Genomic DNA, 281,907 nt, shown 5'->3' with positions numbered 1-281,907 from the left:
AGTTACTGCCGCTCACATACGAATTCATCCAAGGTGGTGGCATTAGGGCAACTGATTTGCTGCAAAACAAACAAATTTAACACTCTGGAACAGTAAAAACTTTCCATGCTTCAGCCGCTTTTCAAACATAGTTTAATACTTCTTTGATCATAAAGATATCTGTGGTCATCTTGTAATACTAAATTAAGATAATAGAAGTAGTTATGGCAATAGTTAAGAGTGCTGGTTTTATCTATTCAAGAATTATTTTTATAACAATTTTTTGTTATGCATACAACTTTATTGTTATATTTGCTTATACCCGCATGTGCAAAATAATTTCTGATGAGTGTACACGAGCATCACGCCCATTTAGAATATAAACATAAAGGCGAATTTGTTAAAGGAGATGGGATTAGACCAACAATAACGTTATGCACATTAGAAATGTCACGACACAAGAAAGTATAAAAGAAAAGGACGAACTATGCTGCACAACCGACATAAAGTTCGAGCATACGATGATAATGCGAATCGGCTTTTCGTCATTTCATTTTATGCTGACATCCGAATGTACAAGGCGAAAGAAAAAAATAAATCAGCTGTTCTACCAATACCACCTTTAATCAGGAATGATAGAGAAGAAGATTGCGCCTTCCGAATTCGTAAGAGCCCTTGAAGAAACAAGCAAAAGGAAGCGTTAAAAAATTTAGTAGATTTATCAAATCATAATAAAAAAAAGCAGTATTTCAGGAGATTGAATCTAACTTGCGTTGATCTCAAATTTCAGTAGAGTTGGTATTACTGGTTTAATTATTATTCATCTAAAAATTTTAAGTCCGCAGCTGGCCTCCTGTGCACCTCTCAGAATGAAATTTAGGATCCGCCCCTGATGGAGTTAGCGACTTTCTAGCGACTTTTGATATTGGCACTAGCGACTCAGATTTATTGGCGTTGGCAACACTGCTTAGGTGAGAGTCTGACAGGCGCCTAGGTGTGTGACGGTGTGAGTACTTGATATTTTGGCTTGAATATATTGGCAGGGTTACTATGCCATATTAAAATTTCTATGCTCTAGATGGCGGGACAGAAACCGCTAGAAGATATGGGCTGCCATATCTAGAAATAATGATGGTTGTTGGGCACGTTGCATATAAGCAGAGGTGCAAGCGCATAGGGTGTTCAGTTAGTTTAGACGCCTAACGTAAATAATATAATAATAATAAAAGAGATGTAATAAAGGGATTCAGTCTTAAGGTAAAAGTGTACATGTCAAGTAAAGCAGTTAAGTGTTGGAAATAAAATAAAGCAAGTTGTGTTGCTTTAATTTGTGACTTCCATCTGACAATCTAGTGAACGAACTCAGAGGAATTATTGTGAAAGATTTATTTAGATATGAACCTAAGAAAATTCGTAGCAATACAGTAGGTGACGCCTTCCGATAACAGCTAATTAATTTTACATTTTTACTAATTTTGTTTGTTTATTCTCTTTTTTGTATAAAGCTACAACTGAAACATCTATTGTTGTATTTTCAGAATTGGTGTAAAAGTTAAGTAAAACACTTGTAAATTGACGTAATGCAAGAGCGAATTGTGCAATTCAGGGTCAATTACTATGCTTAACATAGTTATAACGAAAAAAATGTTGTCTTCCTTAGGTAGGTAGGTAAGATGGCGAGAGTAATATACCACAGGCACACTTCAAGTAACACTTACGTGCGGTTTTGATACCATAATGTGGACCATTACCTGTGCAAAGAAAAATATTTGGGAAGAGAAAACCAGCTACAGCCATCCAGTGCTGTTGATGTAGTGGAGGAGAGAAAACGGATCTAGGCTGGAGAATTTCTTCAAGTCATCCCCAAAGGGCACGCTAAGGAATCTCAAGCGCCTAGCCGCCAGAGCCGGACATTTGCAGAGAAAGTGTTCAACAGTCTATTTCTCTGCAGGATCCCCACAGCTTCTGCAATAGGGGTTGTACGGAATTCCAAGCTTCTCCCCATGAGTATCGATCACCCAGTGACCAGTGAACACCGCAATGAGTTTGAAAATTGAATGGCGGGGGATTCCCATCACCTTAAGCGTTCGGTTTCCATCGTATTGAGGCCATAATGTTTTCGAAATAGCACACGATGAGACAGATCTCCATCTGTCTTGCGCTTTTTTAGGAAGAAATTGTATAGTTTCTCTTTAACAACGGACAAAGGGACACCGATATCTGAGAGGGGAACACCTGAAACCGGTTCTGTCGACCCCTTCCTGGCAAGCTCGTCAGCAATTTCATTGCTCTCTATATTCCTATGCCCCGGAACCTAGAAAAGGGAGATGTTTCTTGCTCTATCGAGATGTTTGAGGTCTTCTTTACAGGAGTTCACTAGAAGAGAGCTGCAATACGCCGACGACAGGGCTGGTGTAGAGTGAACCCCCACTCCCACTCCAGACTCCATCTTGGATCCGTTAGTGAAAACAGAGATATCAATATCCGTGCCGATCCTCCCCTCTTTCCAATCTTGCCTGCTCGGAAAGATAGACCTAGTACACCCATCAAAACACAGTTTGCGGATGGAGAGGTCAGTACGAAGAACAGAGAAGGAAGGGGAGATCTGCTTCAAGATGCTACTATGCCCTACGGGAAGTTGTCTCCAAAGGCCAATCTCCTTCAACCTAATAGCACTCTGAACAGCAATGGACTTAACCTGCAGATCCACAGGAAGTAAATGCAGAATAACGTTGAGCGCAGCAGTGGGACATGTTCTACAAGCACCAGAGATGCCCATATGCAGCTCTCTGCACTCTCTCTAGTTTAGTGGTGTTGTAGCCCTTCTGAAGAGCTACCCACCAGACTAGGCAACCGTATGTCAAAATTGGCAGAACCACTAAGTTGTACATCCAAAGACGTGGCTTGAGACCCCATTTTTGCCGAACATAGATTTATAGGCGTAGAAGGCTATATAGGCCTTCTTAACTCGATTTTCTATGTGCAGCTCCCAGTGGAGCTTGGGGTCAAGTATTACACCAAGATACTTGACTTCCGATGAGAGAGTAAGACACTGGCTGTTTAATCTTGGAAGCTTAAAAGGTGGAGGCTTGTATTTTCTGGTGAATAGCATCAACTTCGTTTAGTCAGAGTTGACTCTGAGACTGCCCTGCGGTGTACCCCTATGTACGAACCTAGTGATTCTACCCCCTTCCTAGCCCCCCTTAATAGAAATGTATCGAAATTGGCTATTAAATCAAAACGAAAGAACAAACCCAAATAAAAGAGAAAGTTTAATTTTAATAATGGATGGAAAAAAAGAAGATAATGTAAAACAATGATTATGTCAAGGAAGTTGTTGAACACCGCGGACCATAGTTCATTTCGCAATACGCTAGCCATAGGTTACGCTAGGTTACGGCGATTGCCACTCTCCATAAGCGTGCAGACGGGACCTGCTCAGAAGCAAGTTTTCTTGCAAAAATTTTAAGGGATTTTGTTTGCATTTATGTAGCAGATGAGTGCAGGGGGTTTGAGAAAAGTTGACGTTACTGTAATGTTTGGAAAATAAGAAGCAAAGCCAACCATGTGGAAGTAGCTCAAGCCAACGTAAACTAATAAAAAAGTATTCAAATCCAACGGAGAATCTCTTTTGCTAACAAGTGCTGATTTGGACTAACTAGGCACTATCCCATGAGGCGTCCTTCGGAGTGTTTGAGAGATAGATTCTGCGAAAGATTTTCGGAGCTTTGCACGTTGGCGATGGCGAGTATCGTAGGCTATGGAACAATGAGCTATATGAGCTTTACGACGGTATAAACATAGCGCAGCGAATAAAGATCCAGCGGCTTCGTTGGCTGGGTCATGTCATCCGAATGGATACAAACTCTGGCGCTAAAAATATTCGATGCGGTACCAGCTGGTGGTAGCAGAGGAAGAAGAAGGCCTCCTCTACTTTGGAAAGATCAGGTGGAGAAGGACTTGGCTTCACTTGGTGTGTACAAGTTAGTTAGCACGAGAAAGAAATGACTGATGCGCTTTGTTAAACTCGACCAAAATCGCGTAAGCGGTTATCGCACCAATTAAGAAGGAGAAGAAGAATGAGTCAGACAATCAATGGAAATGGGACTTGCATAGTGGGTGGTAAAAGAAATGGAGTAGCTATCAAAAGCGAGAATGTCATGTTTTAAGGCAATATTGATCATTTTTTGTGAATATATTTGTGCCGGATAGATAGTAACTGGGCAGTTCTATGTTGATTTGCTGGAATGGATGCGGGCATGCATTTTCCGTTTTTGGTCCGAGCTCATCAGGAACGTTTAAATCTTGTACTACGACATACCGGCCTCGCTAATTGTGAAAGAGTTTCTGGCGAAAAAGGGATTTCAAAGTTACCGCACCTATAGCCCCAATATCGTCCACGGCAAATTCTTCTTGTCCCCCAAGATAAAGCCACACCTGAATAGTACTCATCATGGCGGCGTAGAAGAGAAGAAGCTTCAACAACGGTGCTGATTACATAGGGTGCTTTCAGGGAGGAATAAGGGGTGCAAATTTGGAATCGTAAATTTAGAGAGAAACTCTTGTGAAGGTATTTAATAAATTTTTGTTCGTAAATTAATTTGCTACATTTCGTATTATCACTCTGTCTTCACTGACGGTTCCAAGATGGAATCGGGAGTCGGAGCAGAGGTTTTCTCTAAATTAGCCGATTTATCTATCTCCTTTAAACTGCCGAACACTGCTAGGCTTTTCAAGCAGAAGTCTTTGTGATCCTGCAGGCATGCAAAATGCTTAGGGAACGCGGGAGCGAGGGAGATATTAATATTTTCTCCGATAGTCAAGCCGAGATTAAGGCTCTGACGACGCCATGGTGCAGAACGAAATTAGTAAACTCTTGAAAGGAGGTAGCATTTCTCTGATCTGGGGTCCAGGACATAGGAGCATAGAGGGAAATGAAATTGCTGATGAGCTTGCCAAGAAGGGGACTAAATTGGCATCAGAGACCTCTTACTCGGTCATCGGCATCCCCCAGACGGTTGTTAAAGGGCAATTGCACAAATTATTTCTCAGGAAAACGCAGAAAAGATGGAACTCCATTTCTTCATGTACAATTCCAAAAATCCTTTGGCCCCATTACGATATACGAAAGACTCAGAAAGTCCTTTGGACTCCTCGCCATTCAATTTCCAAACTCATAGCTGTGTTTACCGGTCACTGGACGATCGGCTAGGGTTGCAATTTAGCCTCCATTGCATAAGCTGTGGGGACATTTCAGAGAAAGAGACTGCAGAGCGTTTTCTCTGTAAATGTCCACGTTTGGCAGCTAGACGACAAAGGTCACTGGGTCGCCTCTATTATATCACCAGCTCTAGCTGGCTGTAGATATCTGCCTGTTGGAGGTCTCATAGTGGTATCAAAACGGCGCTTTAATGCTACCTGAGGAGTGCCAGACCGGCACTTCAACTATTTCACCTATATACCTACCTATTATCCCTTCTTGGCGCAAATCAGTATGTTTATAATAGATTGTACCTAACTGCGTTCACCGAACTTGAATTATCACATGTGCCTTCATTTCACAATTAGGTTAGGTTATATTGTCGGGCCGAAGCCATGCGGAGACCATTTTGGTCCATAGCGATACTGAGTCACTCAAGCTCCAGTTCAGAAATATATTCTAGTCTTTCAAACTGAGAGCATACTGATAGCATAGTCTAGTTTTCAAGTGAGCCAGACAGCACCATAGAAGATTCTCCAGAGTTTCTTTTATACCCGGCTCATTGCATTTCCTGCAAGCATCATTAAGAGTTATTGTAGACTTAGCTAGTGAGCATGCGCTGCAACTAGGCAGTGTCCTGTTAGTACAGCAACTAAAGATCTACAGTTCCTTCTACCGATATAACCGATTCAGTATATCTATCATCGTATGCGCGCTTACACATGATGCTAGCAACTTTGCAATTGGTTAAACTACGCCATCTGCCTTTCGCCTTTCTCAACATGCATTTCTCTAGTTCTTTTTGAATTGTGCGCAGGGGTTTAAGTACTTGACTTATTTGATCCCCTGTAAGTCTCGCGCTTTCTTTAGCTATTTCGTCCACTATCTCATTTCCCTCTATGCCTTTATGCCCCGGAACCCAATAGACACAAAGCCTGCGATTGCGAGTAAGCTTGTTAAGTGCTTCCATGCATTCATGAACATTTTTGGAAGATAGACAGCAGCATTTAATCGCTGCTCAGTTAATTGTTGCTTCTGTACATATAAGCTCTGCTACTTTCTGTACAGCAAAGACCTCCGCTTGAAGCACAGTGCAATAGTTAGCGAGCTTAAAAGGCTTTTTGTTGCTTAATTCGGCCAAATATTGTGTTGGGGAATAAGTTCATGGCGTTTTTATATTTTCTTTCATTTTACAGCGATACGTTTGCTGTTTGGCAAAGGCTGAGTATTCATTCGATAGAACTCTTTCGGCTCTAAAAAACTAAGTTAATTGCATTTTTGAGTTATTTGGAATTCCCAGAAGGCAAAAATCAATGCTTTCGACACCTGCTCTTCTTTAATTTTCATCGAGGTCAAAAAGCTGCCGAAACAGCCCGGCACATTTGCGACGTGTATGGAGAAGGTGTCATAGGCGAGTCTACAGCACGGAAATGGCTTGCAAAGTTCAAAAATGCCGACTTTGACGTCGATGATACATCTCGCAGTGGAAGGCATTCTGAATTCGATGAAGAACGTGCCAAATCACTTTTGAAGGAGAACGGTCACCAAACGAGCCGTGAAACGGCGGAAAAAATGAACTGCGATCATAAAACGATTCTCAATCACCTTCATTCAATGGGATTTACCGAAAAGTTGGGAGTCTACGTGCCTCACGAGCTCAACGAAAAAAACAAAGAAAGTGGCCTTCAAATTGCTTCTCAACGTCTCACCCGCCATCGAGCAACTCGCGGTCATAAACAGCGATTTTTGTACTGAATCGTCCCGTAAGATGAGAAATGGTGCCTTTACATCAATATGAAGCAAAACAAAGGAGTGGGTGGCTTCAGGAGATACGCCAAAGCCGAGAGTCATGCCCGATTTTTATCCAAAGAAGATGATGATATGTGTTTGGTGGAACTGGGAGGGCATGGTGCACTCGAAAATCCTCGAAAAGAATGCCACGGTCAACAAGAAGCTCTACATTGCCCACCTACACCGCGTGAATGAGACTATTTCACTGAGAAGACCTGATCGACATGGCCAGACCATACTCCTTCACGACAACGCTAGGGCCCATATTGCACAAGTCGTCAAAGCCACACTCCAAGAGCTCGAGTGGGAGGTCCCTCAGCATCCGTTGTATTCTCTGGACCTTGCACCGATCGAATACCATATTTTCCACTCCCTGTCAAACCACTTTAAGGGCGTTACTTTCGATAACAAAGAGGTCCTTAAAAACTGTCTCAACAACTTTTTTGACTTCAGACCAGGCGGTTTTTGGCGAAGCGGTATCAACAAATTTGTCGAGAATGGGAAGAGGTTGTAAACAGCAACGGCGAATACATATATAATTGATTAATTTATTAATATAATTATTGTTTTTTGTTTAAATACATCTTCGGTAAAAACGCTATAAAATTATTCCTCAATCTAATATATGCCAACGCCAACTCCCCCTTCCATTTTTGATCCATTGGTAAATACATTAATGGTGCTACTTTTCCGATAACTGTATTTAGCGGTTTTCCGAAACTCGTAACTGGAACCAAATAGTCGGAATGAACCGTGTCATTTCCAATAATAGAGCTGTGCGCGAAGGTTCTAGAGGTAAGCTGATCGGTTGTTTATAGCCTCAGAGCCGAGTTTGCCGCCCGATTTTCCGCAAAGACATTTGGTGTTAGGTTGAGGATAGCCTAAAGAGCTGCCGTTGGAGTTGATTTCATAGCTCCTGTAATGCAAAGCGCGGAGAGTCGCTGAACTTTTCCCAATGGCTTCAGATATTTTTTCTTCCTAACCGACTTCCACCATACCAATATGACATACAGTAATTGCAGTGTAACATCAGTGCATAAGAGCAGGTGAGAGACCCCATGAGCTTCAAACACTCTTTTACATGCATATAAAGCATTTGGTACCTTCTCCACCCTCTCGCCCTTCTTCACCGTCTTCCCCTCTTTCCATGTCCATTTATTGCCTACTTTTTCTTCTGGGTATTTCGTGCAAGAATTCAGCAATAGCGAGACTCCGTCGAACGTAGGTAAGGTCCATGATCCGTTTTTTCAGCAGTGACACTCAGACCAGCATTGCTATTGTTTTAAGAGCGTCGCTCATTAGAGCGCTTAGCGTAAATAGACAGCTTCGTGCAATAACTAGAGCAACGTCATTTTCATCAAATCGAGTGAGTATTTGAATCACATTTGAGTGGTAAAAATTTTATGAACAACAATAACAATAATAAATTTGTAGGTGTTCGATAATCGGCACAGAGTGGTTAGATTAGTTTGGTACTTTATTTAAAAAGAATTATTACTCGCTGCTGAACATAAATACCTGATTTTATCGCGATCGAATCGAGGAGTTAAGAATAGCTATGGATTGTTGAGATATATATATATATACGTACATATTACAAGTAATTAAGGTTATTTACAAGTAATTAAAGTTATTTAAAAGCTGATACTCGAACCTGGCCTCGGTAATACTCATCTGCATTGCGATCCTATAGATTATTTCTTTGGTAATACGAATTAATTAAATGTCAAGTAAGATCTGGGACTGATGTGACCCTTTCGTTAAACTAAGAAGCAAAAAGTAAAACCACACAAACCAAATGTGTGTTGTCACCACCTCAAGGTCGATAATATTTCATTTCATTTGGTTAGAGAAACCCTTTCAATCGAGTATGCATACCGAAATGGAACGCAACACGGCATTTCGCTACCACGGTTGTCGCTCAATTCGACTCATTTTTCTACAGAACTTGTTAGTTACAGAAACGGGCTATTGATCAGAAATACGATTCACAAATGGAGCAGCCTGGAGTTCTGTGTCACCTTCGAACGGCTGAGGATATTTTAGAGAAGTTTTCTTGGCAAATATGCACTCGAAGGAGTGAGGGAGCAACTGCTTTATGAAAGAAAAATATTTTTACTAATTGACGTTTCATGTCCATTATGGGCTTCTAGTCCCGGGCCAAATGGTCGCATTAGTCTTTTATTAACAAAATGCCTTCTATAGGGTGGGCCATGTAAAATTTGCTTTTTGAATCGGCTATAAAAAAAACTAATCAATATTTTTTCAAACATTTTTTTTTATTTTGAAGATTGAACATTGTCATTTATGAATGAAAAATAATATCGTTCAAATGACTGCCACGACTGGTTTTACAGTAGGCCATTCGATCAACCCAATTTTTAAGCACATTTTCGATTGTTTGGGCTCCAATTTCATGAATGGCAACTTCGATTTCGTGTTTTAAAGCATCCATCGTCTCTGGATGGTTCGCATAGTATTTGTCCTTAACGGCTCCCCACAAAAAATAGTCCAACGGGCTTAAATCACAGCTCCGAGGCGACCAATTGATATCGGAATTTCGGCTAATTATTCGGTTTTCAAAAACGGTAGCCAAAAGTTCGAGCGTAACTTTGGCAGTGTGACAAGTTGCACCGTCCTGTTGAAACCAAATGTCGTACATGTCATCCTCTTCAATTTTTGGAAACAACTCGTTGAGCATGTCACGGACCCGCGCGCGATTTACTGTAACCGCGGTTCCTCGCTCATTTTCGAAAAAAAAAATGGCCCGATGATGCCGCCAGACCAAAAACCGCACCAAACAGTGACTCGTTGTGGATGCATTTGTTTCTCTACAGTAACGTGTGGATTTTCTGAGCCCCAAATCCGACAATTTTGCTTATTGACGTAGCCACCGGTGTGAAAATGAGAAAAGAAGAAGAAGACTCACCACTTTGGAAATAGGTTTTCAATATTTCCCAATTTTGTTCAAGCGTATAGCGTCCCATTTCCTAAATGTCAAACCTTTAAGTAAATTATGAACACATTGGACATGTCATTTGTGTTACCATTCTCAAAAAAATAGGTGGTTCACAAAGCAAACGCTATATGGCCCACCCTGTATCATTGATGCTTCTGGGACCAACCAAAAATAATTACGCTTTAACCCTTCCTAAATTCTAACCGTTTTTACTTTACTGCAATATTTATAAAACTAATTTCAAAATCAAAGGCGAGTAATGTTTCACAATATTCCATTGCTGGCCATTGTTCTTTGCTATCACTGAAAATGGTATTCACACAAGCAGACCTTGGCACAAAACACAAAATCCTCTTACCTACATAACAATGGACGTGTGTGAGGACGATTACAAACTTCTTAGTGCATCAAGATTTTACACACCCTTTACGTATTTTAGAGTTTCATTCGTGCGAATGGTTTTTTCACACGCAAATGAATTGAGAATGCATCTGCAATTACTGTGGCGCTTCTCCGTCTAACAATAACTTCGTAGAATTCTGGCGGCTTTTGTTTTGTTTCGCCGAAAATGTCCTTACTATCTTTCGAGTACCTAGCAGGGAGATAACCACGTTGCATGAATGTATGTACGAATGTATGTGTGTATGTAAGTACTACATAGTATGAGCTAGTGTGTGTGTTGTACCTTCCAGTATTTATGACTGCATATTGACTTGTTTTTCTAGGCGTTTACTCGGAAAACCATCGCAACATACTGTTGTTGTTACTTTTTTACATTTGTTTATACATAGTTACATACTCGTACATATGTTGGTCCATTCTTCTTTAACGCTTGCTTACACTATGGTTGGTTGTACCGTAATTTCCCAAGCGCTAGAGCTGACAGGTAGTACAATTGCTCACTTCGTAGCAGCTCACCTTTGATTCATGCTCCTTGAAAATTTCACTGGAATTGCCGTGTTGCATTTACACGATCTGTTACTACGATCGGCTCAATTGTTGCCCTATCTATGTTCTTTTTCTTTTCCTTTTTGAATTGCGGGTTTGTTGGTCTTCCCTTCTTCGTCGTGATCTTCAATATTTTCAAAGGCGTCGTCATCGTCGTTGTCGCTCTAGTCAATTACTGGTGCACCCGCAGCGATTTCAATTGTGTTTATTGTTCGGCGACGTTATGTGATTCTCTACGCCTTGCAAACTCGAGTGGTTATTAAGCAAATACTATTGTCTTTCAAGGGTCGCTGAGCACTAGTTCAAGTACCATCACTCAGCTGGACACTTTGCACATAATGGCAGGACACTGGAAAATGGCCTGTGGATGGCAGATTACTAATGGAGGTGGACAATGGCTGGGTGCGACAAAACACTCGAAGCACAGTTGTTGGCCATTGATGTGAGAAGCCGTTGTCGGCATCGGTGCATATTGTGCGAAATGCAATGTAATCGGCTGGCTTGCTGATCTGTACGTATCATTCGGTGTTATTGTTATTGTTTTAAAGCGCAACAAGTTAGAAATGTATTACACATTGCATACTCGTATTGTATCGATTGACCATGGGACATCGGCGGCTGCTGCTAAACATATGTATGTAGCTCATTTCGTTGCTGTCAGGCGGTCTACTGCACGCCACAGCGAACTGGTGGCATCTGCAGTAATAATTCGTGTGTAGTTTAAGTCAAATTTCGCTAATCCATAGGGGCACACCTGCATTTTTTGGATGACACCTTTGCTAATATTGCTTTATATGCACATACATACATATGTATATTATGTTCGCATGAATGTGTGACTTCGCAGCCTTATGTATTTACAGGGTTTGATTGAAAAGTAATGAGCCTTCCCGCGCGGAGCTTCTGCCAAGCGATCGATTGAATCGGCTGGTGGGAGAAAATGATCGTTGGACCTTCCTCTTCCACTATAAACCGGTCACAGTACGCTGGGAACAGCGGTGCAGTCAATGACCCTCCGCGCGTGAAAGCTGTTTTAAAAGTGTGTTAGGATTTTGCAGTGGCGAAAATGCAGCTGATCATCTTTTTCGACTCTCGAGGCATCGTCCACAAGGAGTTTATACCTCCAGGAAGCACTGTAAATGCGGTATTTTACAAAAAAGTGCTGCTTCGGCTGAAAAACTGCGACGCCCGGGTTCGGCCCGACCTCGTCAACAATTGGACCCTTCATCACGACAATGCGCCGGCGCACATCGCTTTCCTCTGCACCTCTGCATTGGCCAAGATGGGGGTTCCGGTGTTTCCCCACCCTCCCTATAGCCCAGACCTGTGCCCTCCGGACTTCTTCTTGTTCCCGCGCCTGAAAAGAAAGCTGAAGGGGAGGCGTTTCGACTCCATCGAGGCGATCCAAAAAACTGAGACAGCCGAATTGAACGCGATTCCGGCGGATGAGTTTAAAAAATGTTTCCTGCAGTGGAAGGACCGCTACAAGCAGTGTATTGACGCTCAAGGATCCTATTTTGAAGAATATTAGTTTTATAAGCTAAAAGGTTTAATAAAACTGCTTAAAAAAAAATAAGGCTCATTACTTTTCAATCAAACCCTGTATGTTAAGTTATAGTCAGCCATGTCCCACTACGGATTAGGCTATACAAAAACACAAATTTTTTAGACTGTGCTTACACAACTTTTTTGCTGTATATTTATTAATGTTTATAGAAACACTTTTTTCCGAGCAATCGAGTAATTTGGATCGAATCGATGAGACGTCATTATAATCAACAATTTTGTCGATTTCTTACAGAAACGGGGTGCAGTTGTATCAACAACACAGGATTAAGTAGAATTTTCACACCAAAGGAATATTCATTACTTATTGTGATTACAAAAATGTTTCAAAAAACAACTATATCAACACATTTTCCAATGCACTTTTTGGACTTTCAAACCAACGAAAATTGAGTGTATATGTATGTCGACTTTTGTTTATCACTGTATGCGGATGTGAAGAAATAAAAGTTAATGAAAAAAATTTAAATTGTTGAGACTTAGAGTGATAGAAAAAATATAATTATTTTCAAGGTAAAGAGTTCATTTATTTATTATTTCTACAGCTTTACATCACTAACGAAAAATGTTTTTGAGCTAGCTGTTTTAATGAGGTAGCTGATTTGTTTTAAGGGGGTCTTCTGGTCTCCAGCGAAAAAAAAAATCGATTTTTTTTTTGCATAATTTTGTATGTGTATGCGAGAATACGCCACAGAAAGGATTTTTTGAAAATCGCATTTTTTCACATTTTTCTGGGCACCGAAGTGTACCCTCCTCCGGTCGTTTTATCATAAACTTTATCTTTAAACGCGTTTCCCCGAAAATCGTGTTTTTTAAGCATTTTGGTCACACTTTTCATAGTAGTTATACTTCGATTTCAATGGTTTTGGTCTTAAAAGGTTCGGAAAACTTACCGCTAAGTTTCCCCGTGTACGATTTTTGAAATTTTTTTTCATTCCATTTTTATAACCTTTTAAAGTTCAAAAAATGAGCAAAAAAAAATTTTTTTTGCAAATTGTTGCATAACTTTTGAAAAAAATTAAAAAAAAAAAATCTGTCACGGGAAAACTTAACCAGGGCAACTCTGAAGACAACGCATATCTAATTTTTGCTTTCTGATTACCCAGGTGGAAAAACCGTGACCAAAATGGAGACCTGTTTCGTTTGGAGGTGGACGTCTTCAGCGCCATTTCAAGGTCGCGGGTGTTAATTTTTTTCAAAGTCAAAACCATTTTTTAAAAGCCAAGACATGTACCTTTAAAATAAAAAAAAATTTTTTTTTAAATATTCACAGGATTTGTCACAATCAAACCCCAAAAAAACCCTTCATTTCAGGGCCTCGAGACCAGAAGACCCCCTTAATCCATTTAAATTTTCAATCGAAATGGCCATCAATTGTTTTTACTTCAACAACAGTTTCCATGGACATTGATGTTGCTCGAACCAAAGATTGTTTGAGACTCTCCAAATTTCTGTGAGGTCTTCGGTAGGCCATGTTCACCAATTCTTACTACAAATTGTAGTCCAGTGGATTCAGATCTGGTCTTCCAGACGCCAATCTTCTGCAGCTATGAACCCAATATTGTTTTTTATCCACTGCTGGGTGGTTTTTTCATGATGGGCTGGAGCGAAATCTTGCTGGAAGACCCAACGCTCTCCATTGAAGAAAGTACTGCTCAACTGCTTCACCACGCCTTCCAAGACATCCCCGGCACACTTTTGCCTCGGTCTTGACCTCTTTTTCGCAGAAATGAAGATATGTAACGCTTTTACAGGACACTCTCCATCAAACAATTAAGGAGGCTGGATGGTGGCCACGCTGAACACTTGGAACAAAATTGTTTGCGTCTTTAGAAGCTTTAGCAAAGATTTTGTAGTTTTGCTTATTAAAAACTTCTTCAATAGTGAACATTTTCTCATCTGTGAAAATAATATTTTACTGTCCATTGACCGCGTGCCACTGAAGAAGGTGCTTGCATCTGTCGAGTCTAATTTTCTTCGAGCGCGTTGTCAAAAGATGACTAGTTGAACGACGGAAGACTTTCATTTGGACCTCCTCTTTTTATGTCTGTCACTTTAGACGTTTGGGAAAACGATTGATCGTGCGGTAAATCAACATGCTCGAAATATTACATTTTTTCAGCAATTCGTAAATCTCACTTGCACTTTTACCACACTTTTGTAATGCAATGCGATATTCCTTAGCCTCCACTCCATTGTTATCAAGCGAAATTTGCCAAGAAACTGAGTATAATTTACGAGTAGACACTGCACAGGAACAAAAGCAAAAAATCGAATCGGAAGAATGAGTTAAGCTTCTGGAGAAGAATTTTATAACAAATGCTTTAGAAAAGTCCCATAGAGAGGTGTGAGAATGGTGAGGTCTGCCGTATCAAAGAACGGTGATATATCCTCCACAAATTTTAGCACTTTAGTTGAACAGCAATGCTCCTGTCGATACCTGGATTGATATTCGAAATATTGAAATGGGGCCACGGTCTGATAGGTACCCCATCATTTGATTCAGCATCAACCTTTGAACAAATTTTGACAGTAGTGGCGGACTCCTTATTGGCCGAATGTCATGAGGTAGAGTGGAGTTACATTTCCTTTTTTACCTCAAGATTTGATATGGAAGTAAAATTTCTTTGATTACAGGATTTGGCCATCCGAACCAAAATTGTGAGAGTAACTTCGATTGGCGAATGAAACGTTGTGGTTAGCAAATTTTGGAAAGTGTTGTGTTTTCTAAACGACCAGGACGGGGTTACAACCCCGATATGTGCAATGATTTCGAGGAGTAGCCGATCTACTGTGCTGTGCACCTTTTAAATTTAGTAATCAGGCCGCCGTAGCCGAATGGTGCGTGGTTACCATTCGGAATTCACAGAGAGAACGTTGGTTCGAATCTCGGTGAAACACCAAAGTTAAGAAAAACTTTATTCTAATAGCGGTCGTCCCTCACCAAGCAATGGCAAACCTCCGAGTATATTTCTGACATGAAAAAGCTCCTCATAAAAATATCTGCCGTTCGGAGTCGGCTTGAAACTGTAGGTCCCGCAGTTTGTGGAACAGCATCAAGACGCACACCACAAATAGGAGGAGGAGCTTGGCCAAACACCCAAAAACGGTGTACGCGCCAATTATATATATACAGGGTGGCTGATGAATTTTGCTACATTAAGAAACTCAAATAACTTTTTTTTTAGTGTATGGAATTCATTTATTTTTTTTTTCAAGTTGAAGGTCATTAAATTTTATTAAATGTATTTAGCTTAACTAGTTTTAAAAATAATTAAATTTAAATGCCCCCCATGCTCGTTGACACAAGTGCGGCATCTTAGTAAAAAGTTGTTCATTGCTGCTCTGAGAGTTGCGACAGGAATAGCCGCAATTGTTGCCCGAATGGATTGTTTTAGTTCATCCAAATTTGTTGGCTTTGTTTTATAAACTTCTTGTTTACATAAACCCCACAAGAAAAAGTCAGGTGCAGTAAGGTCAGGCGACCTGGGGGGCCAACGAAATTCGAAGTTTCTTGAAATCAGTTTATTGGGAAATTTTCGTCGCAACTCTGTCATAACAGTCTGGGCTATGTGAGACGTTGCCCCATCTTGTTGAAACCACATAGAGTTGAAAGGAATTCTCTTTCGGCGTAGTTCTGGATAGAAAAATTCTTTCAGCATTTTCAAATAACGGTCTCCAGTAACCGTAACGGTGTGACCATTTTCTTCAAAAAAAAAAGGCCCGACAATACAGCGTGAAGAAACCGCACACCACACTGTCACGCGCAGAGGATGCAATTCCGTCTCGTGGAGTATCTGTGGGTTAGAAGTACTCCATATTCGACAATTTTGTTTGTTCACATTGTCGTTTAAATCGAAATGGGCCTCATCAGACATGAAAAGGCAGTTTAACATGTTTGGGTCTTCTTCCACCATTTGCAGGATCTTCTGGCAAAATTCCAAGCGAATCGGCAAGTCTGCTGCATTCAGTTTGTTAACCATTTGAATTTTGTAGGGAAATAAGTCTAAATCTTTGTGCATTATTGTTTGCAAAGACTGTCGGCTGACACCAAGTTGAGCAGATAAGCTTCTTGTTGAAACCCTTGGATTGCTTTGTATAGCTGCAGCTACAGCAGCGATCGTTTCCTCCGTCCGAACTGGTGGGTTTCGAGGATAAGGCCTTCTTGCGACTGTTCCTTGCTCAGCAAAATTATTCACCAGTCTCATTATGGTCCATCTGCTCGGGGGATCGCCGCCAAACATCCGCCTGTACTCTCTCTGTACCAAAACTACGGACTCCAGTGCGTGATAGCGGCGGACTATCCAAATTCTTGTTTGCGTGTCCCAGTTATCCATTTTAATAAATTTTAAAGATCAATCTGCAAATTAAAACAAAAATGGAACAGATAACTTAAAAAGAAAAAAAGTTATTCAATTTTTTTTTGGTAGCGGCTTTCATCAGCCATCCTGTATATAATCAGAAAGAAAACAGGAATATTTGCGTACCATTTTACAGCAGAATTTTTTCCATTGGCGTAGCAGTACTCGAAAATATTTATCAAATTATTCTCAGTAGGAATACAAAGAGCCCACACCACTGGATTTGCTAAAAAATTAGTATATGAAATTCGAAGCAGTTTGAGTAACAGTTATGGTTAAACGCAAGGGTTATACTTATTGTCGCAAATCATGTAAGAACGCAACCTACTTTAAACAGCAACCTTCAAATGCCAACAGTTGCAAATTTTTATAATGTGAAATTTTTTATCTCTTTGTTTAATAGAATTTTGCGGTTCTAAAAATAACCTTTCTTATATTGTTAAATATATTCCAAGAGGCATTACAGAGCTCTAAGGAAGGAATTAAAGTGAATGGTGTTATTATCGCAAGCTAGATGAGTGTAGCATAAAATACCGCCTAACAATTAATGCAATAAAATAAAATTTATGGTTGTTAGTAGACAAATCACATAGATATAACAACTTAGCACCGATGATACGAGGAGAAGCGCTAGAAATGGTGCCTAAATTCAAATATCTTGGAAGCTGGATTAACCGGAACTGGGACTGTACGGATGAAACAAGAACAAGAATTGAAATGGCAAGGGCATCCTTTACAATTATAAGAAGATACTGAACGCAATGGAAATATGGAACCTTAAAATCGCTGACTTGAAGAGGCTAGAAGCGTTCGAAATGTTCTGAAAATACCGTGGACAGATTACGTTTCAAACAACGAAGTACTAAGCCGAATAAAACTAAATAGACAACTTTTAACCACAATTAAGCAAAGGAAGACAGCATATTTGGGTCATATCCTCAGAACACCAAAGTACCAACTCTTGCAACTAATCTTGGAGGGTAAAGTCGAAGGAACTGATGCGTCGGGAGAAAACAATTACCGAATGGTAGAGGTAGAGGAGCATTTTGTAATATCTTTAATTTTTTTTTTTTACATTGCGACTAGTTACAAAGAAAAATTTTATTAACTAACGAGCAATTTGTTTAGAATTTAGAAAATAAGGTATATACAACAATTAACGCTAAGATGTGGTTAGAACATTAAGTCTTTGGGCTTTTTGCGTTTCAGTCTTCTTCTCCAATTAGCTGGATTAGCGAGAATAGTGGCCTCTGTATTGACGTGGTTTTTTAACCTTTCATCATGGGCTTTTGCTGTCTTTTTTATTGTGTCTGCCACCGAGTCAATATTTAGGTCACGTTCAAGATCGGAGCTACGGATATACCACGGAGCACCGACTGCACATTTAATAATTTTATTTTGGAGCCTTTGTATAGATTGAATGTTACTTTGGCTGGAGCAGCCCCATAACTGTGCGCCGTAGGACCATACAGGATTCAGAATTTGTTTGTATACAATCATTTTATTATTGGTGGATAGTGCTGATTCCTTTCCCATAAGCCAATACATATTTCTGTATTTTAATTCCATTTCTTCTTTCTTTTTCTTTACATGGGCTTTCCATCTTGGCTTGGCGTCTAGAATCATGCCCAGATACTTTGCAGTATTTGAGTATGGAACCTGTCTACCATTTAAATATATTGGAACATATTTGATTTTGTTTTGGGTGAAATTTATCTGCACAGACTTGCTTTCATTTAATTTAATATATGTAATATCTTTAATAATATACATTAAAATATTGTATTTATTTACCTAATAATTTGTTGTATGTGAATCGAGTCAAGTCAATTTAATTATATGAGCTTATTTTATGATTTCAATTACTTTTGTACGATCGCTAATCATTCGAAATCGAATATGCAAATAAAGAAGATATTGTTAAAGCGTGCTTCTTCTGGTTCATCTGGTTCTTCTCGGCTATTAAAACCCCCATGACGTAAGTGAATCAGCTGATTCCTTCAAATTTGCTGAGTGGTTAACGGTCTAAAGTTGGCCGCATCTTATGAGTTCTTTCATCATGAGCAAGTACGATTCCTACTCCATTTTGACGGCCATATGTTATTTGATCTTATCATTGGCTTTCCTATATACTTTTCATTTGAATAAACACCATCAAAGGCCTTCAAACATTTCTCGCATGAAAGTTGAATATTTTTATTGGGTATGGAATAAGTTTCCGTTCTTTCTCACTCAAAGTTACGAATTATTTAAACAATTAAATAATATCACATGATATTAGGTGAAGTATGTGCCATTGGAGGTTACAACTTTACTCCACCTTTCAGGCAGCATACGGAAAATTCGAGTTCTTTTGACTTAATTCATTCATTGAGCCAGTTTGCGATGCTCTCGTAAGAAGTAAATCACTCTCCAATACGGGCTGACGGCATTGGTCGGAACAGATGGTAATCCGAAGGTGCAATATCTGGGGAATAAGGCAGGTGGGGCAAGACTTCCCAATTCAGTCCCTCTAAATATTTCTGGACCGATTTAGCAACGTGTGGCCTGGCGTTGTCATGCAGTAAAATGTGTTAGTCATGTCTATCGCTCCATTCCGGCCGCTTTCCTTTGAGAGCTCGATTCAAACGCATTAGCTGCTGTCGGTAACTATCATCAATGATGGATTCAGATGGTTTAAGGAGTTCATAATAGACACCCTTCTGATTCCACCAGATGCACAACATAACCTTTAGAGCAAGAATATTTTTTTTCGCTGTCGATGAACGTGGTTCACCTGGCAGGCTCCAACATTTTCGACGCTTAGGGTTATCATAATACATAGATCCATTTTTCATCCCCAGTGACGATGCGATGCAGAAAACCTCTTCTTTTCTGCCGTTCAAGAAGCATGTCACATGTCACCAAACTCTTTTACGAGGGCTGAAACTTATTCCCATACCCAATAAAACCCCTTCCAACCACGCAGTGACTCTGCGCGTCGTCTGAGAGACAAGTATTCGTAGAAACTTAGTGGTTGTTACTCAGCACGTCATCAGGATTGCACCAGCTTTATTTTCCGACTTCCATGTTTACAATGTTTTGTTTTGCCTTTATTTTCGACGTCGCGTTGTTATCGGAATTTTATTCAAAATAGCTGAAAAATATATATGATAGCAAGATTCACTAACGGTTCTCTTGGCATATAGAAACTTAAGTTAGGAGTGTAAAAGCTACAACTTTTTAAGTTTTCAAGTTAAGTTGACTTTTGGCTAACAAGAAACACATATTGCTGGTATGGAGGCTGGCTAAGTTAACCGAAATGTTGTCTGAGAGCCTTGGTTAATGATACTGTTAGTTATGACCACTGGAATGATTTATAATGAATTTTATGAAATAATGTTATTTTTTTATTTCCACTTATAAATTAATTTTCGAAACATCTGCGTTCTGAACACATCGGCGACTTTATTTTATCCTACATATGCATGTACCTGTATATCAAATGTAGTGTGCACTCTAATTCGCTTTCGTCCGGAATTCCTTGTGGTACGAGTATTATTGAACAATGCCGCCAGCGTAAATTCATGCAGCAATGCCAACATACGCCAATATGTGTGTATATGTGGGAGCCATATAAATATGTATGTGTGCATATCTCCGTGGGCTTCGTGACCAATATGTTTGTGCCAAGAGCATAAAAACGACGCGCTTTGCGGTTAACGTTAGCGTCAACGTCCACGACCACGACCACGATTGCGTCTGCTTCGTGGCTCATGTGGAGCACGAGTCTGAGCACAAGCCGCATGCGTCGTCGTCAACAAATTGGTGGCGCGCGTCTCAGCGTGGCCGAAAGCTCCATACGATGATATCGTATCGTGCTTTGATTGAGATACCGTGCGAGCGAAGTGGAGTCGACGAGAGCTGTGCATTGTTTTTATTTAGTAGTATCCACAGTCTGTTTCGGTGTGGTTTAATTGCGTGCGATGCTTTAGCTGTTCGCGCACTGTTCAAACACTATAATGTATAATTAATAAACAATTTGCTTTGTGATTTCATAAGGGAATAAGAACGAAAATCGAAAAAAATAATGAATTCATGTTAGTGACGAATGAGAAATTAGAAAATATTCATAGCAAAGTGCAAACTGGTTCTGAAATATTTATAGCGCGATGTCTTTGTTGCTCAAGTGTAAATGTGATAAAAATTAATAATTATAATTATTTTCACAAAATCCTATTGCAGTCGCGTAAACACGCAACGCAAATTAAGAATTGAAAAGTGCTTGTGGTCGAACGACGGATGCAGAGTGGCAGCGGGCGGGACGCGACATACCAGCGAGTGTGAGTACCAGTGTCGGTGCACAAGTGTACGTTTGTGTGAATATGTGCACGTGCGCCAACACCGTGCCTTTCTCTCCCTAGTTGATACTCAAGAGAGCGGCAAATATCGAAAATACTGCTACCGTGAGCAATTCTGATCGTCCGTTCAGTACGCGAATTGATTACATATTCATGTACTCACGACCGCTTGTCTCATTCGTTCTTGACGTCAACGCCAAACAAAAACAACGACGCTGTGATCTATGCGATAGGGTGGAGGACTCCGTCGTCCGAAACAGACCTATTCGACTAGGAGCATACGACCGCGATCGCGCTGACCAAACGAATCGATCTTCTCAATCAGTAGCGTGTTCCAGCGTCGAAACGTCGAGTGATTAACCGGTGAACCGGCTGCCGGTTGGTAAAAAAAACACTACCGCTGTCACCATCAACGCCGTCGCCATCGCCATCGCCACTGCCACAATCATCATATAGCCATTCTTATCGCCAACACCAACATTCTTACAGGCTCGTGTGTGTGTGTTTTGTTGTCAACTGAATAATATTTATTCTTATTATAATTTGCCGATTAAGCAATGTTGTCATACTACATCGTCGTCGGACATAGAAAATCGTGTGAGTAAGCTCTTTTGCATGCAATGTATGGAAAAATAGCAGTAAGAGTAGCACCACAATAACAACAACAACAACAACAATGGCCTGATGTATGTATTATATTATAGCGGCCAAAGCTGAGACAGCAACAATGCCAATGGAGGGCTTGTGTGGCTGCGGTAGCCGTTGAAATATTTATTTATTTTGTGGCAGTACTTTTAATAGCTGGCGCTGTGGTTGCTGTTGTTGTGGTTTTTGTAGCTGGCATATCTATCGTTGTTGTTGTTCCTATTAGTATACACAATCCTATAATACGAGTGCATATTGTTTTTGCTTGATTTGTATATTCGTTGTATACTCGTGTGCTTTAAAAATAGATTTCCGAGTATTTTGATGTCCTGAGGCGCAGCAAAGCGAAATAAAATAATAAAAAAGTGAAAACAAACAGCAACAGCAAAATAAGTACAAACTATGGTTCTGGAAGGCGCTGTTAGGCCCATGTACGTTCGGATGAGTTAAGAGTGAAGGGGCTGGGGGGTGGCGGAGTTTGTGGTAGGCGCGAAGATAAACGTCAGGAATGTGCAATCGTTGAACGTTGAGCAAAAGATTTGCGAGTGGGTACAAACTTTCATATTGGCATATGTTTTTGAGTGTATTGAAATATTTATAAATGTATGTATGTGTATATACATATGTATGTATATTTGCATGTATGTGCTTATAATAAGGTGACACTTACATATGTACATATGCTTATACAAATATTGTGTATACACACACGTACATACATATATACCCACGCAAGCATTCGTACAAAGCGTCTGCTTTGTTTTGTTCTGTCTGGCTGACCGGCCGGCCGGTATTTCGAACTACATACATACGTAGGGGAATATGCACATACACTCATATGCACATAATGCATTTACTTGCACCGTCTGTCTGTTACTGCTTGTGGTGGTTTAAGTTAGCATGGAAACCGAACACTTAACAAGATCATTTGATACCTTATATTTAGTAATTTATAAGTAAAATTATATTTCAGAATTTTTCCATATACATATGTATGTACATCTGTATGCAAATACATACGTATATATTTCACAAATGTAATGGGTGTTTCTTGAAGGTATCGAAATTTCGATAGGGGTATCTGCGAGCTAACTGTCTAAGCAAACATTTGTTTTTGACATTTATGATCGGTATAATCTTGAATCTTTAATCTTTTCTTCTTCTACTAACACAATTCCAAGTCACCAAGCGCATTTTAGTGATGAAACCCTTTTCTTAAAAAATCATTTGCCGTCGGCAGTCGGTATAAAAGAGTAGGGATCCATTTACATATTCTAAAACCTAACAAAGTATGTACCTACGAGTTCATGCAGTGGCTCAGTAAAGAACTCGGCATGCAGCTTTAAGTTCAACATTTTTGTAAGAAATGCAATTTAAATATTTTTATTTGTATATTTTTCTATTGGGTATTCAAATAGGATTTTAAAACTAGTAATAATAATTTACAAATCCATTACAAATACTCCTTGTTATACAGGGTAGGCCATATAGCGTTTGCTTTTTGAACCACCTATTTTTTTGAGGATGGTAACACAAATGACATGTCAAATGTGTTCGTAATTTACTTAAAGGTTTGACATTTACGAAATGGGACGCTATACACTTGAACAAAATTAGGAAATATTGAAAACCTATTTCCCAAGTGGTGAGTCTTCTTCTTCTTCCGCGGTTACAGTAAATGGCGAGCGTTACCGTGACATGCTCAACGAGTTTTTGTTTCCAAAAATTGAAGAGGATGACATGGACGACATTTGGTTTCAACAGGACGGTGCAACTTGTCACACTGCCAAAGTTACACTCGAACTTTTGGCTACCGTTTTTGAAAACCGAATAATCAGCCGAAATTCCGATATGAATTGGCCGCCTCGGAGCTGTGATTTAAGCCCATTGGACTAGGTTTTGTGGGGAGCGTTAAGGACAAATGCTATGCGAACCATCCAGAGACGATTGATGCTTTAAAACACGAAATCGAAGTTGCCATTCATGAAATTGGATCCCAAGCAATCGAAAATGTGCTTAAAAATTGGGTTAATCGAATGGCCTACTGTAAAGCCAGTCGTGGCAGTCTTTGAACGATATTATTTTTCATTCATAAATGACAATGCTCAGTCTTCAAAATAAGAAAAACGTTTAAATAAATATTGATTCGTTTTTTTTTATAGCCGATTCAAAAAGCAAATTTTACATGGCCCACCCTATACAAAAATTTATCATGCATCACTCGCAAAATTGGTATAAAAAAAATTTCGGACATCTGGCATTATTGCGATTGTTTGGCACTTTAAAAAGGGAATCCCACAATTAATTTGCTCTCGGTAGAACAGTTCAAAGAACGAACCAAAATAAAATTTCAGTCGTGTTTTGTTGAATTTCAAATCATAAACATAGGACAACGTGGACAAAACTCAATTCAAGTCAGAAATTTAATTATTAGTTATCGTGAAAAGTCTAAAATGGTTCGGGAAATCGCAGAAGCGCTCCTAAGCTCACAGGAGAATTCGCCCACCACCGTAATATTAATTGCCACCCCGAAAGTATATGTCTAGTGTTGCGAAAGAATAATTATAATGAAAGAGTTGCACGAAAAAAAAACCTTTCATCAACGAGATTAACCGACACAAGAGAATAAAATTCGCAAAGCGTCATGCGGATGAGGGTTTCGAGTTCTAGAAGCACGTTTTATTTGCAGATGTAAGCAAGTTTAACATACATACATATATAGGTCGGACGGACAATCACCTGTGTGGAGAAAATCTAATGAAGAGTTGCTGGAAAAAACTTACGTCCGGCAGTGGATCGGTTGTTGTTGTTGTTGTTAATAGCATAGGTAGCCCTGTCAGTGTAGGCATATCATCGTTCGTCTTCGTCTAGCTCATCTAGGGGTAGGCCCAGGAAACATGCTGTTTCGACAGGTTGGGTCCAGAGGGAGAGGGGGGTTAGATGAGTCGGTTTAAGGGGGCATGTGAAGAGGTGGTTAGTGTCGTGCGGGGTACCTTCACATGCCGGACATGTGTTTGGTATGTCGGGGTCAATTCTGGATAAGTAGGAGTTTAACCTGCTACAATATCCAGAACGTAATTGTGCCAATGTTACACGAGTCTCACGGGGAAGCTGGAGCTCTTCATCTGCGATAGTTGGTGGTTGGACTCCGATTACGGCATTCACAGGACGCGAGTTCATGAAGGTGGTAACGGTCTCCCGGTGAATGTCGTTTATAGACTGTCTAAAAACTGTCCGGTCCAGTAGGTTACGGTCGGGTGGATCGGTAATGGTGTGGGGTTGTATGTCAGCTGCTGGTACTGGAAATTTGTGCCTCATTAACGGCAATATGGACCACAAACAATACCTAACAATTATGAAAGAAAATTTGATCCAAAGTGCTGAAAAGTTGAGAATTAAGGACAATATCCATTACTATCAAAACAACGATCAATCATGCGTTATGTACAACTGCCCAAAGTACTTGAAACACAGACATCAATGTAATTGAACATCTGTGGGCTCATTTGGAAAACCAACTGAAACTGGCGCGTACACCCTTTCTGGGTGTTTGGACGAGCTCCTCCTCCTATTTGTGGCATGCGTCTTGATGTTGTTCCACAAATTGGGGAACCTACAGTTTTAAGTCGACTTCGAACGGCAGATATTTTTTACGAGGAGTTTTTTCATGTCAGAAATATACTCGGAGGTTTGACATTGCTTGGCGAGGGGCGACAGCTATTAGAAAAAACTTTTATTCATTTTGGTGTTTCACCGAGATTCGAACCTACGTTCTTACTGAAGTCACGCACCATTCCATTCAGCTACGCGGCCTCATGTTATTAGAAACCAGAAAGAAGACGCTACTAAAGAAGAATGGGGGAAAATAGATGCATTAACATCCAAGAAGCTGGTCGAATCCATGCCAATAAGATTGAATACTGTGAGAAAAATAAAGGTTTGCTGACTAAATATTAATTATATTGTTTTTTCTGAATATTATTTGCATAACTCTACTTTATATAAATGTCCGAGTTCTTTTTTTGTCATGTATTTTGCTAAGTTTTTATGCTTGTATTTTCTATGTACAAATGAGTTCAAGTTTGTTTATGTTCTTTGTAGTTTTGAAAAATACGCTTGAAAAACGAAAATAAATGTGACACATAAACGCATTCGATTTGCATTTTAAAATATATTTTTAGTTTTAAATCCATATCACTTGTGTGTCCGAGTTTTTTATTAAGCCACTGTGTACGAGTATGTAATATATATTCTTATTTTGTGCTTTTTATTTTCCGCTTCAGTGTGGAACTTTAGCCCGAACTAAACCGCCTACCGTCAATGTACCGATCCCCTAGGCGTGTCACGTATCCTAAGGCGGGTCACGTATCCTATCAGGAATTGTGCAAGGTGGAAGGTAAGCTTACCGTAGCTTCGATTTAGCAATTTTTCGATGTTTGGTATTAGGGTAAAGTTCCACCTTCCCTTTGTGGAGTTTTTCCAACGCTCCTGCCATTTTCGTAAGGATATCTCTTTTCATGATCGCTGCTATGTGACTCTGTTTTTTTTAGCACATATACTCTTGCTCGTTTTTCCGCCAATATATCGATGGGCATCAGCCTGCGATCACTATTACAGCTTCGTCCGAGGTGATTTTGTATGCGCTTATCACCCTCAGTGCGCAAAGTCTGTACAAGGCCTCGCATCTTCTATATGCTTTTACCTCCCAGGATTTTATGTGTAAGTACATATCTATGCACCGGTTATTCACAACCTAATCAGTATGACCAGAGGTTTCGCATTAGAGCTTTTCTTCAGAATGTTTGATAGTCTCTATATGAATACGAGAATACGCGGATTGAAGTTATCAAATAAGCGAAACTTTTGCGTAAAAAAATTATAGATGATGTGAAAGGTTAGGTTAGATTAATGTAAACAAGCAAGATAAAAGGTAGAACAGAAAAAAGTATATGTATTTGTAAACAACTGTCCACAACTACGTCGGCTCAACAGCTGATTCTGTCAAATTCAAGTCAAGCTTTTGGTTCAGATGGGGGCTATCTAGTTGAGCCAAGTACACTGACACTGTCTTACATTTATCGCCCAACCGATATACTAAAGCATTGCTAAATCAAAGCCCAAAATTAATTTGATGAAGAGCAAAGTATTGTGGGTAAAAAAAGAAGGTTGTATGTATGTACTCGTATGTATATTGAATATTATATTGAGAGTCATTAATATTCGGTTTACATGTGAATGAAAATGTAAATCAATGCTTTTATGTTTCTTCTTTCGTTTTATTTTTTCATTGATAATTCAAAAGTGTATGTATATTCGAAGTACAAAAAATAATTCAATTCCATGGAAAACCAAAAATAGCATTAGCTACATGTATAAATATAATATATAACAACGAGCCATTAATATACCGGAGTGCGTAGGTTCGAATCTCCGTGTAAAAAACAGCAAAATGAAAAAGTTTTTGAAGTGAAAACTTCTTTAGAATCGTTGGGAGTGATTTGAGAAAAAGTGAAACGAAAAAAGCGACACTCTTGGCTACGAAGCGTTATATTATATGTTGATATAAACGTAGCGACGAACTAAATAACTTTTAGGCCAGCGCCGACAGCATGGCGCGGTAGCCGAGCGACTAGCAATGTGAGCTTCCGATCCAAAATCCTTGATTCGAATCACAAGAAAAAAATTTTTTTATACAGTTATTTTATTTTATTTTATGATATGTTTATGAGGAGCTTTTTTTCATGGCAGAAATACACTCGGTGTTTTGCCATTGCCTGCTGAGGGGTGAGCGCTATTAGAAAAATAGTTTTCCTTAATTTTGGTGTTTTCACCGAGATTCGAACTGACGTTCTCTCTGTGAATTCTGAATAGTAGTCACGCACCAACCCATTCGGCTACGGCGTTTGTTTAATTTTACTGATGCAAAAATGAGGGAAAATATTTGAATAAAGTTTGCTTACTGTTTACACATTTTCCAAAGGTGACGGAGAACCAAAAAAAAAGTCGATTTTCAAACAAATACGAGTGCATATGTGTAATTGTGTTAGAGTTTCGGTCACGCCCCAGCAAAACCTGCGTGCATATGTGTTTGTAACATTCAAAAAAATGTAATTGTGTTAGAGTTTCGGTCACGCAGGTTTTGCTGGGGACGCTCATAATAGCAACCGCGTGTGTATTTTTATATTCGTCAATATTTTCATTTTGAAATATTTACCGCAATTATGCCGAAAAATAATGCAGAAAAGTGTCGTGAATATCGACAGAAAAAAAAATCAATAAATAGCATCACGGAATTCATTCACGAAAATTTAATAAAGTATACACCAGAAGTATCGCGGATACTTAGAAAAGATTACAATAAAGTTCCAATGATTTTAAGTGGCGATTTTAACGTAAATTTTGCATTGGACACAGCGGTTCCTTCAATTGACTTTCTCAATACAACATTCAATTTAAAAATGTGTAACAATCGCACTGAATCGACAACACGATAAAAAACAACAATTGACGCGGTATTTCAAAGATATGTTGACAACATCGAAACCAAAGCATTTGTATCATATTTTAGCTATCATAAGCCACTCGTATCATTTGTTGAAATTGAAAACATTGAGGATGAATAATAATAAAATGAAGAAAATAAAATATGAACTTTATAGCAGTATTATAATGAACCTATAATTATCCCGCCCCTAATGCTGCTTTCGTCTCATTCTCTCTCAGTTTGTTTTACGGAAGGTTTCACTTCTATCGCGTCTAACCGTTAGACTGGTATTTTTTTTCTAATAGTGGGCGCCACAAATTTCCCAACTCCACGTGTCCTCATACACCCCACACCATAACGCAACCATTGCAGTGTTCAACTATAGGTCTTAAGTTCTGAGGTTGGAGCTCTGGAATTGGCCGTCAGATCCAAAAGTATTACATTTTCTCTCATCAACAAATAGAATGTCCGCCAACCAAGAGCTTGGTTGGGAAACACATTCTTGTGCGAATTTAACACGCCCTTAATTGAACTAGAGTCTTGCGACGCGAATCGCGGCCACTAAAACCCCTAGAATTAGGGGTCTTTCTTGCTGTAGACGCTGATATATGTTTTCCAAGATCAGTTGCTACCTCTGTGGCGATTTTCGGTGCGCTCAAGCGAGAGTTGGGCTTTATTTTTCGCACAATAATATTTTGTTCTCTCTGATTTAGGTTCTTTGGCTAAGCAGGTTGCTTTAATAGACCATTTTTTGTATCGTCAAATAATATCTCCTACTGTGCTTAACTTCATATTAACAATTTCTGTAATTTTGTTGAAACTTTCAACTTTTTATGGTGAAAATTAGCAGCAGATTCAGCTGGATTTATGGAGTGTGGATTTATTCCCCTAATGTCCCATCTTCATTAGCTGCGTTACATAACTTTTTTAAATTATTTCTAGAACAATATTATCACCAGTTAATGCTAAAACATCCTTGATACACGATTTGTCAAAGACCAAGAGAAAATGACCACTTAAAGACACAACAGTTCCAAGATTCCATAAAAACATTTTCTGATCATTCTCTTGGCAGCTCCTTGGTGACCTCATTGCATTCGATTCTATAAGTAGTCGATTCTATACAGAATAGCTGTGTTTTTTGCTGTTGTAGGCTGATGAGTATCTATCACTCCTTAATAAGTTTGGTCGTACTGGACGCTTGATCGTCTAAAGATATACTTACAAATGTGCCCTGCAGACTTCTATCGAATGTTGTGTATATACATACATATGTGCGTACTGTCCATTGTACAAAATTAGTCTATGAAAGCGTTGTCTAGTAAAATTATTCCTTTGACAAAACTAATTAAACTTAAGATCGATCTCCTTGATGTGGTTCGATTTGTAAGAATCTTCATGTTTCAATTAAATCGACCGCTTCAATATATTCTGGTCAAAGTAAAAAGCTACAATTAATGTATTTTCAGACAGAATAATCCAGACAAACAGTGCCACTAAAGCCTTCTATGCTATATAAGTCACGACAGACTTTTAGGTTCTTATTAAAGTTTACGTTACAACTTTCTTTGTAAGTAACTTAAAATACATTCCTCGCATAGAAATTTGAATTTAGTACAGAGTGAGATACTTTGATGTGGATTAAGCATGCAGTGTTCAATTAACCAGACTGGATCTTTCCGATAAGTTTGACCATTTCCATGAAAACGGTAAACCTCTAATCTACAAGAGTTCATTATCTTAGTAACTGTTTTGAAAGGTGATTATTAAAACAAAAATCATTTCAAAAACGAATTCGACTGAAGAGTAGTCAGTAAACGTCTGGTTTCATTCAGAGAAATTTATTCAGAAAATTCAAAATAAAACTTTATTCCACAAAAGTGATATTATCGCCTTCAAAGTGCTCCCCATCAATGCTTTTATGCCAGCGTTTGATGCAGCTCTCAAAGCATTTTTGGAACTCTGTTTTCAGCAAAGCCATCAGAATCGTCTCCTATTTGTTCATTACATCTTTCGGCTGTTAAAACGCGTTCCCCGTGGAGGTTTTTTGACGCGATCAGAATCAGAAGAGAAAAAAAAATCGCAGGGAGCCATATCAGATAAATTGCATTACTGTTGGATGGTATTCGTTTCGTTCTTCGTCAAAAATTTACGGATAATGATGGTACTGCGCGACGGTGCGTTATCAAGGTGTAAAATCCACAAGTTGTTTTCCTCCGAACCCTTCCTTTCTTGGCGAATAGCTTTAGGTAAACGTCTCATAACTCCCAAATAATAGTCCTTAGTAACTGTTTGACCTTCTGGCGAAAATTCATGGCACATAATACCGTTTCAATTCACAAAAACCGTGAGCACCTCTTTCCTTTCTGACTGAAAACGACGTCGATCGCCTGGATTGCATGTCGCATTCATAAACCCACGTCTCCTCTCCAATAATGATACGTTAGATGAATGTTGGGTCTGATTCAAACTTGGAAATCATATCAAAGCGTTCCCTTTTTTGTATGAAATTCAGGTCCTTTGCGACCAGCTTTGCAACAACACGCCGCAAACCTAAAATCTTTAACTACAACGCCCTGCAACGTATAAGTCTTCTACCAGCTTTCTAATAGTTAATATGCGACTATTGACCAACTTTTCTCTCACTTTATTGATCTTTTCATCAGTTTTCGATATCCGCCACTATGTTCGTCATCGTCGATGGACTCATGATCCCTTCTGAAGCGTTCATGCCACATGTAAGTGGCTGTTTTATTTAGAGTCTTATTACCGAAACAGTTTCCTAACATTTCTAAGGGATAAAAATCGATTTTTTTTTTTTTTTGCATGTTATTGTAGTAAAACATTTCAAAAATACCGTGTTAAAATTTTAAGTCAATCCGAGCAAAACTTTTTAAGTTATAGAGCATAAAGCCGAGCCGCCTCAAACATCTGCCGAGACGCAGCAGTTGCGCGCGTAGTCCGTTACAAACTTTAAACGCGGTTTTCTCGAACCTTCTTTTTTAAAGTGCGTAGTCATTGGCATTTGAAAACTACTCAACCGATCCTTTTGAAATTTTGCACATATATTTTACATATAAAAAACCTCCCCACAACGTTTTTTTTTCGCCATTTTTTTTTTATATTAAGGTGGTTTTACACCTACAAAATGGCGGCATTTTTTCGTCAAAAATCAAACGACTACCAAATGGCTGAAAATGAAAATAAATCGTCAAAATAAACGTTGGGGGGAAGTTTAACTCATACTTTAACTAAATTATTCGATTTTTTTGATTTCAAATGATTCTACGCTGAGATATGCTGACTACTGCAAAATGTATTTTTGAAAAGACGTCTACGTAAATGTGCTCTCATTCGCTCATTTTGCAATATTTTTACATGAAAATTTTATCAAATATTCTTGAAATGTTACTTTATAATATGCAACAACTTTTAATAAACTGACTTGAACCGTTTCGCTACAATAAATTCATGAAAAAAGCGTTTTTTTTAGCGTTTATCCCTTACTCCCCCCTTAAATATTTTTTTGCAAGATTACAAATAAAAGAGGAAATGTAGCTTTCCATCTATAAATAGATTCACATATTAACCTTAGAATTTAATAATTCAAATAATACAAGCATACACACATATGCACATACATACGTATGCACACACATGCATATGTATGTTTATAGTTAGATTACCAAAGCCCCCTGTTTGACCCGGTTGCAACTATCTTGCACTTGTTACATACCTATTACAATGAATGTGTGTGTGTGTATGTGTGTGTATGCATGTAGCTTAATAAATAAAACAAAAAGAAATATTCAACTAGTGTGCAGGCGCCTCCAAGCCGCCTCAATCAATTATAAACCACAAATACTTATTAATATATAATAAATACATATGTATGCATGTATGTATATACATATGTACGTATGCATATTTATTTATTTGCAGTCTCGCAAAACCCAAATCGTACATATTTAGATTACTCTTGCTTTAGTTTGCCCACACATAATCAAGCACCTTCCCGAACCCCATTGCTCCCGCAAGACATGCTATTGGCACCAGAAAAAGGGTACTTCATTATGAGTGGCGTTTTTTTTTGCATTTACATGAAATTCAAGCGTTTTTGTATCTTGATGGAAACAGCGTCCTTCAAATATCTTACAGAAAAGTGTAGGAAAGTATAGAGATTTGCCCTTAAATTTAATAACTTTAGTTTCCAAGACAGTTCTACGTCAGACCAAATCTTTGGCTAGCCGACATGTAGAAAGCAAAAAGCCGTAATAAACATTTGCTGGCTCATGTTTTGGAGATACATATAACAAGTTACTCTTTTCTGAAACCTTTATTTGCAAATATCTATTTATTTATAATGTACAAGCAAAAAAAAAAAGTTACATAAGATGCTCTAAGTGTATTCCCTCCATTTCCTAGGAGGCACGACATCTGTGTTTGAAAGATATTCGAACTCTTTCGAAAACTGTTCGGTGCATTTTTGACTAATTTGTTGCTGCAGCCCTTCAGGGTTATTTAGCGGATTAGCCTAGACTAAAGTTTTTAAGTACATATCTTTAAAAAAAGTATAAAAAAGCGGGTTCGAAACCCACTGTGGGCAAGAAACACCAACTGATGGAAAAGGTTGTCGCTCGACAGACAATGGCAAACCTCTGAGTGTACTTCTGCTATGAAAAAACTCCTCATAAAAATACATCTGCCATTCGGATGAGGCATCCCAGCATTTGTGGAGCAACATCAAGACGCGCACCTCCTATTTGTGTTTAGTCCAATATACATCTTCGCCATATTATTCGCATATAATATGCCCTGAATCCAGTTCTGAATAGAAACTCCCTGGTAGATTTATTGCTATTCCCTTCCCTCTTATCATGAATAAAAATTCTTATATAATTTTATCTTCTCCCTTTCCTTTATCACTAATGAACTTCGCCGACAAGAAATTGGAAAAAGTAGGTATGACGAATGGGAAAAAGGAGGAAGGGATGGCTCTTCCAAACGTGATGGCCAGCAAAATGAGGGGAGCAGTGCACAAAAGAATAAGAATTTAAACTTTTAAATAGAAAACAATAAAATAAAATAAAATGACAATATAAAAAATTATTTTAGGTCAAAAACTGCCAACAAAAGTTAACTAGAGTGACTCGGTAATATGATGCAACAAAATCTTTGAACCGCATAAGAATTTTAAAAAGGCAGCAAGGAGGCGGTTTATGAGGTCTAAAAATTGCGTCTCATTGCGATTTTTGTTTTTTAGGAAAAAATTAATTTAGCACTGCAAAGTTTTTCCTATCTTTTAATGAACATTTAAAAAGTATAAAAAATTTTTGTACTGGTTAAAACAAGTTGAAAAAAATGTTTAACATAGAAATTAGTAGAGCGCTGCAACGCTGGAGTTTCCAACTGGCGTATAAGATACAGCTCGTAATTATTATCTAAAGCAAAAAATTCAAATGGATTTCTAATTATCATGATTTTTTATTCTAGATGAACTAAGAAAACTGAGAGAAATTCCAAAATTTAAACTTTTTGGAGGTTTTAAAGAAAAAAATGCTTTTCTATAAAAAAAATTCACTTCAACTTGGTATAAAAATCTTGAAAATTTTTTTTTTATCTATTTTGTTAGTTCAAATAGAAGAGATTTCAATACTGAAGGGAACAAGCTATGATTCATTTCAAAAGGTTCATTAGTTTTTTTCATTCATGTACGCCAATTCAAAGAAATCATATAAATGAAAAGTCGAGAAAAGAAGATAAAGTTTGTACCATAGCTGTCCGGTCACAGCGTAACTACCTAACGCTCACCTACCTTTGGCTTTGTATCTACGGAAATATTGAGAATTAGGCTCTGTAACTTTGTGTGAATATTCTGAAATATATTAGAAATCGCTTAAAACGAAAAAAAATTGATGTTTTTGACATTATAAACCAGACTCCCCCCTTAAACAACCAAAAATGTGCCTACCCTTTGTAAAGGAGAATAAGAACATAAATGTTTTAGTACTAATAATCAATATTTCCGTTAGTTCTTTTTTTTAGCGTTTTTTAGTTAGGGCAGTAATAAAACAAATTAATCTTAATTGAACTTTTTGCTCAGTTTTTATTAGAATTATTTGAAGATCTATAAAATTTGAAGTTATAGAAATTGATTCTATAAGGTTTCCTCTGTTCTGTTCTAAAATAAGCAAACACAAAGTGGGTTGTTTATTTGGCTACATATGCATTCCAAGCACCTCATTCAAATACCAGGTGGTGCAAAATGTATCATCCAATTTTGTTTTTGAATAACTTTTTTGCTAATTAAAAAAAAAAATATTTCAAGTGATGAAAATCTCTATTTTGACCTTTACGCGCTCCATTATTTGTCTGTTTGTATACTGTAGCTGTCAAGTTTACAAATGTTACAAATAATTGAAAAGCAGATCTGGAAATTATAAATCTTCCGATGGGGTGAACTGTACAAGTCTATAGTACTTCTTAACTTGTAGGGATGGAAAATGAATTTTCACTTCCAGAAAATATGTATTTATAGTATCCACAAGTACTGTGGCAAATCAAGCGAGTATTTTTTTAGCGTGCCTGGCGCTCCAACTCAGCAGTTTCATTCTCTGCTACCATTCGAAAAGCTATACCAAGCATTGATTAACAATTGTATTTACTTTTTTATCTACTTTATTTGGTACAATTTAAATTTTCACAAAATTCACATCACTAAGAGCTGCCAAATATGCAGAATTCAGCTGTTTCGAAATTCGAACTTCCTATTGCTATTACTTTGGGAGTTAGGAGTTACCCATGTATATGGCGCGATGTCTGTATTTGGTATCCCCGCAAAACTAATACGACTATGCAAGATAAAGTTTCACAATACCAGTAGCGCCGTCAGAATTCGGAAGGACCTCTCCGAGCCGTTTGATACCAAACGAGGTTTCAGACGGGTGAATCGCTGTCGTGTGACTTCTTTAATCCGATGTTAGAAAAGATCGTGCGAGCAGCAGAATTTAATCGCTATGGCACAATTTTTTATAAGAGCGTACAATTGTTGACATATGAAGATGATATTGACATCATCGGTAGAAAAGAACTTGGTTTCACTTGGTGTTTTCAACTGGCGTCGACGACTCGGCCAAAATCACGTAAGCGTTTATTGCGCCAATAAGGAACAAGAAGAATACTTTGGAGAAAAATCTCCTGCTCGTGAGTTTAGAATTGAAGGACTTTTTTCTCGAGAAAAAATAAATCCGCCAGAATATTCCGTGGCTCTAGCTTATTAATGTGATCTTTTATTCAAAAGAAGATGTGTGCAATTTTTTATTTATCATTTTCAAAAAAACTTAAATGTAAGTACATTCAAAAGTATATATTTTTGAATTATGAACACCAACAAAAAAATTCAAGCAACATTAATTTAATTAAAAGGTTTACAATAAAAACAAAATACAGCGTAAAACAACCTCACAGAATTTAGACCAGAAATTGCAATCTCTTCAGCTCCTCTAACAAAAAACGAAATCATTTTACCACCCAATTAGAACCATGTAGCATAAATAAATAAATTTAAAAAAAAATATATATATATATAAATAGAACTAATTAGACTCATAAACAAATATATTTGCATAGTGAAATTAGCTTTTGGTCTTTAATAAGTGCTTAAATGACTCTACGACAATAGTGGATAGCAGCTGCTGGGCCTAATGATGCTTACGAAATATGAAGCGAAGCTTAAATTCGTAGAACCAATATCTAAGTGTGGTCATAGATGGCGAAGCGTCGCCATAGACAACATCCAACTTTGCTTTTATCTCCTCACATTTTTCTCCATCCAAAAACAAACAGCGAATTACCGAACGATACTGCTCTTTTCCATTTTAGCGAAAATCACGAAACACGTCTTACTCGAATAGCTGTCAAATCCAAACTAACCTATCAATTAATTTGAAATTTGTTTTGCCGTCTTTTGATAATTAGCAACACACGATGTTAACACCAACTTCCCTCAGAAACGCCCTTTATCATCAAACACTGTACTTATTGAACCGCCCTCGTATGGGCGCTTTTCGACATACCTTGGAGTGTATTTCTACCATGAAATAAAAATCATTTGTTATTCGGAGGCGGCTGTAGGGCTTCTCATTTGTGAAACAACATAAAGGCACTCAACTCAGAAAAGAAAATTCACCTAAACTTTGTTCAAGGATGTAGGCGCCAATTTATTTATTTATTTATTAGAAATATACATAGTAGCTAAAACTATCGGCTATTATTAAGAAATTTACACAAAAATTACTACTTGTGGTTGTGGCAGCTTTAATATCGGCACGCTCAAGTGACTGGACCCAATTTTGGCTTAAGTCTTTTGAGTGACTAAATGCCAAAATTTAACTTTTTAACAAAACCATTCAGTCTGACGAGCTGAAATTTTGAAACAATTAAATGAAAAACCGACAGTTGGCAGATGAACTCTGCTTAAAAAAGACCTACACACCTATTAAAATACCCTTTGCTTACATAGAGCTAACGTATGTACATAAATACATATATATATATATATATATATATATATACAGTGGCTCACAGCTTATTTTATGCAGTGCATAGTCTCAAATCCCAAGCTTTATAACTACAAAACTAAGAAGAATATGAAAAAGAAATTGGGACCATTAAAAAGATAAAAAACTCAAGTTTAGAAAAATAATTTCATTTATTGTGAAAATATGTATTTAAATAACATAAAACAACCAAAATCAAAAATACTGCATAATTTCAGGTCACAGCTTATTTTATGCAGTCGCTTCTTTGTACAACGGTACTTAAATATTACGTTATTTAAGAGTAGTAGGCGTATGTAATATCATCGCTTATTTATAAAATTACTTTGTATTCGCTTTTTAGTTTGATTTTAGTATTTGAAGTGTCAATTAATGTGATTAATAAAATGGGTCCGCGAACAACGATAGGTCAACGTGAATTGGTTATTCACCATTTCAAAAACGGCCAATCGCAGCGAAAAATAGCAGAAATAGTTAACATTAACGCCCCTACAGTACAAAAAATCATCGAGCGCTTCGTCCATGAAAATCGTGTACATAATAAGGGCAGGGAACCACCAAACAAAATTTTCAGTGACACTGATGAGCGAACTATTGTAAGAAGGATAAAAGCTAATCCACGACTCTCGGCTCCGAAACTGACCTCTGCAGTTCAATCTGACCTCGGTAAACAATGTAGTGTGGAAACTGTTCGCCGTATTCTGCGCAAACACGATTTTCATGGCCGAGTAGCACGTAAAAGACCTTTTATCAGCCCAAAAAATAGACTTTGCCGACTTAGATTTGCCAATGAGCATGTTTCAGAGACGTCAGAGTACTGGAATTCTGTTATTTTCGCAGATGAATCGAAATTCAACATATTCGGCTCGGATGGGATGTCCTATGTTTGGCGAAAACCAAATAAGGAACTCAATAAAGAAAATTTGAAACCGACAATGAAACATGGCGGTGGCAGCGTCTTGGTTTGGGCCTGCATGACGGCTGCTGGTACTGGGAGGTTGACATTTATTGAGACAACAATGGACAAATTTAAATACCTACAGATTCTGAAGGATAATTTGTTGCAGAGTGCCGAGGATCTGGGTATAAAATCAGATTTTCGATTTTATCAGGATAACGATCCAAAGCATAAAGCGGGTATTGTACAAAGCTGGCTAATATATAACTGTCCTCACTTGATGACGCCGCCGCCACAGTCGCCAGACTTGAATGTCATTGAAAACTTGTGGTCTATACTAGAAACTAATATCCGGAAACATAAGATTTCTAACAAAAACGACCTAAAGGAGGCGCTGAAAACGGAGTGGACGAATATTTCGCCAGATATTACAAAAAAACTGGTGACATCAATGCAAAATCGCCTTAAATCTGTTATAGACAACAAGGGTTATCATACCAAATATTAAAAATACTTCAAATTATGTTTAATATTAAGTTTTTTATAATTATAAGTAACTGCATAAAATAAGCTGTGACCTGAAATTAACCAGTATTTTTGGTTTTCGTAGTTTAAAGTTATTTAAATATATATTTTCACAATAAATGAAGTTATTTTGTTAAATTTGAGTTTTTTATCTTTTTAATGGTACCAATTTCTTTTTCAAATTCTTCTTAGTTTTGTAGTTATAAAGCTTGGGATTTGAGACTATGCACTGCATAAAATAAGCTGTGAGCCACTGTATATATGTATTTGTAGACATGCAAACAGACATACTAAATATTCATTTGTGCAATAAATAAATCGAAAATATGAAAACAAAATTTCAAGTGTCTTCCTATAGCATCAATGCCGCGCGGCTCTAGTACCCATAGACTATACCTTTGTACAGCCAGACTCGTGTCTATATGTACATATGGTATGCATATACTTTGTATGTATGCGTGTTCACAGTTGCAGTACAAAAAAAAATCTCAGCAGTGATCTCATTGTTTTATAAATAGAAAGAACTCTTGCAAAAACATTAAAAACAAAATCAGACGCAAAAATACAGCAAAACGAAAATGTCTACAAACTGAAAAATGTATGCAAGAAGAGTGGTAATGTTGAAATTCGTATACATACATATATGTATGTACATACATATACATATGTACATATATACATATGTATGCACCTAAGCTTTTTCGAGCATTCCTCTACTTCAATCTATACACAACTTTTGAACACCCATTAAAAAAAGAAGCAGAGAAATTTCAAATTAGGTGAGTGCCCATGCCTATAGAATGGTTTGAGAACTACACAAATCTGATTATATTCTATATTTAAATTCATGTGTAAATATGTACATACACTCACGTATATATACATGAATATGTATATACACTGAACACTTTTTAATTTTCAAATATTTAGATATTTATTATTTTTTATACAAGATATTTATTATTTTTTATACGCGTAAGCATTATTTCATCAGGGTGTTATGACTTCCATAACGGTTGTCTGCAACAGCCTCAAGGAATCGAAATAGACAACTAACATGTACAAAAATACATACGAGAGCGGTTAAATAAGTACCCGTGTTTGATAACAGATGGCGTTTCTGAGGAAAGTTGGTATTAGCATCGTATGTTGCCAACTATAAAACGACGGCAAAACGAATTTCAGGCTGATTGATGGGTTAGTTTGGATTTCACAGCTATTCGAGTAAGACGTGTTTCGTGATTTTCGCTAAGATGGAAAATGGGCAGCATCGTTCGGCAATTCGCTTTTTGTTGTTGGATGGGAAGAATGCGAGGAGATAAAAGTAAAATTGGATGCTGTTTATGGGGACGCTTCGCTATGACCACAGTTAGATACAGGTATTGGTTCAACGAATTTAAACATGGGCGAACATTCGTGTTTGATATGGAGTGGAAATCATTAAAAAAGTCGACGACGTGATTCTCGCTGACCGCTAATAGAGGCCATAGGTGTGTCGACCGGAACGGCAATTAATATTTTAGATCATTAGTTGGCGATGAAAAAATTGTCGGCCCGATGGGTGCCGCAATTGCTCACGAAGGACAACCACCGGATGCGGCTGTTAACTTCGAAGCAATGTTTGGAGCAATTTAAGCGAGATCCGAAGAGTTTTTTGCGTCGAGTTGTCAACGTTATTGAAACCTGGATTCATCATTACACTCCGGAAACTAAGCAACAATCAAACCAATGGATTTCTCCAGGTGAATCTGCTCCGAAGTAGGCGGAAACATTCCCATCGGCCGGAAAGGTCAAGGTTATTGCACCGGTTTCACAAAAAATTGAAGGAGACACATTCGCATTTGGCGAAAAAGAAGGTGCTGTTTGATCACGATAACGCAGCAGCACATTCATCCAGAGTTGTCGCCGCCAAACTGCATGAATTGCGTTATGAATTGCTGTCACACCCCCGTATTCACCCGATCTGGCTCCCTGCGATTTTTTTTTGTTCCCTAACATGAAGAAATGGCTCGCGGAAAAAAATTTTGTTGCAAATTTTGTCATCGCCGAGACAGAGGCGTATTTTGGATATTTCGACAAATCCTATTTTTTGGAGGGGTTAAAAAATGGCCTAAGTATTGGGAGAAGTGTATCTTTCTAAAAGGGGACTATGTTAAAAAATTAAAAAAAAAAATTAAAAAAAATTATGTCTCTATTTCTAACACGGGTACTTATTGAACCCCCCTCGTATTTAAAATGCTGTTTACAATGGAAGGACTGGTTTTTTTTCTGTTCATCAATGCATAAAGTAACTCAAATAAAACTTTAGACATTTTTAGGATCTCATCTCATCTTAATACACATCCATTGACCATTGACCATTGGGTTGGTACCGAAATTGGGCAAAATACGTTAATAACCACGCTCACTTTCCCCATAAAAAGTGAATATTATTATATTTCAGTTACTAATAAGAAATATGTCCGATAACTCTGTAACTAGCGAAAAAAAATTACTAAAAATTTATTATTTATAAGGAATGACTTTAGAGAAGACTTTCTGTTAGAAGCTTCTGGAAATTGCACCCGTTCTTTGAAACCGGGTGCTACATCCAAAAAATATCCCGAAATCCCGGGATATAACTTTATTAAATTTAATAATTATTATTGATCCCAGGTTTCTGGAATTACATATAATAAATATCCTAAAATTTCATGACTCCTCCCGCGCTATACAGGCTTGTTCTGAAAACCGCGCGTTTTAAAATCGGATCCGAAATAGCAAATTGTGTGATTTTGTTTTACTTGAAATAACACTTTTCGTAAAACAAATATCTATCCTTTTATACCAATGTTGGCAATAAGCTTAATGTGTTTTCAGACGGGTCCTACCAACTTCCAGCTAGAAAAGATACCGAAACTGTTCTGGGTAGATTCACAGTTTCTGAAATACAGTCGAACTTCGATAACTCGAACTATGACATGCCACAAAAAAAATCGAGCTATCAAGATTTCGAGTTATCAAATATAACATACATATGTACATACATACATAAAAATCCATAAAGAAAATAAAACCTGATGGAAAAATAAAACAATCCATAAATCTCAAGGGGTAGCAAACAATTTTATTGATAAAACAGTACATGTTTCAAATTATGTATAGTTGCTATATAATATTGTATGTGTATATTTTAAAATTATATATACATAATTAATAACATTGTATGAATAGATGTATAGCTTTCATTCGTTTAAAGTAAAAAAGTCAGTTATTTGGGATTGACGAGAGGATTTTTTATTCTGATCTTCAAAAAAAGCTTCAATATTATTTAAACCATTGTACAGAGAATCGGTTGTATGTTCATTGGTTTTTAAATATGACCGCAAAATCTTGAACGAATTTTCAACTAGCTCGTTTGAAACTGGTTGCAGCATATCATCTTGCAAATCATCTTCTATATCACTTTCGCTATCATGCTCAAATTCGGATTTAGGGACCAATAGCTCTACAATATCTTCATCTGTGGGAAACTCTGAAGTAACAATATCGTCATCCACATGCATAAAATCATTAAAGGTGACACCTTCTGTACTTTTGATATTTTGCCAAGCTTCATATTCATTCTGCAGTTGAATTTCTTCCTTACTCTTTTCTTTTATGCGTTCGCTTATGAAAACCAAAGGAATATCATCTTCTTCCTGCCATTCAGAATATTGACCGAAGCCGGCTTTTCTAAAACAATTAGAGATGGTTTGAGGCTTAACATCGATATTCCATGCATTAGTTATTTCATCAACACAGTCCATTAATGTAATGTTAAGATTTTTGTTTACTTCAAAGCATTTTATAGTATTTTTTAAAATTCTGCGACGATAATGACATTTTAAATTTTGTATGACACCTTGATCGAGTGGTTGTAATTTTGATGTCATATTCGGGGGAAAAAATGCAAGTTTGATAAACTTTAATCTCTGTTGGATGTCTTTAGGTTGGGCTGGGCAGTTGTCAATAAAAAGTAGAATATTTCTTCCGGCTTTTCCAAATTGTTTGTCTAAGTTAAGAAGCCATTCTTCAAAAAAAGCTCTCGTCATCCACGCTTTTGAATTTGCTTTATAGTCGAGAGGTAACCATTTAACACCTCTAAAACAGCGGGGTTGATTACTTTTACCTATCAAGAGTAATTTCAATTTTTCTGATCCATCCATGTTTGCGGCAATCATCAACGTAACTCTCTGTTTACTGTGCTTTCCTCCATGGCATTTCTGGTTTTTAAGAGTTGAGGTGTTATCTGGAAGACATTTAAAGAATAAGCCCGTCTCGTCTGCATTGAATACGTCCCGTGCTTGATAACCTTCTAATAAATAAGGTAAAACATCACGTTGCCATTTCATACAGTCTTCTTCGCTTACATTATTACTCTCACCACACGCCTTTTTATGACATATACCAGATCTTAGAAAAAAAAAGTAACTTTAGGTGCCAGCTTGCACATTTATTTTATGAATGTACTACCTTCGTTTCCAATTATCGAGCCAACCAGTGCTTGCCTTGAAATTCGGTTGTTCTAATTTTTGACTAAATTCCAATGCTTTTTCTTTAAGTAATCCTCCGGATATAGGCAAATTCCGTGTTCTTGCCGATTTAAACCATTCTAAAACTGCTTTGTCCACATTTACGTATGTTGGCTTTTTTAGTCTCTTTGAACTCCCACTTGCACCACCACTTTCGATTGCAGTAATAACCGTTTGTTTATTTTTTAAAATAGTTGACACTGTATTTGCCGGAATAGCATACTTTACAGCTACATCTTTTTTTCGCGCACCCATTTCTACTTCCTTTATTAGTTTAAATTTTTCATCAATAGATAAAGTTTTTAAACAACGTTTTGAAGACATGTCAACAGAGTTTATTTTCGCCTAAGAACTACTAATAAAATACCTGTGGACTTAAACAGTGCCGCAACTCAACTGCTGACATCAGTTTGCTATAAAATAAGCAACACGTAATAAGGGGATTCCCCCGGAAATTCGACTTATCAAAGCTGGCGCCAAATATTCTGTTCGAGTTATCAAGATATTCGACTTATAGAAGTTCGAGTTATCAAGTAAAAATAACACACAATTCTCACTCTAAACGCTATTGCCAAGCAGTTTGGTTCGAGATATCAAATATTCGAGATATCGAAGTTCGACTTATTGAGGTTCGACTGTATGTAAGCACAAAGCTGCTTCTGGAAGAAGTTATTTAAATTAATCACAATAAAAATTATATTCAAAAAATAAAATAAAAAATAAAACAAAGGAAAAACCTGCAAAAAGGTTCATACGTTTTCTATACGAATTCCATACATACATATTTACCCCCTTCATAATAGAAGGAGAACATATCGCATATTACTAGAAAGCTATATTTAGGTAAAATTTTGGAAAAGAGCTGTCAAAAAAGAAATTTGCTTGAAAGCACTTAATAACTATTGGTAGTGAAACTAATATCAGAAAACAAAAATTGGCAGCGTTCAATATAGTGAGTTATATCAATTTCATGAAGCATAACCCACTCGCTAATGGCGGACCTTGCAGGACAACTTTGCTGTTCCTTTCATGTGCAGATTTTTCCTCAAGTAAGCAGAGCCCAAACATAACCAGCAGAGAAGTGACGAATCGAAAACTTCTAAAGGCGCTTGAACTGTTGTTCCTTTCACTTAGAAAGTTTTCGCTTAGCGAGCGGCGGAGCTCTGTAGCAAGCAAAGAAGTGGTGAATCGAAAGCAGCTATTATCTGTTTGATAAGTAGATTCGCATGTTAAATGGGTGAAATCCGTCAGTAAAAAAAAATTCTGCTGTTTCTTTAATAAGTAGAAATCTTGGTGCAGAGAATGATTTGAAAGATAAATATTACATGTACATAAATAACTTTTTCTTAAAACGCGCGTGGTAGCATTCAGTTCGAAGTACATATGTCCATTTAATCCAAAACTACTTGCTCGAACTTCATAAATGTATTTCGTTTGGCTTGCCCTTAGTATGATCCAAAAATAAAAAATATGGGCAGCAGAAAAGAACTTTTGCCTTTCGAACGTCCGTCTACACATTTTAGTGAAAACACTCGTAAAATTTGTATTCAACTGAACTTAGACACTTCTTTGCTTATATTTTGTACTTATTTTATTTTTTTTTTTCTGTGGGTAAATCTATTTTTGTCACCTCATAACAGACATGCGTTTGCGGTTTTCACAACATTTTGCGTTAATTGTTTCTAGCTTTTACTAGGGTAGGTTGATTTTTGGCTGCTAGACTGTATGACATAAAGTGTAGATTTCGAACGAATTTTTAGAGTAATTTAAGACGAAAAGCCAATAAACTACCTATAGACAAAAATTTATCAAGATGCAGTAATTTTTCAAATCAATTAGAAGAAAATGCTGGAGGCTAATTTTTCAGGGGTGCTCAATACTCGTAAGGAAATATATTCAAGGACGTAGTCTTGTCAAATACTAATTTTTTATAGACATTTTTTAGTTATTTTTTTTTTAAGAAAATAAAATGCGATCGTTTTGATTTTATAGTATGCTATTATTGACATCAAATGGTATACAAAAACAATTTTTTTTTACATATTTTTTTGTAGTAGGGCGGGTGTGTAAGCCACCTATCTTTTTTCAGACGCTTAATTTGGTGCCACCCTACTACAAAAAAAAAAATGTAAAAAAAAACACTAATTGTTTTTGTATACTATTTGGTGTCAATATTAACATACTACCAAATTGCAATTTATTTTCGTAAAAACAAAAATCCTAAAAAATATCTAAAAAAATGAGTATTTGACCAGACTATGTCTTTAATATTATATAATTGACGTTTAGACCTTTTTTGGGTGCTTGGCCGAGCTCCCCCTCCTATTTGTGGCGTGCGTGTTGATGTTGTTCTACCAATGGAGGGACCCACAGTTTTTAGCCGACGACGAACGGCAGGTACTTTTTTCTGAGCAGCTTTTTCATGGCAGAGACACACTCGTAGGTTTGCCATTGCCTGACGAGGGGCGACCGCTATTAAAAATAACTTTTTTTTTCATTTTGTTGTTTCACGGAGATTCGAAATTCCGAATTCCGAGTGGTAGTCGCGCGTCAGCCCATTCGGGATTCGACATTATATATTAAATATATAGTTATATTATATATATAGTAATTCATTTACATTTTTAAATACCACCATTTTTTTTTAAAAGTTGCGAAAAATATTATTTTCAACCCCACTCACTATGGCCTGATGCAAGTACTTCTTGCTATGGGCCTCCCTAATATTAATTTTGCTTTTGTACATTCAGTAATTTTCGTATATTGCAGGTAAATTTGATTGTGTGTGGTGAATTATCAAAGTTGTTTAATTTATAGCCACTAATAGACGCAATCGTTGGTGCGTTGCGGACTTGCAGGTGCCAAAATACACAAATTTATCAAAATTCGCAGAAAAAATAGTTTGCCGAACTGAAATATAAAATTTGAAGTGAGTTTTATTAGATATGTACTTGAATTTTTCTCTTCTTCTTTTGCGCTGACGCAAATTACAAACAAGAATAGGCCCATAATGCAGAGAAGGACTGTTGTTATTGCTGTATCAGCACGAACTATTCCCTATACAGTTTTGGGTGTCGGTCTTTGGTAACATAAATATACATCCAGGTCCCTCCGATAATATAGAACCGACTTTCGGGAAAGGGCTTCTTTACCAATGCCAGCATAGATTAAGGTTGCCCTAAGTATTGTCATCGATATCATCCAAAAAAGGTTCGTCGCGCTTGGTGGGCTTAGCCTGTTCATTTAGAATAGCTCTACATTTCATTTCTACTTTGGAAGAAATATTATTCGACTGAAAATATTTTATAGCAGTTTGATTCTTAGAGTAGATGGTGAGCGGTTGCGCTACAACGGACGAATCTCTGATCTAGCTTGATCCAGTTTGTAGTTATGAACTCAGCCTGAGAGATACTGCGGTAGTCAGGTAATCGTAGGCTTAGTTTCAGCTGCAGAACTTCAGGGCGAATGCCACTCTGGATCCTATTGTTTAGCCTTAAAGAGTCAGTGAAGACTGCCACTGGCTCTGGGTTGAGGTCCTTAATGCTCTTCCATTCACATCTTTTTGGTATTCATGTGGAAAAACAGTTTTTAAAGTAGAATTGCAGAGTAGTTAGTATATTTGCCTATAAGTTCCCGAAAGGGTTCCGAGGTATCTTGGAGAGACGATCCAGTTGAGTTTCAAGAGCCTTCGTGGGAGTAGAAGTCAGTGCTACTGTAATAAGAATGGAATATGTGCTGTATACCCTTTCCGGATACCTTATTTTTCAACATTAATTCCCAGTGACTCTGTAGACGAGAAAGGGCCTCACAACCACAGTGTACGATGCTCGGTTTTTTGGTACCTCTTTTATATATTATATTATATATATATAATTGGCGCGTACACCCTTTTTTGGGTGTTTGGCCGAGCTCCTCCTCCTATTTGTGGTGTGCGTCTTGATGTTGTTCCACAAATGGAGGGACCTACAGTTTCAAGCCGACTCTAAACGGCAGATATTTTTATGAGGAGCTTTTTCATGGCAGAAATACACTCGGAGGTTTGCCATTGCCTGCCGAGGGGTGACCGTTATTAGAAAAATGTTTTTATTAATTTTGGTTTCACCGAGATTCGAACCAACGTTCTCTCTGTGAATTCCGAATGGTAATCACGCACCAACCCATTCGACTACGACGGCCGCCTGCCTCTTTTACCTTTAACATTTTCAATGCGTACAGATCAGTTACTGCTTTTCATGCTCTGTATTCGATGTTTCGGTTCCAGTTAAGTTTACGGGGTCAAGAATAATCCCGAGGTGCTTTACCTCTGTAGCAAGTGTGTGAGACATTTAGTGTTAGGGCCTTGAATACGGGTGGTTTATACATATTTGTTTATAAATATTTAGCATTTTCATGTTTGTGGGGCTTCATTCTCCCTGGCCCAGCTATCGATAATGTATGGACCGTTTTGTAATAGTTCGCACATATCTAGAAGGTGCTTCCGCATAAGCCGTGACATTACTGCCAGTACTTTGCAATCTTAGGAATAGGATCTCCCCCTGAGAAGCGCCCCTCACTGCGTACCTAGTAATAGTGATTCCCCCATCTCAGAGCCGATAGTTTTTTTTCTCAAGAAATAATATAGCTGAAGGAATTCTAGCAGTGGCTGATCCAGTATCCTGATAACAGTATCCGGGTAGAGGTTGTTGAAAACTCCTTCTATATTGGGAAGGATACCTAGTGTAAATTCCTCGAAGGCAATTCCCCTTTCTATTTTGTATACACTTTAATGTAGTGCGTCCATGGACGTGCCCTTAGAGTATGCGTTCAGGCACGGTGAGTTTGAATTCGGGTAGATTTGTTGTTAGGCGTGGACGTTTAGCAACCTCTCCTTCATTAAGGGGCCCCGGTGGTCAAGAGCTTGAAAATTTAGGGTATTTTCAGGATTTTTTTTACAGCAAAAAAATGAAAAACGACATTTCAATTTTTTAAGCTATTAACTTCGCTTACATACAAAAATCAAATGAAAATTTTCTTTTTTTAATTATAATCATTTTAAAAATGGCGCTGAAGTTGCCCTTTCCGAAAAATTGGATCTGAACGGTGTTGTCCATTTTGGCTCTTCTATTTATCTGAAACACAAAAGCCAGTATAAAAAAGTACTAGTAAAAAAAGAAAATTTACAAAATGGCACAAATTTCACACTCTAAAAATCGGTGTTTTTTCAGTTTTTTAATAAAAAAAATACGATATAATTGAAATAATAATTGAAATAATAATATGATTCTAATACGGGCGATAGCCATTGATGTTGTGAACAACATATTAAAATTTCAGACGATTCGGGTGAATAGTTTTTTTTTTTGACAACACCAGGCCAGTTTACAGTTTGAGGTACAGAGGTTGATGGATCGATGAGATGGTGCATTATCATGCAAAAAGCGCCAACTTCATCCTTCGCGGTATTCAGGGCGAATTCGACGAATGCGATGCAACAAATGCTTCAAAACACCAAGATAGAAAATTGCATTGACGGTTTGGCCCATCGGCAAGAACTCCTTGCAGACAATTCCCTGGGAATTGTAAGAACAAATGAGCATCGACTTCATTTCAGACTTCTCAAACGCGATTTTTTTGGGTGGTGGCTAGTCTTTGGCCTTCCATTTGGCACTTTGACGCTTAGTTTCAGGTTCATGTTGAAAACACCACGTTTCATCACCAGTTACAATGTTGTAAAGGAAGTTCTCGTCTTTTCTCGCCTTTTTAATGAAGTCTTTCGACTGTTGAATTCTGAGCAATTTTTGGTCCTCAGTTAACTTGTGCGGAATGAAACGTGCACAGTCCTTTCGAAAGCCCAAATAATCAGTTAAAATGCAATAAATCAATGTTTTGGAAATATTCAACTCCGATTCCATGAATTGCAATGGTTCATTTTCGATAAACTTATGAACAATTTCGATGGAGTTTTCGGTGATTACTGATTTTCATTGTCATTTATGTCCTCACAACCATCTCTGAAACGTGTAAACCACTCATGAACTCTGGCACGAGATAGACAATCATCGGCGTAAATTTTTTCATCAATTCAAATGTTTCGGTAAACGTTTTACCGGCTTTAAAACAAAATTTGATATTAGCTCTTTGTTCGAAACTCATTTTTGTACCGATGACACAAGCATACTGACACTGTAGATGCAATAACTTCGCTTCCACTGAACCGAATGTCACCAAGCTTTCACTGGAAGTCAGCTAGGGATGTAACTTCCAACCCACTAACTCATTAAAAAGATGGCGCCATCAAAAACATTTTTATGACGCCAATCTTGTTAATTTTGGACTTCACCTTGTAGTTATATGATTTTTTTGTAATTTTTTTACAAAAAATGGAAGTAAATCGAACTATTTCATTATATTTGTGGAAGTGTTGAATTTTTTGTTCCCCTATTGCCATATGAAATAAGCAGCTGTCAAAAATTGTTATAAAGAAATAAGTCTTCTGGATTAGGGATTTAAAGAACTTATTTAGTATACAAACAGAAAGCTGGATAGAAAATGCAAAATTGCTCTTAACAAACCACCTCCAGGCGAGGTGAATGTGTATAAGTATCTACATACAAAAAGGCTTAAGTATTAGTAGGGTATATAAAGAATTAGGCTGGTCAAAAGGTCTTGTTTATTTAAAAAAATATGACTTGGACGCAAGTATGTGGATAATGAGGGCTAAAAGTGACATGGTAATTTCAAATAACAACAGATTTGGCATAGAAAATAAAACTTGCTCAATGCGTAATTTGGGTAAGCTGGAAAACATAGCACATTGCCTGGGGCGCTGCCCAATATTAAGGGGACCCGGTGGTCTAGAAATATTAAAGAATCGGTTTTATGTTTTTTCGATATTTCGAATGTATAGTATCTTAAAATATACTGAGAAATTTTCATGCGGAAATTCCCACTATTATAGCTTCTACAGCCCGCGCGCTCCTATACCTCAATTTTAAGCTCATTTATCTCCAAACAACTCTTTTCGGTCTGGTATTGTCAAAAAGAAAACTATTCACCCGAATCGTCTGAAATTTTAATATGTTGTTCACAACATCAATGGCTATCGCCCGTACTAGAATCATATTATTATTTCAATTATTTCGTCAAATTCAAAACCGCGCCATTTTGTCAACTCTTTTTTTTAATGCTAGTACGGGACATAGCTACAGTCATACTGATTAATAATTTTTTCGGTTTTCGTGTTTCAGATAAATAGAAGAGCCAAAATGGACAACACCGTCCAGGTCCAATTTTTCGGGACGGTCAACTTCAGCGCCATTTTTTTAAATATTAAAAATCAAAAACGAAATTTTTGTTTTAATTTTTATATGTAAAAGAAATTAAATAAAAGGCCTAAAAAATTAATAATCATTTTTCATTTTTTTATTGTAAAAAAACGTTCCTGAAAATACCTTAAATTTTTGAGTTCTAGACCACCGGGACCCCTTAAGAGAATATAGAAAAGTCTTCTTCGGAAAATTTACATTAATTGATTCACAACTGATTAAGATTCTCAATAGAGTAAATATCATAGAGATAAACTTTTGCACTTTATTAAATACGCCTTTAGATACAGAGAATACTTAATAGAAGAGTTTAACTGGTTTTAAAAATCGAAAACCGGATAAATTATTTGGCACGAAAAATAAATCGACAGACGGCACATGCCATTGTCGTTACTTTATTGTACACATTTTTTTGTTTTTGTTAATACCAGAATAAGTAATTATCAAAATTTAGTATGTTTACTTTTATTTGCAATATATACTACTACTACTAAGCAACACTTTCACAGGGTGCATGACACTTTTTTCGAGAAAACAAAGCAGTGTAAATAATATTTTCCCCAATTACTTCGGAAATTTAATTCTTCTCCCAACAAACAAGCAAATATGAGGTGTATTTCAAAAGACGCTCCTAGATGTTGTTTCTAAAAAGAACATGTAAAAATTTAGATTCCTTCAGGTTTTACTATTTTTATTCAAAATACGGCTCTTATTAATTATAAGTGAAAAATGGCATCATTTAAATGTTCATCATGAGCACGTCTATGGGCAAACTTCACCAAACAGTCGATTTATGAATGCTTAATTGTTGAGAACGTCGAGGTATCGATTTTGAATGGTTGAAAGTTATTCAGCAACACTTTGGGCTACAGCAGCAATATTCTCAGAAGAACGTACAGTTTTTGGTTTACGAGTCTACCTGCCTTTTTCTATTATCGACAGAACCACTTGCTTAAAATTTTTCACTTTTTAATTGCCGACTCATTTGGGCTACTATTTTTACAAAAAAAAAAAAAAAAAATCATGAATTTTGTGAAATGCCGTTTTTAAAGATCGACTATTTCCATAATAAGTTTCAGTAATTTCCATGTGTTAGTCTATCGTGTAAAATTGTACATCTGGCTACTAGACAAATGTCAAAGATGGCATAAAAAGGTACCGTCTACGAATTATTCACTACTGAGATCGCGACGTCACTTTTGAAAGACCCTTTACATATATCCCTATGCATAGTCTTTCACCATTTTTCCATTAGTCACTAAAATTGCATAACTCTCTGGTAACCATTGAGTTTAGGTAATCAAAGATCTTGGTCTACAAAAAGTACTTAAAAATGCTCGCACGTATGAATACATCCATACATACATACATACATACTCGTATGTATTCCGTAAAGCAATGTCTGTATGTCAAACTGCCGCCTCTTAAATATTTTGATGTTGATTTTTGTGTTACTTTTTCCCTCCTCTTCCCTTCTTTTCCCAATTTCGTTTGTGTCATTGCAATGAATGACTTGAATGAATTTTCGCTTGCCTTCGACTACTGTTGTATGCCACGTGCCAGTAATCAAATACCACACTCCTCTACACCGCTCTACGAATATCCAGTTTACTTCAATTTCAATAGTATGTGTGTGTACCACCCCTCACACCGACAGACACACTTTCGCATTTACATAATAGTATATCTAAGTATGTATGTATCTATGTATGTGTGCATTACCAAGGCATGTGCAACCCATTCAGGAGTGTCGAAGCTATCCATCCAGGACTACGCGAAGGCGCGTGGTCGTGTGTAAAAATAGTAAAAGCTTTCAAAACAACAAAAAAAGTGTAAAACAATAACACGCAAAAAGGAAACGAGCAAAGCATGCAAAATAAGAAGAAAAAAACATCAGTGGAAAAATTGAAGACGACAACGCAAAAAAGGAATACAAATATAAAGCATTCGTGAGGCATGCGCAAATCAGTTCCGTAGTAAATGTATACAAAAAAACAAATGCAACAAAAGCTTAGTTGTTGCCTACAGAAATCAGCTGGAGGTCGTACGTACATGCATGCCTATATATAAATAGCATGTGATAACAAAACCGTTGTCGTTGTCACATGCACACGCTCAATTGCGCTATACGTAGGTATGTGTGTATGCCTTTTAAATTAATACTTTTTCAACATTTTTCATTTTTTTGTTTGTTGTTATTGAGCTTTTCGTGCATCGCCTGGACTTGGGTTAAACTACTTTTTGTTGCAAGTGTTTATTTACGTAGGATGTAAGGGATGACATTGGTGAAAGAAAGAAGAAATTTAGTTTAAATTTCCCTGCTCGCCCGATCTTCAATTTCAAGTTTTCAGTTCCAGAGAACTTAGTTTCGCCATTAAAAACTTAAATAACAGGAATAGTCTCAGCTATTAATAAAAACATAAGTAAAAATCTGGGGGCTTTTTTTATGGCAAAAACAAATTTTTCCCTAGCATTGTTTAACAATAAAATAAAATATTTTCCTCAAAAAATTAAAAAAAAAAAAATGTTTATACAAATATTAAAAATAACCGAAGATATTTCACTTCAAAAAACTCTGTACCAAAATGTTCCGCTTTGAATAAACCTCAAAATTTTTAATATTTTTTTGAATACTCAAGCCTACAAACAAATTAATAGTTAGAAGTATTGATGAAAAACAAATTTTCCTCCAAAATTTTTGACGTGATAACGTCTTATAATTCGATGTAGCCGGCTGCACGCACCAAAAAATGCATCTTGCTCATGCGTGAACTGCAAGCGAGAGCGCGGAACGAACGACAAAGAGGCACAATCGGCCCCCGCGTTCGGCAACGTTCGACATCTGGCTCTCTCCTACTTGAGCGAGCATATAGTATATGTATGCATATCCGCATAAGTATATAAATTCACATATTTGTATTTGCATATGCCTTCTTCCTGTGTGCATAGCAATGAACCATTTCTCTGTTGAGAATAGGACGATGATAGGAAAAGAAATGAAATAGGAAATGAAAGGGAGTGTTTCGAGTGTAATGTGTCTTGAAAAAGTCAAATCGATGATGTTGCCTCTTAGTGTTGTTGACTTATTAACGTCTGATGCACAATCGGAATTGAATATATCTTTCATGAATTTGATAAATGTTTCGTCATTTTTCACGTTTGTGTAAAGGTAACTTGACCTATTCAATTGCGATTCCATTTACCTCCTGCTCTATATCCATACAAAATATTTATCAAACAAATAAAATTAAAATTTTCTTTTGAAAAATGCAACCAATCCATCAGTATTTTCTTATGACCTTGTCACGTTAAACTATCGTCAGTAAACTGACTTTACAGACAACCCCTTTTTATTTAACAATTAATTATGATATAATTTTTTCTCCAAAAAAATAAGAACATTTTTTTTATAAAAATATAAAAAATTATTGCAGATATCTCGCTATACAACAATTTTAAACTGTGAATAAATCTCAAAATTATTACCTTTTTTAATATTAAAAGTAATCGAAGATATTTCGTTTTAAAAAGTCTAGCCTAGAATGAAAGCAATTGTAGGAAGAATTGACGAAAACCAAATTGTTGTACAAAAAAATTATTTTTTCCCTTAAAATTAAAAATATTAAATTTTCAAATTTGAATAAACCTCAAATTTATTAATTTTTTTTAATATCTCAGTTTATTTTTTATTATCAAACCTACCTACAAACAAACCCAAAAGAAAAGAATTGATGGAAAAAAATGTTTCTCTAAAAATTTTTTACAAAAAAACAAATTTTTCCCCCAAAAACAAACAAATTATGTAAAAATATTAAAAGTAACCGAAGATATTTTACTGTACAAAATTTCAGCTCTGAATAAATCTCAAAATTATTAAATTTTTTTTGATATTTTCAGAAATGTTTGACATTATCTCAGAAATCTTTAACAAAAAAAACTAATTTTTCCCTCAAAAATTATAAAATTTTTTTTACAAAAATATTAAAAGTTACCTAAGATATTTCACTTTAAAAACTCTATGCAACAATGTTCAACTGTGAATAAATGTCAAAATTACTACATTCTTTTTTCAATATTTTCACTTTATTTTTATTGTCTCAAACTTACAAACAAACCAATTATTAGAAGAATTGACGACAATGTCCCAATTCATGATATCGCTCATATCTGAAATCAATGCCATTACCAAGCATTCAAATTTTCAGGAAAACACTCATGAAATCAATTACCACCTTCGACCGGCATCATTAGTTTAGGTAATTACCTTCAATCGATTCAATGCCAGCATTTTAACCTTAGAGAAAGTAAGTTTTAATTTTTTGACCTCCCTTTTCTGGACGTTTTCGGAAAGAGTGGTATAGAACAGACTGGGCTGGTGCAGATGATAAGCTTATGAGCTTCGTTCGATAAAAGTAGAATAACTGACGGAGTCAACTGATTGAACTTGATGCGACAATTCTACACTGATGCGACACCCTGGTATATTTTACGAATATCTCTTTTGTGCGTGGCAGCACCATTTAAATTTCTTTCTCTTTCTCACTCGCAATCATGTCCTTGATGAATTTCTAGACATACCATTTATTGATGCGATGGAGTACTGCTAAGGTGCCTAAACACCCACAGAAGTAAAAGTTCATGCAAATTTGTGTAGTGTTCTAGGGTCAATAGCAGAAACCCTACTATCAGAATACGCTAAAATTACGAAAATGGCGGATTGTACAGAATTAATCCGGCTCATCACTTCTACATATATTCAGCGCCATAAATTGCTTATGTCAATACAATTTTTTTTTGTTAAATATTTCAATGCATGCAAAATTTTAAATTGTTTATAATTTTCTAACAATTTGTTGGCCCTTTTTACGCTCCAAAATAAAAATATTAACTAACTACATATGTATACATATTAGAAGCTGTACAGAATCCTTCTATGAATGCAACATGGACTCGAGTTTACCAAAATGAAAGTCCGTTCTAAATGCGAAGCAAAATCCAGATAAGATTGAATCTGCAAAAAATTAAGAAGTCGTTTCACCATTTCACAAACTTGTGTTTATGCCGAAATTTTCCGTGTTTCTGGCGCACACCTAAAAATTGTCCTTCATACGGAGAAATCGATCATTTTTTACGACATCTGAACGGCAGATGATTTTTTATGAAGAGCTTTTTCATGACAGAAATACGCTCGGAGGTTCGTCATTGTCTGCCGATGGGCGACCGCTGTTAAAAAAATGTTTTTCTTAATTTTGGTGTTTCACCGAGATTACGTTCTCTCTGAATTCCGAATGGTAATCACGCACCAACCCATTCGGCTACGGTGGCCGCCGTAAGAAATATATGATAGTAAGTCGAAAAAGGAAGTCTGGCCGGACCCGGGTGGCCAATGGAGGGTTAAAGACTAATATTTTGCAAAAAACATATTTACTTAAGTTTAAGAACATACGCCAAACACACAGTATATGTATTTAAATACTAGGTTGTTCAATGAGTTTCGCGGTTCGATAAGAAGAATACAAATTTATGGTTTGAAATACACTTTCTTATTAATACAATAGTCTACCTGAACACCAATAAACTTGTTCCAATTTATGAATTACATTCCTGAAGTGAGAATCTGGAAAGGCTGCAAAATAGAGCTTCCACAGCTGTTATGAAATACTGTACAATCACTAGACTTGGGTGGTCCCACGAGATCTGCTTCTCTCTCTCTCTCTGAAATACTGCAACTTTTTTGCGTAAACCCATTAATTGCCGTTTTGCTCCTTTGAGATTTACTTATTTAGACAACGAAAGGCCCTCACTCCGCCACAATACAACACTTTGCACTGCCACTGACGTCAAATTCCAATTAGTCTATTCCCAGCACTCCATGTATGGTGCCTAGAATCGTGCTTGAGGTTATGTTGCTAACGAAAATAGATTCAACCATTATTTACACTTTTTATCGATTCCCTTAATAGTTATATACACATACGAGTATCCTTTCATGTAATTTAATCCGCACGGCGAGCAGTGAGCAGCATGCATTTGTGTAGCAAGCAGCTGATTTTCTATTACGTCGCGTATTGTGGTCTGTACCGCTACGTTACTTGATGATAATTCGCAAACAATGAACGCGCATCATGCCTCCATCCACCCCATGCACATGGATAACGATCCAACGCCTCCACATAATCATAAACATACACAAGCTCACACTAACAACAGCTGATAACTATGATGAAGAATAGCGATTGTTGTTTTTGTATATTTATTTATTTGTTGCCTTTTATATACATATGTATTGTATATATGTACATACATACAAGTACTTAGCTCGAAATACCTTCGAAGTCTATTCCATGTATGGTTGGACGGAGTCGGCTCCTCCACAGTCCCACCTCGATGCCTAGGTGACTTTATTGTGAGGAGTCGATGAATTTCTGCACATACCCACATACTTGTATATTTGTACATACATATGTATGCGTATTTTGTTGCCCGTCGGTAGGGTCTATCAACAGCAAATCGCTATGGAGTGCGAAATGATTTCGCTTCGATTCAGTATTCAGAAGTGTACGCGCTGTGGTCGTTGTAAGGCGATGCGCATGTTGGCAAATTGTGCCGCTCGGTGAAGTCATGTTCGTGTGCTCGCTCAGCAGTTTTGTTCCGTAGATACGCAAATGAAAATGAAAATCGACAATGACAATAACAACCACAGTAGCCACATATGGCAGTCGCCAATAAAATAAAAGTAAAAAACCAACTCCATTGAAAGGAGAGTAACAGACAGACGAGCATTCAAACAAACCCAACGACTGACCAAGTGACGGGCGAATGCGCGCAAATCGACTACTGTGTGGCGAAGTATCTGTGTATAGACTTAAGTGGCCGCATTTGCAAGTCCGCAGAGTACGAATCTCAATTCCAGTGGCAAGATTGTCCGGCACAACGTGACGTGTGGAGGCGAGAACAAATCAACAGTCACAGCAACAAACACTGGCGGCGACAACGGATGCGAATTATTCCGATATAAAATGTTGTTGCCGACAGCAAATTCGTACATATGTATATGTACATACATATATGTACACAAATACATACGTAGCTGTAAAAATGCAAACAAGCAAAATATAAACAAAAAAAAAACGGAATACGAAAATTAAAAGAATTAAAAACTCAATAAAAAAGTAATAAAAAAATTGTATAAAATATGCAGGCACATGAAGTGGACGTAAAGTAAGAAAGCAAAAAATACTCCTACATACACACTACAAATAAATAAATTCGCAGCAACAATAAGAACATGCGGAGCATTGAAAAAGCGGTTAAATGGGCAAATAAGAACAAAAAAGCGAACACAAAAAACCAAAATAAATTCAAAAAAGTTATAAGACGAAAAATACTTTACTAGATGATTGCTTGATAGATGGTCGTATTGAATCACTCAGATTGCATAACAAATTGAAGTGCTTATTGCGAATAAATAAATGTGTAATGTGTACAAATTTATCACCGTTTTCAATTTCGTTGCTGATTTTGTAATTCAAAACTTTACAAAACAGAAAAAAACAACAACAACAACAAATATTTTCGATTTCAAATTAAACGCCAACACAGCAACTTCTTAGTTGTGCCAGCAGCAAGCAGTGAACATTGGCCGGCGCCGCCACGCTGCACCACTTGTGCTATGCACCGAATATACGGGGCATCCGGGGCATGCGGGGCGTATGAGTGGTAGTCTGTAAATGTAAGTCGCTGTTGCTACTTGCGCGGATGATTATTGTCCATATAAACGCCAACTTACTATTTTCTTACTTTACTGTATTATTCATTTTTCTTCCTTGATTGCTGTTGCTGTTGTTGTTGTTCTTCAATTAAAAAACTACGCAGCGTAAAAGATTATATGCCATCCTCGACAAACGTTTCCATTTTGCATGTATGTACTGAAATGTGGAAATTGGATTGTTGTGTTATGCGTTATGCGTTAGGCTGTAAGTTCATAAGGCGATAGTTGGCAGCCAAAAGCCCGGCCACTTCCAGACAAACATTAAAAATTACACTGATGAGCCATGGCTTTTGGCTAAAAATAGACCGGTTCTGTGGAGTGGCAGCAGTAGTAGTAGTAGCAGCAGCAACAACAGCAGCCCTCAGGCAAGGCTAACAACGACCAATGTGCGAGGCAATGCGCTGAGAGAGGATATGTAAAAATGTGTGATAGTGAAGAGAGCACAGACTACCAAAATATGGCAAAGAGTGCGAAAGCACTTCACAGTGAAGAGAGGGCTGGGTGAAAAGTTGTAAATTATTGTAAATATGGGCATGTCGTTATTGTATAGAAATCATTTGTTTGTTTTTTTTTTTTTCTCGTGCTTTACTTGTTCGAAGATGGTTGTGGCTTACATTTATTCTTTTGCCATACATAGAATAAATATAAAAAAAAAATATTTGATTTCGTTTGCAATCGAGCATCAAAATTTCCGGCAAATCGTATTATAGAGGATTAGACCTGAAGAATCATAATACTCAGCCCCAATTGAGAGAATGCAAAACACTGCACATATCGTAGTACCGCTACCCGGTTGTCAATTAATTTGACAGAATAAGCTATTGTACACTTTTATTCATTTTATTTTTGTTTACTCCTACAAACAACTTTCTTTCTATTCTACTTTAAATTTTTGTCTTTGTTTACATTAACCTAATCAATCTTTCCGTTTTTGTTTACAAATCTTTGCTATTTTGACGCTCGGTTCTTAATTCACCCACACAACTCATCTACACTTACGTCTCGCTAAAGTTGCGTTCTTTTTCCCTTTCAACCTGCGCAACCTTGTATTCTATATTCTGGAGGCTATCGCTCCCAGTGAATTCGACAGAATCAGCTGATTTTTTGACATTTGCTTTGACTCTACTGTTGTATTGTTGCAATCTTGTAATCTATGATACTCGTTGCTATTCAGCAATGAATTTTACACCCCCATATCTTCCCAAAACCCATTAGTACTCCAAAGAAATTAAAAAGTGCGAATTAAGACCTATTCTTTTAGTTGAGCTCAACTCAACTAACTCAAGTTAATCTCAATCTCGGTTCCAAAAGTTGGAGACTTATGATTGGAGTATGACGTATGTACGTACATATATCCAGTATGTCCCAGGTAGTTGGGGGATGGTGGAAGATAGATTAATATGGTGAAACTTGCAAAGTGTGGAAACACCAACCACAAACTAAGTATCCGATATCGAAGGTAGATTGCTATTATTGATCAGATATTTTTCAGGATGATTTTGTTGCCAGAAAAGGATAAAAGTCGGTAGTAACTTTACTGTCAGAGACCTTCTAATAGTATGAAGAAATTTACCTTGAGCACTCTGAAGAGAGGTGTAGGGAGAAGAAAGCTGATAACGAAAATGAAATAAGAGAGCTCCACTGACACTACTGCTAATACCTTTGAATTCACTGGAGTATTGCAGTCAGCCAGGATAATATCTAGTATGAGACGCGAATGGTTCTGTGATACAAAATGTTGCGCCTGACTCATCTAGGGAGGGGGATTTACCAAAGGAGAGTAGAGACATTGCCAACTGTTCCTTATTCTGAAAGGCTTAAAGAAGAGGACGGAAGTACTTTTTCGAGTGTAGAATATGCCTATGAATATGATAGCGAGCTGTCGGACGATGCGCTCTTTCTCCAGTGCCTACTATTATCTTTTTCTCATAAAAAACCACACGAGCCACTAATCTGTAAAGTCTATAAGCATAAGTTGCATGGTAGCCACATGCCATTCAAAGTAGTACTCGGTTAAGCAAAAACTTACTATGGTCCGCTAATAAATACTTGGTGAAACCGTGCTTCAATGGCTACATAGGGTGTAAGTACTGTGCCATTGGCCTTGCTTATTTTGCATTTTCCTAATTATTGCAGCCACCTCAGTGAAAGTTAATGAATCTCGAGAAGTACAGCGGTATGAGAAATAGTTTGATCCTGTATATCGATGGTTTTCGAGAAAAGCGACACAACTCAAAATTAACTCAAATTCGGAGTTTTGCCGTTAAATGCAAAAATCAACTACAGAGTTTATATATTTTTATCTGGAAAAGCGTCATAAGCGAATCTTGAAGCAATTCTGAGAGATGGCGTTAGTGTCGTTTTGTCAGGTGATCGAATTGGCGCGTCACTTATCTAGAAAACTGACCCAACTCAGTATTTTGTATTTTTGAATTATGTCACTTTTCTCGAAAACCATCGATATGTTGCTTATAACTCAATGCAACATGAGCAAATTTTCAAGTACTTACATGTATCTAAAATAAATAAGAGCATTAGTTGCCATTTTCTAAGTCTAGAACAAGATGTAGAGAATACAAAGTAGCGATTTTTTTCTTTGCTCCTCTCCGCTCCTTCATTCTTGGCGAATTTGAGTTTATAATGAATGGCATGAATAATCTTCTCTTATTTTTAGTCTTTAAATTTCCTTCATTTTGTTTTATCTTCTTATATTTCAATTTCGAGGTCTATCGTTTCAAATAGGATATAAAAAGTTAAGCTATCTTTCGCAGTTTGGTCAATTGGTCATCATTCCGATCTACTTGGTATTTAATTTTATCGCCATTTGCGACATAAAAGCCTTTAACCCAATGCATACTAGCATACGTGCTTGAATTTTGTATATCAACTGCCTCTCTACGCATGGTAGTAGAGCAACACTTTCATTTCGCCCCCTTTCGACTACCTTTTTGCATTTACTTTCTACCTTTTAACATCTTTCATTTTTTTATTCATTTTTTACAAATCAGTCCAAAGAAGCACCCTGTACTCGTATGTTTAAATGCAAGTCCCACTTCAAACGTATTATTTTCTGCTACCGGACTCTTCTTCCTCGTTTTCTTCTTCTTTTGTTCAAGGCCATTTTGTTACCGAGAACAGCATGCCACGATATGTAATACCCCACCGCATTCCTCTTAACAAAACACAATACTCACCATTCACTCTCCTTCACTCACTCACCATAAAGCAAAACAAAACAAAAACAACATGACTGCTGTGCTTACTCCACGTTTACGTTCATACGCATAACAACATTACAAGTGTGCAAAACTCCACAAGGTGACAGGGGGGAGGGTCCAATGGTCCAACGACACGGTTTGTGGCGTATTCTTTGGCATTTCAGTGCCAGAACCCGTTTCCGTCGACGACACGCACACAACGAAGGCGTACCTAGTTTTTCCACATACCAAGCGGGCTTTAAGCGTAAACACTCGTATATAAATGATTAAGCAAAGTGTTTGTAAAAAGTAGGCATTTCAGTTGCTGTTGTTTTTCTTGTTGTTGGTGTTAATGTTGTGATTGTTCGTTGCTACGAATAGTAGTATTTATTATGAGCCCACATTCATACAAGTAACCTCTTTTACGACCATTCGAGTAGAGTGAGTACGAGTATCAGTAGACCGTGGCTGGTGATGAGCCAACTCTAGAGCATCAGTGTGTTTGTAGCCGTAAGATAGTAAACAAAAAACCACGTTACTACCTAGATTCTTTATCGTACATACACAATTCCGAGTACATGTTTATATACCCGACGGTGAAATGAACTGTCTCAGGACGAACATGGAACTTGTCGCTTTTGGACCAGTGACAGTCCATGTGTTTACTTTTTTATGGAAGACTCTGATATTTACCACATTCATTTAGAATAAGACTGAAGTGGATAAAAATCGTACGGCAAGTGGTTTTTATGAGCAGCTCTTTTATGACAAAAATATACTCAGAGGATTGAACAACTTTTTCTATCATTTGGTGTGCCATGCGACCAACCAACCTATTCGACTACGGCGGACTACAATATACGGTTTTTATAAAAAGAGTTCTCACTGCAGAAATCCACTCGGAGATTTGCTTGTCAGTTGGCATTAAGGTCGTGTTTTATCTTCGTTACGGCTACGTTCGCCACCTAGTCCCATACTGCACTTACTTGAACATCATTCATAACTGTTTTTAACTTGTGCCAGAACGAATTACTGTGGGGTACATTGTCTTTGAATTGTACACACACAAAAAGTTTGTTTGTTATTATGTGAATTGCGCTAGGCATTTCGTGGTTACTGCTAGGAGTCGGCGTCATCGTCTTCAGTTTTGTTGTCTTGTAGCTGCCGTCCATTTTATGTTAATGTGGGCAATGTTGGTGCAGTCGTATTTCATGAACAAATAGGAGACAGTGACTGTGTCGGCACATTTTGCTTAAGGGATCACAGTCCGGCGTATTATAGTTAGTTGGGGGGAAGTTATTGGTCGAAATCAACAAGAAATAGAAGAAAAGAGATTTGATGTGTGATTGAATAAGTGTATATAATTGGCGCTTATATCCTTTTTTGGGTGTTTGGTACTACTTCTATTTGTGGTGTGTATCTTGATATTGTTCCACAAATAGAGGGGGCCTACAGTTTTTAGCCAACTCCGAACGGCAGATATGTTTTATGAGGAGCTTTTTATGACGGAGGTTTGTCAATGTCTGCCGAGAGGCGACCGCTACTAGAAAATAATTTTTCTATAATTTTGGTGTTTCATGCACGGAGGTTCAAACCTAAGCACTTCCGAATGGTAGTCACGAACCAACTAATTGGACTACGGCTACAGCCGTAATAAGAAATAACTCTTTAAACATTTATCACTTCGAATTGAAAGACTTCAGATATTGAGTTCAGCACAGCACTGATCATAGCAAAATACAACGCGTTTGAATGAATAGCCTAAATTAGCCTATGAAAATTCTTAATATATGTACAGCTGGGCCCAGTTGGGTCATAACCCTACTTTGCAAGTGTCGCAGGCAACATGGGTTTTCTTTTTAGTGTAAATGCCTTTTTGGAATCTTTTTTATTCTAGACCTCTCATACTCCTTCTACCATTCAAATGTTCTGATTCTAACAAACCTTGCCTTAGTAAGCTGGCCTTGGCAAGACCAATAAAGTTTACATTTTCTGAGTATCGGCTTCTTTCGATTGTTGATAAACACATAAATAGTATAGGTAAGGAGGTAAGAAGAGTAAGAAGTTCATAGAAAATTATAATATTACAATCTGGTGTATTTCCATAATTCCAATGAAATTTGAGAATTCTATAATTGAGGCTATCCAAGAACAACATTTGAAATATTACAGGAATGCTACTGAACTTTGTATCATATTACCCGAATAAAGTAGAAATTCAATTGCGAAAATGCGCAAATTCTGTAGAGTAAAAAACGAAACTGCAAAGCATAATCTTGACCAGTAAGTGAAAAAGAATTCTGAGTGATCATCTAAAAATAAAGTTTCTCTCGAAAGCAGGATCAAAGAACATTCGAGCAGGTTCTGCAATTTACTTCCCTGTAAATTTCAGTGCAGTTGACAAAAAATTTCAATCAAACTCACTCGGAAGTTAATCACAGAACCTGCCCGATCATTTTGATCAGTGACTGATTTTTGTATACGATCCTGAGAATTTCCTTCCATATAAAGCACATGCCCGAAAGTCTTTTAGTCGTTTTGACCCCTTATATTTAGAGTTATTGATTGTGTTGATTGCTGTATACTCAAAAAAATCTGAGCACGACAAGCCTGGCGCTGCGGACGCCAATGTCAAGCCCGTGATTGCACTGAAAACCCATGAGCAATCACTTACAATAAAAGTACCTAGTCGACGCCACTGGATCATTGTAATGCGAAGGAGGCCATACGTGAGCTAGCCGGCGAAATCACTAAGTCATTATTCATTGAACTTTTGCCTAGGTCATCAGAAAGGCATAGGCATAATGACTTCCAAATAACTGATCCTCGCAGTATTCTACTGTACATAAAATTATTGTTTATATTTTATGTCTTAGATGTAAGGAACTTGTGGTTGATTTTATATGTCATGTTCGCCTATTTCATATTTGCCTATTAATGTGAGTGTGATAACTTTTTACCAGACCGAGAACGAACTCTGATTGGCGCTATAGTGTAGATTCTCGTTAAGAGGCGTTGCGTGTAGAAAATCACTCGAAAAGGCTTTGAAAGACTAGTAGCTAGCCGTCTCTCCTCCCACACCACACCACTGATACCATGAAATTTGTACGCACATACACATATATGTACTTATGCATGTACATATGAATGCATGTATTTTTCACCAAGAAGAAACTTAATTGCATATGACCGAACAAGAATGTTCGAATTCCTTAACTTCTCCTCCTTTTACCGCGCGCGTTTACTACGTAGACCACAAAACGATTGTGTGGTTTTTTGTGTGTTATTTTTTCTTAGAGGCGGCAATGCAAAAAAAACCACACCGATCGAAAAAAGACGAAATGAAGCGAAGTAGAAGTTAAAGAATCAAAGAATTAAAAGTGCCACTGAAATCAACGAAGGAAGCTGTGCTTTGTTGTTAACCAAAACAACAACAGCTTCAAGAACGACCACAGCAACAACAATATTCAATACCGAAATAAAAGGAAAGCCAACAACAAAAACCAAACCAACCGCGTCCACGAAGGCGAAGACGTTGGCGACGACGCTACCGAAGAAATTAACTTGTTTCAGCTATCGAGCCATGTTGTTAGCCTTGGCAATGACACTACTAGTCATACTATGCAAACGGCCAACAAAGCTACACGAGCACAACCGCAATTGGCGCTGCTTAGCTATCTGTTGTAAACAGCAACAAAACTATGCGACTGAAGCATTATGGCCCTGGTTAGATACGAGTATGAGTATAACTCGGTTTGAATTCATATGTATGCATATGCATGTATGTGTGTACGTGGACGTGTAGCTCCATGGGGTACCTGCACGTATTACTATCATTATTGCTATTGTTTTTGTTGTTATGAAATAACTCGAGGGTGACAAACAAACAAACAAACAGACAAACAAGGAAGCACAACACCAGTGAGTGACCAGCTTTACTCGTAGTCAATGCGCGGCCGCGCGGAGGGAGAAAGTGAACAGAGAGCAAAAAATTAAAAGTCCCATATTTGATTTAACTAAGAGCGTAGCAGGGTATGGAGTGGGGGTGAACTTTCTCTACAACTATTCAACGATAAAGAAAAATAAGCAAATAAATGAAAAATCGAATAAATAAATATTGAAGCATACACACACGCACCTACATTCGTCAAAACAAGCCCAGCTATAATTGTAAAAAATACGCTTATCTCGAAAATATGTTATCTCGCCATGCGGTTTTCAAAGTAAACGAACACGATGAAATAATTCTTTAACAATTTATTTATTAGCCGACTTCAAAAATATGGGGTTATCAATTCAAAATGAAGCTGTTTGCAGATTTTTCGCCTTATTATATTACATATTTTCTTAGGTCTGCTGATATAAAATTATCGCAAATATTATTTTACTCATTTTAACACACCAGTTTTCGAATAACACAAAATGTTATTTCGCATCTCCTTTCCAGGAAGGGTTTCCTATCTTTGTTTTGGTTGGCATTTGACTAAGGGTTAGAGGTAATCAGAGGCCCGAAAAAATGATGATTTTCAATAATTTTTTTTTGCTAGTCAGTTGCTGTATTTTACAAAAAGAAAAACATAGCATTAATACATCATGTTTCGACTTGACTTTAGCAAAATTTCAAAAAAAAAAAAATTTATAATTGTACAAGTTACCGCAAGGGATAACTCATCACAAGTCCTTGGAGATTCATCTAAAATCAATCGGACAAGGGAAATTAGTTTTATTAATAGATAATCTTGGGCTTGATCGAAGCTTTTTTTTTTTCAAAATTAGCAATATGGCGGCCTCAGGAGATATTTTTCAGATTTTCGAGAAAAAGCCGACAATAATTGTTTAAAAAAAATAGTAATTTTTGAAAGAAAATCTTTCGATCGGGCACGAGTTTTTTATGTTTTTCAAAAGCAGTATAAATTTTATTGAAATCTACCAAACGGTTTTTAAGTTACAGTGATCACCAGTTCAAAAAACATAGTTTTTGGAAGAACGCTTTTAAAGTTTTGCGAACGCTCTGGAACGCCCTTTGTTAAAGTATTTGTCGGATTCATTTCAAATTTTCACACAATATTTTTAAGATATTATAATATACTTTAAGAAAATGCAAAAAAATCAATTTTTTTTAATTCTGACTACCACTACCCCGTAATCGAGTTATATTTAGGCATGTATAACTTTAAAATTGGTCGACATATTGTATAAAATCTTAGTACTAACACTTTTAAACTTCAATTAGTTTTGATCGGGCGCAAAATATTTTGAAATAGCACCTTATCTCACACAATGGCTAATATAGATAAAGTTTTTGACTGCTATAGATCTGAAAGTGACCAGGAGTGATTACTTTGCACTCTCTCTTGCCTACTGTTATAAGCAGCAATGGTAGTTATTATTTACTATTTATTATTATTATTATTGTGCGGTTGTCTATGGATGCATGTGTAGTTGGGAAATTGATTTTCATTTAGAGAATCTTGGAAAAGGAGTCATAGCTGAAAGATGATTTTTGAAAGATAATTTAAAAGCTAGCGTAGAAAGGCTGGGTACTTTGAAAACATTGAAATTGATGATCACCTGAAACCTCAAACGGAGTTAATTCAAGAATGGTTTCTTTATTATCGTATCCGCAAGCACACGGGCTGCTGAGTTGAGATATATTACACAGCGGGAATGGGTGAAAATCATCTAAATACAGCTAAAATAGTGGGAAATATGCCAAAAATGATAAACCATTAAGTATTAATTATCAGCTAACACTTAAAATAGTAATTATCTATATACAAAACCGAATATTACTGCCTCGTTGCTATTTGTGTAACTGATGCTATTTTTGGGTTTTTAAGGAATTGAGTTTTTTTTTTGTACTTTGAGTATACACTTTTGAATTGCCAATCAAAATAAAGCACAAGAGAAAATATGTACATAAAGCACTTAAAGCAATTTTCATGTAAATCAAAACCGAATATTAATGCCTCACTCAGTGCATACTCATTCTGAAGTCGATTACATATTTTTATAATATAGGGTTTAGGTTTTTTTTCACAGTTGGCCAAGTGGTTAGTGATTCCCTGGAATTGAAGCATTGCCCAATGCAAGGAAGGGTCACTATAAAACAAAAAAAAACATAATAAATAAAAGTGATAAAGAAAATCATCAAAGAAAACTCAAATCTAAATGAAGAATGAATGCGCAGTACAATGAACGAACAATGTATGGATCGAAGTTGTAGAATGAAGCGTCCTGAGTCTAATTGGCGGCTTAGATCGTTTTGCATTGTTGTTTCTTATTGATCATAATATTTCGGTCGTCGATCTTATGAATTAGCGTGTCCTTGTGCGCAATCGGTACTCAAGAATCTACACCTCAGATCTTTCCTTATCTTCCTTTTGATTGTTGTTAGTGCTTTTTGTTTTGTTTTTTTTTTTTTTGTTTTTTGTGTTGCTGCTCCTGCATATTGCACGGCTACCCAAAAGGTGCGAAAGAAAAAATAAAAATGCTGTTATGGCTTTTTCAAGCCGAAACAAAAGCAACAATAGCGAACAAAACGACGTAAACGGGAGTACAAAAGAAGAAGAAAGCCATAAAATACAAAACAATGGCATTAACTCAAGTGCACAGCGCATTCAAGTGTTCAAGTATGCGGCTGTTTGAAAAAAAGTGAACAACAACAGCAACAACAACACAAGGGCAAAGAAAGAACAAGAGTTAGAAACAGCAAAAACCGAAACATCATCAAAGTCGCTTTACAAAAGTATTTCGATATGTGTGTGTATATACATACTCGTACATATATAATATGTATCTGTGCTTGTGTCCGATGCCGAGGTAGTCATCGTCGGTGCTCCATAGTAGAGTCCAAAAAAGGGCCAAAAGTACGACGAACCTCAGGCAATAACAAATACGTAGCAAATTATGAAACAAAAAATGTAACAACAACTCAACTCCCATTTACCAACAATCACAGTCTACGTCCAGCTAGCACTTGATACAATCGATATTGATAAACACGGTACAGGGCTTCAACACGTCCTCAACAGCGACACGCCAACACGATCAACTCCAGTGTCATAGTCATCTGCAATGCAGCATCATAAGAAACACTGCACGTTTGTGTGGTTCAGCCGTCTGCAACATACGCTATTGCATACATATGTATATACATGCAAACATGCACACATCGATAAATACATAACAAACATCTCAGTGGCTCAGAATCTCTGCATCTCAGCAACTCAGCATCAACCTGCGCGCCTGCGCAGCAGATTGCAAAACCAGCATAACAAGAATTTTTTTCTCGATGTATCTGTCTACCTGTTTGCTTCCATGCTCTACTCGCATAGTAATACACAGAGTGTGAGTGGTGGGAGAAATCAATATGGTACCTACATGAGAGCAAGCATTCATTGTGTGCACTGTGGGGCAATACGATGATAATGGTACATAGTTTAATGCTCAAATGCATACATACATATGCCTTCTTTAGATAAGAAACTAAACATAAACTAAACATAATTTCAATAATTTGATTTTAAAATTTTAACTCACATCCCTTTCGGGAATATTGAAGCTTATTTGCTCCAGTAGATCTGGACAATCGTATCATAGGCAATGTTATTTTTGTCTCCATAAGACGGGCGTGGCTCCTTAAAATGAAGCGATTGCAGAGCAAATTGTACAAAGCTGCGTTGAACTCTTTCGATCCTTTGGGAGTAAACCGTATAAATTGGACTCCAACTTTGACCATACTAGAGAATTAAGTATAAAGCGTTTGCCTAATATAAGGATCCTTAAAGTATCGCGCGCAGTAAGGGAGAAATTTCACACAAAAGCCGCCCTATTCCACACCAATGACAAAACCAATTGATTTTACTACTGCGTCTAAAACTTTGACGCCAAATACAAGCATTGTTTGTTCACTCTAATGTATGTCTCAATAGGTCATAACAATAACGCAGAACATTTTCTTTATTAGATTGTTTTAAGCCAGATGAATTATCAAAAACATGCCAAATTGTTTTTGCATCGAACCATTTGATACCGCTAAAAAAAGTTTTATCGCCCTATTTCCGCACTAATTACCAACCTCAACTCATATCAGTTTCATACTTATTATAGTTGTCATCTATATTTTTTATAAAGCTTGATAAAACCTGAAACAAACTGCTAAATATTGAATTGCAGCTGTTTCTAGTCGCTGGTTCCTCGGTAAGTTGCTTAAAACTCGACCGCAAAGTTCCTTCTAAAATCTCGGATAAGTAAGAAAGCTACCAGGAATACATGGTGAATTATGTGAGTTAAAGTCGAGCGTGTTTCGAAACCCGGAGAAACGGACCTCCTAAACTCATTACTTAATCAATTTTGTTGTCAGCGATTTGAAATTTCGACACAATATTCGTGAGGTATCATGTATTGCTCTATCTGGGTTCAATCCTGTCAAAGGTGGAGATAATTATAAGCAACTTTAGATTGTCTTACGATTGTCTGATTTCTGATTTCGCCATCAACTATGGGTTTTTGAAGATCTACGTTTATTATTGTTAGTATTATTTTATTTCTTGCTGTCGCGTCTATTGGAGGCACATATTGCCGTATCGCTAGTTAGCCGCTTGATGCAAGGCACACGCTGTTTACAGTCGCCCATCCTAGGCCAGGTGCTGGTCCTTTTTTGGTCCGCACATTCAACTATCCCCTACCTGAGAACGTGTCCGATGAGAGACCAGTAACTCCGCACGGAAAGATCTATGTTTGCTGCTGATATTATTTAAAGTATCTCAGATTGTATCCTTTATATGGCATCGATGATGATGAAATGGTATAATAGCGCTTTGTAGCCTTGCCTTAATTTAATTAATTAACCAGCTTGAGTCTGAAGTATTCGATTATGGCGGTCAAAAAGTATGCTATAAAACCAATATTGGTATGTACAAGCTTGTTAATAGTCGTTATTGGGCCACTTCAAACAGATGGAGTGAGTACACTACCAATTAATCCATTGTTTGTGATGCAATGAGGTTCCGCGATATTAGATATGTATATTGCCCCGATGCTAAGTAGCTCTCAATTCACGCAAAGTAGAAGTGGAGAAAAGGTTTACAGCTTACTAAACATTTGGAATAAGCACCAACCTTAAGCAAAGTCCCAACTTAACATGCACTTAATATAAGCAGTGTGGTGCTCACTAGATTACATTTTTAGTCAAGACATTTATAGATAATTTTGAGCAAAAATTTCTAGGTAACTACTTACAGGACATAAATCGAATTTAAGCTTGTGGAGTGTCAAAATATCAACCCTTGAGCCTAACCTCAAATTGAGTAAGCTTCAACTGGGCGAACTTATGTTTAAAAAAATCGACATAGGCGAGATGCGGATCGAATATCTTACCGCAGATATTTGTAATCTATAGTTTTTCATAATTCTCATATGTACATGAGTTGACCAATAAGTCCCCGAAAATTTAAATCAGAGATACTGAAAAAAACTTTTTAAAGTCTATACAGATGCTAATATTTTCAATAACGTTTTAGTCCACCCTCGTATGTGAATTTGATTATTTAATTTCTGCTACTAGTAGTTACAAAACTAACACAGTGTCCCACTGTTTAGGAGATGAGTAGAGCTCAAAAAATTTACTGAGCCAGAGAACGTTCTCTGGTTCTACCTCCGTTTTTATGATTATGAGCAACTGCACACCAAAATACATTTATGGGTAAATGTGTGCATATGCGTGCGTGTATGTTCTTACAACTTTATGAATATTTACATGCAGAGTTAGCTATCAGTTGGCATGTTTGTTTGTTTGTTTCTCCGTTTGTCTGTTAGCTGTCTGCTCTATCGATGTTGTGAGCTATGCACACACTCCATGTACATACACACATGCACACTCATATCTATGTTTAAACCTCGTTATGAACTTCGTCTTTGGCCCGTAGATCGTCTGTCCAACGATGCGCTCATCTCAACACGTCTGGCTAGTACTCGTATACACCTATTCAGTACAAGTTCAATAATCAAAGCGTAAAGTCATTGAACAAACGAGACAAACGATTTTAGAAACGGCGACGACGGTGACGGTGACGACGACGACGACGATGTCGATGAAACATCAAAACACCGAAAAGAGACCAAACGACCAAACGACCTATCGACAGCAACTTGCCCCAAAGGTTGTTTAAATTCTTTGATTTGTGTGCTTCTTCTTTCCAACTTTTAGAGCTTTTGTGTTGTCTGGTCGGATTCTTTTTATTTGGCATTTCAGTGGACAACAATTAGAAATTCTTTTGAGGTTTTATATGCTACATTTATGTGATTATTTTCTGTTTTTTGTGATGTTAAACTAAAGTAATAAAATAAAAATGGAATTGTGCTCAAAAGAAATCTCGAATTTAATCTTCAAAATTACGAAAAAATAATTTGTTGTCTTTTTTCTTTTTAAATTTTTTAGTTAATCCGTTGAGGTCATTATTTTTTATGCATCAATTCTGTGAACTGATTTATACGCGTGGAATGTTTTAAAGCGCCTTGAGCTGCGCATCAACAGTATAAGCAACGGACGAAGCGCATGAGTCGCGTCAGGCGTTCAGTAGCAGCAGCAGTAGTAAATCGGGTAGCAGTCGTTTGTCAAGTTAGCGCTGCGGTGGCTGTAGTAGCTGTATCAAAAGCGTGCGCTAAATATTTGTCATTGTCATTAACGTCAGAGTATTAAATGTTATCGGCTGTTGAAAATTTTGGCCCGTTGGTCGGTCCGGCTGTTGCACTCTCTCACCATCCCCATGCCGCGACGCATCATCTTCAAGCCATTCAACACCACCAGCATCCCGCTCAACGTGGCTATGCAGTGGACATAGTTTCCGCCACAGCCGCTGATGCCACTGTGCGCGTTACGGCTGCGCTATCGCCACCCACGTCAGTTCCCTCTGCCGTCAACATCACCACACAAGCTCCGCTCACACATACACAGTTAACGCAATTGAATACGTTGCAAGCGCTCAAGTTGCACCACCAAATTCAGCAACAGTACGAGCAACACCTGACAAATTTCCTGAACGCCTCCTCCCAGTCTTCCACAATAGCTGGCGTTACGGTGCTACCGCATCGCCCACAGGCACCAGTGGGCGCGCTCAACGAAACAGACATCTCATTGGCGCATAAGCAGCAGCAGCAACAACAAGAACAGCACCACTATCACCTACAACAGCAACAGCATATGCGAGAACAACAGTCAATCGGCGCTAATTTGACACGCTCCTCAAATGCGCCAAAGTATATGAACTCGGCGCGCGATACCACCACAACAATGATGCCACTTACTGAATTCACCCCACCACCAAAACTGAAACACGAACAACACACACATACGCTTGAAAATGGCCAATCTGGCCCCATAAATCTGGTCACAAATGCGAGCAATGCTTACGCGGGCAATGCGAATTACCAATTAGCCGCTAACACCAGCAGCAGCAGCAATCCCGCATCCATCGACAATAGTCGCCCGTCTTCCTCTTCCTCATCCGTAGATGTGGAGAATGATGAGAGCATGTCACCTGTGAGTAGTAATTCAGCGCAAGTCGGACGCAAGATTTTAGATCATGCGACGTTGCTCGGTGGCGGATCTGCCGCCAAACAGCCCACCTATAGCGAAACCAGCGCTTCTTCTGCCGCTGCTGCGGTAGTAGCCGCCTATCAATACAACTATTCTCAAATTTATGGGGGCGGTCGCCCAGCGGGCCTCTACAATGCACCCATTATTTTTACAGCACCCAATCCGCATGTTTCACAACATATAGTTCAGCATCCAAATGCCGTGCATGGCGCGCACGTGCCACCAGCCTACCTCGGTGCAATGGGCACACATTCACCAGCGATTTCTCCTGATGAAAGCGGTGTTTACCCCGCCGAATACTTGAAAGCGCTGCAAAACGCAGTAGCGGCAGGAGTTTTTCAAGCGGCGCCACCCCATTCAACGTCCGTTTTTCAAGCCTCACCGCTAGCCAATAGCAATTCCACGGCGTCTGCCGGTATAACTAAGTCGAGATTACGTAGCTCCGCTGCAGCAACTATGTCGGCGCCAGTGACTGTTGCCTCACCGCCAGCCAAAGGCGAACAACGCACCGCGACGACGACAAAACTCTCCACGGGTACTTATTTATATGAAAAAGCGAAAAGGTCACCACCTGATAAGCCGGCGGAAACAGAAAAATTCTTCAAGATACCCAGCGGTAAAGAAGGTTCGCTAAAGCATCGCATACTCACAAGGCCGGCGAGTGTTGACAAGACTACCACGACGCCCGGGAAGACACCTGTTATGCGGTGAGTTGTGTAGTGAAATTTTCACTTAAAGTAACCGTGTGAGAAGTTTTAATTTTACTCTGATTTGTTCTTCTTTAGCACTCACAACTCCACGTCGAGTTTCAAGAAGGGTTCATATATTGAACTTTCGAATGGTTCATTGCGTCGTGTGGAGGATATGCGCACAGAGGACTTCATACAATGCGCTGAGCGCAGCCCATATCATCAGTTAATCGAGTCCACGGTGGTGAAAATCAATAATAACTCGGCGTCGAATAGTGTTGTCATTGCATTTAGTTACGATCGGAATCAATCGAAGGTGAGTAGTTGCAAGGCAAATAAAAGCTATTAAGGAATCGCCTGAAGAAAAAAACGGAGAAAGTCACTTAAATGAAATAGTCGAGGGGAAGTGAAAGCATTGAAAAAATGCTTTTAAGCGAAGTATCTTTTTAGCGATTGCGGTTATGCGATTACAAATTTCAAACAGACTTAAAGCATTAATTAGTTTCTTCGACTATTTTTATACCCATGCGAGATAAGGGTATTATAATTTTTACCCACGTGTAGATGAGGGTATTATAATTTTTACCCACGTGTAGAAAAGGGTATTATAATTTTGTTCACATAACGGTTGTATGAAGCAGCATAAAGGAATCGAAATGGATATAGACTTATGTGCACCAAAATGCTTAGAATGATGAGAAGTGTCGATTTAGTCATGACTGTTCGTCGGTCAGGACGATAATTCGTACAAAAATTAGTACATTTCCAAGAGTCAAATAGTGCTAGTACATAAAGGCACCCACTGTCAAAGGTGCGTAATACCAACGTAGGTATTGCAAGTGCACGAAATTGGTCGGTTTTCATAAAAGTAAAAAAACGGCAAATAAACCAAACAACTATGAACCAAAAAAAGATATACGAGTATGACTCTAGTAAATGAGTGCACCTCATTAACATAGATCCGACATAAATATTATTTATATATATATATAATTGGCGCGTACACCCTCTTTTGGGTGTTTGGCCGAGCTCCTCCTCCTATTTGTGGTGTGCGTCTTGATGTTGTTCCACAAATGGAGGGACCTTCAGTTTCAAGCCGACTCCGAACGGCAGATATTTTTATGAGGAGCTTTTTCATGACAGAAATACACTCGGAGGTTTGCCATTGCCTGCCGAGGGGCGACGGCGACCGCCACATAAATATTATTTAGATCGGATAAAAGCCACGTGAAAACTAAATTTCTATCCGCCCGTCTGATGTTACGAGCTACAACTCTCGCTGTCTATGAGTTCGTTTGATTCCAAAAATTATTAGCCAGAATAAATTAGATTCTAGTAAAATATGCGCCGGCAACTATAGGGTTATTCAATAGGTGCGCTTCAACTTTTTTCCAATAGGGAGGGCGAACGACGCAATATTTTTTATTTTTCGCTTGTCATTTGTAAACTTCATTAGTATACATTTCATCATGGAACGCTACACACTTGAGCAACGATTGCAAATCGTCCAAATTTTTTATGAAAATAATCGTTCTGTGGCTGCTACTTTAAGAGCATTACGGCCATTTTACGGTCCATTTAACAAGCCGTCCCGTTTTGGGGTTATGTGAAGTCATTGGTCTACAGTAACAAGCCGGCGACGATTTGTGAGCTCAGAGCCAATATTGAACGCGAAATTGCTGGAATTTCGGCCGATTTATGCAAAAGAGTGGTCGAAAATTGGGTTCAACGATTGGACTTCGTAAAACGTACGTATATGTTCAAGCTCGATAATAAAAAAAAAATTAGTTAAAAAAGTCAAACCGTTTGTGTTTTATTCAAAAAAGTTCAAAAGTTGAAGCGCTCTTACTGAAAAACCCTATATATACCTGTAAAGTTCGGTGTGGAGCAAACTTAGTCTCCTTACGTGATTTTCCTTTCAATGCAGGAATTTAACCTTATAATTCAAAGGCTTTGAGTTCTGTACCTTGTAGAAAACTATCTCAAAATTTGCATGACATTCAGTTCATTTTCTCGTTTTCACTTGTTTTTTAGTGTAATTCTAATTATTAATAATAAAGAATACTATATATAGAATTTTTGGAGAATCAGCGATTACATACATATTTGTATAATTTTTTCTCCAGGCTTTCTTTTGCTACTTCTTTAAGCGATTTCTGTTAACTTTTTTCAAACCTTTTTCCGAATCATACTCAAATAACTAAAATCTCTCCCAATTTCATTTAGGTTGACATGGAGGTAACCACCGATCACCCGTTTTTTGTTTACGGCCAAGGTTGGGCATCTTGCAATCCCGAGTTATCCCTTAAAGCTTACGGCTTGAAATGTCAACGCTTACAAGTCGGCGACATTTGCATTTCCCTCACAAAACGAGAACCACCGAATATTAATTTAAGCAACAACAATAAAGGCAGTAATAGTAATAAGCACTTATATCCACATGAAGCGGCCACAACGTGCCCAACAACAAACGAAACACAATGTCTAGAACGCGATCTCCAACCACTCATACTCAGTGAAAATGTATATACCACGCATTTGAAACCCGCTAGCGCATGCCCGCCCACCGCACAATATCCCATACTGCGTAGCCCTCATGGTACAATGCATTTCATGCCACCACATCTGATTACCAATGCATCGATACATCCTGCCTATGGAGCTACGGACGGCTATGCGCGCTTCTCCTTTCCCACGTCGCAAGCGCAACCCTCACTACCCATGCATGCTACGCACACTCAACATACGCACGATACAACAGCCGCAGCAGCATCACAGTCGCAGTCGTCGTTACCTCCATCGAATAACACCAGACCAGAGCAGCGCGAGCAGTTGACATCAGCGTCGACGTCTGCATCAGCGTCAGAACGGAAACGCCGTTGGTCGGCGCCAGAAAGTTTCTCCAATAGTGAGGACGACGACGATGACGGAGAAGCGGGCCACTATGAACCGCCATTGCGGCAAAAGTCCGCACCGACGGCAGCGGTGAGCTGCAATTATAAGCCTTATATGCCGACCAATACGCCAAGTGCTGTGACGACAGCGACTGGTCAATTTAACTGTGATTTTTCAACAAACTACAAATAGCAAAAGATCTCAATGTTCGTGTGGGAGTATGTCAAGGTTAGGGTGTGTTGGGTTTGGGTACAGCACAGAAGCGGTAACAGAATAACAGAATATTTTGCACATACTTTTTAATGCATACACTTGTACACTACATTTTGCGTACAAATAGGCATAAAAAGTAGTTCTTGACGTCACAACTTTGTACGCAGCTCCCCAAATGTTTGCATCTGCATCGTCAGATATGTGTTTAAAGGCGTTTTCACCTCTTCCGCTGTTTACGCATACTTTCGTCAGGGCTGTCAAATTTCGTGTTGCTGAGTCATACGTAATCTTTGGAAAATGAGTCTCTCTTACGCTAAAGCATCTAAACCTTAGTTTCTTATTAGCGTTGCTCCTCCAGCTGCTTTCATTGTTGACTCTTCCACTTTGTCCCGATTTCCAACAATGTTTAAATCAAAACTGCGCTGATATATCGCACCCTAAATACAAAAGGATCACAACTCAAAATGTCCCTTCTGCTCAAATATGAACGAGACGTTATCAATAAAACGGTCCGCGGATGACATATGGCAAAAATAAATTTTTTGTTTTTTGGTAGGACTGTTATAAGCTTACATGGTAAATTTCAGCGTGATATGTCACATAGTTTGTTTTCTGTGCTACTGTTAACAAGTCAAGCTCGAGTGTGGAAAATTTTGAGTTGTGACCCTTTTGTATTTAGGGTACTATATATGAAGGGATGCCGGCCTCCAAGCTTTGTGAGCCAGTTTCTTATAGGAAATCACTTCCCAGTCCCGCCATTCTATAGGGATGCCTATAATCGCTGTGTTCATATGTGCATATGCGGAACTATCGCTATATACGTACATTATGTATTTAAGTATTTATATGTGTATGCGAGCTGTCAGCTTTTCTTCAAGTGTTTCGTTAATGCTAAGCAAATTACTGTAAAAATAGTTGTATATATATATATAGTTAGTTATAAAACCCATCAGGCGCGTACATATGTAGGCATATATGTGTGTACAATATATGAATATTCCAGGCGATGTACATATATGCAATATATATGTATGTAATACCATGTCAGACTGTACATTTGAAATTATAGCTATTTGTAAATGTAATGTAATTATTATTATAAGCACAACTAATAATATGTATTTATCATATGGGCGCATAAATGATACACGACTACACACAAGCATACATACATGTACTATGTAATTAATGTATTGTATTTAATGAAAAATATGTGTATAGTCCTGCAAAAGTCACTGCAATAAAGACTAAGTTTTAAAATTAAACGTTAGCCGCGTACGTGTATTTGTATTTGAATTATAAATCTGGACAACATGACAAGTAGGGCAAAAATCAAAGGTTATTACGAAATTTTTAAGAAAAATGCACATATTTCATATCGTGAGTGAAATTTAAAAAAACTTAGGGTTGGAAAAAAAATTAATCAAATGTAATGTAGCTACCTTTGCTGACGATACGTGCATTTTAGCATTGGAGATGATGAGACACAGTCCTCTCGCAAACTTCAGGAAGATGTTAACAAAATCAATGAATGGACTACAAAGTGGCGTATAAAACTTAATGAAGCCAAGTCACTTCATGTGGATTTTACAAACAAAAAAATTCAATATCATCCTGTATATTTTTCTGGCACGAAAATTCCTTACTCCAATACGGCGAAGTACTTAGGGATGACGCTTGATGCCAAACTATGCTGGAAAGAGCACGTTAAAGTAAAACACGTGGAATTAAACCTCAAAATGCAAAAATTAAACTGGCTTACTGGAAGGAGGTCTCCTCTTTCCATACAAAATAAACTTTTAATTTATAAACAAGTATTTAAACCTGTGTGGACTTATGGTATACAGCTATGGGGCTGTGCCAAACAAATGCATATCGAAAAAATACAACGATTTCAAAACAAGTTCCTAAAGAACGCAGTAAACGCGCCATGGTATGTGAGGAACACTGATTTATATCGTGACCTAAAGATGTCATTAGTATCAGAAGTTGTCAAACATTACGCTGTAGCTCATGCGAAAGACTCGAAAAACATACTAACCCGGAGGCTCGGCGACTTGCCAATTTAGATGACCAATGCCGGAGACTTAAACGAAAAAAACCAAATGATCTTGTTCCAGAAATTTTAATGACTGACAAATATATGTAAATTTCTGTCAGCTGTCTTCCAGTTATATACGTATTTCCTGTAAATACTGTTGAATTTAATAAAATAATATTACTTGATAGTTGTGAACTAAGTGTAATAGAATGAAATGTTTTTAAATATTTATAACGTTTCAATAAAAAAAAAAAAAAAAAAAATACCAGTCTAACGGTTAGACGCGATAGAAGTGAAACCTTCCGTAAAACAAACTGAGAGAGAATGAGACGAAAGCAGCATTAGGAGCGGGATAATTATAGGTTCATTATAATATTGCTATAAAGTTCATATTTTATTTTCTTCATTTTATTATTATTCATCCTCAATGTTTTCAATTTCAACAAATGATACGAGTGGCTTATGATAGCTAAAATATGATACAAATGCTTTGGTTTCGATGTTGTCAACATATCTTTGAAATACCGCGTCAATTGTTGTTTTTGATCGTGTTGTCGATTCAGTGCGATTGTTACACATTTTTAAATTGAATGTTGTATTGAGAAAGTCAATTGAAGGAACCGCTGTGTCCAATGTAAAATTTACGTTAAAATCGCCACTTAAAATCATTGGAACTTTATCGTAATCTTTTCTAAGTATCCGCGATACTTCTGGTGTATACTTTATTAAATTTTCGTGAATGAATTCCGTGATGCTATTTATTGATTTTTTTTTCTGTCGATATTCACGACACTTTTCTGTATTATTTTTCGGCATAATTGCGGTAAATATTTAAAAATGACAATATTTATGAATATAAAAATACACACGCGGTTGCTATTATGAGCGTCCCCAGCAAAACCTGCGTGACCGAAACTCTAACACAATTACATTTTTTTGAATGTTACAAACACATATGCACGCAGGTTTTGCTGGGGCGTGACCGAAACTCTAACACAATTACACATATGCACTCGTATTTGTTTGAAAATCGACTTTTTTTTTTTGGTTCTCCGTCACCTTTGGAAAATGTGTAAACAGTAAGCAAACTTTATTCATATATTTTTCCTCATTTTTGCATCAGTAAAATTAAACAAACGCCGTAGCCAAATGGGTTGGTGCGTGACTACTATTCAGAATTCACAGAAAGAACGTCAGTTCGAATCTCGGTGAAAACACCAAAATTAAGGAAAACTATTTTTCCAATAGCGCTCACCTCTCAGCAGGCAATGGCAAAACACCGAGTGTATTTCTGTCATGAAAAAAAGCTCCTCATAAACATATCATAAAATAAAATAAAATAATAAAAAAATTTTTTTTCTTGTGATTCGAACCAAGAATTTTGGATCGGAAGCTCACATTGCTAGCCGCTCGGTTATCGCGCCATGCTGTCGGCGCTGGCCTAAAAGTTATTTAGTTCGTCGCTACGTTTATATGTAATATTCGTAGCCAAGAGTGTCGCTTTTTTCGTTTCACTTTTTCTCAAATCACTCCCAACGATTCTAAAGAAGTTTTCACTTCAAAAAAAAAAAATATAATGGTGTTTTGTTGGTTCGCACGACAGTCGCGATCAAAGTCTGTTACCCCAAAAAAATTTTAAGAAATATTTACTGACTGAAATCCTTACTGACGCAATAAATTATTTTACATGGCAGGAAAAGAAATTTTTTTTTCATTTTCTGCTCCAAAATTTCTTTGAAGCACTTCCTTCCTTATGTAGCGCTACAACCGTGTGCCGGTTTTGGCCGAATCCAAAATGGCGCGCCAGTTGTTTTTGTCCTACGCTCGTTGCTGCCAGTTGGAAATCTCGAGAGAAGACACGTCCTGCCGCACTTGGTCTTTCCTACGGAGATGTGATCTTCCTCTTCCGCGCCTTCCTTATTGGGGTACCGTGTCGTAAATTCGCCTTGCTGAAGCGCCTTCTTTCATACGGGTGACATGGCCACGCCAGCGTACCCGTTGTATTATTACACCCTTAACTATTTATATGTCCCTATATATAGCTTCGTTTGTTTGTTAACAGTAATAGTAGCCCCGCCAGTTTCGGGTATATCATCTGTCATCTTCGTCTAGCTCATCTAGGGGTAGGCCCAGGAAACATGCTGTTTCGACGGGATGGGTCCAGAGGGAGAGGGGTGTTAGATGAGTCGGTTTTAGGGGGCATGTGAGAAGCTGGTTAGTGTCGTGCGGGGTGCCTTCACATGCCGGACATATGTTTGGTATGTCTATTCTGGAAAGGTAGGAGTTTAACCTGCTACAATATCCAGAACGTACTTGTGCCAGTGTTTCATGTGTCTCACGAGGAAGCTGGAGGTCTTCATCTGCTGTAGGTGGTGGTTGGACTCCGATTACGGCATTCACAGGACGGGAGCTTAAGAAGGTGGTGACGGTCTCCCGGTGAATGTCGTTTATTGACTGTCTAAATACTGTCAGGTCCAGTAGATTGCGGTCAGTTTTGTCCTGGATTTCGTGGGCGTCCCTATATATAGCTCATATAACTCGCTGTTCCACCGTACGCGGTACTCCTCACTTACGCGAAGAGGGTCAAAGATCTTACGCAGAAGTTTTCTCTCGAAGGTTCCCACAACTTTTTCATCCGCTGTTCACATCGTCCATACTTCTGCGCCATATATTAGAACGGGAATGATGAGCGTTTTTAGAGTGCCAGTTTAGTCCTTCTACGCGAGAGAGCTCTACTTCTTGGTTGCCTACTGAGCCCAAAGTAACATCTGTTGGCAAGAGTTATTCTCCGTTTGATCTCCAAGCTGACGTCATTTTTGTTAGTAATACTGGTCCCAAGGTAGACAAAGTCCTTCACAACCTCCAAATGTTGGTTGTCAACACAGACATATTGTCCAAGACGCGAAGACTCCCTGTGTGTTGACAGCAGGTACTTTGTTTTACGCTCATTCACCGCCAGATCCACATTGCTCGCCTCTCTTTTTAAACTGCAGTATGCCGAACATACAGCGCGGCGGGTTTCGCCGAGAATGTCGATGTCGTCGGCATATGTTGACGGCGCTTGTGGTAGCGCGCAACGTTTTGAAGCACTTCCTCGTAAGTAAAGGGTCTTTTAAAAGTAACGCCTAGATGCCAGTAGCGAATAATAACTGCACGGTAACTTTTTTCATGACAAGTAGACAAATGTATAATTTTGTACGATAGAGCAACTCATCAAAAGTATTGAAACTTATTATGAAAATGGTCGCACTTTAAGAACAACATATCGCAAAATACGTTATTTTTTTGGTAAAAAATTCATCGGAATGATTCGACAATGCAAAGGTGGGTTAAAAAATTTCACGAGACTGGTTTTGTCGAGGATACAAAAAGGACTGGCAAACCAAAAACCTGGACGTTCTGTTGAGAATATTGTTGCTGTAGCGCAAAGTACGGCTGAACAACCTTCAACCAGTCAATATCGATATCTCGAGTTCCTCAACAGCTAGGCATCCCTGAATCGACTGCTTGGTGCATCTTAACATCTTAGTGGACATTAAAGCTATGCCATTTTTCACTCGTAATTGTTAAGAGCCTTAGTTTGAATAAAAATAGTACAACCTGAAGGAATCTAAATTTTTACATGTTTTTTTATAAAGCAAGATGTAGGCGCGACATTTAGAAGCCCCTTTATTCAAATACCTTTATTATTATAATTTATTTTCCATAAACAAAAGTATACAAATCAAAGTAGTATGTCTTCACTGCCTCTATAGTAATAGCAACGTGCGTCGAACCAATTCCACCACTAGTCACATAAGCGCGTCCATCGCTATTGCTCTGATATACATTGATTTTCACATAGGTTACGACCGCGCCAGTGCCAGTGCTGGGATATCTTATATTTGCTGACACTGTAGTTGCAACATCAAAGTCGTTTGTGCTCGATTCACTCGACACTAAACTGTCACCTAAAAATTAAAAAAAAAGATATATTATGTGTACATATATCGGGTGTTTTTTTAGCTGCATGATAACTAACGATATCGATAACTATGGTTAGACACCTGAGAATGGCAAACTGTGTTGACATTTCTATTCAGCAAGGTTTGGCAAGTCATCACGAATCGTTTAACGCCAGAAAACCGTTTTCAAATTTTGTGTATTTATATTGAAAAGAAAAAAAATCTGTTCGCGCAGTTCATAGCGCAAAGTGTTGAAAGGAACGCCGAAATGCCGTTTCGTCGTCGTTCTCAAATTGTTGGACTACGTGGAAAATGTTACGTGAGAATCTTGGCTTACGTACCTACAATGAGCGATTGGGCTCATTTAGGTTTATTATCCAGATTTATTGGAGAAAGTAGTCAAAAATACATATGCCGGATATCATATTAAACAAATAAATGTCATGAAATTATCTACCAGATTATAATACAAAAATGCGTTCCAAAAATATTTCTGTTTCGTATTATCATTTTAAGTTGTCAAGCTCTTAAGGGGTTAGGGGTAGTCAGAATTTTCAAAAAATTGGATTCTCTTATTTTTGCAGTTTCTTAAAGTATAATATCTTAAAAATATTGTGTGAAAATTTGAAGTGAATCCGACAAATACTTTTCGAACAAATAACAAAGGGCGCTCCGGAGCTTTCGGCAGCAAGTAGCTAGAAGCAGGTGCAAGCAACCGACTTCTCGGGTTTTATGTGTATGTGTAAGTATACCTAAAAATATATATTCCCTATATACATATAAAGGGAGTTTTTTTAGAGGTTCGGTTTTCAAGATGAAATAAAACGTATATAATTTAATGTTATGGCCAAGAATTTAGCTTTATTATAAAGATAAGGGTTCGCCATTATGTTTTAAAAATGATTTCGGGCAAGTGGCCGCCGCGGCTGGCTCGAATAAATTCCAGCCGAGAGGCCCAATTTTCTACCACTTTTTGCAGCAATTGGGGCCGTATGTCAGCAATAACGCGCCGAATATTCTCTTCCAAGACGTCAATCGTCTCGGGCTTATCTGCGTAGACAAGCGACTTCACATAGCCCCACAAGAAATAGTCCAGCGGTGTTATATCGCACGATCTTGGAGGCCACGCCACAGGTCCACGGCGCGAAATAATGCGCTCACCAAAAGTTTCCTTCAATAAATCGATTGTTGCGTTGGCTGTATGGCATGTAGCGCCATCTTGTTGGAACCAAAGGTCGTCCACATCAACATCGTCCAATTCACGCACGAAAAAGTCATTAATCATGGCTCTATAGCGCTCTCCATTGACTGTAACATTATGGCCGGCTTCATTTTTAAAGAAATATGGACCAATGATTCCCTCTGCCCATAGAGCACACCAAACAGTGACTTTTTGAGGATGTAACGGCGTCTCAGCAATGGCTTGTTGATTATGTTCACTCCAAATGCGACAATTTTGCTTATTGACATACCCATTCAACCAAAAGTGAGCTTCATCGCTGAACAAAATTTTCTTGTGAAAATTGGGATCGGTGGCCATCTCGTTTTGGGCCCAAATTTGCACGATTTGCAAACGTTGTTCAGGTGTAAGTCTATTCATTATGAAATGGCAAACCAAACTGAGCATAAATCAAGTGACAGCTGTCAAAAAGACCATCTACGAAAATGGCACTACTCAACTTGAAAACCTAACCTCTAAAAAAAACACCCTTTATTTACAATTTGTAGGTAGTACAAGTGCTGAAAAATATTTTTTTGTTGTATGCCTGTAGTCGATAGTAAAACTTTAAATGCGTTTTTCTCAAAACTATCTTTTTTGAACTGGTGATCACCATAACTTAAGGGGTAACACCACTGTAGAAATTTCAAAAAATTGATTTTTTTTATAAGCTTAAAAAATTCTTTGAACCTTTTAAAATACAGAACAAAAAGTTTTATATGTTACCGAAGTCTATTTCATAAATATTTTAAGCTTTTAACCAAGCGTTGGTGACTGCTACCTAACGACTTCTCCAAATTTCCAAATTTTAAACGCGTTTTTCTCAAAACACGTTTTCTGAAATTGGCACGCAGCATAACTCAAATAATTTTAAATATTTTTAATCAGGTTTTTCACTACGTCTGTATAATAACCTTCTTAAGAGAAGAGCGTAGGGGATTTTCGATAGATTAATTTAAACGATTGTTATAATTATCTAAGTGCTGCTTTTTTAGTCCAAAATAGAGTTTTTTCCTTCAAATGCTTGCTAATTCCACAAAAATAAATATTTTTTAAATCCCCTACGTGTTTCTCTAGCTATTCTTATCTAGATTAAGAAAAAAAATGTTTCTTTGTTCCAGATTAAAATTTGCACCCTCTGTGCTGCGTGCCGCGGAGCTCCTTCAAGAGAAACCACATTACAAAAATGTCTCCAATGCCGCCATTTTGTAAACTTTTTCGATCAAACTTTGTAGTTTTGTATTTTAGTATATAAGTAATAACTTCCCAAATCAGAGTGATTGTTTCCCCTTTCCTTCTATACAAAAAAATTCTTTAAAAATCGTGTTTATTTTACGCGTGTACAGTGGTGTCACCCCTTAAAGTAAATTTCAATAAAGTGTATACTGCTTTTGAAAAATATAAAAAACTCGTGCCTGAAAGATTTTTTTTTTTTTAATTCGATTTTTTTTAACAATTAATTGTCGGTATTTTTCTCGAAAATCTGAAAAATATTTCCTGAGGCCGCCATATTGTTAATTTTGAAAAAAAGCTTCGATCAGGCACAAGATTATCTATGTATTAATAAAACGAATATGATCGAACTAAAAGAAATGATGAAACAATTAATGACCCAAATGACAAGTATGATGAACATATTAACAATGCTCGTTCCCAACTAGATGAACGAAAGGAATAAAATTAATTTAGCTATATGGAATGCGAATGGGCTTGCTCGCCACGTTCTGGAACTTAAATCATTCTTAATAAATAAATCAATCGATATAATGTTGATCTCTGAGACTCATGCCACTGACAAAACTTTTGTTAACATACCGAACTATAATACGAGTATACATTACACAAATGAACCCGACAACAAAGCACACGATGGGACAGCAATTATTATCAAAATAAATATTAAATACATTGAACTGAAGGTATACAGAGAAAAAAAACATCCAAGCAACCACAATAGCCATAGAAGACTCAAAAGGGCAAATAGCAATATCTGCAGTCTATTGTCCCCCCAAATATAACAACACAAAAGAACAATACCTACATTATCTAAAATCGCTAGGGAATCGTTACTTACCCGAAGGAGGAGACTACAATGCTAAAAACATACTTTGGGGGTCAAGGTTAACAAATAAAAAAAGGGAGGCAATTAAGTGAAGTAATAGTCGGTTTATTAGCACAGGTGAGCCAACCTACTGGCCAACAGATGCGAAAAAACAACCGGACTTAATTGACTTCTACACCATTAAAAATATGTCGTATGAAAGTCTGACAATAAAATCATGTTTAGAGCTATCCTCAGACCATTCTCCATTAATTATGACCTTACTTGGACCTATTAAAATAAAACAATCTCTGGGCCTATATAATTATAGAACGAATTGGACTAATGCTTGTCAAATATTAGAACAAAAACTCAAAATAAATACATATATCACTGAAAACTCAAGATGAAATTGACTCCGCTATTGTATATCTCAATGATTGCGTAATACAAGCAGTTACTTCCTCTACACCAACACCGAAAATGACAAATAAAGAAAATATCCCAACTTACATTAAAGAGAAAATCGGCGAAAAAAGAAAACTCCGCAAAGCTTGGCAAACCACCAGACATCCAGCAGATAAAACCAAACTTAATAAGGCGACAAATGAGCTAAAAGTATTACTTGCAAAACATAAGGAGAGTAAACTTCGAAATTATATGGCAAACCTGGGAACGGCAGCATCTACAAATTACTCCTTATGGAAAGCAACAAAACACATTAATGGCGCTGTAATACATAAACCTCCCATCAAAACAGCAGCCGGCACATGGGCAAAAACAAGCAAAGAAAAAGCCGATACCCTAGCCAAACACTTCTTAGACACATTTATAAGCGAAATGGATAATCAAAACATTAACATTAAATCTGATAACATAATAAACGTTCCGCAAATCAAAACAAAAAAGACCACTATAAGCGAAATTAAAAATTAAATAAGACAGCTAAACGATAAAAAAGCTCTAGTATATGATCTAATAAATGGAAAATTTTTAAAAGAACTACCTGAAATAGCATTGCAATTCATAAGAAATATATTTAATTGCATGTTAGAGACTAAATACTTCTCACTACTATGGAAAATTGCTCAAATTACCGCTATACCCAAACCAGGAAAAGATGCCACCAAAACTGCCTCATATCGACCCACCAGCTTATTGCCAATACTTGCAAAAGTGTTTGAAAAAATATTGTTCGACCGACTAGAACCAATTTTGAGAGCAAAAAAGAGGATGCCTGTAAAGTCGGTTTACTGACGATAGTTTAACGTGATAACGTCATAAGAAAATACTGATTGAATGGTTGCATTTTTCAAAAGAAAATTTTAATTTTATTTGTTTGATAGATATTTTGTATGGATATAGAGAATGAGTTAACATTAACATAACATAACATAACATAACATAACATAACATAACATAACATAACATAACATAACATAACATAACATAACATAACATAACATAACATAACATAACATAACATAACATAACATAACATAACATAACATAACATAAGATAACATAACATAACATAACATAACATAACATAACATAACATAACATAACATAACATAACATAACATAACATAACATAACATAACATAACTTAACATAACATAACATAACATAACATAACATAACATAACATAACATAACATAACATAACATAACATAACATAACATAACATAACATAACATAACATAACATAACATAACATATCATAACATAACATAACATGCTGTTCAAGCAAGGTAGCGACGCATGAGCAAGATAACGACGCATTTTTTGGTGCGTGCAGCCGGCTACATAGAATTATAAGACGTTATCACGTCAAAAAATAATAATAACATTAAAAGAACAGGTATTATTAACAAACTTGGTTTTATTTTAAATTCTTCAAGTGAATCGAATTAATAATAATCAATAAGAAGGCATATGCAAATACAAATACGTCAATTTATATATGTACATATGCGCATATACATACACATATACGCTCACTTAAGTAGGAGAGAGCAAGATGTCGAATGTTGTCGTTCGTTTGCTTTGTTTGCTTTGTCGTTCCTTCCGCGCTTTCGCTTGCAGTTCATTCAATGCAATGAGCAAGGTAACACTAATATGAGCAAGGTAACACTAATGAGCAAGGTAACGCTAAAGAGCAAGGTAACACTAATGAGCAAGGTAACGACAAATGAGCAAGGTAACGACAAATGAGCAAGGTAACGGCAATGAGCAAGGTAACGACATATGAGTAAGGTAACACTAATGAGCAAGGTAACACTAATGAGCAAGGTAACACTAATGAGCAAGGTAACACTAATGAGCAAGGTAACACTAATGAGCGAGGTAACGACACATTTTTTCGTGCGTGCAGCCTGTTAAATCGAATTATAAGACGTTATCACGTCAAAAAGTGATACCAAGCCATCAATTCGGATTTAGACGGCAACACTAAACACTCCAACAAATCCACAGGGTTACTAACAAAATACTTAACGATATGAATGACAAAAAATATTGTGTAGCTGTATACCTGGACATTGCAAAAGCCTTTGATAAAGTTTGGCATAAAGGACTTTTGCATAAGCTCAAACGAATCTTTGCACAAAACTACTTTGAACTTTTGAAGAGCTACATAACTGATCGAAAATTTTATATAAGATATGAAGACGAATATTCCGATATTCTACCAATGACAGCTGGAGTACCGCAAGGCAGTGTATTAGGTCCTCTCTTATATCTAATATACACCGCAGATGTGCCAACTCCGACAACAGATAATGCAATGATAGCAACGTTCGCGGATGATACTGTATTAAGGGCACCAAACAATGACGAAAAACTGGCGACCTTTACACTTCAAAAATTAATAAACAAAACAGTAAATTGGTTTGACGAATGGGGTATAGAAGTTAATAAAGACAAAACTATACAAGTTATATATACAAACTAAAGACATCAAAATATAGTCTTACCTTAAAAAACAACAAAATAAAAATCTGCCCAGCAACAAAATATCTTGGAATAACTATTGACGAAAAACTAACATGGAAACAACATATCATTAAAAATAAGTACCGGCTAATCGGACGAGCATCAAAACTATCACTCTATAATAAGGTGACTATATACAAAACAATTATTACTCCTATCTGGAAATACGGAATAGAAATATGGGGAACGGCTAAAAACACAAATCTTCAGCTCATACAGCGAACACAATCCAAAGTATTACGAAATATAGCAAATGCTGGTTGGTTTATTTCCAATGAAGCCATACATCGTGACTTAAACGTAGACACAATCCAAGAAACAATCACAAAATGTAGCACTAAGCATATACAGGGACTGTTAGTCCACCAAAACGAACAAATGCGTAAAATAGTACCAGCAGAAAATATCAAACGAAGATTAAAACGGCTCACACCGACTGACCTAACTACAAGATTTACAGTGTAATTACAAAAACAAAATAATAATAATAATAACAGATTCTTCTTACATTGGTAAAGGAACATAATATGTAGACCCAAATTGTACAAAAATTACATATTGTTAATATACATATAACAGACTGTAATAAATAAAGGGGATATAAAAAAAAATACCAGTCTAACGGTTAGACGCGATAGAAGTGAAACCTTCCGTAAAACAAACTGAGAGAGAATGAGACGAAAGCAGCATTAGGAGCGGGATAATTATAGGTTCATTATAATATTGCTATAAAGTTCATATTTTATTTTCTTCATTTTATTATTATTCATCCTCAATGTTTTCAATTTCAACAAATGATACGAGTGGCTTATGATAGCTAAAATATGATACAAATGCTTTGGTTTCGATGTTGTCAACATGTCTTTGAAATACCGCATCAATTGTTGTTTTTGATCGTGTTGTCGATTCAGTGCGATTGTTACACATTTTTAAATTGAATGTTGTATTGAGAAAGTCAATTGAAGGAACCGCTGTGTCCAATGCAAAATTTACGTTAAAATCGCCACTTAAAATCATTGGAACTTTATCGTAATCTTTTCTAAGTATCCGCGATACTTCTGGTGTATACTTTATTAAATTTTCGTGAATGAATTCCGTGATGCTATTTATTGATTTTTTTTTCTGTCGATATTCACGACACTTTTCTGTATTATTTTTCGGCATAATTGCGGTAAATATTTAAAAATGAAAATATTTACGAACTAGCAAACCCCGCCCCCTTCGCTGGGCACACTAAAATAGAATAGATATGGTTTAGAACAGAAAATATATGGTTTTCATATTATTTATTTCTTTATTCTTTATTCAATCGCTATGGCATAAACAATATTTTTTGTTTTTCTATTTGTTTTTGAGTAAATATAAAATACAAATTGAAAATCAGGAAAAAAGAAGATTGTTTTTAAATTTCAAATCAACGCAAATGAATAACTAAGAAACAACCGTCTTTTTCCTGATCATCCATGAATTTTTCGTTTCAATTTATATGTTTTATTAAGCATTGGAGCTTTTTTAACCATTATCCATTTATATTTTTCAAAAAAAAAAAAAACGAAAAAAATTGTTTTTTCCACGAACACATAATTTCATTCGGATTTCACATTAAATTCTCAAATTTCGTAAGAAATTATTCACTGTTCCAAAATCCACTCCAAAAAAATTCACAAACAATTTTTACATGTTGCACTTACGCTTTTTCCTTATGGCATCCAAATCAGAAAGAAATATTGACACATTGTAACTCACACTGTCAATTTGACAGTTCAGTTCCGCCCCAAGCGTTAAAAAAGTAAGCGACATTATGGCTGGCTCAAAAGAACGCTGTACCCGTTGCCAGTGCTCCGAATTACAACCAAACTTTACGAAACCCATTTTCAATACTTACTTAACAATGTGCGTAAGTTTGGTTTAATTCGGTGCAAAGACACGGCGGGTCCACGTTTTGGCATATATTTCGAGACCCTAGTCATCAATAGGTATGAAAATTACCCCGTATTAAAGCACTTATCAACAGCTTTCATTTGATATCCATATTGTACAAACACATTCTAGGGTCCACGTTTTGGTCTCTATCTCGAGACCCTAGTCACGGAGCGGATGGAAATACTCTGAACTAAAGCATTCACCAACAGCTTCCATTTGATACCCATATTGTACATACACATCCGAAGGTTACCCGGGTCCACGTTTTGACCTATATCTCGAGACCCTATCTACCAATAGGTATCCATACTATACGGAAACCATCTTCAATACCTCCTTAACAATGTGTGTAAGTTTGGTTTAATTCGGTGCAAAGACACGGCGGGTCCACGTTTTGGCATATATTTCCAGACCCTAGTCATCAATAGGTATGAAAATTACCCCGTATTAAAGCACTTATCAACAGCTTTCATTTGATACCCATATTGTACATACACATCCGAAGGTTACCCGGGTCCACGTTTTGACCTATATCTCGAGACCCTATCTACCAATAGGTATCCATACTATACGGAAACCATCTTCAATACCTACTTAACAATGTGTGTAAGTTTGGTTTAATTCGGTGCAAAGTCACGGCGGGTCCACGTTTTGGCATATATTTCGAGACCCTAGTCATCAATAGGTATGAAAATTATCCCGTATTAAAGCACTTATCAACAGCTTTCATTTGATATCCATATTGTACAAACACATTCTAGGGTCCACGTTTTGGTCTCTATCTCGAGACCCTAGTCACGGAGCGGATGGAAATACTCTGAACTAAAGCATTCACCAACAGCTTCCATTTGATACCCATATTGTACATACACATCCGAAGGTTACCCGGGTCCACGTTTTGACCTATATCGCGAGACCCTATCTACCAATAGGTATCCATACTATACGGAAACCATCTTCAATACCTCCTTAACAATGTGTGTAAGTTTGGTTTAATTCGGTTCAAAGACACGGCGGGTCCACGTTTTGGCATATATTTCCAGACCCTAGTCATCAATAGGTATGAAAATTACCCCGTATTAAAGCACTTATCAACAGCTTTCATTTGATACCCATATTGTACATACACAACCAAAGGTTACCCGGGTCCACGTTTTGACCTATATCTCGAGACCCCAGTCACGGAGCGGCATGAAAGATACTCTGGACTAAAGCATTCACCAACAGCTTCCATTTGATACCCATATTGTACATACACATCCGAAGGTTACCCGGGTCCACGTTTTGACCTATATCTCGAGCCCTATTTCCAAAATAAAATATGATCCATGTTACTCGTAGATGATGTAGCTTTCGAATGGTGAAAGAATTTTTAAAATCGGTCCAGTAGTTTTTAAGCCTATTCGTAACAAACAAACAAACAAAGTTTTCCTCTTTATAATATTAGTATAGATATAAAAATACACACGCGATTGCTATTATGAGCGTTCCCAGCAAAACCTGCGTGACCGAAACTCTAACACAATTACATTTTTTTGAATGTTACAAACACATATGCACGCAGGTTTTGCTGGGGCGTGACCGAAACTCTAACACAATTACACATATGCACTCGTATTTGTTTGAAAATCGACTTTTTTTTTGGTTCTCCGTCACCTTTGGAAAATGTGTAAACAGTAAGCAAACTTTATTCAAATATTTTCCCTCATTTTTGCATCAGTAAAATTAAACAAACGCCGTAGCCGAATGGGTTGGTGCGTGACTACTATTCAGAATTCACAGAGAGAACGTCAGTTCGAATCTCGGCGAAAACACCAAAATTAAGGAAAACTATTTTTCTAATAGCGCTCACCCCTCAGCAAGCAATGGCAAAACACCGAGTGTATTTCTGCCATGAAAAAAAGCTCCTCATAAACATATCATAAAATAAAATAACTGTATAAAAAAATTTTTTTTCTTGTGATTCGAACCAAGAATTTTGGATCGGAAGTTCACATTGCTAGCCGCTCGGCTATCGCGCCATGCTGTCGGCGCTGCCCTAAAAGTTATTTAGTTCGTCGCTACGTTTATATGTAATATTCGTAGCCAAGAGTGTCGCTTTTTTCGTTTCACTTTTTCTCAAATCACTCCCAACGATTCTAAAGAAGTTTTCACTTCAAAAACTAATTTCCCTTGTCCGATTGATTTTAGATGAATCTCCAAGGAATTGGGATGGTCACCGCAAGGGGCTTCTGAAGAAACGGGCTCCACACAAACAGCGATAACTTTTACATTATTCATTTTTTTTTTGAAATTTTGCCAAAGTCAAGTCAAAACATGAAGTATTAATGCTATGGTTTTATTTTAGAAATAAAGCAACTGATTAGCAAAAAAAGTTATTGAAAATCATCATTTTCTCGGGCCTCTGACTACCCCTAACCCTTTACAAACACTCACCCGATATAAAATATTAGAACAATGCATATATATGTATGTTTGTACAACTACACTTATACTCACCAGAAACCCTTCCGGTACCCAAAGTATAGGTGGTCACACTCCTGGCCTGCCGATGCATCGAACGACCTTCAATTGCTGTCTTTGTCGCCGTCATCTCTACAGCATCCGGATATTCCTCGAGTATTTTATTCATCTCCTCGGGCGTAACCACTTTCACAATCAAATTTGTCCCTTCCACGTTTTCTACCAAATGGAAAAGCGCGGTGGCCAAGAGGCCTATCAAAGCGATGCGGTATTGCATTTTATTTGTGTTGTGAACAAAATTACTTATTCACACCATTCATAAGTTAACTTAAACCAAATATTAAGGTGAGGAAGCTTATATAGGCATCGGATAGGTGGTGGTTCGAAAACTGTTGCCGTCGAAGTTATCTTTCACATTTCTTATCACACTACCACAGTTAGTTTTCATTTCCATTTGCGCACCTACACACTCACACTTCCAAAAATATATGTACTGATGTATTTTACATATTTGGACTTTTTTGCAGCGCCTTAAGCTAAAAAATTAATTAAAATATAAAAAGATTGTGCAGTGTTTTAATTGGAAAATATGTCAGTGATTTTTTAATACCGACTTACGTATTGGATTGGAGATAATATGCTTTCGCCAAACTACATACATACATATATCCGTATCTTTAACATATTTATTTATTGGGTGCCATATTAAGACCGCCTATTTTGAATTCACCGCCTTGCTATTTTGGTGTCAACCGTTCAGCGTAGTTCGTGAACAACTGCCATGTGTACAGGAAACATTGAGGTTTACTCAAAGAGAACCGCTCGTAGGCACAACGCATAGCCACTTTGAAAATCCACTGCAGAAACTGTACGAAAACGTCTTTATTTCGCACTGTGGCGAAATAAGTTAACCAGCAAAGTTGTACCAGCAAAGTCGTCGTTGATTTCAGAAGAAGATTCATGGCAAAAACCAAATACCCATTGCTGAGCTAACAGACGAGACTTGAAAAGCCGTTCATGAAACTGACCCGGGCCCTTGCGAAAATTTTATCAAAATACCAACGCCAACATCTCGAGGCGGCCATTTATTGCATTTTGTGTTGTACACACAACCTTCTCTGTCATTTTTATAATAAACGCATGCAGTCATAGTGGGATACCTTATATTTGTAAACACCTGTTAAAAAAAATAATAGTTTATTCCTAATTTGATAATTTGCAATCTTTCTGCAATAAATTGATTTGCTTCATTCGTCTACCTTTTGTTGACTGTAACAGATAATCAGTTTATGGCAATTGTCGGTTTTTTTTTTGTTTACAGTTCATGTGTGCCTATGCACAAGAGCATTTCCGTAGACACTGCTTCCCATTAGAAATATTTTAATCTTGCTTTTATTCAATTTTCTTTCCTGTACAATACACCCTGTGGTATGCGTCTTTCATAAACGCGAAGCACTCAGTTTTATACCGGATATGCACCAGTTCTATCTTAGACGCAACCCGTAAACACTGATATCTGTGACAAGTTGATTTTTTCCTTTCCTTTTTTAATGGCGGAAATGCACTCGGAGGTTTGCCATTGTGAATAAAGCTGTGATTCTAGATATAAATATATACGCAGTTCAATTTATAAATATTATTTATTGGAAATATTTATAACCAAAAAGGGATTTAGTTGGATGAATTTTGAAATAAAAGCTTCAGCTCTACTTCTATTTTTTATTCATTTTATGAAAGTTTATTTTAAGGTTTAATAAATTGGTTTGGGGAAAAAGAAACCCATTATTTATGGTCGATTTTTAGCTTCTGAGCGATGCTACGACTACTAACATGCCGGTTAACTTCGATTATTTCTTTGATTATATTGACATTTTTGACGACAGGCCTGCCGGTGCGAGGTGCATCTTTAACATCAAAAATGCCTGTACGGAGTCGATGAAACCAAAATTGCACGAAATTAGCTGTTACGGCACCATAAACACCATTCACAATTTCAGCGGCTTGGATTGCATTTTTGGCTTTATCAAAGAAAAACTGTAAAATGTACCGAATTTTCTCTTTGGTGAACCTCCATTGTTAACACCATATAACTCACAACTGAATGAAACAAAGAACAAACAGCAAAATGTTTTTTTTAGTGTGAAATGTTACCTTGCGAGAGAAACCATCATAACGGGAAATTTGCTTGACAGATTTGCTGTGCTTTATTTATTACGTAAATAGTTTCATATTAAATTGTATGCATCGTTTATATTTTTGTATCAAAAGTTAAAATATCGATACTTTATTTGCGGTACCAAGGCAAATGTTAGTATCGATACTCATCTTCTGATACCTGTTTTAATACTGATATCGATACTCGTTTGGTATCGCATAATAAATAATGATACTTATGCTAAGTTCCCATGACACGTAATTCGCTATCCGATTTGCAATTCCCTCTAACATTCATAATTCGCTTCCCAAACACCTCTAGCCATACATAATTCAATTCGCAATACAACATTTTGAAAGAAAATTACATCATTTACTTCAGGTAAAATTTATCTTGCGTATTATGAGCACATAAATATTTTATTATATTGAATACATAATTTTTGGAACTGTTGTGTTTTTTTACTCTATTATCTTATGAAATACGCAATATTTTCATCAAGTGAATGGTTATTTTTTCGTAATGACATTTTGTTCGGTAAAAACACAAACACTTTTAATTTACTTGTTTTCTCCATCACCAATATTCACAGCAAATAAAAGAATACGAACAAGAAGGAGAGGTGTCAAAGTAAATTACGAATGTCCCGTGGAAATGGGTGCCGTGGGAACATAGCATAAACAGAGTTTGAATCGAATGGCCGAGTTGTATGCCAAATTGATCAGTGTGTGCCTAGCTTTAGGAATTATTACTTATGTGAACACAATTTCTAATAAGCCTTCATATTGGACGCATTCTCCACACTTTGATTACACCACTGAAAGTTTCGCATTTGTTGTTTTCGTGGCTTTTGCACACTGCTGTGTAATTTCCGTGAAATCAATTTGAGTAATTTGTTGTTAACTGTTAATATCAAATACACTTTTGACCGTATGAGTGATGAACGTAGAATTCAGGATGGAAAATTGGGCGGTAAATAAAATGATCGAATACATTTCAGTTGTGTACATGTGCTGAAGTTCCGACGTCTTGCCCCGCTTCATGCCATCGTATTCGGTTAAGGTTCAGCCAACAACGTGCGAATACAATCGCAACATAATTATTTGTCAATGGTGGAAAAGATGTCGTCTACAAAGATGCCATCACTTATTGGTTCACATATCTTCGGAGAAGATATGAAAATTTCCAAATTGCTGCGTCGCCTGCAATCGGAAAGCAATGGGGCCACTGCTGCGTTGGATCTTTGCAACAAGTTGGAAATAGCTGTGCGTGCGCAAGCAAATGCGGCATACATTTGTCGCTCTTTTGATTTATTGATGGACAACATGATAACTGTGCTGAAGCAATGTCCGGAAGATTGCTTGGAAAAGGCCAGCACAGTGATGGGTCTAATGGGCTACATAAATCGCAAAGATTTTCCAGTCTATAAAAATTATATTATGAAAACTTATCAGGCGTATAAATCGTTAAGGAAATATGTAATGCTGGCGCTGAAGACCACTTTCAGGTAAAGTAGATAATACTTTGCATTTACATTAAACTTTAATGCACAAACGTTTTACCGTAGCTGTGATGCTGTAAATTTGGACTTGACTGTATACAGCGAACGCTTATTGACCGTACTGAAGGACTACTTGGAAAATGCTGAAATTGCTAACAACTTTATAGCTGTGAGCGAAGCAATTGTGGCGTTTTCTAAAAATTATAAAAGAGCTTTTGAAGTACATTTCACGGACATAGTGGATATTATAGTTGGCTGGCATTTGGAAGCAGAGCAACCGGCTAATCTTAAACTTCACTGTTCTGTTGCTTTGCAACAGTTTGCGCAGTATTTCCTAAAAGAATTGGATTTCACCTTTGGCTTGCTAGGCCAATTTCTTGAAGATATCGTTGCATTGGGCGATGAAATATCACATGCCCCTTCACCCACTGCATCTTTAACGGACGAAGGAGGCACACAGGCGAGCCAGAGTAAAGTAGAAGTGCGTCTTGGTTGCTTTATTGGCGCGTTCAACTCTATACTAAAATCGCTGTCGAACCGTGTCGAATTTGTCGGCATAATTGTGGGACAAAATATTGTAAATGAAGCAGCAATGACAATCTCAAAAACGACTGAGCAAACATTGATGGTAACGTTGGTTAGTGAAGATACCATCCTAAATATCAATGACTTTTTTTGCCTACTTTTCTCTAACAACCACAATATAATAAATCTGGTAAATATCGAGGAGTTAATAGTACTGCAGTTGAAACAACTTCATCACTTCAGCGATTTACAAAAGCTTAGTTTGCTTTATTTGATACTTTGCGTTTTTAGGCAGTTAGGCACAAAACTGCCTCTATCAATGGTCACTTTGGTGTTCGAGACTACACATAATCCACTTGCCATCATTAAATTTACCAACAACACTAAGCTACGTCGCATGTTTCTGAAAGTCTACCATGAAATTTTGATGATAAAAAATGTGCCATTACTACAGGAAATTTATCGCCACATAACTGCCGATATGTTTAACGCAAGAGCGATATTGGAAAGGTATGGCGGTGGAGTTACAGGTTGTTTCAGTGATGTTTTACAAGCGGAGTCCACTCTAAATTTCTATTTGACTGCATTGTCTGCGCTGGCCACGCAAACGTCTTCTATTATCAGTATGTATGCACTCTACCCATCGATATTGGAATTATTGATTACAAATTGCAAAGCAGGCGATATGTGCTTGTGGCAATATCATCCCACTCTACACAATGCGTTGCTTAATGTGCTTGTCGTTCATTGCCAGAAGAATCACAACTTCCGACCGACTTCGCGTCTTCTCACTGAACCTCTGTTTGCATCGAAACACGCGCTAGACGAAAATAACTCACCAACATCGGAGAACTTCAGTTTGATTTTGCAATTTTTAGCAGGTATTTTAGGCGCTGCAAATGATTTAACTGTTGCTAACCTTAATTTACTGCTTGACTGGGTCAGATGCATACTCGCAGAGTGCCATGAGTATGCCGCTGTGCTGGAACAACACACAAACTTTCTAAATATTTGTAAGCTTATCAGCCAATCGGCTTTTATGTCGCCGCTAAAATGTGCCAAATGCATAGAAATTGTACTCGACTATGACACAATAAATATAGAAGTTTTGGAGAGCTTCCGTGATGTTTCTATCGTTATGCTTGATTCAAGCGACGCATACGCACGACGCGCTTATACCACTATTCTTGGAAAATTGCCGCTCTCAACTTGCCTTACGTCTGCGCAACTAGTCAACGACATAAGTGTGCGCAAGTCACAGCTTACTGATCTAATGCAATGGTATCGTTCAACTGTTTACTACGCGCCACTGCGTAACAAATATTTCAAACCCTTTCTAGAGCGTCTGGAAAGTGACACAACATGTGGTGAATATGAGCCGCTCTGCCAATATGCCATCGAAGTGTTTTCGAAATGTTGGTTGGCGCGTTGTCGTGAAAACTCAACAGCTTATGAAGTAGCAGCCCGGCGGAGTTGCCGTGCGCTCGCTTTATGGCTGGAATATGAAGCGGCGCGGCAATGTGTGCGCAATAAGTTGCGCACCAAAATCGGAAAGCCACAGGAGACTTTCCTCGCCATCGAAGCGGTCATTTCCAAGTATGCGCGTATTTTGTCTACCAAGAGTGGAATTGCGAGCGCTTGCAATGTGCGCAGAGTAACATTACCTCACTTGATGTCTCTACAACGTAATACGCGTTTGCTGCTTGGCTTTATCGACAGTTTAGAGAAACATATTTATAATGCGGCCGAAGGAACCGCGTTTGCTATACCATCGCTGGAGAAGCCGGTGAAGACATTCTTTCGCATAAACGCGCACACTTGCAATGAGTGGTTGAATCGCATTAGGCCGAGCGTGAATATGATCGCAATGCACAGCATGATGCCAGAGCTAGTCATTTGCAACTCGGAGGTAAGTGGGAGGCAGAGCATCTATCAAATATACACATTTGCAATTTTTTGTTCTTACAATTTTTTCATTCTGTACTCTTTGTAGGCTATTCTTCGCATGAATAAACTGAGTGACGTGCAGCTAGACCACATCATTATAACATTTGTCTGGGCCCTGCTGTGCTGCGACGAGCCGTATACGTTGCAAGGCCTGCACATTTGGCTTAAGTCGCATCACCCAAAAGCCGCTAAGCGTTGCGTGTGGATACTGTATAGCGCTGAACAGGCAGCTGGGCATAAAGAACAAGCTGCAGATAACTACGAAGCTTTTCTTGCAGAGCACGAGTCTAGCTTAGATACGCGCACCAAAGATTTTGTCGTTGATCAATTAATGTATTGTCTGCACTACACTAGCCAGTGGGCGCGTTGTGGTAGGGTGCATGCGCGTTATAAAAAGGGTGAAAAGCCAGAAGGTTTCTACTTCGAATTGGCGGAGGCACTCGTGAATGACTACGAAAGTGAGGCCAGGCGTAGTGAGGCGTTACAAAATGCTATCATGGATTTATCTTACTGGTCGCAAAACAGCAGTGATGTTGGTAAAATAGCGCAAGCGCCAGATACATTTTCTTATGACTATATCAGTCAACAATTGCAAGATGCTTGCATCACACATGCGTTGAGGTGGGACGCTATGTCAGCGCCTCCGGTCAGCGAGGAAGTGCAAGAATGTATACGCAGTGGGGTGCAAGAGTTGCCCTATCACAACAATGGCCGCGTCGGTGAGCAGCGCAATGCGTTGAGCGATGTTCTCATTCTTAATCATGTGGTACAAAGGTTGTCATCTACGCAGCACATGAGTGCTGACAAAATAAACGACATGTGTGGCTCAAACGATACTGAGAAGTCGACATTTTTGTTAAAATCTCTGTTGTGGACACTATTGTTCGAGCAGCGAATCTCATCTTCATCTGCTGTTGCAACGCGTCATCATTCTCTCTACTTGGATATATCGAATAGTGCACGACGTGAGGGTAACTCTGGCTTTTGTCGCTTGATGCTGCAGCGCTTCTTCCGGCTAAGAGGATTCACAGAATCGCTGTCGGAAGTGGCTCGACAGTTGCGTGAGAATGAGTACATTGTAAATGTTCATGACACAGATTTGATTCGTGGATTTAGCGAATTGGCCAAGTGCTCTTATATTAGTTCGGCCAATCAAATGAACGCAATTAGTCTGGGAGCTGCATACTGCACCCAAATCATACAACAAGTACAGGAGCAACCACTCGCGACATATCCACCCAGCAGCGCGGATATGCTACTCACATTGGCCGACTGGTTGTCGCCGCGTGTTGGTGCTAACTCAACTTGTTATATCGTTAGTCCACCAAGTGTGCCAAACAACAACGTCAGCGCGGCTCTGGCCCTGACGGAAATGCAAACATTATTACAGTATCTACCCGATGTGTCGGTACACTTATTGAAAGAGTGCGGCGACGAAGCGATTAATACGCTGATACCACCGGCGGAGAAGGCTATAGGCAAGTTGATCAATGCAAGCATATGCCAGCAGAGAAACTCGTGTGAAGCTTGGTTCGCCTATGGCAATTGGTGTTATCGCTGGGGTAAGCGTCTGATGGATGCAAAGAGTACGAATGAAATGAAAAGCGGACTATCACAGCGTGATATGCAAGCCATACGCGAAGTGTTGGGCGGCAATGCCAGTGATGAAGAGATCAACCAAGTGGTGAACGTACTGAATGGCCAGCAGCTAAACAGTATTGATGCGGAAGAGGATATCGAAAAGAGCGAACTCAGCTCTAGTGAACTAATTGAGTGCGCGCTGCGTCGTGTTGACGTATTGGCGTTTAGACCGTCGGAACAAATAGCGAGCATAATAAAAATATGGCAACAAGCACATCGTAGCGTCTACGTCTACTACGAAATGGCAACGAAAGCATACTTCAACTACTTAACAATCGGAAACACGCAGTCGGAGGTAAAGAACGCGCCTAGCGATTGTACTCCTGTCACTGTTACATTGCGCCTGCTGCGACTAATTGTTAAATATGCTGCTGGGCTACAGGAGGTACTCGAAGATGGCTTGCGTAACACACCACTGCGACCCTGGAAGGTCATCATACCCCAGCTTTTCAGCCGCCTCAATCATCATGAACCATACGTACGCAAAAGTGTGTCGGATCTACTTTGCCGCTTGGCACAGGACCGACCTCATTTAGTAATTTTCCCTGCTGTGGTAGGTGCACATCAGGAATCAAAAGAGTCAACCCCGGTGTTGGGAAATACGGCCAAAGATAACATCACTGCCAACAACAAAGAGAAGTGCAGCACACCTCTTTCGAACTGTTTCCGCTCATTGCTTCAAACGCTGTCACAGCAAGCGCCGGACACTGTCGCTCATGTGCAGCTACTTGTGAAAGAATTGAAGCGTGTGACCCTGCTTTGGGAGGAATATTGGGTGCACTCGCTCTCGCAAGTGTACAGCGAATATGCGGCACTTTTTAACGCGCTGGAAGCCGAGCTGAAGAAAACTGGCGGTACAGCGACGGAAAAAATATTCTCGAAGTATTCTATACTTATGAATCACTTGGTTTACGATATGCAACGTTTTGCCAAGGTCACTGCTACATCGGCTGACACTAACTACGAACGTAATTTCCAAGAGCGCTACAGTGCATTAATCGCCAGCACAATAAATGAGCTGAATCAGCCTTTTAACATTGCCAAGCCGTTCGAGGGCTGGATGCGCATCAAGCAATTGTACAGCGTTTTTCAGCAACGCTCACTGCGAGGTTATGCGTCCACTCTGAAAATCGCCGACCTCAGTCCAGTGCTGGAGAATATGCGTAACACGGCCATATCTATGCCAGGCGTCGACACATATGCCAAGGATCCGGTCTATATACGATCTGTAGACAGCACGGTGCATATTTTACCCACCAAAACCAAGCCTAAGAAGTTGGCTTTCTATGGCAGTGACGGACGCAAATACACCTATTTATTTAAAGGCCTTGAAGATTTGCATCTGGATGAGCGCATAATGCAGTTTCTCTCCATTTCCAACTCCATGATGGCGCGCGCTAATATAGGCGTCGACTCGTTACAACGAGCGCGTGCCTTCAAAGCGCACCACTATTCCGTCATTCCGTTGGGTTCACAGTCTGGACTGATCAGTTGGGTTGATGGGGTCACACCGCTCTTTGGCATCTACAAGAAATGGCAACAGCGCGACGCCGCCATAAAACAGCAACAAAAGGAACGTCAAACACCGCAACAAGGTGGCGGACAACAAACAGAAGTAGCGCCCGCTGCTACGCGTCCCTCTGAGCTTTTCTATAGCAAACTGACACCTTTGCTGGCTGAGCAGAGTATGAAAATCACGGACCCACGGAAGCAGTGGCCACTTGCAACATTACGCCGTGTGCTGGAAGAGCTGATTAAAGAGACCCCAAGAGATTTGCTCGCCAAGGAGTTATGGTGCTTTGCGAATACGGCAACCGATTGGCGAAACTCGGTGCGTAATTATAGCTTATCAATGTGTGTGATGTCCGTTATCGGCTACGTAATCGGACTGGGCGATCGACACTTGGACAATGTGCTAATTAACTTGACATCGGGCGAAATTGTGCATATCGATTATAATGTGTGTTTTGAGAAGGGCAAGACGCTGCGCGTACCCGAGAAAGTGCCATTCCGTTTGACACCCAACTTAGAGGAGGCATTGGGCATAACTGGCATAGAGGTGAGTAGAAATGAAATTTATTATATTGAAAATAGAGAAAAGAGGGAAATACTTCAATTTGGAACAAAAACAAGTGCGACTAATACATAAACTTTATAAATTCATATTGAGCTGGGAATTTATAGTTTTTAGATCGGGTTATCTGATTATGACGGGATATAAATTATTATTTTCGATAAAAAAGTGTGCGTGATATCCACACCCGTTCCCTGTTGTTTTTCGTTTTAACTATGAACGTTATTTTTGGCTTATATTTTGTCAGTATGGTAAAAGTTTTGTTGTTACGAAGGTCGTTTGAAAAGTCCATGCAAAAACAAAAACTACTTAATTGGAACCCTATTTCCATTAATTTTGCTACCACAACTGCCGAAGCGCCAGCTGGTGCGTTGTCGTGATGGAAAAGGAAAATCACTCGACTTCCTCGATTCAGTCGAATGCCAAACACAAAGAAATATACCGATCTGGCTGAAAGTTGCTTGTGCCCTGTTTGTTTGTGACAAAGCCGAACTTATCGTTGCTTGAAGCTGAAGCAGTTTTAAGGAAAAGTGGTGTTAATATATTCAAATACACAATCTGAGGGCGTGTAGGTGCAGAAGATCTAAAATTTCGGAGCACACTAAAAAACCGCTGCTCTCATTATCATACATTGCAAAAGATTTGCTTAGGTTACATCGGCTTGAATGGGCAAATTCAGATCGGAATAAGGCAAAAGTAATATTCTTCTTTTTGAGCGAATAGTTACATACGTTGGACCTGGTGTACTGCTGATAATCAACAACTTCAACGAAATGTTAAGCACCCAGTTAAGGTTCATGTTTAAGGCTGCTTCTGCGAAAAAAGATTTGGTCGTGCATTTGTGTGTACTGCCAATTTGAATGCAGTTTCGATGAATAAAATTGACCAAAAAGCATTCTTACCGTTAGCTGCGAAAATGTTTGAAAGAACTAACCAAACTTGTATTGCACAAGAAGACAACGATTCCAAGCATCGAAGCCGAATGTTGGAAAGATCAGGTGGAGAAGGACTTGGCTTCACTTGGTGTGTCCAATTGGCGCCGGTTAGCACGAGAAAGAAACGACTGGCGCACTTTGTTAAGCTCGGCCAAAATCGCGTAAGCGGTTATCGCGCCAAGTAAGAAGAAGAGAAGAGTCGACTGACTAAACCTATTGAAAATGTTTGGCAAATAGTTAAGCAAAAATAGTCAAACCAGTCAAGGCGAATTCGGCTAATTTGGAGCCAGAAATTAACACACTCGAACGCGATGTTTGAGTGACTTCAAAGTTTAATTGTTTTATACCAAAATTGAATAGAATATGGGCTAACTGCTTACCCAAAATTTTCTAAGGATTCTAAAAATATTTATAACAGCCCCGGCATAAATTTTTGCTCTTTGTTGACTTTTATTGATTTTGAAAGTTTTTAATTATACATTTTTGTAATATTTTTCTTAATTATATTGTGGCTCTTCGCCTCAGTCATTTCTGCTCTTTATTTAGCACCCCTTTCTTCGTACCAATTTGCTTGTCGTCCATCAGATGTTCATTTCCCTTGATCGGTGCTGCCACTGGCAATGGTAGAACAGATATTGTAATGTTACTGGGGCGTCGCGGCAAACTCTGTACTGAATTGCCACTATATACTATCAAATCCATTTTGTTCGGCTTGTGATGATTCGGATTTTTGCAACGTAACAAACGCCAATAAGCACGTCGAAAATTTGTATTCTTCCAGCAGTAAATAATCGGATTCATAGCCGAATTGAACATGGCCAAAGAGAAGGCCATCTTATATAGGTCCATCGATATGCTGTATTCCTGTAGTATTTCCAGGCAAACAACAATGAAATAAGTTAGCCAACAAATGGAAAAACAACCTATTATAAGGAGAACCATCTGCGAATGAGAAGCGGAAAAGTTGAATCAGTAAAAATTGTGCGATAAGGAAGTTGAATAGAAAACATTTACAGAAAACACACCTACGTATGTATCTACGTATGGTATGCAACGGTAATCGTAATAAATGACATACAGTGAGGCACTGCTTATTTCGTGCGTTCATTTATTTTAAAGAATATGTATGCCATTTTTTATAATAGTTATATTTTCAAAAAAACTTAAATGTAGGTACATTCAAAAATAAATATATATTGAGAATTATGAGCATCAATAAAAAAATCCATAGCTTATCTGGCCTATTTAAGGCCAGGTTACCCTTGATTTGTGTGCTTTTTTAAATAAACTTTATTCACAGTACAAAATATATTTATTAATCAATTTTTTTACATGTGAAAAAACAAATATTAAATTGCTTAAAAAAAATTGTTTTTTTTTTTTTTTTTTCAAATGGTGGCTTTCAAAATGGCTGCTAAATTTTAGCTGATTCGTAGTTGGATGCCATCATATCTCGAAAACGAATTATCTGAAAGTAAAAAATCAAACGGTTTCATCTTCTGTATTGAATTGGTTATGACCGCAAGCAGAATCACAAACATTTATTGTTATTTAAAAAAGTTATAAACAATCAAAAGTGAAAAAATAGTGGCAAAAAATTCAAAAGTCCGCCATTTTGTTTTTTTTTATTAAAAATATTTGATTCTGCTTGCGGTCATAACCAATTCAATACAGAAGATGAAACCGTTTGATTTTTTACTTTCAGATAATTCGTTTTCGAGATATGATGGCATCCAACTACGAATCAGCTAAAATTTAGCAGCCATTTTGAAAGCCACCATTTGAAAAAAAAAAAAAAAAAAATTTTTTTAAGCAATTTAATATTTGTTTTTTCACATGTAAAAAAATTGATTAATAAATATATTTTGTACTATGAATAAAGTTTATTTAAAAAAGCACACAAATCAAGGGTAACCTGGCCTTAAGTAAACTTGAAAATTTATAAAAATTTTATGAAGATTTTTACAAACCAATATTTTGTAGAGTAGCCTTTTTGTTTTAAAACTGATTTTAGCCGAGACTGCATGGAGCCTGCAAGCTTTTTTTATATTCGGCTTTTTGGTATTTTCTTCACTCCTCTTGTTTTAACTTCCTCTTTAAGTCCTATGCTTATGTGACATTTTCTTATATTTCGCTCAAGAGCACTCCATAAACTTTCAATTACATTGAAATCGGGTGATTGCGCTGGCGTTACCACCACATGGGGACTGTCCCGGCTAAGCTAAGATTGAACAATATCCGATTTGTGTTTGAAGTCATTGTCTTGATTGACAAGAATTTTATCCCAAATACACAAGTTTTCATCAATTTGCAATAAATTAGTTTCCTCTACGAAAGTTACGTTTCCCACCCTTGCTGATGACAGAGAACCCCACACCATATGTGATCTTCAACGAGTTTTACAGCTCCTCGTTGGTTCTTCGCCGGCAGCTCTGAATTAGATTTGCGTCTTTTGTCGACAACTCTATTTTACGGCGACCCATCACGGAATATTCAATTTTATATTCCCGTCAAGTTTGTCACTTGCACTTTTCTGCTCGTAATTTACTCAAAAAATGTTGGTGTGATATTTGTTGAACAGTGATTCCAAATGTTTTCATGTATTATAGACAATTGTCACTGTGAGTTTATGTTTTTTTGCTGTATGCGCGTAAAACACAACGCGGCTATTGTTCGCATATCCGCATAGCGGTATTTTTTTTACCACCACTGCTTGTCAGTTGCCTGTCATTGGTGAAAAGCGCGATGTCACATTTTTATGATTCAGATAACCGCATGTTATTTGGCTATTTATAGGGGCACAACCTGCTAGCATTGGGGTGTAGTATACACCCAAGATAGCAGAAACAGGAAAGAAACTTTTTTTTTTTCCAGATTTACTTGATCAAATTAATTTTGGTGTTCTTATATTAATTCAGAATGTATATTGTATGCAGTATCCAGTTGTTTTTTTAATTAAATAGATGTTTCAAGTTAGAGTTTCTTTTTTAAATTGAAATTTAACCCATATTTATGGGAATTATTAATTATTACATTATTGCCTGAACGCTCGCAGATATCTTTATCTGTATATCTGGCGCTCTATCTCTGGAACTTCGTGCCAAACGTTATCTGCCAAAACTTCAGTTGTGCCTGGTTTATTCATGACGCTACAAAAAGACGTTAAGTAAGGCGATCCTGGCGGCCAAATCGTTGTAGAATACCGTGATTTTATTCTCCCCAGGAATTTAACTTGCAATAAATGAAGTGTTTCATTGGTTGTGTGGCATGTCGCACAGACCTGTTAAACAACATATCGCCAGTGCCATCAACAATAAGCCAAAAAGTGTGGCTAACACTTCTCGGTATGCTGTGAATGCCATTCAATGGGCATATTTTGATCTTCTTCAATGTTTTCCCCGGTAGCAGCGATATTTTGAAGTAAACGACAGGAAATGTATTTTTTTTTTCAGATCAGAAAAGTATTCTAGTTTTTTCAGCTCTACCATTTTCGTTGTGGATTTTATTTATTGTTATAGAGCGATTTTGATGTTCTGGTCAAAAACTGTCAAAAGAGGTTACATCAAACTGTGACAGCTGTAAAAAAAAAACACTGCTAGAAAGGAGAATCCTGAAACTTGGAAAAACCCTATGTCTAAAGTTCAAACAATGTAAAGTGATGCCCCTAAAATGTGCCCTTGTATTTTTACACCAAAGATAACGATGTGCAAGCCCGAAAATCAAAAAGAAAATTTTCGTCATATTTTGCTTTGTTATTTCTGCAAGGAGAAAACCGCATCGCAAGCTCATAAAAAGTTGTGTGCTGTTTATGGTGACGAAGCCTTATAAGAACGGCAGAGTCAAAATTGGGTTGCCACATTTCGTTCTGGTGATTTTTCACTCAAAGATGAAAAACGCTCTGGTCGTCCAATTGAAGTTGATGCCGCCCTAATCAAAGGAATAACCGATTCGGCTCGTCACAGTACAACACGTGAGATTGCAGAGAAGCTTCATGTATCACATACATGCATTGAAAATCACTTAAAACAACTTGGCTATGTTCAAAAACTCGATTCATCGGTTCCTCACGAACTGAAAGAAACACATTTAACTCAACGCATTAACAGCTGCGATTTGCTAAAGAAACGTAATGAAAATGATCCATTTTTCAAACGACTGATAACTGGTGATGGAAAATGGGTTATTTACAACAATATCAAGCGGAAAATATCGTGAAGCAGGCCAGGTGAACCAACTCAAACAACGTCAAAAGTTGATATTCATCAAAAGAAGGTTTTGTTATTAGTTTGGTGGGATTACAAAGGAATTGTCTACCGAACTATCAATTCTGATGTCTACATTGAACAACCAACGAAATTAAACAATGCAGTTGAAGAAAAGCGGCCCGAATTGACAAATCGAAAAAGTATTGTATTCTATCATGACAATGTAAGGCCACACACATCTTTGGCCACTCGGTAAAAAATATTGGAGCTTGGTTGGGATGTTTTGCCACATCCACCATATAGTCCTGACCTTGCAACATCTGATTACTTTTTGTTTCGATCTTTACAAAACTCCTTGAATTTTAAAAATGTTAATAATAATGATGATGCCATATCGTTACTGATTCGGTTTTTGCTAATAAAGGGTGATTTTTTAAGAGCTATAGGAGAGTTTTTCAAAAAAACACACGTAAAATTCAGAAAAATGCATGAAATTTTTATTTAATCGATAGTACAGTCCATATAATTTAATGTTAGAAGATTATTTCAAGCAAATGTTGACCGCGACTGCGCTTCAAATTGTCCATCCGCTTATTCCAATTTTGGCATACTCTTTCCAATGTTTCGGCCGGTATCTCACATATAAATGCTTTAATGTTGTCTTCCAATGCGTTAATTGAAGCAGGCTTGTCTGGATAGACATGAGCTTTAACATAGCCCTACAAAAATTATCTAAAGGCGTTATATCGCACGATCTGGGTGGCCAATTGACAGGTCCCGAAAGTGAAATAAAATGTTCACCGAACTCGCCTCTCAACAAGTCCAGTGTTACGCGTGCTGTGTGGCATGTGGCACCGTCTTGCTGAAACCACATGTCGTGCAAGTCAAGCTCTTGCATTTTGGGCAAAAAAAGTTGGATATCATTTCACGGTAGCGCTCACCATTCACAGTTACGTTACGATTCGCAGCATCTTTGAAGAAGTACGGCCCAATGATACCTCCAGCCCATAAACCGCACCAAACTGTGGCCTTTTCTGGATACATTGGTAGCTCTTGCAATTCTTCTGGCTGATCTTCACTCCAAAAATGACAATTCTGCTTCTTTACGAACACATTGATCCAAAAATGAGCTTTGTCGCTGAACATAATTTTTCGATAGAAAAGTGGATCTTAAACTTTCTTAACAGAACACGCATTTTTTTAATAAAATTCAATGATTTGCAAGCGTTGTTCGTTTGTAAGACGATTCATGGTTAAATTGTAGACCAAACTGAAGATGTTTGACAGTGAAACAAAACACGAAACGTGCGTCAGCTGTTTAAACCAAATGTTTAAAAAGATAATGGCTAAAAAATCACCCTTTAAAAACCAGAACTTTTATGAACGTGGGATTATGATGCTGCCTGAAAGATGGCAAAAGGTCATTGATCAAAGTGAGCAATACATTACAGAATAAAATTATTTAGTTACATGAAAAAATTGTCTTTGATTTTCTAAAAAAATCCACAATTACTTAGTTGCCAACCCAATATATACTCCTTTAAACACCTTTTCCCGGTAATACCGCGGGTCTTGAAGATAAATTTAAAATTTCATATTTTTTACTATATAGTGATGACCTTAAAAAAAATAATTTCAGAAAATCTGCTGACGACTCGAGATCAAATTATATTTTTTATTTTTATTTTTGTACTATTCAATAGTTTTATTTCTTTCAGTGTGATTTGGATTTAGATCCAAGAATTAATTATTTTCATTAAACAAAATTTTTTTGCCGTATTGAAGCCCTGTATCGCGTAAAAACCCTTGTTGTGATATGTTAAAGGTATGGGCACAAATCGCTGAATTTTCGCGATATTTTTAAAGCTCATCTCAATCTCTGGCATTTCCCCATACACTACACTCGGGTTCCCTTCATCTACCAACAGTTTGTGAAAATCGACGATTTCGCTAAGCTCAGTATATTGAGCGGATGATTTTCGAGAAAATTACCGATTTTTTAGGCTTCAAAGTTGGTTTCGCAGGGGTAAAGTACTGAGACTTTCAGATAAAGTTACAACCATTTTCGAATTAAAAATAATCTCGTCATGCTACATGACTTCAGATAGAAACACGATTTGCACTTTTAGGATATATTTTTAAAAAGTCTGACGTTCTCTGCTTATTACGACATTCAGGTTCGTATTCAACATATCAGAAAACCTTCAGCAAAGTATTTGTCTATATTAGTTTTTGGTTCAACACTTTGGCTGCTTGCTCAAATCATCTACTCGATTTACTATTCTCTTTAAATACGAAAGAGAGTCGAATACCATGTAACAGTCGACGTTGACACGCTCTCACAACAGTCGGTTCTAGGTTATCGGAACGTCAAGAATTCCACATGCTCCCAATGATTGCCATCTCAATAGCATCCTCAAACAATTACAGAGAATTCTCATGCTGTATTATTAGATAAACAATAAATATCTCGGTTTTAATATTGAGTTGTTCTTGACAAGAATGATTGGATTCAAGATGGCGTCATCCCTAGACCGTTACATCAGCACAAAAACATAAAACAAACGAATAAAAGAGGTAGAATAAGCGACATCGTGGGGAAAGCAATGAAAAAGACAGCAGTATTTCCGACAGGCGGTTCCCACGACAATCGGTTCTACGTAACCGGAACGACCCGACCAAAAACTGTCACCTCAGCAGCATTCCTTGTATTTGCATGGGGAATGTTCATGCTGCTACAACAACAACTGCATTTTGAGGCTTTTTTTTATTATTCGTGATTTCACAATTTAATACGGGGCACTTCATTTTTATTATTTTTTCTCATATTAAAAATTAAAATATTCACCGACTGACTCACAAACAAATAACTTTGCATACAAAACTTTGTTTATTTTCTGTGCTGATGTCACTAAAATGTCAAATGCGCCAATAACAGCGGAACTATGAATGACCCCATCTGTATGTTTTCTACATTGTGAGATCTTGAATATGAAAACTGATACAAATTTTTTAGTAGATAATTCTCCATTTCTTAATAAAGACATCGTTGAAAGGTGTTTAGACAAAGTTTGCCCCAACATTTTTGTGGGTAAAACGATAGGGACCAGTTTTAGTTATGACGTTTATGAATGCCAGAAAGTTTTTTATGAATATTTGTTTTTCGGTAGCGCAGACCTATTTTCACTTTCAAATCTTTTGCACTCGTAATTGAAAATCTGTTTAGGCAAGCCGATCTCCTATCTTGGCTCGATAACTGCCAAATTTACCGACCTGACTACAAATAACACTGTGCGACAGTGAAATTATACTTTTATAGAGACCTAGTACAACTTGTAGGTATAGTAAAACTAAGAAACATGGTATAGGAGAAATTTCCAATACACCCCCAAAATCTCATTTTATGGCCATAAAACCGTTTTTCAGTAGGTTCATGTGAAGAATAACTCCTAACTTCGCCAATTTCCATCCGATTTCGAATTTGTTTTTTTAGTTCGAAAGAACAAAAACAAGCCTTTTTGACAGTGTGTTGACATTTTTTCTGAAATGACAACTGACGAGACTGTAGACTGAAGTATTCGGAATTTTTTTATTTTTTCTCAATTTTTTTAACTTTGACATCATTTTTGCGATATTATCCGATATTGAGGATGTTTTGTAGTAGACTACTGTTATAGTGAATTTAATTCTGCGTCGAATGAGCTATATTTGACTGTAATTGAATTAAAATTCATAGAGTTGTGCGAGTTGTGCGAGTTTTAAGATTTTATTTTTTTTACTAATTTTATAGCAAGTGTCAGTATAAACACATCATCAGTACGAAACAGTACAGGTTTAAAATTTTAAAAGATGTCGGGGAAAAACTAATCTTCATTTCAAAAATGTTTGCTAGACCTGCTCCGTTTATAAGAGTCATCACTTGTTTCAAGGACCAGCAGTAATCAGCAAGCATGTTGATGGAGTTCTTCCCTTGAAAACGTTTTTCGATGACTCCTATCTCCTGGTGAAATCTTTCACCCTGTTCATCGCTCATCTGGCCCAGGTTTTCCGGGAAAAAATTCAAATGTGAGTGCAGAAAGTGTATCTTGATGGACATATTGCATTCCATTTTTTCGTACGCACTCAAAAACTCTTTGAGGACTTCAACATAATCAGAGCTCTTTTTATTTCCAAGGAACTTTTTACACAATGATTTAAAACTTTCCCATGCCCGTCTTTCCACTGCACTGAGCTTACTCGTAAATTTCTCATCTCGCATGAGTTTTCGAATCTGAGGCCCGACAAGGATCCCTAAAATTGTGATGACTCTTATAAACGGAGCAGGTGTAGCAAACATTTTTGAAATGAAGATTAGTTTTTCCCGACATCTTTTAAAATTTTAAACCTGTACTGTTTCGTACTGATGATGTGTTTATACTGACACTTGCTATAAAATTAGTAAAAAAAATAAAATCTTAAAACTCGCACAACTCGCACAACTCTATGAATTTTAATTCAATTACAGTCAAATATAGCTCATTCGACGCAGAATTAAATTCACTATAACAGTAGTCTACTAAAAAACATCCTCAATATCGGATAATATCGCAAAAATGATGTCAAAGTTGAAAAAATTGAGAATAAATAAAAAAATTCCGAATACTTCCGTCTACAGTCTCGTCAGTTGTCATTTCAGAAAAAATGTCAACACACTGTCAAAAAGGCTTGTTTTTGTTCTTTCGAACTAAAAAAACCAATTCGAAATCGGATGGAAATTGGCGAAGTTAGGAGGGATTGTTCACATCAACCTACTGAAAAACGGTTTTGTGGCCATAAAATGAGATTTTGGGGGTGTATTGGAAATTTCTCCTATACCATTTTTTTTAGTTTTTCTATAGCCACAAATCGTGCTAGGTCTCCATAAAAGTATATTTAATTTTTTTTTTTTGTCACACCGTGTAATTAATAAAAAAATTGTCGAAGAAAGTGTGTTTTTTTTATAGAATGCGTGCTTAATTCAATGACCGTATGTGTATGTACATGTTTTTGCTTATTGTTTAAATCACACTGGTGGGAACTCTTATCGCAAACTATAACTCCTATTTACCTGCATCGATTTCCAGTCTGGCATACGGCGTCCCTGCTTGTTGCTGCTACGGCTCTGCATTTCATGATTGCAACGCGATGGCTCCGATTGCTTTGCGGCTTCACGCATTATACGCCAATAAATCAAAAGCATTAAGGACCAGATCAGCACAAAGGCGGGGGTTATAATACCCGCCATATACCATGTGGGCAATACCTGATAGAATTCGCACTCAATGGCTGTGTCGAAGCGATTGTAGAAAATCGGTATGATAGCAACTGTCGCGCCTGCTATCCAATTAAAGGAGATAATAATGATAGAAGCGCGACGCGTCATGAAGCTGCAATAGCGATGATTATGTTAAAATGTAGAAAGTAAGAACTTGTGAAAATTTCACTCCCCCTCCTTTCTTCCTCACAACTCACCGTCGATAGTGCAATGCATATACGATAGCTATGTACCGGTCCACAGCAATTGCAATGAGCGTCAATATTGAGACGCAACAGGTGAAGATGATAAGAACAAATCGCAGTACACAAAAATCGCGCGATTGGCCTAGACTTGAGCCTAAATAGAAGGCGATGTGGTATGGTAGCAATATGCCGACAGCAAAATCTGATATCGCTAGCGATAGTATGAACATATTTGAGATTAAGCTGCGCAAACGACGACAAGTGGTTATGGCCAATATGGTGAGGGCGTTGCCAGCTAGAATGCAAACCATTATCAATGCGTTGCATGTGGCCCAAAAGATGGTCGCCTCATCGATGGCATCAATGGTGGTGCTGGTGACTGCTGACGATGTTGTTGTAGTCGTTTCGGCTATGGTTGTGCTCGTAGATGTGTCTAACGATACCATCATAACATTCATAATTACTTGCAATTCCAATTCATTGGCTGCCATTGGTGTGTATGGCTGTTGTTCTTGTTGATGTTGCGATTTTAAATAGTATGTTGAATCGTATGCGTTACATTTTTGTTGGCCAATTGTGTCCAACATGTGATAATATTTCAACAGCTTTAACAATGTTGTGTTTGTCATTAAGTTAAAATAGCCAAGCGGCGAAGTGGTTATGCGAAAAAGTGTATTGAACGTCTACCGCTCTACTATAATTTGTTGTTTATTGTTGGGCAAGTGGAATAAGACTAAACGCTGTGCTAGTTGTAAAATCTATAACTGGGAGTTTTAGTTTACGCGAAATACGTGGAGCTGCGTTTTTTCCCACGCCACTTATTATCCCCCGCTTTTCCATAAATACCCACTCAATCATCAGTAAATGCTCGCGATTTTGTTGCTATATTGGTGATAACAGGAATTTAGTTTTGGCAACGATGGAAGTGAAGTCGCTCTAAACCAATCAATTGTTGAAGTAAATCTTGGTATTTAATCAAAGAAAACCCAAGATATTAGGGAGTATTGGAATATGTTGGGTTGAGTTAGGTTTGGGAGCACAACCACAAAAAAAAAACACAATAAGTAAAAAGGTCCAAATCGAACTTTAATACGCGTGCACAATTTCGATTTGAACTGGAATCGACCAGACTCATAAACAATAAGAGTAATAGCTTGTGGAAGGAGACGGGCTTACTCGTAAAATATGAAGAGTGGGCGTGGTTTCTATCTGATATCTATAATATGTATTTAAGATCTAATTGAGTTGGGGAGCTGGGATTTATCGAGATACACGCATTTACCCAAAAATGGATGTAACACCGCCCAATTCTCAAAGTTTTACGTGCGCCTTTTTTTGGTTCATTATTTGTACCAAATGTGCGTAATTTTGGTTCGTTTAAAACAGAGGCATCACGTTTTTTGAAAATGACCAAATTGCTTTGGCCAAAAGGTAATATGTGTACCAATTTCCTTTGAAATAATTTTTTTCTTCTGCAAACTGGGTATTTTTTCGTGAATTTTTTCCTTCAGCTGGTTGAAAAGGTTACAATAATATTCAGAATTCATTGTTTTACCAGTTTGCAAGTAATCCGAGGAATGGAATAAGGGATTCTCACTAAACAACTTCGACACTACACTCTATACAGATGTTTCTAAAATGGATTGTGGTGTTGGAGCTGATATATATTTTCATAGACTTAAAATTGAAAAATCTGTGCGTCTCCCCAACGCCTGCAGTGTCTTCCACGCGGAAGTACTGGCAATTGGGGAAGCTTGTAGGCTACTAATCACGGATTTCTCTTTAAAGGGAAATATCGCTATCCAGGCACTGGATTTAGCTACAACAACCTCTATGGTGGTGGAACAAAGTAGGAATAGCCTTTCCACCTTGAGCGAAAACCATAATGTTACCTTAATTTAGGTCCCGGGACATCGGAATATTGAAGGTAACAAAAAAACAGATGAACTGGTAAGAGGGGGATCTGCCATGAATAACGCTCTTGCAGAATCGGTATTCACACCATTAGGTGCAGTTAAGAGTACAATTTCCCTAAAATACCCTCGAATCGCGGATTGTAGATGGAGAGACCAGACGAAATGCAAAATCAGCAGAACGTTATGGTCCACCTACAACCTCGAACAATCATCAATATCGTTAAACATGAAACGACGGGACGCCTGAAGATTAACGGCAGTCATAACTAACTTTTGGTCTGTCGGAGAACAAGCAGCCAAAATGGGCATCCCTCACAACACATACTGTCACAGTTGTAAACAACCGGAGAAAAAGGAAACAATCTTCCACTTCCTCTGTGAATGCCCTGCCCTATGGAAGGACAGAATGTTAACTCTGGGCAAATCGCTGTTCGAGAGTCTCGAAGAACTGTCTGACTCAGATGTCAACAGCCTAGTAAGGTTCTTAAACCGCACAGACTGATATAGTCATGCTGTGAATAACTGGTACACAAGTTGGTAACGAGGATGTGGCAACAAAATGGTGCGGAAGCGCTAGTTGGATTCTGGAAGAATCACCATTCAAACCAACCAACAACCAAGTAATCCACAAACAAAATTCCTTTCACATCCCGAAAAACGGATGCTAGCACTTTTGCCGATTTCTGAACACGAACTCGTTTTGGAGCCGAAGAACCAAGTTCACATCAGTCTTTAACCTCTTGTTTTGATTTAAGATCATGGTAATAGACCCAAGTCTCATCCATAGTGATGAATCGACGCGCAAAATTCACTTTATACTTTCGAAAACACTCTACATGTTGCTGAGAAAGTCGCATTCGAATGTGTTTTTGTACCATTATTAGCGGATGCGGCACCCATTGGGCACACAGCTTTCTGAAACCCAATACTTCAGTTAAAGTATTGCTTACACTGACTAGGGCTTCTATTAAATCTCTTTTCGTCACTTGACGGTTTTCCAATAGGCTTGGACGATCACGTTTATATTCACCAACACATTTTTCTACTTTACTAATTTCTGGTGAAAAGTCCTTGTACACTTTCAACATTCGTTCAAGAATTTTCTTTGCTTTTAAATCTTCCCAAAAAATAAAAATTCAATTAATGCACGATACTTGATTTTTCCCCTTGTAGAAAAAACCGAGAGACGTCGATACTAAATGGCATCTAGACAAAGAATGAATTGGCAGATTGAAATGAAACTTCACAAGCGTTCATATGAAGAGTGTACCAACATAACAAACATAATTTAGGTTAGTAGTAACGCCTGCTGATTTTGCATTTCGTCTGGTCTATCTACAATCTGCGATTCGAAGGCATTTTAGGGAAATTGTACTGCAAGAACGCTATTCATGGCTGATCCCCTTCTTGGCAGTTCATCGGCGTTTTGTTACCTTCTATGTTCTGATGTCCCGGAACCCAAATTAAGGTTACTTTATGGTTTTCACTCAAGGTGGAGAGGCTATTCCTACTTTGCTCCACCACTTTAGAGATTGTTGTAGCCGAGTCCAGTGCCTGGATTGCAGCTTGGCTATCCGAAAGAATAGCGATATTGCCCTTGAAAGAGAAATCCGTGATTAGTAGCCTACAAGCTTCCCCAATTGCCATTACTTCCGGCTGGAAGACACTGCTAGTATTAGGGAGACGCACCGATTTTTCAATTCCAAGTCTATGAGAATATAGTTAGCAGTTAGTATTGAATGTTTTTTTATTGTGTCATTGTTTATGACAAAGCGTGCCATTGCTAGAAAACACCTGCCATTTTGCGTGATATTTTGGCATATTATGTCAAATTTTGTCGTCAAAATAATGATAAATGAAAACAAGGCATAAGTGGCGTGGGTACTGAGATATAAATGCACTGACTGTTTATTAGATAATGATATCAATATTGTCGACAGAAATCAGTAATTGCAAGCTCTTATAAAGGCGATAATTATTTTCTACATCACAAAAACATAATTGAAGGAGTCACACAAGAAGGAGCCAGCCTGCCAGAGATCTTGCAGTTGTGGACCTGATTGTGTTTGTGCGTGATTATCGGTTGTCCGGATTGTATAAATAAGTATTACTTATATTCTTAGTCTTGCCATAAATTCTGTGACAAATTTTGCAATGCATACGGCGAGAACAAATTCGCAGAAAAAAGTTACACTATTTTTTGCTTTTGCTCCTGCGCAGTGTCTACTCATAAATTATACTCAGATCGTGGCAAATTTCGCTGGATAACAATGGAGTGGGGGCTAAGGAATATCGCATTGCATTTCAAAAGTGTGGTAAAAGTGCAAGTGAGATTTACGAATTGCTAAAAAAATTTAATATTTCGAGAATGTTGGTTTACCGCACGATCAATCATTTTTCCCAAACGTCTGAAGTGACAGACAGAAAAAGAAGTGGGGTCGTCCTCGAACCTCGGCGTGGTTGGAACCAGTGCAGCCATAAAGGCCGTTCGAGAAAAAATTCGCAGAAACACCCCTAGAAAGCAGAAAATCATGTCCAGAGAAATGAATGTATCGACCAGTTCTATGCCAAGTCTAATTAGAGATGATCTCCACATGAAAGCCTCCCGTCGCTCAACTGGTCATCTTTTGACAACGCGTTTGAAGAAAATTAGACACGACAGAAAATATTCTTTTCACAGATAAGAAAATTCTCACTGTTGAAGAAATTTTTGATAAGCAAAACGACAAAATTTATGCTAAATCTTCTAAAGACGCAAAAATGTTGTTCCAAGGGTTCAACGTGGCCACTATCCAGCCTCCGTAATGGTTTGGTGGGGAGTGTCTTGTAAAGACGTTACAGCTCTTCATTTCTGCGAAAAAGTGGTTAAGACCGGGGCAAAAGTATACCAGGAAAATCTCGTAGAAGGCGTGGTGGAGCAGTTGAGCAGTACTTTCTTCAATGGAGAGCGCTGGATCTTCCAACAAGATTTCGCTCCAGCCCATAACACAAAAACCACTCAGCAGTGCCTAAAAAACAATACTCCTGGGTTTATAGCCACAGAAGATTGGTCGTCTGGATCTGAATCCATTGGACTACCGTTTGCGGTAAGAATTGAAGAACATGGCCTATCGAAGACTTCACAGAAATTTGGAGAGTCTCAAACAATCTTGGGTTCGAGCAGCGACGTCAATATCGATGGAAACCGTGCATGCTGCAATAGCTGAATGGCCTAATCGTTTGAAGGCCTAATTGTAAAAGCAAATGGTGACCATTTCGAATGAAAATTAAAATTTTTATTTTTTAATATTTATTAACAAACTTAAATGAAACTAACTTCATTACAAAAATATGATAATTTCATATCTATAATGGACTTAACTTGTAACAGAACTTATGGCAGTACTAAGTATGTAAATTAGTTGAAAAAGCTACCGAAGTCGAGCAAATTTTGTATTAATTATTTTTGGGTTTTTCTTGAACTTAGTGCAGTTTCATATCTAATCAAAAACAATACTACTGCACGACATGACTCGTCAGGAACTTCTTCCTTTTCCACTGGACTAGGACATAGCACTGCTTAGGTACCGCCATTGTTAATACGAATACTCTAGCGATCCAGCAAATAATGTTATGAACCCCATTTAAATATTTGAGTGTGAATCATATCAGATAATGAGATGGCGAAACAGTTTATGCCAGGCATTCGTTAATGGTCTTCGAAAATGAGCAAATCAATGGTACCTACCTAAAAAATTGGTATCAGTACGTGTTATTGTGCATATCTGATACAAAAGAAATATCTACTATGTATCGCAGTTTTAGCATTTTCATATCGAGTTGTATATAGGAGAATTTTCTATTTAATAATATCTCTAACATTATTGAGCTAAAATCTACTGACCCAAATAACTATCGCATGCCATCTTTCAAGCACTGACTTAACGGAATCCCAGTACTGTAGAGGTATGCTGTTATTAGTTGAAATAATTGATCAATTTCTTTAAAACAATGCACTTTCGAAACTTGTTTGACTTTGAAATTTTTTCGTCATTTATTGTTTTGACCTTTCAATTTTCTACTCATCGTGACATACCCCGCCGAGGCCCTAACATAACCTAAAACACCGAGAGTACTTACAATGGAATAACTTTTATTTTTCTAACCTATTCACAGTATTATGCTAATGTGGTCTTCATAATCACCCTTTAGGCGGCAAAGTCTTTTTTCGAATATCAATCAATCAGCTTTTTAATCCTTTTTGGCCTGTAAAACTGCATATAATTCAATAATTAAATAAGGACTGCGTGTAGGTGTATACTGGAATTCACTAATATGGGTTGAAAGGTGTAATATAAATAATATAAAAATATGTTTAGATTCCGAGAACCTGCGTATTTTCAATCAACAATATAATTTACATACATACATATGTACAATATATGTGTACATATATTTTCTGTATTTATGTAACTCCATTACAAAATATTCGATATTTGCATTCAATGTACATATTTATCATTAATTCTTTTATCATTTAATTTATTTACTATATTTAGCGCTAACTTTCACTTTCCTAATTTTTTTTTGTACAGGGAACTTTCCGTCTGGGCTGTGAGCATGTGCTTAAAATATTGCGCAAGGAGCGCGAAACTTTGCTCACATTGCTGGAGGCATTTGTTTATGATCCGCTGGTAGATTGGACTGTGAGTGATGATGGTACAACAACGGTAACACGCGCCACCTCAGCTCATGCAGCTGCGTTGAGTCTGAATGCCTTGGATGCGATAACAGCGGGCTTGCCAAAATCCAACGGGCCGGTCGACGACGCAGTGCAGCGCAAACAGAATTGGGAATGCACTCGACAATCGTTGGAAGTGCGCTTGAATGAGCTCAAACCATTTTGGACGCAATTTAGGTGAGAGAAAATTTTGTATAGTAGTAGCAGGGACTAACTTAGTGGATTCGTTGTGTACATTATGTTTGGGCTCTGCTTGCTTGAAGAAAAATTTGCTTGTGAAAGAAAGTTATCGAGCCACACTTACCGCTAGTGAGTATGGTTTTACTTTATAAAACTGATCTGATTCACTATTTTCAATGCTGCAACCCCATTTTAAGAGAGTTTCATTTGACCGCGTTCATATAGGGATAGTTTTGTTGCTTCAATATTGCGAATTCTGGTGTTGCCTATCGTGATCACACACTTAGCAATTGCTAGATTTTAGTCTAAAGTCAACAACATTGAGAAGAACTAAAACATAAAGGGTGTTGACAGATTTGAAGCAATAAACGTTTCCCTGTATAAACGCGGACTTAATAATACTCATTAAGTGCTTTCAAGCAAATGTAATCTTTGGCAGCTCTTTTTCAGTCCTGCCAACCGGTATTTATTTATACCGGTTGCATCATCAATTCGCCACTTGCTAACGCTTGGCAAATCGAAGAGGCCTACTATATACCCCGCGCGTATTTTCCGTATAAACCATTTGTGATTTAAGAATAATTTATGCTGTAATAGCCGTATACGCATTGTACTTTCATTAGGCGAGACCGAGTGCCACGCGGGTACCAAATCCTATTTTCTAATATCTAATTTGATTTTTTTAAATAATCTTAAGTTAATAAAATTGACCGACACATAGAAACGCGTGGATATTCACCTCTCAGTCCTGCTAATACCTATATTAACATTTCAAAGCGAAGCTTCTCAGACCACCAGCTTCAATTTGTACGCCAGAGACTAGTAGGATGTAGTGGGCGAAGCTAGATATCTATCAAAATATCACATTCAGGATAGCCACCGGGTGCTTTTTGATGCCTACTGCGGCCTTTATGCTCCCAGTTAAGGAACATTACTTAATGCTCGCAATCAGTTTCTGTTGGATTGTTCGCGCAGCGAGTAGGAGATGAAGGGTGATGAAATATGTTAGGTTTAGAGATGTGTGATATGTAGAGATCGGAATTTTATGCAAATTGAATATTTTATTATAATGAGTTTCTACCTAGGTGCGAACTTCATGTGATGTTAAACAAAATATGCACTTGCATAAGAATCCGATGTCTAGTGATATGTCATGCGAGAGATGTATTACATTCCTTTTACTAAATTTAATTCAATTTTGTTCATTGGTTACTAAAATATCGCAACTTTTCTATTTTTGATGTTTACCGTTATATTTTGAGGTTATTGTTCAGTGTTGTCAATATCTATAAACAGTTGAGATACTCTCCATTGAGACGGATGATAGATGATAGATGTCAGACGAGAATCAAAATATTATCTTTGTATCTATTAGTGGTGGGCATGGCGTAGTTTATTTCAAATCGAAAACATAATTATAGTTTTTACAGACCACTTAGAGCTTAAATTCTACAGGTAGTTAAATAAATTAATTAAAAAAAGGAGTTGAGAAATTTATAAAATTCATTCTTTGACATCGGAAAGTCAAGCGGAATAGGACTCGAGATCTCAATAAATTCTCTTAGAGTGATGATAATAGGAGCATTACGCACATAAATCGTTTAAGTGATTTAAGATGAAATGGGCAAGTGTTGCATAGAGGTCTAATAGGGATATGAAAGTGAACGCTTCGCAATAGCGATGAATAATCAATTTCTCCTTTAATTATACTAAAAACAAAAGGCAATAAGATTATAGCCCTTTAACTTTCTAGAGACTTTAAGTTAATTAAAATCAAATGGGAATTATAGGAAGGGATAGGATTTCAGAGCATATTTCAGGAACAGCTTCTGTACAGGTTCAATTTTCTCAATTGCAAATTGGTGCCAAGACCTTCAGATAAATGTTGCATACTCTAATCTAGAGCGAGTAAAGGAAGTAAAAAGTAATTTGAGAGCGTAAGGGTCCGAGAGCTTCGAGGTATTACGCCGCAACAAAGTTAATGTGACTATTGCCTGCAAAATGGAAGTGAACGATCACACCTAGATTTTGAATTCATGAACAGATTGAAGTGAAGTATTAGCAATACTATCATCATCTTGACTGGAAAAGATTTTGAGTTTTGGCGAAAGTAACATGAAAACATTTTTTATTATTTAGAGAGATGCCAGAGTTACTGCGGCAGCGAATGAGCACATTAATGTCCGATTACAACATAGGTACATCTTTAGAAAAGGTGTATTTTCAATAATCGGTTGCGATCAATGCACTTCTAAGTATAAAATATTGGCCTATTGCATTGCAGTCAATTCGTAACAACAAAAAAGGCTTAATTTTTTTCGACAATTTTCAATAACAGTTGTGAGATAGAATTTCGTGTAGACAGATTAACAATGACAAAGTTCTCAAAATTTTTAGTTGTGCCTCTTTAGATAGAGGAGGGTGCGCAATTTTCACTCGACGTACGAAATTCGTGTCACTGAAATTAAAGTAACTGATTCAGAATTGAAAGAACCACCATGCAAAGCCTACATACTTAGTACAATCCGGGTAGAGTGAACTAATTCGTGCAAGACCTGTTCACTCAACCAAGGTTGTTCACGGCACTCAAATCAGGCATTTAAAGGCAATTTAAGTCAATTTACTCATAAAAAATATATTTTATTTCAAATATAATACACTCAGTTCAAAAATTTTAATATTTTTTTCCAAAATTCTTTAACAATGCTTTGTTTCTTATTTTCCTTTGAGTCACTTCTTTACTGCTTGATTTGTAAAAGTTTGAAGGCCAAGTATAGTATCTAGTATAGGTATCAAGAGAATTTATTTTTTCTGTGGCCTTGTCAAAATCTGGAATAGCTTCTGAGGCTGTTATAACATGAAGTGAAACTTCTTAGGCGTCGACGGGCGAGCGAGAATGGAGAGTAAAATTTCAAGGCCGTGCAACATTTTGGGCATTTTCGTTCCGCGAGAGAGAAAAAAAATATAACGTAGAGCAAAAGGAGAGAGAGAGCTATACCTTATATATATCTTAGATGCACTTTAGACTATTTTTCCTGAGTTTTTCCTTATGGTTGCCTGCCTACATTTTGGCGCTTGTTTTATGGTGCAAACTTGTAGGAAATATATGTATTTTTGGTGCCTACTTTTTGGCGTTATATTTCCTTGGTGCCTACTGTTTGGGGCGTTTTTTGCTCCCAATTTTTCTGGCGTTTTTTTTGGTGCCTACTTTTTGGCGCTTATTTCCGTTTCCTAGCTAGTGCTGGTGCGTACTATAAAGTGATATCCATTCTGGCGTCGGATTTATTGGTTGTTGATGTTGTAGCAGCATAAACATTCCCCATACATATGTACATACATATATGGGGAATGCTGCCGAAGTGACAGTCCTTGGCCGGATATAAATCCGGGTCGTTCCGGTAACGTAGAACCGACTGTCGTGGGATTTATTGGTATTGCCTTGCGGTAAATTGTGCCGTTGCTGCGGTCCTGGAATCGCTGCGTCTGTGCGGCTGATAAACGTTCGGAGTAGTGCGCGTTGTTGCCACGGTTTGTGCCCGGCGTTTACCTACACCGGTCGACCCTTCTCCGTTTTTTGTAAATTTTGTCTATTTGTATTCTCTGCAAATGTTGTGAATTTATTTAGATATATATTCTTTCGCTCTCTCTTTCTCTCTCGGGTCTCTCGCTCTTTCTTTGGCTGCTCTGCCTTGAAAGTTTCACTTCTGTTATGTGCACTACGCTACACGCACTTTTTTTTATTCAATTATTAATGTTTGTTCACTCTACTCGATGAAAGAAGTGTGGTTAAAACGCGGTTCCTTCAACCCCGATTTCACTGTATATATTCTATCATAGAATTTCTGCAATTTACTCAAAAAATGTTCTTCCAGAAACGATCTGCAGGTGCGTTTGATTGAGATCGAAGACGTTCTTGATCGTCTAACCGCGCTGCAGGCAGAGATCCGTCAGGAAGAGCAAGAGCGGGATCGCATTACTAAACAATCGGCAATGATACGAGAACTACAAACACTCGGCACAGCGATGGGTAGTCACGCCTTGAATACGGTTACCGATCGTCACAACACTTTCAAGCATGACAAAGAAGCCTTCAGCACAATTAAGGAAAATGTTAGGAAATATCAGGGTGACACTCGCATTTTGCTCAGCACATACTTTGAACACCTGCTTGCCGCTTATGTCGCAAACGAACTACCAGCACTACAATTACAGGTGTGCGATCTGCAACACAATGTGCCAACGAATGAATTCGAACTGCTACGCACTCTACTCGAGCAGAGTGGCCAGGAGCGGTTGTATGCGCAGTGTGATTTCACCCGCAAGGAAATGGACAATACACTGTATCAGCAGTGCCGCTGTGTTTTGGAATGCATTGATTTGTTGCAACAATATACTGGTGTAATGCAATTCTATCCCCGTTCGCGTTTGCTACAAAATCGTTTGGTTAAATATGAAAAAGCCTATAATGACTTATTAAGTGAAGAACTGAGTGTGCGAGAGCTGCAACAGCTACTGGAGGAGTGGCAAGAAAGCGATGAAGAAGTAAGTGAGAACAAAGATAAGCCGCAAATCGTGCAGTATGCTGCTTCGCTGGAGAAGATATGGATTGAGGTGAATATGGAATTGACTACGGCAATCAATGATTTGAATGGACACCCCAATCAAGTGGTGAGTAGCGAAAAGAAATCCAATTTAAACGTTTTTTTAGCTAAATGAATTCGTAAATTTATTTTTAACAATAAGGGGGATTACATATTAATGTGCCTTTGTGTTGATCTTCCTTGCAGTCAATGTCATTCGAGTCGACCGTCATGACTATACGGGCCTTTATTGCCTTGAATCCGGACAGCCATACACTAGCGATTCAATCTTCCATGCTGGAAACGCTTTCAAAAGCCAACGACTCATTCTTGAACTTCGAAGAGAAAGCTTTGGAGACAGAAGATTTCTCTTTGCTCAACCAACAACTGAATTTCCTCGAAATGCTGCAGCAAATGTGCGAAGTAGCGTTTCCAAATGAAAATCAACATTACTGCGATGATTTACATGCACTATCCGATACGCTACAATCGTTGCACAATTTGAAAACGGCATTTGAAGTGTCGCTGCCCGAACGTATTGTGCGTTTGTTTATGCAGGATAATGTTTCTGAAGTGCAAACGGCTTTGGCTGAGATATGTGCATACGAACCACACGATTTCGAGTCGGCACTGCAGCTAAGCGATGACAGCACGGAAGTGGCGTTACTCTTCAACGAAATTTACGCGCTCTTCGATGATTTCGAAAGTCGTGTTAGGCTGCTCAAACCAAAGGTGGAGCTAATGCTGGAAAATATCTACGATCCTGTTTTCAAAGAATTTGTGGTAATGGAGTTTTGGAAATGAGTTTCTTTAGTAAGTTACTGTTAATTCTTGTTTTTCAACATATTTACAGCAAACACGTTTCCTTGAAAACACTATTGCCGAGGTCGAGGGTTCAATGAAGTACGTTGTGATCGTTACCATTTTCCGTTTGGCTTGCGATAATGTGGCCGCGTTCATAAAGAACGACTTGCAACTCATTTACGATATGCGTCGCTTTTCGGCACCGTTAACCAAATACATCAACACGATCCAGCGCTCGGCTCTCTGCGGATTGCCATCGCTGTTCGCACACTTGTTACATGCTAACCTCAATACACTCGCGTCGAAATTTCTCAACTTTAATTGCATGGAACCAACCACATACCTGAATGCCAAAGCCTTGTGTCAAAATCTGCTGCACGCGTTACAAGAGGGCTTCAGTAGTAAAAACTTGCAAACACAGGTGCTTTTGCATACGAAATTAGCGGAGCATTGCGCTCTGGTGGGCACTGCACATTATTGGTTAAACGAAACTGAGCTCCAGCAGACAGATACACAGCTTATGTACGGCTTTCCGAAGGAAAAACTGCTAAAGTCCGTGCAGACATGCAGTCAGTCGTTGAGCGTTTGGAAGCACACAATGGTAAAGATACACGAAGATGTAGATGAATACACGACGGCTGTGACACAGCAACTTAACTGGGCGCTGCAATCGAACAGTAGTCTGCTGGCATTGCAGGAGAGGTTTGTGGAGTGTGTGAAGGCGCAAGTGTTGCGCTACAATGCGCTGTTGCAGCTAACTACACAAATGTACGATTACGCTAACGTCTTGCTGCAGTTTGAGATGTTACAGGGTAAGGACAATCGCCTACAGGCTGACAACGCTTTTCTAGCGGTACTGCAGCAGTGGCAGGATGCCATGACAACAATGGAGCAGAGTAACGCAAACATTACACCAGTTGAGCAATCAATTGTACAGCTGTTGGACCCGGAAGGCAAAGTGGATCAGTGTTGGATACAGAATATAGCCGGTTTGCTGGATGAAATGACGTTCACTGCGCAGCGCAAATTAGCCACGCTCGAACATAAGGAAGATGCATTAAAGGAGGGACTATTCGAGCTGGGGCAACAGTTGCTGGTGAGAACCGTAGTTTATCTCGTAATGCGAAATAACTTTTCAATCATTTCTTTGTTACAGCCTCTTACGGAGCCTCAAATGCGCAGCGATATGCGTCAGCTCTTCAAAGCTATCACCAAGAATGACCGTAATGTACGCAACGCTGCTGCAACGGATAGAGTTGGGTTGGCAGCGCACACAAGGTATCTACAACACGGGTTGCGCATATTCCACAACAAACTGAATGAACTACAAATGCAACTACTTGCGCGCAACATAACCGACACCACACCCGCAGAGCTTAAGTCGAAAGTGCGCGAGCTACTGGATGCCCATGAGCAAAATTACGGTGCATTGTTGGAGTTGGTACAACGATTCAAAGCCGAAGAGTGTGAGAGTTCGACGAGTAGCGTAACTGTAGATTCACCGTTGCGCAATAGAGGCAGCTATGCGGCAGCTTTGGAAGGAGTGCAAAAATCAAGCGGCAATAGGGAAGAAGTGGCTGATGACGGCGCAGGTGATAAGAAAGGTATATTTTGTGGTATTTTACTGCGGAATCTATTAACTTAATATAACTTAAAATATTGTAATATTTTCATATGCTATGTCTTATCACAGCTCCGGCTTCCAACAATCCCGGTGAACAAAAGCGCAACGCATACGCGGTTTCCGTTTGGAAGCGTGTGCGCATGAAATTGGAAGGCCGTGATCCAGACTCGAATCGTCGTTGTACCATTGCCGAGCAAGTTGACTACATAATACGCGAGGCAATGAACCCCGATAATCTAGCTGTGCTGTACGAAGGCTGGACTCCTTGGGTGTAAATTCTTAATGAAACGGCTTCATATGTGGGAAGCCTTAATTCAACTCAACTCAGCAGTAGCAGCAGCAGCAGCAGCGGCGGCAACATTCAATGCAATGGACAACAGTTAGCGGAAGATAGAAAGCAGTAGGAGATGTCGGACGAAGGCGATGGAATAAGTGGAAGATGCAAAAAGCTGATCATCCGATACATACATACGTATATACAACAATCACCATTAATACCCGAGCAATGTCAATGAGTCGCCAGCTATTTGTGGGGAACATTTATCCATGAAAGAGGAAGGGAGTAACAGTAGAACGTTTCTGTGCCGCACCTACCCTTCAACATTACAACAACAAAAAATATATGAGCATTTTTTGGTAGAGCTGGTGGCGCAGACGTTGGGTGATTTGTTCGTTAGGATGACGAGATTGGAAAGTAAAATTCAGTCACTAGTTAAGCGTGTCAGCATTCGATAATTGTCCGTTGCACTTCACTGTCGCGCGTGACTATAACTTGATTTTGGAATGGGGGTTTTTTTTATTGCTGTTTGATTAAAGTCGGTGTATAAAAGGGAAATTAATTGGGATGCACTGATGTAGTACTGCGAGTAGGGAGTGAAGTGTACGGGAAAAACTTGTTGTGTGCGCACGTTTCGTGGCTGGATTTCTTTAGCAAATTTCATTAATATAACATTTACTTTTTTAAAATTTCTTTTCATTATAATTTTCATATTTATTTCCCGTTGTCAATATTCGAGTAAACTCTTTGGGCGGAGATTTACAACGACATCTATAGTAAACTATCTGGTGACCTAATTTTAAGTTGGCCGTGAATTAATAAAATATAAAAGCTATACAATATACATAAATATAACAGCTTCTTCGAAATAAAAAAATTGGTCTGAAATTAAATAATTATATAAACGTATTTTCTTTATTACTCGGAGGAAGAAAGTAAAATAAGGGGTCTTTCAAAAGTGACGCATAGATGTCAGTAGTGAATATTTACTAGACGGTACCTATTTTATGTCATGTTGTTGTTGTTGTTGTAGCAGCATAAACATTCCCCATACTTACATACGGAGAAGGCTGCTGGAGTGACAGTTCTTGGCCGGATATTAATCCGGGTCGTTTCGGTAACGTAGAACCGGCTGTCGTGGAAATGTCATCTTTGACCTTCGTCGAGTAGACAGATGCAAAATTTTACACAATAGAACAACACTTTAAAATTATTGAAATTTGATATTTTTGTTTTTTTTTCTGGTGGCACGAGCTCCTTGAGGACAATTCCCTTGGAATCGTAAAAACAAATGAGCATTGACTTGATTTTCGACTTCTCAAATCGCGATTTTTTGGGTGGTATCTCGTCTGGGTCCTTCCATTCAGCACTTTGACGCTTAGTTTCAGGTTCATGTTGCAAATACCACTTTTCATTACCAGTTACAATGTTGTAAAGGAAGTTTTCGTCTTTTCTCGCCACGTTAATGGGGTCTTTCGAACGTTGAATTCTGAGCAATTTTTGGTCCTCAGTTAACTTGTGCGGAATGAAACGTTCACAGACCTTTCGTAAGCTCAAATGATCAGTTAAAATGCGATAAATCGATGTATTGGAGGTTCTCAACTCCGATTCCATGATAAATTTGTGATAAATTTACAAACGATTTCGATGGAGTTTTCGGTGATTACTGATTTTGGGCAACCCGTTCATTGTCATTTATGTCCTCACAACCAACTCTGAAACGTGTAAACCACTTAGGAACTTTGGCTCGAGATAGAAGATCATCGCCATAAACTTTTCTCATCAATTTAAATGTTTCGATAAACGTTTTACCAATTTTAAAACAAAATTTGATATTAGCTCTTTGTTCAAAACTCATTTTATTCCTTGTAATTGGAATTTAAAGAAAAAACTTTTGTAATGACTTCTAAGGCATGAAAAAGTAATCGATTCTTTTGCTGAGGATTGACAATTATAATCATTCGGAAATATTATTGCAATTGTAATGTTATTGCATTTTTCAAATCAGAGGTAGCCGCAATCAAAGAAGCGGCTGATTGGCTGCTCAAATGCGTACTAACAGTCAAGAAAGTAAATATTTACTGCGAAAACCAAGCGGTAATTAGGGCTCTCAGATCAATGATGGTGCATTCGAAACTGGTCAGGGAATGCCTGGCATCACTTTCGATTGCATTTGAATTCTTTGACATTAGGCTCATTTAGGTTCCTAAACACGGCGACTTCGCGGGAAACTGTGAGGTGGATGAGCTGGTCAGAAAATGAAATGTGAGGTGATTTCCCTGTGAAGGGAGAGAAATGGGGTCCCCCTGACCACCTGCGCTCTGCTCCTGGAAAAATGGGATTCGCGCCAACTCAGCGAGCTCAGGGAAAGTACACAAACTTGTAATGTCGTGAAATCCTTCTGGTCACAAATGGTTCGGGGGCGCTCAAGCGATCTTAAGTTGACAAAATCTCAGCTCTCGAACTTCGACGTCAAAGGATGCATTCGATATCTTCGTCCAAGTGTGCGCATTCCTTACCTTGCTTCCGTTATTCCAATGCACACCAGTGGATGCAATTTACTTAGATTTGTGGCTGCTACTTGTTCTTTAACTTTAAACCTGCGTGCTCAAGATGCTTTGGTAAGTATTGATTATACCACCGTTCGTTATATTACCACAAAGCCGAGTGCAGGCAAACAAAAAAAAAATAAAATAGATTTTTCCGCTTTATTGACAGAGTGCGCATTCTATTTAAGTGAGTCTGCTTCGAGCATAATCTCTAGATAATCTGCTTTTTTGGATGAACTACAGGGTGGGCCATGTAAAATTTGTTTTTTGAATCGGCTATAAAAAAAAAACGAATCAATATTTTTTCAAACTTTTTTTTTTTATTTTGAAGATTAAACATTGTCATTTATGAATGAAAAATAATATCGTTCAAATTACTATCACGACTGGTTTTACAGTAGGCCATTCGATCAACCCAATTTTTAAGCACATTTTCGATTGTTTGGGCTCCAATTTCATGAATGGCAACTTCGATTTCATGTTTTAAAGCATCAATCGTCTCTGGATGGTTCGCATAGCATTTGTCCTTAACGGCTCCCCACAAAAAACAGTCCAACGGCGGCCAATTGATATCGGAATTTCTGCTGATTATTCGGTTTTCAAACACGGTAGCCAAAAGTTCGAGTGTAACTTTGGAAGTGTGAGAAGTTGCACCGTCCTGTTGAAACCAAATGTCGGCCATGTCATCCTCTTCAATTTTTGGAAACAAAAATTGGCCGATGATGCCGCCAGACCAAAAATCGCACCAAACAGTGACTCGTTGTGGATGCATTTGCTTCTCTACAGTAACGTGTGGATTTTCTGAGCCCCAAATCCGATAATTTATCTTATTGACGTAGCCACCGATGTGAAAATCAGAAAAGAAGAAGAAGACTCACCACTTTGGAAATAGGTTTTCAATATTTCCCAATTTTGTTCAAGCGTATAGCGTCCCATTTCGTAAATGTCAAACCTTTAGGTAAATTATGAACACATTTGACATGTCATTTGTGTTACCATTCTCAAAAAAATAGGTGATTCAAAAAGCAAACGCTATATGGCCCACCCTGTAATATTGGCACCACTCTGGATTGGTTTAGTCATCGATAAATTCCTTCAGGAGAATGGTACTAGGACCGGTTTTTAAGTTTTTTTTTTTTTATTGAAACGTTATAAAATTTGTATACATTTCATGGTATTACGCCTAGCATAAGCTAACAAGTAACATTATTCTATCCTTAACATTGAAATTTAAAAACAATTATAAATATTTTACAAACAATTATACAGCGTTGGCGACTAAATCTCGTGGCTTAGTTCTTCGAAGTCTTCTTGTGCAGACTGTTTTGGTAAGCTCTGCGGCCTCCGGGTTTATGTGCTCTTTCAGCCTGGTTTCATGGTTACTTGCAAGAATTTGGATTATATCAGCGACTTTTTTCACCGACAGATCCTTGTGTAGGTTTTTAAGTGTTAATAGATTTATTGATTAAAAGCATTCGAAAAAATATTTTAATTTAGTACCTAATAGAAACTCAGAACCATGGAAGTTTTAAATTTACTCTACCCTGTTGATATTCCGAATGGAAGTTACGTTTCAATTGAGATATTTTCAGAAAAAACGGAATATATATTAGAATATTGAAAGTTTTAGTAGGCTCAGTGCAGTGCTTGCGATGGATAGATATATATTATATATGTATATATGGACATATATGAGATGCATATTATTAGGTATTATTTGCTGGAGCGCCGGCTGGAGGCGCAAATTGCCGAAACAAATAAGTTCCCTTGTGGTCGATTTGCAGCTTTTAACTGTATCTGTGGTCACATGAGCGAATCGTCAACAGTCGCGACTTCATTAAATAGGCTTCACCTCCATGCCCCTTTTGGTCGTCCTCTACGACAAAAGCATTACGGATTCCAGTTCAACGACACGCTGCTGATGTCAGTAGCAGATTTACAGATTGTGTATTATGTGGGCCGAAAAGTTTTTTTTTAGGATCGAATTCGAATAGTGCGGAAAAGTTGCACTGTTAGACTAATAAAGTGTGTGCCAAATTTCAGCCCAATCGAACGATATCTTCTGTCGCCAGCAGAGTCCTCAGATATTGAAATTTCAGTTGATATTTTGAAAAATTTTATTTTTTCAGGATATTTTTTTCTCTATGCATATATTCCGGAGCACATTTCATACCAAAAATAAAGACTATAAACATAAATTTACCCAAGATTAAGCAGCTGTACACCGTAAAATAATAATAAAACGTTATTGATTGTGCAGCTTTTTATTCCGAAAATACAGGTACATAAATATTTCTGTAGCCCAGAACCCACCACGTGGAGGTTGCTGCACTTTGAGTTCTTATTTTTTTTGTTTTTTTTTTTTCGATTTTTTTATTTATTTTTTAAGTTTTATTATTTTTCATTTCATTTATTTTTGTTTTAACTGGTTTTGTTCTTTTTCCATGTTTTGTAATAATGTAAAAAAATTATAAAATAAAAAGTACTTCAAGAAACTCTGCGTTTTTTAAACGTAAAGCAATAGTTCATTTCATATTTACCAAATCAGTGGGAGTATTGTGCTTTGTTGTCAAACTGAGGCATAGTTTGACCGGATGCTAAAGTACACCGAATGAATCCATCCCGACCGTCACTTCCGCATATTTGAAGCGATGCTTCAGTAACGAGTTTCCCCATTCGCTCCACCGCAAGTGTGTGGCATGGATATTTAGAGAACGCAAAATTCTCATACACATTGTTGAATGATAAAATCGCAGTAAGAATTTCATTTGTTACGTTCTTTAGAACGGGGGAGAGATTCTATTTACCGAAGACCAGTTTATCATTTTGCTGTAATAGTTTTTTTTTTTTCTTTAAACAATTTTTTTCTAAGTGTAATTCAGATTTTCATCAGATTCACACTGATTCCCATTAATGCACGAGATTGCCCACTGGAAGAGCACTTTAACTTTTCGGTAAAATAATTAATATTTTTTTTTTTTTGGGAAAATAGTTTTTACTTACAAAAGAAAATATTTTCGATCATTGTACACATATTTAAATAAAATTAAAGTGTTTCTAAACTCTAGTTCGTGCTACACTTTCCCACAAGCAAAAAAAAAATTATCTTCAGCTGAGATATGCGTCATGGAGCTTAACGGCTTCGAAGTTTCTTGCTATAAACAATTCTTAGATGTCTTTCAAAAAATTTTGAACTAAAAAAACGCGTATTCGTATTTCTTTAGCTATTTGCATTTTATAAAAATACATCGTAATTTAAGAATTTGAAAAAAATACAGGTGCAGTTGATCTGATTTCAGTAAAATGAATCTCTCAAATAATAAAAAATGCTTCAAAGTTATATTGCAAAGTGGCGCCAATGTAATCGTCAAATTCTATTTTTGAATATTTTTTTACAAATAGAAGTCTTAAATAAAAATAAAAATAAATGGGAATTTATTTAAAAATAATAGAAATTTTTATTTTGACCTTTACCTTTTCCATTGCTTGTCTGTTAACTTACTGCAGTTGTTTAGTTCACAAGTGTCAAATATGACTGACATACGATACCATTTACAAAAATTATAAATCTTCCGATAGGGTGATTAATTTTGCGCCACCTGATACATGTACTCAGCGATCAAGGCACATAGCGCAAACATTGTTTCCTAAATAGTGCCTAGAAACGCATCTGCGTCCCAAATTAAGAGAAATAATTATTTTTATTCTCATTAAATTTGTCATCAGTGACCTCCTCATATAAATTCACGTATCAAATTATGCTTAGAGAAATGCATTCGAGTAAAATTAACACTATTTTTTGAGGTTATATTCATAACTAAAAACAAAAATGGAGTCAAAGCTTATAGAGCAACGCTTCCAGAGTACCACATTAAATAAAATCTTGAAATATAGTATATGAAGATTTGAGTTGTTAGCAGAATTTTGTTCAGAACAGAACAATTTTTGCCTCTGTGCGGCCGCGCACCCCTTAAAACGCCCTAAAAAAAAGACTTCGTTGAAGAAAAGCCGCCATTTTATTTTATATCGTTTTGAAAAAAAAAAAATTAATAAATACTAGTTATAATTATAAGAATATTTTTCATTCATGTTGAAATAATTCCCGAACTATGTTTAATTTTTTCACCACTCCAGTGGCTTAACCTTTCAATATTACCGATATTTGAATTAGTTTTGAAATCATCCATAAACTGGCAAATTTTCTGTTGAATTTTCTATAAGTTTTTCTACTCACTTTTGCCTTTTGGTCGTTATTCTTTTTTGTGTCGAAATAATATTTGCATACCCGCTTCAACTCTACAGATAGACGAACACTATCAAGGTTACTGGAACGCATACATGGTGGCTTACTATTGTTGGAGCATTCAGAACAGCTCTCTGCCTTCAGCTTCAAAAAGAAAATAAAAAAAAAAAGTTTTTTTTTTCAACTTAAAAACTAAATAAAGACTTTATAAAAAGATTTGAGCGTCATATTTTTTTAATAAGAGCTGATCTGAAATTTCAGTTACAGATTTGAACTCCTCATACAAAATAGGCCAAAGATCATGTGTCATAACCCAATCATCAGATATGCTGTTGTGCAGAATAATTTATGATTTGTGCACATTTCTTGCCATTTTTTATTTATAATCATAAAACTCATTTCCTTAAAATCCTTTAAAACGTGAGTCGAAAAAAGTTACAGTCCCAAATTGTCGGCGAGCTGAAATTAGACGTGGCTAACGACCCGCTAAGTACTAGTATTTGAAAAAGGAGAAATAATCAATTCACTACACTAGATGACTCGCCTATATTGAATAAGAAATCACAAAACATAATGTGACTATATAAAAGAAATAAATAAATAATGGGCGCGTACATTTCTGATAGGTGGTTGGCCGAGCTCCTCCTCCTTAGGAACGTGCCTCTTGATAATATAACATGATAAAATATTACTTACTCAATGCTCGCCTTCGAATACGAATTCACCGATTCATAGTCGCGAAGTCTCGGTAGTTCTGTCAGAGCAAATGAGGAGCTCATCTCGCATACGAACTGAATTCATTGTGTTTATTGGGTAGGCATTCGTATTAACCCTCATGCCCATTTTTGTTGATTTTTTTTTTTCATATTTATATTTTATATTATTTTCATTTAAGCAGAATGTTTCGTTTTGATTAGTCAAATATTTTCCAGTACATAATAAAACAATAATTGTCGGTATTTAAATATACAGATGCAGCAATTAAATTTTTATTGAATGTATAGCTTTACGCCGTTCTCGATTTTCTTACTTTTTGTTTATAGGTATTTCAATTTCAGCTTTAAATACAATGTCTGTTGTATAAGTAACTTTATTTTTATCTCAATTTTCTTTAAATATATAATGGATAATTTTTAGGTCAAATTATGCATAAGTAATCTGATTTGTTAGCGCCTGTTTTATCTCATCTGTTCCACCAACTACATACGTTCACATCTACATAAATACTCAATTTCCAAGTTGTTTACATGGTAGGACTTTCAACGGCTATTATCAAGTTGACCTGCAAAGGCGATTTTTGGAAACTTTTTTATTAAATATTTTGCTGAATTTAAGACCCGTCTCTTAACAGTCGATTAAATTTTCCACTCAAAAGTTCCATATTTCCGATATTTTGCAATATCGTAAAGTTTATTGTTGTGTTGAATTTTTTTCTTTTCTTTTTTGTATATAGAATGGCTCATAATATATGTATATATCTTTTTTTCATAATTACACGCTACACATGACAAAGCTTTTAGAGTTCACTCTTTTTTGTTTTGTATACATTTACAATTTTGTACGCTTATAATTTTGTAGATATCTGCCTTAACTTGAATTTCTTAACAGAAAATAGCGATGAGAGTTTCGAAAAATGATTTAAAAATTAATTTAAGAACTTAAACAAAAAAATAAATACATAAAAAATATGTAAGTGTATTTAAATTTAGGTCCATTCAAATAACTACGCGTAGAAAAAAAAGCGCTCATATGCAGAAAGATTGTCACAATCAAAAAATATTGACAATAATGAAGAAATAAATACAAAACTAGTTATATAGGCATAAATGACCACCTTTCATACAAAAAAGGTGTCTTTGCATCATCTGGCATAGTAATTGAAAGTTTTGAAACAGTTTTCAACGAATTTTTGATTTTTTGAGTTATGACGTTCTTCCTGCAAACGAGTTAAGCGCATAATTTTATCGACGCACATTTGGTACAGATGCAGTATATACACATGTGGTCCATAGTTTTTGTGGTAGGGTGTTTTTGTAGTCTTAAAGATCTAATAGATAGTTACAAAGTAAAAAAAAATGCTTAAAAAATTAAAAAGCAGTTAGTTACTAAAAAAATATGGCATGTCGAAAGATGTGCATTTTATTTGACATTCTTCGTAGGTTGCCCCCTAAACACAAAAAATGCTTAATATATATAAAAAGCATTTCATTAACACTAAAAACAATATTTGCAATTTCAAACGCACAGTAAATGTTAATAATAATCGTACTGATATTTATTTGCATGTTCGAAATATTTTTAATTTTTTTATTTTTTTTAATAATAAATTAATTAATTTAAAATATATATAAAATTTTTGTTTAACTTTGGACCGCCATGCCAAGAAAGCAGTGGTAATCTTAGGTTATACAAGCACAACAATAGGCAATTTTGGCGGTCTCTACGCCAGGTTTTACCGAGAACATCCAAAAAGAGCGAATATGTAGAATTCATTTCTTAACAAAATAAGTATAAATTAAAATTTCGTACTTTTTAAAAAACGTGCAGGAAATAGATGAAAAATCACCAAATTAAAAAAAAAAAAAATCATCAGGTTTTAAGAACATGCATTATTGCAGCTTATTACATTTCAGTTAAGTTTAGTAGTTATAGGCAGAACATTTTTCCATTGAACGCATTCAAGTATTTTTTGTTTCTGAGCAAATGAGCTGCAACCGAATTACCCACTTTTTTCAAATATTTTGTAAATTAAAAAAACAAAAAATGGACTTTAGTTTATATATTTTTTTGTTAGAATATGTAAAAGGTGGCGCAAAATTAATCAGTTAATTTTGGTTTTGGATACCATTTTTACCAAATAATAAAAAGTATTTTGGATGATGGAAATCTTTATTCTGATTTTTATACTCTCCATTGCTTGTATGTTTGTATACTGCAGTGTGCAGCTGTCTAGTTCACAAGTGTCAAATAGGATTGACATACGTCGCCATTTGCAAAAACTGAAGTAGGGTGATTAATTTTGCGCCACCTTATACTATATGTTTTTTTTTTTATAAATAAAAAAAGTAAACATTGCGAAAAACAGCTGTACGATTTTCAGTGACACTTACTGTACATAAGGATGGCTCGCATTTTCGAACACACGGTTAGATGGCCAAAATTTTGTCTTGGTAAGTAAACATAGACCTCCACACTTCGTAAATTATTTAACATTGAACATAATTATATAAATGTTCTTTTTTTCATTTTCTATTTCAACACTCGTTTGAATAGCTTACATTAAAATATATAACAAAATCAGAAAAATGAAATAGAAAACAAAAAAACAACAACAAACCACAATTATAAATCACTGAGTCCCACATTGTAAATCACTATACAGTTGGATTCAAGTAGAAATATCAAACAAATTTATTTATAATTTTGTTGTTGTTCGTTTCAAAATAACAAAAATCAAAAAATAAACTTTATGAGTTTTGGTGGCTCCTTTGTAAATTATTACTTTTTTGGTAATGTTCAGAATTATTTCCATTGGTCGAAAACTGTAACTGGATTTTCTTATAACTGCAGTGTACATATATGTATGTAAAAGATGTCAAATAACAAACTTTTATATCTCACTCAACATTTTCTCTCTGTTCTGTTTCTTTTGGCCTCTGGTAACGGTCAAGCATTGTTTGACAAGAACTTTATATGTGTGCGTGTCGGGTGCTTGACGCTAATATCTAAAATTTTTGATTTTTACCGACAACAAGTATGTGTGACACGACGCCACCCGACTGCACTAACACATACAAAGCGCAGTCAAGCATGCTGTATCGTCACCAGAATCCATTTAAGCTTAGAGGACTGTAAATATTTGCTGGTTACACTATACACGTTACACTACAAAGAGTTGTAAACAAACTTTTAAAATGGCGTCAGCTCAATAACTGACTCTGCAAAATTCACTGAGAACCGAGTAACGGCACTGCCATATGCGCCGCCTTTTGTATTCTCTCAAATGTAAGTGTATGACAGAATACTGTGATAACAATGCCTTAAATTTGTACCACCAGACATAGTAACCAACAAAGTGCATGGATAAAAAAATATTTTTTTTAAACTTTTTCTAGTCTTGTAATACATTTTGTCGGTGAAAAGGAATTTATGAAAACCAAGTGAAAATCGTCCACTGGTAAGTTCGCCAGGTTGGGTCAAATATTTTACAACTCTGCCAGTTTTTTTTTTGCTTTCATCGCGTTATCAATAAAAGGGAAAGTAAAAAAAAATCGGATTAACGAGTTACAATGTCCAGTTTGCCGAGCTCCTCCTCCTATTCGTAGCGTGCCTATTCATGTTGTTCCTAATACGTTTGAATTATTGGATAATCCTTCCTAAAGGCGTCCGAACTGACAAGCTTTTACTCTATGATAGCGAAAATTATTTTTAAAAATCCCGTTTCCTCTTTGCAGTAATAAAGCAAGCTGCATTATATATATTATTTCTGTAGAAAATCCAAGTTCAGTCGGTTAACGATTTTCTATGGTTAACTTCACCAACGATCAAATAAGCATTAACAAAAAATTAACTAAATATTCAAATCTTTAAAATAAAAGAAAATAAAAAAAATTATAATTAGTGTCATGGCGTGGAGTTGTTGTTCATTTCATTGATTAGCCTTAAAATATAATTTTGTGTATTTCAAACGTAACTATTAAATATTAGAAATTAAATACATATCACAATCAAAAATATTCAATACATACATTTTAAAGTTTATAAATTGCCTTTTTGTTTGCATTGTCGCTAAGAATTAATTAACACTAAATGTACATACAAATACAACTAAATATGTATAAGCATAAGCATCTAAATATTAAAAACTAAAGGTTTAAAAAGACTAGCTTCGATGAATTGCATTGAATATTTGTCTTACATGCTTACATTATCCGTGGTTGCTTTTGCTTTTTGAGCGGATTGCGGATGTCGGGATTTCGGTACCTATTTCGGTATTTCGGTATTTTGGTTCTTTGTTCTTTTTGGCTGTTTGCTGATTTCTGATTCCTTACATACATAAATTCAAATTAAATAGCTTAGAGAGTACGAAAACATAAATTGTACTACATATACACTTACATACATAAAATAACTTGTGTGCGTGCGGAATATCGTTTTATAGCATTTCACTTACTTTTCGCTTGCTTTTAAAAATTTCAACTAAGTGTAAGTCTGAAAGAAGCAATTGCAAGCCAATTAAATATTATTATTAATTACAATAGTTAATGTATGTATGTATGTAAATAGTTTTGAATAAAATGTAATGTTCAATAACATTTGTTTGTTCTAATTAAAATTCACACCTAAGGCATTTACACCCTTTCTTTTCTGCGCCTCAAATTTAATTGCTAATTACACATTGTCACCCTGTGTAAGAGTCGAATGTCGAGTTTGTTCTTTGGGGAGTAAACATATGTATGTACGTATGTAAATGCATCTTAATACAAATAAATATAGAACTGTTTTATCGTTTTTAATTGTATCTAAGTTGGTTGGTAGGTTGTGACTCGAATAGTGAGTGCTACAATTTGGACTGCCACAATCAACAACTATACTTCTATATAATAGTAGCAATAGTAATATTCTAGCCAAAATACATACATATACATATGTGACTGTCAATACCTATAAAATATAGATTTTTTGTTGCGGTGTTTTTTATTTGCAGCTGTAGCGCGAAGGTTCTTCACGAACCAATCAGTTCGTTAAGAAGCAAGGGAGATCTGACAAATATTATATTTGAGTTGCTACTAATTTTTGGTCGAACAGACATACATATATATGTATGTATGTATAGTATACATACATATGTACATACGTACATATGCGCAGCTTAGGCCATTAATAACTCCTCGTGTAGACCTTCGACGTCCAGTGACTTGTTCGACTTGAACATGTAGTTGCTATCCCCTTGACTGGATGTTTGTGATTTCGAACTGGATGTCATATTAAAAAGATCATCGAGGTCCTCGCTGCGCCGGTAGCTGTTGAAAGAAAAAGTAAGAAAATTTAAGTATCTGTTTGTGAATAAATTAAAAATAGAGCTGCGGGAATTTAGCAAACCTATGTTAATGATTAGCGTACTTCAGGACTTGCTATGCGTACTAAGTACATACATATATGCACACACATACATATATTGTAAAAATGAACGAATATTTATTACTGCAAAGAGGAAACGGGATTGATTTGTCGATGTAATTTTTATACTCAATGCATAACTTTGCCCACATAACGGTTGTGTCACCTAATATGATGAGATATGATGGCATGGCGATATCTGCATCGATAATACTCGACCTAAGCATGGCTCTTTGTCTGACTGTGACCAAATTTATTGCCAGTACACGAGTCCGCAACTCAAAAGCAAAAGAATGTATAGAAAAACAACCACACAAAGTATAACTTTGAACTAGAGCTTATATAATATTATGCGGGGGTACAAAATTATTATAAGTGGCGCGCTAGAGACTTCAACTTATACTCAAATGAAAGCTTGAAAAATACGCGAGTTGCTACTTTTATGGGCTTAGCTCATAATAGTTATAAGCCCATCATAATGCATACATACATATACCTATGTTTATTATAGCGTAAATTCAAGCTTTAACTTGAGTATAAGTTGAAATCTCTAGCACCTTAGATTTTTGAGCAAAATAGGTGTAAGAGTAAAAGCACCAAAAATCACCTCTTTTCTCAAAATCATGACGCAATGGCCACCTTTAGAATCGTGTTCTGTGCGCAAAAATACACCAGAAACTAGGCGCATATCCAAAAAAAAAAAAAAATTATGCTGGTTTTTAAATAAGCGAAGTCCTCTACTGTACCAAAATTATAGCCGCCAACAGGGATGGCGCTATCAACACTTGAATGCGCTGCGTGTTTGTTTGATGAGAGTAGATAAATATTTTGTTTTGCTTTCGTAACATGAGGTGAAGCCATCGGCATATGCCAGTAAGTTTTTGAGTTATATCCAATGCCTCGGAAACTGTTGATTCGATCACAACCACTTTCGATGAGCTTATTACATGCCTATTAACTGAATATTTTCCATTTGCCATCATAAATTATACCACAAGTTCTTCTACTAGCAGAATTTTTCATGAGACATCTCCTTATAAATAAAAATCATCCGCTGTTTGTACACTGTTTTTAAAGCCGAACCTATTTAAAATTCAGCATTTTTTGTATCCAGTTTTATTAAAAAACAATGTCGAACATTCATTATATGTGACCTGGTCTATGAAAAGGTACCTTACGTATAAAAAATCATTTTTCACTTTTTTGTTGATTCGAATAGTGTGTGGAAGGCTCTTTAAAATGGTGAAAACCAGAAAGTCATAATTTGTTTAAAAGTTTGTTAAAAGTAAAAAAAAAGAAAAGTACAAATACGAAAATACAAAAGCTAACTTATTTTTTAAAACGATTTCTGCGATTTGCATTAACTTTTTCTTATTTATTTATATAAAAAAAAAATGTTTTTTACTGCTTCTGTGATTTTATTGATACTGTGATCTATGCTGAAGAAAATAAGCCAAACCGGATTGAAAAATCTTAATATTTAAAAAAGTTACAAGGGTTTTTAGAAGTTTAAACTTTAACTGCTGTTTTCTCGAAAACTTGTTTTCGCACGTAAGGTACCTTTTCGTAGACCAGGTCACATATGGAGAAAATGCGCAAGACCATTTTTTTATATTTTTTAATGTTCATTAGTGTCATTTGAAGATCTTAACGTCTGACAAAAACCATATAAATCTAATTAAAACATTGTATATAAACATTTGGAAATCTCCATAAATGTCGTGCATTTGTTATAAGGAGAAGATACCACCATAATGCATACCTAAAATCTTTCTAGAAATTACCATGGAGTTGGGATGAAAGTTTGTGGAATTTTTCTAATTTTTGTATAATATAAAATTTTAAAAAATTTAAAAATGGATTTATATTATTTTAGTTAGCCAAAAACGACATATACTTTAATACAAAAATAATGAATATTCAAACACAAAAATAAAAAAAAATTATCAAAACTGGTTAAAATGTTGATGTTCTGTTGTTTTGTCGCGGAATGTAGATATTTTAAATGTTTCTTTGGGAAAAGGAACTAGAATTTGATACCAGTTTTTAAAATGTTACAATTTTTCGGTGGCAAACATTCATTACGATAAGTGCACAATTCGTTATTTATTGAAAAATTAAGTTTGCCAATGCTGTTACGATACTGCGAATCAGCAACAGGCGGCGATAAAGAATCTGTCGCAAAACGCAAAACACACGAGGAACGTTCTGACGCTGCCCGATCTGCAGAAATTTATTCAATATGTGTAAGCCATCATTGACGTCCATAAATGAGGGCCCTTGCGAGAAATGTTAATGTTTCTGAGGGTCTTATCTCTCGAGTTGTCCATGAAGATCTCCGATATAAATCCTACGTTACACGCCGAAGACAGTTTATATCGGAGAAAGCGCAGGAAGAGCGAGTTATCCGATCAAAACGCCATCTAAACAAAATTAACTGAGATCTAATGGTTTGTTTTGTGACCACATCCAAAATACCAACCGCAGAAATTATCAGAATAGCAAATGGCTATGCTGCAATCCTATAATCCACGAAGTTTCCAGCCACTGTTATGGTTTTGGTGTTATGAGCAACAATGGACATACATTTCATGTCACACTTCTTTACTCAAGGATTTCGAATGAATTCTGCTACATTTATCAAGGTTCTAGAGGCAGTGGTGAATTTCTCGATTAATAGTATATACAGGGACAGCCCATACATTTTCCAGCAAGACTCTGTTCCATAAAGCGATGTCAACACGAGATAGGATGGCTGAAAATGTCCATGACCACATAACATTGAACTAACTCCTTAGACCTTAATGCCCTGAATTACTACGTGTGGGTCGTAGTTGAGCGTGAAATCGATAAGCATCCTCAAAATATCATTTCTTTTCAGGAGGCTGTAATTAATACCGTTATGGTCAATATGAATAAGGATCATTTGATTCGGGCATGCAATCGTTCCGTAGGCAACAATTGAGAAGATCAAAGATAAGTATATAAAAGCGCACAACTTTCCGATTGAGAATACGTATTGATAAACGATTTTAGTCTGAATATCAGTTAACAATATTTAATTCGATTTGCAAGGAACTGTAAGCGGTTGTGTGATACGAGAAGTTATATATTGGCGTGGTAAATAGTGAAAAAGCGTTTTTTGTTGACTGTTGAGAGAAAAAGTGTAAGTGTAATGCACAATAGGGACAATCACAACGTAAGGATCGAAGCCTTGAAAGAATTAACATACAAATATTTCATATAATATTATGGAAAAAAGAGAAAAAACATATTTTCATATTCATATGAACAAACATTAAATAAAACGCACATTTTGGAAGAGGACTAATGCAAGAAACGGATGTGCTACATATTTTTTATGATAAATGAATATGTCTGATTTTTTGAAATTTCTTAAACGTTATCGAATATAATTTCTATCACAGAAATGTGGATGAGTGCGCTGCTTTGGACGATATGGGCGAAAACACATATAAAAATATTAAATAAAATGAATAAAAACCTTTTTTAGTTTGTGTGAACGCAAATGCATAGCTGGCCATTGCTTTTGCCTCAAAGCGCTTGTGCGGATTTGTGTCCATCTGAAAATTCAGAACCAGCATTGCCGTTTACTAAAAATAGCATTCAATCTGGTAACAAAAAAATCTTAACGTTTAATGTCAAAATGGCTGTGTAGTAAAATTTACATTACTTTATTTTCCCGATATATAAATGCATAAAGGGATAGTGGATGATTTTTTCAAGCTCGACTTTCGAGCACTGATTCTGGGTTCCATCGGCAGAGGGCGGAAAGTGTATGAAATGAATTAAGTCGATATTTTGTAGGGGAAATAAGTAGAAAAAAATTAATAAATTTGATAATCGAAATACCATTTTCATATCTCCTAAAGCTTACTCTTCGGCATCTATTGTTGAATCTCCAAGTGAATATCGGAGATGAAATAATGTCACGTAAAACAATCTGCTGTTCAAATATGGCATAAAGCAGTAGCATCTTCCATTTTGAAAGGAAATCGAGAAACTCATTTCAATGTTAAGAAAAGCTCGCTCTGAACCTATCTTCTATTTTGATGAATTATATTAACATTTTGGATATGTTATCTATACCAGGTCTTCTCAAAATTTTTCCAATAGCGAACTGCTTCAACTGAACAAATATATTGGCGGTATCTTTTCGGGGGTACTATGTAATGTAATAATGCGAATTTAGACATTTGGTAATAATAAATCATACAAAAAAATTTAAAATAAAATAAATATGGTTATATTTTAAATAATAAAAATGAATACCTGATTCAGTAAATTCAAATTCATTAAAAACAAAAAAAATGTATTTGTGCTAACGTGTTGGGTGGCTGTTTAGATTTGCATAAAGAATTAAGCCCGGGTTGAAAACTTGATACCACTGGACGTTGGATCTATTCGAAGTTTTGCAGAGTTGACCGATTTTTTATTGAATAAATGTTAATGCTGAAACTGCCGCTTCGCATAAATATGTGGTACAAAAGAGTAGAAGTATATTTATTGTAGTAGGGCGGGTCGATTTAAAAATCGCTCATTGCTCTGTGAAAATCGTATTCTAGGGATCAAAATAAGAAACTTTGCCGAAGGAACCATACCTCTAAAACGAATTCTGATGTCCCCCAATTTGGATCGAACTTTTTAGTTTCTTTTCTCATGTAAAGGCCAAAAATGGTGATATTTTGAAATGATTGTATGGGGAACCCCCCAGGGGTGTTCCAGGGGGTGTGCCACTGGCATGGGTGGATCGGCCGTCCAAAGTTAGTGGGGGTCGGTCATACATTTGGACTCGATTGGAGCACTCTAAATGGATCAAAGTGGGATTTTTCGTTCGACCAAAATTGGGGGACATCAGAATTCGTTTTAGAGGTATGGTTCCTTCGGCAAGGTTTCTTATTTTGATCCCTAGAATACGATTTTCACAGAGCAATGAGCGATTTTTAAATCGACCCGCCCTAATGTATATTATTTACAAAGGAAAGTCGGGAAACTATAGACTAAAATTTAAATATTTAAAAAGCATAAATTGAACTTTGCTTTCGCTTACAGCAGAGAGAAGGTTCGCATTACGTGAATATTCCGTTTTAAATTACGAATATTCCGTTTTACATTACATTTATGAAGATTCCACTGTCGTTTATTCAAATTAATTATTTCCCAAAGAAAGGGGCAGTCAACACGTTGTTGATGTTAGAAGCAAAGGAAAGCAAGAGGACTGATCTTCTTACTTCCAAAGACTTTCGGTTAGTGAAAAGTAAATGAGATTGATATGCAGGAGTTTTTCGAAAACTGAAGTTTTAAAGTTATATCACTGGATAAGTCGGCAAATCTTCTGAAGTATTTAAATCTTAATGAGGAACATAAGTTATTTGAATTGCGTATGGTTGGTTTATGAAACCAATTTCGCAACTTCAAAATTTTAAGAAATAATATTTTTGAAATTGAGTCCCAAACATTTCAGATGATCAATTATAATATTAAGAAATCTTTATTAAAAAATTGTGCAGTGGACTGATATTTTCTGGGAAAGTGTAGCTATATCTGCGGAAATATTTTTTTTTTTGTTCACAATAATTACAAAAAAACACCAATTTGACAATTTTTCGAACTTCGAATTATTTTAGAAGTTAGTGCTAACCCATTTTTATTAAAAAATATTATTCTGATTTTATTTATTTTCTCACGCTCGTAATACCGATTTATATTCATATTTTTTTATTTTACCATACAAAGTTTTTTTTTTTCAAAAGTTTTTAACGATTTTTAAAATATTACTGACTTCTCAATCGATTTAAGGTCACGTTTTACATTCCATTAAAAATTATTTGTACAGAAAAAATTGCAGCAATGCAATGAGACGAAAGTCATTCACGCTTTTCTCTTCACGCCCAATGAGTTTTGTATGAAAAAACGCATGCTCGGTCATGCTTGCGTTAGATTCATTGTGAATCGACATTTGTTGAAAAGTTATGGCTTTAAAAACTGTATTATTTATCAGATATTTTTGAAATGTTTAAATCCACTTCATGGAAAGAATCGTAACAACTTCGCATTGAAATATAAAATTTAAAGTTTTGTTAAAACATTTTTCAAAATTTAAAAATAGCAATGAAATCTGATATTTCAACTGTTATACTTTCGCCCGGTTTGACCAATCAATTTTAAAATTTGTCTGGCAGTAAGAATTTTAAGTTACACAACTTTAATTCGAAACTTTGTTATTTTAAATATTAACAGTCTAATTAAATTAAAATTCGTTGGTGAAGCCGGGCATTATTTGTATAAAAATCAGCGTCTCCACAGACAGCCGTGCTTTGGCATGTAGCAAACAAGTTGTACGAGCAGAACTCATATCTCTGCGAAGGATTGTAAATAAATGACTGTTAAAGGCTCGGTTTTTTATAAAGTTAATGAATTTTGATAGCATCGCAAAGTTACTGCACTTAAATCTGCCATTTTTTTTTTTTTTGCTATGAGTGCAATGCATCAAGAAGCAGTGAGTAAATATGAAATGTTCGTAGACAATAACTTAAAGTTTTGAAAAAATCTAGCATTCACACACATCACAGCTCCAATTCACACGACTTATTTATATATATTTGTTTCATTATTATTAAAATATCCTTCACACTTTGATCTATTATAAAACATAAACAAGAGGTCTTGTTTCTTTGTATTTGCCGGGTAATCTCCGGAGTTACAGAATCGATTGAGAAAATTCTTTTTTTTACAGAAAGCTACTGTAATACGAATATGAGTGTCACAGGCTATGCTATAGGTTATTTTAATACCTTAATTAATGTTGATGATTTCACGCATATCCTGGTCATGAGATCACTGAAATCGATAATTTTTGAAAAATGGGACTGATATATAGTACATATTTTTAACATGGGTAACAAACGAAAGGCATTTAAAAAATTTGATTGCAAAATAGTTATACATTTGGGGCATATTCTACGGAACCCGAAATATGAACTGTTGCAACTCGTATAACAGGGCAAGATTGAAGGAAGAAGAGGTTATTGTTGTTGATGTAGCAGCAGAAACATTCCCCGTGGATATACGAGGAATGCTGCTGAAGTGACAGTCCTTAGCCGGATATAAATCCGGTTTGTTCCGGTTAGGAAGAAGAGGTATTGGGCGTAAGCAGTTTTCTTGGTTGAGGAACATTAGGCAGTGGACCGGTATACAAGATGTGGGTTCCCTCTTGGAAGCAGCTAGAGACCGCGAATTATTTTCAAATATATCTAAAAAATTGTATTACAAAAAAATAAACAAAAATAAAAAAAAATTACAAAAAAATGTTATTAATTTTAACTTGTATAATCGCTTACATTCGATTACGAATAGCAATTAGTTTTATATGTATACATATATACATGGCTTTTACAGCTTTTGTTGTGTGTTTGGCCGAGCTCCGATTTGTGGTGAGCGACTTGATATTTTCCAAAATGAAGGGATCTACAGTTTTATGCCACCTCCGAATGGCAGATGAAGGGAGTTTGCCATTGCCTGGTAAGGGACGATCTGTATTAGAAAAAGCTTTTTCTATTGTTTGCTATTTCATACCTCGAACTCGGGCCCTACGGAATGGCATTCATGCACCACCCTATTCGGCAATGGTGGCTGCTAATATTTTTGTATAATAAAATAAAGTTAACTTGAGTCCAATTTGACTTAATTGTAGTGCAAAAGGATATTTAGATTTAATTCAATAAGAGAAATTAAATCAGATTTTAACGTTAAACATTTTAATATGAAATATTTAAAAATTCACTCCAGATAGTTTCAAGGACAGAATTGACACTCTTTTTACAATTGAAGCTAATTGCAATTCATTGGTTTAACGCGCAGCAACGTACACCGAGTATTCGCTTGTTAATAATATTATTAGTACTTTTTATATGTTAATCATTAAAATTATTTTTATTATAGTTACTTTTATTATTTTTTATTAATTATGCAATTATTATTATTATTATTCAAGATATGCATTGGGTATAAAAATTTCATCGAAACATTTGGTTTTCATTTGTTTTTACATTTTTATAATGCAATTATGTTTAATTTTAAACGCATCCAATTTTCTAGCGTACATACACACATATATATCTAGAGGGTTATATTAAATAAAATACTCACTTAAATTTATAACCAGCGATACTAAAGGCCCCACAATGATAAGTTTTTATATAAAGAAAATATGAGTTGTCTTTGCTGAATATACATATAAACGATCCCGTTAATTCTAAGACGAGATTGACGATGATTATATTTCTAAATCCACTGCTTATACTTTTTACATTTATTTAGTTAAAAACACTTTAAACTAATAGCCCTTTCTTGTCTGATGTTTTTTTTTGAGAATCTTTGGATAAAAGTTCCGCTTTCACCTACACAAAACAAAAAATTGTGTAAATAAAGTTAAAATTAAAATTAAAATAATCTTAAAAGTTCCGATATGATTTTGTATGTAATTAAGTTTGGATTAACGTCTTCGTGAGTAACAATAGGGGCGTTTCATTGCGACTCAGTTTCTTAGTTATTTTTTCGATACGCAGGTATAAAAGAACACGTAAAAACAATTTGCGTCTCGATAAAGTTAACATTGAGCTTAAAACAAAAAAAAAGGCGATTTCGCAAAATCAACGAAGAAAAAAAAATGCGTGAATAGGGCTCACACGCATATTAATTGGAAAACAAGCTAATTATTGAGGAGGACCTCAACGAACACCATTCACAATTGATTGCATTATTTTATATGGTATGTATGCAGCTTTATTGGCCTTGAGGTATAAAATAAATATATCTAAATTTCAGGCTCACTCTTACCTGCTCACTGGGCGACTATAGGTGGACATTGCAGGACTGGCTGGATTGTTGCTATTGTTGCTTTCATTATCTTCACTTTCCTTATTCGTATTCGTACTATTGTACAGATCGCAATTATCCAAATATTCGGTACGTAAATAAGTGTCGAGTTCGTTTTCATCCTCATTATTGTCAACGTAGTCTTGTTCATTGTCTTGATCCTGCTGCGATTCTACCATGCAAAGCCACTGAGAATTGTGATTGCGGAATTTTTCGAGCTGTAAAAAAGAAAAATATCGTAGGAAACTCGATTAAATAATTGTTATTGATTATATAATTTTGAGCACAATCAAAAAATTACAAATTTGTTCATAGAATATCGTCTTATATTCTCAGACTCAGACTGAATTGATAACACGCATAATGGGAGCCGATGTTAGGGAGGAGAAAGGGGTGTCGTGATTAAATGGCTTACAAGTAATTAATGATTTTTTTGACCTAAGATCTAGACCTTCTAATTACTATGAAAAATCGATTGCTGAGTTCGAAAGTCCACATTTTTCATTTTCTCCAATAGTTTTCGAGATATTACCAAATAACGTTGGGGAGATCATAAAAATGTTTAATATTTATAGAATCCGTTAACTAATTAAAACAAGTAATATATAAATACAATTATTAAATTTGATATCTTTTTCATTAAACTTAAACCTTTTCAAAATATTTACAGAGTAAAAAAACCTCGTGTTTTCCAAAAACATGAACATTTTCGATTTTCTATTGCAAGAAATATATAAAAAAAAACGACTTTCGAAAGTTTTTTCTTAGCCATTTCTTAGAACTTGCATATCTAGAATTTTTACGATATAAATAGAATAAATCTTCAAATGAATATAAAAGTTATTCGCATAAGAATAAAAATACTTATTTTTGTTTTGAGTTAAATAAAGTTTAATAAGTGGCCAACACAGAATCGATTTCTGTGATATCATTTCCTAGTAAAAAATTACTAAGGCTAGTAAATTTGAATTCTAAAATTACGTAATAATACATCTATATAAAATTATTTCAATAACAGCAAGAAGGCGTTTTTTCTAATCCAATGGGGCCCTTGCATGGGAAAAAATATAACCTAACCTAAGAATGCAAGTATTAAAATTGAAAGATGAACTAACAACAATATCGAAAGAACAATTCAAATTTATTTAAAATTCTTGCTCATTTGTAAAATAAGGAAAGATAGGAGGGAGGTTCAATAAGTATCTGTGTTTGATGACAGAGGGCGTTTCTGAGGGAAGTTGGTATTAGCATCGTTGTTGCCAACTATTAAATACGGCAAAACAAAATTTAAACTGATTGATAGGTTAGTTTGGATTTGACAGCTATTCGAATAAGACGTGTTTTTCGCTGAGATGACAAAGGAGCAGCATCGTTCGGTAATTCGCCTTTTATTTTTGGATGGGAAAAAATGCGCGGAGATAAAAGCAAAGTTTGATGTTGTTTATGGGACGCCAGCTATGACCATAATTAGATATTGGTTCAACGAATTTAAGCGTGGGCGAACATCCGTTTTTGATGAGGAGCGATCAGGACGCCCGGCAGACGTGGTTACCGAGGAAATCATTAAAAAAGTACACGACATGATTCTCACTGATCGACGAATGAAAGTACGCGAAGTAACAGAGGCCATAGGTGTGTCGACCGGAACGGCAAAAATATTTTACTTATGTAAGTTGGCGATGAAAAAGTTGTTGTTGGCGCTATAGATGCCGCGATTGCTTACGGTGGACAACAAGCAGATGCGGCCGTTAACTTCGAAGCAGTGTTTAGAGTAATTTAAGCGAGATCCGAAGGAATCTTCGCATCGAGTTGTCACCGTTGATGAAATCTGGATTCATCATTACACTCCAGAAACTAAGGAATAATCAAAACAATGGATTTCTCCCTGAGAATCTGCTTCAAAGAAGGCGAAGACAGTACCATCGGTCGGAAAGGTCATGGCGACGATTGTTTGGGATGCGAACGGCGTCATCCACATGAATTTTTTTTTTGAAAAAGGAAGAACGATTACTGGACAATACTACAGTGAGTTATTGGACCTCTTTCACAAAAAATTCTGGGAGACACGGCCGCATTTGGCGAAAGAGAAGGTGCTATTTCATCACGATAACGTGCGACTTTTTCATGTTCCCTAACATGCAGATATGGCCCGTGGATAAAAAAATTAGTTCAAATGAGGAAGACATCGCCGAGACAGAGGCGTATTTTGGAGAGTTCAAGTTGGCCGGAACGTTGGAAGAAGTGTATCTTTCCATTTCTTTCTATGCTGAAAAATAATACAATTTTTTTTTTGTTTTTAATGGTGTCCTCATTTCTATCACGGTTTATTATTGAAAAAAAAAAAAAATTATGAATTAAAAAAAAAAAATTTATGAATTAAAAAAAAAAAATTTTTTTTAATTTTTTTAAAAAATAGTTTTTAGACATGTTCTTTTCATACACAAATATATACAACTTCGTTAGTAGTAAAAATGTAAATATTTTTTGGGATGTATACTTTTTTCCGCATCTCTGTACACAAATCCCCAGTGTGCGTCGCACCAAAAATTATTTAACTTAATACCGCAGGTGGGCTCAAGCTGCTTGGGAGGGCAAGCGGACTACGCTTAGTTTTCAGAAAATTTGACAGAATCAATTATTGAGCTGATCTTATTTTAGAGGTTATTTATTTACAACACTCTTATGTTTCTATACCCTCCAGTGATGCCAAAATGAGAGAACGTTTCCCTTTTGTGGTAAGTGAAATTTTTTAAAACTTTTCTAAGAACGGTATTTGATGATTCAGCTTCATTTAATAATGTAAAAAAAAACTAATTTGAGATATTTTGCCACTAATAAAATATGGTATCACATTTTACAATATAAAAACTTGAATGAATTTCCAAATGTAGAAAGTCATTGATATTGTATTAATTTCACGAGAGATTCTCTTCGGAAAATTATTTAATATCGGTTTGTAATATCGTAAGTAATTTCTCTCCATTTTATGGCATCACATTTACCTTCCATTTTTACATAAATAAAAGGTAATGGAAATTTTATTGATTAATGTTGTGTAAAAAAATCATGAATTTTCATTAAATTTTGTTCAAAATAAAAGCTAATTAGTTTTACTCTTAAGTTATAGCGTACCCACTCTAAATATGCATTGAAGTAGGATTTTTTCGATTGGTTAATTAAAAAATAACTTATACATTTTTTAACCAACTTTTTGGAAAAAACATCGAATTTTTGTTTTGTTCTTATCTGCACACAGATTTTGTTCTATAAATTCTGCAAAAATGTTTTCATTTACTTGTTTTACATAAAAATGTGCTATGCATCTCCGCCATTTAAACTTTTTTTGTAATATATGTACAGATGTGTTTTGAAGTTCACTACGTTTACTAAACGTAAATAAATGTGCAAGGGTTCCTCGTTTGATAGCTTCGTCAGAAAAAAATATTTGTAACTGCTTTAAGTTTCATGCCATGAGGGTGGTGTTATCCCTTAAAAAATACATATGTGATTTTTCGCTGTTTATTATTTTAAAATTATCTTTGGTTTTAAATTAAATTCTGATTTTTAGACTCAAATCGACCAATCAACTGTACAACCCAAATAACCCTTTCCGACCGTGTACGCACAATTGTGCGTGTAAGTTTAAATCCTAATATTTCCGAAAATTTCTGCGCTAGTGCAATTTAACCTGATATACACAATTGTCCGAGCTATTTTCTTAATAAAAACACAACGAGCAGTTATTGGTGTCCATTATTTTTCGCGAATTTCGCTATTTTGATGTTGCATTTCAATCATTTGCAAAAATGAATCGAAAGAGTAAGTTAGAAAAGTTATTTAAATTGTGTAAACCGAGAAATTTATATTAAAAAATGTGTTATCATAATAATAACAAAAGAAGTTTTAATTAAAAATTGAAATTAAGTGTATTTTTGTGACGTTAATTAATGTACAGCCAGTTTAGTTTGAAGTGACACAATTGTGCGTGTTAGGACTTGTTTAACGAAATATTTGTTTTTTTTTTCAATCAGAGCAATTGACTGAAAACGAAATATTGGGTGCACTATTAGACTCGGATTTGGAGGACTTTAGTAGCGATGATGATCTTCGAGATGCTACTTGGGTGTTACCTGGCGCGCACAGTGAATCTGCAAATGATGAAAGTAATGACAGTGACGAAGGGAATGGCGAAGGTACTGAGGAACCGCCAAATGAAAACAGCAATCGCCGCGAAATTTGGAGGAAAAGACCATTTCAAATAAATCTGGAAGATAGTGCTTCCATTTCTGTGGAAGTTAACATAGATGTGGAGTCCCCTAAATACTATTTTTATAAATATTTTAATGACGACTTTTTCAAACGCGGTGCGGAATACACAAACAGATACCATATGTTTTCGAAAGGAAAACCACTGGGGACTACAATTGGTGAAATAAAAAATTTCTTTGGCATAAATATTGCGATGGGCTGCATACGTTATCCAAGATTGCGCATGTACTGGGAGACCAAAACGAGGCTTCCAATTGTTGCTGATACAATGTCCCGTGATCGCCTTTTTCTTTTGCGAATGTGCCTCCATGTTATGGGCGAAAATGAAGTGACAGAAGCAGGGAAACAATCAAATGTTTTTTGGAGGATTAATCCATTAATTGAAGCTGTAAGATCGGCATGTCGGAGCATTCCTAGAAAGCCAAGAGATAATTATTCCATAGATGAGCAAATGATCCCATTTACTGGTCGTTGCCCCGTGAGAAAAAGCCTTCCTAACAAACCTAGAGGAGTGGGATTAAAGAACGAAGTATTAACGACATCTGAAGGGCTGGTACTTGATTTTGAAATCTACCAAGGAAAGACGACACCACTTTCCAATACGAACTTAGGCGTAGGTCCAGCCTTCGTTTTACGTTTGGTTGAAACACTTCCAGAAGGTTCAAAAGTGTTTTTTTACCGATACTTTACGACAATACCACTCCTTCAGGCTTTACTAAACCGTGGTATTTATGCTCCAATAAAAAACATCCACCTTACCAATGAAAGGCAAATGAAAAGAGGTGATATGGAAGAGTTTTGTCATAGCGAGGATAATATTGTCGTGCTCCAGTGGAAGGATTCCAAAGCGGTAATCTTGGTATCATCAGCTTATGGTTGCGGGCCCGTTTCCAATGTAAAACGCTGGGGAAAAAAGGAAAATAGGTATGCTGAAGTACCGACTCCAAGGATAGTGCGAGAATACAACAAGTCTATGGGAGGGGTAGATATATGTGATCAATTAATGGAGGCATACCGTTCGTTTTTCAAAACTCGTAAGTGGACGTTGAAAGTTTTCATTCATTTTATTGATCTAGCATGCTGCTTCGGATCTCCGATACCGAAGAAGAAGAAACTCCAAGTGTATCTAAAAAATATCGACCATCTGAACAGACATGCATTGATAAGAGGCTTGATAGGAGAGCATGATTTGTCATCAGCAAGATGTTGCAGGCGTGCTGGTTGTAAATCCAGCACACGTTTATTTTGTACCAAATGTAAAGTTTATTTGTGTTTAAATAAAAGACAAAATTGTTTTGCGAAATATCATACAGAAAAATATTAAAAGTGCCCAATAAAAATAAAATAAATTAACATTTCTAGCAACGTGAATTTGTATTTATTTATAGATTTTTATTTGTATTCAAGCCGAAACGCAACAATTGTGCGTATCCTGGAAATAAAGGATACACAGAACATTCGGCGAAATAAACTTTTTAGCTATTTTCTACACTGATCAAAGTGATAGGGACCAAAATTGCATACTAATTGGTTGGCTAGATTTGCCATAGGTCGGAAAGGGATAAGAAAAAGGGACTTTTCATGTCTTGTTGTAAATAAATTAATCTCACCTTGATCCGTTTAGCCCACTCGCTGTCACTAATTGCGATAATATCCAGGCAATAGTCACAGACCTTTCGTATTTCTGCATTCTTGTCATGCATCAAGTCGATCAGATACGCCGGCGATTCAGTCTCTTTAATCATATATTCGCGCGTGCTTTCGTGTCGTAAAATTTTTTGAAATACGAAAATGATCTGTAAAACAATTTCGTCGTCCTCCTGTTTGGCCTTCAGCAATTCGATCAACGAGAGCACAACTTTTGCGCGACAGAAAAGCAACGCACAGAGCTCATCATGCGCACAGGTACCCAAATAAACAATTGTATCGAGCACCATGTCATCCAATTTGGCACCTGGCACAAGTACATCCCGTATCCAGGGTATTAATTGGAAGTTTTGCAATATTTGTGAATAATCCAAGTCGGCTAGTGATAGATTACCAAGAATACCGAGACATTCCACCACAAATGATTCGTCGTCACAAATTGTTAGTATGCGAGCCAAATCGCCGACATAGTCGATAAATTTTGGTTGTAGGGCTTCGTTTTGTGAAAGATTGCGTAGTAATTTCATCAATAGCGAATCCTGATATTTGAAAGCACGATCCATAAGGTCATGCAGACGATTGCCCTCCACCATGATTTGTGCATTACGTTTATTCAGCGATAGATTGATGCATAGTGCTATGAGATCAAGATCAACTTTGCTATTTAAATTTAGAATAATGGCATCGGTGGCCATTTGAACGCATTCAGTATGCGTGAATAAGCCTTTCACCTGGAACAGCAAAGAAGCGTAAGAAAACATTTTAGCTGAGATAAAAAAATACTTGTGCGATTATAAAACTTTGAACTTACCCAATCATCTAAGCTCATGTGGTAGAGTATCTTCATAGCGATGCCGTGATGCTTCTCATCATTAATGAACATCACTAGCTTTGGTAGGTAACCAGCACCGACCATTTTCCGTCGCAGCACACCATCAAAGGATAAATTAAAGACAAGTTTCAAAGTTACCTGTGCCAGATCGGTATGACCACTTTGGAATAGGCGCGGCAATTTGGCAATGATATTGAATTCTCCCATATCATCTTTATTGTCGCGGACGATTGATAATTTTTTCAGGAATGTGGTTACCAACATTAGCAAGTCGATATTTTGTCGATCCAAAGTCTTGACAAGCATCTTAACAATATGCTTGCGACGCATCTTTTCCTCCAATTTTATATTCTCGGCCATATTAAGTAACAAATAGAAAGCAACGCGCAGTAGTTGTTCTTGTTTCTTGGCAAATACCTTCAACTGCTTGTTGAGACGATCGATTTCCTCTTTCTTCACCTTGGGATCGTTGCGATCAAGAGCCTCATTGCTGGTTGCTTTCATGTCGCCGTTCGACGAGACACCTGAGTCGGGGGTGGCCGTACCAGCGGAAAGCGCCTCATGGTAACTACTATTGAGTACTTGACTTTTCATCAACGAGGAGGACATTGAGCCGTGGAAACTAGACCAATTACCGGACTTGGGACGCTGTTTCAATTCTGGTATGCGGCGACGTGGGGGTTCCATCTAAGTAAGGAAGTACAATATATATAAAGTACATAAGAATGTAAAATACTATCTATGTCTTGGGTCGGGCAGTAAGTAACTTACCTCTTTTGGTTTTTCCTCATTCATTATATCAAGAAAATCATCAGTGCTGCGATTCAGTTTCTCTTTGCTAGATTTAGCTGAAAGTGGTGCAGAGCTAACGGGATTCTTTCGCACATCCAATTCATTGCGCATGCTTTCATAGCGTCTCAGCTCGTAATCGATCACGTCCATGCAGAGGGAACCAATCTGGGATGAAACAGAAATAATTATTGTATATATTTATATACATATGTATATAAGTGCTATATATTCAATGAGTCAGGTACCAGACCGAGAAGGGTGAAGAAATGGAGCCCTAACTTATAACCCTAGACTTGTTAGTTGGTATACAGATGTATCAAAACTGTGTAGTACGCGTAAAAGTAGCAGAGTAGTTAGCACTGTCAAGCATAGATTGTAGATTGGATTTTTTACGGGCCACTGCCTTACATCTTCTCTTATCTTAGAGATCATGTGTAAGCACTGCTTCGTTTCTGCATCCCTTGTCTCGTTGAGTCGTATCGCAGATGAGAAGATCATCAATTTACTAAAGCACGTGAAGCAGCGTATCTCGAGTATAATTTGAAGCCTGCACCTCCATCAATTCTTTGGGCTATAGTACGACTAGTTCTGCCCTATGTGATATCATTCTTGATCAACCAAGTCAACCTAACATATCCTACATATGGATCTGGCACTAAACTGTTCTTGCGATGTGTGTATATCTTAGATGGCAGTTCCAACCTCCGCCTGCGTAAGCCCCTGCGAATGGTTCAAAGGTGCATCCTTTCTTTATCTAATTGCTAAGCACTATACTATCGGATTTCCATATCCAATCTAATAAATGAACGACATCCTTCAGCTTCTGAAAAGAAAAGCATGGAAATGCTGTATTGGCTACCAGACCATTGATGGATTGCAGGGAAGGAGCAGCTCCTGGCTCACAGAAAGGTCCTATGGATCGGAATTATTTTGTTATCTAAGCTAATCAGCATCTAAAAGGCTAATAAATAATTGGCCATAAAAAGAGTGAGTTAAGCTACCATAACAAGTTCCATGTAACTCACTGCGTTCATATCAAACTATGCCTGGAGGATGATGGGGTATCTTGAAATATTTTATGTGAGTGGCTGGATCTAAATTAAAACTTTTGAAGACACGTATAGTTGTTCATATAGTTATAAGACTTACGATTACCATAAAACCCTTATATTTAATGTAGTAGTCCAAAGTTGTCTTAGATATTGGAATTTGGTGCCATGATGCCAGATCAAATAGACAGATGAAAGGGTATCTATTGGTTTTGCCCCTTAACATTACTCACCTTATATTGCACAATAACGGGATGGAACTTCGTATAAGTCGAAAAACAGAAGAATATATAAATAATATTCGTCGATAGATCTAAACTTTTGCGCCAGTCCTCGCGCAATACGCGTGACAAAGCGCTTAGGCAAGCCTCTAATGGAAAAACGGAAAATTTTAATTAGTTTTATGTATGCATATAAATTTTAATGTTCATAAAAATTAACCATTTTTCTCCAGTTCCTCCAGATTATCTGGATTACGTGCCACTTGCAAGATCATGGCCGAACCACGTATTCGTTCGCTTAAATCCTCATACAACAACTCCACATACTCGTCAATATTATTGATGGAGACATCAGCGTTGGTAGCTGGTGTTTTAGCGGGCGAAAGAGCGGCAGAAGTTGGACTGTTTTTGGCGGTTGGGATACGCTTTGCAGATACCACCGAACGATGTTGGCTGTTATTGTCAGCGATGTCTAAAAAATTTATGATATGACAAAGAAGTTAAAATTTTGCTACTTTACTAAATAAACACAAGTACATATGTACATACATGCGCATAAATATTATTATTTATTCTTACCTGCACCTGCATTGTCTTTACGATTCTTAAGATAGAATATTATCTGTTCTACATCCGCCAATTGGGATTTGTGTATGAGATCACATTTGTCTACGACTTCCCTCGCTAATGCGGCAGGATCCGTTTTGGCATTCAGCGAACGTAAGCGTATAATTTTCTGACAATTCTGAAAATATAAAAAAATTCAAAATTATTATTATTATTAGATATATCGCAAATACTTATATCTATGTATGTACTTATAAATACAAATAAAGAAAAACATAAAAATATTGGCATTCAATATTTAAGATACTCGAACTAGAGCAATGTTTACGTGATGCAAACCATTAAGAATAGCCCACATAAGTTCAGGGAATCGCGCACAAAAAATCCACTTTTTGAATTAATCAAACAGCGTTATTTAGCTTATTTGGAAAGCGTTTATTAAAGGTCTTTACTTTTTAATACCTAAGAGTATTCAGCCTTTATCAGAAGAAATATATATATATATATATACATATAATTGGTGCTTAAGTCCTTGTTTTGGGTGTTTGACCGAGTTCCTCCTCTTATTTGTGGCGTGCGTCTTGATGTAGTTCCACAAATGAAAGAACCTACAGTTTTCAGCCGTCTCCGAACGGCAGACATTTTTTATGAGTAGCTCTTCCATGGCCGAAATATATTCAGAGGTTTGCCACTGCCTGCCGAGTGGCGACCGTTATTAGCAAAACTTTTTTTTATCATTTTGGTTTTTATACACTTTGGTTTCTCTTGAGTTGTCATTTTTATCAGCAGGGAATATAATTTTTTTTTTATTTCTGTCACCCTTCTTAAATTCAACCTTTTGTAAGGGAGCGTAAAAACAACTCGGATGTCTATCGCTTGTTTATGTGAAGAGTATAATGATTTCAAAAAGTGTCTAAATGAAACGATTTTATTATTTTTTAACTAAAACTATTAAACGACATTTAGGTGTATTCTTTTTATCGTCTTCTTACACGATATTTTTTAATATTTGTAAGAAAATAATACATTTTTGGAACGGAATCTGCTACAAAAACCTGTAATTTACGTCATATCCAACATTTTAGTGGTACATTTGTTGCCTTTTTGTTAAGAATTATTATTATTATTTATTGTTGGAGTAATATGAAATGTTATGCAAGGTGGCGCAAAATCAATCAGCCTATCGGAAGATTTTGACACTTGTGAATAGAAACAACAAACAATGGAACGCGTAAAGGATTCCCTTCACTAAAAATTAATATTTCAATTTCAATTTTGATGACAATGGAACAAAAACACATTCGAATGCGACTTTCTCAGCAACATTTAGAGCTTTTTCGAAAAGCTTTTATAAAGTGGATTTTGTGCATTGATTCATCACTTTTTTCCATCACCATGATTCTCATTCAAAACAAGAGGCTAAAGAGTTATGTAAACCTGGTTCTTCGGCACCGAAACGAGTTCGAGTGCAGAAATGGGCAAAGAAGGTGTTAGTATCAGTTTTTTGAGTTGCGAAAGAAATTTTGTTTGTGGATTACATGCAAACTGGTAAAACAAAAAATTCTGACTATTATTGTAACTTTTTAGACCAGCTGAGGGGAAAAAGTCGTGAAAAAGACATAGTTTGCAAAAGAAAAACAATCTTGAAACCAAATCTGCTTTTCAGGTACATTTGCCGAAATTAGGTAAATTTCTTTCGTAAAATTAGGCTCAAGCAGAAATTTCGTTCGAAAAGTTCAAAAGATTTGCTGGCTCGTGCCTAATGATAACTGTGATCAGTTTTGTAAAGGTCAAGTTTCTTCAACTTTCAGCAGTGTTTTCATTTCTCACTATGCCCTGAGTCGGTCTATGTTACGCCATTATTAACTTTTTATTCTAAAACTAGACAAAATCTCATTCGGCTCACTTTTAGCCTGGAGCCCCAACGGATCTTTGTGGTCAGATCTTGTGCATAAAATTCAAAGCCAACCTGTTTGCAAATCTGATGCTGCTTATTTTCATAAATGCTAAAAGTTGTTATAATATTATATAAAAATTGTTATTATGTTAATGCTAAATTACAATGCGTTGAAAGTTTTTTATATGGAAGAAAACTCTCAACATTGCATGTATTTACGAAAATTTCAAAAATCAAAGAGTTTTTTCAGCGACTTTAACCTTACACTTTATATACCTATATACATATATAATTTGCATAATAATACAACTACTATATTTTATTACAAAAAAACTGTGCACTCAGTATTTTTTCAACATTTTTTTTAAAGGTTATGACTAAAAAGTGTTTACATTTTTTAAATTAAAATTAGTTGTTTAATTAAGTTTTTTTAGTTAAAATTTTTTATGTATTTGTTTTTTAAATTGTTAAATTTTTCTGAATTTTGTATACAGTTTGAGTTAAGATGCACTATGCATTATAAAAAATAAATATAAAAAAAAAATTAAATACAAAAAAAAACTTGGTAGTTCCTATTATTTTGGAAACGGGTGTATTTCATACATATGTTTGTGTATCGGGAAACGAAATATTTGCCTACTTGAGCAGGGTGAGCTCTGAATAGATTTTCAAATTATTATTTCCACCTTTAGTGGTGACAGCTGAAGATGTTACACCTGCTCTTCACTGGTTATGAAAGTCAGATCAAGAGCGGGAAAGGTATAACACTTTTTTTTGAAAACAGAGCAGAGTATAAAACATGATCAGTTTAGAGGTATCGGATTTTAAATTGTAATAAAACAACAAACATTCAAAATTGATTGGCAATCTTTATTATTAAAGATAATCCCTTTCAAATGTTTTCTCCAACTGCGCCGTAATCGGACATCTTTCACTTTAGTAAATTGGCTTCCAATGCATCAATCGAAGTTGGTTTACTCCCAACGCATTTAGACTGCACATTCCCCATAAATAAGAGTACAAAGGTGTGATATCACACGATCCTGGTAGACAATCCACTGGTCCGAGACGAGACATAAATTGCTCACCGAAACGACCGTCTTGTTGGGAAAAATTTGGTGGAGTTCACGGGCTCCAATTTCCGCCATCAAAAAATCGTTTATCAAGGAGCAATAGCTTTCGCCATTCACTATTGGCGCCAGCCTCGACTTTGAAGAAATATGGACCGATTATTCCTCCAGCCCATAGGCCGCACCAATGGATGTAATTGCTGCTCTTGAATGGCTTCGGGTTGCTCTTCAGCCCAAATACGCTTTACACCCTATGGTGGACCGAGCGCGCGATGAACACTTCACAGAGCGTCGATTTTCGAAATACAATTGTACGATTTATAAACGTTGTTGAGCGTAAGTCTTTCCATGACGAAATGTCAATGAATACTGAAAAAATGATGTATTTAGTTTAAAGTAATCACGCGTGATCAGACAAAAAACGTAAACGTTTAAAAAGTACCTCCAATCAGATCACCCTTTACTATAAATCATTCAAAAATTATTCACCCACTTTGGTTTTTGAATAACTTTTTATTAAATAAAAATATTATATTGAGTAAGGGAACTCTTTATTTTGACCTTTATTGACTAATTCACAAGTGTCAAATGCGATAGACATACGACACCATTCAAAAGATATAAATCTTCCTATAAGTTGATTAATTTTGAGCCACCTTGCATAACTTAAAACCAGCTACGACCCCATTTTACATATACCCGCCCCCCAATAGAATGCGAATTTACATTCTCATACACATAAACACGCATTTTGTATTTGGGGCAATCAATCCATTAAAAGAAACAAGAAACCAGTTCAAGTACAAGTACAAAATGACAAAATACAAAGCTTACCACATTTCTTTTCTGTGCACTTGGAATATTTGTTTACGACCATTGGCTATGTAAGATTTTCTTCTTGGTGTGTCTTAGAGCACATTAGCAATAATTTTTCGGACCTTCAGATTTAGTATTTCAATTTAATATAAAAATGAATTAATCAATTGCTCTATTCTTTCTAAGAACGAAATTTATGAAGGATTGGAAACGTTCTTTCAATTTAACTTTCAAATAACCTATGTATGTATCTCTAAACTTTAGTGGAAAATAAATCTATCTACTTTTGTGTCTCATCTGTTTCTACTTTTAATTTGATACAGCTCTTGGAGTCTTACATCTGATCTTATTGTTTGAAAAATATAAATTTGGTAAGCGTTTTATTTAGTGCACAATCATTTTATATTACACACAAGCGAGGTCTCGGACCTTAGCTAGTAAAATATTGTATATTTGTGCGTATTAATATCAATGTCTTGTTAAAAGGGGAGGGGAGGGGAGAATAGGTTTGTGGGTGATTGCTATTCAGTAGGGCCCAATTTCGAAACCCATCGGGGGCTTGAAGTACTAATCGATAGAGCGATTTTTCAATGCAAGAGTGGTTACCCCTCGGTAGGCAATGGCAAATCTTCGAGTATATTCCTGAACACAAGCGTACGTATACAGAAAACTTTTTTAAATCTCGATCCTAACGGAAGTGACTCAATATCGCAACTTAAATATAATATTTCCTTTAATATGAGGATGCCAATGCCACTGTAGCCGAATGAGTTTGGGCGTAACTACCATTCGGTGGCGTCTGGGTTCAATACCCGATGTGGGCATGAAACACCAAAATGGAAAGGTTTTTTCTTATAGTACTCCTCCCTCGGTAGGCAATGGCAAAGGCAAAGTGTATGTCTGCCCTGAAAAAGCTCCTCATAATAACACCATCTACGCTACGGAGGCGGCGTAAAAGTGTGGGTATCGCCATTTGTGGAAAACCTTTAAGTTGCGCATCACAACTCGGAAGACCAACCAAACAGCCAACAAAGGATGTAAGCGTCAATTATACATACATATAATGCCACTTAGTAGGTTCATTTTCTGCAACAATAATATTTTTTTATGCATCGAACTAAATTCCCGAATTAATCCCGGTTTTTAGAAATATCTCGCCACCAGCGCCACCTAGCGGGTCAAAACTTATACACCAGCCCTGGCATACCTGCAACAGTACATCAAAATTTCATCGTAATCTGATGAATGGTGTACGAGACAGACAGACAGCCTGACAAACAGGCAAATAAACATTTATTTTTATATATTAAATGTACATACATACATACTTGTAGAATTACTCTGCTATAATTCATTTGACCCCTATTTATTTTTATTTTTTTTATACGTAGAACGTACTTATAGCTCTGTGGAGAACCCAGAAACAGTGTAATAATAAGTATTATGAAATGAATACTAATTATAATATAAATCACCCTTTATAAGCGCAATAATAGATTTCATCGATTTAGTCTGCTTTCGAGACATTACGTCAAATGCCATGACAACACTGCAGTTGAACTTAACTGACAACGAAAGAAGTCAATGGCACCTAAATACGTAGCAATGGCAAAAACGTTTTGTATTCGCATTTGCATAATGTGCAATAAAGCCACAGCAGAAATAAACAAATACCTCTACATATGTACATACATGTATACGTATACTCGTATATGTACATAAATACGTTAGACTGAATAGACAAGCAGACGCAAATTTATATGGGCAGATAAATAATAATATTCTATCACGTTTTTAAACTTTACTAGTATGGAGATACGATTTGTTTGGTAAATCACAGAAAAAAAGTAATAAAAATATAAATAACGTGGATAGAAGGCACTCGCGTGCTGTGGCTACACCTACTTGGACGTAATTACCTGTGCGCATACATATATAGACGGCTATTAATAAAATATGTACATGCGTGTGTATATACCTGTGGTGCCTATGGTAATTTCGGTAAATTTTATCATTAAAGTTTTGCTGAAATATTGTCATGGTAATGAATGAACCACAAAAATTTGTAAACAAAAAAAATGTACCTACAGACATACATACATATGAATGTAAGAATTTTACAAGACTTTCTGTGTTCACATTAATCATTTCTGAGGAGGAAAGTTAGACCTGTGCCTCAAAATCGCGTTGAATTGGCGGTCAGTTCAATAATAATGGAAAATAACACAGCTGAACACCGACCTGAAGGAGCCAAGTACCTACATATCGCACATTTACTTCAATAGTGTCGTAATCAAAACATTTATTGATAGATAAATGTAGAAGTCACCACAAAATTGCATGGCGCTATCTCTTAATAGTATCTCGTTAGATTAAAATAAGTATGTTCAATATACTCTCTCTGTTTATGAATTTTAGGTACAATTTAATATTTATTACGATTTCGGAATTAAACCGAATTAAACTTCTATTCGGAAATTAAATCGATAGTGCAGGCGGCTTCCAACAAAAGAGGTCGAGCACACAGAGAATCGCGCTTTTATGCTGTTCCACTAGTGCTTTCAGCTAAGCTTCTATTATGGATGAAAGATTTCAAAGGTGAGCTCTTAAACAAACCGTTATTCGGCTCTGAGCGAATTTGACAGAATCAGCTGGTGGGCTGACGTTGCTTGAGGTGTGTTTAAAAAAACTGAGATTGTGTTGGTGATATATATGAAAAAAAAAATCAGCCAATGACACTTCATTGCTATCTGAGCAACGGCTGATAGAACGAGTGTGTGAATACATATGAAATGATCGTGCAGAATTCGGTTGCCGAATCCCCAAGTGACGTGGCAGCCAAAATTCCCCTCACAATTTACTTTTTCATCATAGCTATATAAGATACCTGGTAATCTGTCAGCCTTAAGTAAAAGCTAAGTGTGAAATGCATGTATTACTTATATATAAGTTATCTTACATATTTACTTTTACACCGGGACGTACCTGTATAGTAAATTGAAAACTTTGTAGCCGTTTTTCTCGACATTTTGAGTTTTGAGTTATGATACTATTGAAGTAAATGACCGTATGTTCTAAGCGTTCATATGTAAAGTTTCCTTTCAAGACCACAAAAATTGTTTTATAATCAACCCATACCTCTAGCACGTCGCAGCCACGGTGCATAGAGATTTTTGAAGAACTGAGTTCCGACTAGGCGTATAAAAAAAAGTGACGTTTTCTGGATGCTATTGTAAATTAAAAAAAAAACGGGTTTCATATGGGCGTAGTTATTGAGAAATGAACTTTGAATTTCTCTATTGAAGCTTTACTCAAATTTTCACTACTTAGTCCTGATTTACACAGAGAAATATTTGGAAGGGCAACATTTTGTTCATGGGAGGAAGACGGACGGAGAGAGGAGAGGCGAAGTGGTTTTTATTTGTCGTACTGGCGACACGCTTTGTGCTTCTTATTTGTATTGTCAAACTTAAAGAAGTAAACGCCAGATGCAAAGAATGTTGCCGAAACCCATTTTGCTCGTGTGACCGCGAATGAAACTTCAAAAGAGTTTTTCCAGTGTCTCCCTTCCAGATGTCTCTGTGTGTAAATCGTGACTTACTGTCAAAGTTGGAACGTATCTATCTACCACATATCCGAACTAGAAAGCACATCAGCTGAAAATTCCTACTGCCCATCGAACCAGTACATACATATGTACATACATGCTAATGTAAACTTTATATACAAATGTGTGTACAAAGTGTTTTCTGCGCGTCAATTGAATCCACACAAATCAAGTGATAAGCACACAAATTTGTGCATTTGTGAATATGCATCTATGTATGTATGTATGTACATATATTCATCATAATGGATGGACAATTGAAGTGTAGTACTTTACGTGCATTATCCGTACTTTTCTTCAATGAAGAGCAGAGGCAACAGCAACTTTGGCAAATCAATGCGCAGTCGCGTAGACTCGCGCAACGTCCTATGTGTACATATGTACGCACATACATACTGCAAACATATAACGAGTCAATTGTAATTCATAATTTCCGCTTAGACTGGTAAGTGCTGGCACCAAAAAAGGGGAGCCTTAGTGTCATTTAAATTCACACAAGTACAATCGCCTTTTTGATGGGTCAACGCCGCTAAATTTACTTACAACCATCTGTATAAGTACATATATGGTATATATATGTGAGTATATAGTGTTTATGCACGAAAAGCTATGGGCAAAATTATAAGTTCGCTATTGAAGTACTTCGTATAATACCAAAAAACTAACTAAATTATGTCAATGGTTAATGGCATACAAAATTACAAGATTTTTACATGAGGGTAAAAAAAGTTCATAAATTTGAGAGGAGTTACGCGAAGATGTATATCACCTCCTTCACATATTGGTCTTTTTACTGCTTTCAGTAATAAGGGTAACGACCCGAACCATTATAAGCCGTCTAAAGTAAGCGGTGAAAAATCAATCATCAATCGGAAGATTTATACGTCAATCAAATGTATACATATGACACTTGTGAACTAGACAGCTGCAGTATACAAACAGACAAGTAATGGAGCATGTAAAGGTCAAAATAAAAATGTTCATCACTCAAAATCATTTGTTTTCGTTTAATAAAAAGTTATTCAAAAACAAAATTGGATGTTTAATTTTACGCAGTTCTTTACATAATTTAGATTCTGTACATAAATACATACTAAATTGTGAGGAAAGAAGATTTACTTTAAAAGGGCTTCAGAATTTTGTGTGAATCAGTTTTGTGCTATACGATTTCTAAACTTCCTCCCTAATTGCGTAGGTCTGTAATTGCCATTTAAAGTCGGCCCCCACCCCGATTGTGTAATGGAACCAGTTCTGATCGTGAAATCGAAAGAAAGACCTGTGTCCATCCTACATATTCACATTATTCTCTTCTATGTACTATTCGATTTCAAACGACTGCAGTTCCCCATTCGTCTTCTTTTCTATGACTATGAACTCAAAGTTCAACGTCAAGTGTGCAAATAAAATCGCATGGCACAGAAAATATTGCCTACCACAAGGCACTTCAATAGTAATCCAGCTGGACTTGGCATATGTTCCACATAGCTTTTCACCTAAGAAGTAATCCTAAAATCTGAAGTTTTGATTTTTTTAATATACGTTGAGGTATGGTCGCCAAAATCAATACTGAATTTCTCCCTTCACTGGAAATATGTTTTTCAGTGGTTGTTGTTGTAGCGTCACGTTCGGGCACCGCTCGGGATTTATTCTGTTTATAAATTTCATTACAAAATTTCATTTCAAATGTTGTTCTTACAATTATACAACGAATCGAGCACCAACTAATACAAAACATGGTAAAACAAAGTGGGAATATGATGATTTTGTTTAATCAGGTTAAACTTAAAAATGTACATTAAATGACCATAAAGATGAAAATTTATTTGTCCTAATTTTTCTTAAAATTATTGAAGTTTAAAAAAAATGGTTTTTGAAAACAAAGATGGTTATGTATGTTATAAAATTCCAGTTAAGAAAGGTTCAAATATGCTGACACAGTAAAAAAAATTTTGTTTGTCCTAATTTTTCTTAAAATTTTTTAAGTAAAAAAAATATTAATTTTTTCAAACAATTAAGATTAAGTACTTATATTTTATTATAGAATGGTTCAAATAAGCTGTGATATTAAATATAAATTTTATTTTTTGCACGCCAAAAATTAATAATAAAAAAAATTTTAGCTTATATATATTAATTATAATTTAAGTACGAAATAAAGTATATTTAAAGTGCATCGGTTATATTATATTAACGGCAAATTTAGAGAAGTAAAGTATCTAATAAGCAATCAGTCTCTGTATTTTACGGAAGTTTGCTATATGATTATTAAGATTTCTACTTAGCTGAAAATTTATTTTAAATGTTGCTACAGCCAAATTAGCAAAATGGCAAGCTTGTATTTTTCAACTTTAGTTGAGATCACTCAAAGCTCAATTAATGACTCATGTTCGAAGTGATAGAAGTGGGCTACGTGCATCCATATGTGTAAATAGGTACGTACTCGTATGTGCACTCATATCTTATTTCATACATTTGACATACGAACCAAAGTTGCACATGTATCAGCAAAAAAAATCAAGCAAGGCTACAAATCAGTTTTGGAAATTGCTGTGAGGCGTTTAGAACATTCACATTTGAATGTTCCTCTGTTTTTAAATACATACAAAATGGTATAACATATGATTAGTATGACTAAGCAACAATATCTTAAAATGTTTACTGTCTTGTTTTATGGTTAATTTCAATAATTAGCTAAAAATATCGAGGAAACAAAGGAAGAAAAAAACAAAGAAAAAATAGTACTAAGTTAAATCGTTGCCTAATCTTAACCAGAAGTTAATGTTTTTTTGAGATTTAATGATATAAATTAACCTTTGCATGACAAATATCATTTTTGGATTATTAGGAAGTTTGCTCGTGCCCGTCAAATTGTAATTAAAGAATATTAGTTGAGCTCAACTAAATGTTAATATTGTTTTTGAATTATATAAATTTCATTGTTTTTGGATTGTATAAAAATTCACCTTAAATCTGCTATAAATTTCCTTTGACGGAATAGAAGACATTTCCATTAAGTAATTATCTATTTTTTCAGCTTAGATTCCTTTGCTCACATAACGATTGTAGGTAACAACATAAAGGAATCGAGACAGATATAAAAATATACATACCATATATAGAGTGAGGAGAGGAGTGAATTCACCCATGGCCCCCCACCCGTGCACATCAAGCTTGGTACACATTGGTATTGAAAGTGAGCGAAATCAGTCAATAGCCATGCTTTAGGATAAATCAGTGTTTTTCGTTGCAAGATGACCTCCGTGGTTGAATGGGTTAGTACGTGGTGCGTGCCGGTTCGAGACTCCGGGCATGGAACACCAAATGAGGAAAATGTTCGGAAAATGGAAGACTCATTAAGACGCACATCATAAACAAGAGAAGAAGCACGCCAGTCTGATATTATATGCTGTAACTCTAATACTTAACTTCTGCTCAAATATGAACGAGACGGTATCAATAAAACGGTCCGCGGATGACATATGGCAAAAATAATTTTTTTGTTTTTTGGTAGGACTGTTATAAGCTTACATGGCAAATTTCAGCGTGATATGTCACATAGTTTGTTTTCTGTGCTACTGTAAACAAGTCAAGCTCGAGTGCGTTCTTCGAATTTAACGATGGAAATTCAAGTTGAACAAAGAATTTGTTTGAAATTTTGTTATTCCAACAAAATTTCGGCTTCAGACGCCTTAAAAATGTTACAGACAACCTATGGGGACTCGTTCAAAGAGGGCCGTACATCGATTGAAAACTTGCCTCATGAACGTCGTCCAGCAACATCAGTAAACGACGAAAACATCGGAAAAGTAAAGGAAATTGTGCTTGAAAATCGCACAAATCGAAAAATCGGTTAACGCTGAATATTATTTAAACGTTTTAAAGCGTTTGCGCGAGAACATTCGTCTTAAAAGGAAGGAATTATGGGACAACAAGACATGGTTCTTGCATCACGATAATGCACCAGCTCACACATCACGTCTTGTTCGCGATTATTTGAACAAAAATAATGTTAATATCGTTCCGCAAGCACCGTATTCACCTGATATGGCTCCATGTGACTTTTTCCTGTTTCCCAAGCTCAAGTTGCCGCTCCGTGGAAAACATTTTGAGACAATTGAAGTCATAAAAGAGAATTCGAAGAACCCACTCGAGCTTGACTTGTTTACAGTAGCACAGAAAACAAACTATGTGACATATCATGCTGAAATTTGCCATGTAAGCTTATAACAGTCCTACCAAAAAACAAAAAATTTATTTTTGCCATATGTCATCCGCGGACCGTTTTATTGATACCGTCTCGTTCATATTTGAGCAGAAGGTATAGTTTGTTTGATTCCAAAAATTCACATTCAGCCCAAATAAGATTTTGCTAAGACGTACATTTTGCTAAAATGTTCGCAGTAATTTTTTTTATTTCCTTGATAACTAATAAATTACAAAGGTTATTTGTACACTTAGCTACCGCTCCTAAATTTAGTGAATTCCTTACTTGTTAAATTGCAAATGACCTTTGCATTTTCTCCTCAGTTGTTCCCTCCTCGAGAGGCTAAGGTTTAGGCACTTCAGCTCTCATTTTTTGGCTACACTGCCGAATATAGCAGGTTTATACTCATATTATATATTGCTTAGCTGACCAATTCCATCAGTAGTATATATCAGTTAACACAAGCCTTAGTGTTCATCGTTCCATATTTTGTATTTTTTTTCTGTTTCATCTTTCTTTTCTTTTTGTAATGGTATCACAAACAAGACAAATTTGATTTCCTGCCCAATTTTGTCCTCTATGAGCAACCATGTAATCTAACCCAACCTACATTAAATACAGAGATATTTCTTTTGTCAAACAAGTGCGGCGGAAACCAGTCTGGGGTATGCCTGACATCTCTTTCGGTCGCATTGGAGGGGAATTTTATATTAGTAACAGGCTGCAGTGGGAACATTATGGGAAACTGTTTAGCCTGTAAGCTGGAAAAGATACCCCGAAGATGATTTCTCCATGGGGGTTTTCAGGCTAACTGCAATCTGCCTCTCAACAGTGTTCCTCAGGATATATGTAATTCCTAACCAGCCATCTGATTGGATGCTAAAATGAGATAAATTTTTAAAATTTAAAGTCGCTATGATGGCAGAGAATCCTGCGATACCATTTAGGATTAGGCTTGTGCATTCCTCAAAAAGTCTATGGCCAAAGTGAAAAAGAGTTTAGTTTGAAAATTGAGACCATAACCCCACAATGATCGCTATAAAGCAAATAATGCCCTAGTAGGCTAGGTAAGGTTGTAACGGTTGTCCACTATGGGACGCACTCTACTAAGACCAGTGGGAACTTTTAAAAAATTGTATATACAAGATTCCTGATTTCCACAGTACTAAGATCTTCCAACTCATTAAAAAATTGTCTACCAAAAATGGTTAATCTACGTCTAGATAGAGAAGGATAATGACACAAAAGGTGCGGGTTCATTTCTTCTTCTTCCTCATTTAGACAGGTATGTGTTTGCACGCATATAAGACAGTGGCCCGTTATTATGAAAATCAGGTATATTTTGTTTGAATTATTCTTTATGATTTTTTAGTGAGTAAATGTAACGAAAGGAGTTATATTTATGAAGTTTATTCATGATTTACGATATTTTAGATTATATTGAGAAATACGTGTAAATGTACTTATCATAAGTTTGGACAGTTAAGTTCATTTGTTTAGCAAAAAAGTAATTCAACAACAAAAATGGATGATTAATTTTGCGCCGAATTAATTTCGCAAAGAAGTGAATGATTTGAATGTTCGCAGTCAGGCTTTAGGGCTGAAAAACCTATCACAGATCGGGCATTTGTTTAAATGTCGAAAAAGTAAAAAAAAACAATTTCGTATTCAACAAAAAAAACAAACCAATTACAATAACACTTGGTTGTTGAAAATGACTTTAAATCTTTTCAAATACCAACTGGGTTGCTAGGAATCTTGGTCTCTGTGAGACATTTTCAAGCCAACCAGAATTTCAAAATGAAACGCAAGCATAATTATGCATTCGACGAACTCACTTTTTTCAACAAAAATATTACAGTAATGAATGTATAAGTATGTACATCCTTCATTTCACTAAATTATGTCATTTCTGCAAGAAATCTATATTCCTCTAATTTTCTTTTTGTTTTAAAAGAGCAGCAATGGCAATTTAAAATGTTAGGTATGTCAAGAGCTTCAAAGTAAAATATATTTTAGGCACATTTCCAATAGCCTATTGCACCTTAAAAAAGCTATTTGAGAGAAATGGGCAAAAATAATCCTTAGTGTCCTTCAGTTACTCGTAAATTCGATGCCACGACGACTAATATCAGTTACAGTAAATAACGGTGGGCATACAAGCTATTACATATTACTTTAAATTGTTTTCTTAAAATTTATTATTTTTTGAAATTTTTACAATAAAAGGCGGAAATAAATATTTAACGTCTTCCCTTATGCCAAAAGGTGAAGAGATGTATCCTCTGAGTTTTTGTAACAAAAAACATTTTTTTGTTCAGTGTCCCATATAGCCATTTCGCTTAGTGTACATTATTTACTTCATTGAATTATGCGATTTCCGCTAGAAATCAGTATTTCACTGATTTTTTGTTTTTGCAAAGAACAGCCAATGGCAATTTAAAATTTTCGGCATGTCAAGAGCTTCAAGGAAAAATATATTTTGGGCATATTTCCAATACAAATTACTGAGGGAAATATGACTTGCGAGTACTGGCACATACTTACATACAAGCATACGAACATACATAGTTAGTATGTATCCAATAAATATAACATTTCGTACGCATTTTCTTTCAATAATAAAAATATGCACATATATTTATACTCGCACCTCACATTGCCAAACCTTGAAGAAGGTCAAGCTCAGCAAATACTCCATAGGCGCATAGAACCACAGGCCAATTTTATTGCTACTGAAATTTATTACATAAATTACAATTGCTTTTGTAAATGCGCAGGAAATCGCCCTGTCACTTGTGTGCACTTCCTTCATAATGACAACTGCGGAGGAAATTCCGCTGCTGGGGTAGAATCACAATGCTGGGTTGGCATAATGGCTGGTTTGCCAAATGCGTCGACATTGACCTACATTCGCAGTTATTAGTTCTAGCTTATCTGGTAAAAGAAGTAGCAAATAGCAGAAGCAGTTTCAGGTATAGGGAGAATTTGAAGAATGCTTTCAAATACTTATGATGCAGTTGTAGCTACAATTTATTAATTTTTTTTTTCATTAATTGCTTTCCACTGGAAACAGTGAGTCCCTGAAGACTAAGAATGCAGATAGTATTTTGAAGTATTAATTTAATTAAATAATATAATATGGCTTGATCAACATTTTTGTTCCTAAACCTCGAAATATATTACGCTTTTATTTTATTTATTTATTTATTTATTAGAAATATAATTATAAATAACTATATTACATTGCGAAAGGCATTAGTAGCTGGGACTATCGGCCTGAAATAATACTAATAGATTTTTTACTTATTTATAAAAAAAATATTAGAATAAAAATTATTATGTGTAGGTAATTAATAAACAAAATTATAAAAGATAACCTAGTCAAATTTGATATATAAAATTATAAATATTCGACATATTTTCTAGAGAAATCTCTTTCAGTAAATCGGAAGGTTTCCTGCCGTTAAAGATATTGTTTCTGCCATTGTTATACTTGGTGCAGTAGTCTATTATATGAATAATGGACAGTGGACAGTTACATGCTGAGCAAATCGGGGCAGGCATTCCTTTTAGAAGGTGTTGGTGAGTAATATTTGTGTGTCCTAGCCGGAGTCGGGTAAATGTTTTTGTCTGCTGCAGTGTCGCTCCTGTTGGAATAATTGCTTTTAGTCGTTCTGGATTAATGGATTTGTAGCTCAGATTTTTATTCTGAGAATGTCGGATTTAACGAAGGTTTCGAAACAGAATGTAGGTATATTGCTGACATTTTTCGCTGCTTTATCAGCGTTACCATTGCCAAGAATTCCGCTGTGTCCAGGGATCCACATAACTTTTATTTTTGCCTTTTGCTGGGACAATTTATTTCGAATATTGTCAATTAAAGGTTCTCTGCTGTTTGCGCTCGACAGAGCTGCGATGGCAGATTTACTGTCTGTACAGGCCGTAGCCGAATGGGTTGGTGCGTGGCTTTTTTTTATTTTGAAGATTGAACATTGTCATTTATGAATGAAAAATAATATCGTTCAAATGACTGCCACGACTGGCTTTACAGTAGGCCATTCGATCAACCCAATTTTTAAGCACATTTTCGATTGTTTGGGCTCCAATTTCATGAATGACAACTACGATTTCGTGTTTTAAAGCATCAATCGTCTCTGGATGGTTCGCATAGCATTTGTCCTTAACGGCTCCCCACAAAAAATAGTCCAACGGGCTTAAATCACAGCTCTGAGGCGGCCAATTGATATCGGAATTTCGGCTGATTATTCGGTTTTCAAAAACGGTAGCCAAAAGTTCGAGTGTAACTTTGGCAGTGTGACAAGCTGCGCCGTCCTGTTGAAACCAAATGTCGTCCATGTCATCCTCTTCAATTTTTGGAAACAACTCGTTGAGAATGTCAGGGTAACGCTCGCCATTTACTGTAACCGTGGCCCCTCGCTCATTTTCGAAAAAAATGGTCCGATGATGCCGCCAGACCAAAAACCGCACCAAACAGTGACTCGTTGTGGATGCATTTGCTTCTCTACAGTAACGTGTAGATTTTCTGAGCCCCAAATCCGACAACCGGCCACCGATGTGAAAATGAGCTTCATCAGAAAAGATGATTTTTTTTTTTCAAATTTCTCACAGTTTCCCCAATTTTGTTCAAGCATATAGCGTCCCATTTAGTAAATTTCAAACCTTTAAGTAAATTATGAACACATTTGACATGTCATTTGTGTTACCATTCTCAAAAAAATAGGTGGTTCAAAAAGCAAACGCTATATGGCTCACCATGTACAAAGCTGATAAGGATTTAATATCTTATGCCATAATATTTATTATTCACTTACAGCCCGCCAAAAACGATGTACATCACCATTTTGACCAGTTTTGAATCATTTAAATTTTTTGTTTTGAATGTTTATTAGTTTTTTATAAAATTCTATATAACTAGTTGCGTTATAAACGTTATAAATCCAAGTTTCAAACCCAAACACAACATTTTTTTATGCTATTAAAATTAAAACCGTATACTAAAAATATTTCTAAATGAAAATCGAGGTACTAGGATTAAAAGTTTGTCAAATTTTTCTATTTTTCATGTAAAAAAAGACTGATAGACCAAAAACTGAACGTTCTGTTGAGAATATTGCTGCTGTATCGCAGAGTATTTCTGAACAACCATCAACATCGATATCTCAACGTTCTCATTAATTAGGCATTCATGAATCGACTTTTTGGCAGATTTTACCAGTAGATGTGCTAATGGCGGGCATTAATTTGATGCCATTTTTCACAAGCCGTAGTTTGATTAAAAATAGTAAAACCCGAAATAATCTAAATTTTGACATGCTTTATTTTAAACAACATTTGGGCGAGACCCCTTAGATGCGTGTTTATGCAGTTCCTTGGCACATAATATTTTATTTTTGGCTACGTTGGGTATAAGATACATACGTGCGGATGTGCTATAGCTGAATACATATTCTACATACCCTGCATATTCCTAAACAAAGAAATGTACACAAGCGCGCATATGATCCATTCATCCAAAAATATGCAAAATTACGCAGACACGGAATGAGTATCTCATTAAATTAATGTAAGCAGCGACGCAATTCGCAAAGCTGGCAGGTGGCCACCGCTGTTAGAGACGCCTCAAGTTCATTACCTCAGATCAGTGGACTTGCTGCGCCTAGTGTGTATCTACGCATGCATAAACATACATCTGTATAAATGTTATGCCTACATATAATCGTACATAAAAAAAAAAATCAGCACAGTCATGCTCTTTTAGCTGTCTGCTAAAATTATCTGCCGACTTGTTAGGCTCTCATGTTTGTTTTCTCATTCTCATATGTACCGTTGCCTATTTGCGCTTTTCATTATTTGGCTTAACGCCCACCTGTGCATTTTTACGCGCTCGTCTAATGTTACTCATACGCCCTAGAGTCCATTCGCACTGCAGCCGGTATTTGCGCTATGAGGCACTCACGCATTACCATTCTTTTTTGTCTGATTTTGTATTGTGTTACAAATTATGATATTCTTCTATATGTACATTTAGTTCATTTTGTTATTTTTTTTAAGAGCTCAGAATGCACATTGCGTATTTAAATTTGTGTTTCTCAAGTGACAGATTATACGTCAATACACATATCTACCTCTGCTGAAGACATACTCCAAAGTTGAATTCGTTAAGGTATAGTGTTGAGCAAACATGTTACATAATAATTATCACGATCAGGGATGTCCATATTATATTTAGCCAAAATAATGGAAATATACTTCACTTTTATCCGAAGAAGATGTCTTAGTTTTCCCAGAGAACGTACAATTAAATTTTTACCTTTTGGAGAATAAGTTTAGAAGTAGGTGTTTACCTGCCTATAGTAGAAATGCCATCTTACTACTTCAAAACCTTGAAGTAAAATTTATAGCCCAATCATGTATGTAGCAGATTATTTCTAAGTACTCTTAGTAGAAGTTCACATGGAAATGCGGTCTCTGACAAGGCTTACAGGTAATCAGTTGGAGTACGAATTGCTCTGGGAAAACCATGGCCACAAAGTAGGGTACATCTTTTAGCTCAGTTCTACCTGAAATACACTTTAGGGATGTAAATGGGTTAAAATCAGAAGTCCTCAATCTCTGAAGAAAATATATTCGGCCGTCGTAGCCGAATGGGTTCGTGCGTGACTACCATTCGGAATTAACAGAGAGAGCGTAGGTTCGATTCTCGGTGAAACACCAAAATTTAAAAAAACATTTTTCTAATAGCGATCGCCCCTCGGCAGGCAATGGCAAGCCTCCGAGTGTATTTCTGCCATGAAAAAACTCCTCATAAAAATATCTGTCGTTCGGAGTTAGCTTGAAACTGTAGGTCCCTCCATTTGTGGAATAAAATCAAGACGCACGCCAAAAACAGGAGGAGGAGCTCGGCAAAACACCCAGAAAGGGTGTACGCGCCAATTATATATCTATATATATATATATATAAATAGTTTCTGTGTTTTTCTGAAAAATGTATTATATTTCAATACAATTGGTAGAAAACTTCAAAGTGAATTACAGAACCTGCCTGAAATAACTCAATTTGATTTGTGTGTGTACACAAATTGAGGTTCGAATGTCTGAGCTCCCTAAAACTTACAAATCTACTATGCTTTACTGATTCGAAAATTAGGTACCCAAATACTGACATCCGTCAAAAGCAAAACAAGGTTATGAGTGGTGATAGAAGATTCTTAAGTTTTATAGCCAATTTTTTTTTCATTTGGAGTTGATTTTATGGAATACTCAACTCCATCTTCATAAGATATTTTTCTTTGATTTCTAAATATTTTTTAACCAATGCTTTGACGCTTAATTCAACGCATAACTTAACGGAAATTTTAACTTATATGTTTTTAACCATATACTTTATCATACACAAGGCGGCGTGAAATTAATTACTCTATAGGTAGTATTATAATATTTGTAATTGTCGTCGTACGTCTATCATATTAGATGATTAATTGTGCGCCGCCTAGTCTATATACTCCTTATAATTTGAGAATTCATAATTGTTAATAAGGCAACAATGTCAAGTGAACCAACTATTTTGGACGGTGTCGTAAATTTTTCTGAAAATTCGTTTATTTCTAGGCTGAAGTATACGTAGCGGCGCTTGAATCGATTTGCAGACGGTACAATATACAAGTAGGAGTCCTAGCTCTCTCTCCGCTTTCAGCTAATAATAAAAAATAATGTAAGGAGAGTGTTTTTCAAAATGACAAAAAAAATTTTCCCCAAAAATTTTTAGCACTTACATCAGTAGTTTTTCCAGAAAAAACATTATTTTTTAAATACATTTTATCCAACACTTTTTTGTTAATATGTTTAATCCTACAAACTTAAAGAAAAATTATAAGGATGTTGTAAAGCAACAAAGATATTTTATTCTCAATGCCAAAATTTTCAACATTGAATAAATCTCAAAGTTATTATTGTATTCAAAAGTTTTTCAGTCTACTTCTTATTATACTCAACTGAAGCAACTCAAGCCTATAAATAAACCAAGGTTTAGAAAAATTTACGATAATGTTCACAATACTTTGCTCACTTGACATAGAACGTTCAAAAGTAAACAAACCACTTTTGGGTTTGAATTAAAATATGCTATAATATCTAGATAAATTCCATAATTTACTTTAATTAGTCTGTCAACATTAATTATTAATTTTTCATCATTCCAAGTCTAGATTTTTGATACCTCACTGTGCAAGAACAAAATATTTGTATTCGCATAAAGTAAATTTGCGCGTAAATTCATTGCAATTTATTGCAAGCTACAAAACGCTGTAAAAATCTTTTTACCCTCATTCTAACACTCATGAATATTAATTTAGCAGTAAAAATCTTATTGGCATATATCCAATAAGTTGAAGTCTGATCACCTCAATAATTCTCAATCTTCCCACGATTGGCATGTGACTGATAGATGATTTTTATAATAGAAATAATATATACGCGTATGTGTATCCATACATGTACATAAGTGTATTTGATTGGTGTGTATCCAAACGAACCTATAACTGGTCCATTTTAGAACGACACTATTCCCTGCTCAATTCTCAGAGAACTTTTTTCAACCGTGGTAATTTTGAAATTCTTCACTTACTTTGAACTATTGCACGCTGCTTAAGCGTGAGACATTGACCTGGTTAACTATACGTAAATAAAAACTGTTTTAGTATATTGTTTTACCTTTTATGTAAGATATTTTATTTTTTAATTGGGATAGCTTGAGTTTTTCTCAGACTTCGAGTATTTATAGAAGAAAAATGTGTACAATTATTTTATTTAAAATATTACCCGTCACCGGTCATAGTTTTAGTTTGAATTTGAGCGAACTGCCGAATTCCTTCTCGAAAAAATGGCTTGCCTTTTGGAGGTAATCCATGAATTTTGCAAATATTGACCTTCTTTAAAAAAAAAAAAACTACTGAATTCTTCTGCAAAACCAGTAATGCGGAGAAGGAATGTTTAATGATTATGAAGTTCGTAAGTTTTAGGTAGTTGGGCTCCAAGAAATACTCTGAACTCATGAAGGGGTGCCCCCTGCTTGATCTTTCAAGTCTATTATAATAATAATAAAAAAAGCCATAATGGAGTTCCTACGTCATGCTAGCGTTTCCATAAACGGTTTGACGGCATTCGATGCGTCTTGATGTTTTTCCCACAAAGAGAGGACTAACTATTTTATGGTGGTGCTTTTTCAAGGCAGAAATATTATATATCACCTAGTGTGCCACTGCCTGCCGAGGAACGGCCGCTAATAGAAAAAAAACTTGTTTTTTCATTTGACTTTCATGCTTTAGATATACGGCTTGCATTCGCGTTCGTTTTTCTTTGATTGCTCGGCAGAAACGCAACGGATTCCCAATAACTCGGTATTTTCAAGACTGGCAAAAATATTTATGTTAACACTTCATTATTATTTAAATGCAATGTAATAACTAATTTTTATAAATGAAAAACAATTCAATGCCCAATTTATGCGCCCAAAAGATTTAATACCATCAGCAAAGATAAGTTGATAAGACTACTGGCGTTACACTTTACATCTCATTGTCAATCCCACTCTTCATCTTGTTTATACCAGTTTTCAGACAGTCAGAAAATGAATAGCGCATATATGTGGAATCTTCTATAAGTACATATATAGCAACATTATTTTTTGCAAGACTCTTGGCGTCTCTCATACGCGGAATTTAGAATTTTTTAACTATAATTTACATATCTTGATATATTACACCGTGCGACAGTAAAATTTATACAGAAAAAGCTGCATGTGCAGTTACATACTCGTTTTCTCATCAACTAATTTTTTAAAGAACTGTAAGGTTTTAAAGGATAAAATTTTTCAAATTATGGTTTTAAATACTTGTACTTAGTCCTTTACCGCATATAAACCCATATGAATCAGTTTTATTTCCAAGTTAGGTATCATATTATAAAACAATTCAAACTGTTTTAATCCATCAAACATAAAGGGTGCTTTTTTTAGAGGTTAGGTTTTCAAGATGAAATAAAACGTATATAATTTAATGTTATGGCCAAGAATTTAGCTTTATTATAAAGATAAGGGTTTGCCATTATGTTTTAAAAATGATTTCGGGCAAGTGGCCGCCGCGGTTGGCTCGAATAAATTCCAGCCGAGAGGCCCAATTTTCGACCACTTTTTGCAGCAATTGGGGCCGTATGTCAGCAATAACGCGCCGAATATTCTCTTCCAAGACGTCAATCGTCTCGGGCTTATCTGCGTAGACAAGCGACTTCACATAGCCCCACAAGAAATAGTCCAGCGGTGTTATATCGCACGATCTTGGAGGCCACGCCACAGGTCCACGGCGCGAGATAATGCGCTCACCAAAAGTTTCCTTCAATAAATCGATTGTTGCGTTGGCTGTATGGCATGTAGCGCCGTCTTGTTGGAACCAAAGGCCGTCCGCATCAACATCGTCCAATTCAGGCACGAAAAAGTCATTAATCATGGCTCTATAGCGCTCTCCATTGACTGTAACATTATGGCCGGCTTCATTTTTAAAGAAATATGGGCCAATGATTCCCTCTGCCCATAGAGCACACCAAACAGTGACTTTTTGAGGATGTAACGGCGTCTCAGCAATGGCTTGTGGATTATGTTCACTCCAAATGCGACAATTTTGCTTATTAACATACCCATTCAACCAAAAGTGAGCTTCATCGCTGAACAAAATTTTCTTGTGAAAATCGGGATCGGTGGCCATCTCGTTTTGGGCCCATTCACCGACGATTTGCAAACGTTGTTCAGGTGTAAGTCTATTCATTATGAAATGGCAAACCAAACTGAGCATAAATAAAGTGACAGCTGTCAAAAAGACCATCTACGAAAAAAGTAGTGCCAACTTGAAAACCTAACCTCTAAAAAAAACACCCTTTATATTCAGCAATAATAAAGTACAAAAAAATTACCTATGATTATATGACATTTCGAAATAGCCTCACTTTTGTGCAAGTGGGAGAAAAAGCCGAACTTAGGTGCGAGTGATTCATTTTCAAAAAACGATAACAGAGGAAAACGAAAGTACTTTTTGATAAAAAAAAATATGTTTATGAAAAATATGTTTAACAAAGAAAACACACTTTTTTGTTCAAAATTAGCTTTATTCATCACCGTAATTTCCATCAAGAATAACACAATCATTCCAGCACCGCTCTAACATATCAATGCCACTATTGTAAAGCGATTTATCTTTTACCTCAAAATAGGCCTCAGCGATAACATTTTCTTTCGAGTAAAACTTCTTACCGTCGAGCATTTTTTTATGTATGCGAACAGACAATAATCACTGGGAGCCAAATCTGGTGAATACAGTGGATGTGCTCAGAATCATCAACACGTTTTTGTTTTTGGTCAACACTGAGCAAACGCGGCACCCACTTTGAACAGAGCTCTCTCATAGTCCAATGGTCTTTCAAAATAAAGCCAACACGTTCTTCTGATGCCTTTATGATATCAACTAAGTCACACAACTTCACTTTTTGATCATTCAAAACGATTTTGTGGATATTTTTGATGTTTTCTGGTGTTACCGCCTCACTGCGTAGCACATCATCGGTGTAATATATCTACGACCACGAATGAAGTCAACGAATCCCCATAACACTTTTCAAGCCATTGCATTGCATGAATGGATTTTTTTCCATCAAGAAGCAATGAAAAAATTAAAACATGAAATTCTTTTTGATTCATTGTTTTAAAAATATCAAAAGTAGCGTCACTCTTAGCACAATAACTCACGAACTAATCAATAGAATATCATGAAATTTTAACAGCTGTCTTTCCAAGGTTAGTACTAACTGGAAAGGTGGTGAATGCAATAAAACTAATACCTTCTATGTGTTAGGCCTGGGAAATTTCAGCTGATTCATCTCATTACTTCACAACTGGATTTTATAAATGGTTCCTCAAAAAAAAAAAAGATCAAGATATAAAACATTTTAATTTTTTTTCTTTTAATATGTCTTTGATTGGTAATTAGATAAAGCTATTTCCACCGTGAAACAATGTTTCTCAACGCTTTGTTAATTCATGCAGTAAAGGACTAATATGGAGAGGCCTACTTGCATAAGAAATTAAAATTGGTCCATTGTGATACCATACAGGGGAAAAGAGGGGAAAGAACCAGAGGATATATCTAGCTTTTACCAAAAACTCAGAAAAATATAGTAATATATGTATGCTTCTTGAAAAAGACTTAAAATTTTCTAAAGGTTGTTTTTCCAAAGCTGAGTGATTTAAAAATTAATGCTCTTCAGTTATACTCGTGTCCACAAGGTATACCCTTATCTATAATAGCACATGATCAGGGTGAAAGTCTTCGTGATTTTTGAAAAACGATTTAGCAACACTGCCGTAACACTGATGCTCTTCATAAATGGCAAAAAGAAAAGATGATATTTCTCTTGGGTAATTAAAATAATGGCGCCCGCCGTAGCCGAATGGGTGGGTGCGCGACTACCATTCGGAATTCACATAAGAAAAACATTTTTCTAATAGCGGTCGCCCCTCGGCAGGCAATGGCAAACCTCCGAGTGTATTTCTGCCATGAAAAAGCTCCTCATAAAAATATCTGCCGTTCGGAGTTGGCTTGAAACTGTAGGACCCTCCATTTGTGGAACAACATCAAGGCGCAGACCATAAATACGAGGAGGAGCTCGGCCAAACACCCAAACAGGGTTTACGCGCCAATTATATATATATGTATATACATAATTAAAATAACTTCCTTGGGGTCATTTAATATGCAGGCCAGCTTTCGTTTGGCCACACAGCCGCGTGGTGGCACGGGTTGACCATGCAGCGACGAAACAACAAACTCAATTACTTTTCTTTGCAACATTTAATTTTTTCTTACAAAAAAAATTGTAAAATTTTTAACAATATGTGTCAACATATGTAAACCAATTTATCTTTAATGAAATTTCAAATAAAAAATTTTATACATATACCTATAAAATAAAATAAATACTATATAACCCACTAAATTTTTGATAATTATTCAAATTATAAGGGTATGCTCTTGGAAAAATTAAAGTTGTTCTATTTATATGGAGGAGCCAGTTACGAGCCACATATATTCAAAGTTTATATTACTTATTTTATTTATTAGGGGATAACGCAGAGGCATCCATTGCGTATACTTTATTACAGGGGAAGAAAGATCAACTTTGTATATATTACTGAGGTATATATATATATACATATATCTTTAACATATATTTTTTTCAAAATAGTTTATTCAGAGAGTTCAAGGATATTTAAAGATGCATCAAAGGACTTTATTTTACTATGTAAGTTGTCCTTGTCAAATAAAATTCAATAGCTGGATATATCCTCTTTCATTTGATATCCATATTAATCTCTCAGGGGGAGTATAAATATTTAACATGTTTTTTGTTAAAAAATTATTTTTTTAATCTTTTTAAGCTTTTAAAAAAAATTAATAGATTAAACACGGGAAAACAGAGGAAGAATAATTTAATTTTTGTAGTGTGCCCAATGGCCGACACATGGACCTAAAAGAACTTTTGTGTCCGAAAAACTGTGTGTGTAATAATACTTGAAAAGATCTACAGTTTGACATGCATAAGGATTTTTTTCTGGTTAACAAAAAAAGTTGATTTTTGTTGCACGATGTTATACACTAAAAAACAATAGTCACAAGTCAACGTTTAAGTGAGTTATGGAAAGAGGCTTGGCATACGTGGAATTGTCGGTTGTTGCAAAAACTAAGTATATTTATATGTACGAGTATACATATACTTCATTATTGCTGTGCTATGCACTCTTACTTAAACATTGGTGCGTTAATATGTGTGGAAGTACATTCGTGTACGAAATTGCATTCATTTGTAAGGTTCGCATTGACATGATTATTTTTGCAATATTTGCTTTATTCATGCTCGATGAACCAAATAACTGTTTTAAAATAGAGCATGAAAACAATCGTAAATGGCAAAAATGAAGAGGTTAAAAAAATGTATTGATAGCAAAAACCCGTCTTGACAAGGAGAAGTAAAGGTTTTTATTTTAAAACTAAAACGAGGTTTCCCAAGCGTAAAAATTTTATTGATAATATTATATCTGAGCAATTGGCTCCCATATGCGCTATTTAGTATTGGTTTATATTCCTTAGACATTCCATTTCAATGCTTAGTACTTAGAAACAAGTTGAAGTCCAAAATAAACAAGATTGAGCTAAAATAGTAACGACACGAGCTATGTTCTGATAACTTCGAGGTTATTTATTTAAAATAGTCCCCTCAGGTCTCGATAAACGGTTCAGCGCCATCTAAAAGCTTTTCGAAAGAATGTCGGTACAATCCTTTTCGATGGCCTCTACGTACGCAAAATGTTTACCTTTCATGACCAAATGCAATTATCCGAATAGGTAGAAGTCACAGGGAGTCATATCAAGCGATTGCGGTGAGTAATCGATGGATAAAATGTGATTTCTAGTCAAAAAATCAGTCACAGGAGTGGATCGATGAGATGGTGCATTATTACGCAATAAGCGCCAGCTTCCTCCTTCGCGGTATTCAGGGCGAATTCGATGAATGAGATGCAACAAACGCTTCAAAGATAGAAAATTGCATTGACGGTTTGGCCCGTTGACAAGAACTCCTTGTGGACAATCCCCTTGGAATCGTACAAACAAATGAGCATTGACTGGATTTTTGACTTCTCCAAACGCGATTTTTTGGAACGCGATACGTTCTCTCTGAATTCCGAATGGTAGTAATTTATTATTTGGGGAAAAATGGTATTTGGAAAAAAGATGTCAAAAAAGTTTGACTGCTTATTTAGCAGCAAAAATTTTGTTTAATGAAAATCCTTTCGTATATGAACTTAGGCGCTTAAAATATACCGAAATGGCGCATTTGAAATGAAAAATAAGACTCAAATAGGGAGTTACATTTATATGGAGAAGTTGTGCGGAAATTTAAGGCCGCATTCGTTAGCAATTGAACAAAAAGCTGTGGAAGAGTATTACAGAGCTTCTGGAAAATCGTAGCAGAGACAGTACGTGTCTGAAATTATTAGAGAAGCATTGATATAATTGTGTTATTGATTTATTCAAAAGAGCAAACATTCCCATTATTTATGGAATATGACTCCATTCATATGTCTGCCTCAGTTGGCTTCGCTTCCTGTTGACCCAGTTTTCCAAAACCTTGGTGACGGTTTCTGGCTCTATTTCACGAATGGTTAGCTCAGTTGAATTAAGGGCTTACATTAAGGGTCTGAATTATTGATAGTTTATTCGTATTTAAGAACATCGTTCCTTCACAAAAAAATCGAATGTCGTTAAATCTCATCTCTGAAGTGATCAATTGACATCGCCGAGACGGCTGAAAACGCGAGTAGTAGCATGCGCTGTTTAGCATGGCAGGTCATCCTGCTGAAACCAAAGATCGTCCAAGTCCATTTCTTCAACTTCCGGTCACCATCGCTCCAAAATCTGCATCAAACTGTCACTCTTTGAAGATGTATTGGATTATCGACGATCACAGGCGGATTTTTCGCTCCTCTGATGCGTCAGCTTTATTTGTTAACATAGCCGCCGAGAAAATATGATTTGGCCTTTATTTCAATAAACGCTCTCTTTGTCATTGACTTTGGATACAAGTTTGCAATACTTCCCAACGTTGTTCAAGCAAAAAGCGATTAATATCGTTCCACAGGGATATGATACGGAATTTCTGTCAAGAACTCTTTGGGGGGAAAGTTGTCGTTGTCAAAATAACAAATGATTACAAAAAGAATACTATGTGAACTACCCTTTAGCACGACACTAATAACTTTGTTCCTTCTGGTTGCCGCAAACTTAACGACATACCATTAATTTTTGAGGAAGGTATAGATATATATATATACGCGTACACCCTTTTTGGGTGTTTGGCCGAGCTCCTCCTCCTATTTGTAGTGTGCGTCTTGATGTTGTTCCCCAAATGGAGGGACCTACAGTTTTAAGCCGACTCCGAACGGCAGATATTTTTATGAGGAGCTTTTTCATGGCAGAAATACACTCGGAGGTTTGCCATTGCCTGCCGAGGGGCGACCGCTGTTAGTAAAATGTTTTTCTTAATTTTGGTGTTTCACCGAGATTCGAACCAACGTTCTCTCTGTGAATTCCGAATGGTAACCACGCACCAATCCATTCGGCTATGGCGGCCGAAGGAAGGTATATTAAGCTGTAAATTCTATTTGTAATTTAACTTTTAACTATTTTTGCTTTTTTACAATTTCACTAATAGCGAGTACTTGTGGAAGAAAGATTCATATCTACACAAAAATATTTATATGGTACTTTATTTTTAAGTTTAATTCGAATCGATTCAACTGAACGATTTTTTTCTCCAATATTTCATGACAAAAGCAATACTTTCTAATATTTCATAGTTTATCTCTAGGCTCTAGTTTATTTATTTGGCTATAATTAAAAAGTCGTTTACATGATACTTTAACTATTTCCACTTGTTTCATTGGAATGTAAGTATTTGAGGAGGTCAAGAGGTCGTTGCAACTCAGAGTAAATAACATAAACACATACACATACATAAGTGCCTTAGTATAAATATAGATACAAATAATGCACTAGGAATAGATAAGCATAAGATTAGTTGTTGCATTTTGTTTACAACCCCTTAGATAAATGTACATAAATGATAAAAATCCATTTCATATTTGTTTGCTAATTAGCTCTAAGGCGCTTTGAATGATAAGGGGCAAAGAAAAATAAAGTGTGTGTGATAGAGTTTTTGCAATGGGCAATTTTAACTGCATTTTTTAATAAGTTTTTGAAGTTTTAATCGCCAAACCAATTAAAATAAAACAACTATTTAAATTTGTCATATATTTGCCCCAACTAATAGTAACTCGAAACCAGACGATTTGTTCTCATATACAGCCTGTTGGAAAATTATAAACACATCCCAAATTTTTTTAATAAAAATATATAAATTTTTAGTTCTGATCACAAAAAAAAATCATATAACCAAAGTTTTAAAGTCTTTACAAAATTTTTCAAAATTTTATCAAAACTTTCAACTTTTTAACCAGAGTTTTCAGAATTTTTCTGGGTATCCAGTTTTGTAACATATTGAATTTTATCATACAAAGTGTAAGTTTCAAGTAACTACAAAATACCGTTGATTTTTGACAATTTTTTTTTTTATTGAGGGTGCTGGGCTATTTCTTCCATATAGAAATATTCAAGCACGTACTTTGTATGGAAGTAAAGGCGTAGGCAAATTATAAAGTTGTGAAATATCACATCCTATTTCCCGAACCCGTAATCTTTATTTGAGACCCTAGACCACGAGACAATTGTCAAGCAAGGCGTATCATGCCAAGAAAACAAGAAAGTGATCAGCCAAAAAGGACCAGAAATTGATAAAATATGCACAAAATATACCAAAATGAGAGAAAATCGAACCCGAATTCTTGTTCAAATATTTACAAACATATCGACTATATACATATATGATATTTGGTTTGCAATGTGCGCATTTCTGTTTTTCCACAAATGGAGGAAGTTAAAGCTTTATGCCGCCTCCGAACGGTAGATGGCTTTTATGAGAAGATTTTGTATGACAGAAATATACTCAGATGCTTGTCATTGTCTACTATCTATTTTAATCATTTGGTTCTTCATGCTTCGAACCTGCGCGCATCCGTATGGTAGTCACCTACCACTCAGCTACTCGGATCCTCCATGTCTTGGATAATTACTGATGTGCTAAAATCCTATCCTAAAATATGTGAAGCGCCAATTATATATAAATACAAACATATATATATAGGGTGATCAATCATGAGGTGCTTTTTTCAATAGTTAAAAAAAAAAACAAAAATGTAAATTATGTTCAAAACCTTTATTTATCATTTGAAAGGACATTCTTTGACATTAACTTTTTGAATATGACTTCATTCAAATGTTGGCCGCAACTACGCTTAAGGTGGTCCATTCTGAAGGTCCAATTTTCAATCACTCGTTCGAGCATTTCGACTGGTATGTCGTGAATAACACGCGTAATGTTGGCTTCCAGAGCTTCAATCGTAGCTGGTTTATCAGCATAGACCTTGGACTTCACGAATCCCCAAAGAAAAAAGTCCAAAGGTGTGATATCACAAGATCTTGGTGGCCAACTCACAGGTCCTAAACGTGAAATCAGCTGCTCTCCGAAATGACTTCTCAATAAAGTCATTGTTTCACGAGCTGTATGGCACAGAACGCTGATTTTCATAATACAGTTGAACAATTTGTAGACGTTGTTGCGGTGTGAGTCTTTCCATGATGAAATGCCAAACGCTGTTCAACAAATCCACGATGGCAGTTTGCCACAACTCGCGCGCGATCTGTAAAAAAAACGCAAATGAAAAAAACTCCTCTTAATTGATCACCCTATACTTACAAGAATATCCCTGTCGCAAGCTTAAATGAAATAACAATTAACTTCTGGCACAGGGTGACATTTGCTTTCCTTACACAGAATTATTGGTTTAGGTGGCCGCTGTTGAAGGCATTTGCGTGCGACTATCACTCGGTAGGGTCTGTGTTCGAAACCCTCCGTAGGTATGAAAAATCGAACTAAGGGTTTTTTCTTATAGTGGTCGTTCCTCGGCAGGCAATGACAAACCTCCTATGAATGGGCTAGAAACACGAAAGATTTTCTATTATGATCGAAAAATTTCGCTATTCATATCTCAAAAATTTTATGTGGTACTGCTTGTCTGAAAGCAGTTACGTAATTTAGGGCCTAAAAAATTTTACGAGTTCAGCTCATGTTTTGCCTCCTGTAATATTTTTCCTGAGATAAAATTTAAATTTGGTTTTCTATTTTTTATATATCTATTTCTATTTTATATCTTGCGGCTCTCTTCTTCAAAATGTTCGCGTTTTTCTAGGTATCTATGCAACCGTTAAGCTTTCTATTTTCATATTTCTATATAGAAATCACATTTACTGCGCTTTGTTTCAGCTCCTCCTCTTTTCGTATTTACCACATCTTTTCTCTACCACTACAACTTTTAACGTTTTGAAGAATTTTTGTTTTCAGTTTATAATCTTGATAGTATGGTTTTTTTAATGTAAACTCATCAATATTAGAGGAAGGTTTATGTGCATTATGCCATATATGTACATTAGGCCGGGTCGATTTGTGGGGAGACAAAAAAATCGGCCATTGCTCTGTGAAAATCATATTCTAGGGATCACAATAAGAAACCTTGCCGAAGGAACCATACCTCTAAAACGAATTCTGATGTCCCCCAATTTGGGTCGAACTTTTAGTGTCTTTTGTGGGGAGGCAAAAAATCGCCCATTGCTCTGTGAAAATCATATTCTAGGGATCAATATAAGAAACTTTGCCGAAGGAACCATACCTCTAAAACGAATTCTGATGTCCTCCAATTTGGGTGGAACTTTTTACTTTCTTTTCTCATGTAAAGGCCAAAAATGGTGATATTGTGAAATGATCGTATGGGGAACCCCCCAGGGGAGTTCCAGGGGGTGTGCCACTGGCATGGGTGGATCGGCCGTCCAAAGTTAGTGGGGGTCGGTCATACATTTGGACTCGATTGGAGCACTCTAAATGGGTCAAATTGGGATTTTTCGTTCGACACAAATTGGGGGTCATCAGAATTCGTTTTAGAGGTATGGTTCCGTCGGCAAAGTTTTCTATTTTGATCCCTAGAATACGATTTTCACAGAGCAATGAGCGATTTTTAAATCGACCCGCCCTAATGTACATAAAAGGTGGTGTATAATTAATCATCTTATCGAAAGATTTATAATTTTTGCTAATGGCGTCATAAGTTAATCATATTTGACACTTGAGAACTAGACAACTGCAGTATACAAAGAAACAAACAATGGGGCACGTAAAGGTCAAAATAAAGATAACCATAATATTTTTAATTTTTTTAGTAGAAAAGTTTATCGAAAACAAAGTTGGCACTTTTTCAACAAATTTAGTTAGTTGAGTTTCAGCAGTGGCTCATAATATAATTTTACAATATTTATTAAACAAAAAAACCTCGTTTTTAATCAGTTTTCGGAGGAAAATACGAATAAAACGAAAATGCGTAGTTTTAACTGCCCTGGTCATGGTTTTAATGTGTTGAACTAGTTTTTAATCTGTCAATACTGATTAGAAATATTAATCAAATATGAGGAGCCGCTTCTTTAGATAAAATACGAAATAAAAAGATCCAACAAGTTACTGCAATTTTTAATGACAAAACGGATATGTGCCTGGTTATTAGCAGCTTAAAAAAATCATGTATATGTATATGCATATCAATACATGATTTTTTTACTTTCATATGGAGTGTGTTGACATAGTAAGAAAATTAAAAGCATTCCGGTTCGAGACGCCCTAGTAGGCCCCTGCTCCAATTCATATTTATGTATAAACCTTTGCTAACCCAAAATTCTCCTTTTCAAATCGCAATAATATCCTAGTAAATATTCTGTTCGTATTCATATTTTAGCTTGATTAAATTTTAGTACACTACTGATTTTCATTGAAGTGTTACCAGGGCTGCAGTAGCAGCTGCTTTGCTGCATCCAATATTTATGTACGTAGTTACATATGAAAATACACCAGACAGTAAAATGGTAGGTAGTGCATAAACATTTTGACTATTTCCCTTCTAATTTATGATGTGTCTTAAAATACCTACAAATGGAAGTTTTATGCCTCCTCCGAACGGCAGTTGGCTTTTTTATGAGGGCCTTTTTCATGGCAGAAATACACTCGGAGGTTTGCAATTGCAAGAATGAAATCTCTTGAATGGTTGAAATTTTTATAACAAAAGAAAATAATAGTAAAAGTGATTTTTAAGCAAACTTTCAATTATTTATAAATCAATTATTTCTTTAATTATACTAAGTTTTACAAATATATTTAAAAAATAAGGGGGTGGCTTTCCATTGCTACCACGATAAATTTTTTTATAATGTCTAGGTACGTAGATCGAAGTTAAAAATTATAACACATAAATGTAGTCACTATATCATCCTTTTTATTTATAGTACCTTTTTTTATTACCATTAAGAACTAATAGCAATATTTAACGCTAAAAATGCTGAACTTTTGCATAAGCTTGAAAAAATGCCCTATTACAGATGCTTATTTTACTTAAATACAAACACAGAAAAGTATTAGTATTCACTTATAAACACTCCTCATTAATTCAAGATTTGATTTAAAGCTATTTTTACACAATAATACTACGAATTTTATTAAAATTCTATTATTGCAAATGTTCTTCTAAACGTTTGTAATACCGTGCAAAATGTGCGGGACGGACAGTCAAAGGAACGATAGTGAGAAAAGAATACTATAAAGCGAAACCGAAAAAACCCAGTCAACCAACAATGAGGGTCAACATAACTTTTGTAGTTTTTAAAAGAGTTAAATTAACCTTTGGCCTTCGATAAATCATTATTTTCAAAAATAGTGAAAAATTGGACTAAAAAATCGCGATAAAATAATATTTTCATAAAAACTGAAAATTTGGAATACAAAATCGCGCGATGAATCGATAAATCGTTATTTTCAAAAATAGAGAAAATTTGAACTTAAAAATCGCGATAAAATAATATTTTGATAAAAAGTGAAAATTTGGATTAAAAACTCGCGCGATCTTTTATTCAAAATTTTCACCTGAGCCGCTTTTTTGTACATTTATAAATGTACATACATCTATATATGTTGCAAAAAACAAAATTTTTATAAAAAGTCAAAATTTGGAATAAAAAATCGCTTCCAAATTTTCGCCGGCGGCGCTTTTTTGTTTTTAAATACATATATACATGTTATAAAAAATACAAATTTTTTAATAAAAATAATGAATAATGAAAATAATTTTACGTTAATACAACATTTTCATAAATAGTATGAATTATAAAACCTAAGTTAAATGCTTGCTGGGTTAACAATTACTTTATACATTTCTCTTCAAAGATATTTCAGTTTAAGATGCAGATACGGTCGTAAAAAAACTACTTTTTAAGCTTTTCCTGGGGATTCTAAAGGGGCCCTAGGAGGTTGGGACTTTCATCGTTATAATGGTGTTCTTTCTATTGGGAGTAGTGGGTGGAGACACGCCCCCTCCCCCTCCGCCCCTCATCCAAATATATCGTGGCAGTAACGGAAAGTTTAGCCAAAATAAGTTATAAATTTGTCTGTTATTAGATTTTTGGTATTGCAATTTTTTTGAAATATGCCCTCCTAGTTCTGGCTATGGCCATGCTTTAATTGGTATTACAATAATAAACGTTTGTATAAATATTAATACAAATATAAATTCCTGCAGGGCGCTTTCTAGTTTAGTAACTTGATTAATGTAAATTTAGTTTCAAAGTATGTGCATAACTACGCAAAAAAAATGTGCACTTACCGGCAGTGAAATCGCAGTTGCAGCCATCATTAATTTTTATTGTAATATTTTTTACTTTAAAAAAGCAATTTGCTAACACGAAAACCAAAATAAAAACAACACAAAAAGCGGCAAACGTACGCTTGGGGTTATCAACAATTAACACGACTTTTTTTTTTTTAATCCGTATAAAATAATCGTTTTTTCACAGATACTCACATATGCACAATCTTATTATTATTTTAAGATTTTTTTAAAGAACTGTGAAATAGGTAAAAAAAATGTAAGCTCCATCAAAACACACAATATCATTATTATTTGTATTTTTGTTTTTTAGAACTTTGAAATCAGCAAATCCGGCAACAAACTTTAGGTTATTAAAATCACAAATGCAATACAGAAACAAACATATGGAAAATACTAAGTGAGTGCGATAATGAATGACCAAGGCATGATCACATCAACATGACATCATTTTCTTTATTTAAGTATAATTTTCGAAAATTATTAAATTTTCTCAGCCATAAGGTTTCAGTGCTATCGCAGAAACGTTTCGTAATATCCGAAACAAAAACAAAGAACATAAACAGGAAATATTAACAACCGTTTCTAAGTTAAACATGAATTTTCAATACTCTGCGATTTACACAAAGGCTTCTTGACAAAAAACAAAGCGAAAAAAAAAACAAAAACAAAACTTGTTTCAAAATTGAATTTATGCTGAGATCAAAACAAATATTCAACGCTAAAATCAAAGATTTATTCCAACAACACCGCGCCGTCATAGGACATTCTTATACGCACAGCACCACTGGCATGACACTGAAATATACTTCAATTAATGTGTGATAAACTCGTATGTTTGCACGATATAGGTACTTATGTTTGTATGTATGTACGATAAAAAAAACCGTCAGAAGGCAAAACAGCTAGCAAACAGCTTAGGCGCTGGCCGATTCGTTACTGATTGTGAGCTGCCACGGGCGCTTAATTCTGAGCACCGTTTTAAAGTCTACAAATAAGAGTTAAATAATTTTGCATGCATACTTATACATAAACATGTGCCTATAATTACTGTTCTTGTTTTTTCGTTGATGATACATTGTAGGCATACCCAATCTAGGTATGTACATATGTGTGTGTGAGTTTACGAGTCAAATTTGACTATGCACTTTGAGGGCAGAAGATTCTCATTTTTGAGCGCATTTCCACTTGCTCATACTCGAAAATAGTTCCCATAAGCAGTAAGTATAATAGCAATAATGAAGTGTAGCGTTTGAGTATCTAACCCAAACACGTTTATGCCTAGCTTCCTTTCCCATTTGTGGTGTGCGAAAATGATGTAGGCGATATGAACTCGGAGGCTTGCCTTGTACATAGGCACGAATATGTGTGTATGTATGTCGAGGCGTCAGAAAGTTATTAGAAATTAGTTTTTCCAACAAATTGGGGGTCATCAGAATTCGTTTTAGAGGTATGGTTCCGTCGGCAAAGTTTTCTATTTTGATCCCTAGAATACGATTTTCACAGAGCAATGAGCGATTTTTAAATCGACCCGCCCTAATGTACATAAAAGGTGGTGTATAATTAATCATCTTATCGAAAGATTTATAATTTTTGCTAATGGCGTCATAAGTTAATCATATTTGACACTTGAGAACTAGACAACTGCAGTATACAAAGAAACAAACAATGGGGCACGTAAAGGTCAAAATAAAGATAACCATAATATTTTTAATTTTTTTAGTAGAAAAGTTTATCGAAAACAAAGTTGGCACTTTTTCAACAAATTTAGTTAGTTGAGTTTCAGCAGTGGCTCATAATATAATTTTACAATATTTATTAAACAAAAAAACCTCGTTTTTAATCAGTTTTCGGAGGAAAATACGAATAAAACGAAAATGCGTAGTTTTAACTGCCCTGGTCATGGTTTTAATGTGTTGAACTAGTTTTTAATCTGTCAATACTGATTAGAAATATTAATCAAATATGAGGAGCCGCTTCTTTAGATAAAATACGAAATAAAAAGATCCAACAAGTTACTGCAATTTTTAATGACAAAACGGATATGTGCCTGGTTATTAGCAGCTTAAAAAAATCATGTATATGTATATGCATATCAATACATGATTTTTTTACTTTCATATGGAGTGTGTTGACATAGTAAGAAAATTAAAAGCATTCCGGTTCGAGACGCCCTAGTAGGCCCCTGCTCCAATTCATATTTATGTATAAACCTTTGCTAACCCAAAATTCTCCTTTTCAAATCGCAATAATATCCTAGTAAATATTCTGTTCGTATTCATATTTTAGCTTGATTAAATTTTAGTACACTACTGATTTTCATTGAAGTGTTACCAGGGCTGCAGTAGCAGCTGCTTTGCTGCATCCAATATTTATGTACGTAGTTACATATGAAAATACACCAGACAGTAAAATGGTAGGTAGTGCATAAACATTTTGACTATTTCCCTTCTAATTTATGATGTGTCTTAAAATACCTACAAATGGAAGTTTTATGCCTCCTCCGAACGGCAGTTGGCTTTTTTATGAGGGCCTTTTTCATGGCAGAAATACACTCGGAGGTTTGCAATTGCAAGAATGAAATCTCTTGAATGGTTGAAATTTTTATAACAAAAGAAAATAATAGTAAAAGTGATTTTTAAGCAAACTTTCAATTATTTATAAATCAATTATTTCTTTAATTATACTAAGTTTTACAAATATATTTAAAAAATAAGGGGGTGGCTTTCCATTGCTACCACGATAAATTTTTTTATAATGTCTAGGTACGTAGATCGAAGTTAAAAATTATAACACATAAATGTAGTCACTATATCATCCTTTTTATTTATAGTACCTTTTTTTATTACCATTAAGAACTAATAGCAATATTTAACGCTAAAAATGCTGAACTTTTGCATAAGCTTGAAAAAATGCCCTATTACAGATGCTTATTTTACTTAAATACAAACACAGAAAAGTATTAGTATTCACTTATAAACACTCCTCATTAATTCAAGATTTGATTTAAAGCTATTTTTACACAATAATACTACGAATTTTATTAAAATTCTATTATTGCAAATGTTCTTCTAAACGTTTGTAATACCGTGCAAAATGTGCGGGACGGACAGTCAAAGGAACGATAGTGAGAAAAGAATACTATAAAGCGAAACCGAAAAAACCCAGTCAACCAACAATGAGGGTCAACATAACTTTTGTAGTTTTTAAAAGAGTTAAATTAACCTTTGGCCTTCGATAAATCATTATTTTCAAAAATAGTGAAAAATTGGACTAAAAAATCGCGATAAAATAATATTTTCATAAAAACTGAAAATTTGGAATACAAAATCGCGCGATGAATCGATAAATCGTTATTTTCAAAAATAGAGAAAATTTGAACTTAAAAATCGCGATAAAATAATATTTTGATAAAAAGTGAAAATTTGGATTAAAAACTCGCGCGATCTTTTATTCAAAATTTTCACCTGAGCCGCTTTTTTGTACATTTATAAATGTACATACATCTATATATGTTGCAAAAAACAAAATTTTTATAAAAAGTCAAAATTTGGAATAAAAAATCGCTTCCAAATTTTCGCCGGCGGCGCTTTTTTGTTTTTAAATACATATATACATGTTATAAAAAATACAAATTTTTTAATAAAAATAATGAATAATGAAAATAATTTTACGTTAATACAACATTTTCATAAATAGTATGAATTATAAAACCTAAGTTAAATGCTTGCTGGGTTAACAATTACTTTATACATTTCTCTTCAAAGATATTTCAGTTTAAGATGCAGATACGGTCGTAAAAAAACTACTTTTTAAGCTTTTCCTGGGGATTCTAAAGGGGCCCTAGGAGGTTGGGACTTTCATCGTTATAATGGTGTTCTTTCTATTGGGAGTAGTGGGTGGAGACACGCCCCCTCCCCCTCCGCCCCTCATCCAAATATATCGTGGCAGTAACGGAAAGTTTAGCCAAAATAAGTTATAAATTTGTCTGTTATTAGATTTTTGGTATTGCAATTTTTTTGAAATATGCCCTCCTAGTTCTGGCTATGGCCATGCTTTAATTGGTATTACAATAATAAACGTTTGTATAAATATTAATACAAATATAAATTCCTGCAGGGCGCTTTCTAGTTTAGTAACTTGATTAATGTAAATTTAGTTTCAAAGTATGTGCATAACTACGCAAAAAAAATGTGCACTTACCGGCAGTGAAATCGCAGTTGCAGCCATCATTAATTTTTATTGTAATATTTTTTACTTTAAAAAAGCAATTTGCTAACACGAAAACCAAAATAAAAACAACACAAAAAGCGGCAAACGTACGCTTGGGGTTATCAACAATTAACACGACTTTTTTTTTTTTAATCCGTATAAAATAATCGTTTTTTCACAGATACTCACATATGCACAATCTTATTATTATTTTAAGATTTTTTTAAAGAACTGTGAAATAGGTAAAAAAAATGTAAGCTCCATCAAAACACACAATATCATTATTATTTGTATTTTTGTTTTTTAGAACTTTGAAATCAGCAAATCCGGCAACAAACTTTAGGTTATTAAAATCACAAATGCAATACAGAAACAAACATATGGAAAATACTAAGTGAGTGCGATAATGAATGACCAAGGCATGATCACATCAACATGACATCATTTTCTTTATTTAAGTATAATTTTCGAAAATTATTAAATTTTCTCAGCCATAAGGTTTCAGTGCTATCGCAGAAACGTTTCGTAATATCCGAAACAAAAACAAAGAACATAAACAGGAAATATTAACAACCGTTTCTAAGTTAAACATGAATTTTCAATACTCTGCGATTTACACAAAGGCTTCTTGACAAAAAACAAAGCGAAAAAAAAAACAAAAACAAAACTTGTTTCAAAATTGAATTTATGCTGAGATCAAAACAAATATTCAACGCTAAAATCAAAGATTTATTCCAACAACACCGCGCCGTCATAGGACATTCTTATACGCACAGCACCACTGGCATGACACTGAAATATACTTCAATTAATGTGTGATAAACTCGTATGTTTGCACGATATAGGTACTTATGTTTGTATGTATGTACGATAAAAAAAACCGTCAGAAGGCAAAACAGCTAGCAAACAGCTTAGGCGCTGGCCGATTCGTTACTGATTGTGAGCTGCCACGGGCGCTTAATTCTGAGCACCGTTTTAAAGTCTACAAATAAGAGTTAAATAATTTTGCATGCATACTTATACATAAACATGTGCCTATAATTACTGTTCTTGTTTTTTCGTTGATGATACATTGTAGGCATACCCAATCTAGGTATGTACATATGTGTGTGTGAGTTTACGAGTCAAATTTGACTATGCACTTTGAGGGCAGAAGATTCTCATTTTTGAGCGCATTTCCACTTGCTCATACTCGAAAATAGTTCCCATAAGCAGTAAGTATAATAGCAATAATGAAGTGTAGCGTTTGAGTATCTAACCCAAACACGTTTATGCCTAGCTTCCTTTCCCATTTGTGGTGTGCGAAAATGATGTAGGCGATATGAACTCGGAGGCTTGCCTTGTACATAGGCACGAATATGTGTGTATGTATGTCGAGGCGTCAGAAAGTTATTAGAAATTAGTTTTTCCAACATTTTGATGCGCTAGAATGTGAGACTAAACTCACAATATTCGGAAAAACATGTTGTTACAGGGAATAATGCCGAAGTTGTGAAACACTGGCAGTAGTTGGCCGTTCCGTATACGTAGAATCGAGCGTCGAGAAGACGCTTTATAAATGGGGAAGGCAAATCCTACTGAGATCAATACTATTTTAACCCGCTGTAAGCGGCAAACCCATTATAGAAGGCAAGGATGATAGATTACCAGGTTTGCTATTTGACTATGGTGAAAAAGGAAATAGTGAGTGGAACTTTGGTTGCGACGTCACGGGGGAGGATTCTCCAGCCGAAATCTACAATTATTTCACATGTATTCACACACTCATCTAATTAGTGGTTGCTCAGACGAATTGTCATTGGTTGATTTTTTCATTTAACACCAGAACAATCTCAAATCACTCAAAGCCAAATAACTGTATGTTAAAGAGCTCGACTTTAAAATCTTTTCACTATGACAGAAGCTGCCTTCTGTAGTCAAAAATCATTTTCTTACTCAAAAAATGTGTAATAAAGTGAGAAAATGAAGACGCGCTAGAACGTGAGTGTTTTTTCTTTTGTGTGTCAAACAGTCATGACCTTTATCTGAGTAAACAACAGATAAACCTTTGAGCTGCATATCAACTTCTTTTTTTGTACGCACAGGAAAACTTAAGAAATAGAAGATATCGAACAAATTTCGACAAAATGTTTTCTTATCCAATAGAGAAATATTGATAATGCGTATGTACCTTCTGCTCAAATATGAACGAGACGTTATCAATAAAACGGTCCGCGGATGACATATGGCAAAAATAAATTTTTTGTTTTTTGGTAGGACTGTTATAAGCTTACATGGCAAATTTCAGCTTGATATGTCACATAGTTTGTTTTCTGTGCTACTGTAAACAAGTCAAGCTCGAGTGTGTTTTTCGAATTCTCTTTTATGACTTCAATTGTCTCAAAATGTTTTCCACGGAGCGGCAACTTGAGCTTGGGAAACAGGAAAAAGTCACGAAGTCAAGAACCATGACTTGTTGTCCCACAATTCCTTCCTTTTAAGACGAATGTTCTCGCGCAAACGCTTTAAAACGTCTAAATAATATTCAGCGATAACCGATCGGCCTTGCGGAAGGAACTCCGAGTGCACCACACCTTCGTAATCGAAAAAAACAGTCAGCATAACCTTAATTTTTGAGCGACTTTGGCGTGGTTTTTTGGGTTGATGTACGGCCCTCTTTGAACGATTTGTACCACTGGAAAACACGTGCACGCGATAGAGCAGAGTCCCCATAGGTTGTCTGCAACATTTTTAAGGCGTCTGAAGCCGAAATTTTGTTGGAATAACAAAATTTCAAACAAATTCTTTGTTCAACTTGAATTTCCATCGTTAAATTCGAAGAACACACTCGAGCTTGACTTGTTTACAGTAGCACAAAAAACAAACTATGTGACATATCACGCTGAAATTTGCCATGTAAGCTTATAACAGTCCTACCAAAAAACAAAAATATTATTTTTGCCATATGTCATCCGCGGACCGTTTTATTGATAACGTCTTGTTCATATTTGAGCAGAAGGTATGTATACATATAGGTACAGTGTACTCTCTCTTAAGCAGACACTTAACTCCTCATCTCCCCCTTCTATAGATTACCTAAAAGAAATGTCAGGTGGAGACCGGGAATTTCACGGTCTGTCTTCCCGAATTTCTTGACATCACGGTTTTAATATCATTTCACACTTTGAAAACCCAATTGTTTTATTTTCATTTTACCGCGCCATTTGCCTGCCCTAATACGGCGATCCGATTTGCTTCATGGAATTTTGAAAGTAAAATATTAAGACTACATAGTGCCGAAAAGGGAAAACGAGGCAAAGTCAAAACAGAAATTTTTTTCCGAGGCCGCAACATATGCATGTTTGTATGTCTATGTGCATAAATATTTGACGAAATAAATTCAATTTTCATTAATATAGAGAAATACGAGAAATGTAAAAAACAAATTTTGTTGTGCAAGGCATTCAAATGGATTAAAAAAAAAAGACAGAAATTTTTGCTTGTCAAGCTTTTCCTTTAATTTCTATATCTTGGAGATGCATTTGAAGATCAGTGTTTCAATGGCTTTGAGATCGCTGTGATATAAGAGAAAAACTTTAGTTTTGTTTTAGCTAAATAAGGCTTGTCATAAAAAGTTAACTTACCATTAATCTAATTTTCAAGTTCAGCTTCAGAAGAGGTGGCCGATGATTCTTGCGAAGCAATTTCAGTATTGATAGTTTTTACATCTGTCTCATTGGTGAAAACTATGATTATCTAAGTTCAGAAAGTCTTTGATGTCAACTTAGATTTAGTTCTGTACTAGATAAATAACTTTGGAGAACTGAACAGCTGCTGATAGTAGAAACTCATCCTCTGCGATGCAACCGCTATAGTCATTAAAGTGACAAGTTGTTTGTTTTCCAAAAGCCAGCTTTTCTGAAAACTGTTTTGACTGTCTGTGGACTCAGTTGGTCCTAAGCTTTGTGTATAATACAAAAAACATCTAATAAGCTGTGTCAACAATTCATAAAATGATGCTGAATTGATAGTCAGCGTTCATGTATAGTATATTGACGTGATGTACTCGTATTTAATTCATACGTAGCTCGACATGTGTTGCTTTCCTGTGAAGAGCTTACATTTATATTAGTTTTTAATAACATTTACTCAAATGACTTTCTGAATGAACCGAAGTAACAGTTTTGCAAGGTATCCGTTTATGAGGAAACGGAAATATCTTTGGTGGGGGAAAAAGCGGATAGTAGAGACAATTTTTAAAAATCCCTAAAAATGTTTGTGACGCTGCAACAATTTGTCGCTTATGGGAGGTGCCCGTTTAAGATAGTTGTCCGTTCGAAGAGAGTTCAGTGTACTGTATACATATTATATATGTTTTCTTAATCAGGCCCAATACCGAGCACAAAATGTGGCCCTTCTGGTTGTTGTTGTTGTTGCGGCAGCACACACATTTCCATACATGGACGGGAAAGATGTTGAAGGTCATTTTTTTCGCTTTAAGAAAAAATTTCTCGCTCACTCTCTAATTATTACACTCAAAACTATTACTTGAAGAAGAAATTGAGAAAATTTCAAAAAGCTTAGTACATCCATATATTGCCACAAAGAGTAGTACGTCATTAACTACTGTACCCAAATGCCAAAATTTTCAGGGTCTTCGTGACTTCTAAATTATTCAAGACTACGTCTGGTGAGATGGTTGCCCCCCAAGGTGGATGTAATATACTTTATCATTTTTACGCTTTCATTTATTTACTTAAAGCCCCATTTGTCCGCTGGTAGTTGTTTTCGGGTTCTCTGATCGTATTTCGTGTCCCTGGTGGGTTTTAAGATTTGTATATTTGCACATTTTTCATTTTCATTTCATTTGAATTCTGTAATAAAAAAACCCTATTTGCTTAAAGATTAAAAGATTTAAATAAATATAACAGAGTAACACAAACAAAAGATACAATACTAGAATATTATTGTAACAGATGTCTCACTAATTGATTTTTAAAAATTAGCTTAGAAGAGGAGCAATTAAACTCTAAGGAAGAAGAATTAGTGTTCACAATATAACCCACAATATCACTCACCTTATGGGAGTATTCGTGCCATAAACAGTCTTGGCTATACCCACTTAAACATATATTGGAGGATACGTGTGGGATACATTAAACCTAATCTTCATAAGTAGACATGGACAATCAATAGTGCCCAAGATGATGTCAAAGACAAAATGCAGCGATAAAAAAGTACACCTAGCATCTACAGATATTTCGCAAAATTTTTAATCACTGTGGCCCCTTCAACAGCTTTTTATTGTACAGTCAAAAATAATTAACAAAATTCCAATTTTCATTCTTGACAGATTTTTAATATTTGACAAAATATCAATGATTAGTCTTGAAGTTGAATAAAAAAAAAAAAAAAACGAGGTTTACGTGTGCAAATAGCTACAATATCTAAAAACTCGAATTAAAAAAATTGTTTTCCAAACAGTAACGTACCATCCTCTATCAAGCAAATGTAAGGCAAAAATGGTGTTCTGCAAAAAAATTATTGAAGTTTTTTGTTTTTAAATTTATTACAGTGGCTTATGACATTACGAATTAATTGCATGGCTTAGGAAAATATTGGATATGGTGAACACAGATATTTAAATATTTCAAAACCTAAAAATACTTTTATTTATGCTCTTCAGCGGTCGCCGTAGCCGAATGGGTTGGTGCATGACTACCATTCGGAAGTGCGCAAGCTCGAATCTCCGACCATAAAACACCAAATGATAGAAAAAGGGGTTTCTACTAGCGCTCGCCAATCGGCAAGCAATGGCATAGCTCCAAGTGAATTTCCGTCATTAAAAAGCTTCTCATAAAAAACTATCTGACGTTCGGAAACGGCTTAGGTCTCTCCATTTGTGGAACAAAATCAAGACGCATACCACAAATAGGAGTAGGAGCTCAGGCAATTGTAACTTCTGTCAATTAGAACTTGAAAATTGTTATAAAATGTGGTAGGCTAGCATCAGTCAATAGTTGTTACAGTAAAACAATAAGCAGAAGCACTTTATTACCTTCTAATAAAAAAAAGTGTTGAATAATTTTTAAATTAACTATTTACATACATATTTAAACCAACAAAATTAATCACATAATCAGCAAAGCCAACTTAAATACCTGTTTGTGTCAAGTTAGATATACATATTTACATACATACATACATATATGTATATGTACATGCGCAAATGTATTTTTATTTATTTGCGTGAAATTGCCTAATTTCTTTAAAGTAAAATCTATGAATTTTTTCTTTTCATTTTTCACACTCATTTGCATAAAAATATAAAGAAAAGTCAAAGCCTCTTTACCAATACTTTTGACTTCAAGAAAAGCAGCAGCTAAAAATTTAATTGTCCACAGTTTGACAGCAATAGCAATAAGGTCAAAAATAATTGAAAAAAAAATATTCGATAATAATTTGCATTCAATCGTAAAGGCACTAAATAATGACCACCATGACACCAGCAGTAACAGCAACAACAATACTACCACAACCTATGACAAACCTTGACGGAGAGCAGACGAAAGACGCAGGCACAGGCGCGCGACATTCAACAAAGGCGAACGTGTTAATATTGAAAATCTGTTCATGATATTTGCCAGACAACAACAAGCCAGCGTGCCAAATCGAAATGTGTGTAAACAAAAATCTACGAGTGGCCGATAGCAAGTTGATTGTGTATATATCGAGCCATAACCGCCGAAAAAATGTATCCCACAAACTCGAAATTTTACAGGGGAAGGTTTTTTTTAAATTAAATCAGTTTGAATAAAGCCATTATTTTTAAATTTATAATGTAAATATTTTTTTGTGTAATACATTTAATTTTAATAATTTTAAATAGATATTTGCATCATAAGGGTGGTTTTTGTGGGATACATTTTTTTTGCTTTCCTTCTGGCAACCTATTATTTAAAACAGTATGTGGGTTACACAAAAATTTATTTTAAGGAAGTGACTTCCCGTTTTTTTCTTTTAATTTGATTTTTTCACTTAGTCGTTAAAATTAAATTACATTTGATTTAAAAAAAAAAATAAATGTATACATTTCTTAGTATATTTGATAAAACAAAAATAATGTAATGTAATTCATATATTTAAAGTTTTCTGTTAACAAAGTAATGTTATTCATATTAAAATCTTGTAAACTTGAATAACGATAGATAAAAATATATAAAGAACGCTAAATACTATCTACAATTATATTTTCTTGGGTTAGTTCTTGCATTTGATATTATGGTGTACCACTCACTTGGAGCCCAAATAGTCCTATTCCGAATAAACGATTCAATTGTACTATGTATCGAATCAACAGCCATCATGGTGTGTCCAGGTAACAAGTATGTGATTTTTATATTAGTCACAAAATTAGAATTTTCAACAAAATAGGTTAATGTCGCAAGCATAGCTCTGTTTTTGTTCTGTCCTGCGCGGCTATCACAATAAAGATGGACTATCGACTAATTTAAGGTATTGGAAAACAGTTGTGCAAATTTCATTACACCCTCGTTTACCATCCTTTTCTCCCCATTAAAAACAAAACCCATCTCTTGTACCACTCTCATAAAAACTTTCATTGTAGAATGAATATTTTCTAGAATAGAACAAAGTAACACTTTTTCCATAGGTAGTATTTAAGACCTTTTGCAAGTCGAAACTTGTACATAAATAAGCCGGATTCTCTTTGCATAGCTTTTGGTCCTCCAAAAATATTTGCTTACATTTCTCTTTGACCTTTAGATGAATTTGATACTCTTATGATGAATGCAATTGCTTTTTGGATTCTGTGTCTAAATTATTGTAATTCTCGCATAAGATACATTTATTTTTTTTAGGTAAATGAAAGCCTAAATTGAAACTATTTCTAAAAATATTACGGAATACTCTTAACGATAACTGACTATTTACTTTATTAATAGTTTTAAAATGTTCTACATAATGCTGATATACAGTTTTTATGTTTCGAAATTCTTGAGGTAGATATAATTTTGTACTTTTATTCTTGCAATAATGTGAAGGAACCGCTGGTAATTGTTCTATAAAGGATTTTACTAGCGATATGCTAGCTTCCTCAGATTTGTTGTGTGCAGTTGGCTTTTTTATATTTTCAAGGCAAGTTTTATACGAACTTCTATTTTTTATTACGGATATTAAAATCGTTTGTGAAATGATCAACGTTTTCAATAAAAATTGTTGACAAACTTTAAAACTGCTATTATTGATATTTATAAAATAATTAAAGCTGCACTTTTTTCTGTCACTTTCTCCATATCGCCTTTTAATATCGACTTGTTTAACACAAGAAGACAGCCAATCTTTCTGTCTAATTTTGTTGCCGATTCCCCGAAAATGTTCATTTATTCTTACTCTTTCATCTGCAGAAATTTTATCATGACACGAAGTTGGACATTTTTTTTTTAAGCACGGGTTGGGCAAAACACTCGTATTTTTTTCCTAACTTTTTGCAACCTTTTAGGTATTCTCTTTTGCTTTCTGTAGCCCCTTTTCCCAACACACGTTTCCTCCTCGACTTCTTTTAAACTTTCCAAACCATTTAAATCAACGAAAGATTCATCTGGATCGCTATACGGTACCAGGGAGAGCTGTAAAAATATCCAATAATTGAAAACAAAGACATTATTTTGCAAAAAAAACAAATTCATACCTTCGACATATTGTTCTAAAGCTTTATCTTTAATTAAAGTCTAAAAAAATTGTGTTTTTTTTATTTTTTTCCCTTGTGTTTCATTTATTTTAAAAGAGAATTTAATTGTATCCCACACAAGTGTTCAAAGAAAATGTAAACAAGTAACCGTATGCATTTACATTAAAATTGTTTTTGTTATAAAATCATAATGGTTTAATCTACAGCCATGAAATTTTGACAGATGATGCAAATAATGCTGCACTATCGATTTCGATAACAAAACAAAAATCGATTATGGTGTGGGATACATTATTTTGGCGGTAATGGCTCGATATATACATACATAAGTATTTACATACATGCATACATATATATGTTGTATGTACCATTGTATATACTATTGTATAGCCTTGTACACGCTTGACACGTGTACCTGTGGTAGAGTGAGGATAAAAGCTGTTTAAGCTGGCAAATAATTCATATCTTTCTTTACGTACATACATATGTACATACTTACATATTTGAATCAAAACGGCCTTCCACAAACTCAAATATACTCCAAAAGCTATAATGCCTTTTTAAGTCAATTTTTTTACTCGCTCAGAAAGGGTACAAGGAACGAGTTTTCGTTAATGATTCTCGAACTCAATCGCTTTTTTTATATTTTTTATAAACAAACGAAAGTTGTTGCAAATTATCAATTATTTACTGATTTTAGGCTCAAAAAGCATTCATAAATATAAATATTTATTACTAGTTATTACCCGCTGTTCTACCCACAAAGTGTTTTTCATTTCATTCATCATATCTTTTCGGAGATAACACAATTTTTGTTTACCAAAATTTTCCTTATATCGCAAAACAACATGATTCATCTGGTCTAAGTAAACCTACTTTCTTGCTAAGCTAATATGAATGATAATAAGCCTTAGAACTAAAATGTAATTCCCTTTGTGAGATTCGACGTTGTGAACAAAATAAAATTTAGAATTGCTCGCTCTTGTTATGCTTTTCATTTTATTCACATACTCGTTCAATCAGTCGCCCTATATCACCAACACAATCTCAAATTTTTCGTAAACAAACCACTGCCATAACCCCGGTTACGTCAGCAAATTCAAAAGCGCTAAGAATCGGTTAACGGCCTTATGTTGGCCACACCTCTGTATGTATTCTGTACATCGTGGGTGCATGGACCTGGATGCCTATTGTGATACCCTCTCTAATTTCCAATGTGGCAAAACCAAGAGAGCTGCGGATTTTAGATCTGCAAAACACCCAAATAAGTAAGAGTTTAGACAACGAGGCCGCGTTCTGACAAGAACGGGATAGTGGCTGAAAAAGTTTTCAACACTCTTCTCCACCTTCTTGTTCCTGCAGCTGCGACAGAAGTCATTAGAGGGAAACCTCATACATTTCCCATATGTCCCTATCAGGCAGTGCCCGATGATGATATCAACTACCACACTCGTCCATTCATGGCCCATGGTCATATCTACTGTTAACAGGCGCGTGGTAGACCGACAGTGGATCAGCTGGTAAAGATAAAGAGATTATCACGCACTGATTTAAGATCATATCTCCTCCTGACTTTACGAAAATGGTATCGATCTATTTCTGTTAATTATTTTACACTTCCATTAAGCATTATTTTTTAATTATTTTAATAATTTTTAATTCTATCTGCTATTAAAGAGTATTGTTTAGATTTTTAAACTATTATTTATTATAAGCCCTTGTATGTAAATTGATTACATCTTCTATTCCAATGGCGCACTTTTATCGAGATCGCAATAGAATCACTGTGGCTAGGATATATAGGAGGTATAAAGTGTATTTATTCAGCCCACCCTTAGCATTTATCTTCTAAAACACTGGTCGGCATTTCATAGCACAATCATGAACCAATGCCACAAGATCACGTAAGATGGAAAGAATAAAAAGTTATTTCCTGGCAGTGACGTCGCTTTCTTAACTCCATTTTTTTATTGCTGTCAAGAACTATGAACTACAGAATATAAAACTCTAAAATATCTATATGAGAAATACAAATTAACAAGGCGTAGCAGGCATCAAAGTCTGATTATACCTAAATAACATATTCCTATTTATCTTCATCAATGCTGCTGTTCGTTAATGATATGAGGCTGTAGAATTTCATTCCTGATACTACTAAGGCTGCGATAAAAAGTGGTAACTATTACTCTTGAAAAGTTATATCTGCTACATAATTATTTTACCTCTGCATGTTAGATGTTATGTTTTTGTGTACAAAACCAAATATTTTATTACAGCCACATTTAACAAATAACATAAAATAATAAATAAATACGGCAAAGCCAAAATGAAGAAACTAGCAGGGATTGCTCAGCGCATGAATAAACTTATTATGTAAACTCTAAGGTTCGGAAATATTCTTTAAAGAACCTTCTTATTCAAACATTTCTGAGTTTATTTCAGGGAAATAAAATAACAGTCACCTCGACTTTACAAATTTAAAACGTTACCCGAATTCTGAAATTTAACGAATAAATATGATCAAAAATTACCGGAAAGGTGATGTTGACTGTTTCCTTCGATTGTCAAGCCGTATTGCACCATAAGTACCTTCCATCGGGCCAGAGAGTCAATAAAGAATATTATTTATCCGTTTTGAAGCGTTTGAGAGATGCTGTACTTCGCAAACGGCCGGAAATGCGGGCAAATAATTCTTGGATTTAGCATGATGATAACGCGCCATCGCACCAAACCCAAATTGTGCTGGATTATTTGATCAAACACCAAGTAAATACCATCGTGCAAGCACCGCATTCACCTGATATGGCCCCGTGCGACTTCTTTTTGGTTCCCAAGTTAAAGTTACCACTTCGTGGAAGGAGATTTGAGTGGATAGAGGAGATCAAAGAGAATGCAACGAAGGAGCTGAAGGCCATCCATTCGTCGGCCTACCAGTGGTGCATGGAGGACTGGGTTAAACGTTGGCTCATGTGTGTTGCTTCAGACGGGTCCTATTTTGAAGCAGGTAAAATAAATTTGCCTGAAATTTAACTCTGTTTCGTTTTATGTAAGCAATCTCTATACTTTCTGATCATAGGGTATATACATATATTTGGAGTATGATCCAAATGGGATCATAAATAAAAAATTTTTGGAACATTTTCATTCCAGAATGAACTAACTTGCCGTACCTTCCAAAAACATTTATTTGTAGATATATAGTTAATAGTTTAAATTCCCAGTACAGACTATATAAGATGATTAATGGGGTTAGAACAAACTCGTAAGCCTTCTAGGCATACTCACAAAGATATGGATCATTTCATTGGAATTGGATGGGCGGCTTAGTGGTGTATAATAAACAACAGAGTATAACAAAAAAATGAATTATTTATTACATAAATTTACATAATTTTTTATTTATTTATATTCTATACAAAAGATTAATGGTTTACTGTAAATATAAGAAAAAAATAATAATAATAACCGCAAAAAACGTATAAAAGCTGACATTGAGATGATTAGATTTTTACGTGTTGAAATATTATATTTGTGAAGCACAAATTGCACGCATTTAATTATGGTTATTATTGTCTACTCAATTATGTGTCTACATATATATGTGTATGAGTGTATAGACAACTCAGTTACAGAATTAATGCTTTTATTTTATGTGTGAAGTAGCTTAACTTGTGTATTGGATTAAAAATAATTAAAATAATAATTTATAATTACATTCTCGTTCCCAAATTGTTTTTTGGAGCTTTGATTCCCGAACAGTATATTTTTTGATATAAAACAGCTATTATTTAGCAACATATTACTTATTTATTTATTTCTGCCCCACAGAGAGATGTCTTACAGATTAATATAATTATTAAATTTACCAAAAAGATTAAATTTAAATTTCTTAAATAACATTCAAATCTATAATATTGCTGGAAACCAGCTCCACTCACTAAGAACTTTAAAATCGAACGCATGACTCGTTAAGGGGATACTAAGTAGACTTAATTATTCACCCTGTGAAGTCTGCAAGTAACTGTGGTAATGAGTAAGCGGCAAATTCCATGCAATACTTCCTTTATGAATGCTCTGTACTTCGAAGAATGTGATTGACTTGGCTGGGTGATCACTTCTTGGAAGAGCCAGATGGTTTAAGCACATATTCATAAGAAGAACTGGCAGCATTCGAAAAAAGAGCTCGGGATGTTTTAAGGACATATAGGGAGAGAATTGAGGCAATTTTTCCAAGACATCATAAAAAGGACTTTGTGATTAATTTAATAATCTGTTTTTTAGTTACTTTTTAACTTAGTTACTTCAAAATTGTCAAATAACATAACGAAAACTTCAAATCGAGGGATAGTAAGACCCGATGCGATGTTCCGGCGTACATTAGGAGATAAGGCTCACGAAAGTTGTCTAGCGGAAAATGCTCACAACTTTTTACTTGAGCAAAAATAAATGAGTGCATACCACGCAATTAAATTTTTAATGATAGCATAAGATAAATTAAATGTATGGCAGGTGCATTGGTATTTAAACAAAATATTTCGAAAGGGAAAAAATTATTTTACAGTGTTTGCTTTTCTTACCCATTATAGGGTAACATTTCTAAATTATGCATACGAGAAAAAAAGAGAAAAATTCAACCCTTCCACAAGTAATGTATTGAAGGCAATAAAAAACAAGCAAGGAAGACTCGGTCCGGACGGAATTTTATAGAGCTGCTCACATTTTAATAGAATTTGAAACGGGCTGGATTTTAAATTTTGGAATCAAAGTCCTAAACGAGATAGACGCATTTACTCAAAAGTGGGCGTGGCATAGCTAAAATTTTACTTGCGTTGTAGTTTTTTCTTGGAACCATCATTTTTATCAAATTTGGGTGATTGTGCTTCATTCATAACAGAGATAGCACGTTTTTTCTGTTTTGAAAATTATCGTTATATGACCGATTTCGTTAATTTTCAATACCATACTTCCTTCGATAAAGAGTAACCACATTTCATTGAAATATATTAATTTTCGTTCGAGCCATCATGCTACTAAATCGACTCCTCATTCTGAGTATTTCGGTATTTATTTGTCTTAATCTATTTCGTTTCCTTTTTGCTGTTATACATAAATGTTATGTAGACAAGATTACTATTAAATAATAATAAAATAAAATTGAATATTTACAAAGTTCACCCCGAAATTTTCCCATGGCGAAAAATTTCCCTCTGTAGCATTTTTATCCGATTAGAGTACAGCATTTTCAGAAAAGAACACGTAACCCTTGCGCAGGGCAGAATTAATGCAAAATTATTACGAGAAAAGAAAACACTATTATACTCATATTTCAATTTAAATTCCTTCCTCTTCATTTCCGGAACTATTTGGCCTCCCCTTGTAGTTAATAACTTTACAAATAATTCCATCGCATATGCAAGTTTGACAGGTGGAAAACCTCGGTAACCAAAAATAGAATTTTGAATGCTGTTTTATCTTTAGGCGGCGAAACATATCAGATAGACTACTCGTATATGTACATACATACGTATGTATGTATTTACTTACAAAGCGTAAATAAGGCAAGAGCGATAATGCAATGAAGTACGTTTCGCAAAGCGTGACCAGTTAATTTAAATACAGTTTCATTAATAAAAGTAAAAGTTTTAAAAGAAGCAGTAAATACCAACATACGAGTACGAGTCGTAAATATTTCGTGGATTTCCTCGGAACGCTATATTTGGGCGTAAAATCACACTTACGTGCATATTAAGATGCAAATATATAATAATTTATACTCTTACCATGAAGGTAAAACACGCATACATATTCACATATAGATAATAGTATATTAATTCACTCAAGTACGTATGAACGAGTGTCTGTCTGTGTCTCCGAATTCGTGTACTTGCATATTATGTTGGGCGTCTGCATGTAATTTGTCAGTAACGTAAAGCTGTCGTGTTGTTGACTTGTTCCTATTATTTGTTAATTAATTAACGCTGTTTGTTCACTTTTCATTCATACTATACTACGTAGATGTGCATAAATATGTACTAATACAAGGTGGCGCAAAACTAATAGCCTTATTGGAAGACTCATAATTTTTGCAACTGGCGTCGTACGTCAATCATATTTGAATACTTGTGAATAAGCCAGTTCCAATATTCAAACAGGCAGGCAATTGAGCGCATAAAGGTCAAAATAAGAAAATTCTTCATCACTAGAAATATTTTTTTTATTTATTAAAAAGTTATTCAAAAACAAAATTGGGCGATTAATTTTGCGCCACCTTGTAGCGTATGCTGTAGACATAAATAACTTTTTTTACATTTTGCACAGCAAAAAAAAAATCCATTTGTGACTAAAGTACAAAAAAAAAAACATATGAAAAAATGCTTAATACGAGTATACCACGTTTCCATAAATGGAATAAAAAGTAGGAAATAAATTTTCCTGGGCTCATAGAATTAGTATTGATAAATGTTGGCTTTAAGTTTTAAGAGTAATCATTAGTGAACGACCGAACAACGATGTTTAAGGCCGAACCGAACTTACGCCAATTTCAGCCGAAGGGGAACCGAATTCGAACCGAACATTTTAAAGGGTCCAAGTGATAAACAAGAAATGATTTCGTAAAGATCCATTGTCTTTTTTAATCAAAAAGCGAAAAAATACATAGGTATGCATGTAAGTCTCGAACGCATTAATTTCAACTAATAACATATACTTATGTATGTAAAAATAACAAAAATACAATTCTATTTAATACTCATAGTTCAACAATTTTTGAATTGTAATAAAAACCAATAGCTCATTGGCATTTTCATCTAGATTCGTCTACCGGTATAGCGTTGACTTTCAGCTCCGAACAATTACCCACTAGCCACACGCGAAGAAAGAGCAGATGATAATTTAAAGCAATTAAAAAAAAAAATTGGATTCAATACAAGTGCCGAAATATGATACAAAAACTAAAATTAATCAAATAAAAAAATAAAAAAGTTTAAAGAAATGTTGGTCCAATGTTCAACTCCTTTTCAACCTAACCTGAAACGAAACCGAACAGAACTTTGGGGCCGAGGCCGAAGTTCGGTCGTTCTAAGTTCACAAAAAATGTCTGTCAAAATCCATAGAAATTCCATTGCCGTGAAATATGCGTGAAATTTCGTATGTATCTCACTGCAAATCAGTACTCAGTTCACTCTGTGAAAACACCGCGCCACATGCCAGCAACATTTTTTCACACCTACATTAAAAGTGCACAAGTCATTTAAAATTGAGCGAAAACTGATAGTTCGTTTGCGAATGACTTCAATACTCCGAAGGCATGGCATTTTTAAAAAGTGGTGCACAACGGAGGGTTAAAGGAAACGTCTTGGGAAAAGTTTAAGTAAATCTTCTATATATAATATGTGTGCTAATTAAAAACATTTTTCTTATCAATTGGCCAACTGATAAGAAGGGCGACGCTCATAAATTTGACGTTTCTCATTTGACAATAAATATTGCTAGCAACATTTCGTGGCTGCCAATTTAGTATTAGCCTTTAGCCTAAACAATTTATGAGATTTAATATGAAAATTCGTGGTCTATACTCTGTGGGCAAAAAGTAAGGTGAATTTGGTTGTAAAATGATTATTTATTCTTGTAAATCAATTTCATTCCCTTCAAAATAATCCCCTCTCGATGAAATACACTTATGCCAACGATTTTTCCAATCCCCGAAACATGCCAAATAGTCCATTTCCGATATAGCCATCAGCATCTTCTTCGATTCAGCTTTTATCTCCTCAATCGACTCGAAACGCGTTCCCCGGAGTGGTCTCTTGAGTTTTGGGAATAGCCAGAAGTCACACGGAGCCAAATCAGGCGAATACGGTGGTTGCGGAACGATATGCGTGGAGTTTTTGGCGAAATGGTCACGAAGAACGAGTGCAGTGTGAGACGGTGCATTATCGTGATGAAAAAACCAAGAGTTGTGTGCCCATAATTCTGGTCTTTTTCGAAGAATTGCTCCACGTAAACGACGCATAACGCTCAAATAATATTCCTTATTAATAGGTTGGCCAGGTGGAAGGAATTCATAGTGCACCACACCACGAAAATCGAAAAAAACTGTCATCATGACCTTTATTAACACACTTTTATTAGCTCGGGTTGTTTTTGAACGACTTTGACGTGCTCTTTTCGGTCTGGCCTCGCCTTTGGCACGATATTCGCTTGATTGGTCGTTGTTTCAGGGTCGTAAGCATAAATCCAAGTCTCATCTCCCGTAATGATGCATTCGAGCTTGTCCTGATAGTCTGAAAGCATTGTTTCACACACATCAACGCGACGACTTTTTTCCAAGAAATTGAGAGTTTTCGGTACCAAACGAGATTTGACTTTTCGTAGGCCCAAATGGTCTTTCAAAATGGTTTTCACAGATCCTTCTGATATTCCGATCATATCAGTAAGGTCTTTAACAGTCAACCGACGATTTTTGAGCACTAACTCCTTCACTTTATTGACGTGTTGGTCATCTGTTGACGTCGATGGTCGTCCGGAGCGCTCCAAGTCATCAACACGTTCTCGACCTTCTTTGAAGTCTTTGTACCACTTATAAACATTTTTCTGCGACATGGTCGGATAACCAAATGCCTTCTGCAACATGCTAAACGTTTCCGCAGCCGAAATTTCATTCCGCAAACAAAATTTGATGGCACTTCTCTGCTCAATCAAATCAGACATTGTAAAAATCGAAAAATGCACTCTTGGTCGTTTGGTAAACACAAGCGTAAATATATTACTGATAATGACATTCACATGAAAGTTGGCCCAGATGTTATTAATAGTGCTGCCAACTCATGAAAAAAATAACTAGAGCGAAATTTTAATCCCGCGAAGTTTGACAAATAAATTCACCTTACTTTTTGCCCACAGGTATACATACATATTTTATAAAAAATGATGAAACTTAAAACAATCTGCTAAATATTGAATTGCAGCCGGGGTTTGACCTATACTCAAAGTTTTAAGTCCCTAGCTCAATGGTAAAGTGCTTAAAACTTGTCTGCAAAATTCCTACTGAAACCTCGGATAAACAAGAAAGCGAGTTGATATAAATGTTGCAACAAAGTAATACAGCTATTTTTGCTCATTTATGCTTTTGCTAAAAGTGCTAATTATTTACTGTAGCGTGGGGATCGGCCGTCGAAGACCTCCACTCAATGAATATAAATATACATATATGTATGTATGTATGTACATACATACTTTTTTATATTTATTGACTTTTGACTTTATTTATGTACATACATACATATATATAAACATATATTATTATTAGCAAGTCCGCTTGCTTTCTTAAAAATACACATTGTATGGACATATGGACATAGCTATATTTTTTTCTTATTTAAAAATATTTACTTTTAATATGATGTGTTAATTTATGCTGAGTCTCAATGTTTATTTAGCACTTAACTACTCGTAAAATACTCAAATAGCAAAATGTGAATAAAAACAATAAAAACCAATAATAATATAACCTTGTGTGGTTTGGGCCGAGTTTCTTTAATTTACAGTTTTTAGTTTGTAATTTAATTAGTTAGTTTTTTGCTATTTTCAATTCATCAAATGAAATTAATACTATTTTCATAATTTTGTAATTTTTTGTTTGGTTTGTTTAATGCTACGTTTATTTTATACAATATTTTCTTTAATATAATCGATTAATAATCTTCTTTATATAGTAATTTTTTTCGATTTTAACAGTGTTTGGCAATTCATTAAATAATTTTCATCCTTTCTACACTATAGTGTTTTGTGACCTACTAGTTTTGTGCATAATAATTCTAAAATCCTCATTATTCCTTAAATTATATGGTTGCATTTCTCCCACATATACTAGTTGTCTTGATAAATATCTGGGTTACAGGTTATATTTCATTTATTCATCAAATATGAATAATAAAATAATCATTACAGGACTTTGGTTGATATTAAGCCATTTTAAACAATCGAGCATTCAGCGTGTTCAAAAAAAGAACGTAAAATATTTCAGGAAGCAATAGTAAGGACCAAAAGAAGCAAAAAATCTTAACAAATATGAGTCCACAAACTAATGGTTTGGAAATATGGTAAGTTATTTTTTTCTGAAACATTTATTTCCAATCACCTGTTTATTTATTTTGTACAAGCAAACAAGAAATGAAGGTTAATGAACACCAAGCTCGATAAAAGCATATCAATCTTTGCCATATGATGTGAATTCGTTCACTCAATTATTGTTTGAGTTGACACATACATACATACATACAAGTGCATACATAGGAGATCGTTCGGATAGAAAAAATGTATTTGTCTTCCAATTTTGGTAGAGTTGGGCAATTCGGTTCTAAAGTTTTCCTTAAAACCCATCAAAGTGCATTGCCCGCTTATGTTGTCTGATTAGTAGATAGATTAGATAGTACTTATTTCAAGGCCACATGATTTGTCACGGCTTTAAAATACGCTAAATAGTTCTAGGCCAACTAAAACTACCATATCCTAACATTTTATTTGAATTGCTTTAAATAATTTTAAGTCAACTCTAAACCCAATAATTTATTTATTAATATGGGATAAACATTTATGCATAACAATCGAAAATGCTGTTGTATGTTAAAGGCCCAATGCTAGTTTAATCCCCAGCTGATACGATTTTCCTCTTGCCCCCCGACAATCTCTCATCGGTTAAACGCTTCTGTTGGCTATTTGTTTTCATAGAAGTATATTGACATTTCATTGCTGATAAATAAATGATAAATGACGTCCAAACATTTATCGCTAGCCAACGGCATTGAGACTTTGCTTAAGAATAAAGGTGCTATCAGACAACTTTTTGGCAAGCAATTTCGAAAAAATAAATTTTAAATATTATAGTCCATGTATACGCAGATGGCTCAAAGAAAGGGTAGGATGAGCGGAGGTGTATATTCCTAGAATCTAGGGAAGCTGCCGAAGGGAAGCTGGTAGCTGCCTGGCTCTTGCATTGTCTTTCAGGCTGAACTGATGGCAATAGTAAAACCCGTGACACTGGTTCAGTGTGATGCGTTACCTGGGAGATGATATCTACATTTTCATTGATAACCAGGCGGCGGAAAGTTCTCCAAAAAACAGCCAAAGGTAACAATGGGAACAATGGAACTGCAGCGTCGATAAGCTAGCGAGACTTGCACCAAGTTGACTGATGAGTACATAGACAATGACATTGTACACATATAGCCTATTTATGGTATTTTTGAGAAAACTGTAAGAGCAACGAATAGAAGAGGGTGTAATGAATCCACCTGCAGAATAGCGCGACAATTGTGACCGACTCTCAATACATAAGGCACAGAATCTCTGCTAATCCTAAATAAGCATAGTCTTAGCACACTGATTTCCGTTATAGTGGGGTGAGTTCTGCAGCAACTGTCTGTTACACCGACCTTTTCCATACAGATGTAAGAGTTCACTACTTCGGGTAGATAATATTTTAATGAGCTGAAAGATGTCAGTACTGTAGAAATCAGCGATCTTCTAATATTGCTTAAAAGTTCTCACTGGTTTTATTTAGGAGAGATAAAGACAAATTCCACATGCCACATCAGAATGGGCTATGAGCCTGAGTGTGTCCCATATTGGACCGCTACAACCTAACCTAACTTAACCATTATTGACTTCAGTGCAGACATTTTGATGAATTCGGAAAAAGCGGAGAAATCATTCGCCGAATCAACTTATTTCTGATCTTTGACATTGTTAGCTAGTGGAATGCCATCTACGGGAAGACTCTCATCAATTTTCGAAAATCGTGCTTTACGGAAGTAGTCTGAAGTGTTGTTGCTTCGAGTTCAAATACAAATATACATTTATTCAGCTCTGAGGCTAAGCTTGCAGTGTCAATTACAAGAAGCAAGTATTTTACAAGTAACCTTTTTTAAAACCTTAACAAATTTTGGATTATACCTTGATCAAGGAATCGGCTTACTGCTACGCTATGCATTCGTAGTTTCTTACAATAAAAATCAAGTTGCTTACGTTATCAAAATATCGAAAACTGTATCACTTTCGGTTATAAATCCCTTATCTGTCACGCATTCTTTCTCATTTTTCTTGGAAATCAAAAAAATACTTTCGAAAAGCTCTTTTCGTGCATAGTGTGACTGCCTCTGTAAATACTTTCCGAAATTATTCATTTTGAGGGGGCACTTTGCTCTCCACGCCTAAAGACAAATTAACACAATTAAAAACTTTCTTTCAAAAAGTCTCAGCTTGAAATGCGCACCCAAATAATTATGGGTCTATTATTAAGCGATTCCAATGAAAATGAAAAAAATATACATGAAGGCACAGTAATTAAACCAAAAAATAACCTCCATTTGAATATCGATTAGCGTGAGAGAAGTTTTCGGGATGGATTGAGCGCCAGTCATGAAATAGTGCGTCCTTGCTTTCTTCGAAACTTAATGAAAACTATGTAAGAAATGTTCTCGCTAAGGTGACCTTTTATTTCTTGTGAATAGTTATGAAATTTCTCATTGACACGCAAATGCAAATGGCTACTAAAGAATAAAATAACGGTGACCCAACTGAAATTACTTTATAATAAAAACGAGCAAATATGCACTGGGTGGCTAGTTGGAGCTCAAACACATTTCTACTCGTGCAAATTCGCGTGCGTTTATATGTAAAGCTAATAATTAAGCTTTTTTCTATTACAGGGCTTGGCCTGCAACGGAGAATATTAGCAGTGGACAGCTACGGTCCAATGCCGGAAGGTGTTGTGCGGTTTTACATCGGAAGTGTTAAATAGGTCATAAGGAAAGAGTGGAAGTGGCAAGGATTCAAAAGCGATGATGTCACAGTTTCCTTTGACTGTTCTTATTTTTCACAATACTCGTATATTGGAAGTGCGAAAAGAAATTGGACAAGCAATTGTGGGGAAAGTAAACACGAATGGCGAAGTTATGATTTTAATAAAGGGCGACAATATTTATTAAATGGAAGTAAAAAATAGTTTTTCTATATGAAAGATGTTAGAGAATAAGCTGTTTAAAGAATACAAATTATTTATGGTTGGCAATAATTCATAGAACGAAATAAGAAATAATATATATGAAAAATTATCAGTCGTATAGCGAACTCGATGTAAACAAACCATTCTCATAAATTAAAATATTATATAAAAACGAAAATTCCAAAATTTAATTTTGTACTGAAATTTAAGTAGAAAACAGAGACGAAATTCGTGCTGTCTTAGAAGAATTATCCATAAGCGAAATGCCAGTGACCGCAAGATGTTTAGCGCGAAGAATTCTCTTTGGAACGTAGCATTTCTCGATGTTGTATACAAATCAATGCAGTCATAGCCTTTTTATTGAAAAGCTCTTCAATTTATTGAAATAAAGAATTGAATTTTCATCACGTGCAAGTGGTTTTGAAGGTTTTAAGCATTTTTAAAAGTCGCCTTTGTTTAAAGAAAAACAGATTTAAATTAATTAACACAAAAAGAAGTAAGGAAGTACATTTAGTAAAATTTAATTTGGGCTGGCTGTTAATTTGTGGATATAAGCAAGCCAATAGACAATGCTAGAGTTATAGCTTGTAACAAAATATACATATATTTATTAGGTGCCGCAAAATTAATTATGTATACATTAGGCCTCTTCCATTCGCGATTTTTCCACTCGCTATCTTTATGGTCGATTAACTTAACGAAAAAATTTGCACGCAAAAGCAACAACAAAGTTATCGACCAAGATTCGTCGCCAGCGAGTATGGCTATTGCTCATTAGACTGGTATAAGGGGGTAGTATGGTTAATTCGGTGTAAAACAAGCATATTTTTCGAAATTTTTTTTGTCGACACAGTTGATTTATTCAAAATTTTAAAATTACTTCATTATAAAGTCATATTTAAAGAATATTGTGTGAAATTTTCATTGATTTTTATGAAGAAATGAGTTGGTGGCAGCGAATCTTCGCGGACGTCTCATAAAAAAGTTTTATTGCGGTGTCCCTCAGAACTCATTACTGGATCAACTAAAATCAAAAAACCAAATTGATTTCATCAGCTAATAAAGTTTCGCAGGTAACAACGTCGAATTTTTTTTTTTTTTTTTTTTTTTTTAAATTTTTTAAAGCGCTTTGAAGTCAAAACACCGATTTTTCATAAAAAAAAACTTGAAAACTTTGTTTTAAAATATGACAAAATTTAAAAAAAAAAACTCGACGTCATTACCTCGTGAATAAAGTAAAGAAACAAAAAAACCAAATTTGAAAAGAATCGGTGCAGTAGATATGAATCTACAGTGGAAACCGACCGTAAAAAAGGCAAGTGTGAGAAAAACGCGTTTAAAGATTTCGGCAGCGTGAAATCCGGTTGGAGAGGTAGATACTTAATCCTTTGTGTCTTTGTCAATTTTACTCCAATGCACTTCAAACTTTCACACAATAATCTTAAGATGTTATAGAATAATTTAAAAAAAAAAAAAAAAATACCATACTACCCCCATAACTCACTGTCGTAGAAACACATGCAATTTAAAGCAGCTCCATACCCGCGTTGCCAACATTCATCTATTCGCCACTTGCTAACGATTGGCAAAAAGAAATGGTCTATTATATAATTGGCGTGTACATCCAACAGAAAAATTATCAAAAATCAACGCAATTTATGAGCGACTTGAAGTTTGAACTGATTAAAAAGTTGAACGTATAATTTTTTTTTTAATTTTGTATACGGTTTGGAATTTGAAGTTATATAGTTTTTGCTGTAGTATAAACCATATTTTTATAAAGAAAACAAAAAAATGTATTACAAAATAAATGAATAGTCAAAACTTTGCCAGGGCACATGGCTTGCTATTATTTTTGACACAGGTGTATGCACTGGTTCATATCCTTTGCTAGGAATTTAGCCGAGTTTCTCCTCCAATTCGTGCTATGCCTCTTGATGACGAATGGAGGAACCTACCGTTTTATACCTCCTCCGAACGCCAGTTGCTTTTTTTATGAGGATCTTTTCATGGTAGAAACACACTTAGTCATTGTCTGTCATTCAATTAAACTCACATGCTAAGCGTTTAGTTTTGTGAAAGCAGATGTACCCTTAATTTAAATATTGTGTGAGAATAACTGTGGGAAATGTGTTAGTTTTGATGGATTATTCGCGTTAATACAGCTAATATCGTCAAATAAATAGTTACCATATTGCACAGTTAGAAAAAAACAATAACGCATCTCTAACTCTACGATGTGACTAAATAAAGAAATAACAAGAAGAGCAAATGAACGACTGGAATAAATAAAAATGTCAAAACAATAAGCTGCACGAAATGACTATTAATGTGTTGATTTTGTGACTATACAGGAAGCGAATTATACAGTATTTTATCTTTTTAGCAAAAAAAATTGCTTGAATGAACAAAAATAGAGGCTTAGATAAGTTGTTGAACTTTAAATGCCCATTTAGACGCTCAGTGATGTCGCCATACCTTTTGAATGAAGAATCAATGTGTCAAATATTATTTATGTGCTGATTTTATTTATTGTATTATGAGTATTTTATTGTTTTTCTTAAATGGAAAATGATTATGGAAACAAAATGCAAACAAAGAGATAAGAATGACGATAACATTGGTGTGGGTACGAACAAATCGAGAGTTGGGGATGACAATGACGTTTGCATGAATTATGAATTTTACTATGCGCAAATTTATAGCTAAGTGCGAAACGTGACTCACTTTGCTCAAACAAAAGAAGTCAGGCTTTAACTAAATAAAATGAAACGAAAATAAAAAATACTCAAATATTTGTTTTTTTTTTTGTAATTTTCAAGTGGGTAAATGGTGCAAGAATTAAACAAATGTAAAAAATTATTAATTTAATTGAAGTGGAATTCTGTCCATGACAGGCATACGAGTAATGAATGGGTTGGCATTTGCGTATGTGTGTTTGTGACGCATATGTGGATGAGTGTGCACTGTGGTGCGTTTGGCCAAGCGCAAAGTGAATTTTCAAATTGAATATTGTGCCAATTGGCATCTGAAGTATAAACAAAGAAAAATTATTAAGAAAAAAAATCGAATAAGTATAATAATTACAATAACAAATAGAGGACTTTCATGCGTTCATTAGCCGGCTGGCCAGTAAGTTGCGTAGCAAAATTTAAAGTACTGTGTGCCATATGCCCACCTCTGTATACGTATGTATGGATAAATATGTATATACATATGTATGCGTGTATGTTTGATTAACAATTGAAACTAAAATAATGAAGTGGTTGCGAATATTTCATCCAATTGTGGTAACGAATGCAATCCACTTTTTTGTTTAATTTTTACTTTTGTCTGATTTTATTATTTATTTATTTCTTCTTTTTCTTTTTTATCAGACATCATAGCCAGCACAGCCTTCCACTACTTCTGCTATTTGCTATTTTAGCAAACGCGTGTTGCCATGATGACGAAACGGCAATCCATAACAACAGAAGTTGCCAACTATGATATGTAACCAAGTTTGAATGGTTAAATATCTATGTATGTACATATTTGTATGTGTGTGTGTATGTACGCACAAGGGGCGTTCCACGTTAACCGTATCAAGTAAAGTAAATTGAAGCACTCTACAGTATCTTGAATTATATTTATTTACATTCAAGTCACAGGCATTTGGAATCTTAGAAATTTAACCTTGGATTTCTAATCAGTGATCCCAAAAATTCCCGCGGAACAAGTTTCATTCAAATCCATTATAGTTTTATTCATCCGCCATGTTGGACCCGCTCTTTCGAAAATTGGAAAGCTGACGATCAGTCCAATTTGTGAACAATGAACTCAACGAACCAAATTTATATGTTTGGAAAGTTTATTTGGTGTAAAAAGTTGGATAAGACCCCATCAAAAAGCACGCGAAACGGAAGTAGAGTTTTGATCTTTTTTAAGTTTGGGATATAAAAGTCTTATATGAGGCACTTTGAAACCCAAATGAATTTTGAAAAATTTTCACAATGGCGCCAGGCGAGTTATATTTAAAATCCGGACTTTTATTTTTGTCTTTAAAATTGTATATCTCCAAAGCTGTCAGATGGATACGTAGCTTGAAACATCACAAATATTTTTTTATTAAATTCTAGAGAACCTGGAAGACGATGTTCGGCCTTAAACACACATTTTCGTTTGTTCTGAAAATACTACTTTAAAAGGCAGATAAATTGTAAAAGCTACTTGAGAAAATTACCCTTAGCTGTTTATGTATGAGACTTATACCTTCTACTCAAATATGAACGAGACGTTATCAATAAAACGCTCCGCGGATGACATATGGCAAAAATAAATTTTTTGCTTACATGGCAAATTTCAGCGTGATATGTCACATAGTTTGTTTTCTGTGCTACTGTAAACAAGTCAAGCTCGAGTGTGTTCTTCGAATTTAACGATGGAAATTCAAGTTGAACAAAGAATTTGTTTGAAATTTTGTTATTCCAACAAAATTTCGGCTTCAGACGCCTTAAAAATGTTGCAGACAACCTATGGGGACTCTGCTCCATCTCGTGCACGTGTTTTCCAGTGGTACAAATCGTTCAAAGAGGGCCGTACATCAACCCAAAAAACCACGCCAAAGTCGCTCAAAAATTAAGGTTATGCTGACTGTTTTTTTCGATTACGAAGGTGTGGTGCATTCGGAGTTCCTTCCGCAAGGCCGATCGGTTAACGCTGAATATTATTTAGACGTTTTAAAGCGTTTGCGCGAGAACATTCGTCTTAAAAGGAAGGAATTGTGGGACAACAAGTCATGGCTCTTGCATCACGATAATGCACCAGCTCACACATCACGTCTTGTTCGCGATTATTTGAACAAAAAAAATGTTAATAACGTTCCGCAAGCACCGTATTCGCCTGATATGGCTCCATGTGACTTTTTCCTGTTTCCCAAGCTCAAGTTGCCGCTCCATGGAAAACATTTTGAGACAATTGAAGTCATAAAAGAGAATTCGAAGAACACACTCGAGCTTGACTTGTTTACAGTAGCACAGAAAACAAACTATGTGACATATCACGCTGAAATTTGCCATGTAAGCTTATAACAGTCCTACCAAAAAACAAAAAATTTATTTTTGCTATATGTCATCCGCGGACCGTTTTATTGATAACGTCTCGTTCATATTTGAGCAGAAGGTATTTATGGTATAGCAATGATATATTGGGTGTGTTTACGAGCTTGAGAACTGAAATGTGAAACTGAATTGTTGGAATGTTTATTTATTATAAGCTGGCATTTATTTTTTATATATAATATCCGGCATATGTCCCGACCTACGATTTACATGTTTCATTCGATCAGTCTAATTTTGGCCGCATGGCGTCAATGGTGGCTTGAATATTGTAATAAATCGATTGCCAAGCGCGCTATATGGCCAGTTGCGAATACCTTCAATGTTTAGCTTTTTATTTGGAAACAAAAATGCAGTCAGCAAGGCTTGATAACTCTTGCCATTCAGCGTAACCAGAGCCTCTTCCTCATTTCGAAAGAAATAAGAACCCATGATGCCGTCAGTGCTCTATGAACCTTGCAAACAGATGTACTACTCGTATATGCGTTTTTTTATGTTTTCTTTTTATTTCAAAGTAACTTTCCACGATTTGGAGCGTCTTCGCGCTCATAATTCATAATGACTTTTCAAACCTTACTGAACAGAAATGTCAACACAGTTTGCCATTCTCAGTTGTCAAGCATAGTTATCGATATCGATAGATCTCATGTAGCTAAAAAAGCATCCTATGCTATAGATTGTAGAATATAGAGGGATATTCGCCAATATTCTTTGACAAAATAGCAATTAATTTTTTATACTGTGTACAAACTCGTTTGTACATATGTTTGTGCATACGGGATTTTTTTCAAAAAATTTCTTCAGCAGATAACGAAAAATTTGTGAATCATCCAACATTTTAATTTAAAATTAAATGACAGAAAAAGGCGTACTGGTTCTTATAAGTTTTCTTGATAGATGGCAACACCACAGGTGGCAGCCCTACCCAAATTTGTTAATATCTTTTGTACTCAATATTAAAAAACAAAAATCGGAAGTAGACGAATGGGTTGGTGCGTGACTACCATTCAAATTCAAAGGAACGTAGGTGAAAGACAAGCAAAACAAACAAAAGTTTTTTCTAATAGTGGTCGCCCCTCGGCAGGCAATGGCAAACCTCCGATTGTATTTCTGCCATGAAAAAGTTCTTCATAAAAAATATCTGTCATTCAGAGTCGGCTTGAAACTGCAGGTCCATCCATTTGTGGGCAACATCAAGCCGCACACCACAAATAGGAAGAGGAGCTCGGCACTCAAAAAGGGTGTGCGTGCTAATTATATTATATGTATATATACAATTTATTATATATATTTATATATTCAATATTTTAATACATTCTTTGAAAAATACCGTTAATACGTCTCTTTTAATTTTTTTTTATATTTCGAAAATCTGGCAACACCATCGTTCTCGAGGTTTTCTTTACAAATCTTACGCAGTCAGAAAAAAAATAAAATACAACAAACAATAGGCAAATCTGCTGAGCGCTTGCGCTTCACCCAAAGAAAGAATTTATTTGAAAATTCACCTTATTTTTTTAACAAACCTCTTTTGAAAGTATATACTTATAAGTGTATCATTTTTGAGACATAGTTATTTTAACTGTGTTGCGCACCCTGCTCCCCCCACTTAATATGATACTTATCGACCGAAACTGTATAAGGCAGCTTGCACGCAGGCTCAAGCACACTTTTTCTACTTGAATGACCGTGAAAGCAATTGGTTGAGCCGCATAACAGCTTTTTGTAACTCTGATTTTTGGGCATGCATTTGATCCGTTTGACGTGGAATACCCCAAATATATTTATGCATGTACAAACGTTTATACAGTATACCACTTTTAGTATTGCACCTCTATAAGTAGTAGGTGTATCTGTAGGCATAAAAGTATTTACAAGTGCTTAGAAGTTGTATGTGTGTAGGTACGAACGGCAGTAAGTTGGTAAGAAACACTTTGCACTTTTGCGCTTAGCCTGATTTATTGTCTTTATTTCAAAAAATAACTAAAAAAAACAAGAAAAAGAAAAAAAAGTTCAGCAAAGCAGCACCATAAACCAAGAGCGATTCAAGAGCTTTCTACAATAGCTGCCAGTATTAGTATAACAGACGTATTGATGGACAGTGCGTTACTAGTGGCAAAAATCTGCGTCTGTGTGAACAGAACGTAGACCACTTTAAATATTTTTTTTGTTTCATAAATTAACAAATATTTACATCGACATAATATAAAAAAAAAAAAAACTAAAAATAAAAAAAATATATTAAAAAAAATTAAGATGAGTATGCAGATATTACCTCCAGTTAGGGAGGCAGCGCAAATTGAAAACTTTGAAACGATTTTTCTCGGAGTTCTGATTTTTTGAGTTATGGCATTCTTCCGGCAAATTAGAGATTTTTGTCATACATATAAACCAATAAATACCAAATGAGGCACTCATGATGCGCTACTACGATTAAAATGATATAATTGTCTCTAATACTGGTCTAATTAATAGAGGCCATTTTCATTTCTTTCAGATATTTGTGCCTAATTAAGGTTAGTATTATATTTATGTAAGATTAGGTTGTAGTAGCCGTCGCTGAAGACAAGGGCATAGTTGCGTATATACAAAATTAATAACCAATTTTTTTCGGATTAACTTTTTCACGAAGTAACGAAAAAACTATATTGAGCGATAAAAATCTTCATTTTGCCCTTATGGGCAATGGGCGTATCCATTGTTTGTCTGGTTGGATACTGCAGCTGTATAGTTCACAAGTGTCAAATATGACTGACGTACGACGCCATTTGTAAAAATTACGATAGGGTAATTTCCAATTCCTTGCATGGAGTGTTGTTTTAAGAGCTTAAGAACTTAAAATGATAATACGAAACTGAAATATTATTGGAATAAATTTTTATATGGTAATCTGGTAGATATCTCATGGTACTCTTTTTTTTATATGATATCCGCCGCGGGTACGAGCTACATAGTCCATCCGTTCAATCCAGTTTTTGACTACTTTTTCCAATAAATCTGGCCTTATGATGGTTTGAATATTGCAATAACTCTATGCGTTGAATGGCAAGTTGCACAGTCTTGTTGGAACCAAGTCGATGTCATTTCAAAAGAAATTAGAACCGTTGATGCACGTAAAAGGAGCGAAGTGGTCTGTGAACAGGTATACTTTTTTCAAAGTAAATTTCCCCTATTTGGAAACCTTGTTCTAGCGTTAAACAATTTATGATGACTTGCCAAAACTTACTGAACTGAAATGTCAACACCATTCACTCAATGTTGCCATTCTCAGCTATCGATATCGATACTTTTCATACGCCATCCAGAAGAAGAGAAAATGAGAATTTGGCTTGAAAAACGCTGCAGTGATCAAGCAAAACTGAAATTGTATTGCATTACTATAAATGTTTTTTTTTGAATTTGACTAAAGTAATAATATTTATTCGGCTGTTGATGGATTTAAAATAGTCGCAATAAATTAGAAATAATGTGTTTTTTTTTAATTTTTTAATGGGCTTTCATCACCTACAAATAAACTGCTTCACGTATCTATTTTATTAATAAATAGATATATACTTAAAAGTTAGGCGACCGCCGTAGCCGAAAGGGTCGGTGCGTGAATACCATTGGCAAGCCATCGAGTGTATTTTTGCCAAGAAAAAGCTTCTCATAAAAATCATTTGCCGATCGGAGTCGGCTTAAAACTGTAGGTCCTCTATTTGTGGAACAACATCAAGACGCACACCACAAATAAGGGGAGTAGCTCGGCCAAACACCTAACAGAAGTGTACGCGCCAATTACACTGCGTTACAAAAACGAACTTTTTTTCTGTCCTATGAACCAAATATACTTTTCCGGAAAGGGGAGAAAAAATAAAAATACACGTGTATCGGCGATTTTCATGTACACGTCAGAATTTTTTTTTTATGTATGAAATATAGATCTCGTAGTCCGCCTGAGTGAAAAACTTTGGATCAATTTTTAACCCATTTTCCGTGATCCAATCGCGCTGAATTTCTGCAGGCAGGCTCGTGGAAATGTTTTTATTATGTGAAATTTAAAAAAAAAAAAATTGTTAAAAAACTGGATCGTGAGGGCGAGGCGATTGCAAGTTTGCGCAATATTTTTCCGAAACTGAGTGGCGCAAAGATTCATGCAGGTATTTTTTTACGAAGGCTTTTAGTAACTTTATTTTTTTAATGATGTGTATAATTTAAGGTGTTTTCAGTGGTCCGCAGATAAAGAAAATAGTTGCAAGTTATGAATTTTCATCAAAATTGAATGCTATCGAACAACGTGCATAGAAAGGCACAGTTGCCGTTATTGAGCAGTTTCTTGGCAACAAACGAGCTGACAATTATAAAAATATTGTTGCAGAAATGATTTCAGCATATGGCGCAATGGGCATATTAATGTCGCTAAAGATCCATTTCCTTCACAATCATTTAGATTATTTCTCTGGTGATTTAGGAGCTTGTAGCGATGAACATGGCGAAAGGTTCCATCAGGACATTGCGGCTATTGAAAAGCGTTTTAAAGGACAAGACATTACGCATATGCTTGGTGAATACTTTTGGTCTATTTGTCGCGATACTGACACAAATGCTTACAAACACAAAAGTAAAAGGCCTAAGTTTCTTTAAAAGCATTAAAATTTTTAATGTAACAGTTTTTAATTTTAATATAATAAAATTAATAAAAAAATTCGTGGTTTTATATCTCTATTGTAATGCGGAGTGAAATACCTTTCTTTTGATACCCACATCGGCATATCTCATGCAATTTTTTTTTTAATTTCGAACAGGTGGCAACCCTTTGAAACATTGTCAGTGGCAACACCTAGGTGAAAAGTCTAGAAATGTGATACACTATCTGTGTGCCAATTTCATTCAAATCCGTTAAGCTAATCCTGAGATCGTGTGGCTATACAGATATGCATACAAAAATTGCTCGTTTAAAGTTATAAAATACAAAAAAAAAAAATTGTGACGTGTACATGAAATTCGCCGATACACGTGTATTTTTATTTTTTATCCCCTTTCCGAAAAAGTATATTTGGTTTATAGGACAGAATGTGTGTAACGCGGTGTTATTTATTAATTTTTTAAGTAATAAAAACAAAAATTTGTTACATACATTTTTTATATTTTTAAGTGTTTTGCTATTTGCTTATATGTACACATGTATGTGGGAATGTGACCTGTGAAAATTTTAGATAAAATTTCGTTTTGTGAACCTACGAGTTTGCAATATACCTGTATAAAGAGTCCTAATCGTGGTACCTTTGTCCTGATATGTATCCGCTCATATTACAGGCGTGCACATTAATCCCTTACTACGCAAAGCCCATTGAATGATTACGACCCACTGTGCGGTAACCCGGAGGACGCGGTAAATAAACTAAAGCGTCAAAGTTCTGGCTTAGAACACTCTAACAACACAAAGGTTGTTATTACTGCTTGTAATTTGTGCATACACACATATATATGTATGTACCTATGTACACTTGAGTATGGTAATTGTTTCTATAAGTTCTCATGCTGTCACCATATTACTACCACCACCACCACCACCACCACCACCCTGGGCATGATTGTGTCTTCCAAAAGGAAAACCGAAGGCGGTGGCAAGGCGATCATTAGAGGTTAAAGTGCTATGCGAGTTTGTGCTTTCCAACCGTTGGGTGGTGGAGTTATGTGGAGGGTTTGGTACGAAGAAGAAAAACTAGTGAAAGGATTTGAATGAGCGAAAAATCGATAGCGACTAAAATGTACTTGTATCGCTGGATGCCAATTGAGTGCACTTCGCTAGGTATGTACATTTGTATATGGAGATATATGTACTTCGAGTCATATATACACATATAAATATTATTTGCAGTTAAGAATACGCAACTGGGAATTCCGCAATATTTTCCAGAGTATATATGTACACACGTGCAATATATAAGTATAAGTATATGCTGCTATCAATTTACATACATACGAGTATATTTTTTTATATGAATGTACATGCAATTGTGTGTGCAAACATTCATACTCGTATTTGATCGTGTGCACGAAAATTCGCTTAAGGCTTTTAAGTGCATTTCTTGGTAGTTTCTTGCCACTAAACTAAACTTTTCATGTTCTGGAAGTGTAGCTCAAATGTGGTTAATTAAAATATGCATTTTTTTAAGTTGACCAGAAAATTTGATAACGCTGAATACTGAATGTAAATCGGGCATACTGGTCAAAGTGTCAACTGTGAGACCTAAAACTTTAAGTAAGTCTATAATATTTTCTCGCCATTTCTTGTGGCATAAAATTTTTCTTCAAATTAAGCCATCGAGGTTAGCAAGTCGCCTTGCAGTTTTTGCTCTTTTTTAGTGTTTATTTGCTTATAACTTTTACTGTTTTAAAATAATTTTTGGTTTGTAAGGCTAAGTAATAAAAATAATAATGTAATGAAAAATATATAATATAAGGGAGTTCAAAATTAATCACCCTATCGGAAGATTTATAATATTTGCAGATGGCGTCGTACGTCAATCATATTTGACACTTGTGAACTAGACAGCTGCATTGTACAAATAGACAATCAATAAAGCGTATAAAGTTAAAAAAGATTCCAATTACTAAAAATAATTTGTATTATTTATTAAAAAAATTAATCGAAATCAAAACGGATGATTAGTTTTGCGCCACCTTATATTATAACTGATTGGATAGCAGGGCTACCAAAAAAATATTCCATCATGTTTTTTATCACACATTCTAGCAACAAACTGATGGAAAAAAATAATAATAAAAACGTTTAAAAAAAATATTTTAATTTGAGTTGTTAATAAATGACTATTTATTGTGTGCCAAAAAAATCTGCGGAGTAATGATTTATTCAATATGGAGCGGGTTTGTACGGTTTATGCCTCTTATGTTCCGATACGTAGAACATTGAATGAACGTAATCAAGGCAAATTTATTAAAGATTTTTAAAGGTGTACTACGTAGTAGACCGTTATTCGGCTCTGAGCGAATTTGACAGATATGCTGATGTCACTTGGGATGTATTCCACAAAGTCTAGCTTGTTACTATTGGCTATCCACGCAGCAGCACTGGCACACCATTTTGCAGCTTTCACATTTGTATTCACCGTATTCGCAAACAAATCAATGGTATAAGCATTGGCTGTGTTGATTTTTATGGTATAACAGTACCATAAGCTATATTTTGTGAAGCACATCCCCAGTGACGTGGAAACCAAAGTTCCCTTCAAAATTTTTTTCATCATACCTAACGAGCAAACCTGGTAATCTTGTGGTAGACCAGGTAATTTCTTTTTCTTTCGCCGTGTACATAAAAGAAAATGACGAAAAGCCGTTCCGTTCGCACCACAGCCGTATATTTCTAGCTCTAAAGTTCTATGGCTATGCAACATAGTTCATCCTTTCTCTTTTCTATTTCCTTTTGTCTTGACATTTCTAACGTACAAAATGTTTATGTTGGTCTAGTGTCACCACCGTTAGTGAATGAGCCTTGAGTTGAATAAAATTTCCGTTCCGTTCGCACCACAGCCGTATATTTCTAGCTCTATAGTAAAGTTCTATGGCTATGCAACATAGTCCATCCTTTCTCTTTTCTATTTCCTTTTGTCTTTTACATTTCTAACGTACAAAACGTTTATGTTGGTCTAGCGCCACCACCGTTAGTGAATGAGCCTTGAATTGAATAAAATTTCACGTTCTTTTGATTCTTCTAAGCAAACTTTTAAATTGTGACTGAATGAATTATATAGATAAGTATCAACTATTACCATCAAGTTTTTTGGTTGTAGTCTGTAAAAAATTATGCATTTCTAGACTTGCTTAGAATAAGAAATGTCAAAAATTATAATTAAAATGGAATATCAAAATGCAGATTTACCGCAGGCACTCGTATTTTCATAAAGATTGTTCTGTGCCCAAAAAGGAATATATGTTTCGACCGCCAGTAAAAAAAAATTATCAAAACCCAATGCGCTTTTTGAGCTACTACAAACTTGCACTTTATTGTAATCAAATTTCAATCGGAATTTAAAAATTTTAGTAAAATTTTGAATAAAAAGTTGGAAATTCTGATGAAAATTTGGGAAATTTTTTATTTAATTCCAAAAAAGTTTGAAACTTGGAGAGAGTGAACCATAAGAAATTAAAGAAAGATTTCTATGTAAATATTAAAATGTGTGTGAAATTGAATAGCATATCTTAAGGCGCATAATAAAATCATTAGTGGAGCATACATTTATTTATGATTATTATTATTATTATTAGGCTACTGCGCACTGCGACCAAAGTAGATCTATTGTGCAAAGCTTGCTGAGGTACCCTATATTTTGCAGCTTTTTTTGAGGCTTTTTAAAAATTTTACCACATTCTGGGGTTTATTGTTCCATAGTTTAGGTATAATAAGGCACAGCAGCCTAGTGCAGAATATTTACGAAGAATGTGTTCTGAATTTTGAAGGGTCCATTTTACAGAATCGGCAGATGATGGTCTCAGAGAGGCCAATTTCTGTTAAGTGATATCCCAGGCTACAGTGGCCTGGGAAGTAACCAGTTAAAAGTCGTAAGTCTATTCTGCTAAGTGAAAGTAGCTTATCAGAAATTCCTCTGTCCGGCGTTAAGAATTGTAAGTCCACAGAATGGTTCAGGACCAATTAGGGGCATATTTGCCTCTTTTTTTGCTAGTTGGTCCGGTATTACATTTCCCGCGTGTCCTTCGTGTCCCAACCCAGTAATAATGCTTTGAAGTTCCCTAGCATATTAAGAAGGTTCAAGCAGTCATGTACCATTTTTGAGGTGATTGTAGTTGATAGAAGATATTTATGATATTGCATTTATATTGTAAGTGCTTATAATAAAATTTTAGAGTACATTTTGTGCTTTTTAAGAATATGGGTTTATCATATTCAAAATCCACTGTTATTAAGTACCTTAAGTAATACCGAATTTGAGCCAATCTATTGTTATACTATACAATAAAAAATCTTAATCATAAACAACCAAAAATTTGTAACATTGAAACAATGAAGTAATATTCGGAAGAGTATCAGGGAGCAATATTCAATAATCAGGTCGCTGTAGCCGAATGGGTTGGTGCGTGACTACCATTCGTAAAACGAAGTTTCGAAACTCGGTGAAACTCCAAAATGAAGAAATAGTTTTTTCTAATAGCGGTCGCCGCTCCGCAGATAATGGTAAGCGTCCGAGTGTATTTCTGCCATGAAAAAGCTCCTCATAAAAATCATCTGCCGTTGAAACTGTAGACCCCTCTATTTATGGAACAACATCAAGACGCACGTCAGAAATAGGAGGAGGAGCTCGGCCAAGCACCCAAAAACGAGTGTACGCGCCAGTTATATATATGTACATATATGTAACAAATTTTTACAATCAGCACCTTAATTGAAAACCAAAAAAAAGATGGCAACACTAGAAAAAAGTATTGTTTTAGTTCAGTACAAAAAATGTATCAATTTATAGGTATAGATAGCTTTAATACTATAACATTTTTGAATGGCGTTGCCATATTACTTTAAAGAACAATTTATGTGAATAACATATTATAATTTAATTAAAGGTTAAGATACGGGCACCAAAAAAATGTTTTGAAAATAACGAGCAAACGTTTAATTTTAATTATTTGTCTAAGGCGTTGCCACCTACTCCTTAAGACGAAAATAGTAGATAATAATAATGCAGATGAATTCAATATTAAAATATGGGTGTCACTCAGTTTATGATTGAGAACGTTTGAATAAAAAGTATTTTGGAGTGGCGTTGCCACTTATTTTTTAATTCAGAAAGTATTCGCCTTATAATAAAAATTATGTGCATCCAATTTAGACGAAAACCACTAATGGTTTTAGCACAACATTTTGACCAGTTGTGACAATTTTTTTGATGTTCATTATTTAGTTTTATAACATCATAACAAAAGCATCACTAAGACCAAAATTATGAAAAGTCAACAAGTTTTTCAAGTTTTTTAACAACTTCAAATTTACACTTTACGGTGCCAAAATTCAATATTCTATAAAACCACATAAAAATTATTTTAGCAATTCTATGTCAAAACCGGGGAATTGGAACGAAAAAGTTGGTAACATTTTTTTAATTTTATATGATTTTTGTTAGACAATGGGCTATAATTTATGGAAATAAAGTAAATATTTCAAAATAGGGGGAACAAATAGCCCGCACTAGTCAAAATATTTATATGCCATCGTTTGCAGTGGGCTGTAAGTGTCAAGTACATTTTATACGCAAGGGAAGCCGCAGGCACTTGCTGGTATACGTATTTATAAAGGGTGTTTTTTTAGAGGTTAGGTTTTCAAGTTGGCACTACTTTTTTCGTAGATGGTCTTTTTGACAGCTGTCACTTGGTTTATGCTCAGTTTGGTTTGCCATTTCATAATGAATAGACTTACACCTGAACAACGTTTGCAAATCGTGCAAATTTATTACGAAAATAATGGTTCGGTTCGCGCGACGCATCGAAGAAAATTTTTTTCAGCGATGAAGCTCACTTTTGGTTGAATGGGTATGTCAATAAGCAAAATTGTCGCATTTGGAGTGAACATAATCCACAAGCCATTGCTGAGACGCCGTTACATCCTCAAAAAGTCACTGTTTGGTGTGCTCTATGGGCAGAGGGAATCATTGGTCCATATTTCTTTAAAAATGAAGCCGGCCATAATGTTACAGTCAATGGAGAGCGCTATAGAGCCATGATTAATGACTTTTTCGTGCCTGAATTGGACGATGTTGATGTGGACGACCTTTGGTTCCAACAAGACGGCGCTACATGCCATACAGCCAACGCAACAATCGATTTATTGAAGGAAACTTTTGGTGAGCGCATTATCTCGCGCCGTGGACCTGTGGCGTGGCCTCCAAGATCGTGCGATATAACACCGCAGGACTATTTCTTGTGGGGCTATGTGAAGTCCCTTGTCTACGCAGATAAGCCCAAGACGATTGACGTCTTGGAAGAGAATATTCGGAGCGTTATTGCTGACATACGGCCACAATTGCTGCAAAAAGTCGTCGAAAATTGGGCCTCTCGGCTGGAATTTATTCGAGCCAGCCGCGGCGGCCACTTGCCCGAAATTATTTTTAAAACATAATGGCAAACCCTTATCTTTATAATAAAGCTAAATTTTTGGCCATAACATTAAATTATATACGTTTTATTTCATCTTGAAAACCTAACCTCTAAAAAAAACACCCTATATTATTTAAAATACTGAAAATTATTAAATATGTACAGTTCTTTCAAACGGTTTATTGTGTTTTTTTTGTTTTTTTCAAGTCTTAACTTATCTGGTAACTTACCTTTTTCTCCTCAATCATCGGATTACTTGATTGCTCGCCGAAAACCGTCGCTTCCAGTTGATAGTTGACAATTAGTGCCTTATCCGTTGGATGGGGTTCAATTGTGCCTCCTTTCCAACGTCTGCGCGATAATAATTGTTTATTAGAATTGATTACCTTCTTTTATTTATTAATTTGATTTTTATCTTTATAATACAATGATTGTGTTAATCAATAATAAATGGCGCTTCATAAAAACCGCAAATAAAAAGTATAAAACGCATTTAGCACAGCAGATAATTTCAGAATTTTGCATTGTGAATTAGTTAGTGTGCAAAATTAAGGGTTTAAGTAAAGACGTTTTAATAAACACGGAGTACTGAAGTATTTATTAAGTATTAAAGCGGTGTTTACTTCAACGTTAATTGAGAATTTTTTTTTTTGTAAATAAGGATGCACTTTTACTTATTTCCGTTTGACATGCCGCTCACTAATTCGCGCTTCTGACAAACCATTTAAATTTTATTTATTATGTATTTATGGTATTTAAATTTAGCATGGTCTGCAATTAGCACATTTTGGCACATTTATACGTACGCACCGCCACTTTAAATACTGCCCAGTTTTGATATCATATCGTAGAATATCATTGTTCATACAAGTATATGGCGATATATAAATTTATTAGTATATTACTTATTATTTATTACCTATTTATTTTCTTAAACAAATCTCAATTTGTTTTTACCGATTATATTAAATTAGAACTCGATTTTGTTCGCACATTTTCGAACAGCCCGCGCAAATGAGCAACGAGTACGCGCACACCTGTTCGTTGCGCATTATTCGTGCATGAGATCGAGTATATGGAGCCTTTTTGATTAGTTTGATTTTTTCGTCAGCTGCTTTTGTTAAATTTTATAAATAATTTATACGCAGAGCGCAAAAGCTGTTGGAAAACTAAACAAATGCTGACCAATAAAACTGACAAATTTTGTTTAACTGCACGAATTGTTCAACATTTTTAACAAACATTTAAGCAATGAAGTACCTGAGTAATGAACGAGTTGCGAATGAGCGCGTAGCTGGGGCTCTACATTAAGCAAAAGAAATATTTGCGCTACACAAAAAAAGGAAAAAATCCATAGTAATTTTTTTATACTTTAGTTTTTTCTGACATCGATTTATATCTACATATATATATTGAAAATTATTTTTTCCATTAAACGATAAAAAATTAAGTGCAAACAATCTGCCATCACGGCATTGGCAAATTACCATGACAACGCAACAATAAAATGTTTGCTATTCAAGCTTACAAATGTCACAATGCCAGGCCTTCTAAACTTAATTTTGAATGCTCCGCTACACTTCAAATAATTCTGAACTTTTTGTCACATACAGTATACATTTTCATTTCCATTTAAAATAATATTATAAAATAAATATTTGGTATTTTCATTTGCATTAAAAAAAAATATTATAAAATAAATATTTGGTACTTTCCTTTTCATTAAAAAAATATTTAAAAAAAATACAAGTACATTTATCAAAGTCTCGCAAGACAGACGTATCTTGAAAAGTGTATTTTGAACAGAACTCATAAACTTTTTGCATTTATTGTAGATGATTTCATGAAAAAGAACCTAAACATGTGCAAAAATAATCCGTACTTCTTTGTGTATGTATTTGTACAAGTATATATGTATGTGTGTCTTCAGGAATGAATACACAGCATTTCGGAAATTCGCAAAATGTTATCTGCTTTTAAAAAATATGGGTTTAAAAATTAAAATCGAAATTATCGCTCGTATAACTACATTAAGGGTGTCCTTATTTCTTTGAAAAATATGAATTTAAAACTAAAATTATTCATAGCATATCTACATTAAGGAGGTCTTTATTTGTTTAGATTTTTTGCATGCGAGTAAAATACGCAAAAATATGCCAAGAAAGAATCTTGTTGTAATCGCGTCACACATTCAGCACTAAATTTTGGGAAATTCTGCCGAAATGTGAGTTCTTGGCCGATTATAAATCCTGGTCGTTGAAGTAAAGTGGACTTGGCAAGGCATGTAAAATACGTGCTTAACACTTTGGCTTATCTTATATCGTTTTAAGAGGGCTAATCGAGGCATTGGACCTTATCTTGTGCCTTCATGAGACATTGCAAGTTGTTCTTTTATGTTTTTATAGTAAGCAGATATTCACAAAAATGTCCCATTTTGGTTCAATTTTCATACTGCTACGGTGATTTTTACGAATCAAATATTCAAATATTTACCACTCAGTTGTCCTTTATTCATAATTCGTAACTTTTAATTGGTTATAATGGGAACTAGCTGAAAAACGGCTGCACTTCGAGTTCTTAGATCCCCAATAAAACATTGTCAGATTCACCTTCGCTACTATTTTAAAGAAGTACTGACATAAAGAAACGCATATGAGGATATAGCGAACAAAGCCTTATCACTCATAAATCAGTTTAAACAACTTCCCAGGAACCCAGTGCACCGGGAAAAAGAACATTTCAAAATGTTTCATGGAGTGAAAATTTAATTAAAATATTTGTTCCAATTGATATGCATTCCTTTTTTGGAACAACATCAAGGCGCACGCCACAAATAAGAGGAGGAGCTCGGTCGAACACCCAAAAAGGATGTAAGTGCAAATAATATATATATACATAAGTATAGCAAAGGTCCACTTTTAAGATGTTTTAAACGATTTTGTTCATAAAAAATTAAAAAAAAATTGTACATATTGTACCTAAGAAAACTATTTTCGTTCAAAAATACCAATCCATCGAAATTGTATTGTACCTATTTAAAAAAAGTGTGCAAACTTTCCTCTCATTTTTTTTATTGTTGTGAAGTGAAAAAATAGCGTAAATATGAACATAATTGCATTGTGGTAGAAAAAATTTATTTGAGGAAGTTCGGAAATGCCATAAAGAGGCCCCGATAGTGATGGCTAATCGAAACCTTGCGACGATGCTTAATTTAAGAGCATGCCTAACATTTCTAGGACGTATGTATGTGATTTATTTGTGCATTTGTTTTTGTGACTGGTCAAAAACTTTTTCATTTTTTGCTAGCTATATGGATTTTTTAGCACATGTAAGTTTTAATTTTTTTTTTCATGAAAAATAAAAATATCTCATAAGACGCTGTATATTTTTAATCTATCAACTCATATACATACATATGTATGTATAATATACTTAGTGCGGCTAAACGTTAGAAATTCCTGCTTGAAAATAAAATAAAATCAAATAAGAAATGTGCTATTCTTGCAAATTTCTTGTTTTTTTTAATAAAAAAAATGATTTTTTTTAAACATAGCAAATAAGTGAAAATTCATTTTGCACCCCAATTCTCCTTTTGTTAAATGAAAAATGAAATATTTAGTTTGACGTCGTTGTGATGAAAATCCCTTATTTGAAACGACCACCGAACATCAACGACATACGCAGCAGCTAACTACGTCAGCGTGTTGTTGGATCGAAGAGACGCGTGTGCGGACGACGGTGCACACCGTAGCCGTATATTCGTATGTATGTACTTATATGTATTTGTGTACAATATGTATTTTCGCGTGTCGGTCGGCGCGCAGTCGGAAAACGCGGTGGAAATGGAAAATCGATAACGCTGACACACACATTTCAGCTGCAGTTAGGCGCTGGGAAAAAAGGTGCTCCTCATCAGCTTTTCGCTGAGCAATTTTTTCTTCTTGCTTTTCGATTACTGTTAGTCATACTTTTACTTTTTTCTTCGTACCTACATACATACATATATTTTAAAATTCAATTGAAATCATAAATTTATGTACTTTTAAGTAGTGGGTTGAGCTGTTTAACGCCAACTACGCTTGTGATGAGGCACACTTGTTTTTGGGGCGTGTTTCGTTGGTGTCCCGCAAAAAGGGGTATTGTTTAATGTAAGCTCATCTTTCACCGCATTTTTTTTTTTCTTTTTCTTTTTTTATTATTTTCTTTGCAACACAATTTTTATGTGATTTATGCATGTAAATTTTTTCCTTACTAATTATTTTTATTATAATTATTATGTATTTTGTTTTGCCTTTTACATTCACTCACTTTTTTATAAACTTTGCATCGTCGCTTGTTTGCATTTTTTCGCCAGTTGTTGTTGCTGTGGTTGCTGTAAAAAAATGCGATTTTCTATATGTTGTCGACGCTACTGGGATGCGTTGATGTCGATACTTTTTTATAAATGGTTTTTCTAGTTGTGGTGAATTCACGTTTTGTTGCAACTGCTGTTGCTGTTGTTGTAATTGTAAATCGCCGGCAATTGCATTAATTATATAATAAATATAATGAATAACAAATAAAATGAGTGTTAGGCCCGCGACTATTTGAAAGAGCAGCAGCACAAATGGCATACGCGACGCAGCGACGCAGACGACCGTTTGCCGATGTCGATGCCGATTGTCGATTGCCAATACCGACCACGTCCAAACGCTTGCTCCTCTCGATTCGTTCTGACTACTGCTGTCAGCTAGCTAACTGGCGAACTGCTGTCGCTGCTGCAGAGTTGGGCTGCTAGTGATGGTTCACCAGCTAGCTGTTGGTAATGTTGCGGTTGTTGTTGCCTTTGACGATGACGATGACGATGTTGTTGGTGATGATGATGATGATGATGATATTGTATTGGTGATATACTCATTGCACAGTGACTAAAAACCACAAAAAACCTAGATATGTTTCCTTTTTAACACACTAAGGGCCATGTCGCACGCCTTTGTACTGAAGCGTGTAACAGGGGTTGTTATACATTAGTCCTCATGCTCCAATTTCATGTATACAGTACTGTTTATACTGTTTTTATAGTAGGCTGATATTTGCAAAAAATGTTGGTCCAATTTTCATAGCGCAATGCTGATTTTTACGATTTCGATTTCGTTAATGTTGTTGTTGTTGTTGTTGTAACAGTAATACATACGGTTTCGTCGTATGTGGTCCCTGACATTTTAAGGATGTGGGTTTGGTAGTCCGAAGCAAAATCGTGAGAGTAACTTCGGCTGCCACGTCACAGGGTACTCGACAGCAGAATTCTCCCCACCTATTCACATATCCGTCCAATCAGTCGTTGTTCAGACGGCAACGAAATAACGTGAACAATGGTTGGGTTGGTTTTTTTCGTATATTACCAACATAGCCACAGTTTTATTTGAAACAAGCCGCCAATCATCGGATTCCTTCAAAATCACGGAAAACCGGTTAACGGCCTGATGTTGGTCACACCTCTGCAATCTGTACATCGTGAGGCCAAGCCATAAAATAATATGAGACATATTACAAAAGTTATAAAATGCAAAATAATCAACAAAGCAGATCGGCGATCGCTGATAAATCAATATATAGCACCTTTATACCGCTTTCCAACACCGCTTTCTTCTTGGCCGCCGTTGAATATTATCGTAAAATCCGTTGGCAATTAATATGTTAAGGACATTTCTTTAATTAAACTTTTAGATACTTGAAAGTTTCTCTTATGTACAGAAAATCACATGATTATCAATAGTTTTGTCGTTGTCTACGATTGACAATAAAATTCATGGCAACCGGTGGGCGTAGGTTATGAAAGGAAGGTAAAAGTTGAATGAGTACAATATTTCCGATTTTTAACTTTTTTAATTTTTGATTGAAATAAAAACTAAAAAATGTATACACTTCGCTTAACAATAGCCCAAGAGAGAACTGCTTTTTTTAACAAGTGCTAATGTGGGCATATTCAGACATGCCAACTGAATAACAACTTCCTTCCTCGACAATCAAACATCGTACTTTATAAGCCCACCCTCATGCCCCTACTTTTGTTCGAGTACGCTCAAAGTGTTCGAGGTAAGAATTCTGCATTAATAAGGGTGAGCTGCATATGATTAACCTTACAGACTATTTCTAATTTAACAGAGAGAAGAAACTTAATTTAATCTAGCCATAACCGATATATGAAAAGTGTAGGAAGTGTAGTCCAGCTGCTATAAGGAATTGACCTCACTCTCATTTCTAAGTGACACCACTTAGGGATACATTTTAAATTAAGAAAAACAAATAAAGTGTAATTATGAGTTTTTATGAGCAGAAAATTAAAGTAATTAAAATTACATAAAATGAAGTATATATATTTACAAAAGCGTAATTAAATAAATAAAAGGATATTTTATTTTTCGGTCTTCGAAATAATGAAATAAGAATCTTATTAAATCTGATGCAAGCGTGAAATTTATTATACGAAGCAATTCATAATTTGTATAACCTTATTGCTAGTATATTCAAAAATAGTGCTATTTTCGAATTTATACATAAAAATTTAGCTTTAGGATTTTGCCTGCCATAGTGTCATTTCTTTTTGTAAACACTTTTAGTGATACTCGTGCACTGTGGCATTGCTGCCGTACGTCGTCTCTATTACGAGTATCTGCTCAATTGCTTGCGAGTAGCTACAGTTTCTATTGTTATTGTCGTTGCTAGTTTGCTGTTTTGTTGTTTTATCGTTTTTGTTGGTAATTATCAGTGTGTATGGGAAAGGGGGTGGTGTTGGTGGTGGCATTGCCTGTGTTCGGGTTGTGCTTTGTGTACGCGCATTCGCATTCGTTGTGCTTTGGTGGTTTTTGCTTTATACTGGTGTACTGTTTTTGTACAATTTATTTTCGCTCAGACATTTATCATATTTGTTGTTTTGTGTTTTTCATCACTATTAACATTTTGCACAATTCATGTGAGCTTTTGACAATTACATAGCGGACCGAATGGAATGAAAACAATCGTTACCAACATTAAATTTTTCGCAGGTAAATGCTAATACGAGTAGATGTAATACAGTAACTGTCGAAAATGGGAACAGGCAAGCTGACTTAATGGGTGTAGTGTGGAAAAAATGGCTGATGAGTGATTGAATGCTCGTATATCACATGCTTAAATTTAATCATTGGCATAAATATAAAATAAATGTAATTATGTACGAGTATAAAATTTGTATTTTGTTTGAAACTAACACTAGTATATACATATATATATATATATATATATATAATTGGCGCGTACACCCTTTTTGGGAGTTTGGCTGAGCTCCTCCTCCTATTTGTGGTGTGCGTCTTGATGTTGTTCCACAAATGGAAGGACCTACAGATTCAAGCCGACTCCGAACGGCAGATATTTTTATGAGGAGCTTTTTCATGGCAGAAATACTCGTACACTCGGAGGTTCGCCATTGCCTGCCGAGGGGCGAACGCTATTAGAAAAATGTTTTTCTTAATTTGGTGTTTCACCGAGATTTGAACCTACGTTCTCTCTCTGAATTGCGAATGGTAGTCACGCACCAACCCATTCGGCTACGGCGGCCGCCTAGTATACATCCAGTTATTAAAAACTATTTAGTTTGCACCTGGTTTGTTCGTTTGTCTTGTTAGAAAAATCACAAACTAAAAAATTGTCTACTGGGGGGATTTGCACTGCGACCTGAAAGATCTTTTGTGCCCCTTCGTGGATTCAGAGTACTTCTCTGAGCCCAACTCATTGAATAAATTTTAGTATTTGTCCTATTTTACGGAGTTTGATTGAGTTTTATTTCCTGCTCTGGTAAAATATTTTTATCCAAGTCTTTGTGCTGCTTACGTAACAATGCTGGGCACGATGACAGTACATGCTTGGCGGTTTTATCTTAGCCACTACAGAACCTGCAAGTTCTTTTGGAGTATATTCCTAGGCTAGTAAAATGAAAATTCAATCTACAGAGCCGTACTAGAATTCTCGTGATGATTCTAAAATTATTCTTATTTAATTCCATACAATTTTTAAACCAGTTTAAGTAAAAGCTATCTATCATTGATTTTGATTGTGATAAATGCGGTAGACTGCCTTTTTTTACTTTTTCTAGGCCATAAAATAGTTATGAGCTTATGACTGTCATTTCACTCCCAGTAATCCTTTGTACCCTGGAAAATTAATTTCGTCCATATTCCGAATAACGGCGCGGATTGTCTGCGCATAACAGGAATCTTGAAAATGAGAAACAACTGTATAAATCAGTAGTAAAATAATGTGAGAGAAAAATCAGTATATGCGTAGTCAACTTCACGCCCATTAGAAAAGGCATCAATCCAGTAGTCGCTAAAAATGGCTACGTTAGAGAGAGTGCGTCAAGCAACAAAACAGTGCTGATTTGAAGAAAATATGCTTTTAACAGCAAGGAACATTGTGTCTTAAAGTATTCCTTCGAAAAGATTGGAGATAGTTGACTGTTTAGAGATAGGTCTATAATTAGTAACATCATTCTCGTTACCACTTTTCCTTAAGAAGAATGAGACAAAGTGCATCAACATCTGTCCGCGCAGATTGTTTTGAACCATCAATACCCCTAATTATAGAGGGTCTTTCAAAAGACGCTAGATGTAGTTTTAAAATAAAACATGTAAAAATTTAGACTACGAGTATTTCAAGTTTCACTATTTTTATTCAAAATATGGCTCTTAATAGGTATATGTGAAAAATCACATCACTTAAATGTCCACTATGAGGACGTCTATAGATAAAATCCGCCAAACAGTCTTTTCATGAATGCCTAATTGTTGAGAACGTCGAGATATCGATGTTGAGTGGTTGAAGGTTGTTCAGCCGTACTTTGCGCTGCACTAACAATATTCTTAACAGAGCGCCCAGTTTTTGGTCTGGCAGTCCTTTTGCTATACTCAACATAACCAGTTTCTTGAAAGTTTTTCACCAACCTTTGAATTGTCGACTCATACGGACAATTATTTCCATAAGAAAATCACTAATTTTGCGATAGATCATTCTTAAAGATGGACCATTTTATCTTCAGAAGTAAGACTTAAGTAACCAAAATTTAAAGCTGTGAATTGATTATATTCTTAGAAAGGATGGCGGTTATTGACCTCATTGCAAACAAAACTCGATTGGCAAATAAATTGGATGTATGAAGAGATGAGCTGCCAAAATTTCCGCCGAAGTAAACTGCAGATGGATTTAATGAAGTGAAGGCTTTAGAGTTCGATTTGATTCCATATGGAATGTTATTTAGGTAGTTGAATTTCTTCAAAAAATATTGATAGTTTTTGAAATAAATTGGTTCTTAGATTTGACGACTTTTAGAACTACGTTGATTTTTAAGTTTCTTTTATTCGTAAGTCTACCGCGGGAACTAAGAAGCCCAAAGTAGAGGTGCCATAACTACGAGGGGTGCCTTTTATATTTCGGGTTTAGAGAACAAAAACAAATTTTAATTATCGAAAATCACTTTATTGTTTTTCAAAATATTCTCCATGAAGATCTATACACTTTTACATGCCTTTGAACCAATTGTCGAAGCACTTTTGCCACTCTGAATGAGGTACCTCCAAAACATGCATTCTGAATGCCGCAACCGCTTCTTCAGGTGTCGAAAAACGTTGACCTCTCAGTTTGTTTTTTACGTACGGGAATAAAAAGAAGTCATTCGGTGCCAAGTCAGGACTATACGGCGGACGACCCATTAATTCGATGTTTTGGGTGCTCAAAAATGCAGTTGTTTGAGCCGATGTGTGACAGCTCGCATTGTCCTGGTGAAGAGTGATCCGTCTTTGGCGATTGGTTTTCCTAATGGTTGTGTACCACTCAGAATTTACTGTTCTGCGTTGTTCTAGTGGTACGGTTGCGACATGTCCAGTTTTCCCGGAAAAACAGGCGACCATTTGCTTGGAAGTGCTTCGTGCGCGAACAACTTTTGTTGGATTTGGCTCATCTTGAAACATCCATACAGTCGACTGCTGTTTACTTTCGGGCTCATACGCGTAAATCCATGATTCATCACCTGCCACGATGTCATAGACGTGTTTCGAAGCCCCACGATCGTATTTTTTGAGCATTTCCTTCGACCAATCGACACGAGCTTTTTTTTGAGCGATTGACAAATTGTGTGGGATCCAACACGAACAAATTTTTTTGACAGTCAAATGTTTATGCAATATTGAATGTATGCTGGTCCCACTAATGCCTAAGATTGTCTCAATCTCACGATAGGTCACATGACGATCTTGCAATATCAGTTCGCGCACAGCCTCAATGGTTTTTAGAACAACAACTGATTTTGGATGACCTTCACGAAACTCGTCTTGGAGTGAACTACGACCACGATTGAATTCACCATACCATCGATAAACACTGGAACATAATGGAGCTTCATCGTCAGAAAATGAATTAAGTTCATTCATGCAATGTTGCTGAGTTAATCCACTTCGAAAGTTGTAAGTCGCACGAAAATGTTCACGATTTAATTCCATTTTTGGACCGAGATGAATCTTTTAAGTTCCTGTAAACAACACAAATAGCGCTGGTATTTCAAAACGTTCTGAGTACGTAAAAGCCAAAAAATGTCAAACTTTGCGATACAGCTGTCAGTTGCCAGATTTCAATACCAGGGTTGCCAAATCCTGCCAAATAAAAGGCACCCCTCGTATAACGCCATATATTTGCTGATCCAACAAACTTAGGGGCAACACTGTAATCGATTAGAGGTGACATGCCATAATTCCGTAGTCATAACCATAGCCGTAGAGACCTATTGAACTTCGGTTTTTTGCTAAATGAGCTTTTATTAATTAAGTGAATATTCCTTAAATATATTTTATTCACTTGATAGCCAAATATTGAATAACAGTTAGTAACAACAGCTAAATATATTTGAAGGCACCACTGGAGATTCAAAGAATTTCCCTATCAATAGCAGGGGAACATGAAAATGGTGAATGAGAAATGGAGTTATTGAATTAGATTTTTATAAATTTGTTCACAAAATATAATAATTTATCTGAAATAATTAAGCCTTAAGACATTATCTACTCAATGAAATGGATGCTCAGCTGTCATATTCGATGGTACAAGTGGGGTAACTACCAGGCCACTTAGTATTTGAGAGGTTGAAATCAGCAAAAACTCACAGGTGATTGGCAGCTAACTTATTTTGAACCAGATGTACAATGTTACGAGTATCGGTATGAGCTATGCAGTTGTTACTAATAGCACTTCTAAAGTATTGGTAAACATTTTTATTACAAACTACTTAGTCTGCTTCCGGCTGGTCTTGCTCCACCCACGAAAATCACTTTCAAAGATTTGATATAATTTTTGACGTGATAACGTCTTATAATTCTATTTAACAGGCTGCACGCACGAAAAAAAGTGTCGTTACCTTGCTCATTAGTGTTACCTTGCTCATTGCCGTTACCTTGCTCATGTGTCGTTACCTTGCTCATTGCCGTTACCTTGAATGAACTGCAAGCGAAAGCGCGGAACGAACGACAAAGCAAACAAAGCAAACGAACGGCAACGTTCGACATCTTGCTCTCTCCTACTTAAGTGAGCGTATATGTGTATGTATATGCGCATATGTACATATAATATATAAATTCACTTATTTGTATTTGTATATGCCTTCTTATTGATTTTTATTAATTTCATTTACTTGAAGAATTTAAAATAAAACCAAGTTTGTTAATAATACCTGTTGTTTTAATGTTATTATTATTTTTTGACGTGATAACGTCTTATAATTCTATGTTGCACAAAAAATGCATCGTTATCTTGCTCATGCGTCGTTACCTTGCTTGAACAGCATGTTATGTTATGTTATGTTATGTTATGTTATGTTATGTTATGTTATGTTATGTTATGTTATGTTATGTTATGTTATGTTTTGTTATCTTATGTTATGTTATGTTATGTTAAAGTATATTATGTTATGTTAATGTTAACTCATTCTCTATATCCATACAAAATATCTATCAAACAAATAAAATTAAAATTTTCTTTTGAAAAATGCAACCAGTATTTTCTTATGACGTTATCACGTTAAACTATCGTCAGTAAACCGACTTTACAGACAACCTCTTTTTTTATTAAAAACTATTTATCTGCTTAGATGATCTCCTTCAATAATATCCCTGAAGTATTGTTAAATTTTGTATTAACAATCGCAACAATCGCAATAAAATAGTAGTATTTCCGCACATCAACTGTAGCTAGTACATTTCCGCATTCCCATTGGTATGCTCGAGAGCAAAGTCATCATATAACCCCACAGCCCATTGTGCAATTTTCTTGAAAACTTCCGAGTCTAACAATTCGATAATGCGTACATTTTTTGGAAACTTATCAACTTCTTGCAAATGATCCAGAATCATTTGGCCACGTGTGTGTCCTGTCAAATCAACAGTCGCATGCCATTTGCTTTCCTTTTTTACAAAAACACTTTCAAATAAAAACACCGCGACAAGCAAAGCATCGCAGGGTATCCAACTTTTAAAATTTGATGGAAGCCATTGAGCTCGCTCCACTTGGTTCATTATCTCGATAGCAGGGCAGGTATTCGCCGCGGTTTCGCCAAGTTCTTCTAAGCGCCAATTCTGTAAGAAACCTGTTTTAATAATTCATATCTTCACAAGAGATAAATCAGCTTACATACAAGGCATATAAAAAACCGGTCTTCCAAACAGGGCTCCCACGGTAATATTGTAATGGGACATTTGGATCTGGCAAGCACTGAATGAGCTGCTTCGGGATCTGAATAGAAATTGAATTCGGCACAGCGCGTGAAGTTGCCAACACCTGTTAATTTAAAACAATTTTCAAATTATTTAATAACATTTTAGTAGAAAATGAAATTGTTTATCAGAATACTTTCATAGAGGATTTTGAAGCAACTTAAATCAAATAAGATTTATGTTCTTTTGCAGGCTTCGGTTAGTTTTTAGCAAGAAGCATTACTCACTAGATAGCAGCCAAAGTTTCAGTTATGTCAGTCAAACCATATTGTTATATTTTTATTTTTTGTTTGAAGCAAGGAGATTTTGCCTATTAGAAAAGAATGGGAAAAAGTGAGTTTCAAGTGAATGAAGGGTTGAATTATTAGAACATCCATTCCCCGGATTTGATCTCTACTCACTTTTTATAACTTAGAAATATCGCTCAGTGAACAACGTCAAATAATGAGATAATCGCCCAAACAGATACCGAAATCTTACTTCTTAGACGGCATACAAAAGTTGGGAAACGCTTGCAAAATTTTTTTAGAATAAAAGAAGATTATGTTGAAGAAAATTTAAATTAAATTGTACTTATTGAAAGAGCCTCCCAGCTTTTGCAATACAAAATAACGCATTATCAGTTAAAAGCATCTCTTTCTTTCCTCCTAAGGCCAGTGAAGAAGACCAATACAAATGAAAGGTCATCCGCTTTGAACGACGCCAACTCGACTAACTTCGGTTGATTTGAAATGTTTGAGGCATAAATGTTGTTACTTAAAGAGCAACTAGTGGTAAACTGTATGCAATGAAAAATATGAGAAATACGAGATTTGTAAAGTGCCTATTGGTCGAGGGCCCACATCTCCTACAGCCAGACCTAAAGGGGCAGTGAAGTAGTTATGCATGTAAGTATATAGTTATCATTCACAAAAAAACGTCGAAATATGCTGAAGAATTAAGATCACGTATTAAAAGTGTGTGAAAAAATTAAAAAAAAATTAAACTGTAAGATACAAATTAATGAAAAAAAAAAACACTTTACATATGAAAAGTTATTCATCTGAAGCCCGGCACCCTAAAAGCACGCAACAAATTAATTTCATTTACAGGTGCATAAGACATCCTAATGTCGAGTTTCTGGCTGTAGTTGCTGGTACTTCTGATGACTATTGACTGCTATTTAATTCCTTGAAATTATATGCCGCTTTAAGCCATGTATTTGTAAAAATATTTGAAAAAATATTTTTTTTTTTAAGTTGTAAATAAAAATGTGTGTGCCGTTTTGATTTTATTAAATTATTATTTCATTGAGGCACATACACAAATTAAAAAAATGATTCCTTTTGGTTTTTCTTCTATATAGTTTTTTTTTCCTAAAAAAATATTTATTAGCACACGAAAATATTCAGCGTTTACTGAGTTTTATAGCAATTTTATTCAAGTGGAGATTTCACAACCAACAACAAAATTGTCAGGAAGGGGAAATTGAGCGCCAGAGTGGCATTTCATTCATGAGAGAAAATTGGGGGTTTACTGGGTAAATTTGGCACTACTCATACAATAAACAAGCACAAAGTGTATATTGCAAAATTACAAAAAAAAAAAATGGAAATTTATATAAAACATTTTAACATAAGACAGGTGTAAATATTCTTAGATAGAGGTGTAGATATTCTTCGCAATTTTCCATTTATTTTATTTTTCTTAAATTGCGCAAATTTTGCAAGTTTTGTGCTTTTGTACTTTTTTTTTTTTTTTTGATAATTTTCTTTTTGAAAACAAATGCTGACAAATTCTGAGAAATTTAGTTACCGGCTAATTATTACTGAATAAAACGTAAATTGTAAACGCTTCTGAAAACCGCAATGAGGTTTACTCAAGATGTTATCAAAATTGTATATATGTACTATATATATTTACCTTGATGATTACCACCCATTATATAAATATCCTTTACAGCATTCGCAAATTGTTCACCAAACATAGAGTAGCAAAGTGCAATGTTGGTTAACGGACCAACGCTTATTATTGATACCTCTTTCGGATGCTAAAAACAGTAAAAGAGAATTTTGGATATTATTGTACACACATTTGTATACATACACTAAAGTATATTAACTTACCATAGTACAAAATCTATTTATAGCCACCACAGCATGTTCCTCCTGCACCACCTGCTCAATTTTATAATCTGCTTCCAGGGGCAAAATGTCGCTAAAGCCATCGCGGCCATGAAAATATTTACTATCATCAACAAGTTCGGTGGGTGGTATAAGCGACTCAGAAGCGCCAAAATAAATAGGAATCTGTTGGAAGAAAATGCGTTTTTGAAAATGAAAAATAAACGGTGCTTCGAAGGAACTGAAAAGAAAAAGTGAAATAAAATGAACACTTTGTTTTTTTTTTTTATTTCATTCTTTTTTTACACATATTTGATCCAAGGCGAACTCATATAAAGTTAAGCAGCTGCTGAGCAGCCGATTTTTTTCGCTTTTTAGGGGTTTCACATTTATTGAAAGTAAGTGATCTCGCTTTTTGTTGTTGTTTTTCTTTCATTCTTATTGAAATTTTGCTTTTGTACTACTGTCATCGACTTATCTGGATTCGCGTTTGATTTATTATTTGAATTAAATTGCTTAATTTTTTTTACCTCAGTTCGTTTGCAAGCCTTCAAAATGCGGTACATATTTCGTGCCGCATTGTGCAGGTCAGTATTTCCACAGCCACATATAGTCACGCCCAGCAATGTTATATGCTGGTCAGCGGCTGCTTTGATTAACAATAGTAATGCCCATGCATCATCACTGCCGCCATCACAGTCCAAAATAACAAAACGATTTTCCATTATTATCAGCAGCAGCACTTTGTTATTGTTTATTAAATGTATAAAATGGCATTCACTTCTTTTGGTAATTTATCTAAGAAAATATCTAGACTACAATTTTGTCTGTCTGTCTGTTAAACATTTCACTCTTGAAGTATATATAGAGAGGCATTTAATTATATCACACAAATTATTTTATTAATCTTTTTGCAGGTACATTATTTTTCCTGCTAAATAAAAATATTTCCGCGTATCTACTGCGCAAATATTGTCAGCTGCTCTCTAAGCACTCTTCCAGCGCACTAAATTCCAATTAAGCAGCTGTAAATTGTAAAGCAGAGTGTGGATATATATTTTTATGCCGGTTGCTGCTATGTATGTATTTCCAAGTAGGTAAGAGTACCATATATGTTTGTATCTACAATCTCGTAACTCAGCTAATCAACCAGCAACGATCACTATACACGAGTATTCTATGTATATGAGCGCATAGTACTTAATAAGTTGAAACTCATGGGCTAAACTGAATTGGACTGATGCCTTACACTCCTCCACTCCATATATCTGACTATATTCATGCAGATATGAAGGTATGTGTGTGTATGTGCACACAAATGTATAGTGCGAATTTCAGAAAGCCGGCAAAATTATAGTCTCTCTACCTTTCTGTTTTGTTACTTACTCAAAATATTTTCTCTTTACTCGTGCTCTATACACTCTTGCATTTTACCCCTTGAACCAGGTAAACATAGTTGTAAGTCGTGTGTAGGAGACTTATCATTCGTCTTCATCATCGGGGATACATATTCTGAAACAAAAGGGAAAAAATATTTTTTTCCATTTTCCCTAGTAGAAGTTGTATGGTGAATTTTGTTATGATGAAATAAAAGGGACAAATGTCTTCGCCGAACCTCAGTGAATTTTCATAATTTATAGCTACTTATAATTAGTTTGTTCGCATATAATTTTAAATATACAAAATAGTCGTTTGAAGCGTTATTCAAAAAACAAAAACGGAAAAAAAATTTAACATTTTTCTTCAGATTCAATTTCATGTTTTTTAATAAAAAAATAATAACTCACAAAATAGTATTTAGGAGCGAAAAATAACACTCGCAAAAGGCATCTCATTTTTATCAAGAAAATATAAAATTTATAGTTAGAAAGCGAAAAGTAATTCTTCTTAAAAATTCCTATAAATAGCGCAAAAAATGTTTAAATCAGATTAAGGAATAATTAAGAGCTAAAAGCTTCAAAAAATATGCACGTATGTATATACAGTAGGTTCTGTTTTTATGCGGCTTTTTTTTATGCGGTTTTGAAATAGTGCCGTTTTTTTTTTTAATTACAAAATGCATGTCGACCTATCGGGAATTTTACATATAAACAAGATTCTAAACCAGCTAAGCAAAAACTCATCACAGATTCATGCGGTCTATGGAACGTATCTATAGTTATAATATGGGACTAGTGCCCTTTTTTATGCGATTTTATTACATTATTTCAGATTTATGCGGTTTTAGCATTTGAAACGTATCTATAGTTTTACTATAGAACTAGTAGCTTTTTTTATGCTGTTTTTTTTATGCTGTTTCTTGCGGAACGTATCTACCGCATAAAAACAGAACCTACTGTACTATATATTCGAAATTGTTCTACGATAATTAGAAGCTTTAAATTTTTTTTCCAATGAAAATTTGAAAATAAGTGTGCAAAAAGTGATCAAATGGCTTAGAGTCAAATATATTGGCTTCGGAAGAGCTCTGATATTTTTAAAATCAGTATTTAGAACAGGTGGCGCCAAAATTTATCACTATATCGAAAGATTTATAAGTTTGCAAATGGCATCGTACGTCAATTACATTTGACACTTGTGAACTGGGCAGCTGCAGTATGCAAACAGACAAATAAGGGGTTAGGGATAGTGAGAGTCCCGATAAATCATGATTTTCAATAATTTTTTTTGCTAGGCAGTTGCTTTATTTTACAAAAATAAAAGCATTGCATTAATAAATCATGTTTTGACTTGACTTTAGAAACATTTCAAAAAAATAAATAACTGTAAAAGTTATCACTGTTTGTGTGGAGCCCGTTTCTCCAGAAGTCTCTTGCGGTGACCATCACAAGTCCTTGGAGATTCATCTAAAATCAATCGGACTAGGGAAATTAGTTGTATCAATAGATGCAGCCTCAGGAATTATTTTTCAGATTTTCGAGAAAAAAAAATTAATTGCTAAAAAAAATCGAAATTTTTGAAAAAAATCCTTCGATCAGGCACTAGTTTTTTATGCTTTTCAAAAGCAGTATACATTTTATTGAAATCTACCAAGCGGTTTTTAAGTTACAGCGATCACCAGTTCAAAAAACATATTTTTGAGAAAAACGCTTTTAAAGTTTTTGTTTTTGTTTGTTTTTGCCCGAGCGCCCTTTGTTAATTGTTGAATAACTCGAAAAGTATTTGTCGAATTCACTTCAAATTTTCACACAATATTTTTAAGATATTATACTTTAAGAAAATGCAAAAACTCAATTTTTTTAAAATTTTGACTACCCCTAATCCCATAATGGAGCACGTAAAAGTCAAAATAAAGATTTCCACAACTCAAAATTATTTTTTTATATTTAGTTAAAAAGATATTCAAAACTAAAATTGATCAATTTTCTGCCTCCTATTATATAAATAAACTTTAGATAGTTTCTGAGCTTCAACCGGTCGAATTCGAAACGGTACAAAATTTTATCTACTACTAAAAACACAAAAAATGCTACCCTTTTTCAAATGCAGTCAAATTTGTTTTCATAAATTTTATGCTTCTACGATTCAACCTGAGTGAAGTTTTTATTAATTATAATTTATCCGCTAACTTTCTTTTAGCTTTCGAATTTTGTTTGTTTATTTATTTTATGATTATCTATGTAACTTATTCGAGTGAAAATTCGAGACAAAAGTCAAAATATGTGAAATTTTATAGAATTCAGCCAATGTTCAATGTATCGGATCATAAGAGGCGTAAACCATTCCAACCAGCTCCACAAAGAATAAAACATTATTTCGCAGGTTTTTGTGTGGAATATAAAAGAAGAGGTGGGTCAATTACATTATAAGTAGCAATGATATCAAAGGTAAAGCAGAGTGAAGAAATACTTCCTTTATTTTGTAAGGACTTCAAATTTATTAAGGCACATTTTGCAACATATGAAGGAATCGAATGAACAAAATTAAGCGATCTGGGAGCGAAACGAAGAAAATGCTTTTGAACTCTTTCAAGTCTATTAATATGTCAAAGGTGATGTGGCCTGCCTATTCCAACTTAGATCATACAATCGAAACCAAAGCGTCGAATAAAGGTAAGTGTAGAATATGCCTTAGAAATTATAAAATTTAAATGACTTAGAAATAGGAGTTTAGTTATTTACCTTGCTATCAGGCTGATTACGATTTATGTACTCGTAGATGCTTTTATTTCTTGAATGTAAATGTTTGGTTGTTTGGCGCTTTATGATTTCTTACCTTTTCCAGTGCGCACCATTCAAGATTACTCGCGTACTTTTTCGCTTAAAATTACAGTAATAAGATGAATCATATGACATTATGGATTTTATTTCACTGGGCCCAGTCGGTAAATTGATGGAATGAAATTGTAATTTGAATTGGTCGAGCCAAGGAACACCAAGAGATTTGGTAGCTCCTAAGCCACTCTGGCTTAAAAGTCCATTGTATTTCGAGCTCTGGAAAGAGGGTAGATAGTCAAGGGGGAAAGAGGAAAAATATCAGAGAAAGAGATAGGAAAGAATAGAGAAATTGAAATTCGGCAAATTGATAGTTTAGTTTCGTTTTGTTTTTCGATTTAAGAGGTATTTTTATTTTTTATTTATTGTAAATGTATTTATTTTTTTTTTTTTTTTTTTTTTTTTTGAGTGATTTATTCACTGTGCTCATTCTTTTATTCTGACGTTCGGAATAAAGCTTGTAGCAGATCTCTGACCAAGGCGCATTCATTAAAGGTGGTGGCACTAGACAAACGGCAATGTTCTGTACGTTTGATTGTCAAAGCAAAGTATTGGGAAGCTAGAAAACAAATAATGAATTCGCCTTGTTTCATTCTGAGCTGACAGCTATATGGAGACGGCGAAGAAAAAAAAACATATCAGCTGATTTATCAACACCACCTTTAATAGATTTGCCTTGCCTATGACTGAAGAAAGCTTTTTGTCACGTTTGTTTATTCCTTCTTCATAGTTCGTGTTTGGCGAAAAGCTGGAGGAGTTGCAGGTTCTTGTATGATTATGACAACGTTTCTTTTAGTCTGTTGGCACATAAAAAGGATCTATCGATTAGCGTAAAAACTGCTATTAAAAAAAAAAATACAAAAAAGGTCGATTTATTTATTTCAAAATTCTTCTATTTTCCTTTCTGTCAGCTATAGAAAATTGCAATATTTTGTTAGTATTTAAAATACTAGTCTTAGCGCTAACAAGAGCTTGACTCTTTCTCCTTCTCTTCTTCTTTCTCCGTTGAGCTAATTATCTCTTGGTGAGTTTATTTAAACGCTTATTTCAGCTTCTTTAGTAAACTTACATAGTGGGAAAAAGATATAAATATATTATTCCTTTATCTTGTTGCAATAAATAAATCGCCTCCAACGATTTCAACTACCCATCCAAGTGATTTCCTTTGCAAAAGACTGCAAATGGCCAACATTTTGGAATTGCAATCCAATGCCAGAAATAAAATAACTAACATATGGGCTGAAAAGTCCCGGGCATAACAAAGAAAATAAATTTTTTGACGTGATAACGTCTTATAATTCGATTTAGCCGGCTGCACGCACGAAAAAATGTATCGTTACCTTGCTCACTAGTGTTACCTTGCTCATTAGTGTTACCTTGCTCATTTGTCGTTACCTTGCTCATTCGCCGTTACCTTGCTTATTTGCCTGTAAGCGAAAGCGCGGAACGAACGACAAAGCAAACAAATCAAACGAACGGCAACGTTCGACATCTTGCTCTCTCCTACTTAAGTGAGCGTATATATGTATGTATATGCGCATATATACATATATAAATTCACGTATTTGTACTTGCATATGCCTTCTTATTGATTATTATTAATTTGATTTACTTGAAGAATTTAAAATAAAACCAAGTTTGTTAATAATACCTGTTGTTTTAATGTTATTATTATTAATTTTTTTATTATATATGAAGGAAAAAATGTATGGTAATATTTACCATATACCTTATATAAACATGCATATACATATACAATTTCGCGCAATTTTCAAAAAGAATAAATCTATATGTAAAGATGCATACAAGTCATATGGACATATCAAATATACGAATCTATTCCGTACGGAAGCAAATGTAAGCTAATGTGCTTGAACTGCAAGAGAGAGCGCGGAACGAACGACAAAGAGCACAATCGGCCCCCGCGTTCGGCAACGTTCGACATCTGGCTCTGTCCTACTTGAGTGAGCATATATATGTATGTATATGCGCATTTGTATATAAATTCACATACTTGTATTTGCATATGCCTTCTTCCTGTGTGCATGGTAATGAACCATTTCTTTGTTGAGAATAGGACGATGATAGAAAAAGTAGGAAATGAAAGGGAGTGTTTCGAGTTTAAAGTGTCTTGAAAAGGGCAAATCGATGATGGTGCCTCTTAGTGTTGTTGACTTATTAACGTCTGATGTACAATCGAAATTGAAGATATCTTTCATGAATTTGATAAATGTTTCGTCATTTTTCACGTTTGTGTAAATGTAACTAGACCTATTCCATTGCAATTCCATTTACCTCCTCCTCTATATCCATACAAAATATCTATCAAACAAATAAAATTAAAATTTTGTTTTGAAAATTGCAACCATTCCATCAATATTTTCTTATGACGTTGTCACGTTAAACTATCGTCAGTAAACCGACTTTACAGACAACCTCTTTTTTGTTCTAAATTAGCTTTATTCATCAATTCAATTTCCCCTCCAGAACAACGCAATCATTCCATCGCTGCTTTAACATTTCAACACCCCATTTGTAGAAGGATTTATCTTTTGCCTCAAAATATGTAGGTCTCAGTTTCAGCGATAACCTTTTCATTCGAGCAAAATTTCTTACCGACGAGCATTTTTTTAGGTCTACGAATAGCCAGTAGTCGCAGGGAGGCAAATCTAGTGAATACAGTGGATATGGGAATCGTCAAATCGTTCTTATTTTTGGTCAAAACTGAGCAAACGCGGCACCCACTTTGAACAGAGCTCTCTCATAGCCAAATGCTCATGCAATATAAAGCCAACACCTTCTTTTTATATATTTACGATGTCAGCTAAGTCACGCAACTTCACCTTTCGATCATTCAAAACGATTTTGTGGATATTTTTGATGTTTTCTGGTGTTACTGCCTCAGTTGGACGTCCACTGCGTTGTGCATCATCGGTGTCTCTACGTCCATGTTTGAAGTCAACAAACCATCGTTTTATTGTTTTTTCTGATGGTACGGAGTCCCCATAATGATTGTTAAGCCAATGTCTCGCTTGAACTGTATTTTTCTCCATCAAGAAGCAGTGTAAAATTCAAACATGAAATTCTTTTAGATTCATTGTTTTAAAAATAACAAAAGTAGCGTCACTCTTAGCACAGTAACTCACGAACTAATGAATATAATACCATGAAATTTTATTTGCTCTCTTTTTAAGGTTAGTAGTAACTAAAAAAGAGGTGAACGCCTGTGCAGCCCATGTCTTACCTCATCTAAAATTTCATCCCGGCACAGTTACGCTCAACTATTCCCCTCAATACACACAATATTGTATTCTGTAATTCTTTTTTAATTCCCAAATATTACTTCACTTTCAGCTAAAACTGTCAGACGCCTACGAACTTATAAGTTCTTCTTCGTGCAATAGGCTTGCGCTAATCCCTATGTAAACTGGTTCCTTAAGATGAGAATCTACTTTAGAAAGCGCGAAAATTTAACGGTCTTTATAGTTACGCCTCGGGAGTCTAGCGTAAGTGCACTAGAGTGCCACCCCAGAGGTTGTGAGTTCGAATCCCACGTAAAGCACGGTCCTCGCACTTTTCCAAATTTTACCTACTTTCCCTGTTTCGAAAAACAAAAAAAAAATTATTCTTCAACCCCAAAAACTTATCCTTTCCATCCTTACTCCCGCACAATAGTCAGCGCATTATTTGCATTGTGGCTGCTAGAACAAGCAAAAAAAAAACAAAGAATAACACACAGTTACACATTGCATCAGTGGCACCAGCAAGAGGAAGCGGCAATGAATTCAATATAAATATTACGCAGCCCCCAACTTAGAAAATATTAAGCGAAGTGCTAGAAGCTTTGGAGCAGCAGACAACTAATATCCCTACTGAGTTTCATTGCGTTGAGCAAAACTTCCAGCTGTCTTTTTATCGTGCATTTGTCTCTGTTGCTCATAAAACATTCAGTTTTACCCAGAAATTTTATATATAGGTAAGCCACAGAAGCTAACATTTTTCAAAAATCAGTTTTCTTTCCGTCACAAAAAAATCGCGGAAGCTAATTGAGATAAAATATCGCGTTATAGATAGGAGCGTTGCCTTTTTTTGCGCCCAATAATGGAAACACAGTAAAATAATAATGAAAATAGCTTTACTATTTTTCAAAACATTCTATTGGGTTGGCAACTAAGTAATTGCGGATTGTTTTTAGAAAATTAAAGACAATTTTTTTATGGAACTAAATAACTTTATTCTGTAATGTATTGCCTATCTTGAGCAATGACCTCTTGCCATCTTTCAGGCAGCATCATAATCCTACGTTCACAAAACTTCTGGTTTGGTATTTGCAAAAAACTAAATCAGTTACTATTTGACATCATCATCATTATTGAAATTTTTATCATTAAGAGTTTTGTAAAGATCGAAACAAACAGTAATCAGATGTTGCAAGGTCAGGACTATATGGTGGATGTGGCAAAACATCCCAACCAAGCTCCAATATTTTTTGCCGAGTGGTCAAATATGTGTGTGGCCTTGCATTGTCATTATGGAATACAATACTTTTTTCGATTTGTCAATTCGGTGCGCTTTTCTTCAGCTGTATTGTTTAATTTCGTTGGTTGTTCAATGTAGACATCAGAATTGATCGTTCGGTAGACAATTCCTCTGTAATCCCACCAAACTAATAGCAAAACCTTCTTTTGATGAATATCAACTTTTGATGTGGTTTGAGTTGGTTCACCTGGCCTGCTTCACGATCTTTTCCGCTTGATATTGTTGTAAACAACCCATTTTCCATCAACAGTTATCAGTCGTTTTAAAAATGGATCATTTTCATTACGTTTCTTTAGCAAATTGTTCTTTTAGTTCGTGACGAACTCATGAATCGAGTTTTTGAGCATAGCCAAGTTGTTTTAAATGATTTTCAATGCATGTAACTTCTACTCAAATATGAACGAGACGGTATCAATAAAACGGTCCGCGGATGACATATGGCAAAAATAAATTTTTTGTTTTTTGGTAGGAGCTGTTATAAGCTTACATGGCAAATTTCAGCGTGATATGTCACATAGTTTATTTTCTGTGCTACTGTAAACAAGTCAAGCTCGAGTGTTTTATTGATACCGTCTCGTTCATATTTGAGCAGAAGGTATGTGATACATGAAGCTTCTCTGCAATCTCACGTGTTGTACTGTGACCATCCGAATCGATTATTGCTTTGATTAGGACGTCATCAACTTCAATTGGAAGACCAGAGCGTTTTTCATCTTTGAGTGAAAAATCACCAGAAAGAAATGTGGCAAACCAATTTTGACATTGCCGTTCTTTTAAGGCTTCGCCACCATAAATAGCACATAAATTTTTATGATCTTGCGATGACGAAAATTACGAAATATGTAAAGGAACACATTTTCATTCATTCATTTTTCAACGAACGCCAAACGAAAACTACGCAACCGATCAAAAAACTTTTTTACTGATTGACAGCTGTATTTCCAACTAACAAAATGTGTTTTACATTTCTACTACGTTTGCAAACCTAAAAATTCAACTGAAGCCATCTATGAATGAAATCCGCAATTTCTTAGTTGTCAACCCAATACTTGGAAGTTAATGCACTTCTGCACTTTTGCCGCTGAGATGTGGATACCTCTAGACTTCAACAGCTCCTTCAGGCGTTGAAAAAAGTTGGCGTAGCATTTTATTTTTGATGTTCGGGAACAAAACAAAATCATTGGCACCTAATTAGGGCTTTAAGGCGTATAACCCATTAATTCGATCTTTTGAGTGGTGAAAAACAGATTTACTAAAAAAAACAGGCGACCAATGTTTTGAGATGCTTCTGCCGCGAACAACTTTTGTTGCATTAAGCTCATCTTGGAACACCCATACTTTTGACTGCTGTCTTGTTTCCGACTCATATGCAAAGATCCAAGATTCGGCACCTGTTACGATGTTATAGACAACCACCGGCGGCTGAATTTCTTCAATCTTCAATTCTTTACACCAATCGACACGAAACACTGTTTTTGTTTTCAATGAAAAATCCGTCCAGTATGGCTGCCTGTATTTACTCCTATTAAAGTACGGTTGACAGGATACATATCTGAAATTTGAAAGGTCTGAAACCAAAAAAAAAAACAAGCTGTTATTAATACAAAAAATATACTTATGATTCTGGCACGAGCTGCGATGATTAAAATCCGAAAAAACATTCAAAATGGCAGAGTTGAAAATCTTGAACCATTTTTTTAAACGTTAAAAAAGGGTTAAATATCAATTAATTATTATGATCCTAGTTCAAGTTATAAAGAGAAGTCGAGAATAAGCTGATAGAATAGTTTTTTCTGAATAATGTGAATCAGGTAATAAAGCGACCTCTTTCTACTTCTACTCGACCTTTTTCACTAAAATAAAATGTGTCCCAACAATTCTACAAATGTTTACTATAAGAATTTGCACTTTTTAGAAACCCGATTTGTTTGAAAATTTCTTTTGGTACTAACCAATTAAACGAAACGACACGCCAGTTTGAAATATTCAATTTTCGGAAAAACGCGTAAAAATAGTCAATTTTTTTTAATGTCTTTGAATCTCTATATAAAACTTTAACACTATAATCTTCATAATACCTATAGACCATGTGTAAAAAATAATTTTTAGAAAGTTGTAAACAGATTTCCCTTCTTAATTTTTACTATTCAAATTATAGCCTGATTAGAGCAAAATAAATTTGAATTTGATAAAGAGGGAACTAACTAACTTATAGAAAAACTGTATATTAGCAAATTAATCCATCTCTATTGTGTGTGCGTTAATATGCCATCATATGTTTAAGCTGAAATGCCGCATTTCCGAAATTCACTAAAAATACATATTTTCACGGTCAAATAAAAAAAACAATGTATCCTTTTAACTTTGAAATAAAACCTACATAGATTGGATCAATCGAGTGACAATACAAGTATAAGGTGGCGCATAATTAATCATACCTGTTTTTCAGTAACTTTTTTTACTAAACAAAAAAAAAGTTTAAGTGATGGAAATCTTTATTTTGATCTTTACGCGCTCCATTGCTTGTCTGTTTGTAAAGGGTGGTTAAATTTCAAGGGCCGTTGTTGATTTTGAATAAAATACAATTTTTTAAAGAAATTATTGTCATTTCGCTTTATTATGATAATATTGGTATAGCTCAATTACGTATGGAATAAAATATTGGTCAAATGGCCGCCGCGGCCTCGGCGGCACACCTCCATCCGATGGTCCAAATTTTCGATGACGCTGAGGCATAATTGAGGTTCCATGCCGTTAATGTGCCGAATTATCTCATCCTTTAGCTCTTGAATTGTTGCTGGCTTATCGACGTACACCTTTTCTTTCAAATAACCCCAAAGCAAGAAGTCGCACGTTGACGTTTAGGTGTAGTTCACATACAACTTCGGCCCTTGAAATTTAACCACCCTTTATAATGCAGCTGTCTAGTCTTGTCTTGCAAAAATCATAAATTTGGCGCAACCTACTACGATATCACGGTAAATATTTATAAGTACACACGAGTACCTATATTTTTATAAAAAAAAATTGCATTTAAATTTAGTAACAGGCCTGATAGCCATAAATTTTGTATGGTATTTGCTTCAATAAAGTGGTTTACCACATAAACATACACTTATCCATATTTACATTCTTATAATTTAATATATGTATGCAGATATGTACGAGTAGAAGTATAATAAAAATTGGGCGAAATCAGTCTGCGTACACGTTTTATACTCGATCATTGCTCTCTTAAGCGAATAAGTCCACATAATTGCACGTGAGTAAGAGAAGTTCTGTAAGTATTAAAAAAATACATTCTCTAAATGTGTTTACATATGTACACACACACATAAATATGTAAATAAATTTACACTTGGCTTTTATACCACTCCTTCTGCGAAGCAAAGAAATGTGTAAATATTATAAACTCTGAATAGATTTGCGGACAGTTTGTGTTTGGCATTTGAGAGAATAGTTTCGCCGGCAAAGTGTGCACTTTTTATTAAAGTGAGTGGTTCAAACATAGTGAAATATAGATTTTAAGAAGAAAAATGTTAGGCTTGTTAAAATTTAAACATAAAATCAAATGGTGGCAATAATTTATTTGTAATTTTTAGACGTTCATACATTCGTGGGAATAGTTTTTTATTTGCATTCAGTGGAATACTATTAGTATTTCACCTCAAGTTGACAGTCGTAGCTACTAAGGCCTTTCGTAATGTATTATAATTATTCATAATTATATCTCTAATAAATAACTTTCACCACCTAATACTGTTTTGTCAACAGCAAAAATGGATTAATGACTAGATCCACACTGGGTCAAAAACAAGCGAAATGCGCCATACGTACTAGATATTATATTACCCCTTGCACGGAATTGCAGCCGGCAGCGTCTAACGGGTTGGCGCTGTACTATTTAAATATTATATATTTAAGGGGTAACACCACTGTAGAAATTTCAAAAAATTGATTTTTTTTTTATAAGCTTAAAAAATTCTTTGAACCTTTTAAAATACAGAACAAAAAGTTTTATGGTATACATTACCGAAGTTTATTTCATAAATATTTTAAGCTTTTAACCAAGCGTTAGTGACTGCTACCTAACGACTTCTCCAAATTTCCAAACTTTAAACGCGTTTTTCTCAAAACACGTTTTCTGAAATTGGCACGCAGCATAACTCAAACAATTTTAAATATTTTTAATCAGGTTTTTCACTACGTCTGTATAATAACCTTTTTAAGAGAAGAGCGTAGGGGATTTTCGATAGATTAATTTAAACGATTGTTATAATTATTTAAGTGTCGTTTTTTTAGTCCAAAATAGAGTTTTTTCCTTCAAATGCTTGCTAATTCCACAAAAATAAATATTTTTTAAATCCCCTACGTGTTTCTCTAGCTATTCTTATCTAGATTAAGAAAAACAATGTTTCTTTGTTCCAAATTAAAATTTGCACCCTCTGTGCTGCGTGCCGCGGAGCTCCTTCAAGAGAAACCACATTACAAAAATGTCTCCAATGCCGTCATTTTGTAAAATTTTTCGATCAAACTTTGTAGTCTTGTATTTTAGTATATAAGTAATAACTTCCCAAATCAGAGTGATTGTTTTCCCTTTCCTTCTATACAAAAAAATTCTTTAAAAAATCGTGTTTATTTTACGCGTGTACAGTGGTGTTACCCCTTAATAGCATGAAATTGCGGGGACGGATTTCTTGCGGTCTGCTATTTCTACGGTATCAAAATAATTAATTCATTTCTATTATACTCGGGGTTGCTTTTCTGATTACTTGATGAAAATTTATTTGTGTACAACCAACAGCAGGAAAATAAGAAGCAAATAATATTTGATTTGCACAAGAAACCCTACAAATTATCAATAATTTAGAAATAAGTTTTTTTTTTGTAAATATGAACTCCAATGAGTTGCTTCGCTTCACAAATATAGCAAACGAAAAGATTTCACTACAAAATTTATTTTATGGTAATCACAAAATATCAGTTGAAAGCCATCCGCGTCGCAATTGCGTTTAACCGATCGAATTTTCAGTTGATCACCACTCGTCAGCCCGTTACCCGCTGTTCCGCTGAAATTCTGTTTCGGGCCTCATACACAAAGCTATAAGCGCACCAATTCTTATTGAGGAACACGTTTGTATGTAGCTAAACCACAAAAATTGTATAGTATTGAAGATGCAACTAGTCTGCGCTGCGGGAAATCCACACGCTAGTAATCGTCAGTAGTGTTGAAAATTGAGAAAATTTATTGCAGTTATTGTCTCGAGGGATGAATAAACATCTTCCTCAATAACCTTGAGCACCTTCTCTTAGAAAACTGACTAAATTTTGCAAACTGAAGAAATATGACCAATTTTCAAACACTTACTACGCACCGACTTATTCTTATAGTGAAAACATTGAGTTCGCTGATGAGACTTTTTGCATTCTGGACTCTGGACCTGAGTTACGAAATAATTTTGAATTCTTAGATTTATTACCAAAATCTCGTTTTTATGTCGATTAACAACAATTTTTTTATTGATTATAAAGACGTCTGTACAGTTAATTCGTAGACTGAGGAGATACTGAAAACTTCGTCGAGAGTTATGTTAACCTTTTCAAGTGCTGCTGACCGAACCTTGTCGTGTGAGATATGTAAGACTTCCATATCACGTATCTTGTAATCCACGTACGATTATTTACGATTATCCTTTTGGCATTCGAACCTGCATTCCCTTGTAACTCTGTTTAGGGACGATAGAATTTGAAACGAGCAGTGCGCACATGCTACATTTCTATATACTGCTCATCTAGCTTAGCGAGAGGCTCAGTAAAACTCTTATTATTAAGATCCAGGAGCGCGAGACTCCCATCTTCGTCGCCAATTTTTTAAAGCCTTCGGGCACCGAGCCTGGCAAGATCCCTATGTATTTACATGAATTTGTATGGGAATATGTTGCAAATGCGCCGCATTTATAATTCATTTTTAAGTATCGCAGGGATATATTTTTAATTTCTAATCTTTTTCATTGGTTTTGACAAAAATAATCGCTGAAAATATTTTGGTTTGCGAAAAAATGGATTTTTTGTTTTGTTCTTTATTTTGACTCATTTCGAAGAAGGTTGAAGAAAAAAGTTAATTACAATGAAATTTATGGTATACAATTTATTTATGATATGAAATGATATTTATTAATGCATTTGGGGGAAGGCCAGCAAAACATGGATAATAGATCTTTGAGTGATGTTGACATTATGGATTCTTGCATACAATGCAAAGAAACGAGTTTTTCGACGAAGATAGAATAACAAATAATAAATAATTTGCTTGTCCATAAATTGGTCAATATTAGACGATGAAGTTCTAGTAACTGCCAGCATTCATTTGTTGCAAGAGATCTAGCGCGATAGTTTCGAACGGCAACTTTTCCAACAGTTGGAAAATTTCAATTTGATTTTAGAAAGGGTCAGTTCGACTTGAGAAAATATCATATAGGCTTTAGAATAGGTAATTGTTCTTTAGAATTATCAAATTCACTTTAGAAAATGCCAAACAAAATCAGATATATTTTATAAATTATCTGTCCTGTACCATAACATAACAGTTTCGCTCAACATTATTTAAACAGTTTGTCCACACCAGGTATGCCAAAAAGCTACTTTATTGCGTCTGTGGCCTTGTTCTCCTATGCTTATCTCCATACAAATAATATCAGGAAAAATAAAGGCGCATGTAAAGTCAAACCTAGAGGTTTCAAAAAATTGTTGAACAAAGATTGCAGCATTTAGAGGGCCTTCACGTTGATACACTTACACTTGACATACACTCACTGAAAATTTCGGATTACGACATACGCAAACGTACTGCATATCGCTGGTTTGGGGACTACTACATCCGTGAATGTATAATTCAAGTCTTTTACGAAAAATCCATTCACAAAATTGAATTCGAGTGGGTGCAAAAGTTAACATATTATATATACAATATATATGTATGTATATTAATAAATATTGTAAATGAATGAAAATTTTAAATATACAAGGTGAAGTCCAAAATAAACAAGACTGACGTCATAAAATAGTTTTTGATGGCGTCATCTTTTCAATGAGTTATAGCGTTGGAAGATACATCCCTAGCTGACTTCCAGTGAAAGCTTGGTGACATTCGGTTCAGTGGAAGCGAAGTTAGTGCATCTTAAGCGTCAGTATGTTTGTGTCATCGGTACAAAAATTAGTTTCGAACAAAGAGCTGATATCAAATTTTGCTTTAAGATCGATAAAACATTTGCCGAAACATTTAAATTGATGAAAAAAGTTTATGGCGATGATTGTCTATCTCGTGTCATGAGTCGTTTACACTTTTCAGAGATGGTTGTGAGGACTTAAATGACTATGAACATACGGGCCGTTCAAATTCAGTAATCACCTAAAACTCTATCGAAATTGTTCGTAAATTTATCAAAAATTAACCGAAATCATCGTTGAAATTCATGGAATCGGAGTTGAATATCTCCACGTCTGTGCACGTTTCATTCCACACACGTTAACTGAGCACCAAAAATTGATCAGAATTCAACATTCGAAAGACCTCATTAAAGAGGCGAGATGACGTGGTGTTTCTAACATTAACCTGAAACTAAGCGTCAAAGTGCCGAATGGAAGCCCCAGATGAGCCATCACCCAAAAAATCGCGTTTGGAGAAGTCAAAAATCAAGTCGACGCTCATTTGTTTTTACGATTCCAACGCAATTGTCGTCAAGGAGTTCGTGCCAACGGGCCAAACCGTCTATCCAATTTTCTATCTTGGCGTTTTGAAGCGTTTGTTGCATCGCATTCGTCGAATTCGCCCTGAATACCGCGGAGAAGGAAATTGGCGCTTATTGCATGATAATGCACCATCTCATCGATCCACTCTTGTGACTCATTTTTTGACTATAAATCGCATTTTTTCCATGACTTCTACCTACTCGGATAATTGGATTTGGCCATGAAAGGAAAACGTTTTGCATCCGTAGAGCCCATCCAAACGGTTTGTACCGACATCCTGAAGAACATTCCGGTCAATGACCTGAAACACTCTTTCGAAAAGCTTTTAGATCGCGCAAAACAGTGTATTGAGGCCAAGGGGGACTATCTTGAATAAATAAACTCGAAGTTGTCAGAACAAAGCTTCTGTCGTTTCTATTTTAACTCAGTCTTGTTTATTTTGGACTTCACCTTGTATTTTGCTGTTGTAGGACTAATTATAATAAATTTTACTCGAAGCAAATGGTGTTGCAGAATGGTCGATATTATTTCTCAGACTGCTCTAGGGCACATTCCAATTACTTCCTACTGAGTAGCTGATAGTAGTACCGGAAGCATCGCTGGAACACTTCCATATTTGAAATTTAACGTTTTAACGTGGGCCTAAAATTATTTGGACAATTCCAAATTTATTGTGAATCAAAACGTCCAAATGTAGTGTAACGTAAAACCATTACGAATTACGTTCTACCTTTTTCTGTTTTTTCACAAAAATTGTTTTATTTAAAAGCCACAAAAAAAAATATATCCCAAAGTCTCTTATAAAAGGCTTAACTTAAATAAGGTCACTTTCGGTCGGGCGACTTTAAAAATCGAAAAAATTTGTAAACAACGCAAAATTAATACTTCGTTGCTCCACCTTTTTGCTTTTCAACAGCTTGTAGCCGGCTTGGCATCGATTCCACTAACTTTTTGCAAACATCAGAGCTTATTTTATTCCATTCTTTCTGCAGAGCAATTTTCAAGAGTTGAATTGATGTACTTTGCCTTTCCTGCATCCGGCGCCTAATTCGTCTCACAAATGCTCAATGGCATTGACGTCGGAACTTTGTGCAGGGGTTTTTATTACCTTTGGACAGTTATATAACAACCAGCTCTTGACGTCATATGCGGAATGTTTGGGATCGTTGTCCTGGTAGAATTGAAAATTACTTTCGATGCCTAGTTTTCTCACGCTTTCTTTCAAATTTTGTTTCAAAATTGTTAAATAAACATGTTTATTCATTATTCCATCAATGAAATGCAATTTTCCAACTGACGCCGCCATGCATCCCCAAACCATTACAGATCCACCACCGTGTTTAACCGTTTTTCTTAAATTCTTTCCTTCCAGCTCTTTGTTTGATTTGCGCCACACTTTACCCCTTCATTCACATCCAAATAAATTAAATTTACTTTCGTCAGTAAATAATACCTAAAGAATGAAAATTATAACCATGAAATTGTTATTTTTTCCCCACTTACAGTGCTCCAAAAATCGAAATCCTTAGCCATATATTGGCGAGCGAAAACAAGCCGGTCATTTTGATTTTTCTTGCTTATTAGGGGCTTCTTCCGCGCAACTCGGCCATGAAAATCATTTTTTCGAAGAAGTCTTCTTATTGTTTAGGGATTTACCTCCACCCCAGAAGCTTCTTTAACCATCGCAAATAATTTTGAAGCAGAAATGAAGGGATTTTTCTTCACTTTCCTTAGCACCATGCTCTCATCCAGCAATAATATCGTGCACTGTTGACTTACTTTTTTTATCAATTTCGATATTTCTCGCTCAGATTTTCCGTCTAAGTGCAGTTGAATTGCTATTTTGCGTTCCTCCAGTGTAGACTGTTTAACATTACGCAGCATTTTGCAAAATACTTATTTAAACTCACCTAATGATTGGCAAGGCAACAATGTACAATATCTTTTAATACAAATATAGAAAATTTAGAAATAACGGTATGCATATTTGCAAAACATGGTTTGCCCGACTTTAAATGTGAGACAGAGAAGTGGCCTTTTTCAGTTTTTTATACATTAACAACTTGGAATATATTTTTTTCGTTGTTTTTAAATAAAACAATTTTTGTGAAAACACAGAAAAAGGTAGAACGTGTTTTCTTTCATCAAAACATAGATATTATGACTAGAAGTTTTCGTATGCATCTGCCCGACTTTGAATGTGAGTGACTGTATGTGTGCATGCATGTATATACTTCATCGTTCTTATGTTTAAAAGGATACATATTCATAAACATATTTTTAATTCAATTTTACCCATGAAGTGGAAGCAAATAGTAATTTTCCTAGTACTGAAATTCAACTACGTTTAACTGATAAGATTATTAAGTATATAACCTCGTTTACTAAACCAAGTTACTTTTTGGGAGAAATACAATAAAACAATGGTAGAGTTTTACTGGAGGTAAAAAAGAACGCTCACACACACACGTTAAGTGTATTGTTAGCAAGAGATTTGTTTTTAAATTTATTTTCGCACTCAATGCGTTAAATGTAAACAAAATTAGAAACACACATTTTTCGACTGTTGTTACCTATTTTATTATACATTTATATTGCTTATAACTTAACTACATTCTAGCACTTTATGATCTTAGACATTGTTTGCTTCTTTAGGGGATACAAAATATTAGTTGGCGATCTTTTGCATTTCAGTAATTAAACAACGCAGTTTTGTAGTCAGCAAACACTTTTTAAACTATGGGAAGATATGTGGTATATGACTGTGATGTGGGTATCGATGACGCCTGGGGTCTGATGATGCTCATCAAAGCTGAGGAAGCATACAAAAGGCGTCCCGATCTAGCGAATTCCCCTAAAAAGTTTGAAATAATTGGCATCACATGCGTGCAAGGAAACACTGATGTCGATCATGCGGTAATAAATACACTCAGAGTGTTGGACGCAATTAATAGAAATGATGTAAGTATTTGAGATTAGTGAAGGGTACTTAAAATTAATTTTAAAACATATTATTTCCAGTTGCCAGTCTATAAGGGTTGCAGTAGTCCGATTCTACAAAGACATTGGGAAAATCCCGAAATTTTTCATGGAAAAGATGGCTTTGGCGATGTCCAGCATGAAAAGCAAGTCAATTTAGATTTAGTAAGACCGGAGCATGCGGTAAATGCGATGTATGATTTTGTTTGCAAGGTAAGATTCCGTTCATATGAAGCATTTGGAAGTATGTATCTGATATCTGATAACCTTGAGGGTATGTGTTTCAGCATCCGAAAATGGTCGACTTTATATTAGTGGGACCACTGACAAATTTTGCGATGTGCATCAATATGTATGGCTCGAAATTCGTAGATAATATTGGAAACATTTTCATTATGGGCGGCAATTACCAGGGTAAGCACTCAAACATTTTTTCTTTTGACAGTAGACTAGAGAATTTTTCTGTTACATGACAAACATCAAAATATAATTTTTTTATGTTTTTGTACTAAGGTAAGGTGTTGCTCCAGAGACATCGAGTAGGCGATAATATCTAACTAAAAATACTCGATACCCAAAATATCGATACAAATTTAAAAACAAATTACGTTATTAATGAGTTTTTATTTATTGTTATTATTAATTGATCAACTATTAACTTTCAATATAGAATTTATTCTCAATCATAATATGACTCCTAAACAGCTCGGATTTCCGAGCACTGAGTAAAGCTTTTTCCTCTATTTCTGATTAATTTAAATTAATTTTGAATAAAAATAATGAAAATAAATTTACCAATTAATATATGATTAAAAACGAACAATAATCAAAAAATCCATTTGTGGAACAACATCAAGACGCACACCACAAATAGGAGGAGGAGCTCGGCCAAACACCCAAAAAGGGGGTACGCGCGAATTATATATATATATATATATATATATATAAACAAAAAATCAAACAAATGTCTTCTTTTTAGAAACCAAAAATAAATAAATAAATATTTAAAAATATGACATTATGCAAAAGTTATGCACTACATACATATATACATTGGGAGGTACAATAAATATGTCATGTTTTAGATAAGTGAAACTAAAAACTGAAAATTATTAGGCAACTTGGATTCGCCACTTCTCTGCTCGCTATCTATGGGCTCTGCTTACTTGACGAAAAATTTGCATGTAAAAGCATTATCGAGCAAAATTTGCGGCCAAGTTTGGTTATACCTCATAAAATTGGTATAACAACAAATGTATCTCTGTGTGAACACGGTCTTGCCAATACTCATTGAGGGCTTCCAAACTAATACTCACGAAGTGCTACCAACATATATTTATTTATACCAGTTGCTTAATCTGTCCGGGTTAGGGGTAGTCAGGTCAGGTCCAAAAAAAAGATGATTTTCAATATGTTTTTTTTGCTAGTCAATTGCTTTATTTTACAAAAATAAAAACATATGGCGGCCTCAGGAAATATTTTTCAGATTTAAAAAAAAAAACGCAATTAATTGCCCTTGGTTAATTGTTGAATAAAAGTATTTGTTGGATTCACTTCAAATTTTTACGCAATATTTTTAAGATATTATACTTTAAAAAATGCAAAAAATGCAATTTTTTGAAAATTCTGACTACTCCTAACCCCATAATTTATAGATTCCGACAATATTTTTTTGATATAGGTATTATGAAAAATATGTATTTTCCTAAATATTTCGATCAGTAAAAATTTTTTTTTAATTTTATGTAAACTCAGCTCACAGTTCTTATTTTATATGAAATTCTGAGATATTATGACAAAAACCATATCTGAAATTCAAAACTATGTATCATATTTTGAAATATGTCTTACACATATCTTCACCTTTAATTTGAGCTATAAAACTTGAAAATCCGCTAAATAGTTTTATTTTATTAGCAAAACTGTAAAAGTGTATTTATTTGTATGTAAAATAAAAAAATATTATTATTAGGCGTTTTCGATTTACCACTTCTCTGCTCGTTATGTTTGATGAAAAATTTACTTGTGAAAGCAACAACAAATTTAACAAACAAGAGTATGCTTAGCGAGTATGGTTATACCTCATGAAACTGGGGCAGCTCACTTTGTTCAATGCTGCCAACTCTCTTTTCCGATATTAAGCAAGTTTAACTACTACTACTCATTAAGTGCTACCAAACAAATGCTAATTTTGGCTCTTTTCCAATGGAAACGACTTCTAACGTTTATATTCTAACTTAATTTTAATTTAATGTATGAAATATAATTCGAAAGAAAAAAAATATTTTCATAATGTTTCGCTTCACATTTTATTTGTTCAATGGCACTACACTGCGTTAAATAATTAAAGCACAGGGAATATTCGACATTTTTTTATATAGAAGAAAACACCCAACACCGTCAGCAAAAAAATCAAACACCAAAAATCATCGCGATTTTTAAGCTACTTGAAATTGGCTTTTTCTTAGAATAAAATTCAATGGGTTTTACTACAGGTAATTTAAAAATTCGAGTTAGAAAGTGTAAAATTTATATCGAAATTTGTTGAATGTTTTTAAATTTGTACAAAATTTGAAATTTGCATTTATGGTTTTTGCAGTAGAAAGAAATATAGTTTCATACAAAAATTATTAAAAATAAATTGAATGCAAAAAAAATTGTAAAAACTTGCCAATATGTCCTTGGACTATATGTATCGGGTGTTTTTTTAGCTGGATGAGAACTATCGATATTGATAACTATGATTTCACAGCTTAGAATAGCAAACTGTGTTGACATTTCTGTGCAGTAAAGTTTGACAAGTCACCATTAATCGTTTAACGCTAGAACAACACTTCCAAATTATAGAAATGTACTTTGAAAAAATAAATCTGTTCGCGAAGTTCATAGAGCGCAGTGCTAAAGAAGACGCCGAAATGTCGATTCGTCATCGTTTTTAATTTATTGGCCTTTGTTCTTTGACTACGAAAAAAATATTACGTATGGATCTTGGCTTAAAATAGAGCTCGTGCAAGAATTGAAGCCGAGGGACCATCATTTGGGTCGTTTTTTTGCTGATTGGGCTCATTTAGATTTATTACTCAGATTTATTGGAAAAAGTAGTCAAAAATTGGATCATGTAACTCAAAGCCACGGCGAACATATGCCGGATATCATATTCAAAAAATAAATACCTTGAAAATACGAGTATCTACAAGATTATAATAAAAGAAAATTCATTCCAACAATATTTCTGTTTTGTATTATCATTTTAACTTCACAAGCTCTTAAAAAACACCCTTTATGTAGAAGTAGTATATGTACATACCTCGAAGTAGTTACTTGTATACCAGAGCTTTACTTTTCTGCTCAAAATTTAATACGTTCCGATTTTTTTTGTTAGAAATTTTACACCAGTGGATGTACGTTTGCAAGCATTTTTCGTGAAATTACTCTGAAATACATAAAAACAAAAAAACTTTATTGAAGTCTGATTTTATATCTATTTGACATAATTTTTACATAGTTAGACCTTTCTTTTTTTTATTAATACATGTTTTTTTTTTATTTTTTTATGCCTGTATTCCCACAGGCCAAGGCAACGTCACCAAGAGTGCCGAGTTTAATTTTATGATGGATCCAGAAGCGGCACACATTGTTTTGAACAGCATAAATACCCCTTTGACGCTACTCCCGTGGGAAACCTGTATCGGTGAACTTTTTGGCATTTCACTTGTACGTACACGTTTATGTACTTGATGGTATTCATAAAGTGGTTATACTAATGTACTTCAATATGTTTTTTTCCTCCAAAGGATTGGCGCTTAAATGTTCTTGGATCTATACAAAGTCCTTTCATCGAGCTGCTGAATCTTGTGGAACGTTCGGTTTTTATACCAAAAGGTATTGAAGGTTGGCTAGCTTCTGATGCGGTGCTTGTTGCAGCCTACCTATTCCCTCACTTGACAGTAAAAGTGAGTCGACTGTATCACGCAGCCGTCGAACTGACTGGCACCCACACCCGTGGTCAAATGGTTATCGATCACTTGAAACAGGAAAAGGACAATGCGCATATAATTATGGAAGTCAATAGCGAGCAATACAAACGAATTATTGCGTGGACTGCGGGTTTAGAAGGTGTGGATATGGAATGTGAGCTGGGAAAAGATTAATGCTATCAATTTGAAATTATGTTCAATATAAAACCAAAATTGAAGTTCCTAACTGTTCCCTATTGTTTGTGTTATATATAAATGATTTTCAAAGTGTGTTAAAATATTGTGATATTCATGTATACGCAGATGATGTCCAATTATATATCAGCTGCCCTTTTGTATCCATCAATACTTGCATTAATAACCGCAACACTGACTCAGATAACGTTAGCAAAGAGGCCTGTGACAAAGGGTTACTTTTAAATCCGAGTAAATTTCAGTGTATCAGCAGACTTTCAAGCTTGAAGGCTATTATGAAGCGAAATTGAACAACACTACTAGAAATCTAGGAGGAATTTTCAATAGAACTCTATGGTGGAATAACCACATTTACAGTGCAATAGGCAAGGTCTATGGGATGCTCCGTTCATTATCAGCTATTCAGCACTTTACCCAATGAAAATAGGAGTAGTAAACTTAATGTCCTCTACAATGCTGCTTCCCAAGGTAATTTACTCTAGTGAGCCCAAATATCTTGTCGCACGAATTTATTTTACTAGATCGGTCTGATCACTTAAGGGGTAACACCACTGTACACGCGTAAAATAAACACGATTTTTAAAGAATTTTTTTGTATAGAAGGAAAGGGAAAACAATCACTCTGATTTGGGAAGTTATTACTTATATACTAAAATACAAAACTACAAAGTTTGATCGAAAAATTTTACAAAATGGCGGCATTGGAGACATTTTTGTAATGTGGTTTCTCTTGAAGGAGCTTCGCGGCACGCAGCACAGAGGGTGCAAATTTTAATCCGGAACAAAGAAACATTTTTTTTCTTAATCTAGATAAGAATAGCTAGAGAAACACGTAGGGGATTTAAAAAATATTTATTTTTGTGGAATTGGCAAGCATTTGAAGGAAAAAACTCTATTTTGGACTAAAAAAACGGCACTTAAATAATTATAACAATCGTTAAAATTAATCTATCGAAAATCCCCTACGCTCTTCTCTTAAAAAGGTTATTATACAGACGTAGTGAAAAACCTGATTAAAAATATTTAAAATTGTTTGAGTTATGCTGCGTGCCAATTTCAGAAAACGTGTTTTGAGAAAAAAGCGTTTAAAGTTTGGAAATTTGGAGAAGTCGTTAGGTAGCAGTCACTAACGCTTGGTTAAAAGCTTAAAATATTTATGAAATAAACTTCGATAACGTATAAAACTTTTTGTTCTGTATTTTAAAAGGTCCAAAGAATTTTTTAAGCTTATAAAAAAAAAATCAATTTTTTGAAATTTCTACAGTGGTGTTACCCCTTAACCTCGTTAGTATGAAAAACAATTGGCTGGTATCTGAATGTCAGTTCTTCGTTTTCGCTGTTCGCCTTTGGAGCGCTCAGCCACAACGATCCAAACCATCCGAAGTACATGGCACTTTAAAAATAAGCTCCTAAGTTGCTGATATTCACGTACACATATAAATATTGTATGTTCTTCTAATATTTCCTTGTTCTTCTTCTCCTACATCCACTTTTTTACAGCCTTACATTTGCCTTTCTCAAATATTTTTCCCTAAAACACCTCTATTTTTAATGTTATTTTTAAGCTTTTAGAAATAAGCTCACATATCGTAGAAAATATATGGTTTTGAGTTTGATTAATAAATAAAGTAAAAAAATAACTGTAATTTTGAAATAAAATTCTTTTTAAACTGACAATTCACGAAAAAAACTCACACAAACTCCAATTTTAACGGGATTTTCTTTGATAGGTAGAGATCTTTTCGAAACGTATTGTTGTTTTTTTGCATTGCCTTAGCCGAATGGGTTGGGGCGTGTATACCATTCGGAATTCACAGAGAGAACGCAGGTTCGAATCTCGGTGAAACACCAAAATTAAGAAAAACATTTTTCTAATAGCGGTCCCCCCTCGAGAGGCAATGGCAAATCTCCGAGTGTCTGCCATGCAAAAGCTCCTCATAAAAATATCTGCCGTTCGGAATCGGCTTGAAACTGTAGGTAGTTCATTTGTGGAACAACATCAACACGCATACCACAAATAGGAGGAGGAGCTCGGCCAAACAGATAAAAAGGGCGTACGCGCCAATCATATATATATATTTAGGTTTAGATATTTATTAGTATAGAAAATAAGAAACTCTTTATTTTGGTGTGCTCTGTGGATTCCGAAACCACTTGCTCTCGTTAACACTTATACGCCTAGTGGTACCGTCAGGAACCAACCACATCCTTAGAGAATAGTCTTGTTGTTTTATGAGTATTACATGATTTTGTTACGCGATTACTATTTTAAAATGATTCTTAGTTGTTGTTGTTTGAGGGGCTGTGTTTCCTTAAAAGCATTCCATCTAGCGCCGTTTTAATACACAATCTTCTGTTGTTTTGCCAGTTGAGTTTATAGAAATAACGCGAAAGGGCAACCGGATTTTTAAATCGAACATTTGGCAATTACGGGTAGTTAATTAAACCAGTAAAGCATTTCAACACAAACAAGCACATATCAAGAAAATTTAAATCAAATGCAATCAACGATAGTACCACTTTCATCAGACGAACTCAAGTATTTTTCTCAACGATACTGAAAAGCTGGAAGAAAAAGTGAGCGAAATTTTAGAAAACCTTAAATCTCAAAAGTACAAGCTATTGGTCGGAAATCGCTCAAAGGCCGAGTGTAATATTGAATAAGAAACAAAAATCATAGAATTGCGTGACAAAGTTAACAAAATGATCAAGGAGACCAGTGCTGTCAGCCGTGCAGAATAAATCAGCAGAAGTGTAAGAAAATTCTGGCAATGCCAGTCAAAAGCAACATTGGTATTAATACGAATAGCTGCCGCAGAAAGTGAGGAACCAACTGATGCCGCAATAAAGCAATTCGCAGGCAATGATAAGGCAGTAGAAGCATTCCTGGATGAATTTCTAGCAACGCGCAAAACAATGCACCTACTCAAGCTCAAAGCAAAAAAATTCATGAGCTTATGGGTAGGCAAACATTGGCTGGCTATTTTAATTTATTACCAAACAGAGAATTCTATCCAACTTTAGGTGATGCTGATGTGTCATATCCATAGGGACCCATGAAGCAAATATCCGCGCTACACCCATATTAGCTACAAAGCAGCAGTTATTATATAAGGCCTATGAATAATAGAGCCGAAGAACATTGATGGATTTTTAAACAATGGACAGGTCAAATATGATAGATACCTAAGCTTGAAGTTTGATCAACGTTGTTCGGGAATGGTTTGCTAAAAGCCCTTGATAAGCCCGAACAATTGCAAAGATAGTGAACTGGAGTTTCCTGCTCCCCTACTTCTCTACAATTGCGAGATATAACATTGTATTTATGGTAACCTCGCCGTGCGCTCTCTAGCATTCTTGGTAGGACCATAAATTAGAAAGTTTGGCCATCCGAAGCAAAATTGTGAGAGTAACTGCGGCTGCAACGTCGCGTCACATAGGAGATTCGACAGAATTCTTCTAACTCTTTTCAAACTTATTCTTGCGCTTGTTCAGACGGCAGAATAGGAGCATGAGCATTAGCTGCGTTGATTTTTTCTTATACCACCAACTGAGTTTATAGTTTTCTCGTAAACAAACCGCCATACCGCCATCACATCCCCTGTTACGTCAGAAAATTAGCTGATTCCTTCAAAATCTGCGTTCAAAAAATTCAACGTTCTAAATTCTCTCCATCGTGGGCTATGGCATACCATATACGAGTATAGCCGTTATCCATGTTGCTGTTTTATGCTTACACCTCGCCAAATTTTAAATGTTGTGATTTGAATTCAATTCGATTTCTGAAATAAAGATCTTGAATGTATTATTTTCAAGATCAACTTGCAGGAATTTGGTCAAACATTTTGAGAAACGTGGTTCAGTGCCCGGCCCTGATCAAAATAAGAAGGTTCTCAGAATAATATTAGCACTGAAGACAGCGTAGAAGATGTCTGGCAGAGAGCAATTGATTCATCTGCCTCAACTCATCGTCAGTCCAGCCCATTTACAGGACAAGAAAGAGAATGCACTTATACGAAATTCAAGTTCAAATTACATGCATATAATTCTGTCGCCGTAGTCGAATGGATTGTTATTTTAAAATAAAACATATAAATATTTAGATTCTTCCAAGTTTCACTATTTTATTTTCAAATACGGCGCTATACAATTATATGTGAAAAATTACATTATTTAAATAGGCATTATTATCGCCAAACAGTCAGTTCATGAATGCCCAATTGTTGAAAACGTCGATATATCGATGTTATAGATTGTTTAGCAACACTTTGCACAACACTTCGAAATACCCTCCCTTTTTATGGATGTAATAACAAAATAAATTATACCCGAAAAGCAATAATTGTTCGCGCTCTTAATAAATTCAACCGGATCTCATCTTTTATCGAGCATGATTTTTTTTTGCCTATGTAATGTTGTTTTCAATAACCTTCTGAAATCTTAAATATCATCTTATTTAATTTGTGTGAGTAGTCTGTAAGAATTTACTGTTCATAGATCTTATATTTAACTAAATGAATAAATAAATACTTTCTACAAAGTGCTAGATTTTCTAGCTTTGGTTCGCCAGCCTATTTTCTATCCTCGACGAAAGCAATTTCTTGAAATTTTCACCAACCTTTGAATTATCGATTCAAACGGATGATTATTTCCACCGAAAAAATCAACCTACTCAACAAATGCCAAAAATGGCATACAAATCTAGGCGTCCCTTTTGAAGGATGCTGTATATATAAAAAGAAATAAATAAGTTGCATTATAATAATATTCTTCTGGTTCAAATTGTTTTTCAATAATAGGAAAATCTCCCATAGTGTTTGACCTTGACTTTGTTGCGTTAAAATCTCCTTTGATTATCAGCGCTGAAGGTGTAACTAAGAGCAATATTTGTGTGTAAATATAGCATTTTTGATGTCATGTAAATGCTGATAAGAAGACCGTGCAAAGTAGCTATGTATGTACAATATATTATAAACATATAAGGTGTTCCATTAAGAGCAGCCATTTGGAACCTAATACATTTTTTTAGCGAGTCGAAAACTGGCACTCTTGGATAATTCTTCAACCAAAAAATTATATTTAACGCGTAAGATTAGATTAAATAGTTTCCCGAAGAAAAGTGCCACTTGGACGAAAAAACCGAGTGTTGTTATTTCATTGCCGAGAAAAAGAATAGGGCAGGGAAGGGAAAGAATAGGGCAGGGAGGAAAGGAAGGTTGTGTGTATCATGACCGAGCAATGACTGAATTACGGTTGTGCTAATCGTTTATTGCTGCAGGACTTTGCCAAGTTGTAATCGGAAATTTTGTCAAAGGATCTAATTTCCCACGGCATGCCGCACTGGTATTTCTAAATTCCAGAATAGAACCAACAATAAAATCAAAAAGAATTACTAAACTCCGACTTACAGTTTTTTTTTATAGATATGTCAAAAGTATAATTTTTTTGTAGTATTGAACTGACTAAGAAAAAACTTCAAAGCCCAAGGTGTTTTTTTTCCTTTTGCTTGAGCCGACTTCCAATTTTTTATTTTTCATTTAGGGTACGATATTTTTATATATTTTAGCCGGAAGAACAAAGGCTGTGAAGCATTTGATTATCTATTTATAATTAATTTTACGAAAAAAAAAATCATATTCCTTCATATTCTTGGATCTGCAAGTTGAGCTACATTTACCTACGGTCAGAAACTAGTATCAACGTGTTTCTTAATAGCGTCTCTTTCAGTTTTAATCAATTGCAGGTGCCACCAGGCGCCACTGATTATTTTTTGGCAATGATAATAACTAAACGCTTTCTAGTGTGTGCATACTGATAACGAAACACTTTTAATTTTGTTTTGACATTTTGAGGGTAATTCAGAATTATGAACTTACATGTATCCTGTGCGTAAATATTTGCTGGCTTATATTAATAAAAAAAAAAAATTTAAATTTATAATTAAATTTTAAAAAACATAAATTTTTTTAAAAAATAGTTTTTAAACATGTTCTTTTCATACACAAATATATACAACTTCGTTAGTAGTAAAAATGTAAATATTTTTTGGGATGTATACTTTTTTCCGCAGCTCTGTACAAAAATCCCCAGTGTGCGGCATCCATTTATTAGGTATTGTGTTCTATAAAAGTACATAACCCCCATGTGCAAACTTGTCTGAAATTTTTAACAAAAAGAACAAACCAACTACAAAACTTTTCAAATGGACACTGCTTTTTCTCTTTTTTCGCATAATTTCACAATAGGCAGTCCTAATGCGACACTCCATACTTCAGATCTGATTTACTAGCTAATGAAAGAGTTGCGAACAGCTGGAAAATTAGCGATTATTAATCAACTAATTGCAAGCTAGAAAGGACGTTTCAGCAGCTTTCGATATTTGCATTCAAAGTTTTACTTAATCACTTTTTTGTATTTACTGAGCTGTAAAAAATAAAGAAAATAAATAATTTTCTTAATTTACAAATAACTAATTTAAAAAAGCAATATGGGAAAATATGTGGTATACGATTGCGATGTTGGCACTGACGATGCTTGGGGCCTGATGATGCTCATCAAAGCTGAGGAAGCATATAAAAGACGTGTCGATCTAGCGAACTCCCCTTCAAAGTTTGAAATCATTGGCATCACATGCGTGCAAGGAAACACTGAGGTGGATTATGCAGTGATAAATACACTCAGAGTGCTAGATGCAGCTAATCGAAATGATGTATGTAAAGAAAGTTTTTTTTTTTGCGCTACAATTTATTTCATCCAAGTTTTTTTTACATAGATACCAGTTTATAAAGGTTGCAGTAACCTTGTCAAACCACGAGCCTGGGAGAATCCTAAGTATTTTGCTGGAAAAGATGGATTTGGTGATGTGAAACATGAAAAACCAGTTGATCTGAGTTTAGTGCAACCGATGCATGCGGTAAATGCAATGTACGATTTTGTTTGCAAGGTGTGATTATATTTTATACAAAAAATATATTTAAATGCGAAATTGATGTCATAAAATATTTTTATTTCAGCATCCGAAAGGAGTTGACTTCTTATTAGTGGGACCACTCACAAATTTTGCCATGTGCATTAGTATGTATGGCTCAAAATTTTTGGACAACGTTGGACAAATTTTCATTATGGGCGGCAATTATCGAGGTTAACGCCACAAATTGCAACTTTCATTGATATTTCTTTTTTACAAAATTTACAATTAGCTATGTATTTAAGTACTTAAGCACTTAAGCGATATATGTTTACTTTTATACGCACAGGCAAAGGGAATACTACCAAAAGTGCCGAGTTCAATTTTATGATGGATCCAGAAGCTGCGCACATTGTTTTAGCCAACGTAAAAACGCCCTTAACTATTCTGCCATGGGAAGCGTGCGACGATGGAGCTGCTCGTGTTACTCTTGTATGCACTCGCGCCCTTCAACATACAAAATAGTCTATTAAATAAATTTTCTTTTTTTTTCTTTTTTTTATTCCTTTTTCCCCAGGATTGGCGTTTAAACGTTCTTGGCTCTGTGCAAACTCCTTTTATCGACCTACTGAATCGCGTGGAGCGCGCTCTGCTCATACCGAAAGGTACCAAACGTTGGTTGGTTTGTGATGCATTGGCCGTTGCTGCCTACCTCTTTCCCCATTTGGTGGTGAAGGAGACGCAGCTACATCACGCAACCATTGAGCTGGCCGGTATTCACACACGTGGCCAAATGGTAATAGATCACTTGCATCAGGAGCAGAAAAATGCGAATATTATTACAGTTGTAAACATCGATAACTATCAGAAAATTATTGCATGGACCGGTGGAGTGAGAGGAGTGCACATGGAATGTGAATTGGGGAAATCGCAATAAACCAAATTTGGTATACTGTTATAATTTGAGTTTTACTTTAATTTGAATATAAATGTGAAGAGAAAGTAGGTGAAAGTTTTTACACACATTAGCACACGGATTGAATTTAGTGGTTTTCCACGTAAATAAAATTTACAGCTTCAAAGTCCAAATATTATTTGTTAATGGTTGGTTTTCGCATGATAAAAAAAAATCGTAATATAAACAAGTAAAGAGTTGCCTAAATACAGCCGAAACCAAACCTTTTATATTCCTCGTATTGGTTTACCAATCCCGCATTATTATCAATTGCATTAGGCAGCAAAAAAAAAAAAATTCGTCACGTACGGGGACTGTTTCGGCCTACGAACCATCGGAAAAAAGTTTTTTAAGACGTATAACATAAATGAATAAACAGAAAAGTAATTGGCGCGTACACTTCGTTGGGTGTTGGGCGAGCTCCTGCTCCTATTTGTGGCGCGCGTCTTGATGTTGTTCCACAAAAGAGGGTACCTACAGTTTT

General features: G+C 35.7%; 9 protein-coding genes and 1 pseudogene across 17 annotated transcripts; 5 read left to right on the top strand and 5 right to left on the bottom strand.

Annotated features, from left to right (window-relative positions):
* The first annotated feature begins 20,745 nt into the window (after positions 1 to 20,745).
* Positions 20,746 to 77,740, top strand: LOC129237339 (ataxin-1). Of its 4 annotated transcripts, none has more exons than XM_054872016.1 (4): positions 20,746 to 21,741; positions 71,521 to 73,385; positions 73,464 to 73,683; positions 75,594 to 77,740. In XM_054872016.1, exons 2-4 carry the CDS (start codon positions 71,782 to 71,784, stop codon positions 76,452 to 76,454), a joined length of 2,685 nt encoding a protein of 894 aa, XP_054727991.1. In that variant the 5' UTR covers positions 20,746 to 21,741; positions 71,521 to 71,781; the 3' UTR covers positions 76,455 to 77,740. The 4 variants fall into 4 exon arrangements, with proteins under 4 accessions (XP_054727991.1, XP_054727993.1, XP_054727992.1 ...); XM_054872018.1 differs by lacking the exon at positions 20,746 to 21,741 and adding an exon at positions 56,681 to 57,332; XM_054872017.1 differs by lacking the exon at positions 20,746 to 21,741 and adding an exon at positions 56,681 to 57,843.
* LOC129238248 (tigger transposable element-derived protein 4-like) lies at positions 41,479 to 43,118 on the bottom strand. The gene is made up of 3 exons (XM_054873288.1): positions 42,749 to 43,118; positions 42,405 to 42,688; positions 41,479 to 41,963 (listed from the first exon to the last, which is right to left on the bottom strand). Exons 1-3 carry the CDS (start codon positions 43,060 to 43,062, stop codon positions 41,479 to 41,481), a joined length of 1,083 nt encoding a protein of 360 aa, XP_054729263.1. The 5' UTR covers positions 43,063 to 43,118.
* Positions 77,741 to 82,212: 4,472 nt separating the features above from the next.
* Positions 82,213 to 93,381, bottom strand: LOC129238247 (uncharacterized). Its single transcript, XM_054873287.1, has 2 exons — positions 93,141 to 93,381; positions 82,213 to 82,466 (listed from the first exon to the last, which is right to left on the bottom strand). Exons 1-2 carry the CDS (start codon positions 93,379 to 93,381, stop codon positions 82,213 to 82,215), a joined length of 495 nt encoding a protein of 164 aa, XP_054729262.1.
* Positions 93,382 to 95,962: 2,581 nt separating this feature from the next.
* Positions 95,963 to 128,562, top strand: LOC129239600 (serine/threonine-protein kinase Smg1). Its single transcript, XM_054875221.1, has 10 exons — positions 95,963 to 96,231; positions 96,322 to 96,766; positions 96,827 to 99,194; positions 99,279 to 102,932; positions 120,056 to 120,378; positions 124,254 to 125,049; positions 125,169 to 125,744; positions 125,815 to 126,861; positions 126,922 to 127,369; positions 127,459 to 128,562. The coding sequence occupies exons 1-10, from the start codon at positions 96,192 to 96,194 to the stop codon at positions 127,662 to 127,664; spliced, it is 9,903 nt and encodes a 3,300-aa protein (XP_054731196.1). The 5' UTR covers positions 95,963 to 96,191; the 3' UTR covers positions 127,665 to 128,562.
* LOC129239601 (histamine H2 receptor) lies at positions 104,385 to 114,194 on the bottom strand. The gene is made up of 3 exons (XM_054875222.1): positions 113,578 to 114,194; positions 113,174 to 113,492; positions 104,385 to 104,824 (listed from the first exon to the last, which is right to left on the bottom strand). Exons 1-3 carry the CDS (start codon positions 114,192 to 114,194, stop codon positions 104,408 to 104,410), a joined length of 1,353 nt encoding a protein of 450 aa, XP_054731197.1. The 3' UTR covers positions 104,385 to 104,407.
* Positions 128,563 to 137,321: 8,759 nt separating the features above from the next.
* On the bottom strand, positions 137,322 to 239,832 carry LOC129237190 (kinesin-associated protein 3). Of its 6 annotated transcripts, none has more exons than XM_054871702.1 (11): positions 239,348 to 239,820; positions 235,270 to 235,390; positions 158,866 to 159,031; positions 158,507 to 158,758; positions 158,299 to 158,435; positions 156,996 to 157,181; positions 156,204 to 156,911; positions 155,356 to 156,123; positions 149,438 to 149,694; positions 140,320 to 140,481; positions 137,322 to 139,669 (listed from the first exon to the last, which is right to left on the bottom strand). In XM_054871702.1, the coding sequence occupies exons 1-10, from the start codon at positions 239,650 to 239,652 to the stop codon at positions 140,331 to 140,333; spliced, it is 3,051 nt and encodes a 1,016-aa protein (XP_054727677.1). In that variant the 5' UTR covers positions 239,653 to 239,820; the 3' UTR covers positions 137,322 to 139,669; positions 140,320 to 140,330. The 6 variants fall into 6 exon arrangements, 5 of the variants coding, with proteins under 5 accessions (XP_054727677.1, XP_054727676.1, XP_054727679.1 ...); XM_054871703.1 differs by lacking the exon at positions 137,322 to 139,669 and adding an exon at positions 144,084 to 144,162 and having other exon boundaries at positions 140,340 to 140,481; positions 239,348 to 239,832; XR_008581748.1 differs by lacking the exon at positions 137,322 to 139,669 and adding an exon at positions 148,748 to 148,998 and having other exon boundaries at positions 140,372 to 140,481; positions 239,348 to 239,825.
* Positions 239,833 to 247,197: 7,365 nt separating this feature from the next.
* On the bottom strand, positions 247,198 to 250,904 carry LOC129237951 (nucleoside hydrolase). The gene is made up of 5 exons (XM_054872952.1): positions 250,439 to 250,904; positions 249,912 to 250,094; positions 249,709 to 249,835; positions 247,728 to 247,870; positions 247,198 to 247,668 (listed from the first exon to the last, which is right to left on the bottom strand). The coding sequence occupies exons 1-5, from the start codon at positions 250,631 to 250,633 to the stop codon at positions 247,285 to 247,287; spliced, it is 1,032 nt and encodes a 343-aa protein (XP_054728927.1). The 5' UTR covers positions 250,634 to 250,904; the 3' UTR covers positions 247,198 to 247,284.
* An 11,183-nt stretch (positions 250,905 to 262,087) lies between these two features.
* Positions 262,088 to 274,094, top strand: LOC129238908 (inosine-uridine preferring nucleoside hydrolase-like). The gene is made up of 6 exons (XM_054874135.1): positions 262,088 to 262,153; positions 269,121 to 269,371; positions 269,432 to 269,602; positions 269,677 to 269,803; positions 272,961 to 273,103; positions 273,184 to 274,094. The coding sequence occupies exons 2-6, from the start codon at positions 269,150 to 269,152 to the stop codon at positions 273,538 to 273,540; spliced, it is 1,020 nt and encodes a 339-aa protein (XP_054730110.1). The 5' UTR covers positions 262,088 to 262,153; positions 269,121 to 269,149; the 3' UTR covers positions 273,541 to 274,094.
* LOC129238246 (uncharacterized) lies at positions 273,936 to 276,611 on the top strand (annotated as a pseudogene).
* A 3,300-nt stretch (positions 276,612 to 279,911) lies between these two features.
* LOC129238906 (nucleoside hydrolase-like) lies at positions 279,912 to 281,429 on the top strand. The gene is made up of 5 exons (XM_054874134.1): positions 279,912 to 280,270; positions 280,334 to 280,504; positions 280,575 to 280,701; positions 280,818 to 280,960; positions 281,046 to 281,429. The coding sequence occupies exons 1-5, from the start codon at positions 280,049 to 280,051 to the stop codon at positions 281,403 to 281,405; spliced, it is 1,023 nt and encodes a 340-aa protein (XP_054730109.1). The 5' UTR covers positions 279,912 to 280,048; the 3' UTR covers positions 281,406 to 281,429.
* The last annotated feature ends 478 nt before the right edge of the window (positions 281,430 to 281,907 follow it).

This window comes from Anastrepha obliqua, chromosome 2, assembly GCF_027943255.1.
Source record: "Anastrepha obliqua isolate idAnaObli1 chromosome 2, idAnaObli1_1.0, whole genome shotgun sequence".
Lineage (NCBI taxonomy): Eukaryota > Metazoa > Arthropoda > Insecta > Diptera > Tephritidae > Anastrepha > Anastrepha obliqua.
The sequence above is the reverse complement of the archived record's forward strand: the minus strand, read 5'-3'. Positions and strand labels throughout refer to the sequence as shown.

Coding starts and splice junctions, on each gene's coding strand:
- LOC129238906 (XM_054874134.1), top strand. CDS start 280,049: ATGGGAAAATATGTGGTATACGATTGCGATGTTGGCACTGACGATGCT. Junction 280,271..280,333: donor ATGCAGCTAATCGAAATGAT/GTATGTAAAGAA, acceptor TTTTTTACATAG/ATACCAGTTTATAAAGGTTG. Junction 280,702..280,817: donor TATGGGCGGCAATTATCGAG/GTTAACGCCACA, acceptor TTATACGCACAG/GCAAAGGGAATACTACCAAA.
- LOC129237339 (XM_054872016.1), top strand. CDS start 71,782: ATGTTATCGGCTGTTGAAAATTTTGGCCCGTTGGTCGGTCCGGCTGTT. Junction 73,386..73,463: donor GGGAAGACACCTGTTATGCG/GTGAGTTGTGTA, acceptor GTTCTTCTTTAG/CACTCACAACTCCACGTCGA. Junction 73,684..75,593: donor ACGATCGGAATCAATCGAAG/GTGAGTAGTTGC, acceptor AATTTCATTTAG/GTTGACATGGAGGTAACCAC.
- LOC129237951 (XM_054872952.1), bottom strand. CDS start 250,633: ATGGAAAATCGTTTTGTTATTTTGGACTGTGATGGCGGCAGTGATGAT. Junction 250,095..250,438: donor AGGCTTGCAAACGAACTGAG/GTAAAAAAAATT, acceptor TTCTTCCAACAG/ATTCCTATTTATTTTGGCGC. Junction 247,871..249,708: donor AATGGGTGGTAATCATCAAG/GTAAATATATAT, acceptor TTAAATTAACAG/GTGTTGGCAACTTCACGCGC.
- LOC129239601 (XM_054875222.1), bottom strand. CDS start 114,194: ATGACAAACACAACATTGTTAAAGCTGTTGAAATATTATCACATGTTG. Junction 113,493..113,577: donor TATGCATTGCACTATCGACG/GTGAGTTGTGAG, acceptor TCGCTATTGCAG/CTTCATGACGCGTCGCGCTT. Junction 104,825..113,173: donor CAGACTGGAAATCGATGCAG/GTAAATAGGAGT, acceptor TCTCATTCGCAG/ATGGTTCTCCTTATAATAGG.
- LOC129238248 (XM_054873288.1), bottom strand. CDS start 43,062: ATGGGTGCGCGAAAAAAAGATGTAGCTGTAAAGTATGCTATTCCGGCA. Junction 42,689..42,748: donor CTCGATAATTGGAAACGAAG/GTAGTACATTCA, acceptor TTTTTTTCTAAG/ATCTGGTATATGTCATAAAA. Junction 41,964..42,404: donor ATTGAAATTACTCTTGATAG/GTAAAAGTAATC, acceptor GTTTTAGAAAAG/CCGGCTTCGGTCAATATTCT.
- LOC129238908 (XM_054874135.1), top strand. CDS start 269,150: ATGGGAAGATATGTGGTATATGACTGTGATGTGGGTATCGATGACGCC. Junction 269,372..269,431: donor ACGCAATTAATAGAAATGAT/GTAAGTATTTGA, acceptor TATTATTTCCAG/TTGCCAGTCTATAAGGGTTG. Junction 269,603..269,676: donor TGTATGATTTTGTTTGCAAG/GTAAGATTCCGT, acceptor TATGTGTTTCAG/CATCCGAAAATGGTCGACTT.
- LOC129239600 (XM_054875221.1), top strand. CDS start 96,192: ATGAGTGATGAACGTAGAATTCAGGATGGAAAATTGGGCG. Junction 96,767..96,826: donor GCGCTGAAGACCACTTTCAG/GTAAAGTAGATA, acceptor GTTTTACCGTAG/CTGTGATGCTGTAAATTTGG. Junction 126,862..126,921: donor AGCTGGGGCAACAGTTGCTG/GTGAGAACCGTA, acceptor TCTTTGTTACAG/CCTCTTACGGAGCCTCAAAT.
- LOC129237190 (XM_054871702.1), bottom strand. CDS start 239,652: ATGCCATTTGTGCTGCTGCTCTTTCAAATAGTCGCGGGCCTAACACTC. Junction 158,436..158,506: donor GGAGGAACTGGAGAAAAATG/GTTAATTTTTAT, acceptor TTTTTCCATTAG/AGGCTTGCCTAAGCGCTTTG. Junction 157,182..158,298: donor CCGTTATTGTGCAATATAAG/GTGAGTAATGTT, acceptor GTTTCATCCCAG/ATTGGTTCCCTCTGCATGGA.
- LOC129238247 (XM_054873287.1), bottom strand. CDS start 93,381: ATGCAATACCGCATCGCTTTGATAGGCCTCTTGGCCACCGCGCTTTTC. Junction 82,467..93,140: donor GGGTACCGGAAGGGTTTCTG/GTGAGTATAAGT, acceptor TTTAATTTTTAG/GTGACAGTTTAGTGTCGAGT.